The sequence below is a fragment of the Watersipora subatra genome, chromosome 10, assembly GCF_963576615.1.
Source record: "Watersipora subatra chromosome 10, tzWatSuba1.1, whole genome shotgun sequence".
Lineage (NCBI taxonomy): Eukaryota > Metazoa > Bryozoa > Gymnolaemata > Cheilostomatida > Watersiporidae > Watersipora > Watersipora subatra.
Window position 1 is genome coordinate 31,554,395 of NC_088717.1, and position 218,813 is coordinate 31,773,207.

The 218,813-nt window shown below is 37.3% G+C and overlaps 8 protein-coding genes, 1 long non-coding RNA gene and 2 pseudogenes across 13 annotated transcripts; 5 read left to right on the top strand and 6 right to left on the bottom strand.

Moving 5' to 3' along the window:
* Positions 1 to 2,917: 2,917 nt before the first annotated feature.
* Positions 2,918 to 22,914, top strand: LOC137405727 (ubiquitin-associated domain-containing protein 1-like). Of its 2 annotated transcripts, XM_068092095.1 has the most exons (9): positions 2,918 to 3,059; positions 11,890 to 12,063; positions 15,164 to 15,361; positions 18,299 to 18,415; positions 20,352 to 20,461; positions 20,770 to 20,814; positions 20,970 to 21,246; positions 21,989 to 22,220; positions 22,629 to 22,914. In XM_068092095.1, the coding sequence occupies exons 1-9, from the start codon at positions 2,994 to 2,996 to the stop codon at positions 22,769 to 22,771; spliced, it is 1,362 nt and encodes a 453-aa protein (XP_067948196.1). In that variant the 5' UTR covers positions 2,918 to 2,993; the 3' UTR covers positions 22,772 to 22,914. The 2 variants fall into 2 exon arrangements, with proteins under 2 accessions (XP_067948196.1, XP_067948197.1); XM_068092096.1 differs by lacking the exon at positions 20,770 to 20,814.
* Positions 12,123 to 13,004, top strand: LOC137406117 (keratin-associated protein 4-3-like; the record flags this gene model as incomplete). The annotated part of the gene is made up of 1 exon (XM_068092650.1): positions 12,123 to 13,004. A coding segment is annotated over one exon (882 nt), but the record flags the coding sequence as incomplete, so codon positions are not given.
* Positions 22,843 to 28,611, bottom strand: LOC137405728 (uncharacterized). Its single transcript, XM_068092097.1, has 7 exons — positions 28,531 to 28,611; positions 27,720 to 27,882; positions 26,498 to 26,765; positions 25,808 to 26,022; positions 24,619 to 24,694; positions 23,730 to 24,106; positions 22,843 to 23,206 (listed from the first exon to the last, which is right to left on the bottom strand). Exons 1-7 carry the CDS (start codon positions 28,534 to 28,536, stop codon positions 23,106 to 23,108), a joined length of 1,206 nt encoding a protein of 401 aa, XP_067948198.1. The 5' UTR covers positions 28,537 to 28,611; the 3' UTR covers positions 22,843 to 23,105.
* A 2,782-nt stretch (positions 28,612 to 31,393) lies between these two features.
* Positions 31,394 to 34,471, bottom strand: LOC137406969 (uncharacterized; annotated as a pseudogene).
* A 223-nt stretch (positions 34,472 to 34,694) lies between these two features.
* On the bottom strand, positions 34,695 to 35,360 carry LOC137406971 (uncharacterized; annotated as a pseudogene).
* Positions 35,361 to 52,922: 17,562 nt separating this feature from the next.
* Positions 52,923 to 67,401, bottom strand: LOC137406972 (degenerin mec-10-like). The gene is made up of 7 exons (XM_068093569.1): positions 67,248 to 67,401; positions 66,556 to 66,692; positions 65,457 to 65,555; positions 64,850 to 65,084; positions 59,140 to 59,247; positions 55,342 to 55,457; positions 52,923 to 53,054 (listed from the first exon to the last, which is right to left on the bottom strand). The coding sequence occupies exons 1-7, from the start codon at positions 67,399 to 67,401 to the stop codon at positions 52,923 to 52,925; spliced, it is 981 nt and encodes a 326-aa protein (XP_067949670.1).
* Positions 67,402 to 80,441: 13,040 nt separating this feature from the next.
* On the top strand, positions 80,442 to 81,878 carry LOC137406973 (uncharacterized). The gene has a single exon (XM_068093571.1). It carries the CDS (start codon positions 80,442 to 80,444, stop codon positions 81,876 to 81,878), a length of 1,437 nt encoding a protein of 478 aa, XP_067949672.1.
* A 20,663-nt stretch (positions 81,879 to 102,541) lies between these two features.
* Positions 102,542 to 170,032, top strand: LOC137405923 (spectrin alpha chain-like). Of its 2 annotated transcripts, XM_068092392.1 has the most exons (47): positions 102,542 to 102,565; positions 103,459 to 103,565; positions 105,492 to 105,577; positions 107,186 to 107,388; positions 107,702 to 107,926; positions 108,025 to 108,221; positions 108,693 to 108,837; positions 109,678 to 109,794; positions 109,882 to 110,056; positions 114,199 to 114,385; positions 114,923 to 115,094; positions 115,261 to 115,492; positions 117,770 to 117,893; positions 118,095 to 118,338; positions 118,539 to 118,816; positions 118,950 to 119,070; positions 119,293 to 119,427; positions 123,335 to 123,478; positions 127,406 to 127,603; positions 132,985 to 133,182; positions 138,552 to 138,578; positions 139,185 to 139,304; positions 139,498 to 139,607; positions 141,562 to 141,766; positions 143,686 to 143,867; positions 144,489 to 144,588; positions 144,827 to 144,965; positions 150,222 to 150,350; positions 150,561 to 150,727; positions 151,107 to 151,238; positions 152,590 to 152,694; positions 154,301 to 154,474; positions 154,777 to 154,979; positions 155,211 to 155,367; positions 155,547 to 155,759; positions 161,009 to 161,139; positions 162,781 to 162,904; positions 163,019 to 163,277; positions 164,060 to 164,273; positions 164,482 to 164,671; positions 164,923 to 165,054; positions 165,287 to 165,393; positions 166,050 to 166,253; positions 166,402 to 166,557; positions 167,460 to 167,592; positions 168,249 to 168,413; positions 169,551 to 170,032. In XM_068092392.1, the coding sequence occupies exons 2-47, from the start codon at positions 103,480 to 103,482 to the stop codon at positions 169,677 to 169,679; spliced, it is 7,374 nt and encodes a 2,457-aa protein (XP_067948493.1). In that variant the 5' UTR covers positions 102,542 to 102,565; positions 103,459 to 103,479; the 3' UTR covers positions 169,680 to 170,032. The 2 variants fall into 2 exon arrangements, with proteins under 2 accessions (XP_067948493.1, XP_067948494.1); XM_068092393.1 differs by lacking the exon at positions 152,590 to 152,694.
* A 144-nt stretch (positions 170,033 to 170,176) lies between these two features.
* Positions 170,177 to 174,050, bottom strand: LOC137405925 (uncharacterized). The gene is made up of 3 exons (XM_068092394.1): positions 173,920 to 174,050; positions 172,043 to 172,216; positions 170,177 to 170,573 (listed from the first exon to the last, which is right to left on the bottom strand). Exons 1-3 carry the CDS (start codon positions 173,975 to 173,977, stop codon positions 170,353 to 170,355), a joined length of 453 nt encoding a protein of 150 aa, XP_067948495.1. The 5' UTR covers positions 173,978 to 174,050; the 3' UTR covers positions 170,177 to 170,352.
* A 754-nt stretch (positions 174,051 to 174,804) lies between these two features.
* On the bottom strand, positions 174,805 to 186,762 carry LOC137405820 (nudC domain-containing protein 2-like). Of its 3 annotated transcripts, none has more exons than XR_010979811.1 (5): positions 185,609 to 186,762; positions 182,695 to 182,743; positions 182,430 to 182,516; positions 175,426 to 176,520; positions 174,805 to 175,330 (listed from the first exon to the last, which is right to left on the bottom strand). XR_010979811.1 is itself a non-coding variant. In XM_068092235.1 (5 exons), exons 1-4 carry the CDS (start codon positions 185,792 to 185,794, stop codon positions 176,372 to 176,374), a joined length of 471 nt encoding a protein of 156 aa, XP_067948336.1. In that variant the 5' UTR covers positions 185,795 to 186,762; the 3' UTR covers positions 174,805 to 176,246; positions 176,346 to 176,371. The 3 variants fall into 3 exon arrangements, 2 of the variants coding, with proteins under 2 accessions (XP_067948336.1, XP_067948335.1); XM_068092235.1 differs by having other exon boundaries at positions 174,805 to 176,246; positions 176,346 to 176,520; XM_068092234.1 differs by having other exon boundaries at positions 174,805 to 176,520.
* Positions 186,763 to 200,020: 13,258 nt separating this feature from the next.
* LOC137406593 (uncharacterized) lies at positions 200,021 to 200,687 on the top strand. The gene is made up of 2 exons (XR_010979913.1): positions 200,021 to 200,166; positions 200,298 to 200,687. It is a non-coding gene; the product is annotated as an uncharacterized lncRNA (long non-coding RNA).
* Positions 200,688 to 218,813: the final 18,126 nt, after the last annotated feature.

Sequence of the window (218,813 nt, forward strand, 5' to 3'; positions counted from 1 at the left end):
GGCTTAACCATATGTAAGCCCTAATGTTGTTATTTATACAGCAACGTAATATTTTGAGCAATTTTTCCAAAAAAAACAGTCATGGCGGTACTTGCTTATGTTCATTGATTTTCGCTGTAAATTCAAGTCGACACAAAGCTGCCTCGTTGTCAATTGTAAATGGTTGGTCATAGCAATGTAGTTGAATAACACTAGCTTTGTAAACACTAGGAAATAGACATTCCAACAAAGTTCATAAAAGGCAGCTGGCCAAATATCTTCATATTCTAAAATCATGATAGCCTTCATTTATTTTTAAACCAGGTAAATCATTCTATGTTTGACATTAGCATCACACTGCACAACCAAAAAATTAGTTTTTCTTTAATAAAATGCATTCACACCAAAGTACACTACTGTTATTACTTACAAACATTATTAATTCATAATAGAATTATGCAAATATTGCATGAATTTAAGTATGTGAACCGTATTTTACATAGACAATATTCAGCCACCATGATCAGCAACTAACAAAGATTTTAGTTCCCCTATCATAAAAAACAGCATGCTAATATGTAAAAAACTTTGGAGTAATAACATACTTTCTTATCACATCTTGTGGACTCTTAGACTAGCAAGTTGATTATATTTTTTCCAGCATTATTTATAGCACCATATATAAATACGTATAGAATGCATACAAATAAACTTTAACTTAGTGCAAAGTGTATCGTCTTTAGACTTGAGCAAGCTGTATTTTATTACATGATGCAATATAACTAAATATAACCTCTGAATAGCTCCGAGACAATAGGACACTCTAAATCACTAGGTGCAAGTGCCTTAGGGATAAAAAGTGTACTACAGCATTATTACACTGTTACAGCGCGCAGCTGTGTAGTGATTATGCAGTTTATGGTAGTACTCTCATGTCATATATAGTTCTAGACAAAAAGCTGTTGTTAAGTATACTAGTCACTAGAGGTTGCACATATAAAAGTGAGTTCCCACAGCTAGTTGCGCCTGTTCCTATCGTTGTTTCAGATCTGTTTTTCATTATGTCATCATAACTGGATGAGACAACACTATGTCAATCCTTATCTTGGATGGCGTTAGTGAGAAAAGCTACCCTATAGTGTTTGCCTTGCTTGGATATGGTCAGAAAACCTAACTGTTCACAGGCTTTGGTGATACTGCCACAGATTTTCAGACTGCTCACGGACGTAACAGCTCTCCTCTGTATGTCTTTGATTGAGTTTATCATGGCTCTGTTGATAACGTCCCCCATTGTATTCGCGTACTCTAGGATGGGTCTAAATGGGCTGGTGTGTGCGAACAGTTGGCTGTTTTTGGGTTTTTGCACCACCGAGCGAATATTTGATTGCTTCCAAGATTTTACTAGCTTTTTCAGTTTTTAAGGCACTATGCTGGTCGAAGTGAAGATCCTGTTGCAGAATAACACTTATATATTTGGTGTTTGTACCCATGAAATATGCAAAAAGCCGAGCTTGTACTGCAACTGAGGTTTAGCGTTCGGTTAAAAGACATGGCCTTTTGCAAAGTTGAATAACATCTTCTAACATTAGGACCACTTCTCTCCTGCACTTATATTCTCGTCGAAGGTAATCATTTCTTCTTTACTGACTTTTGGTATAGTAAGGTGTCATCAGCATATAAGCAGACTCTACAGTTTATGGCAGCTGGTGAATCATTAATATAGAGAAGAGGGTCATCCCCAGCCCTAAGTCTTGTGACACGCCATACTGTACATGAATTTGATTACTCGCTCCTCAGTACGACGCTCTGCATTTGTTCCATCAAAAAATCTTGTATCCAATTTGTCTGAACAAAATTTAAACCATATATTTTTCTAATTGGAAAGCATGTGGGACTTTGTCGAAAGCTTTTTCAAAGCATTGAAAAATAGCAGTGGGTGTGGAACGTACTGTATTTCTTTGGATTTCCATCATCAATAACAGCTCCTAAACTACTGTCTTTCTGCATGCTCCAAGTAATTTTTTTCCTTCAGTCTCATTACCAGTCAATGAATAATATTGAATAAAATGTGTGAAACATTGTTGCTCGTGTGATCAAAACAAATATCGAACAAAATAAGCTGTGCCTTACAACTGAACATTCACTAATTGACATGGAAAACTGTCAGTTTTAAAGCACATAGTACATCAGAATTTTCCTCTTTGAACTGAGAGGTTGGTTCAATAATTATCCCATTTTTTAATGCAGTGAACCAAATTTTTAATGTCAAAAGCAAAGCTAGAGTCAAAAGACATAATGGAATTGCTATACTGCATTAAAATTTTGAGATGCAGTACATTTTTGTATAGACATATCACCAAAACAAAATACAAACAGAGAGTGAAGGCAGACCGCAAGACATACATGTAATATGCATAAACAACAAATCACCCAAACAACCCACGGCATCCAAAAACCTGTATGAGTAAAGTGCACAACCTAAACGTAGTCAAAATAAAATAAGATGACAGAACAAATTCAACACTGATCTTGTGTATGAATTTGGATTAATTATGGATAACATAATTCTCCCTAAACACGCACAGCGACGTTGTCTCGATCAGGATCTGCCTACTTCTAAACAAAGCTTATTATGCAGTGAAAAGCCGATGTAGACTACTCCGACACAACAAACACCGCATTTAAAATTTGTACCCGTGGTTGAAGGTTATCGAGGGTAGCAAGTTAGACCTTCCGTCAGTTCAAGGATCGCACAGAAATTCATAGCTACCCTTACGAGAAAGTTTATAGCGTTTAAAACAACGCGCTAAGCGCTTGGGTAGTTTAGGCGTGGTATTACGAAGAATTAATTTTCTACCGATATGCACATTGACCGATATGTACAAAACATTTTTTTCGATAGGGCGAACAATCAGGTGAGCAGTTTTAGCGGATCGAACACAGAAATGTAATCTGTAAATTTGCTAAGTCCAAGTCATATTGCTAAATATTGACTTTGTAGACCAAATATAATTATGCTAGTACCTCACACTATAAACTTAACTATCATAACTTCTCAAGGAAAGTCGTGTAATTTAAAGGTAGGTAGCTGTTTCAAGCACAATATATCATCAGAATAGTGACGAGCCACAGAAGGCTCATTCGTTGATGCTAATCGGTAAAGTCACTAATTTGTTGCTTTACATGTAGTTGAAGTATCTGTTTTCTGTACTCATATTTGACTAGTTACTTGATTTGGTCTGAATGTTGTACTTTTGTTTGTAATCCAACATAACAGTTGGAAGGTTTTGGTATTCAATATTGATGCAGACAAATAAATAAAAGAAGACAACAAACAAAATCGGAGCATGTTTAGCATAAAAAATATTAAGCATGCTGTAATCGCTGAAGCTGTTTAAGATACAGAATACGGAAAAAACTAAAATGGAACAAACTGAAGTAGCTACACGTATAGAAAAGTAAATGTGAATATAGAGATAGATATCGAGCGATGTAGGCCTATAGAGATATTTGCAAAAACAAATACCAGCATGGAGCAACGTTTAAACCGCTGAAGATATACGCATTACTGCAACAAACTAAACACCAATAATATGAAAGGATCATCACGGAGAAACAATAATTATAGATGGGCCAACAAACAGATTAATTAGAAACTTCCAGTGGAAGGAATATATCAAAAGAGTTGCCTCAACCTGCCTGCCAAAAAAACTGCTAAAAGAAATTAGAAGCAGTTATATGTACACAGTTCTGCCCATTGCTACCAGACAATACTAAAATAACAGCAATTAGTCATCATTTCTAATCGGTACATTCCTAAGGTGTACCAAAGAAGAGTCTACTCAAATATCAACCCTCTATATCAGGGGTCAAATTGCCGTATTCGAGGGACATTGCAGCATTGTAAGCATTCTGTTTTATTTTGTTTTGGAGCGGATGCCGTTTATGATGATCATGACAGGAGTCATCACGTGATAAAAGCCGGTCACTCTCGCACAAATCACCTGTTGATGAAGGATGCAGTAGTAGTGCAGAAACGTTGGCAAGTCTGGATCATTCCTGCATTGCGCAATGAAGCCTGCATGTGACCGCAGTGTATATGTCAACTCCCTGCATTGTTGTGTTCAGTGGCAGGAGTTCCAGCAGTTCTCCTTTTTTTAAAAATCATAAAACATTCGGGTGAATATCATCAGCTGTGTTGGCACTGTCTACCGACTCGTCACATTGGTCTACCTGCTCTGTCAAGTTTTCAGACAACAGTGACACTCATCTTGCCTTCATATTTGCTCCAAGCTGAACATCGTGGAGCACAGAGATGACTGCAGGACCATGTTTCTCATCCTTGAATAATGTATTAGCAACTAGCATCATAGTTTCTTTAAAAATCTCCCCGTTCGAACAGATTCTCTTGTTTTTTATCAAAAAATACGCAGCTCTAAACAAGGCTTCAGTGGCATTCTGTGATTTTTTCATCAGCTTCGCGGAAAAGTTCCGCTGTTTGTCTAAAGATGTGTTCAATTCATGAGCTTTTTCTGTCCATAATATGTTGCCAGGTGGATAGTTGAGGTCAATATTTTCAGGCAGGTTTTGAACTGCTTTCTCACATTATGTCGCTTTGGTACTGCAACAGTCATCCCACAAATAAGGCACAAACATGTATCTTTAAAGGGCGTAAAAAAGAACTTTTTTCCAACCATCGTTAAAACATGTCCTTTTTCGCTTTTCTGCCATGATTTTACGGCAAAAGCACAAACAAGCTAACTCCTCATCACTTTGCTCGATCAATGGATCAGGAAAAGGCGGAGTGGCAGTACTGATCTTTGGCTTAGAAAGACACGAGTCTGGTATCAAATATTTTTTATTGAATTTTTAAATTATTTCTACTTGATTATTTTCATTTTATATAACGTTAAATGTGGCACAATGTGAGCAATAATTTAAAAATATATCTATAACATTCACACTTGTTTGAAATAAGAGCCGTGCTATTTTTGTAGCATACTTCGTGGGTGCCCAAAAGGATTTTAGGGCGCCTTGTTGCTCTCGGGCGTTGATGACCCTTGCTTTTTAACATAAAGAATAAAACCTGAGCACTTAAACCTTTTATCTTAGGCTAAGATAGAGACATCTATAAAGAGAACAGCTCCAATGATTGAGCCTCTTTTTTCTTCGTCTGCTGAGCTTCATTCTATTCCGTCAGGTGAGACTATTTCAACTGCTAAGGCTTTTTTCATTTCAACTGTTCAGGCTCCCTGTTTATGGAATGTCATGATTCTCCTTTGACTGCCGAGACTCACAGATGTGCGGGACTAGGCAAAACTTTGCTCAGAAACTATCAACACCTATTCGTGGATGTAACTTTCACTGGCTATTTTTAGCCTTTCATCATTAGTGTTGTTTTAGAATTTTGTTAGGTGTGTATTTTAATTATTGGGCTTTTAAAATAGAAAAGTATTTTGGTCCTGTAAATATTGGTATTGCTTGTAATAGCTTGACATCCTCACTAGCGTCTCCTCTAGTAATAACAAAATTATTTCACACAAGATAAGCAAAAGTGCACAAACTAAACATTGTTAAAATGTAATAAGATGGCAAAGGATATTCAACACTTTAGTATGCGTGTATGCGGACTGTATGCATGTAGCATAATTGTGCCCAAACTACACACAACAATAGTCACAGTCCAACGCTTAAAATGCTGAAATGAACTCTTTTTCACTGGTCACTGACAGGCTTTGGCATCACTTCAAGGACCTTGTCAAGTCCACTGATTTCTCATCACTTATCTACCCATCTCTCATCCCCCCTCTACCCATCCCATCCACTCATCTTTGTCTGGGTAGCGAAAGGATTTTCGATTACGTGGGCTCTCTCTAGTCCGACTCAGATAGTTTACGTAGACTATCTTTTCAACTTCAACCACAGCAACGTACCACCTGATACACTAGCTATTACATAATTGCTAACTCTCTCTTCAATGATATTTTAATAGTCTGGTGCACTTATTTCCTTCTCATATGTTAATTCAGGAATGACTGATTCGTTTTCACTACTGTCACTGATAAGCTCGGGCTTTTTTCGGTTTAGGCTTTGTGGATCTCAGTGGGCTTGTCATGCTTCTCTGTGGTGATCATGTTTGTTCGGGGTGTCAGTCAATGTCAGGGTTTCACCATGTTTTTTATTCTTTGTTGTTGCTTTTTGGGGTACTGCAAATAATACAGCAGGCGGTGTATACTGTTTAACGTCATCCCAAGATGGTCGTAGTGTATACTGTGTAACTTCACTGCGAGATAGTTGTGGTATACACCATGTAACACCACCGCAAGATGCTCGTGGTGTATACTGTCTAACTCCACTGCACGATGGTTGGGGTGTACACCGTGTAACATCACCGCAAGATGGTCATGGCTATTGTTGGCAGGAGTTATGCTTATTGTATGCTTTGCTTTTTTTGCAATAATTCATTTTATTTTTAAACTGGTGCACAGCCAGTTTCATCCATATTGTATATGCTGCTAGGCAGGAGTTTATATTTTTCAATAACTTTTGTTAGACTATTAAAAGATTTATCCTTTTACGGTTGTTTTGTTAAATGCCTATGTTCAAGCAGCTGAACTGGCCTCTAGAGTACGAAGAGATGAGCGCTGATATTCTTTGAATGAGGAATACTAGTCATAGCATGTTATACGCATTATTTCCCAAGATTATCGTTTCAAATTGGTATGAGATGTATTGAAATTTTGAAATAGTCAACATAAAATCTCTCTGTGAATGCTGTTATTTGATTGGCTACTTTCATTTCTAACTGAAGAAAAAAAATTTTTGATACATTATCGTCGTAGCTTATCTTAAGATTACTGTCAAGCTTATTTTTTGTTATGTACTTTGTCAATGTCATTTAACCTACACTACTGTTGCTCCGCAGCGTGTACTTTTACCTTGTTATTAATGATATCATCATACCCAGCTTCTAACTTTCCATTACTTGCATCTCTATTTGTTTTCATCTTGGTGATTTCTAACCATTGTGATGTAATGTAGAAGTTCTGTATGAAATATAAAATCTTGCACAAAATAAATATGCATGCATGTGTGTAGACGGTAAAATATATATGCATACTCTGTCTAGCATTCACTTGCCCGAGCACATATAGGATGCATCTATTGTAGTTGATGCATCTAATATTACGCATGACAAGCATGTAAAACCTCTATTTAAATGGCACATCCATTTGAACAACACCTTTATTTGACCGCAATTATGAAAGAAGAGTTGAAAAATAAAGCGCCACCCTCTATTTGAACGCCACCTCCATTTGACCGCCACTTTGACTACCTTTGATTTTTATGAACCCATAATATCAAGTGATCAGTAAAAGTGTCCACAAAATCGTATTAATAGTGAATCGTTTACATCAATAACAATCAATTATCTTGTTGTATAACTCCAGAGCTTTTCGCTTTTTTCGTTAAAACTTTGAAAGCAACACCATCGAAATAATTAACAACAATCTCAGGCTGATAGTAGTTCTTTGTTTAATGCGGTCTTGAGACTTCGAAGTACAAGTATTTAAAAAACGGTTTATATTTATGATGGTAAATGAGTGACTAGACGAATGACTAGCTTTAGGACCAAAGGTTACGTTTATCGAGCAAAACTTTCATGCGTTGCATATGTGCTAAATGCATTGCGTAAAAGTTTTACTCTGCCAAAAAATTGTTTGGACACAAAGTTTGACTAGTTCAGCAGTGCAGAAGAAAAGTTGAGGTCAGAAGACATTGTGGAGGATATTGAACAACCGGAAGATGTTCGTTCCATTGAACGCTACAATCAGAACGCAGCTATCCCAGCAAACGATGCAAATATTTTGGCTGCATGTAATAAAGCATGGGTAGTTTATGTCACTTGTTCATGAATATGTATATTTGTAGCATTTGATAGATTATTATTATATACCTTATAAATTTGCAGATTTATAGTATGCTGTACGTAAAAATTACGGGAAAATTGCGTCAAATTAGATTGTGACTTAATTTGATTATTGTTGGTTCAGATTATCGTTGGTTTAGTGAATGAGCTAATCTATAAGCAATACCGATATTTACCAGTAAAGAATACTATTTTTATCTTCAATAAGCACACTTTAAACATAAAAACTAACAAATCTTTAAAACAATAACAGTGGCAAAACTTTAAAATAACCAATAAAAATTGCGCCCTCACGCGAACAGTTGTCCATGCTCTTTCACTCAGTCTTCTATGTCTACGAGTCTCAACATGCCAGAGAAAATGAAGCTCAACAGTTGAAAGAGAAAAAACAGAGTCGCTGGGTTTGTTCTCTTTTATTCTCAGTTAGCCTCTCAGAAGATGTTTAGGGGCTCAGGTTCTGTTCTTCATGTTGTAAAGGTTCAGTGTCTGAATGAGATTGTTTTGAGTATGTCATGGAACTGCTCACTGGTTAGCAATGATGGATAACTGCAGTTATTTTGTTGTGTGGTAGACATTGGCGGAGCAGTGTATGTGTCATAGCCACTAATTTCCCTTGGTAGTTTCTGACCTACTGGTTGATGCGTCTTTAATCGATCTTTCTTTTAGTGGTTGTCTGATCCACTAGTTGATGCATTTAGTGGTTGTCTGATCCACTAGTTGATGCATTTAGTGGTTGTCTGATCCACTAGTTGATGCATTTAGTGGTTGTCTGAGCCACTAGTTGATGCATTTAGTGGTTGTCTGATCCACTAGTCGATGCATTTAGTGGTTGTCTGATCCACTAGTTGATGCATTTAGTGGTTGTCTGATTCACTAGTCGATGCATTTAGTGGTTGTCTGATCCACTAGTTGATGCATCTAGTGGTTGTCTGATCCACTAGTTAATGCATTTAGTGGTTGTCTGATCCACTAGTCAATGCATTTAGTGGTTGTCTGATCCACTAGTTGATGCATTTAGTGGTTGTCTGATCCACTAGTTGATGCATTTAGTGGTTGTCTGATCCACTAGTTGATGCATTTAGTGGTTGTCTGGTCCACTAGTTGATGCATTTAGTGGTTGTCTGATCCACTAGTTGATGCATTTAGTGGTTGTCTGATCCACTAGTTGATGCATTTTCCTTGTTGGGTTTTCTAAGGATCCTTTGATGTACCAGATGTTTTGCTGGTCGAACATGTTTCATACATTTGGCGCTGTGGCTCTCGTCCTTTTTGGTATCTGGTACCGCTAATAACTCCATACAACGCTATTCTTGCTATGGCTTTGCTTTTTAATGGCTTTTTGTTAGTTTTAAGTTTCCTTAGAATAGCCATAGTTGGGCAGGCAGGTAACGACAGACGACAGGTGACACACTTTGAAATTTATATATCTATAAATATGACAAGCAAAGAAAAGTATACAAATTATTCAATCGAGTTTTTTTGTTGTAAATAAGTGACAGTCAACAATTTTAATATCTATTCTAGCCTCTTATGTTAAAGGTATCTTTATTACACCCTATTTAGTTACCTATGATTACTGTGTGCTTTACTATTGCTAGCTTTATTACTGTCATTTACTCCCTTTGTACAGCTGGAAAAATACTTAGCATAATTACGACTGTAGTCTTTGAAGCTGTCGCTTTAAAGCTGTTTTGAAACAGCTTCAAATAAAATGTTTAACTACACTCTCAGACCTGCACTTTGTGTTGTTGACAGGATGTAGTGTTTCGCTGTCAGTAAGACATTGATGAAGTCTCACCATTTTTATATTTTCCTATCTATTCTTTTCACATCAAGTATCACCAAATTAAAAACAATGTATAATTAAATATATTCTCATTAATAACAATGGAGAACTTGCGTGTCATAAATGATTTGAATTGGCTTAAATAGTTCTATAATGCTAGTGCTTTATATAGTTATCAATTAAAGCAGACGTTCCTATAACATAAATTTTCTCGGGACAAATTATTTACGGTGTAGGAGCGCCTTCTTTAATTTAAGATTAATATATAGACTGCTATATTAAATTAATAAATGAATATTGATATTTTAATGTACATAGAATAATTTATTAATGTAAAGTACATGTATTAATAATGTTGTAAATACCAGTTGCTGGCTCTGCAGATACATGGGTCTAGGAAAGCTTCTCACAATACATACAGTACATGTAGTTACAGCGCAAAAGCGGTGATTCTTGAAAGCGGTTTATCATATCAATCAAAGGGTTTTGTGCAGCGGTTTCTATAGTCCAACATACGGCATTTGCTCAATTGAAGGCTAGGAAATTTGTCTCCAACTGTATATCATTGTAGTACTCCAAATAAGTAAAAATGATAGTTGTATATAAGGTCATGACAGTATTATAGTAATCTGTATATATTTTTCAAAGTATGTGGATCTGTCTGTCTGCATTCTGGCTATAGCTATTAAAATATTGATATTAAAATTCTACGTTTGGATGGATTTGAACTCCAACCAAGTTTCTTATCCGGGCACTCTACCACTGAGCTAGAACGGCATATTGGTCAAAGATGTTTTCATATACCGCATACCCCATGCGCATGCTAATTATTTTAGCAATTCGCCCACATGTTACGATGCCCCTGTTAAGAAATATTTTTCATAAGCTTCAATTACTATATCCAGGGTCAAGGCCAATTCTTCTCACATGGTCAATTATATCGTCTCGGATGGTCATATTCAAAGTTTTGATGGATAGCTTCTGGTGGAACTGTAACCTTTTTTATACACACACACTTCTATGCAAGAATTGTTATTATTATTTCTACATATTCAGGATATTTATTTTGTTTTAAGTACTTGCTGTACTTAAAAGGTTAATGTACATGTAAGTTTGAAAGTTACAGTTGTTTGACAAAGTTTGAAAACCTTAGCAGTTGTTTGTATTTTCTCTTTTAATTTATTTCAACTTCACAAAACAGTTCTCTTATATGTAATTTGAAAGTTCCTGTACCATTAGTTTCTGCACCGTTAGTTCCTGTACCATTAGTTCCGGTACCGCTAGTTCTTGTACCGCTAGTTCTTGCACCGTTAGTTCCGGTACCGCTAGTTCTTGTACCGCTAGTTCTTGCACTGTTAGTTCCTGCACCTCTAGTTCTTGTACCGCTAGTTCTTGCACCGTTAGTTCCTGCACCGCTAGTTCCTGTACCGCTAGTTCTTGTACCGCTAGTTCTTGCACTGTTAGTTCCTGCACCGCTAGTTCTTGTACCGCTAGTTCTTGCACCGTTAGTTCCTGCACCGCTAGTTCCTGTACCGCTAGTTCCTGTACCGCTAGTTCCTGCACCGTTAGTTTCTGCACCGCTAGTTCCTGTACCGCTAGTTCTTGTACCGCTAGTTCCTGCACCGCTAGTTCCTGTAGCGCTAGTTCCTGTACCGCTAGTTCCTGCACCGCTAGTTCCTGTACCGCTAGTTCCTGTACCGCTAGTTCCTGTACCGCTAGTTCCTGTACCGCTAGTTCCTGCACCGCTAGTTCCTGTACCGCTAGTTCTTGTACCGCTAGTTCTTGTACCGCTAGTTCTTGCACCGTTAGTTCCTGCACCGCTAGTTCCTGTACCGCTAGTTCTTGTACCGCTAGTTCTTGCACTGTTAGTTCCTGCACCGCTAGTTCTTGCACCGTTAGTTCCTGCACCGCTAGTTCCTGTACCGCTAGTTCCTGTACCGCTAGTTCCTGCACCGCTAGTTCCTGTACCGCTAGTTCCTGCACCATTAGTTCCTGCACCGCTAGTTTCTGCACCGCTAGTTTCTGCACCGCTAGCTTGGCGTATTGTTTTATATCGAGTCTTATTTCAAGGATCTGCTGGTGAAAGTTTATTTTTTGTTTTAAAAAAAGTACTTGCTGCTAGAAATTACCCTCAAAGTTAAGCTTGCTGTACATGGAGAGAGGTATGCTTGATCTTTCATACTGTATTATTTAGGTTGAGTCAACAGCTGGAGTACATTTTATAAAACGGCAGGCTGTGGAATCTTTATACGCTGCGGAATGTGCTGGACAAGAGCCGCAAGCAGTTAAAAAGGCACTGTACTTCAAATTAATTCACCCAGCAACTGTTAGCACCTTGAGAGATGAGGCGACGCTGTTTGATGAACAGGTAAATGCAAACGCGATGAAGGTGGGTGATTAGGTTTTTGCTGCCGTGGCTCTTGCTGCCGTGGCTCTTGCTGCCGTGGCTCTTGCTGCCGTGGCTCTTGCTGCCGTGGCTCTTGCTGCCGTGGCTCTTGCTGCCGTGGCTCTTGCTGCCGTGGCTCTTGCTGCCGTGGCTCTTGCTGCCGTGGCTCTTGCTGCCGTGGCTCTTGCTGCCGTGGCTCTTGCTGCCGTGGCTCTTGCTGCCGTGGCTCTTGCTGCCGTGGCTCTTGCTGCCGTGGCTCTTGCTGCCGTGGCTCTTGCTGCCGTGGCTCTTGCTGCCGTGGCTCTTGCTGCCGTGGCTCTTGCTGCCGTGGCTCTTGCTGCCGTGGCTCTTGCTGCCGTGGCTCTTGCTGCCGTGGCTCTTGCTGCCGTGGCTCTTGCTGCCGTGGCTCTTGCTGCCGTGGCTCTTGCTGCCGTGGCTCTTGCTGCCGTGGCTCTTGCTGCCGTGGCTCTTGCTGCCGTGGCTCTTGCTGCCGTGGCTCTTGCTGCCGTGGCTCTTGCTGCCGTGGCTCTTGCTGCCGTGGCTCTTGCTGCCGTGGCTCTTGCTGCCGTGGCTCTTGCTGCCGTGGCTCTTGCTGCCGTGGCTCTTGCTGCCGTGGCTCTTGCTGCCGTGGCTCTTGCTGCCGTGGCTCTTGCTGCCGTGGCTCTTGCTGCCGTGGCTCTTGCTGCCGTGGCTCTTGCTGCCGTGGCTCTTGCTGCCGTGGCTCTTGCTGCCGTGGCTCTTGCTGCCGTGGCTCTTGCTGCCGTGGCTCTTGCTGCCGTGGCTCTTGCTGCCGTGGCTCTTGCTGCCGTGGCTCTTGCTGCCGTGGCTCTTGCTGCCGTGGCTCTTGCTGCCGTGGCTCTTGCTGCCGTGGCTCTTGCTGCCGTGGCTCTTGCTGCTGTGGCTGTAGCATAACATTTGACTGACCTCCCAACTACTCTTCCATCCTTTTGTCAGATCATTTACAGGAACCCTGGAAGCTTATGAGTAGGTGTTATTAGCAAACAGTACTTGCGGTGTCTAATGTACTTTATAGATATGCCTTGTACTTTTTGGATCTACTTACTAGGGAATCGCTTGCAATGCCAGAACCTGCCATTGGTTGTCATAAACATTTTGCCGCATTGCTTAGTTATGTCATCTTGGCAATAATTCAACGACTGTATTTAACCCGTGTGGCGCGACGACTGCGTGACACTTGTCATGAGGTGTTATGAACAATGGGAAACAATGTTATGCGAATGTTGGTAGCAATGCATGGCATAAGTTAGCAGGTGCCATTAGCTACTAGCAATGGGCTGCTTTGGTCAGTAAGAGTTAGTAGGATGGGCCAGAATGGGCACAAAGGTCACACATCAGTGAGTCCTACCGGTAATGTAGGACATTATTCAACAACAGCTAATGTGGGATTTATATCCATCTTTTTTAAATGTCATGTTGATTGGAGTTATCACCTCTATTGGAGTTGTGTCTGTTAGAAATGTTTTTGGAGTTATCCTGTCTATTGGAGTTATCACGTACATTAAAGTTGTCACATCAATTGGAGCTGTCACATGTATTGGAGTTGTCACATCTATTGAAGTTGTCACATGTTTTGGAATTGTGACATCGATTAGAGTTAGCGTTTTCAGTAGGTATAACAACCTTGCCCACAAGTCTTTCTAGACCGTGGGCTAGATTAACTCGGTTCTCTGTGTCATTGCACCAAGCAGTAGTAGTGATTGACTAGTGTGACCTCTTTTATACCCATCTTTGCTATTAGCTCGTCCCAAGTTATTTCCGTTTTTCAAATCAGATGATCAATCTATGGTTAACAGCCAATTATGGTTAAGACCAAAGAGATCTACCATATAGAGACGAAAGCTCTGGTTCTCTGTCTGTTTGTCTGACCAGAAAACTTACTTCGCGATAAACTCTTAAACTGCTTCTTTCCTCCAATGGAAATTTATTCAATTAGTTTCCCGAGTTGAGGTTATTTTGGCTCGTTGTCTATTACAATGTCTCTGCTCAGCTGTTTCGCTATTCAACTAAATACGATGAATAAGACTTGTGTTAAACACTACATTGCGTCATGTTTGAAGATACACATCATATAATTATATATGGTGTATGTATATGTATGTATATATATAGAATACTTATATGCCTAGAATATATCTATTATAACTGTGTCCTTAGGTGTATTCTAGGTATCTGTGTATGTATGTATATATATATATATATATATATATATATATGTATATATATATAATATTAGCCTGTCTTGACAAGCTGTTGTTTTTTGACAAGTCCCGTTATATATATATATATATATATATATATATATATATATATAATACTTCTATGCCTAGAATATATCTATTATAACTGTGTCCTTAGGTGTATTCTAGGTATCTGTGTATACAAAGAATACATATATGGCTAGAATATATCTATTATAACTGTGTTTCTAGGTGTATTCTAGGTATCTGTGTATACATAAAATACATATAGGTCTAGAATATATCTATTATAACTGTGTCCTTAGGTATCATGTTATAAAAAAGGAGGGAATTTTCGTTTAATAAAAAAAGCTATTCTTTAATTTTTTGCGCTTGAAGTTTACAAGATGCTTTATTGAATCTTACAGGAATTTAACAGTTTCCTGATAACCTTACATAATACTATAACCACCAAATACATACCTCTGTTTGACTGTTCCATCGATGTTAAGTTACACTTGAACACTGTCTAAAGCTATTTTATGAATACATGTACTTATTATATTATCTACAGGGAAAACTAAGCCAGTATGCATTTTATAAAGCCTTATTCCGCTACAATGATAGCAACGCACAATCCTCTCTATACAGTCAAGTGGGCTCATTTATTCCCTTGCATCGGCACTACAAGGTTTTCAAGCGACAACATTCTGTTAAATGTGCACCCAAAGCCTCTCATCGGATGTCCTAAATATAAGCAATAAAATGTTTGTGCAAAGTATTATATACACTATATCTTTATTGTCCCGTAGTATTATATACACTATATCTTTATTGTCCCGTAGTGATCTCTTCATTGATCTCGAATATCACATATTGTTCAGGTTACTAAAGACTGTTCTCTGCTTTTGGTCAAGAAGAGATTAGATGAGTCACGATTTAGTAAGTACGGGGCAGCAGCGGCTTCTCGCGACAAGTCAAGTACATCAACACCAGACGCGGCTCGAATCAAGGAGGTTACTAGCAAACTTGAAGCCAAGGGCACTGTGCAAAAACAGAGAGATGTTGTCTCAGCAGAACTGGTCAGTAGGTGGACCTATTTCTACTCATTTAGGCGAACTGCCTTTATCGGGTTTAACTTGTGCCAGTATTTTCTGGTCACGCTGGTCCTGCTGTCGTAATAGCATGGATGATCATCAATAGGTCATTTTTAGTCAGTATTCGGAGAGCTGTTCAACGTCATTTTTTACCGTAGTGCTACATTCAACTTCTGTGACATCTGACTGTCACAGTTCAATTAAATGAAATGAAACTGGGGCGACAAAAACCTGGATGTTGCGCAGGTTTCAGTTTCACAGTCATGATGCGAATATGAAGAGAATATAGTGTCGATTTATAAATACAAGTGATTTAGCAATTAGAAATTCTTGCGGACTGATCAAGGACTGATTGAGGACTGGTTAAGGACCGATTGAGGACCGGTTAAGGACCGATTGAGGACCGGCTGAGGACCGATTAAGGACCGGTTGAGGACCGATTAAGGACATTCTAAAACTAACCAAATGGTTTTCAATGGTTGTTTGAAACTTACTAAGCGGATTCCAACATATTCGTGGAGCTTTTTCTGCGCGATGTTGATTTTAGGTTTTATTTAGCTGAGGAAAGTGGTGTAGACAGTTGTGATTTGGTAGTAACGATGTATGACAGGCTCGATAAGGAAAACTATTGCATGAGAAAAATGTCATTATTATCACTAATGTATATGGGAGTACACAAAAGTCTAAATGAATGGCTATACTATATAGCAAGCATGATGGTTATACTATATAGCAAGCATGCTGGTGTTTGAATCAAATCAAAGTGTTTGGATTAAACTATCAATTCATACCGACATGCAGTTGCTCGCGTGCGTATAGGCAGTGGAACATGCAGAGAAAGAGAATTTTAGGCCATGTTAAAATAATTATAGGAGAGTAGCTAATTTCTAGCTTCCAATCTGCATAGAAAAAACCAACAGAGCGATTATAGTAATTAATGTGAATAGTTCTATTAGTGATTAATGTGAATAGCTCTATTAGTAATTAATGTGTATAGGTCTTTTAATAATTTATGTGTATAGCTCTATTGGTAATTAATGTGAATAGGCTCACAGTTGATGTCTGACAGATTCGCAGCTAATCGATGTCTCCAGTTACCCAATAAGATTTTAGTATTATGTAGCACATGATGGGTGCAGTTCGTCCTCATTAGGACTAGTAGAGATGCATAAATTGAGTCTGATTGGTATTCAAGTGCCACTCATGTATTTATGATCAGTAGTCAAGTACCACTCATTTATTTTGATCAGTAGTCAAGTACCACTCATGTATTTATGATCAGTAGTCAACTACCACTCATGTATTTATGATCAGTATTCAAGTACCACTCATGTATTTATGATCAGTATTCAAGTACCACTCATGTATTCATGATCAGTATTCAAGTACCACTCATGTATTTATGATCAGTAGTCAAGTACCACTCATGTATTTGTTATCAGTATTCAAGTATCACTCGTGGATTTATGATCAGTATTTAAGTACCACTCATGTATTTATGATCAGTATTGAAGTACCACTGATGTATTCATGATCAGTATTCAAGTACCACTCATGTTTTTATGGTCAGTAGTCAAGTACCACTCATGTATTTATGATCACTAGTCAACTACCTCTCATGTATTTATGATCAGTATTCAAGTACCACTCATGTATTTATGATCAGTAGTCAACTACCACTCATGTATTTATGATCAGTAGTCAACTACCACTCATGTATTTATGATCAGTAGTCAAGGACCACTCATGTATTTATGATCAGTAGTCAAGTACCACTCATGTATTTATGATCAGTAGTCAAGTACCACTCATGTATTTATGATCAGTAGTCAACTATCACTCATGTATTTATGATCAGTAGTCAACTATCACTCATGTATTTATGATCAGTAGTCAAGTACCACTCATGTATTTATGATCAGTAGTCAACTATCACTCATGTATTTATGATCAGTAGTCAAGTACCACTCATGTATTTATGATCAGTAGTCAAGTACCACTCATGTATTTATGATCAGTAGTCAACTATCACTCATGTATTTATGATCAGTAGTCAAGTACCACTCATGTATTTATGATCAGTAGTCAAGTACCACTCATGTATTTATGATCAGTAGTCAAGTACCACTCATGTATTTATGATCAGTAGTCAACTATCACTCATGTATTTATGATCAGTAGTCAACTATCACTCATGTATTTATGATCAGTAGTCAAGTACCACTCATGTATTTATGATCAGTAGTCAACTATCACTCATGTATTTATGATCAGTAGTCAACTATCACTCATGTATTTATGATCAGTAGTCAAGTACCACTCATGTATTTATGATCAGTAGTCAAGTACCACTCATGTATTTATGATCAGTAGTCAAGTACCACTCATGTATTTATGATCAGTAGTCAACTATCACTCATGTATTTATGATCAGTAGTCAAGTACCACTCATGTATTTATGATCAGTAGTCAAGTACCACTCATGTATTTATGATCAGTAGTCAAGTACCACTCATGTATTTATGATCAGTAGTCAACTATCACTCATGTATTTATGATCAGTAGTCAACTACCACTCATGTATTTATGATCAGTAGTCAAGTACCACTCATGTATTTATGATCAGTAGTCAAGTACCACTCATGTATTTATGTTAATTTTTCATTAATAAGTTCATCTAAGCTATTGATCTATTTACTGTCAACTGCATTCCAGCACATTAATGTTTAACACCCTCAATATCTCTATTGAAATCCCAAACAGACATGCATTTACCCTCTAGCCATTGTTACTTCGAAATGTTAATTTTTTGTCATCCAACTGTCTTGATGTAAATACATCTGACGGTACTTGTGGCATGAGTTAATAGAGGCTGTTGACTATAATGATCCTTTTGGGATGATTTATTGCGTTATTGTTTAGTTTCAACGAGATCTAAAGAGAATTCTAGTAACTCTTGTTGAGTCAGCCCAGAACATTCTAGCCCTCAATGTCGAGGCAGCAAAGATTTTTAAGGAGGCGCAAGAAATCATGAGTCAGGTAAAATGAACGGAGCCAGATAATATAATCTATGAGTTATGTACTCTACAAATTTGGTCATGTGCTCAATAGGTGATACAATTTTATGCTCTATAGAATGGATAGTATAATCAGTGAGTCGATTGAAGTATCCAATGAGTCACTAGATGCATTCTCTGACTTGAATGGTATACTTTAGTAGTCTAGTTGTATACTCCATTAATAAGGTGATATATTGTCTTAGTCAAGTGATATACTGCATGCAGGTGATACACTCTCTAGGTTAGGGGATATACTCTATGAGTTTGATGATATACGCTATGAGTTAGGTGATATACTCTATGAGTTAGTTGATGTACTCTATGAGTCTGGTGATATACTATGTGAGACAGGTGATATGCTCTTTGAGTCATATGATATACTCTGGGTCAGGTGATATGCTCTGAGTCAAATGATATACTCTATGAGACAGGCTATATACTCTATGAGACAGGCTGTATACTCTAGGAGTCAGGTGATATACTCTAGGAGTCAAATGATATACTCTATGAGTCAGGTGATATACTCTATGAGTCAAATGATATACTCTATGAGACAGGTGATATACTCTATGAGACAGGCTATATACTCTAGGAGTCAGGTGATATACTCTATGAGACAGGTGATATACTCTATGAGACAGGCTATATACTCTATGAGACAGGCTATATACTCTATGAGACAGGCTATATACTCTATGAGACAGGCTATATACTCTGAGTCTAGTGATATACTCTATTAGTCAGTTGATATACTCTATCACTGGGTTTCCATGCTTCGAATGGATTCGGAGTTGACCTGTGCATATGAATTCGCACCCTACCGTGTCATCAATTCAGATTTGCACTTTATCGATGTCTGCAAGACTGTCGATATATTCCTCAAAACAAAACTTGTTAAAGTAGACTCGCTTTCAGATCACGGTCTCTTTTTAATTCTCGCTTTGCAGGTTTGTATCTTAACTCAGTCAGGATACCTGATCAATATTATCTTTATTATCAGTAATATTAATATCGCTTTATATTACAATACATCAACAGAATGTACTATTTGCTATACAGTTGCTACTTCAAAGGTCGCATGAACGGCAGTCGCTTTTAGTAAACAACTTTTTTATGCTAGAAGAGTCAAATCTAGAAAGAGGTCGGCACCAGTGCAGTGGGAATCTGTACAATCGGTAGGTTTAGTTATTTAATGAATAAGGTAATAAAATAAAAAGGTAATTACCTCATCATTGTCATATGAGCAACCTATTGTGGGCAATAGTAGTTAGAATATAGCTGCCAGGTAGTGTGATAAAATGCGCTGAATTCTTTTACCTCTACTTGGAAAAAAAAGCTTAACTGGTTATTATTGATACCCAAGGTCTGTGCCACCCAGGGACCCAAACACCGGGTCACGTGGATGTTTCTGTGACATCGAATTGTAGTCTTACTGCGAATGCTTTCGTACTAATTTTGCGAAGCGAAATGGCATCGAATCCATTCAAATCTTACAGTTTCTATGATTTGGAGTGGAAGAAAGTCTGAGTCCATTTCAAGCGTGCAAACCCAGTATTTTAATCATGTGATTTACTCTTTTGGAGTTATTTACTCTTACCAAGTTATACACAGTTTATCAAGTTATACACAGTTTATCTGGAGATATCTTACCAAGTTATACACAGTTTATCTGGAGATATTTTACCAAATTATACACAGTTTATCTGGAGATATTTTACCAAGTTATACACAGTTTATCAAGTTATACACAGTTTATCTGGAGATATCTTACCAAGTTATACACAGTTTATCTGGAGATATTTTACCAAGTTATACACAGTTTATCAAGTATACACAGTTGTCGAGTCAATGCATATTCTGCAAGATGCTGGCCTCACCGAGTATGCAATCTTATCATTTTACACTTGGCTTCACAGGAGAACACGCCTGAGCTAAGTAATCCCATGGTACCAGATGAGTCATTGTCTCAACTTACAGATATGGGTTTTAGTAGAGAGCGGGCCATCGCTGCCCTCACCCGATTCAGGTTAGTATTTCTTAGAGCGGTGATTGCAGTTATAAAAGGATGTACATTTAGTTCGTCCTCTTATGTATGTCTGTATGTACATGTATGTATATCTGTATGTACATGTATAACTGTATGTACTTGTATGTATGATAGAAAAGCCACTTACATAACATGGTAGGATGAATAATTATGAAATATTTTATATGCTGTGAGTAGTCATTCCCAGTCTTTTTAGCGATGGTCTAAGTCTTAACAGTAAGAGACCCATGAACCACGTGCCTCAATAGCTTTACTTATAAGATACGTGCTATTCTTTTTGGCTGCAGGATGCAGAGCATTCATGGTGAACCTTCAAAACATGATTATAGAAGGTAAAGCTATGCCTTGGCCAGGTTAATTGTTGATCTTCAGGCTGGATTTCTTGTTACATGCTTATGTTTAATAATGAGTGGGTACATATACATTTGCTAATAACTACTCCCTTCATTATAATTTTCACTGTTGATAGTTCTTCGTACTCTTTTAGGATGTCGCTGCAGCCTGCCATGGATTGGTTGCTTCTCAACCCTGAAAACACCTCTAATCAGAACGTAGACGAAAGCACTTCTGTTGACGTGGCTGAACCCATTTCGTCAACTAACCAAGCAGGTGCAGCTAGTGGCTCAATTCAGGATCATGCCGAAAGCGGACGAGGTGTTTCAGACGAGGCCAATGTATCCTATAGTCGGAGGCAGAGCAAGGCGCAAACTATACTCGAGAGCTTCAGGACATACAAGCGTAGAAAGTTCAAACCAAATCTAATGGTACTGCTTGCATGTAGTCTGCCGAGTTGTTGAAGTTAAAGGCTTGTTTGGCTCTCTTAACGTCTCTTAACTCTATCTTTATTATAACTTCTACTAACTCTACCTTTACTATAACTTCTACTAACTCTACCTTTACTATAACTTCTACTAACTCTACCTTTACTATAACTTCTACTAACTCTACCTTTACTATAACTTCTATTAACTCTACCTTTACTATAACTTCTACTAACTCTACCTTTACTATAACTTCTACTAACTCTACCTTTACTATAACTTCTACTAACTCTACCTTTACTATAACTTCTACTAACTCTACCTTTACTATAACTTCTACTAACTCTACCTTTACTATAACTTCTGCTAACTCTACCTTTACTATAACTTCTACTAACTCTACCTTTACTATAACTTCTACTAACTCTACCTTTACTATAACTTCTACTAACTCTACCTTTACTATAACTTCTACTAACTCTACCTTTACTATAACTTCTACTAACTCTACCTTTACTATAACTTCTGCTAACTCTACCTTTACTATAACTTCTACTAACTCTACCTTTACTATAACTTCTACTAACTCTACCTTTACTATAACTTCTACTAACTCTACCTTTACTATAACTTCTACTAACTCTACCTTTACTATAACTTCTACTAACTCTACCTTTACTATAACACCTACCAACTTTATCTATTTCCATGTGCCATAGGTGTATGGTGACCATCCTTGTTGCAGGCTCTTAGTTCACTTATTGATATGGGTTTTGATGAAGCTGATGTGCTAGAGGCCCTCCGAGTAACTGACAACAACCAGGAGAGTGCATGCGAATGGTTGTTGGGGGACCGAAGCCATGATGGGGCTCTTGATGCTCTCGAAGATGGCATAGATGCCGCCTCCCCACTTTATCAGTCCATTATCACCAACCCAGTCGTCCAGCTAGGCCTCAGCAATCCACGGTGTTTGCTAGGTATGTAGCGCGCCTACTGCAGGGTATTACATTCATCAGCATGTGTAGCGGGGCATCAGCCATATATCACCTCTATCCCAACTTGTCAGTTCTTTACATATGGTGGCAGGAGGATTTTATTTTCGAGATTTGCTGTATTTAGGCTAGGTCAATATGGCTTTATCGTCACAGCAACGAGGCCGGCAGTCATTAAGGTATCACGTTCAAAATAATAATAGTTTGTTATAGATAAATTTCCACCATTCTTCAAACACATGTACATTTAATGATTTGTTGTTGAAAAAGCTCTCAGATTTTGGTAGCAATGTTTTGCCTCTGTATTAAACATGTTCTATATAATGTAATACCCTAGTAACACCTTAATAAACAGTTGTAAGACTGATTATTTTTCTGTCAAACTTGTTACAGCTTTCCTTCACATGCTAGAAAATGGAGCCAACACTATGGACTGGCTAAAAGATCCCGATGTTGGGCCTATTCTTCTTCAAATCTCACGAATTTACACAGCGGAGAGAAGTGATTGCGTGTTTCCCGGCTTTGGCCATGACTAGTCATTAACTTCTTGAATTCCAAATTAATGTCATTTGTTGTCTGTTTGTTTGTTGCAAGCTTTTGCTAGAAGTAACACGCTCTGTCACAGTTATATTTCCCGATTCGTAAGTCAACACATCTTCAATAAATTACATGTATTCCATTGCTTTACAATAATCAATGCATCCTGTAGGGGTTTTTCTCATTAGTTATGTTACAAAACAAAAAAACAAAAAGTAAGGTTGCGTTTTATGAATTTGAGTTTGAGGCGCATAGAGAAATATGATGAACTGAGTAGTCAAGTACATAGTTTTGCTGTGTCTATAGTGGATGTCGAATCCTTTGGTAGTGAATTCAAGCGAGGAAGCTCCCAAGTGAGCTGAGATATCTAGAGAGAGAATCCAAAGATGACATTGGTCGGTTTCTTGCATTTCTTCCTCGATTATTGCTTCGGCCTGTGATAAAGGCAAGAGCATTTAAGGTAGTCTTGATAGAGCTATATTAGTAGAGAAAGCTGTACCCTTACATATACTCGCACTGACTCCATCCTATACTATGTAGTCTTAATAGAGCAATATTGGTAGAGAGAGCTGTACCCTTACATATACTCGCACTGACTCCATCCTATACTATGTAGTCTTAATAGAGCAATATTGGTAGAGAGAGAGCTGTACCCTTACATATACTCGCACTGCCTCTATCCTATTCCTATACTACATGTATGTAGCTAAGCTCTGATAGGCTGTTCAGTTCATTTTATGTATATACACATGATGTCCACAAAAATATGAAAGAGATGTATTGCTAAGGAACCTTGGACTAAAGCTTTTGTATGTCACCAGAGAATCACTTGTTGCCAATGTTGGCCAGCCTTGGCTAAGCTTTTGCCATCAAATAACTTGTCAGCATTAACAAAGTATGCTGCTGGCATATGTTTAGCTATTTGCTCACTATGACAACCAACTAAAGTGGTATTACCTGAGCTAGGAGACCCCTGGTTTGCAGAGTTTATCGGCCCAGAAGGTGCATACACTGGACGTCCCCTTATATTGTGGGGATTTGTATTTCCTTCAGTATTGGAGTTCAAAGTGAACCCTGTAGTCTGTCCAGGCTGTCTGACTCGTGACCATCTTAGAATACCTGTGTCTACTCCCGCTGCGTCGTAGATAGAAACTGTCATTTCAGATCTGATAGGAACATTGTTACAACTGACATCGCTGCAGCGTCTGCACGCGCAAGTTTTCGTGTCAAAGCAGCCAGCGCTTCTGGGGCAATAGAAGGCGGCTCTTGGCAGAGCATCATTGCGTGTGACTGCGAGGTATTGATTACAGCTTGTGTGTGGTAAGGGCACCCACCTAGAATATAACAGCAAGAAGGTTTAGGTGTACAAACACTGAAGGTTTCATGGGGCAGACGCTGAAGATTTAATGGGACAGACACTATGAATTCACAGTAAAAAAGAAACAACTGTATTATAAAATTTGAAGCTGTATACTTCTGGTTATCCGCCTCCATCAACTACAAGCAGCATTCAGCATTACTACTAACCATAAAAGAATACAGATAAACGTCTGGCAATGAATAGGCACTCTTCTGGATGAGCATTGAAAATTCATTGCTTTCCAGGAGACATCTTGACTTAATTACATTGCATAGAAAATAGGTAATACATTCTACATGTGTTAATACATTCTACATGTGTTAATATTCTACATGTGTTAATACATTCTACATGTAGTAATACATTCTACATGTGTTAATACATTCTATATGTGTTAATACATTCTACATGTGGTAATACATTCTACATGTGTTAATACATTCTATATGTTGCAAAATGATTGCTGATGCACATGGAAGGACGTACCCATAAGCCCCCTCTGCTACACAATGCTGAGGAAACCGGTTACCATCTACCTGAATTGATCCAGCATTTAGATCGCCTAAAAAGCAGAAATGCGTACATTTAAAATTTTAGTACATGAGTGTTGTAAAAATAATATTTAGTACTTTAGTAAACTAGTTACTTTAGTAATTTAGTTGTGTTTGTCGTTAGGTGCAGACGACTCTGGTTAGCTGGTGCTATAGGGTTATTCACTGTCTATGGGAGTGTCGATGCCAATAGGTAGGAGGTAGTCTAGAGTAAAATAATTTTAGTAATTAGTTTACATAGCTCTACTAAATGTAAATATGTTGAGTACATGAGTTTTGAAATGAAACTGGATGGTGTTTACAGGCAGCACAGCATGCTTCTGGTACCCGCAAATCAAAAATTCCTGAACTCACAAGAACTTTTGGAACAAATTTTACAACTTTTCAAAAGGAAGAGTAGTTTCAATTGAGGTAAGTTGAAAGTAAATCAGCGTGTAGGCAATATTATATTCACGAGATTACATGACGTCTACTTTCCTCTGCTAAATCCCTTGCTTATTGCTATATGATGGAAAAACTGTTTTATTTTCATGTTTTAGATTAGATAATTGTGGCAAATATTTATAATAGTTTTAACATTGTCATAAAATGACAAAAAAACTAATGGCTAGTGAAATAGCAGTGACGCAACTTGCTGTCATGATCAGCGACAACTTACTTGATCAAAATTCAACTGGGTGACAGGGTATCCGTATTTAGAGCTAGGTAATAGGCTATGTTGCCCATTTACTGAATCCTGGTAAAAATGAACTATTTTAAATAATATTTAAGCAAACAAAATTAAATAATCAACTATACAACTATTACACAACTATGCGTGGTTTTGTTGCAGAGATCAAAGCAAGTATTTTTGCATGCTCATATGCAAAAAGCTTGTGATGAATACTAGGAGCACGTATACAGAGTTACAAATATTATTTGGTACAGACTGAGGGCATATAATATAACCCTAAGTGGTATGGTATGGTCTAGCACAGCCCAACTTGTTGAGGTGTAACAATATTTAACCAGGCCTCTCCAGCTGAATAGTATTAGACAGAATGTACGGCGGTGTATGGAGAGTTGCGTATATTGAAGTAATGCTACAATGCCGATGTTAACATAAAACTTGAGAAATGGCATACGTTCAGTGGTTGTAGTGGTAGGTAAAGTTGTAGTGGTAGGTAAAGTTGTTGTGGTAGGTAAAGTTGTTGTGGCACTCGCAACAGAACGAGGTTGAGCTTGGTTTCTAGACACCAGTTGGGTCTCCGGTTGGGCTCGAGGAGCCAGATCTCTCCTCATTATCTTCACTGGGTATCGAATGTATCGGCTAGTCTCATCAACGTCTATCAGAGATATGCTGAAAATACATAACCAACTAACTGCCAACAAGTCTTTTATCTGGTCTGTTTGAACTGGCCTGAGACCGGGTTTGCCTAAAACATTTTACGTCAGGAGGTCAGTAGGCAATGGCAGCTGAATACGCCAGTCAAACAGTTTTTGTTAGATAAACTGATATTTAAATTCCAGGCTAGCATTGCAAGCTCTTGTAATAATTCACTTTTTCAAAAGGGACACGCATGAGATCCTTCAATCTTTAATGGTACTACTTGGTTCCAGATTAAAAACGCTATCTCATTGCTGTTCATCATTGAGGATTATTGCATAGCTTAAAGCTAATCTATATTAATGATATAGTCTATAAGCCTATTGGCAGAGAACATCTGTGTCGAAAAATTATGCGACTGTTTAAGGGCAAGAACATTTGGGTTGATCATATCGCTTGTTCGTCTGATTCTAGTTGCACACAGGGACGTATAGAACATAGTACTTACTAACAGGTAAGGTCAGGAAAACGGCTGAGGTCAAGATTGCCAGAGTTGTACCATCGCCCCACAGTGCTGAACTTTGGAGTGAGGTCGCTACTAGCGAGGGCGACATCATCTTGGCATGTCACCTGGTGCTGTGTGCCTACAGCCTTGTTGTTGTTGAGCATGGCTGATCGCTGAGTAAGAAATGAGCCGATAGCCCTATCACCAGACCTTATCTGAACCATAATACCACTGTACGGGAGTGCTGGTTCACCAACTGACTTTACTGAAACTATAAAAAGAGGCAGACATAGCCCGTGTGTACAAGACTTCATTACTGGTGCAGCAAGTATTAGGCTAGAACAGAGTCAACTACTAAAACTGTGTCTATTTTTTTAACAGAGTAAGCTAGAGGTTCGTCCAGTGAATATGTTGATGATGATGTCTCACTGTCTGGTTCCATTCTCAAAAAGATCTGAATACTTTTGTGAACTAAGGCTATATGATGGCATCTCTAAGAGCACTGTTTAGCTAAAGAAGACCTTAATAATCATAAATAGATATCTAAATAAATATATACATGTATATAAATAAATATATCTATATATGAACATCTATATAAACATCTATATTAACATCTATATTATCATATATACGGCTATATACATACATTGTTTGTATGTATACATATCTACATATATGATAATGCATTTGTGATGGTCAAAACAAGGCAACAGCAGAAACTAAGGCTATATGATGCAACCACAGTAGTGAAGATGATGAAAGAATCAATTAGCAAGCTCAATATACAATCATAAAGAATTGTGTAATCGTGTGACGCAACAATAACGAGATAACAGGCGCTGAACATAGCTTGCTGCAATAGTAATATTAATAGTAATATTGGATAGGACTTTGTTAGAATAATCTTTATTATAATCTTTGCGTCCGTCCGTTTGACTGAAGCCACACTAAAAGCGTTAGGAAAAAGATTGCACCGCATATGAATCGAACTCAGATATTCGGGTTCCCAGCGCCGGGGCGCTACCACTGTGGCCCAGTCCTGTGCGCTACCACTGTGGCCAGGCCTTGTGCGCTATCGCTGTGGCACCACTTCACCACCTTTCCACATATAAGAGAATTTGTTGACATACTTAATGTGTGTGACGCTCTCTGGCATGAAACTGCCAGCATATCAATAATATGATAATGGAATAGGTGGAAAGATAGATGAAAATAATCTAACCTGATATGGTTCTTTTGTCTAGCTGAACACATGAAGTCACAATGTCTTCAGGGAAGCTAGCTAATGCTCGCACATTGCTCGAAATGTCCATTGTTTGGCAGTCAAACAGCCATCCTGATTGACATTGAGACTGCTGTATGATGGCCAATAACAGCAATAGCCCCTGTGTAGAGAGAGAGAGAAATGAGACTGCTGTATGATGGCCAACAACAGCAATAGCCCCTGTGCAGAGAGAGAGAGCAATAGCCCCTGTACAGAGAGAGAAAGGAAACATGGCAGAGAACCTAAGGATGACAGCATAATAATTACGAGGGTCCTGACAAAAACAGCCAATAAATGTAATCGGCTGCTAATAATAATAATAATAATATAATTAAAAGTAATAATATTAACACTAATAATACTCTTTATGGACCAGAAACGCTTACACAAATCAAGACCCACACAAACCAGACACAAATCCCTAAACACCACGAAGTCTGAGACCGAACAACGGAACATTCGCGCGCGTGATAATAAATTAAGAAGCTGTATTTTGGTAAGTCTTCACAGCATGCTACTTGAGAACATAAAAAGAAGGGCAGCTAACACACATATATGTATATTTAAAAATAATAAACAAGTTGACCTATGTCTAAAATAAATGTGAATAAAATTTACAGCTCAATTAAATACATAAAGTATATCACAAAGACAGTGACGGGCAAACACTTGTAAACTTGTAAATGAAGTTAGTAAACTCATTTTGTAGTAGTGGCAGAAAAATAAAGTACCCTGTAACATAATAAATGATAAAAGATTGACTACTCACCTTCATTGCTTTTCAACCAGGCCTCTACGATGAGATGTACCTAAGCAGGCTTGCAAGACACAAGTATAGCGTACGTGTGACAAGAGTGAGCAGAGGAAATCTATGTCATGTGAGTTGAAGAATGGGAGATTAGCATCGGATTATCTAGAAAAAAGCGGCGTTTCAGGAAATTCTAAAATATAACTGTTCAGATAGTATATTGCCTAAAGACTATCATCCTCTTATAGTAATATTAACTAGAGACTATCATACTCTTAAAGTGATATTATCTAGAGACTATCATACTCTTATAGTAATATCAACTAGAGAATATCATCCTCTTATAGTAATATTAACTAGAGACTATCATACTCTTATAGTGATATTAACTAGAGACTATCATACTCTTATAGTGATATTAACTAGAGACTATCATACTCTTATAGTGATATTAACTAGAGACAATCATACTCTTATAGTGATATTAACTAGAGACTATCATCCTCTTATAGTAATATTAACTAGAGATTATCATACTCTTATAGTGATATTAACTAGAGACTATCATACTCTTATAGTAATATTAACTAGAAACTATCATACTCTTATAGTAATATTAACTAGAGACAATCATACTCTTATAGTGATATTAATTAAAGACTATCATACTCTTATAGTAATATTAACTAGAGATTATCATACTCTTATAGTGATATCAACTAGAGACTATCATACTCTTATAGTAATATTAACTAGAGACAATCATACTCTTATAGTGATATTAACTAAAGACTATCATACTCTTATAGTAATATTAACTAGAGACTATCATACTCTTATAGTGATATTAACTAGAGACTACCATACTCTTATAGTAATATTAACTAAAGACTATCATACTCTTATAGCGATATTAACTAGAGACTATCATTTTCTTATAGTAATATTAACTAGAGACTATCATACTCTTATAGCGATATTAACTAGAGACTATCATACTCTTATAGTAATATTAACTAGAGACTACTATTTTCTTATAGTAATATTAACTAGAGACTATCATACTCTTATAGTGATATTAACTAGAGACAATCATACTCTTACAGTGATATTAACTAACGACTATCATACTCTTATAGTGATATTAACTAGAGACTATCATACTCTTATAGTAATATTAACTAGAGACTATCATACTCTTATAGTGATATTAACTAGAAACTATCATACTCTTATAGTAATATTAACTAAAAACTATCATCCTCTTATAGTAATATTAACTAGAGACTATCATCCTCTTATAGTAATATTTACTAGAGACAATCATACTCTTATAGTGATATTAACTAGAGACAATCATACTCTTATAGTGATATTAACTAAAGACTATCATACTCTTATAGTAATATTAACTAGAGACTATCATACTCTTATAGTGATATTAACTAGAGACTATCATACTCTTATAGTAATATTAACTAGAGACTATCATACTCTTATAGTGATATTAACTAGAGACTATCATACTCTTATAGTAATATTAACTAGAGACTATCATCCTCTTATAGTAATATTAACTAGAGACTATCATACTCTTATAGTGATATTAACTAGAGAGAATCATACTCTTATAGTAATATTAACTAAAAACTATCATCCTCTTATAGTAATATTAAGTAGAGACTATCATCCTCTTATAGTAATATTAACTAGAGACAATCATACTCTTATAGTGATATTAACTAGAGACAATCATACTCTTATAGTGATATTAACTAGAGACTATCATACTCTTATAGTAATATTAACTAGAGACTATCATACTCTTATAGTGATATTAACTAGAGACTATCATACTCTTATAGTAATATTAACTAGAGACTATCATCCTCTTATAGTAATATTAACTAGAGACTATCATACTCTTATAGTGATATTAACTAGAGACAATCATACTCTTATAGTGATATTAACTAACGACTATCATACTCTTATAGTGATATTAACTAGAGACTATCATACTCTTATAGTGATATTAACTAGAGACAATCATACTCTTATAGTGATATTAACTAACGACTATCATACTCTTATAGTGATATTAACTAGAGACTATCATACTCTTATAGTGATATTAACTAGAGACTATCATACTCTTATAGTGATATTAACTAGAGACTATCATACTCTTATAGTAATATTAACTAGAGACTATCATACTCTTATAGTAATATTAACTAGAGACTATCATACTCTTATAGTAATATTAACTAGAGACTATCATACTCTTATAGTGATATTAACTAGAGACTATCATACTCTTATAGTAATATTAACTAGAGATTATCATACTCTTATAGTGATATTAACTAGAGACTATCATACTCTTATAGTAATATTAACTAGATACTATCATACTCTTATAGTGATATTAACTAGAGACTATTGTTGTATCTTTAGAATGTAAGGTAATAGGAGCTAGAGAGAGCGTTTGCAGTTTGAATGTTCGTTTATAGCTGGCTAACTATATAATGCTCTTGTTTACTAGCAAGACATAATTCATCACACCTGACCTTGTGGTAACTGCTGTCAGACTGCAGGTGCTGACAATAATAACTATTGCTAGAATACAACAACCCTTCCTTTCTCATAAACAAAACTGGTAACAGTCTGAGAAATCATAGCAGCAAATAAAGAAGAACTGAAAAGCAAATTAAGCAAAACTGATATTATATAATAGGTGTAATTTAAAACAATGTAACTTAACTAGTCTACCACACACTAGACGCACTACTGTAGCGAGAGTAACCCCCACTGTATGACATTATGGACAGAACACAAACCACACGACTAAGCTAAATAAAAGGACCAACAACAGCTGACGTCAATGGGTAATCACAGGCCCATACCTTTCAGGTGATGCCCTCACTCTAATGGGTCGGGATTCTACCACAACAGGCTCCTGCATTGCTGGAGACTGACTGACTTGCAAATCTCGAACAACTGGCTTTATATCAGAGATATTTTTTCGATATTCTGATCCCTCTTTTGATTTGACAGCAACCTCTGAACCTTGTTTGCTTACAATTTGTTGCGACTCTGTTTGATAAGTTGGGCTTTGCTTATTCGCTTTAGACTGACGAACCAAAACCTTATCACCAACTTCAATTTGAACTTTTTCACTTTGCTTGTCGCTATACTCTCTGCTTTTTTCTTGAGCTATTGCTTGCCTGTCTCGTATTTCTCCATCTTTAGCTTCTTTGCCTGTTCTCTCCAAACAGGGGAGTTTCGTTTTTAACTTCCTACCTAACATTAACTCGGCAGGTGAAACCCCTGTTATAGAATGAGGCGTTGACCGATAACTTATTAAGAACTTTCTCAACTCAGCTTTGTGAGCTTTACCAGACAGATGACCAATCTTATGGGATTTCAACAAGCTTCTATTCTGTAGTTCAACCTCACCATTAGCAGCCGGCCACATTGGCGTTGTGGACATCTAGTAAACCCCATATTCTCTCAAAAAATCCTGGAACTCTCCACTAACAAACTGAGGACCATTATCTGTCCTTGAGCTCAACGGTATCCCCCATCGACAAAATGCAATTTCAACAACCTCTATGACCTTCGGAGCAGCTGTTGACCTCAGAAATGCGACCTCAAAGTACCGACTATAATAATCTACTAGAACCAGCACACTTTCACCATTCGGCAAAGGACCCATCAGATCACAAGCTACATGGTCCCAAGGTTTATCAGGCATTTTTTTACTAGACATAGGCGGAGGTTTGCAGGGTGCGCTTACTACTTGACATTCGTAACATTTACTACAGAAATCCTCCACTTCCTTGTCCATTCCTGGCCACCACAACTTTGACCTTAGGAGCTGCTTGGTCTTGGTCATACCTTGATGGTCCTCATGGGCCAACCCGATGGCCTGAGGTCTTAGTGATACTGGCATCACTATTCGGTTCCCCTCATGGCCACACCGTCAACCTCCGCTAACTCAACCATCACAGCCTTGTATGCGGGGAGACACCTCGACCACATAACATCTAGCAGTGCTTGTTTTATGTGAGTCATCTCCTGGCATTTTATCGCCGCCTGTTTTACCTCATCAAACGACATAGCCTTGGGAACCGCTGACTTAGCAATCATCATAATATATTGATCAGCCACATTATCTACACGCAACACTTCTTTAGAACTGGCCGACAGCCTTGACAAGGGATCAGCAATATTTATAGAACCTGGTCTATAGACAACCTCATAATCGAAAGCTTGCAACCTGAGCACCCATCTCTCAACCCTCGCAGGTGGTTTAGAGTTTATACGGTTGAAGATAAACTTCAGCGGTTTATGATCAGTGACCAGATAGAACTTGATACCTATCAAATAAATAGCAAAATGTTCGCAGCCCCACACAATCGCCAATGACTCTTTCTCAGTTTGAGAGTATCTCCTCTCCACGTCGGATAAACTGCGATGGCCATAGGCTACGACCCTTTTGCACCCTCCAATCATCGGACTCAAAATGGCACCTAAACCATATGGACTTGCATCGACTGTAACCGTAGTTTTTGCATTAGGATCAAAATATGCCAAAGTTTCACTTCTAGCCATCATGTCTTTGATTTTCACAAATGATGCCTGTTGCTCTTTGCCCCACCTAAATCTGTCTACCTTTGGTGTTTGACCACTGGGGCACTTTATAAGTCAATAGAGTGGTTCCGCATGAGTAGACAGGTCAGGAAGAAACTTGCCAACAAAATTCACCAGCCCTAGAAAGCTGCGAAGCTCTGCAACATCTTTTGGCAATCTCGCTTCCACAATTGATTTAACCTTTTACTCACTAACCGACACACCCTTGTCAGAGATATCATAACCTACATACAAAATCCTGCTCATGCCAAATTTACGTTTATCACCATTGAGAGTCAGGCTTAACTCACTCATACGCTTGAAGAATTCTCTCAGTCGAGTATCATGCTCTTCTCGACTAGATCCAAATACCACTATGTCGTCCGCATAATTCTGACAACCGGCCAATCCTGATATGTCTTTCTGGATTTGATATTGGTACAACTCTGATCCGGAAGCGACACCAAAGTTCAACCTCTTGTATCTGAATACACCAAAAGGAGTAACAAACGTAGTAATAACCCTGGAAGCCTCATCTAACTCGAGCTGATGATAACCCAACTTCAAATCAATCTTGCTAAAGAATCTGGCACCATTGAGATTGTATAGCAGCTCTTTGATTGTGGGAATAGGGTGGCGCTCTCGGATTATCGCTTTGCTGGCTTGACGCATATCCACACATAAGCGAATGTCATTACCATTTTTGGGCACTGTGACTATTGGACTGACCCATGGTGTTGGCCCTTCCACCCTCTCAATTATATCAGATGCTAGAAGCTCATCCAATTTGGCCTTTGCCTTCTACCTGTGTTCAAATGGCATACGTCTCACCGGCTGAGCTACTGGCCTCACACCAAAATCAATATGCAACGCAACCTGCGCATCCTTCAATCGACCAACCCCAGCAAAACACTCAGGAAACCGACTCAATCACGGATCCAAATCACCAGGAGCAGAACCAGATGAAGCAACATTAACCTCCCCCTTAATCGGCCCTACTCTCAGCACATCCAAACGCTCAGATGTATGTCTACCTAGTAGTGTGGTAGCAGTACCATTAAAATATAAAAAGTAGCATGCGCACATTTACCATTGTCAGGTACAACAACATTACCATCAGTTTCACCAATTAAATCAATGCCCCTCGATTTATTACCGTAAGCAAAGAGTCGTTTATTTGTAGGCCTGATTTGGCACTTTAGAGTTTTAGCAGTGGCCTTGTCCATTAGGTTACTGGACGCACCCGAGTCGACTAATACAGAAGATGCAATGTTGTTATTTTTACCACTATCCGCGCCGATTTTGTAGGAGCTATATTGAACATACCATCATTCGTCGTTCCCTCACTATCTAGATCGCTAACAGCAAACAGAGTAGCGACATCATCATCTGCAGCATCAATAACGGCTGCAGTTGCGCTTATATTACGATTGCTTTATACGCCTTTACAGAATCTAGCACCACCAAAATGTCCCTTTTTGTGGCAGACATTACATGATCTTCCCTGTGCGGGACAGCTATCTGATGATGCAATGTAATCAGTAGCCTTACAACGGTAGAAAAACTGTGTTCCTCATTGCTTCGGGTCTTGCAGTCGTATTTCTCATAAATTGTCGAGCTCGACTATTTAGAACCTTGTTCACTTCTTCCTGCTTTACTTCACTACCCAGCTCAGTGTTCTGTTGATTTATTGCCTCCTCTGTCTGTGCTATTGATACTATTTTAGTCAGTGTTAAGTCAGAGCCTTGTTCAAGGAGTTTTCTTCTCAATCGGCTAAAGGGCAGTTTCTCGATAATTTGGTCTCGAATTTCTATTTCTTCATCTGTGTACTCACATGTCAAAGCTAACTGACAAAGCCTCGTGATGTAATTGACCACAGTCTCATCTTTTCTAATCTCTGTCCTTCTGAATACTGATCGTTCGTACGTTGTGTTAATTTTAGTTTGAAAGTGACTGTCTATGGCCGACATTGCCTTTTTATAGCTATCATCACCTTCTCCATTCGGTAACACATCGAATATATCCTGCACCTCTTTACCTGCCATATCTAGCAGTAATGCTTTTTTCTGGTCTGCTTTCGTGACGCCTTTAGCAGCTACAAAGTACTCGAAACCTCTCTTCTACCTTTTCCAATGAGACCCTACAGTCAATGGGTCTGAAGCTACTGGAAAGGCTTTGTTATGGCTCGTGTTTGTATCCAATGCCATAGCCATGTTCACAATAGTATCCCAGAATTATATGCCAGCTAATTATCTCGTAATAGCCTCTCTCCTTCCAAAATTTACAAACTCATCGCCATTGTTGTATCTTTAGAATGTAAGGTAATAGGAGCTAGAGAGAGCATTTGCAGTTTAAATGTTTGTTTATTGCTGGCTAACTATATAATGCTCTTGTTTACTAGCAAGACATAATTCATCACACCTGACCTTGTGGTCACTGCTGTCAGACTGCAGGTGCTGACAATAATAACTATTGCTAGAATACAACAACTATCATACTCTTATAGTAATATTAACTACAGACTATCATACTCTTATAGTAATATTAACTAAATACTACCATACACTTATAGTGATATTAACTTTACTCGTCTATGCGTATCTCATGTAATTATTATTTCATCAGTACATAAAAGATATTAGTGATATTTTTATGTACTGATGAGTCATAAAAATAACACCAGCTGGACCAACCATAACATTTATGGCCACATGTATTTAAAGTACATATAACACGCTCCTTTTTGGTAGGACAGTAAAACAAAACTAAAAATGTCTGTGAATATCTATATATATATTTCTCAAAGTATTTCCGTGTGTATCTCATATGTGTGTCTGCATTCCAGCTATAGCTATTATTAGTATAACTGCAGCTAGACAACAATGCTGATGCAATGTCATGGAGTACCGCCATTAGAAGCCTAGCAGCTTGCTACAACTTTCTATTGGAAATGTGCTAGGCTTATAGCTTGAAGGTTACAGTTGTTTGACAATATTTTAAAATTGTTACAGTTGTTTTCATTTTTCTCTTAATTTAATTAAACTACACAAAACAATTTTTTCATAATATGTAGTTTGAAAGTTAGAATCTTAAATGTTGTTATATGTTAAATACAAATCAATTTTCTGTCCAGACTTTTTTATTACCTGGGCAACGCCGAGTAGCACAGCTAGTTAAAACATAAAAATAGAAAATATTCACAATTTACAAAATATAACTACAATGTATGTCGGTGGATGCAGCTTACAAGGCAAAGTTAGTGATGTTACATGCTCGGTACTTTAAAATAATTTTCTGGCTTGCGGCTCCCCACTGATGGTTTGGATACATTGGCTGGGGTCTGGCTCAGGGCTCCTCACTGGTGGTTTGGATACATGACCTGACTTAGTTGTGCGCGTTTGTGCAGATGACAGTGACTGTTAAGTATTACTGGCCAGGTGGGTGGGGTATGAAGGCTGTGAGGTATCTGATGGGAATAAAGGCTGTGTGGTCTCTGACCTTGTGTTATTGCGGTCTAAACCTTGTGCCTGTCTATGTTCTACCGTCATGAAATTATGGTTATATTTTCTTAATACGCATAATGCAGGGTTGTTGGGGCTTTTTTGCATGGCTTCAAGATTTTCACGTTCCTTATGCCCTCTACCCTTGCCTATATCCACATAACAGCTCCTGAGTGTCTCTGCTCTCCGTATGATCACACCATCTACCCAATGCTGTTGGCCTAGCAGGCACCAAACTCTCATACCCACACACATCTCAATAGGCCGCCTACCATGGCTCAGGTTGAACATATTTTGAGACTGGTGCACACTGAAAGCTTTCTCAATGATGTTAAGTTCTACTTTTTGAAGTTTGAGCTGTTGAGGCATAAACTGAAGATGGTTTCTCAGATTTATTGACTGGAATAGAACTGAAGGTGATGGTAATCCACCCCCAATGGTGGAGATCAAGGGGAAGTTAAAACATCAAACAGTGTTTGACTTGACTCATGGGCCTTTTTCAGGCTGCTCTTGATAATTCGATTCATTCTTTCAGCAAGACCATCAGAATGAGAATATTACAGACTAGATGTGATGTCCTGTATCTCAATTTCCTTTAGAAACTGTTCAAGTTCAAATGATGTAAAATACGAAGCTTTATCAATAACTAGGATCTCAGGTCTACCAAAGTAGAAAGAACTGCTTACGCAGTATAGTATCTCAGCAATGTTAATTGATTTCAAACTCTTCAACTCGCAGCAGGTAGGTCATTTGGAATATCTGTCTACCATGACTAAATACTTAATGTCATCTAGATTAAAAAGATCTACGCTTCCCGATTGCATTGGATACTGCGGTATGTCATATGGTTGTAAGTGCATTATGCATTGCCTTAACATTCTCCTGACATGTAGCACAACTCAACACCACATCCTGTATCTGCTCCTGATAACCTGGCTAGCACACAGAATTTGTAGCCTTCTCTATGCACTTACCAACCAATAAAGGTCCCATGTGAATAATATCTATTACACAGCATCCTCAGGAAACGATAACCCTGATATACAATTTTTTTCACTTTACGAAGTGGAATATGATGATTTTTTTATCTCACGATATGACTCTTATTTCACCATACGAATTCAACAAATTTCCAACAAAGAACAGCTTAACCATTCATATCATTTCCATCACTCTTACCATATGCTGTATATTCTTTTCGCGATTACACACGGTCAATGTGCACTTTTATTGTTAATTATTAGAGTGTGCTTTCGAGTTATGATGTATATAACTTTATATATATAATGCATATATATATAAACACTCATGCTACATATACAGGACAGATAGCGCAGTTGGTAAGGTATCGGAACCATGATCATTAGGTCCTCGGTTCAAACTCCAACAACTGCACTTTTCTGGTGGTCCTTATACAAGACCCTTGCTTGTATAATGTTTACAACATCTATGATGAGTGCAATCCCTGGCTCGGATGTCGCCCGGTCAAACAAGGTCCGCGCTGCCCGGTCAAACAAGGTCCGCGCTGCCTGTAGCTGAACCAGGACAAGGCAGTGAAAAATGGGCTACTAGTTCAAAACGGATGAAATGGACTCAAACTGATAAGCTGTTAGAAGACATTAACTTGGCACTGGTGTCGATCTCAACTGGATCAATCAGTGAGACTAATGCCTTAATCTACAGTACAGCAACCGCCATCTTGGAGGAGATGGATATTAAGCCACTGCCAACAAGGCTTCAAGCCATTCCATCCTGGCAGCTGAGGCTACAAAATAAGATCAAGGAGTTGCGCAAGAAAATTAGTAGGCCCAGTGAGAGATTTAACCACAGTTTGGAGCGTCCAAAAAGGGAAGCCACAATAGAAGCTTTAGAATCTGCCAAACAGCAGCTAGTAGCACTCTCGGCACGACTGGGGCGGTACACCAACGAGCGGGATAACAAGAGAATGAACAAACTGTTCATCATAATCCATCTAGAGTGTATTCCCAGTTCAAAGATGAACTGCAGAGGCCAATGTCTGAGCCTCCTCGATCTAGCACTTCAAAGTTTTTGAAGGACATCTGGGAGAAAGAGACTACTCATAACACCACTGCAAATTGGCCGAAGAGGCTTAAAGAGAGCCATCAACACACTGTGGCTCAGCAAGGACTCACCATCAGCAAAAAGGACATCAAGTGCAGAGTGCAGCGTATGAAGAACTGGGCCGCACCTGGCCATGACATGATTCAAGCCTTCTGGTTAAAGAAATTGACATGACTTCACACTAGAATGGCTAAGCAGATGGAATGCCTAATAGAACAAGGTGACCATCTAGAATGGCTGACCAAAGGACGAACTGTATTTCTGATAAAAGATCCAAAGCAGGGGCCGATGCCCAAAAACTATCGACCAATAACGTGCTTGCCCACCACCTGGAAACTGCTCTCAGGAATAGTTGCAGACAAACTGGAAGAGCACATGAGTCACTATATGACCAGTGCTCAGAAAAAGAATTGGGCGCAACACCCGAGGAGCCAAACATCAGTTACTGGTGGATCGGACGGTCTGTCAAGACAGCAGGAGAAGGCAAACCAATCTTGCCATGGCTTGGATTGACTACAAAAAGGCCTATGACTCAATTCCAGTTGGATACTTGAGTGCCTCAGTATGTACAATGTTCACCCTGCTCTTGTGGCATTCATCAAGATGTCAATGACCAAATGGAAAACGGAACTGGAGGCTAATGGCAAAAAGCTGGCGAGTGTAAAAATTAAGCGAGGCATCTATCAAGGTGACTCCTTATCACCGCTGCTCTTCTGCATATGCCTAAACCCTCTAAGCAATATGCTGGAGGAGACTCAATATGGGTACCAGTTTACGAGTGGCACTAAGATAAACCACCTCTTCTACATGGATGACATCAAGCTGTACGCTAACAAAGAAAGGGACATTGATTCGCTAATACACCTCACTCAGGTATACAGCAACGACATCGGAATGACCTTTGGTATTGAGAAATGTGGAAGGCTAATTCTTAAGAAAGGCCATTATATGCTCACAGATGGCCTAAAAATGCCAAATGGTACCATCAAAGATATAGAAGAAGGGTACAAGTACATAGAGATTTTGCAAAGCAACATCAACCACGAAGCCGAGGTATGTCACAGAGCCATTACCGAATACAAGAAACGCCTTCGGCAGGTCTTACGGAGCCAGCTCAATGCCAAGAACCAAGTCATGGCAATAAATACCTACGCACTGCCAGTAATAAGATATCCAGCAAGCATAATAAAGTGGACTGAGGAAGCCATCAAAGAAACAGATATAGCAACTCGTAAACTGCTGACCATGCATGGAGGACTCCACCCAAAATCTGATACTAATAGATTGTATCTTGATAGGAAAGATGGCGGTAGGAGACTCAAAAGTGTACAGCAGACAGCGAAAGAGGAGGAGCAAAGCATCAAAGCATAAGCAGCTTCCATGGCTATTTCAGATAAGTTGCTAGCTGAATTTCAATCGGCTGCTCTTACAACGGACCTACGCCCTGATGATGAGGAAATTGACTGGCACACGAAAGCTCTTCATGGTGCTTACTACCAACAAATATCTAAAGTTGGCGATCTTCACCAGACATATATGTGGCTGAACAAAGGAAACCTAACGGCCTATACAGAGTCACTAATCATGGCCGCCCAGGAGCAAGTGCTCCCAACAAGGCAACTCCAAACGAAAATATATCACACTAGAGACGATCCTAGATGCAGACTGTGCAAAGATGCACCTGAGACCATCCAACACATCATCAATGGATGCAAGCAGCTAGCAGGAAACGCATACACTGAGCGGCATAATCATGTCACAGGTGTTGTGTATAGAAGTCTATGTGATGAGTATGGCCTTAATAAACAACAAAACTGGTGGAAAGCTCCTGGTAAGGTCAATGAAAATGACCGCGCTAAGATCCTCTGGGACTTCTACATTCGAACTGACAAGCATGTCCTAGCAAACCAACCAGATATAGTGGTGGTAGACAAGGAGAACAAGAGGGCTGTATTGAAGTTATGTGCACAATGTATGTTGCACTTAGTAATTACCTGCCCTTACTTACACTTCCTGGTATATTCATCACATCCTTGTATTGCATCAGCATTGTGACATATTTTATGCATACCAGTGTTGACTCTTTATTGACTGAGCTAGTTGATATTACACTCAGCAACAATACACTTGTTATACCATGTACACCACTCTATTAATGTTCAAGACATGGTGTCAGTTTAAACTTGAACTAAAGAGATTTTACATGGATTAATATAATACGACTATCTATATTACATTACTTACATTGGCTTTGCTTACTACTGCGATGGCTAGTGAATATCAGTTCTTGGCTCCTAAGTCATTGACAGGAGTTGACTTACCAGCAGAATGAGAAGTTTACAAAGAAGACTTTACACATTTTCTGGAAGCTATTGATAAAGACAGAGCCGATGATAAGGTAAAGATAGCTCTATTATTACGAACTGTTGGTGAGAGAGGCAAAGATATCTACAAAACTTTTACATATGCCACCGGCAAAAGTAAGGATGTGTATAGCGATATTATAGAAAACTTTGACAACTTTTGTAAGCCGAGGCATAATCTGTTCAAACTCGAAAGACCATTTTTTCAACTGCAAGCAGAATCACACAAGCATTGATGAATATCTGACTGAGTTGAGGAAAAGAGCACGTTACTGTGAGTTTGGTGAACAGACTGGAACGTTAATACTTCACACAATGGTTATCGGCTTAGATGATGCAAAAACAGTAGTTAGATTAAGCAAATGGAAAATGTTGAACTAGATAATGTTGTAAAAATGCTCAGACGTTTTAAGGAAGCTGCTAAATGCAAACAAAAGGAAGAATCTGTTTCTATTGCTGCAGTACGTAACAACGCTCAGCATAGGACTGAAAAGCCTAAAACACACCAGTCAAGTACATGTAGTAGGTGTGGAAGTTTGCCCAGACATTCCTTTGACTCATGCCCAACAAAAGGACAAATTTGTAGAAACTGCGAAAAGCTTAGCCACTTTGAAAAATGCTGCTATACAGCAAAGCCTAAAGCTCGTAGCCAATGTAACGCTCTTTTTGTTGGATGCATTAAAAGTTCTACAACTAATCCTGCAGACTTCACTACTAACATTAGTATCAACGACACTACAGTTTCAGTGCTGTTAGATACTGGTGCTGAATGCAACACACTTCCTGTACACTTAGTGAACCAGATGAACCTGCCAGTACAAAAGTGCGCTACTACACTATACTCTTATTCCGGACATCAGCTTGTACCACTTGGCCAAGTAACAGCTACTGCTCACACAAATGGGAAGAGCTTGCCACTGACATTTATGGTAGTACCTGAAGATAGGAGAGCAGTGTTAGGTGGCAAAACATGTGTCACTCTAGGACTGTTGGCAAAGCTAAACCAAATACAATCTCTAGGTAAAACTATCAGTAACACTTTCAACCTTGATAGTTATTCGGATGTATTTGATGGGCTCGGCTGCATAGAAGGTGAACATTCTATAGAGTTAGATCCTGCATATACTCCTGTTGTACACCCTCCACGAGTTATACCTGAACCAGTTAGAGATCAGGTGGTAAAGGAGTTGAAAACAATGGAATCATTAGGTATTATAGTTAAGATAACTGAGCCAACTGATTGGGTAAATAGTCTTGTACCAGTAAAAAAACCTGATGGTAGTATTAGGATTTGTATTGATCCAACGAACCTAAACAAAGCTGTTAAAAGGGCACACTATCCTTTACCTACTATTGAATCTGTTACAGCTAGAATGCCTGAAGCTAAACTTTTTAGTGTATTAGATGCATGTAAGGGTTTTTGGCAATTGAAACTAGACAAATGTAGTAGTCTTTTAACAACTTTTAATAGTCCTTTAGGTAGATATGCTTTTACTAGATTACCTTTTGGAATTAAGAGTGCTCCTGAGGTATTTCAGGCCGCGATGGAAAGGCTCTTCGAAGGTTTAGATGGTGTGGCAGTAATTATGGATGACATATTAGTGCATGCTACTACTCTTCAAGAACATAACAATAGACTAAAGGCAGTATTAGAACGTTGCAGACAGCAAGGACTGAAGTTGAACAGAAAGAAGTCTCAGATTGCAGTATCTCAAGTAAAGTACATAGGCCATGTTCTTTCAGCTGATGGAGTGAAACCTGACCCCAGCAAAGTTTCTGCAATTCACAACCTAGAACCTCCAGTTGACAAAACTGGTGTACGAAGAATCATAGGTATGGTCAACTACCTCACGAAGTTTGTGCCGAACCTGTCTAAGCATCTAAGTGAGCTTCGCAAAATGACTGAGAAAAGTTCTGAGTTTCTTTGGACACAGCAACAAGATGAAAATTTCAAAAAGCTGATAAGCAAAATTTCATCAGCTCCTCTTTTAAAATGCTATGATGTCAGCAAACCAGTTCTCTTATCTGTTGACTCTTCTAAATCAGTCATTGGTGCAGCTCTATTACAAGATGGAGAACCAATCGCCTATGCTTCCAAAGCTCTTACAGATACAGAGCAGAAGTGGTCACAGATTGAGAAAGAGATGCGAGCTGTTGTGTTTGGAGCAGAACACTTTCACAGATACATATATGGTAAACATATCACTCTTGAGACTGATCACAAGCCACTTATCAATATTATTAGTAAACCTATCGACAAGATACCACCAAGATTACTCAACCTAGTTTGGAGATTGATGCCTTACGATGCTACACTGAACTACAAACGAGGAGAGGAGTTATACATAGCTGATACACTGAGCAGAGCCACTTACAAGGATAGTGAACGGACTATAACTGATGAAATCTTAAGTCTCAACTGCCATCCTGTTCTACATTCTACAGAAGATCAACAAGCTGAGCTTAAAAATGCTACATCTAAGGATACCCAACTACAAAAACTCTGCAAAGTGATCAGTGATGGTTGGCCTGATAGCAGAAAAGAGTTAGATGGAGACCTTAGGCCGTTTTGGACTGTGCAGCATTCACTCACTGAAATTAGTGGCTTAGTATTTAAAGATCAGCAGATTATCGTTCCTAGAGCTCTGAGACAGCATATGTTGAACACAATACACCAACCTCACCTGGGACAGACTCTAAGCATCAAAAGAGCTAAAGAATTTGTATATTGGCCAGGAATGTCATCTGAGATCATAGATACGGTTCAAACCTGTGACAAATGCTGCCAACATCAGAGAAACCAACAAAAAGAATTGCTTCAGCCTGTAGATACTCCAGAGTTGCCATGGCAGACTATAGGAATGGATTTGTTTCAGCATGGCAACCAACACTTTCTTATAGTAGCAGACTATTTTAGTGGTTCCATTGAATACTCAAAACTCAGCAGTACTACTAGTTCATCTGTAATAACTCATGTCAAATCCATTTTTGCCAGACACGGAATACCACTAAAGGTTATAAGTGACAATGGGCCACAGTTTTTTAGCAGTCTGTTTAGGGAATTTGTAAGAACATGGAAATTTGACCACCGTACATCAAGCCCTCGGTAGCTCAATCTAATGGACTTGCAGAACGCTCTGTAGGAATACTTAAAGGACTGCTAACAAAATCTGATGACCCATACTTAGCTCTACTAAATTACAGGAACACTCCTAGAGGAGATGGCATACCATCACCAGCAATGAGATTGTTTGTCAGAAGAACCAGAACACTACTGCCCTCTACAAAATCAGCTATGGAGCCAGGTCAGCATTCACTTGACACATATGATGACCTCCGAGCAGCTAATGCAAAGCAAAAGAAATTCTATGACAGTAATGCTAGAGATCTTACACCTTTACAAGATGGAGATAATTAAGAATACGCAACTGTACTAGCAATTTATGGCTGCCAGGAATCATTGTGAAGACAATTGGTAGAAGCTACTTGGTAAAGGACTTGGCTACTGATGTAATATATCGACGTAACAGGAGACAGATTAGAAAAGATGCCGAAAGCAAGACTTGTATAGACTAACCTGACAACATTGAGCTTAGAGACATTCAGCCAGACAACATACACATAGCTAATCAAAACAATCAACCTAATGCTAATAAGGTACCTGTTTGTCCAAAACCTGCTGCCACACTGCCTCGACTTCCTCGAGTTAGAGCACGACCATCTCGGTTTGACGACTACATTATGTATAATTGTAGTAGACAGTAGTGATAACATTATTATAGCTATGTGTGTTGCTAGTCTGAATATTTCAATTAGAATTGGATTTCATCTTTTTGTTTTGTAGAAGAAAGAGAGATGTATTGAAGTTATGTGCACAATGTATGTTGCACTTAGTAATTACCTGCCCTTACTTACACTTCCTGTTGTATTCGTCAAATCCTTGTATTGCATCAGCATTGCGACATATTTTATGCATACCGGTGTTGACTCTTTATTGACTGAGTCAGCTGATACTACACTCAGCAACAATACACTTGTTATACCATGTACACCACTCTATTAATGTTCAAGACAAGGGCTACTATAATAGATATAGCAGTACCCAATGACTACAATATAACCAGCAAAGAAAAAGAAAAGGTAGAGAAATATCTCCTTCTTGAAGAAGAGATTGAAAAATGCTGGAATGTAAGAACAACTGTAATCCCAGTAGTCATTGGGGCACTGGGCGCAATAACACCGGCGCATAAAATGTGGCTTGCCCAAATACCAACAACAATCAACTCAGGTGAGTTGCAGAAAAGTGCGCTATTGAGAACAGCTCAGATCTTAAGGCGAGTGCTCAAACTCCCAGGTCTCTGGTAGGAGACCCGAGTCAGAATTTACCACCCCTACGGGTATTCGGGGTGAGGAAACAATTTTGTTTTTAATGCATATATATAAATATAAACACTCATGCTATATATACATTTACATACATTTACATTTATATATACATATACATTTACATTTACACCCGACTTGAAAACTGCAAACAAAAAACGCAAAAAAATTAGTAGGCTCAGTGAGAGATCTAACCACAGTTTGGACTTGAAAACTGCAAACAAAAAACGCAAAAAATTTAGTAGGCTCAGTGAGAGATCTAACCACAGTTTGGAGCGTCCAAAAAGGAAAGCCACAATAGAAGCTCTAGAATCTGCCAAACAGCAGCTAGTAGCACTCTCGGCACGACTGAAGCGTTACACCAAAGAGCGGTATAACAAGAGAATGAACAAACTGTTCATCAATAATCCATCTAGAGTGTATTCCCAGTTCAAAGGTGAACTGCAGAGGCCAATATCTGAGCCTCCTCGATCTAGCACTTCAAAGTTCTTGAAGGACATCTGGGAGAAAGAGACTACTCATAACACCACTGCAAATTGGCCGAAGAGGCTTAAAGAGAGCCATCAACACACTGTGGCTCAGCAAGGACTCACCATCAGCAAAGAGGACATCAAGTGCAGAGTGCAGCGTATGAAGAACTGGGCCGCACCTGGCCATGACATGATTCAAGCCTTCTGGTTAAAGAAATTGACATGACTTCACACTAGAATGGCTAAGCAGATGGAATGCCTAATAGAACAAGGTGACCATCCAGAATGGCTGACTAAAGGACGAACTGTACTTCTGATAAAAGATCCAAAGCAGGGGCCGATTCCCAAAAACTATCGACCAATAACGTGATTGCCCACCACTTGGAAACTGCTCTCAGGAATAGTTGCAGACAAACTGGAAAAGCACATGAGTCACTATATGACCAGTGCTCAGAAAGGAATTGGGCGCAACACCCGAGGAGCCAAACATCAGTTACTGGTGGATCGGACGGTCTGTCAAGACAGCAGGAGAAGGCAAACCAATCTTGCCATGGCTTGGATTGACTACAAAAAGGCCTATGACTCAATTCCCCATAGTTGGATACTTGAGTGCCTCAGTATGTACAATGCTCACTCTGCTCTTGTGGCATTCATCAAGATGTCAATGACCAAATGGAAGACGGAACTGGAGGCTAATGGCAAAAAGCTGGCGAGTGTAAAAATTAAGCGAGGCATCTATCAAGGTGACTCCTTATCACCGCTGCTCTTCTGCATATGCCTAAACCCTCTAAGCAATATGATAGAGGAGACTCAATATGGGTACCAGTTTAAGAGTGGCACCAAGATAAACCACCTCTTCTACATGGATGACATCAAGCTGTACGCTAACAAAGAAAGGGACATTGATTCGCTAATACACCTCACTCAGGTATACAGCAAGGACATCGGAATGATCTTCGGTATTGAGAAATGTGGAAGGCTAATTCTTAAGAAAGGCCATTCTATGCTCACAGATGGCCTAAAAATGCCAAATGGTATCATCAAAGATATAGAAGAAGGGTACAAGTACTTGGGAATTATGCAAAGCAACATCAACCACGAAGCCGAGGTACGTCACAAAGCCATTACCGAATACAAGAAACGCCTTCGGCAGGTCTTACGGAGCCAGCTCAATGCCAAGAACCAAGTCATGGCAATAAATACCTACGCACTGCCAGTAATAAGATATCCAGCAAGCATAATAAAGTGGACTGAGGAAGCCATCAAAGAAACAGATATAGCAACTCGTAAACTGCTGACCATGCATGGAGGACTCCACCCAAAATCTGATACTACTAGATTGTATCTTGGTAGGAAAGATGGCGGTAGGGGGCTCAAAAGTTTACAGCAGACAGTGAAAGAGGAGGAGCAAAACATCAAAGCATATGCAGCTTCCATGGCCACTTCAGATAAGTTGCTAGCTGAATTATATATATATCTAAATTATATATATCTAAGCTATCTTGACAGACTTCATATATATCAAATGCATCAAAGCATATGCAGCCTCCGTGGCCACTTCAGATAATAGCCACTTCATAGCAGCCGATTGAAATTCAGCTAGCAACTTATCTGAAGTGGCCATGGAAGCTGCATATGCTTTGATGTTTTGCTCCTCCTCTTTCACTGTCTGCTGTACACTTTTGAGCCCCCTACCGCCATCTTTCCTACCAAGATACAATCTAGTAGTATCAGATTTTGGGTGAAGTGCTCCATGCATGGTCAGCAGTTTACGACTTGCTATATCTGTTTCTTTGATGGCTTCCTCAGTCCACTTTATTATGCCTGCTGGATATCTTATTACTGGCAGTGCGTAGGTATTTATTGCCATGACTTGGTTCTTGGCATTGAGCTGGCTCCGTAAGACCTGCCGAAGGCGTTTCTTGTATTCGGTAATGGCTTTGTGACGTACCTCGGCTTCGTGGTTGATGTTGCTTTGCATAATTCCCAAGTACTTGTACCCTTCTTCTATATCTTTGATGATACCATTTGGCATTTTTAGGCCATTTGTGAGCATAGAATGGCCTTTCTTAAGAATTAGCCTTCCACATTTCTCAATACCGAAGATCATTCCGATGTCCTTGCTGTATACCTGAGTGAGGTGTATTAGCGAATCATTGTCCCTTTCTTTGTTAGCGTACAGCTTGATGTCATCCATGTAGAAGAGGTGGTTTATCTTGGTGCCACTCTTAAACTGGTACCCATATTGAGTCTCCTCTATCATATTGCTTAGAGGGTTTAGGCATATGCAGAAGAGCAGCGGTGATAAGGAGTCACCTTGATAGATGCCTCGCTTAATTTTTACACTCGCCAGCTTTTTGCCATTAGCCTCCAGTTCCGTCTTCCATTTGGTCACTGACATCTTGATGAATGCCACAAGAGCAGGGTGAACATTGTACATACTGAGGCACTCAAGTATCCAACTATGGGGAATTGAGTCATAGGCCTTTTTGTAGTCAATCCAAGCCATGGCAAGATTGGTTTGCCTTCTCCTGCTGTCTTGACAGACCGTCCGATCCACCAGTAACTGATGTTTGGCTCCTCGGGTGTTGCGCCCAATTCCTTTCTGAGCACTGGTCATATAGTGACTCATGTGCTTTTCCAGTTTGTCTGCAACTATTCCTGAGAGCAGTTTCCAAGTGGTGGGCAATCACGTTATTGGTCGATAGTTTTTGGGAATCGGCCCCTGCTTTGGATCTTTTATCAGAAGTACAGTTCGTCCTTTAGTCAGCCATTCTGGATGGTCACCTTGTTCTATTAGGCATTCCATCTGCTTAGCCATTCTAGTGTGAAGTCATGTCAATTTCTTTAACCAGAAGGCTTGAATCATGTCATGGCCAGGTGCGGCCCAGTTCTTCATACGCTGCACTCTGCACTTGATGTCCTCTTTGCTGATGGTGAGTCCTTGCTGAGCCACAGTGTGTTGATGGCTCTCTTTAAGCCTCTTCGGCCAATTTGCAGTGGTGTTATGAGTAGTCTCTTTCTCCCAGATGTCCTTCAAGAACTTTGAAGTGCTAGATCGAGGAGGCTCAGACATTGGCCTCTGCAGTTCACCTTTGAACTGGGAATACACTCTAGATGGATTATTGATGAACAGTTTGTTCATTCTCTTGTTATCCCGCTCTTTGGTGTACCGCTTCAGTCGTGCCGAGAGTGCTACTAGCTGCTGTTTGGCAGATTCTAGAGCTTCTATTGTGGCTTTCCTTTTTGGACGCTCCAAACTGTGGTTAGATCTCTCACTGAGCCTACTAACTTTTTTGCGCAAGTCCTTGATCTTATTTTGTAGCCTCAGCTGCCAGGATGGAATGGCTTGAAGCCTTGTTGGCAGTGGCTTAATATCCATCTCCTCCAAGATGACGGTTGCTGTACTGTAGATTAAGGCATTAGTCTCACTGATTGATCCGTTGAGATCGACTCCAGTGCCAAGTTAATGTCTTCTAACAGCTTCTTAGGTATGGCCTTGCTAACTCTTCGTAGTGGTACCCTGCTTCCATAATCATTAGCAGCTGACATCTTGTTGATGATATTTTCCGCAAGCTCTCTCACCCTTGGGTGAAGGTCCAAGTGCATGTCTTCTTCAACCCGTGAATCAACACATGATCGTGTATCCATGACAGTGTGTGTTGATATGCACTCTTCGTTGGTTGAGGTTACTTGGGTGAACTGTCCCCTAATTTCATTTCAGTTACTCCTCTGAGCTACAAGTTGCTTTGCGGTTAGTGGCAATTCAGGACGCATGTTTATCCACAGTTGACGCATCCTTCCCATGTAGTCCCACTTTTGAGGTTCACTCATAAAATAGCACTGCATGAGGTCCGTGTTATCAATCCGAGTCCATTTCATCCGTTTTGAACCAGTAGCCCATTTTTCACTGCCTTGTCCTGGTTCAGCTACAGGCAGCGCGGACCTTGTTTGATCGGGCGACGTCGGAGCCGGCATGGCTTTGATTATTGCACTCATCATAGAGGTTGTAGACATTATACAAGCAAGGGTCTTCTTGTCTAAGGACCACCAGAAAAGTGCCGTTGTTGGGGTTTGAACCGAGGACCTAATGATCATGGTCCCAATACATTACCAACTGCGCTATCTGTCCTGTATGCTGACCTTTCAAGCTAGTGGCTTGGCATATTGCCAATGGAAACTCCACTAAGCCAGTTATGTAATAAGGTTAGGCTTCCAATGACAGTAAGAATTCCATGAATTTCCATGAAATTCCATGAATTTGAGTCTTTATTGTTGTCAAGCTCAGCTGTTCTAATAATAGCTATAGCCGGATTTCCAACAGACAGACGGAATTCCAACACACGGACTTTGAGAAATATATATATAGATATATAGATATATATATGTATATACATGTATATAAACACTCGTGCTATATATGTATATATATGTAAAGTTTATTAAAAATACAGATTAACATCATTACTACTAATAGTTTCAGTGTTCAATTAATACTAAAGATTTTGTTCGTTTAAAAAAATTTTTTACGATGTTTCTTTTAGTTAAAATTAAAACATCTTTGTTTGTATGAAAGAATTGTAAGTTTGTTATTTAACTTTTATTTTAATAGTGATATATATTACCAAGCGCAGTTTTCTTTCCTCAACAGACTAATATTGCATTAGTTACAAATGCATTTCACGAAAGTTTCTATCAATGCCCGCTTTGAGTATTAACTTACAAATCTTTCCTTCTAAACCTAACCAATTAGTAATTCGTAATTAATTTCACATTTTACAACAAACATTTGTAAGAACACTGTAAGATTTATCAAGTAAGATTACAAGTATCAATTATTCCACACTCCCTTATATTTACATACTTTGAGAAATATATATATATATATACATAGAATTACATTCTCTTATAACATTTATAAACTCCTTATAACTTTTGAAGTTCATAGTATAAGTTTTTAAAGTTTGTATCATTATTGTAGCAGAGCAAAATTCAATGTCATACAAGAACATAATGTAGTAGGGCAAGTGTGAATTTCATACAATAACGTAGTAGGGCAAGTATGAATGTCATACAATAACATAATAGAGCAAGTATGAATGTCATACAAAAATATAGCAGAGCAAGAGTGAATGTCATGCAATAATGTAGCATAGCAAGCGTGAATGTCATACAATAACATAGTAAAGCAAGAGTAGATGTCATACAATAACCTAGTTGAGCAAATGTGAATGTCATACATTAAACATAGTAGAGCAAGTGTGAATGTCATACAATAACATAGTAGAGCAAGTGTGAATGTCATACAATAACATAGTACAGCAAGTGTGAATGTCATACAATAACATAGTAGAGCAAGAGTGAATGTCATACAATAACATAGTAGAGCAAGTGTGAATGTCATACATTAAACATAGTAGAGCAAGTGTGAATGTCATACAATAACATACTGTAGTAGAGCAAGAGTGAATGTCATACAATAACATAGTAGAGCAAGTGTGAATGTCATACAATAACATAGTAGAGCAAGAGTGAATGTCATACAATAACATAGTAGAGCAAGAGTGAATATCATACATTAAACATAGTAGAGCAAGTGTGAATATCATACAATAACATAGTAGAGCAAGTGGGAATGTCATACAATAACATAGTACAGCAAGTGTGAATGTCATACAATAACATAGTAGAGCAAGAGTGAATGTCATACAATAACATAGTAGAGCAAGTGTGAATGTCATACATTAAACATAGTAGAGCAAGTGTGAATGTCATACAATAACATAGTAGAGCAAGTGTGAATGTCATACAATAACATAGTACAGCAAGTGTGAATGTCATACAATAACATAGTACAGCAAGTGTGAATGTCATACATTAAACATAGTAGAGCAAAGGTGAATGTCATACAATAACATAGTAGAGCAAGTGTGAATGTCATACAATAACATAATAGAGCAAGAGTGAATGTCATACAATAACATAGTACAGCAAGTGTGAATGTCATACATTAAACATAGTAGAGCAAAGGTGAATGTCATACAATAACATAGTAGAGCAAGTGTGAATGTCATACAATAACATAATAGAGCAAGAGTGAACGTCATACAATAACAGTATATTACAAAAAGATTCATTGAGAACAATTTACACACTTGGGTAGAGTGGGGCACTTCCAAACCATGCTTTTATATTCAAATTTATAGGAATAGTTTCAGGTGAGATACTTGGGAATATTTTACAGCCTACTTGGATTTTGCATATGATCCTGCCATTGATTTAAAATATTAGAGCTTGTATAAAGATTATCTAATAAGATGGCTTTTTGGTAGAGAGTAGATTATCTTTGACGAGAAAAAGGTCAAGGCTTAGTTGTTGAGACTGATGAAGGTGGAACTCCTATGTTTACTTTTTAAACATATTATATTAGAGTTTAGTGAAAGAGCAAGCTTACCTCGAACTAGCAACCGTATCTCACTGCGCCAAGTCTGAAGGAGTTATTCTAAGGAAGCAAGTATTCAGTCTCCCAAATTGTTTGCTCTTGTGCCTGGTCAGTCTTCCAAAATGTGCCGCTGCCTCATCTAATGGGACGACTTGCGTAATCACGAAGAATATGAAAACATTAGGTTGCGGTCAGGAGTTTAGCATGACTTACAGAATAAAAGAGTGCACTGACTACGCCGCTGACCTCCTTTCTACTAATATACATAGTAGCGTTTTCTCTCCAATGCATTCAAGCTCACTGGTAGATGTCACAAATTCAGCCAATACGAGTTTTACTGGCAAGTCACAATTCTTCAACTTATCCTCGGAGAAAGCAACTACTAATGGTGAAACCAGCAGTGAGTCTCACCGCATGTCAACTAGCAAAGAGTTTTCAACTCTCACAGAACCTATACATGAAGCTACATAGGCTCTGCCAATACTCCCCTACATTCTCCTAGAAGAACAGAAGTTACTAGAGGAGCAAGTCTAACTCACACGAAATTTAGTGTTTTGTCTTCAGGCTCAGCCAGTTCAGTGAGCCCAACTATTACTGGTCCTTCCAGCATAACAAATGGTAACACCTCTTCATCTTTTCCTAGTTCCTTCTCAGTACTGTCCAGTGTCTACAAGTCCAGAGCCATAAGTTTAGCTAATGAAGCTGCAACCTTTACCATTGTAAAAGCTGTAAAAACTAGCCTGCCAACTTTTTCAAGCTCCAAATAGGTCAACAAGGCTCCAGTTGGTCTTGGTAAAACTGCAAAGACGAACGTCTGTACAGTAATTCTCATAGCAAACTTAATGCCTGGTAAATGCTAAATAACTAATATCAATCAGTCACACTTACCAATAGTTGAAAAAGACCTGTGAGGTAAGACATTTATACAAGCACTTCTAGTCCTCAATATATCCACTGCTGTAACAGTTACAAGTTCATCTGATAGGACTAGGTACAAGTTCATCTGGTAGTACTAGGTACAAGTTCATCTGGTAGTACTAGGTACAAGTTCATCTGATAGTACTAGGTGAAAGTTCATCTGATAGTACTAGGTACAAGTTCAACTGGTAGTACTAGGTACAAGTTCATCTGGTAGTACTAGGTGCAAGTTAATCTGGCAGTACTAGGTACAAGTTCATCTGATGGTACTAGGTACAAAGTCATCTGGTAGTACTAGGTACAAGTTCATCGGATAGTACTAGGTACAAGTTCATCTGGTAGTACTAGGTACAAGTTCATCAGGTAAAACTGGGTACAAGTTAACCGAGGATGTGCATACAGTGGCTTGCGCTCTAGGGCAGTGATTTTCAACCACTGTGCCGCGGCACCCTAGTGTGCCGTGAGAGATCCTCAGGTGTGCCGTGAAAAATTATCCAATGTCCCTTTTTAATTACAGGTTCCTCAGGCTCTGAGGCAACTTATGAGGTAGGAGTGTTGTATTTGAATGCTAAGGCCTTGATATAGTAGGCTAAATATCCTGGCACCATGATCCATGTGCATCTATTCATGGGTTTGATGCATGGTCAATGCATTTAATATCGGCCTACAGACTATTTTGTTCGCTTGCGTGTAAATACAGAGAAACAGGCAACCTTTATGAGAAAAACCGCAAAGGTAAATGAGAAAGCACTAAAAGCTAGTTCCATAGTTTTAGTCCCACTGCTGCACTGTGTGAGGTAATATGTAAACATTTAAAAAGTCTCGAGCAGAAGTTGTCATTTTATTTCTCTTCAGCCACCACTGAATACTTTGACTGGGTTAGGGATCCATACAGCCCAGCAACAGTTGGTGGAAAGAATATGACTTTACAAGAGCAAGAGGAACTACATGTAACTGAACTGAAACAGGATCGGGTTTAAAACTAAGATTTGCTGATCTTCCTTTGGACAGTTTTTGGTTGACTGCTGCCAAGGAGTTCCCCATTCTGGCCAACAAAGCTGTTCTCACATTGCTCCCATTTTCCACCACATATCTGTGTGAGCTGTGCTTTTCAAGCCTAACTTCTATATAAACTAAAAACAGAGAGAGACTGTTGAAGAAGACCTTCGTGTCTCTCTTTCTTTTATTCTTGCCAGGATATCGGCTTTGTGTTTAGCTATACAGACCCAGGTTTCCCACTTACTGAGTATAAATAAATTGATGAAATATATTGTGATTAAATATACTGTTCAGAGTGTCATTTTAAAACATTTTTGGTTAGTGGTTACAAAACAGTGAGTTGTAATATCTTGTCAATGTTTCATCAATGATAAATGCATATACATGTACATATATCTTCTCCACTTGTACTAGGAAATATCAAGGCTAGTGTTTATCTATCCCTTGATATTTGGCCTACAAGTATCGGTAATATTCTATAGCTGTTTTCAGAAAATTCCTAGACTAGATTAATTATCTAGATTTCCTAGACTAGATTTCCTAGACTAGAAAATTATAGACTAGATTTGCAATGTTCAGAAAAATAGTTTATTAGTATAATAGTATATTAGCCTAAGACAAAATTTGATAAATTTGTTTGATAGTAGCATACATGAACAAGTTGACTACGTAGTGACATGCATAAACACGTTGACTAGGTAGTGACATGCATGAACAAATTGACTAGGTGGTGCCATGCATGGACATGTTGACTAGGTAGTGACATGCATGGACATGTTGACTAGGTAGTGACATGCATGGTCATGTAGACTAAGTCATGACATGCGTGGACAAGTTAATTTGGTAGTTGCATGTTTAAGAGAGTTAGCAATATAGGCACATGTTTAGACAAGCTTGTGACATCGTTAGATTAGTTAGCAAGATAACAGTAAGCGCTCTTTCAATATTGATAGTTTTCAAAAATTGGCATAATCACGTATTTTACTGAATTATTGTCATTCTTTTTCTTTGACAAGAATAACTTCTGTGGGCTTTACCATGGAGTCTCGGTAAAAAACCTTTCTGAAGAGAGAGACAGAGATGAATTCAATAAACTCCATAACGGTTAGGAAGCTGGCTCCGAGAGTTATACCCATAGTTCCACCAAAATTCGCTGTAATGAATAACACTCAATGAAATTAGTTTATTGAGCATTCTGTCAGACACACACCTTTACGCCTCTACCATTTATGCCTTTAATCCTCTAGGCAAGATGGTGTTCCGTGCGACATGTAGAATTAAAAGTTGATATATAAAATTAACAAAGCTACCTTTTTGAGTAGATAGAAGTTAAGCAGGAAATAAAAGCATGAGCTAGATTGAAGAAAATATTTAAAAACTTTAAAAGTTTCAAAGAAAAATAAATGTCAAGCTGTTAACAAATAAAAAACAGTAGGTATTGATACTAGTAAAGATATTTAGTATTTCAGTAAAGATATTAATAACTAACATTTACATTCATTCTTTACATATTAACACGTGTTCAACAGGCAGCTGTATAAAAAAATAATGAAAATGCTGGTTTGCTGGAATCACCGCCATCTTCTGAGAAGAATAACGTAAAAACTATAAAACTATCACGTTATTTTTGTTTAACCTACTTGATAAAGTGTAAGAGTGCCACAAGGTGCCATAGACATGCTCACATGAGTATATCTAATAGTAATAAGTACTCTAATATGAGTAATAGTACATCACTATGTCTATTGAATATCACTTTCCACTATGAGGAATAGTACATCACTATGTCTATTTGATGTCACTTTCCACTATGAGGAATACTATAACACTATGTCTATTGAGTGTCACTTTCCACTATGAGGAATAGTACATCACCATGTCTATTGAATGTCACTTTCCACTATGAGGAATAGTATATCACTATGTCTACTGAATGTCACTTTCCACTATTAGGAATAGTACATCACTATGTCTATTGAATGTCACTTTCCACTATGAGAAATAGTATATCACTATGTCTATTGAGTGTCACTTTCCACTATGAGGAATAGTACATCACTATGTCTATTGAATGTCACTTTCCACTATGAGGAATAGTACATCACTATGTCTATTGAATATCACTTTCCACTATGAGGAATAGTACATCACTATGTCTATTGAATGTCACTTTCCACTATGAGGAATACTATATCACTATGTCTACTGAATGTCACTTTCCACTATTAGGAATAGTACATCACTATGTCTATTGAATGTCACTTTCCACTATGAGGAATAGTACATCACTATGTCTATTGAATGTCACTTTCCACTATGAGGAATAGTATATCACTATGTCTACTGAATGTCACTTTCCACTATTAGGAATAGTGCATCACTATGTCTATTGAATGTCACTTTCCACTATGAGGAATACTATATCACTATGTCTACTGAATGTCACTTTCCACTATGAGGAATACTATATCACTATGTCTATTGAGTGTCACTTTCCACTATTAGGAATAGTACATCACTATGTCTATTGAATGTCACTTTCCACTATGAGGAATACTATATCACTATGTCTACTGAATGTCACTTTCCACTATGAGGAATACTATATCACTAAGTCTATTGAATGTCACTTTCCACTATTAGGAATAGTACATCACTATGTCTATTGAATTTCACTTTCCACTATTAGGAATAGTACATCACTATGTCTATTGAATGTCACTTTCCACTATGAGGAATAGTATATCACTATGTCTACTGAATGTCACTTTCCACTATGAGGAATAGTACATCACTATGTCTACTGAATGTCACTTTCCACTATGAGAAATAGTATATCACTATGTCTATTGAGTGTCACTTTCCACTATGAGGAATAGTACATCACTATGTCTATTTGATGTCACTTTCCACTATGAGGAATACTATGTCACTATGTCTACTGAATGTCACTTTCCACTATGAGGAATAGTACATCACTATGTCTATTGAGTGTCACTTTCCACTATGAGGAATAGTACATCACTATGTCTATTTGATGTCACTTTCCACTATGAGGAATACTATGTCACTATGTCTACTGAATGTCACTTTCCACTATGAGGAATAGTACATCACTATGTCTATTGAATGTCACTTTCCACTATGAGGAATAGTATATCACTATGTCTATTGAATGTCACTTTCCACTATTAGGAATAGTACATCACTATGTCTATTGAATGTCACTTTCCACTATGAGAAATAGTATATCACTATGTCTATTGAGTGTCACTTTCCACTATGAGGAATAGTACATCACTATGTCTATTGAATGTCACTTTCCACTATGAGGAATACTATATCACTATGTCTATTGAGTGTCACTTTCCACTATGAGAAATAGTGTATCACTATGTCTACTGAATGTCACTTTCCACTATTAGGAATAGTACATCACTATGTCTATTGAATGTCACTTTCCACTATGAGAAATAGTATATCACTATGTCTACTGAATGTCACTTTCCACTATGAGGAATACTATATCACTATGTCTATTGAGTGTCACTTTCCACTATGAGGAATAGTACATCACTATGTCTATTGAATGTCACTTTCCACTATGAGGAATACTATATCACTATGTCTATTGAATATCACTTTCCACTATGAGGAATAGTACATCACTATGTCTATTGAGTGTCACTTTCTACTATGAGGAATAGTACATCACTTTGTCTATTGAATGTCACTTTCCACTATGAGGACTAGTACATCACTGTCTATTTGATGTCACTTTCCACTATGAGGAATACTATATCACTATGTCTACTGAATGTCACTTTCCACTATTAGGAATAGTACATCACTATGTTTATTGAATGTCACTTTCCACTATGAGGAATACTATATCACTATGTCTACTGAATGTCACTTTCCACTATTAGGAATAGTACATCACTATGTCTATTGAATGTCACTTTCCACTATGAGGAATAGTATATCACTATGTCTACTGAATGTCATTTTCCACTATGAGGAATAGTACATCACTATGTCTATTGAATGTCACTTTCCACTATGAGAAATGGTATATCACTATGTCTATTGAGTGTCACTTTCCACTATGAGGAATAGTACATCACTATGTCTATTGAATGTCACTTTCCACTATGAGGAATAGTACATCACTATGTCTATTGAATGTCACTTTCCACTATGAGGAATACTATATCACTATGTCTACTGAATGTCACTTTCCACTATTAGGAATAGTACATCACTATGTCTATTGAATGTCACTTTCCACTATGAGGAATAGTACATCACTATGTCTATTGAATGTCACTTTCCACTATGAGGAATAGTACATCACTATGTCTATTGAATGTCACTTTCCACTATGAGAAATAGTATATCACTATGTCTATTGAGTGTCACTTTCCACTATGAGGAATAGTACATCACTATGTCTATTGAACGTCACTTTCCACTATGAGGAATAGTATATCACTATGTCTACTGAATGTCACTTTCCACTATGAGGAATAGTACATCACTATGTCTATTGAACGTCACTTTCCACTATGAGGAATAGTATATCACTATGTCTATTGAATGTCACTTTCCACTATGAGGAATAGTATATATCTATGACAATAGATTAGTGTTAGGTACAATGTTAGATGCTAACCTTGTAATTGAAAACCATTCCATCAACGTGTGATGTTCAACAAGGCATGAAGTTTTGGCTAGCATTTTATTTTTATGGCGCTTTTCTACAGACTTTCTAAAAAACTTTGCAGTGATGGTGACAATTTATTAATTGTTACAACCACTTTAGGCCAACTTACCAACAAAGTCAGCTAAGGTATAGGCCATGTCTTCTTTAAAAAGCATGTAAGATATTTCACCGTAGTAAACATTCAGGGTGGCAGCTTGCTTGACCCTCTCACGGAGTCCTTCAACAACCAATAAAACCTTACCATAAATTCCCATAGAATGATGACTAATGGATTAGCTGCTGCTAGAACACAAGAAAGTCCGTTAATAGCTGCTAAACAGTGTGAAGCTTAGAAAGCGCCTTCTTTGAGAAGACAACTCCAGTCTACTCCGAATGATGATGAACTGATTTGCAGCCTATAAATACAATAAGTACATACATGTGCATACTTGTTAAAGCACACAATCTGCATAATTTATCCAAGTGTTACCATTTCCGATTTCATTATGAAAAATAATTATTGTTAGCAAAAATTATGCTAAGAATCTATTGAAGTAGCCTGAAAACTTTTTGAACTTTTTACTCAACAAAAAATAGCGCTATGGTGTATTTATCTTTATAGTAAAGTCGAATGACAAAAACGTTTAAAATCATAAGTCATTGAAAATGAATTTTCCATGAAGTTCGATGTTTGCTATTAAAGTTATATTGAAACATTTTAATTTTGGTTGAATCAATTAGCTTGTTTGAATGAGATGATTTTTAAGTGCAAATTGGCAAGAGAGACCTTGGTACACAAATACACACAAAAAGCACTGCTTTCAGTTGCATTTAAAACAGCTTTTGGTTTGATAAAGTCAGAAACAGACTTGACTGTAAGGTACTGAATGGGTGCTGTGTTAGGTCAACTCCACTATAGCCTGAGATCTACCTTCTGTTAGTACTATAGCATGAGTTGTACATACATTAGAAATGATTTGTAAAGATAATTGGATCTAATCTAATCACAGTGAAAAAAGGAATAAAGGTAAACATAAACATAAACATGGTATCATATACTTTCATAAATTTATTCTAGCGGTAGACTATTAGTACATCAAACATCTTATCATATATTTGTTATACATACATTTATAAAATGTATGTAATTATATATAAATATAACACCATATACCAATATATTATATGTTTAATAGTATATAATAAAAAATATAACATAATCTACCTTGTATATATGTACTTCTCAAAGTTGGTTATCGTTGCGATTGTCCAGCTTTAGATATTAAAATATTGGATTAAGAGACCATCTCGCAGAAGATTTGATCTCGGAAACTTCTGTTCACCAGCCTGCCACCTTACTAATTAAACCACACGAGCTTGATAGGTTCCCTAGGCAATATATGTCATGAAATGAGAGCAAATACGCAACCGCTTTCCGTCACGAGGCAAAGTGATGGCGTAACATCATGAGAAGCGGTAGCTCTTATTAATAAGCTTACTCAACTTATCCATTGGCAATGTGCCAGGCTAATAGCAAGTTGCAGGCAACTCTCATTACTTCTCATTGTTTATAAGCTGATTAAAGATCAGCTTATAAACAATGAGAAAAAAATGAAACCTAGCTAGAAGACTCTTTGTATAGCCACATAGCCACACACAAACGCGATTTGTCTGTAATGATTTTTAATACCCAGGCAATGCCGAGCATCGATCTAGTGATATAACATATAACAAATTATATAACTATATATAATAACATAATAGTATAATGTGGTAATATGTATATAATACATATTATGCAATATATATTATATATAATATATATTATGTAATATTTTATATATAATATAAATATTTTTATTATACAATACATAATAATATGTTTATAAACTATTATTATATATTTATATATAAATACATATAAATATTTAAATATATTTATAAATGTGTACATGTAAACATTTGCTATAGTAACTATAACAATTTTCCAGCCTTTCTTTCTATTAGGTAACTGGTTTATTGACTGCAGTCACCATGCTGCTGGCCCATTCATAGGCTTAACTAGGCTTAAATTAGGTTTACTAATATCAAAATTTTCTTGACAAAAAAAACCAGGATTCAGGAAACCAGAAAACAAGATGAAAATAAATTCGAAAGATTAAGTAAGATAGAGAGATAGGGGGAGAAATTTAGAAAGCAAATGCAAAGACAAAAAAGCTGAAGTCAGTACGCTAGTACAACCTGGTAAACCAGCCCAGATGTAACCAGAATCATCAGCAGAAATAATTCTATATGAACTGAATTAAAATAATTAAAGTACATATTTTATATTCAATTAAGGTACATTAAAGCTCAAACTGAGTAACCAGGAGGCTTGAGTGTAGGTGCTGACAAACAGCTGCTTTTACCAGAGCGAGTGTAGGTGCTGACAAACAGCTGCTTTTACCAGAGCGAGTGTAGGTGTTGACAAACAGCTGCTTTTACCAGAGCGAGTGTAGGTGCTGACAAACAGCTGCTTTTACCAGAGCGAGTGTAGGTGCTGACAAACAGCTGCTTTTACCAGAGCGAGTGTAGGTGCTGACAAACAGCTGCTTTTACCAGAGCGAGTGTAGGTGTTGACAAACAGCTGCTTTTACCAGAGCGAGTGTAGGTGCTGACAAACAGCTGCTTTTACCAGAGCGAGTGTAGGTGCTGACAAACAGCTGCTTTTACCAGAGCGAAGAAGAAAACAAAGGAAAAGGATTGCAAAGGAATGAAGCATGCCAATGCGAAACCTATTGAGAGACTTATTGTATGCTACAAGCGTGTTCAAAAAATACTCTATACACGCCTCCACATAGAGGACAAGTCAAGAAGCATAGCTAATACAACAGAGTTGATTGTTGTACTTGTACTAGCACTAGCACTAGCACTAGCACTAGCACTAGCGCACCTTGTCCTGAGACAAGCATAAAAATATTTTTTTGCTGAGGCTTACCATTTAAATTGAATTCTTCTAAAAAAGGTTAAAACAATCATAAACATGTAGTGAGCTCTTCCTTGCCTCTCTTCTTAAAATACTTTTGTCAAAAGGGTCTCTCTCATCACAACATTCCGAAAAAAAAGTATGACAGACCAACCATACGATGAGAAGTACACTTTTGCATTAGCTCAGAGATGTACTGTTCTCTTTCTCTCAGTTCCTTACTAGTAAGTATTACTACATCTATAAACCTTCGGTGTTTAAGTTAACCAGAGCCAAACTTCTCTCTCTCATCGCATAAGTTCGGCTCTGGTTAAACTTTACACTGAAGGTTTTTTTAGGTGTGGCAATACTCACTAGTAGACAGCCGACAGGAAGAGAGCAGTACGTCTCTGAGCTAATGCAAAAGTGCACTTCTCATCGTATGGTTGGTCGTATCAGCATATGCAAAACCTTTTAATAACATACAGTGTAGCCTGATACCTGGAATACTCTCTACCACTTGTAGCATATATTCACTTGGAAACCGAGAATATGACCAGCTTCCTGAGTACTGGACTTCCTCACACCTTGGCCTACAGTCACATCTTGCCAATATCTCAGGGTTCGCTTGAAATTCTTCTATAAAAGTTTTGGATTAAATTTTTAAAAGAAGATAAGCCATTCAGAGCTATTCAGGCAGTGTTGAGATAAGCCACTTAAAAAATCTAACAAGCAAAATGCAAAAATGATACTTTTAGTCGAATGAAACATTTTCTCCGAGTAATTTTTAAAAAAATTTTGTGATGCACAACTGTTAGTCATGACTAATTCAGAGTCTAGCAGGAGTTGTACAAAAGTTGTACAAAGCATGTAACAAAGTATGTAACAGAGCAACAGTCTAATTATGTAACAAATGAAGATTATATTCTTTAGTATTTGGAATGAGCCGGGGATTCAGTGAAGGCCTGCGTTACAAATTTTGGGAAAGAAGAAGTGTGACAAGTAAAAATGAGAGGTGACAGGTAAAGAGAAGGGGTGACAGGTAAAAAGGAGGGTTGACAAGTGAAGAGGATGGGTGACAAGTGAAGATGAGAAATGACAGGTGAAAAAAAGAGGTAACAGGTAAAAAGGTGGGTTGGCAGGAGAAAAGAAATGAAAAGTGAAGAAGAAGGGTGATAGGTGATGAGGAGGTGTGACGGGTGAAGATGAGGGGTGACAGATGAAAAAGAGAGCAGACAGGTGAAAAGGATAGGTAAAATGTAAAAAGGTGGGCTGACAGGGGAAAGGTAAAAATGTGGGTTGACAGGTGAAAACATGAGATGAAAGGTGAAGTGGAAGGGTGACAGGTGATGAAGAGAGATGACAGATAAAGATTAGAGGTGACAGGTGAAAATGAGGGATGACAAGTGAAGAAGAAGGGTAACAGGTCGAGAGGAAGGGTGACAGGTGAAAAATAGGGATGACAGGTGAAAAGGTACGAGTGGCAGGTGAAGAGGAGGGGTGACAAATGAAGAGGAGGGGTGACAAGTGACAATGAAGAATGACAGGTGAAGACAAAGGATGACAGGTGAAGACAAGGGATGACAGGTGAAAAGAAGGGAATGCAGGTAAAGAGGAGGAGTGACAGGCAAAAAGAGGTGACAGTTAAAGATGAGGGGTGACAGGTGAAGATGAGAAGCGACAGGTTAAGAGCAGGAGTGACCGATAAAAACGAGGGGTGGCAGGTGAAGAGACGGGGTGATAGATGAAGAGGGAAGGCCAGGTGAAGATGAGGGGTGACAGGTGACAATGAGGGATGACTGGTGAAGACAAGGGATGACAGGTGAAAAAGAAGGGGTGACAGGTGGGGAGGAGGGTGACAGGTGAAGAGGAGAGGTGAAATTTGAAGATGAGCAGTAACAGGTAAAGAGCAGGAGTGACAGGTGAAGAGGGGGAGACAGTGAAGATGAGGGGTGACAGGTGCAGAGGAGTAACAAGTAAGGAAGATAGATACCAGATAAAGAGCTTGATTGTACAATGGTCTAATTCACTAGTTCACCTTAAGGCGTACCAGATTACATCATCACGCAGTATGGAAAACATAGTTGACATCAAGTCGCTGAAGCAAGTTGTGGTCATCTCAGTTCCATGCAAATGTGTTTTCCAGATTACTCACTAACAAATAAACTGGGTCGCACCCAAGTGAACAAAACTATTACTGTTCAACCTTTTGATAATAAGACAAAGGTTGGTCAGTGTTTGTTTATTTTACTGCTTGAGCATATATCGCAATTTCATATATTTCATATACTTTTGTTATTTATTCTTTTTTAATAAAATGGTTGTTAATATAAATAAAGTCTGAGATTTTTCATGAATAGCCATAATCTCAAGTGATCAAACAATAACAATAAAACAAAGCAAACAATATGTTTGTACCTTTAACTAGTTTGCTACAGTGTATTAAACTGGTCCTATGACCATCCATACAAGCACAGCTCACAAAATAAGCAAACTCTAAATCACTTAAAAATACTTAATACTTACTGACTCACACTAACATTGTACTGGTTCACACAAACATCATACTAGTTCACAGCAATGTCATACTGGTTCACACCAGCATAATACTGGTTCACACCAGCATCATACTGGTTCACAGCAACTTCATACTGGTTCACACCAACTCAGTTTTTATGTCTGGCTCTAGTTCACCCTTAATCAATCAATCAATCACCATGCAGGAATTGGAGGTGAATGGTTACATTGGGTCTTACTAGATGTAAAATTTGTTACATAACTATTGGTATTTCTAACTTTGAGCTTATAGGTGATCAGTTTTTATGTATCTGACCATCTCATCCTCACTTAACTAGAAACTGCCAACATTTCCAACTCGTAGAAATAAACTTCATACCTTCCGCTTGCATGGCGCATTCTAACATCTCATTTAGGAGGCACATGTTTTCGCCATCTATTTGCGGCTGATGCAGGTCTGTACAGCCACACCTTTCTATCACTAACAAGGTTTTACATTCCATGTAACAGCCATCATAGCTATAGGACTTGAAGAATCTCAAAGGGTTGTCAAGAGATTCAGCATCAAAGCAAATAGCTGCGCCATCATCGGCGTAGGGAGGCATTCTCTCAAACTAATGATTAGAGAAACAAAGAGCTTTCTAATCTCTGTGAGAGACAGTTTAATGGCTTGTTGAAGATATTGATCAGATTTTGATTAGCCTTCTCATAATCTGTAAATCTGTCTACCATCTACTCTATGTCAGATGAATAAGCTCTTGTTTTTTTCTACTTGAAGCCCATAAGTATGTCTATCAATGACAAAATGCTCTCACCAACCTTATCAAGTACAACTAACTCTTAACATAGAACTCTATCTGCATCCTGTTATAAAAGCATATCAAGTGTTTAGAACGGAAACAAGATGCATTTGTTAATCATAAACTGGCAGGTAAGCATACTGATGTCTTACAGGGAAAAAAAACTTGTAAAGAAACACATCTTACCTGGGTTCGTTGAATTACAAATCTAGCAGCGACACCAGGAGAAAGGTAGTTGCCATGTTGTTTGATAAGTGGCATAGAGTTATTCTTTCCTAGAAGGTACTGAAATAGAACAAATCCAAAAGACAGTCAGTCATAAACATTACTGAAATTAAACTCGGTAATGCTTGGGATTTCAGCCAATTTCAGTGTAATGTAACAGCAGAAAGTATGGTACTAACACTATCTGATATCACAAGATAACAGTAATGTAACAACATAGAGTATAGTACTAACACTATCTGATATCACAAGATAACAGTAATGCAACAACAGAGAGTATAGTACTAACACTATCTGATATCACAAGATGACAGTAATGCAACAACAGAGAGTATAATAGTACTAAAACTATCTAATATCACAAGATAACAGTAATGCAACAACAGAGAGTATAGAACTAAAACTATCTGATATCACAAGATAACAGTAATATAACAACAGAGAGTATAGTACTAATACTATCTGATATCACAATATAACAGTAATGTAACAACAGAGAGTATAGTACTAATACTATCTGATACCACAAGATAACAGTAATGTAACAACAGAGAGTATAGTACTAACACTATCTGATATCACAAGATAACAGTAATGTAACAACAGAGAGTATAGTACTAGCACTATCTGATATCACAAGATAACAGTAATGTAACAACAGAGAGTATAGTACTAACACTATCTGATATCACAAGATAACAGTAATGTAACAACAGAGAGTATAGTACTAACAATTTCTGATATTACAAGATAACAGCAATGTAACAACAGAGAGTATAGTACTAACACTATCTGATATCACAAGATAACAGTAATGTCACAACAGAAAGTATAGTACTAACACTATCTGATATTACAAGATAACAGTAATGTAACAACAGAGAGTATAGTACTAAAACTATCTGATATCTCAATATAGCAGTAGTGTAACAAACGAGGGTATGAAAATAGGATACAAGCAGAGGTAACTATCGATCATTTCATTTCTGCATATTGGACCAGAAGCGTTTTTCTAAACTTGTTGTATGGCTTCATAAATAAGCCTAAACTGCAAGCATACCATGAAGCCTTCTGAGTAAGAAAATGGACCAGTGTTATAATCACTCAAATTGGAAAGAAGAACAAAATGAATTCCTCCATCCGATCCAGCAACAGACGTGCGAAAGGAGCCATTCTTGTTAAACTGATAGCATGTTCCTAAAAGATAAATTATAAGTTTTTAAACTTGCATTGTTTAAAAACATAAACTTTCAATTATCAATGAAAACTTTTTTTTTCACGTTTGTGCCAAGGTTAAGTTGGAGATTGAAAATGAATTTTTTAGAGCAGTGATTAATTGATTTATGTCTGGCTATAAGAGATTAATTGATTTATGTCTGGCTATAAGAGATTAATTGATTTATGTCAGGCTATAAAAGATTAATTGATTTATGTCCGGCTATAAGAGATTAATTGATTTATGTCTGGCTATAAGTGATTCATTGATTTATGTCTGGCTATAAGAGATTAATTGATTTTTGTCTGGCTATAAGAGATTAATTGATTTATGTCTGGCTATAAAAGATTAATTGATTTATGTCCGGCTATAAGAGATTAATTGATTTATGTCTGGCTATAAGTGATTCATTGATTTATGTCTGGCTATAAGAAATTAATTGATTTATGTCTGGCTATAAGAGATTAAAAGATGGCGACCAACCGAAACTGAAAGATATTGGTTTTAACATCTAGTCTTATCTGACCATACCATACCCGCCTCAGTCACGACCTCTTCTAGTATTTCATCGCAACTGACAGCAGCCCCTTGCAAAGTGCACTCCTGAATAAAGTCTCTTCTTTTGTTCTCAATTCCTCTGAGGCGGATGAGTGCCTCTGTTGAGTTTCTGAAGAACATTGACTTGTACATCGGGTCTGTCCAGTTTGGCCTGTAAGTAGCTCTGAGATCAACTCAAAAAACTCATACATCTCATTTAGGTAGCTCCGGTATAAACTCAATAACTCATACGCTACATTCAAGTAGCTCTGATATCAACTCAATAACTCATACGACTCATTCAAGTAGATCTGATATCAACTCAATAACTCATACTACTTATTCAAGTAGCTCTGATATCAACTCAATAACTCATACGACTCATTCAAGTAGCTCTGATATCAACTCAATAACTCATACGACTCATTCAAGTAGCTCTGATATCAACTCAATAACTCATACCACTCATTCAAGTAGCTCTGATATCAACTCAATAACTCATACGACTCATTCAAGTAGCTCTGATATCAACTCAATAACTCATACTACTCATTCAAGTAGCTCTGATATCAACTCAATAACTCATACGACTCATTCAAGTAGCTCTGATATCAACTCAATAACTCATACGACTCATTCAAGTAGCTCTGATATCAACTCAATAACTCATACGACTCATTCAAGTAGCTCTGATATCAACTCAATAACTCATACGACTCATTCAAGTAGCTCTGATATCAACTCAATTACTCATACGACTCATTCAAGTAGCTCTGATATCAACTCAATAACTCATACTACTCATTCAAGTAGCTCTGGTATCAACTCAATTACTCATACGCTTCATTCAAGTAGCTCTGATATCAACTCAATAACTCATACGTCTCATTCAAGTAGCTCTGATATCAACTCAATAACTCATACGACTCATTCAAGTAGCTCTGATATCAACTCAATAACTCATACTACTCATTCAAGTAGCTCTGATATCAACTCAATAACTCATACGACTCATTCAAGTAGCTCTGATATCAACTCAATAACTCATACGACTCATTCAAGTAGCTCTGATATCAACTCAATAACTCATACGACTCATTCAAGTAGCTCTGATATCAACTCAACAACTCATACGACTCATTCAAGTAGCTCTGATATCAACTCAATAACTCATACGACTCATTCAAGTAGCTCTGATATCAACTCAATAACTCAAACGACTCATTCAAGTAGCTCTGATATCAACTCAATAACTCATACGCTTCATTCAAGTAGCTCTGATATCAACTCAATAACTCATACGTCTCATTCAAGTAGCTCTGATATCAACTCAATAACTCATACGCTTCATTCAAGTAGCTCTGATATCAACTCAATAACTCATACGTCTCATTCAAGTAGCGCTGATATCAACTCAATAACTCATACGTCTCATTCAAGTAGCGCTGGTATCAACTCAATAACTCATACGTCTCATTCAAGTAGCGCTGGTATCAACTCAATAACTCATACGTCTCATTCAAGTAGCGCTGGTATCAACTATCCAGCTGTCTGTAACACACACAACATGAAGTCTCATTACCAGCTGTATAATGTAGCACCAACTATTTATAAGACGGTGTGTGACATACAAGGGTTCATCACCCACCTCACTCCTCTTTGATATCTATATCGAAGCACATTGTTTATGGCCTCTGAGTCTGCATCTGCTTCAAGCCTCTCTTTACTGAATATGTTTTGATTGCACAGCGTGAGTGTAGGCAACTAAAACAGTGTGAATTTTAGCAAGCCTTAATACATAAGTTTACATAAAACGGTGGAAACATTAGAAATACTTGGTTTTCTTAAAGTTCTCCAAACCTGACCTCCAGTTCATTCGGATGACGATAAGTCAACTTGGTTGAAATTACTCTTTTGGTTAATTTTTTGGCAATGCTGGAGGAGGAAATGATGAGACCTGCGACCACCAACAGCAAAGCGATGCTCCAGGTAAACCTAAAAAGATTTGAAAATACATGCTATTGCAACATCCTTTATACATCCTTTACAATAATTTAAATCGTCTAGTTGTAAAATGGTATATATACACTACACTACTTTGATTCATTTAGCTGTAATATGGTATATATACACTATAGTACTTTTATTTATCTAGGTGTACTATGGTATATAATCACTACAGTACTTTGATTTATCTAGTTGTAAAATGGTATATCTACACTACAATACTTTGATTCATCTAGCTGTAATATGGTATATATACACTACACTACTTTGATTCATCTAGTTGTAATATACTATATATACACTACAGTACTTTGATTCATCTAGCTGTAATATGGTATATATACACTATAGTACTTTGATTCATCTAGCTGTAATATGGTATATATAAACTACAGTACTTTGATTCATCTAGCTGTAATATGGTATATATACACTACAGTACTTTGATTTATCTAGCTGTAATATGGTATATATAAACTACAGTACTTTGATTCATCTAGCTGTAATATACTATATATACACTGCAGTACTTTGATTCATCTAGCTGTATTATACTATATATACACTACAGTACTTTGATTCATCTAGCTGTAATATACTATATATACACTGCAGTACTTTGATTCATCGAGCTGTAATATACTATATATACACTATAGTACTTTGATTCATCTAGCTGTAATATACTATATATACACTACAATACTTTGATGCATCTAGCTGTAATATACTATATATACACTACAATACTTTGATTCATCTAGTTGTAATATACTATATATATAAACTATAGTACTTTGATTCATCTAGCTGTAATATGGTATATATACACTACAGTACTTCGATTCATCTAGTTGTAATATGGAGTATATATACACTATAGTACTTTGATTCATCTAGCTGTAATATGGTATATTTCCACTACAGTACTTTGATTCATCTAGCTGTAATATGGTATATATACACTATAGTACTTTGATTCATCTAGCTGTAATATGGTATATTTCCACTACAGTACTTTGATTCATCTAGCTGTAATATGGTATATATACACTATAGTACTTTGATTCATTTAGCTGTAATATGGTATATTTCCACTACAGTACTTTGATTCATCTAGCTGTAAGATGGTATATATACACTATAGTACTTTGATTTATCTAGTTGTAATATGGTATATATACACTATAGTACTTTGATTCATCTAGCTGTAATATGGTATATATACACTATAGTACTTTGATTCATCTAGCTGTAAGATGGTATATACACACTACAGTACTTTGATTCATCTAGCTGTAATATACTATATATACACTATAGTACTTTGATTTAGCTTGAGTCTAGCTTTATTTATCCAGACCTCCTTATGATCCTAGAATCTTTATTCAATGCGTTGCCAACTCCATGCATCGTGGTTTCTTGTCCAAATTCGTGCCAGCTTTTCCAACCAGCCATCATACTCTTCTTCATCAGTCCCAAAGTTGGAGTCTCTTTCCAATAGATTCTGTTAACTCGCTACAGACAAAAAAGTAATACAATTTTCTCCTGCGGCATATTTCATAAAACATTTTTACACTGAATTAATTTTGCTTTTTTAGGAAGAATAAATACAGAGATCTGCCAATGATTACTCAACCAATGCCATTTGATTTTGGCTTACCGTTAATTGATATTATTTCCAAAATGGATGGTCATTGCTTGACTACCTCTTACCAACAATCAGTACATACTAACACCTTTGTTGCTGTCAACAAATTTGCAAGAACTCCAAAGCTACTTGATAAAGGAGCTTAAGTGTAGCACTTCATCTAGAATATCGATCGCCTTGTATTCACTATTCATGATGTAGTCCTGGTATATATCATCACTACGCATTTCAAATCTATAAAACAACCTCTGTAAGTTAGAAAGCATCCTCTGCTGCATTTAGGACTCTCTCTCTCGTTCAAGTGGTTCAATTTTAACCCATTTCCTCAAGTGGAGAGTCAGTTTCATAACGACAGGCAGCAACGGGTCTTTGAAGTAGACAGTGACAATTTACAGGCAATATTGGTATGACATTGCTTAACTATAGACATTAAATCTACCAGTGTCAATTTCTAGTAGCCACTCAACCTTTTTTAATTCAAACTATCCTCTCATGCGTTACGACTTCCCGACACTAGCATTTTGCTTTGTACCCTTCCGCGTCAGCTTACGTGAACAATTGGACCAGAAGGATACTGCAAGTTCACTAAACTCCTACAGTTGTGGTCCATTTAAATACTATCAGCAAGCCCTCTTGTTACTAGTAACGCAGATGTGTGCCTGCATTACCATATATCACCAATTGTTGTTAGTAGCACAGGCCTTTGTTGGTGGCAGAACACATTTAATGCTATGCCATCATTTTCACCTTTGTCATGACAGGTACAATAATATCATTAAATGATCGCGCATCTACAGTATTCATTTATCTGATGCAAAACTACTTATGGTATCATATCTATCCTATGTACATGTATGTATATATTCACTTATTTGCGAAGATATACATAATATAAAAAAAGAGTATACAGCACTACATATAAATAATCCTATATAAATGTATTTAAATATGTATTTATATACATTTTTATATATACATGTATATATACATATATATTTATTTACATATACATTTGTACATATACAGTTAGTACTACTGTAACACTAATTAAAAAGAATTCGAGATGGAGTATAAAATGTTTGCAGAGTAAAACCATAATAAATCGAGAAGAGAAAAAAATAAGTCGCTGAGAGTCACTACAAACCTGTTTTGTACAACCACACTCCTCAGGTGACATGTTGCAAATAAAAGTTATTTATGGCTTTTACTTATGTATATATGTGTTTGTTTATATATCTATACATATTTATGTATATTTTGCATTTATATATATATACATATATATGTATATATATATATATATATATATATATATATATATATATATATATATATATATATATATGTATATATATATGTACAAACAGGCTGCTGTCATTCAGCTTGTAATAAAAATCAAGGCATTTGTCATCATTATGGCCTCCAGCACACTATGTTACACTGACCTTCAACCTGTGTAACATACTATCTGCGCCTTATCAGATATTACCCTTTCCTCAGTTTAACATATGCCTTAGTAAATATTACCCTTCACTCAGTGTAACATACCAACTACCATATACCTTATCAGATATTACCCTTCACTAAATGTAACATATCAACTATGCCTTATCAGATATTATCCTTCACTAAGTGTAACATACCACCTATGCCTTATCAGATATTACCCTTCACTAAGTGTAGCATACCACCTATGCTTTAGTAGATATTACCCTTCAGTGTAACATACCACCTATACCTTATTAGATATTATTAAGCCATAGATAGTATGACTCACTATAATAGGTAGAAGGCCTCAGCCATAAGCCTCAGGCTGAGGCTTAAGGCTGAAACCTAAGGCTGAGACACAAGGCTAAGGTTCTTTGAATTCATCACTACAATGAATACACAGAGAAAAAAGCATCAATTGCCCGACCCATCGACAGATGAAAAAGGTTTTCATGGCAGAGAGAGGGAGATATGCCAGACGCCAAGCAGAGAGAGAGACATGGAGAAAGATATGCTAGACATCAAGCAAAGAAATTAATCAAATGGAAGTGTAAGTGAAGAGAGGCTACATGTGAGAACACTTACTTCACCACAAACCCAAACCTGTAATAAAGCAGTCAGATTGGTCATGGGTGAGAGTTGATGAGGTATGCAAGGTGAGGCCCTATAAGCATGAATTCGGTTTTTAGGTGGATAGGAGGTTGGTAGAGATTTGCAGTAGGCCAGACTACTTATGTACGTATAGTTGCAAGACATTGCGTTGTATTTTAACATTTTGTAATCAAGCAATATTCCTTGCTGTTTTTTAGAAAAGCTCTATTCCTGATGTGGCCATTAGTATCATGGGCAACATAACTAGGACTCACAATTTCTTGTGTATTATATATATATATGAATTTCATATAATTACATATTGTATTTTACGTTTTACATGAAATACAATTCCCAAATTACTCAACCAAAACCCTTATGAGTGTCCCAGGACTACTTATAAATAGCCCATTTTTAAAAAACCATGTATAATAAATATGCACTAAATACTTCATAAACATCTAACGTGTGTATTGTGTGGTTTTTAAAGTTTCAGGTGTATTCAGTTCATGCTCTCAGCATGCCTCAATTTGTTAACTTGAAGATCTTACCTAGTAGAAACAAGTTTGGTCAATTGATACATAACCAATCTGCAGATTTTCTCGTAGGCCTTGATAGAAGTTGACATCGCTAACAAGGTCAGGTCTTTGATGTTTTGGTACTAATGCAATGACTGCAGAGGACCGACAGCTGAATCCAAGTACCAAATTGTTACTCTTTACAAGCCCTTTCTTGTGGCTTCAATTAAAATTACATTTTAGTATATCATTGATTATGTAAAACAAAAACTTCTCCACGTGTCTCATCGCAAATTATGGACAGTCTCATATCTTTAACTAATCAGTTGGGTAAAGATTATCAACACCGTCATTAGATCCTGGTTCTGTCTTCACTTCTGCAACTCCTACAACAAATTTGAGAGTTCATTTAGAGACCGATAATGAGACGGGTTTAGTAAAACGCGTGCAAAATTAGCTAATAACTTTTTAAAACCTATCAGAAACTGTCAGGAGTCATATTCACACATGCTTGAAAAAACTTGGACTTGTATTAGCTTGAAAATAACTTGGAAAGAAAATCACTGGTTTGTTAAGATATTACTTAAAATTCATCTGGAAAGCCATTGGGAACAATTTTATGGCGATTTAGCATGATTTGAGCCATCACGCAGCATCACGCAATTTTTCACGTGCCAAGCGTTTTACTAAACCCGATAATGAGAAGCTTCTTGTATATACAAAAGTTGTCATGGTTACAATATCAAATCCTTCCAACATAATTACCTTCATCACTCACTGTGTTGACTGACGAAGCATCAGGCTTTGTTTTAATCTCAATACCTACAATATAATTTAACAATAACTTACTACACACAAACATGAGAATGTAAGACAGGTCTAGAGGGGACATAAATATGTAAGCACGGTTACAAAAAACATCGATAAATAGGAAATGGCTACAGAGAACATAGGTATAGGAGACATACGTACCTTGGAACAACATGGATATAAAAGACATGAAGGCATAATGCAAAGATCTTTAAGCACAATCTATATCACACACACGCACATCACAGACATCTCACAGACATCTCACAGACATATCACAGACATATCACAGACATATCACAGACATATCACAGAGATATTACAGCCATATCGCAGACATATCACAGACTTAGTTTGGTAAAACTATCTAACCATTATCTAAGTTTGAATATATGTTTTGAGTATCTCTAATTTTTTTTCAAAGTGCAAAAGAAAATCCCTTTGGTCAGTTTCAGGATTTATTCTAAAACGCTTTCGGGGTTTTAGTAAAACTGAAACTTTAAAGAACAAAGCTTATAAACTTTTATATTCACAGCATTCATTTAATGGCACACCAATCATGAACTCAGTGGCAGTGCTTTCAATCACCTACCTACACGTCTAGGATAGACGTCTATCCATGTAACTAGACTGTCTACCTACATGTCTAGGATAGATGTCTATCCATGTAACTAGACTGTCTACCTACATGTCTAGGATAGATGTCTATCCATGTAACTAGACTGTCTACCTACACGTCTAGGATAGATGTCTATCCATGTAACTAGACTGTTTACCTACATGTCTAGAATAGATGTCTATCCATGTAACTAGACGATCTACCTACATGTCTAAAATAGATGTCTATCCATGTAACTAGACTGTCTACCTACATGTCTAGGATAGATGTCTAACCATGTAACTAGACTGTCTACCTACATGTCTAGAATAGATGTCTATCCATGTAACTAGACTGTCTACCTACATGTCTAAGATAGATGTTTATCCATGCAACTAGACTGTCTACCTACATGTCTAGGATAGATGTCTATCTATGTAACTAGACTGTCTACCTACATGTCTAGGATAGATGTCTATCCATGTAACTAGACTGTCTACCTACACGTCTAGGATAGATGTCTATCCATGTAACTAGACTGTTTACCTACATGTCTAGAATAGATGTCTATCCATGTAACTAGACGATCTACCTACATGTCTAAAATAGATGTCTATCCAAGTAACTAGACTGTCTACCTACATGTCTAGGATAGATGTCTAACCATGTAACTAGACTGTCTACCTACATGTCTAGAATAGATGTCTATCCATGTAACTAGACTGTCTACCTACATGTCTAAGATAGATGTTTATCCATGTAACTAGACTGTCTACCTACATGTCTAGGATAGATGTCTATCCATGTAACTAGACTGTCTATCTTGCTGGCAACTCCAAACTGTCTCCAGGTACTCCAAGTACTCCAGTTACCAGGACCCATGTCTGAGGTGACTCAGCTGCGACATTCATCCAAAACCTTAGTAATGATTTCTATTATTTTGAATTTCAGGCTTTGGGCTGACATTGAAATGATACCACTAATGAGTGACCAGTGAAATGATATCACACTCCTGCTTCCTTCTTTTCGTTATCCATGCAAAAATCACTCACATGTAAATATAAGATGATTGATGTGCATAATTTGCATTGATGATGATAGCAACTGTAATTATTTTGTTCAGTGTGCAGTCGGTTCAACTTAGTCTCTCACTGTGTCACATTATATTAGAATCATATCAACTTTTTAATTTATAGTTTGTTAGGCATCGTCAGATAATAGATATATGAAAATCAATGATGAGACATTTATCCACAAATTTTGGCGTTCATCTATTACTGTGCTCTGCAGTGATCATTTCACAATAGACTCCTATTGTAGACCTCCTGGTTTGAAGATGGCTGCCATACTAAAGCCTACTGCTGTACCAAGGGTATTTGGTTCTCTTCCAAAATATTTACAGTCGACTTAACCAAAGCATAGACGAGTGTTATGCCGACCAACACTATCTACATCATCTCCACCAGACCGAGATGAGCCAGACCTGGCACCTTCACTTTGCTATGAAGAGCCAACAGCCGCCAAGCAATCTGAAGAGATCATTCCCGACCCTCTACATAAGCGTACCTCGTACCTTGGAATAGGGAATTACATTTTTCAAACATTCCGCGAGGCCAAGTATATACTTCCGTACAAGCTTGGACAGAATATTATAGAAACATTTTTCTCAAACATTTGGGCCAAGGGAGGTTTCAACAATAATCCAGATGTCCGTAGCTTCAAATCTGCACTGAAAGCTCTACTAGTGAAAACAGACCTCACACCTAGCTCTAGTGCTAACTGTCTTGATTTTGATGACTCAGATGGCTCCTGCTCCCTACTTCTCTCATCTAAACGAAGAAAAAGTCATGTAGAAAGTGACGATGACTTCCATGATGATTGGGAATCAAGCGAACGCCTGGAAATCGATCTGTCAAAATATGTTTCAGACATAGTGGAGTACATCGGTAGGTAAATACAACCATATCCTCCAAATTTTCTACAAAACAAGAAATCTGGCATACATTGCAGCCTTGCTGCATGTGCTAAACTGCATGACCGCCCATATTGTGGTTCATGATTTAGGTATGTACATGTATTTTGGTATTAGCTACTTTAACTTAGTGTTAGTGTATAGAGCAGATATACAGAAAGCGGAGTAGAGTGAAATAATACTGCAGCAGAACAGTGATATGTAGTTAAATTTATTTTACAATTGATACATATGCTTTTTATAATAATATTAGCATATGATATTTATTTAGCAGGTTATGTGGTAAGGAGCTTAAAACTCACCTGCAATGACTGCACCAGCTTTATAGCCTCCTGTCCAGATTTACGCACCAAAGATGATGCGACACTAACCAGTGTAAAAGATAGAGGTGGTCTGTTTAGACCTCATCCTGTCATCACAAAGATATGTCTCGGCTCATAACAGATCATACGGCAGTGTGTCGTCTTACAAAGAATCACTGCAGACATACGCAAGCTGGTGGTCACTAAGACTCTTTCATTGGTTTTACAAAGCATTTTGCATCAGGAATTTCCACACTCAATCTACAGCGCAGCGTTAGTTAAAACTATCACATCCAGATATGTCAGAATTAGAATTCACCATGAGGCTACAGAGGTAGCAGCTAACAAAAGGAATCTCAGATCAAGGCTCAGCAGACTGGTCGTCTTTAGTCATGTGTAGCTTGTCACAATATGTCTAGAAAAGTGTACCATTTGTCGTTTGTTTCCTACGATTTTTCTGATGCTGTTTGCATAACGCCTAAGACCCAACATTTATATTCATGGCAGACTGCGATCAGTGTATCATTTACCAGTGTGTATGCATTTGAAATCAGTTTGTACACCTAGCTACCTGACATGTTAGCCCATAGCATAGGACAACATTGATCATTTTGCAATATTTTTTGAATAGATCATTATACATTTTTACTGGCACTTTACATTTGAAATATTCAACTTTATGTTTACAAATTTGTAAGGTGGGAAAGGCATAGTGTATAAGCTTCGCATCCAAAATTTTAAACCAATATCTTGTGTACTTTAGTAGTTATGTCAAATTACATGTAGCAGCAAAAATGTCTCGTCATTCTTTCAATGTAAACAATGATGACTCGCTTGCCTGACCAGCCAAAAGTGAACAAAGCGTTGACGTTGCATCACAAAGAATGTGGCTATTTATGTAGGACACCGTGGCTTCGCATTGCCGAGTCTAGTATAGTTAACAGGTTTATGGGTTTAATAAATAGACTGGTTGCAGGTAACATACATGTACAGTACTTGTATCGTGTCGTATCGTGTCCAAATACCAACTAGTGGAGAAGCAGCCCAGAGCTATCTTTCACTCTTATTTATTTAAATATGGAGAATAAAGGAAGACCAGGTTCTTGTCCAGAATTTTATGCGGAGTTTAATGATATAGTTTCTACACCTATAACTGGTCACATTTAGAAGTTTTAGAACGATTTTATTTCAAGGGAGGACAACTCCTAAAATTTCGGACAATCCCCATTTTTCTGCTTGGAATTACTGCGAAGAGTCAAGTTTTCATATTTTAGAGTTATAAAAGCGTGGAGGATAAGGAGTGTGTTTTCTATTGTGTGGAAAATTGTGGGGAAACCTTGGTTAGGGTTCTTCAGAAATGTACCGATGAAGCTGACAAGTTTGCTATAGAAACTGCAGTAGTAGTGTTTGACCAAGCTATATATTGTAAAGCACAAACTATTTGCTTCCACAATCCCATTCTGATGTCAAGACTTGTCCCTAGATTAAGAAATTTCAACACAGTGATAGCTTTCCTTGGTGTGATAGGCAAAAGGTATGGTGATGCTGGGTGTGCCAAAAAAATTACAGAATTGCAACGTATCGCTGAAGGAAGCCTGAAAGGGGTGATCAATGGTCATAGTTACAATAGGTCCATCATGGCACACAAACTCTGCATGGAAGCACTGTATGACCTATTGTTCGATGAATTCGCTGAAAGTCTTGAATCCTCTAGTGCCCTTGACTCTCTTAGTTTGGATGTTAGTAGAGCTGTTTTCAATCACACTGAATGTAATCAATCTGAACTCGCCCACATGAATCAGGCATTCCAAGATTTTATAGTCACCTCTTCAATAGGCAACCTCACATTTAGATTATGGGTAGAGTATATTGAAATGGTGACACAGCTGCTAAGTTTTGTACAAGCCACAAAGGAATCTGACATGTCAACTAACTACAACGACTCTTGGCAGGGTTTTTTGTATACGACCACTTCAACTATGCAAGATACGGCACACTTTACTATATGGAGATGACGCAGCTGGCAAAGACTAACCCCCTAATTTACCAAGCAATGGCAGATCACCGTGGTTGTTCTACCTTTCAATATAAGCATCACCGCCCATTTTCCAGCGTTACCAGTAATATGGCAATAGAACCGACCGTCAATCGTGATTCTAAATCACAGGGAGGTCTCATTGGCTTCACAAAAACCCAATCTGCCTCACAGAGATAGACCATGGCTCATCCACAAAGAACAGCTGTGCACACAAAAATAAAGAAGCTTCTAAAATTGGACTCCACTAGCTCAGACAAGCATGGTGTTACAGATTCTGAGTGCTGTATATAGTATCATAAACAAAGTTATAGCATGACAATAGCAATAGCGCAATATGCTGATGAGTCATGATCATAAATTTAGAAGCATTGTTCTATTACTAGATTTTTTCTGAATGGATTTTCTGGAAGTTTCTAGAATAATTGTAAGGAGGTATAAATAGCCTGACTGCAGCAATTCAAAAGAATTCAGTTTACAGTGTGCATGTCTACAAGTCAGCAATAAAGGATTATATCATACTCTGACAGCAATCTTCTGCATATTATTATATAGACATTATATTACTTATACATAGTTAGCCGCAATATTACACCCGGACGAACGTCTTAACTCTTAGCCTTGTGCAGACATCAGGAAACAATCACAACACCAGATATCTCGAACCTGTCACATTGCATCACCACTTTGTGACAACTTGGGGGCTGCTCCGGGAATATCTATCGTTGATCAAGATTATATCAGTCTAACTCACGCAAGACATAAAGAGTACCAAAAGACAGTCAGTAATGGCGGAGACTAGTATGAGCAGTATGCAGAGGGCAATGGATATGGGCGGGAAGCTCGGATTAAAGGATGCTGAGCTAGCCAAATTCATTGAAGAGAACGAACTAAAGTTCGCAGCGGAGATTGAACGTGAGGAGAGACGCGAAGAGAGACAGATGGAACGAGAAGCCAAAAAAGAGGCCGAAGCTGAGGACAGACAACTCCAACTCCAAATGCAAATGACGCAAATGGAGATAGACAGCCAGAAACAAGCAAGAGAGTTGGAGATGCAAAGAGAGATAGAAGAAAAGAGGTTAGCGCATGAGCTCAAGATGAAAAAACTGGAAGTGGAGAGTATTAGGATGGACGACTCCAAAAATGAGAGTACAGGACTAGAGCGGGTTAGCAATAAATCTTAAACCGAAACTACCAGTGTTTGATGAGAAAACAGATGACATGGATAGTTACCTGCAGCGATTTGAATGGATAGCTGAAAACTATCAGTGGGATAAAGCTGAATGGTCATTCCATTTGAGCCAATATCTCAAAGGTAAGGCTACAGAGACTTACACTAGAATGGCGGCAGAGAATAGGAAGGACTACGATCAGGTGAAGGAAGCTCTGTTAAAACGCTACAATCTCACGGAGGAAGGCTACAGAAAGCGATTCAGAGAGAGTAAAGCCGAGCACGACGAAACACCACAACAATTTCTAGTTCGACTCAGTACCTACATTGACAAGTGGGTGGAGCTATCGAACTGCAAAGACCTGAAAGAACTCAACTTGCAAGAACAGTTCATAGCGGCATGTCCTACGGATCTCGCTGTACATCTAAAGGAGATGAAATTTGACAGCTGTGACGAGTTGGCTGAAGCTGCTGACCGATACCTGACAGCTCATGGTCGCAAGATATCATTCATAAGGAAGACAACTCCAAATGAGACAACCATCATCTGCCACAGTTATAACGAAAATGGGCATATTGCAAATCAGTGTAATAAGAATCCTCAAAAGTACTGCTCACACTGCAAGACGAATAACCATAACACAGCCGAATGTCGAAGACTCAAGACACCTACGCACAAGGCGGGTGTGACTGAAGGGGAGACAAATCCAGAAGGACAGAATACGGATAAAATTAAGCTAAGTGGGAAGCGTTACGTACAAGTAGCATGTTGTAAAGGTAAAGTTGGTAAAATGGAGAATGGAGTAAACCTGGTTGGAGGTTATGTAAATGGTAAGCAGGTGGAGATGATTAGAGATCCTGGATGCACCACAGTAGTGGTCAAGAAATCACTGGTAAAAGCTGATCAGTACACAGGAGAGGAAGGATATCTACAAATGGCAGATAACACTGCTAGAAAACTGCCATTTACCAAAATCAGCATCAATACACCATTCTATCAGGGAGACGTAACGGCGATGGTTATGGAGACGCCCATTCATGATCTAATGCTTGGAAATATTTCAGGCGCTCGATCCCCATGTGATCCACTACCAGAACAGAATCAGGAGTGTTCTGTGGTTACACGCGCACAAGCTATAGAAAATAAACGAGGAGAAAAACCGCTGTCAGTTGTCAACAATGAAGACATCGAAGTAAACAGAGAAGACCTCATCAAGTCGCAGAGAGAAGACGATTCTCTAAAAAGGTTGTGTGACGCTACAGAAGCAATAACGAAAGGCAAACAACAAACCAGGTTCATGGTGAAGAAGGACATCCTTTATCGGGAATATTATCACCCAGAGTACAACAGCGGACAGCCGATAAAACAAGTAGTTGTACCGAAAACTCTACGTGTCGCTGTGATGAGACACACCCACAATTCTTTATTGAGTGGACATCTGGGAATCTATAAAACTACTGATCGAATCCTAACCAACTTCTTTTAGCCGGGTCTACATGATGAGGTTACGAGATTCTGTCGATCCTGCGACATCTGTCAATGCACTGTAAAAAAAGGTTCAGTGCAGAAGGTTCCCCTACAGTGGACACCACTAGTTGAGACTCCATTCAAGCGCTGCGCTGTCGATTTGATTGGACCGATTAACCCTCCGAGTGGAAAAGGGCATAGATATATACTAACTCTGGTGGACTACGCTACTCGATAACCAGAGGCTGTTCCACTGAAAGAGATAAGCTCAGAAGCAGTGGCTGAAGCTCTAATCAACATTTACAGTCGGATTGGAATACCCGAAGAAGTAATCAGTGATCGAGGGACCCAATTCATATCTGAGTACATGGAGGAGTTCACCAGACTACTCGGCATGAAGCAGATGCCGACAACTCCCTACCATGCTATGGCTAATGGACTGGTGGAGCGATTCAATGGCACACTGAAATCAATGCTGAAAAAGTTATGCCATCAGGAGCCAAGACAGTGGCACAGATACATAAACTCAGCACTATTTACCTACAGAGAGGTCCCACAGGAATCTACTGAATTCTCACCATTAGAGCTGCTGTATGGAAGGACAGTACGAGGGCCGATGGATATTCTACGACAGTTATGGACACAGGATGATGCCGATGGAGAGACCAAGAGTAGCTACCAACACGTATTTGATCTGCGTGCTAAGCTGGAAGATACGATGGAGTTGGCTCAGAAAGCACTAGAAGGAAATAAGCAGAGGTACAAGCATTACTTCGACAAGAAGGCAAAGAAAAGGGAATTTCAAGAAGGTGACAAAGTTCTCATCCTGCTCCCTACTAACCACAACAAGTTACTAATGCACTGGCAGGGACCATACAACGTAGAAGAGAAGGTCGGGATAAACGCATACCGAGTTCAGGTCAAAGGTAAAAGCCGAACCTACCGCGCTAACATGCTGAAGAAATACTACGTGAGAGATAGTGAAAAGGAAATAACTGAGGTAGCTGGTATCAGAGAAGTAGAAGTAGAGGAAGGCACACTGGTGGAGTTGTATTTGAGAAAATCAGTCGGAATTGTGAAAGATCTGAAGATGGAAAAAAAATATCTGATGAACAGAGGAAGCAGATCACGGACATCGTCAAGGACTACACAGATATATTCACAGACAGACCGGGAAACTGCAATCTCATCAAACATCCAATTACTCTAACCAGTAACAAGCCCATCAAATCCAAACCCTACACATTACCTTACGCGGTGAGGGAATCACTTAAAGAAGATATAAAAGATATGCTGAACACAGGGATCATCAGAGAATCAAACTCTCCATATGCATCACCAGTCGTACTCGTGAAAAAGCCTGATGGATCCAATCGACTATGTGCTGACTACCGGAACTTGAACAAAATAACAGTGTTTGATCCAGAGCCAATGACAACAGCAAGCGATCTTTTTCAAAAGATGAGCGGTGATCACTACTTCTCGAAGGTAGATCTAACTAAGGGCTACTGGCAAATTCCTGTAGAGGAGAGTGACATACCGAAGACTGCATTTGTCACTCCAGATGGACAATACGAGTTCATCAGGATGCCGTTTGGGATGGTCAACTCTGGAGCAACATTTGTACATGGCATGAAGAAGCTATTAGAGGATTTACCAGGAGTAGACAACTACATCGATGACATCATCATACACACTGCTAGATGGGAGGATCACATGGATGCACTGAGAGAACTATTCACCCGTTTGGCCAAGGCACAGCTCACAATCAAACCGACAAAATGCTACCTCGGTGGAACATCTATAGAGTTCCTAGGTCACAAGATCGATCAGGGAGAACTGAAACCGATGGAAGACAATATGGAGAAAATCACTGAAGCTCCAAGGCCTCGGACCAAGACTCAAGTACAGTCGTTTCTAGGATTGACTGGCTACTACCGACAGTTCGTCCCAAATTACGCTGCAATAGCAAGTCCTCTGTCGGACTTGACTAAGAAAGGACAACCTAATAAAGTTATCTGGACAGATGCGCAAGAGAAGGCATACCGCAAACTAAGAGCGACCATAACCGAGAAACCAGTTCTGTAACTACCAGACATAACGAAGCAGTTCACCTTAAGGACTGACGCGTCGGACACTGGACTCGGAGCTGTACTACTACAGGAACATGATGGAAAGCTATTTCCTGTCAGCTATGCTAGCAGAAAACTACTTGACCGTGAAAGGAATTACTCAACAATAGAGAAAGAGTGCCTGGCAATTGTATGGGCTGTAAAGAAATATCTACCATATCTCTACGGTGTGGGGTTAATACTACAAACGGATTACCAACCACTAACCTACATCAATCGAGCAAAGTATGAGAACAGCAGAGTGATGAGATGGGCACTATATCTACAGGATTATCGCATGACGGTGGAATCGATCAAAGGGAAAGACAACGTCGGAGCGGACTACATGAGCAGAATAGACTCAGCATCTTAATGCTGGAAATTTGACTATAAATTTCCTTTTGAATGGGGAGTTGTCGCAGATTCTGAGTGCTGTATATAGTATTATAAACAAAGTAATAGCATGACAATAGCTATTGCGCAATACACTGATGAGTCATGATCATAAATTTAGAAGCATTGTTCTATTACTAGATTTTTCCTGAATGGATTTTCTGGAAGTTTCTAGAATAATTGTAAGGAGGTATAAATAGCCTGACTGCAGCAATTCAAAAGAATTCAGTTTACAGCGTGCATGTCTACAAGTCAGCAATAATGGATTATATCATACTCTCACAGCAATCTTCTGCATATTATTATATAGACATTATATTACTTATACATAGTTAGCCGCAATATTACACCCGGACGTCTTAACTCTTAGCCTTGTGCAGACATCAGGATACAATCACAACACCAGATATCTTGAACCTGTCACATTGCATCACCACTTTGTGACACACGGCTTGTCAGAATCAGCATGGAAAGCTGATGAAGACACAATATGTCTCATCAAAGAAATATCAGCTCGAATCAACCCATTCAAGCACAAAGGTAAAGACCTTGTCTCTATCGTCAGTAGAGTGGAGGCTTCAACTGACATTGCCTATGATTTACAAAATGCAAGACAGATCGGAGAAAAGCAGTTCCAAGATTTTGTCACCAAACGGATGACAACTCAAGAAGTAGAATTCAATGCACCAATAAAGGCAAACAAACTGAAAAGTTTTGCTTTGAGTCAAAGTGCTAAGAAGGTGGAAGCTGATGAAAGCTCATGTACCAAAGATATACAAATCATAAACACATCTGCATTTTGACACTATCATCACCGCACAGTCCGATCCTTTGTCTTCCATGATAGACTTTATAAGTGCTATCATTGTTGGGATTCATTCTGATGCTAGACTCACTATATTTTTATTACTAGTTTTCCCATCCATTTGAAAACTGATCTTGTTGAACTTGGAAGAAAATGCTATGTATACATCAAGATCCTGTTTGATCTGTGCACTGCTCCACTCCTTACTCAAAAAAGCCACCAAAGCTTCTTTGTTAGCACCCTCTGCCAGGAAGTCTGACTATTTTGGTACCATTTGATTTGGTCCAAAAATTGTCACCTTTTGACTAGCTTTCAATCTACGATGCATTCATTCTGTTGATTTGATGTTTGCCTCAGGATAGCTATCACAGACAAAATCCACCCGAGAAGAACCATATGATGTAGCGATTGATGCTAGCCTTTTTAATAGGACACTAGCAACCATTCCAAATGTTGCTGAGGGGTTCAAAGCTTGAATCTCAGCCATTCCATCAATGACCACAGTGTTATGTTTCTGCACAGAAGCAATTAAATAGAGTATTAAATTAGAGAAATGGTTTATTGCACACTCCAGAGACAACTGATTTGATAACAGAAAACCCAAGTATTTATATGTTTGGTCATAGAAAAGCTTTGTAAAAAGCTACAAGCATTATTAATAGCTATAATGAGACTACCATATAATATTAGCTTGTATAAAGCTTTAGCTAAAAAGCATAATGTTTGTTGGCAAAGTACCAGTAATACTTGGCACTTGCATGACACCTCCTCACTAAGCTAAAGGTTCTTTCTGGTTCTCTTAGACCTTCGGGGTTTGTCTCTGCTATACTCATCTCCATCAGGTAGACGAGGGTTGCGTGGTCTTCTTCTAGACGGAGGTTGCTCTGTTACAGTTGTAGGGGCTGGTAGTTGCAGTTTTGTCTCCTCTGTTATATCAGGTTTATCTCCAGGGTCTTGATCTTCTTCTGTTGAGTATCTTGGTCTGAGTTGTTCAACATGTCTTCTCCAAGTAGGTCCCTTTGGTACCACTTTGACATTGAGACTACGAGTTCCATATATCTTAGTAACAATGGCTGGAACCCATCTAGGTTGTCTGTTGCGTCTAGGTCCATGATACAAGGCATAGCATGGTGCTCCAAGATTGTAGCTGTGTATCTTGCTAACTGTCTTTTCTGCCGATCGGTTGACTTCTCTGGATTGATGAAACTGTGCTATGTGTGCGGGTGATGGCAATAGGGTGTCAATCTTGCATCTCATCTGTCTTCCATTCAGCAGCTGACTGGGAGAGTATCCTGTAGGAAGTGGTGTCCTTCTATAGTGCATCAGGAACTGTTGTAGTGCAGATTTAGGTGAGAGTGACGATTTCTTCATGGCTTGTTTGAAGGATTGTACTAGTCTTTCAGCTGCGCCATTTGTAGCTGGATGGTAGGGTGCTCCAGTGAGGTGAACAATGCTTCTCTCTTGACACCACTGCTGAAACTCTCCTGAGGTGAAGCTGGTAGCATTGTCAGTGACTATGGTGTGAGGGTATCCATAGTGTGCGAATATCTCCTCTAAGATGTCTGTGGTAGCTCTGGTAGAAGTAGATGACGTCCTGTGTATTCATGGATACTTTGAGTAGGCATCTATCATCACTAGCCATTGGCTGCCTATGAAGTTCACTGCATGATCTAGGTGAAGACGACTCCATGGCTTCTCAGGTAGCATCCAGGGATGTATAGGATACTTCTGTGGAAGCTTCTGGTGTTCAGCACAGGCAGTGCACTGTCGGCTTGTCTCCTCTATATCAGAGTCAATGCGAGGCCAATAGACAGCAGTTCGAGCTAGCTTCTTCATTCTTTCCATTCCAAAGTGTCCAAGGTGAAGGATCTTTAATACTTCCTGTTGTAACTTGACAGGAATGACTACTCTGTTGCCATATAGAAGACAACCTTCAGTGATAGAAAGTGAATCTGAGATCTTGTGGAAGAGTGACAGCTGAGTCTCCTTCATCTCTTTGTTACCAGGCCATCCTTCTGCTGTGTAGCGCATTACTGTGGCTAGTGTTGGGTCTTTCTTTGTCTCCTTTGCTAGAACATTGTAGTCTGTAGAGTTGAGCTGTTGTCCAATAGCGTGAATAGTGCATACTGTATCAACATCCTCCTCATCTTCTCTTGCATCAAACTCTTTATCAGGTCCAACTGGCAGTCTTGAGAGGACATCTGCATTTTGATGATGCTGGGTAGATCTGTATTCTATGGTGTAGTCATACTGATTTAGTACCAGTGCCAATCTTGCTAGTCTGTTGGCTGCTAGAGCTGGAACTCCTTTGGTCGGTCCTAGAAGTGTGAGAAGAGGTCTGTGGTCAGTTACCAAGATAAACCGTCGACCATACAGGTACTGGTGATACTTCTTTAGAGCAAATATGATTGAGAGAGCTTCTTTTTGTATTTGTCCATATTTCCTCTGTGTGCTGGTCAGTGTTTTTGAAACATTGGCTATTGGTCTCTCACTTCCATCAGGATAACGATGAAATAGTACAGCTCCCAGTCCAGTTTCTGAAGCATCACATGAGATTCCAATGTCAAGATCTGGGTTGAAGTGTGCTAAGACACTATCAGTTGATAGCATATCTTTCAGTTTGTTGAAGCTCTTTTCTTGTTCAGTGCCCCACTTCCAGGTCTCTCCTTTGCGTGTCAGTTTGTGCAATGGTCCTGTGAGTTGTGACAGATTAGGTATGAACTTGCTGTAGAATTGTGTAGCTCCTAAGAAAGATCTTAGCTGAGTTAAGTCTGTTGGGACTGGCACCTGTTGTACTGCATCTGCCTTCTTTCCTTTAGTGATTCCCTTTGAAGTGAGTTTGTGTCCCAGATACTCTACTGTAGGTTGAGCAAAACAGCACTTGTCTTTTCTACATCTGAGCCCTCTTTCTTCTAATCTTTGAAGAAGTCGACGTAAGTTTTGTAGATGGCTCTCTGCATTGGCTCCACTCACTAGTATATCATCTAGGTATACTGCTACTCCTGGGAGGTCTTGTGTCAGTTGCTCCATGATTTCTTGAAAATACCCTGGTGCTGAGCTTATGCCAAAGGGCAACCTCTTCTGTAGTAGTACTCCTCGGTGTGTTGATAGTGCTAGTCGTCGTTGACTTTCTGGTGCCAACAATATTTGATTGTAGGCATCTGCTAAATCAATCTTTGTGTAGCAATAGCCTCCACCTAGTTTTCTGATTAGATCTTCTGGTAGTGGGATAGGTTTCCTATGTGTTTCTAGCTGATTATTGATAGTCTTGGAATAGTCTCCACATACTCTGATCTTCCCTGCAGCTTGACCTGTTGTAGATTTGCGTACAGGTACAACTGGTGTTCCATACTGGTTGAATTGAGTTGGTTCCCATATGCCTTTAGCTACACCTGCTTCGTATGCTTGGTTGAGCTCTTCTGTCAAGGCAATAGGAACTGGTCTGGGTCGGCAGAAGACTGGCTTTGTTGAAGGTTTGAAGTTTATCTCTAGTTCAAAGTTCTTGAGACATCCTAGCTCGTCTTTGAATATTTCTGGAAATTCTTTGCACATCTCCTTACACTTGATTTGTAACCTCCCATCTGGCTGGTTCTCTGTGATTGTTGATACAAGGTTCTGTTGTAGCTTGTCATCAATAGAGATGCCTAGTTGCTGTATAGCAGTTCTTCCTAGTAGGTTGAGATCTTGTACAGCACTAATCACAAATGGTAGTCTGACTTCTTTCTGTGCATCCAATTGGGCAGTTAGCTCACATCTGCCAAGCGTCTCTATGAGATGTCCTGAGGCTGATTTGTAGTTAACTGTAGTAGGTTTTAGGTTTGGCTTTCCTAGCTTCTCCCATATTGATTTACAGATGAAGTTGTCACATGCTCCAGTGTCCAGTTCAAGTGTGAAGTTGTCTCCCTCCAGTTTGATGCTTTCAGCAAGTTTCACCATCTTGGTTGATGTGCATTCTATCATCTTTACTGGTTTTTCTGCTGCAGATGATTTCTTTTTCTTGCATGCTCTTTCTATGTGACCGTGTTTAGAACAAAAGTTGCAGGTGGCTGCTTTGAATCTGCAGTCATCCGCTGTATGGTTAGTTCGGTCACATCTGTAGCATAGCTTTCCTTCCTTCTGCTTGTCAGGTGTAGAGTTGTTTTTCTGGATTGGTTTGTATCTTGATTTCTGTTGAGCAACCTTGTTGACTTTAGACGAGTTTCCATAAACTGTCTCTTTGGCAACTTTAGCTGCTTCTTCTGTCTCCTGTGCTACCTGTATAGCTTTGTTGAAGTTGAGTTCATTGTCCTTGACCTTGAAGAGAGATTTGAGAACTGCTTCATTGTTTACAGAGCAGATAAATCTTGTTCTGAGAGCCTCATCTAATGGATCTGTAATGTCTATGAAGGCACATGTAGTTGCATCTTGACGAATTCTGGCAGCTAACTCTTGAATAGTTTCTCCAGGTTTCCTCTGCATGTCACTCCAATACTTGTAACGCTCTCTAACAATGAAGCGCTTAGGGTCATACTGGTCTTTGAGAAATTCCAGTATTTCATCCATGTTGAGGTCGTTGATCTGCTTGGGTGTTGAAAGCTGAGCTGCCATATTACTAAGCTGCTTGTAGAGTGTAGGCTGTTGGTTGGTGAGAAAAGTGCCAGCAATCTTGTCTTGATGAATAGAATTTGCTGCAATGAATGTGTTGAATCTGTCTATGTAATCTGTTAGTAGCTCTGCTGTTGGGTCAAAACCTGGGAAGGCTGGAACAGCGGTTGCAGCTGTTTCTTGTTTCCGTTGTAGGTTTTGTAGTAGTAGCTCCATCAGTTTCTTATTCTCCTCCATTCTTTCATCTTGCTGACGTCTGTATTCCTCTTGTTGCTGCTTGAACTCCTCATGCTGCTGTTGTCTATGCTCTTCTTGCTGCTTTCTCTGCTCCTCTTGCTGCTGTCTCTGGTCCTCCTGCTGCTTCTGCATTAGCTTGATCAGGTCTGCTACTTTTGCCATTGTAGTGGTGCAATTTTGAACAGTTACAAAGAGTTTTGTTCAGATTTTATCATTGATAAAATCGATACTTGGCACTTGCATGACACACAGCATCAAATTTTGGAAGGTTTTTAAATTTTGTGTAACATGTTGGATGTGGCTCTAGCTTTTTTCCAATGCTGTCATAAGGGTAGACTTAGCTGTCTTCATCATCAATCCATCCGCATTTGCCAGGCTCCAGCTTACATTGCCAGGGAATAAAAAAGTACTTTTCTAAGATCGATGTTCCTCTGCTGGCTGATTACAACAAGACGGTCAAAGATCCATCCTGTACACTGTAGACTTTTCTTACTGTGGGAAGAAAGAATGCGATACATACACATTGGAAATGTATCAGGTATTCTAACACCGCCCTACTGCCAGGCACTTCTGGGTCTACATGCACTCAGCGAGCGGTTGTGATAGTATCAGCACATTTCATTCAAAGGGAAAGACGTCCTTTCTGAATTTGCTCAAGCAGAACCCTGAGTTCATCAACGTATTAAGCTCTTTGGGTTTGGAGTTTGAGGTAGATGATGATACTCAGCATTCTATAGAGAAACTCATATGCAGGCTTTATAGTATTGACATATCTGAAAAGGTCAATGAAGCAAGATATTTGGTTTATTGCTCTCCCTCAAAAATTTCCTATGCTAACCTTCCTCCAATCCAAGATGAACCGAGGCTGCATGTAATGAGAGCTGGTTACCAAGCAGCCATATGGCATAGAGCTGTGCAGCCAACAATTGATCTTCCCCTACCCACTAATCATGGCTGAACGTTGTCTAATGGTAATCTCAAAATCACATGGATGACACAGAACCCAGCGCCTTCTGATGTGATGAAAGACATGTTTTGTCGATGTAAGACAGGATGTTCATCCAATAGATGCCAGTGCCAGATGGCTGGACTCAAATGTACAGATATGTGTCAGTGCAAGGACTGTAGAAACAAAACTGGTGCTGAAGAAGAGAATACATATTCTGATGAGAATGCTGGTGAAAGTAGGTTACTATACATCAAGTATCAGGTTAAGTCTTTAAAAGTTTGCAGAATATTTCTACTCATGATTGTAGCTTTCCCTGATACTGGACAGAAAAAAAATTCTACATCTTGGTCAAATCTTTAAACAGCTGTGACAGTTTTTGATTCATTTTTCCTTCTTGTAGATGTATAGTAGATAACACACAGTCACAGTGCTACACCAGACTGACAGACAGACAAATGATGTAATCCATTATATTATATAATATCGTGTATAAGTTAAAATCTATACAACTCGGAAGGATATAGATACTAAATCTGAAATATACTACAAGTTCTGATCTTGATTGATGTGTTGCAACCTCTTTGCTTTCCCCAAATGATAAACTGGCAAAATTTGAAATTATATCATTAAATTCATGTATTACATAATACGTTATAACAATGTTGTGGCCAGTCGAGAGAATTGTCAATTGCATACTCAGAACAAGCTCCAAAGTCTGGTCCAAAAAAAATGGAATTGGGTGGTATTCACAATCATATTTAATGCATACTTCAAGTTATGCATATAACTTACATAATAATATTATTATGTAATATAAATTCAAATCCATGCATTTTTGAAATCTCATAATATGATATTTGAAATCAGCTACCAATTTTGATCTAGTTTGATGTATCACAGTCTCGCTCTGTACTGGGCAAAGTTGTAAATTATAAAAATTATATTATTAATTTATTGTATTACGTAATACATTATAATTAGTCTGGTGGCTAGTTTAGAGGTGTAGAAACTAGATATTCAGAATCAGCATAAACTTCTGGTCTAGAACATTATTTCAGCATATTATCCATCCTAATATAAAATAAATCATTTTTTAGCCCTTTATGGTAGGCTGCTTCTCCACTAAACTGCCCGCCGTAAAGTTCAAGCCTCTTTTATACACCTATACGGTAACCAATTGCGGGTAAAACCCGGACACGGAGAAAACTAATTAAAGATTGTGTCGGCCATAGTCCGCGCTCCGGGTTAACAATGATAATATCGTATACAAGTATACAATGATAAAATATATACAAGTAATTCACCTAATTTTATGAGTACAATTAATTTATAATATAATTTACATACAATTTTTAATACACAGACAAAACATACGGCAAATGAAACAAGAATGAAAGTGCTGCGGTACTTATTTGTAGATCAGCGGCTATTGAGTTTCATTACGTAATGTTTACGCTAAATAGATGAGTGGAATCTAAACTAAATGCACTTCCATGGATGAGGACGAAGCAGTAGACTATACCTATACAGATGCCGCAATTACACCAATCTAAAAAATGAAATATTCCCTAACCTTCACAACTATCAACGTTTGCTTGAATTTATACATGAAAGCGACCTATTCAATTATAAACATAATTTCTGATCCACCGTAGTCTGTAAATAGACCACAAAGATGAACATCGACGATACTCACAGACACATAATACAGACCATTTATAGCCATACAATATTAATTAACAATCGATTTTGCCACAATCAATCTTCATAGAAAATCTAGTCTTCAGACAAACGCTTCTATAGGTATAGTTTCAATAAATTTATTTTTGGGTTCGTTAGCTCAATAATTTAGGTGAAGTCATCCTTTCATGTAAATTTTTCTTTCAAATTCTTTACGAGATTAGAAATAATCTCAAACATACTGTAACATGAATTGTTCACTGCTATATGATACCATCTAAATTAAAACCCCTGGAATGGCAATCACGTGACTTTTACATTGATAGTGATACGTAACGTATGCGCCATATTGGAGAGCTAATCGAATACTAGTTCTGTTTGTAAACAAAAAGTGAAAAATGACAGAAATGTACATAATGAACAGTTATTTTCCAGCTGGGTGTTAATGAAAACTTTTCCTACACAACGTTGAGAGTGCCCTGATAGAAGAAAACTTATTTATAACATATGGAGTAGGATATATCAAATGATAAGTAGATGTAAAATAGATTTTCGTGGACCATGTTATTCATACAAACTGTTGTATTACAGATGCATAAACCCAGCAAATGATATATTCAGGCAAATAACAACTGTGCCATTATATTAAAATTTATATTGTATATGCATAAATGCATATGGAAAAACTTAGCACATGAAGTATTTCGATAAAAACAACACATAGGTATGCTGCCAAAACAGAAACTGTTTCAAGATTTAAGTGATAATAGCTTATGAATGTATGATATGTATAACACAGTATCTGTAAAAGATGGAATGAACTACTGCAACAACTAAACGGAAATTAAAAACAGTTGTAATAGAGGATAATCAAAATAATGCAAACAAGGAAATGCAGGAATTAGTTTAATCAGTGAAGAAAACTCGCAAGAGTGAGGTGGGGACAACCCCTAGCTCTAGTTCTCTGCGCTTTAACCAATGCTACAACCTGCTGAACCCAACAGGAGGGAGCTGAACTCAACTCACTTCCGTTCTGCTGAAACCAACAGAGTGCGCTGAAACCAACGCTTTAATCTCCTGAAACCAACAGGAGAGAACACAACTCTTGTAAGGATAATTATTTAATTATCCTATTTATTTGTAGTCATTTTGTGTGAGCTGCTGTTAGTGACGATTATAAACGATATTTCTCCAACAATAACGACTTTATTATAGTAATACTAATCATGTGTTTAATTCAAGAGTCAAACCCAAGCTGAACTGCCTAAAAATTAGTGGCAGTATTTATATTACATAAGCGATTGGCCTAGAGATTGACGGTTATCGTTCAAACCAACCAATCATATAGTCTTGCTGACTGCCGAGTTTCTAAGAATTTTCACATACAGAACAATACAAAAGTATTGCTAAACAATGAGCCACTGTACCGTAACAATCTAAACACTAACAAAAAGCCCAGGAAATTCTACATATACTGGGTAGCAAACAGTAATTGTAAAAAAACATTAAGACATATTTCGATAACGAAAAGGGCTAATTACAAAATCTTATCTCGAGAAAACGTAGAACAAAAACGGAAACAATATTGTTTAAGTAATCTTAAACCACTAACAATTAATTATAACAGAAACTTAGAATATTTTGACATGTAACCATGAACATAAACAATGTCTTCCAATGAGTGAACGGTAAGAAATAAATTATAGAAGATTGTTCACTGCGTAAAAACCTTAATACATGGCGTCTGTTATCTTTTCTAGGTCAACCACTGTCCCAGAAGTCCCTTCTCTATATACATCGCCTAAGTCACCTTTTCCTTTTATCGGTCTTTTTTGCGCCGGTTGTCCGAAGCGCCTTGATGAGCCTGACGTCCATGGGACCGATAGCATCCAAATAAGACAATTCTTCAGAGTTATTCCCCCCACGGTCTTTTTCATGGCCAACACTCCTTTCATAGAGTTTGTTCATTAGAATATCTTGCTTTATTTTTACGTTTACAACATCAGATGATTAAACTTATACATACACGTTACAGAAACTGTGTAAAAGGAGATTTGTATGCCACTGGATATTGAGCCAAGGTGCATCAGAGTTCCTTAGAACTAAATCAGATTAGGAATAACAGCACAACAACAGCTGCAGATGAATATTACAGTGATTACATTGTTACTGGCCTTTAAAAAATACTACTTTAGTAATGTATGCCACAAAGATGCACCTTGCAGTTTGAGTGTAGAATTTTAGCATAATGATGCTGTCGGAGATCATAAAACGACTGAATAAGGTTTTTCATCAATGACGCAGTGGTTGGATATGCCATCTGCCGTATCCGTAAGGTGTTTCCCAAAGCATAACACATCGCTAGATCTTACACGACTGATAAAATACACTACACAATGGAGTGGATCTGGCTTTGTATGAATACAAAAGTATTGATCTGCAACTAGCAGGATCCTGATGACATTGTCTGATGGACGCACCAATCCTCCATTGTTTTGTAGCTTGAGTAGAGTATAGAGATGTCAGTACTGGATACTTGACTTAGTGGTAACCAGTGACTGACGGCCAATGCCACGACAGCACTTTAGTTAGCTTTTGCACAATGTAGCCAGCTATATAGACTATACTGTTACCTATAACAGAAATTTGACATCTGAAATCATTGAGTTCCACAAACTGATCAACTTCTGGAGTAGCCTGTATGATGAGAATCTCGTTCTGAGCAGTAACATTACCTGTTTTAATAGCATCTGATTTTGCACCACATTTGCTAATAAGTTTGCGAAAGGTAGCCTTAAACTGAGTAACAGAAGGATTATTATTCCAACCACCTAAACAAAAGCATCAATTATAACAATTACATAAAATCAACAAAAATGAATGTCTTATTCACATAAACATAGTACCCTTAATATGCAACAATACAACTAATAAAATAAGCAAAAATAAAACAGCTCAAAATGCTACCACATCGCTATGTAAAATGAAAATGTGACAATTTTCACTGGAAGTCATTCACACCCATCTTAGGCATAAAGCTTAAAGGTTGACTTGCAACAAAATGTACATTACAGTTATTTGGTATCAAAAGATTCACCATGTCTTACTCTGTTGTGTTGTAGGCAAGGTTGTTAAAAATCGATGACTTTTTTTTAAATCAAAAAAATCAATTTCTATTGATTTACAGTGTACCCTCGAGATACGATTACCCTGATATGCGATTTTTTCACCTTACGAAGTCAAGCATCGTGAGATCTTCACCTCGCTATACGAATTTTATTTCACTATGCGATTGTGAGAAAAGTTTCGCCCGAGTTAAAATTTGGCGGTCGGTGTGCTTATAACGCACGTCGAAATAAAAAAGACACCAAAACATAGTGTGCCGAAAACATTTTCAGAACGTTTAGAAAAGACACGATGATTGACTTCTCTCATGTCAGAATTCCGCGAGGAAAATTTCGTGTAAAACACTCAAGCGAGAGGAAATATTCATTTGTAGCGTTATACTCTCTTTTACTATAAACTTTTAGTCAGCATACGTATATAACTACGAGTACCTACATTTAATTCGTTAGCTATGGAATCTGAGACTGATACAAAACGAAGGAAAAATGATTTCTATGTCAACAAAGTTGGATGTCGTAAATAAGAAGAAGGCACCCGTATTATTAACATTGTCAAGGAATATGATTGCAACCAATCAGCATTTGCAATTATTATTAAAACAAGAACTCATTAAAGCAAGCACAAGAAGAAGCTTACGACTGAAGATTTGAAGGAGTTAGAAGGCCATGCACACGATCAGCATTCAAAAGGAGCAACCAATTAGTAAGGGCGAAAAGGTAGAAGATACAGAAAACCCCCACATTTGCAGAAATATTTCAAGTGTTTAATTTACTGATGTGGAATGGTACATTAAAACAATACATGTATAATATATATTATTTATCTCTTGTGTGGCATGTTTTTCATATTTTATTCATTTTATTTGTTTCCTTTTGATTTTATGTTTTATTTTCTTGTTTAACCATGTCTTTGCAGATGGGCTTGTTATCTCCTATGTGAATACAATTCATCGTATGTATGTAACTCATATAACTAGCTACTCAAGATAGTTGATGTATTCACATTACTTTCTGAAACTTGTTAAAGTCTTGTCCTTTAGTGAATAAATACGTACAAACTTTTTACGTATGGTTACATTGATTCTTGTGCACGTTTCATACAAGAAAAACTACTGTAGCACCTTCTCTGGATCCTTCTACAAGCGTTAGCTAGCTAGCAGTTTTTTGCATTGCACCAGCATTTTTTCTTTTAAATCAGAAGAAAAGTTGGACAGGACTAGACAACTTTTTTTCGCCTGCTAAAAATTCCATTTCATTACGTATTAAATTAATCTTCAAGTGTAAAGCAACATAATTAACATTGATACGTTTTTACCTCCTCTCTGCTTTATTCGCTACATGTACTAGCTAAAGTCACGTTACTCCAAAAGTATGTACGTCCTGTATAATAGTAAATAAAATTTCATTTTTCTTTTCGAAAGCCATTAAATGGTCAGGTGTGTGAGAGGCCGCTTTCGATAACTGCATCGCTCGGCCTTTCTTATTGAATTCCGGTTGAAAAATGTTTTAACCAGACACGCTAAATTTTATAATGAAAGTGAAGAGAGAAACTTATGAAGGATAAAACTTTGTGATAATAAGTTGAAATTCAGTAAACTAATTCAAAATACATACTAAAACATAAGTTAATATATTATTTTGTTACTAATTTTCAATATGTACCGCATTTTTATAAAATTTTGGATGATTTTTACCTTGTATTTTTCCATTGTATAATTACAATGGTTTCTATACCTCGACATCTGATTTTTTTCGCCATACGATGCCAGCCTTGGAACGGATTAACATCGTATCTCGAGGGTGCACTGTATTTGATTTTTTTTATTTAAATCGATTTTTTTGTTTCAAAAAGATGTTTTGTGTTCTAAATTGCAAGTTATTGCTATCAATTTGAAATTTATGATTTGCAGGGGTATTATGTAGTTTTATTACAACAATTAGGAAATGAAAAAACATTTACACAGTTAAAACACTGAAGTAAATTCTACTCGACAAGGATAGACAACTCCCAACTCAAGAGCGAGTTCACGCAAACTCGATGAGTCAATAAACAGACTTGTGGGTGAGCCGATAAACAGACTTGTGGGTGAGCCGATAAACAGACTCGATGGTGAGCCGATAAACAGACTCGATGGTGAGCCGATAAACAGACTCGAGAGTGAGCCGATAAACAGACTCGAGAGTGAGCCGATAAACAGACTCGCGGGTGAGCCGATAAACAGACTCGAGAGTGAGCCGATAAACAGACTCGAGAGTGAGCCGATAAACAGACTCGAGAGTGAGCCGATAAACAGACTCGAGAGTGAGCCGATAAACAGACTCGCGGGTGAGCCGATAAACAGACTCGATGGTGAGCCGATAAACAGACTCGAGAGTGAGCCGATAAACAGACTCGATGGTGAGCCGATAGACAGACTCGTGGGTGAGTCGATAGACAGACTCGTGGGTGAGCCGATAAACAGACTCGTGGGTGAGCCGATAAACAGACTCGAGAGGGAGCCGATAAACAGACTCGAGAGTGAGCCGGTAAACAGACTCGAGAGTGAGCCGATAAACAGATTCGATAGTGAGCCGATAAACAGACTCGATGGTGAGCCGATAGACAGACTTGTGGGTGAGCCGATAAACAGACTCGTGGGTGAGCCGATAAACAGACTCGAGAGGGAGCCGCTAAACAGACTCGATGGTAAGCTGATAACAGACTCGTGGGTGAGCCGATAAACAGACTCGAGAGCGAGCCAATAAGCAAACTCGATGGTGTCTTTTCTCAACTATTACACCCTAGCAAGCCAAGCGCAATAATTCTTGATGTTCGGTCAATAGCACTTATAGTGAATGCAGCTATGATACGCTGGCTAATATCACAATGCTAAAGTCAGAAACAGTGACAAAAATGTTATACACTATTTGCTTTTGAAACTCAAGCAGAGCTTATTGTAAAGAACGCAGTATCTTTATTGGTGTCATATCTCTCAGTACCAAGCAGTAACACACCAACACTGATAATATCGGCAGGTTATATAGCAATCCCGAAAAAAAATCTACAATTGATTGGCTGCACAGTAATCAGGTCAACCAATTCCACAATAACATATTTCGAATACAAAAACGATAACATTTGTCACTAACTAATCACGCAATACGAGTATTAATAATTTTTTTAGTGTTTGTATAGTAACATGCAAATCTTAGAACAATATGGTAATAAATGGTTAACATAAAAAAAATTGCTAGTATCACACATACATACACTCTACATTGGACAAGTGTTAAGCGTGCGCCTTATAAATGACTATTCAAATTTGTCTGAATTGCGACAAACGTAATATAGATTCGTTGAGTTAGCAATTTGAAGCTGCCGGGTTATAGGCTTAGAAAAGACGTCATCAACTCTCTTACGCATGCTGACGTCTATAAATACGGGTACACACTGATTGACAGCTCATTCGCTTTTACAAGCATGAAGTGGAGTCCAAGACCATTCGCCCATCGGTAGACCCTATCGGGGACGACAGTGACCCTCTCGGGCTACTGGACTCACCAGTCAAAATCGATTTCTGAGTGCCAGTAGTCTCACCAACCACCTCAGCCCTTTTCAGGGCTATCATTTTCATTTTAAGGGTTTTGTTCTGCGACGGCAATGGTGGAAACTCAGTGTCGTACTTATCATCCACTTTTTTTATTACAACACGACAAAAGGACAGCATAATTTATGCGTTGGACATTAAATCCCAGAAATGAAGATGAAGAATCACAAAAAACAGATCACACAACTGCTAAGCTGCCGACATATTCATAAGCACTTGCTGCGGCAGCTGTCACTGTTTTGCGTGCTGTTTGAGGTTTCTAAAATTTTTCAGATATATGTACTTTAAGTTGAACAACCTTGAAGCACTGTGCTTGACAATATGGTTTTAAATTCAATCATTGAAAAGCATCATTCAACATTGAAAAATATTACCTTTAAATGACTTCAGTCGAACGTTTTAACCTGTTGTCAAAACATGGATCATTGAAATGTTCGTTGCAGATAAGTGCCCAAGGATCCGGTTTATTCACTCTTCTGTGGTTGCGATACCATTGTAAATAATGAGAGTTCTCAGTTGCTTTGTTTGGAAATCTAAAAATTAAAATGAAACTGTAGTGGTTAGTTAGCAACAGTAGTAAAAACAATAGTATTATTACTCTTATCTCCTTACTGCTAGCTATATCCAGGTACAACAATAAATAATATTATAGGCACGACAAACATTTTTTTCAAATATAAATATTTAGAAATTTATAACCGAATGGTTTATAGTTCCAAAATATTAATATAAAAAAATTCAAAATTTAAATTATAAAAAACCTTTGTTCTGAAGGAAGAACATTTCACTCACAAGCTTATAAATTTATCTAATCACCAACAAAATACAGTCAAACTCATACATTCAGTAGTGACACTGATCGACTCTCATTCACCCAGTGACTAGTGTAGTAGAACTAACTAGTGGCAGTACTAACTAGTAGTAGCACAACTAGTAGTAGTCGTAGACTTTAGCAATAGTAATAGAACTAGTAGTAGAAGTGACCAGACCTGCCAACCCAAGAGTGGGGCAATGCGTGAGATTTGGTTTTGGGGCAATTGATGTATCAATGATATTATATATGAAACTGTGGAAATTGAGGCAAAAATCTCACGCATTTTCATTTTTTCTTTGGGATGATTGCGTGAGTCTCACGCCCAATGCGTGAGAGTTGGCAGGTATGGAAGTGACTCACTTGTGAAATGTCATGCCCTTTTCTTTGAAAGTCCATTCTCGCGGTTTTTGCAGTTCATGGAATAGCAATAGCACTGTGCACCTACACCCTTCTCTCTCTTACATAAATGATTAGTAGTAACCTCAGTAATCTGTTCCTTTGATTTAGCGGTGTATTCGTGATCTTCCATAGCTATTAAATCTTAAATTAGAATTCTTTCTCACGTTGAACACAATGAAATTAACTCAAACAGTACCTGACAACGGCGTCGGCCGGATTTTCGTACTCGTGAATGACCTCTGCCATTCCATGGGTTTGAGTTCAATGTATGGTACTCATGATATTTTCAGTTTCCAATTTATTTGATAATATGCCTGCAAAAAAGAATTTTGGTTATTTTGTTATCAACAAAATAAATAATTACCTATTAACTACTGTGCAGATGATTGTTCAGTTATCTGCTCAAGACCAAATGAAAAACTACTATATGAAACAATGGAAAGCAACTGCACGAAGCTCACACACTGGCTAGAACAATGGCGCATGAAAGCAAACTGTTTCAAGACAGATACTATTTGGTTCAACTGCAACCCAAAACAACTTCAAGTCAGCGGAGAAAACATAAACATTACCAATTCTACTAGTTTTAGGTTTAACCCTAGACTCCAATTTAACATTCAACACACAAAGAGAAGAATCAAAAGCGATATTGGCCAAAAAATGGAGACTACTTCTCCCGTTCATCAATGCAGGGTTAAAGCCATACTATTCTAAAAAAATACTAGAATCAACCATAATACCGAAAGTGTTTTACAATAGCTTTATATGGGATCAAAAAGCTGACATCTCTCTCCATAGTTGTTTGAAAGACATACTAGGAGCAAAGACTAATCCCTCAACGGAAGCACTCCACCATATCACAAACATACCTACAGCTGAGTCTTTAAGCTCCAGAGACATATACACATACTGTAGAATGGCAATAGGGCAAAGTTATTTCGCAAAAACTTTGTTATCTACAAAAAGTAAACTTCAGAAAAAAATACATTCTCACATTGTAAGTCTAAATGGTAGAAACACGACTATAGCAGATATGTCAGCAAGTCATTTTAGAAGATCCACTATTCAAAAGCAACTAATTAATGATTGACAACGCCGATGGAAAACTCATCTCATAACAGGACACTGTTCCACTGGTTTATTAAAGGACCTCGAATCAGATCATCTGGAGAAAAAACCTATTCCACTTATATTACCAAGGAGACAAATATCAATTTTAACGGGGCTCTTCACAGGCCACACAACCTTACAATATCACTTCTACAAACTCAATTTAACATTTACACCAACATGCACATGCCTGGATGAGGACGAAACAGTAGACCATTTCCTATACAGATCCAGCAATTACATCAATCTAAGAAAGAAAATATTCCCTAACCCTCACAACTATCAGCAGCTGCTAGAATTTGTACATGAAAGCGGCCGATTCAATTGAAAGCATACATAATTAACCCAATGCAGATAAACTATAGAAGTCATCAACGATACTGAAACAGACAGATGGTACAGATCATATTATAGTCATCCAATTATTAATAACAATCAATCTTGTCACAATCAATACTCATAGAGGATCTATTTTTCAGACATAAACCATTGTATCTAGTATCAATCAATTTATTTTTGTATAAGTTATCATGCATTACTTATTTGAAGTCATCCTCTCATGTAAATTTTCTTTTAATTTTTATACAAATACTCTCAACCTAAATATTAATTGTTCACTACTATCTTGCATTCAGGATACTTCTACAGTCTCCATTTTATTGTATAATATGCCTGCAAATAGAGGCTTTTTGTTATTTTGTTATCAGCAAAACAAAAGATTGCTAACTAACTAACTACTAACATCAGTAAAGAATCGGAGAAAACTTCAGCGACGTACGAAAACCTTCATTGATGTACGAACCAATAACTTACAGTCCAAACACGTATAGTGAGCTTCTCGTTAAACGACATCAGTGCGACCTCATTTACTTCTTATTTTCGATCGCAGGGGTACGGACAGAATCTCTAGTGGTAAGCTGATTTTTTGATTTTATTCTATAACTCGTCACCTGCAAAACATGATTTATGAAACGTTGCATGGTAGATTTTTAAAATATAATCCCCTAAATTGTTTTAGTTCAGCCGATGCCCCTAACTGTCCATCTAAAGCTTAGCTTTTTCGTTGCAACTCTTGCGTGTAATAGTTACGGTATGCATATGTTTTAAGGAAACTTCGTTTGACATATTTGCTTTACTGCATTGCGATTTAGCTGTACTATCCATTAAACATGCTACTTTATTGGAATGAAACTATGTCCTAGATGTATTTAGGACATAAAATCATATCAACGGTTAGACAAAATCGCGATAAAACGTCTCCAGAGGTTCCATAGCTATTTGGTGTTGACGCGCGCCCTTGAACATTTGATAAGCGGAATGTCTTATTTGTGTTAAGTAGGAATCTACCACAGAGATACAACATATTGTCGTTAGGGCTTCAGTTGTTCGTAGGCATTCGCTGTCAACAATCTGTTATGTTAGCAGCAGGGCGTTGATTCACTGTCCTGCGGATTAAAAATACCGATGTAATATGTACAGTTTTTTAGGCCTTTTTTTCATTTGAAAATGATTTAAATAATGGCCTAAATAAGTTTCTTGTTTCCTATAGCGTTTTAAACATTTTTCTGGTACTCCAATTTTGATGTAAAGCATGCTAGCACAATTTAACAAGAAAAAGTGCAAACATTGTTGCATAACTGTGATTGAGTAAGCCTTCATAACAGTTAATTAACAGTTGATTAGCTATAAAAAAAGAATGTAATGTAGGTAACGCTATCAAATTATTGTTCGTTTTAATCAGGTGTATATCACTTATGATATTATCTTATAAATGTACTAACAGGGACCAATCTTTCTTTTTTCAGACATTACTTTAAGAAGAAAAAATGACTGATACGAGCGTAAAGGATGAGACTCGGATTCTTGAGACAGCTGCAGATGTTCAGGAACGTAGAAATCAGGTTTTGGGAAGGTCTGTAGAACTTGAACAAAAAAGTGACTTTTTTGTGTTCCCTTTCGGCAGAGAATTATAAGTCTTACTAAACATTTTATCTCTTTCATGTACTGCAGCTTTGTTAATTTATTGGATTTCTACCTGAACTAACTGGAAACTGGTCTGGATTTGATTGGTAGTTTAGATATGCAGGGTATGAGTTGACCTACATTGTCCAGCATTCAACATATGCCGAGGTTATGGCATTTCTGCATTGCATTCTTTAGATGTACCCTAGGACACTTATATTTCGCTAGTATTTAGTTTCGTGAGTAGCACTACGCACTTCGTGAGTAGTAAAATTTCGCTGCAACTTAATTTCGCGGCTCTGATGAGTGCGAAAATATAGTGATGTGAAAATAAATGCAGTGGAAAAAACATTACATTCCTCAAGTCCAGTTCACTAAAAAGAAAAAAATTCAATTTGGGAATAGTTCGTATTTGTAAACCACAGGTTGAAATGTGTGGGTGAGATCGACAATTCAATTTGATCACTTGCTGCCATTTGTTTCTTAGACTATCAATGACGTCTAGGTCCCTCCCGCCGTGACTTTCACACTCGAATCCCAAGAAGAAGAAAATAGATAGGTAACAACCAACTTCACAACCAAAACTGTATAACCCTGTATAACCCTGCCATAAACGCATTTATGCGTTTTCTAGGGGCCACTGTCATAAACACATTTTTGGACTTTCTCAGCAATTGTGTGGTAGCCTGATTTTATTATTTGTTGACCACATAACCCACGGTCTTTAAGAGTTTTATGAAATTGACTGTGTTGTCCGAAGATTTCTCTATAAAATCAGCCTAAAACAATGAAGCAATTTTAAACCTTTGTTTGAGAATTTCTAATCTAAAAACGAACATTTTTGTGTGAGTTCATTAACTACCCCGCGCGAGTCATAAAACAGGTAATTAGTTGTTGATGACATAATAGCCAATTTAGATTTTCGTGATTATACAGATAATTAAAGTAGAACTTGAAAAAATACTGTATACATATCATAAAGCAATATCGGCAATTTCGGTAAAATGGCTGGCACTAGGCCGGTAACGAATTTGTACATGGTTGGCAGTGAAAGAGATAATGTGGTTGGACCTGATGAGGGTTGATATTGTTTTTGGATGGTAATAAAATTCATCACTACAATAATTATTCTTCACGTTTATGACTTCACCTACCAGACTTTCATCCTCATCAGTTACAAATTCGGTGACTAAACTGATATAATCTTAATTTGCTTTGCCATGCTGCTCAGTCGGTGTATTAGCTATAATGAGTTTACAAAATTTCCCATTTATCCCAACCACAGACGAAAATTGCATGCATTTCTAATATTACGATTTTATTGTGGATATCAATGAACAAAGCTATTTAACTTCGTGTTTTCGCTCGTTCGTTATGATAGTTTAGTTTCGCTCATTAAATTTTCGCGAGATGATGACACCGCGAAAACGCGAAAGTTAGATGCCGCGAATACATAAGTGTCCTAGGGTATTTCTGTTGGAAACCAAGTTGCAAATATACACCAATAATTATTCTATTTATCAGGTTATGCGATGGCTAATCCAACTCTAAGCTTTTGCAATCATAACCTGGCAATGAAATTTCATAGTCACTACTACGAGGGCTACTGTTGACTTGCTGCTGACCTACTGCTGTTCTAATCTTAGAATATTTCATCACCAATCATTGTCAATCACATTGAAGAATATATCATACAATCTCTGCAATACCTTTACTATTTGGTATAATTTGGTCAAGTTTATCATGCCCGAAGTACATATATTAGGTAGAGCACACTTTTGCTTGTGATATGGCAAATGTAGCATAACTGAACTATGCCTCTGAGTTTCTACAGCCGTGTTGTAAGTTTGTAATATATCAATGTTTTCTTATTTAGATACGCTGCATTTAAAGATGCTCTGAATATTAGGCGAAAGCTACTGGAGGATGCACGACGATATCAGTTTTTCATTCGAGATGCAGGTGAGTCGGTTATCTGCCGGTTATGATTATCTGCCTCTAAGTTTGGCCTTTTGTAGCATCCTTTCACACCATATAAACATCCATCATGGTGCTATGAAAGGGTACCCTTTAAAAGATTTCAACCGCTGTGTGCAGTATTTGGTTTGTAAGAACATGCTAATTGATTTCTGTAAATGTATCCGAATGTTATTGTAAAGATTTAATTTAACATTATTTTAAACCAAAACTTTGACATATTATTACTACTAATGTTTTAATTATATAAATAACATAATAAAGCATCACTTTTATTATTAATCAATATAAACACAGCAACCAGAACATGTTAAATACTGTGTAAAATGGTCACTGCAACTACACTGTTTCAGTTTGTGAACAACTTATTATGGTTTTAGAATGGTATCGCTTAGATTTACGAAGTTTTGATTGTGTAAAAATTCATCTGAAATTATTTCATTGCAAAAATAATTATTAATACAAATGATAACGCATGGAAATGCAATGATTGAAGCTCAATAGGTTCTCTAGCTAAATCAGTACTAAAAGCAAATGCTGACTAATAATCATAGCTCATCCTTTGCATCGTGTCAAGTAAGCAACTATCAGCAGCTCTACCCAGCAGAATAAGTATTTCACTTATTCTTCACATCGAGCTGTATAGGGGTAGAACCACCTGCCGGAATTCTAATTAGCACAGGGTTAGTTGATCTGCCCGCCCTTCATACGGGAAGCCCCTTTATACGGGAAGCGTTTGTAGCAAGAGCTGGCACACGCTATGGTAGAGATTTCACCTCTGCCCTTATCTCACAGTAATTAGCATTCCTAAGTTTCTGTCGAAATATATTAATAATGCACAGGCTGTTACATCTCTAGTACCTACTAGCTGTATGCCGGCCTAGTTAGCGTCTGGGTGCAGTGCATGCAGTGCGAAGCCGTGGGTCACTGTCTTCTATTGCCATATGATGCATTTGTTTGGCTGTCCGTCTGCCTCAATTGAGCCTGCCTTGAGCTGTACGTCTGCCTCTATTGAGCCTGCCTTGAGCGTGTGTAGCTTCTGATTAGATAGCAAAACCTCGCTGCTTGATAGAAAGATTATTGATCTTTTCTCAGACTGAGTTGCTATTGCGCTGTGAGCAGCATAGCAATGATAGATGCAATATGGAAAATAGGTGCTTGGTGCTGAAAAGCTGATACCTTTTCCTTCACACTGTCTTAGCTAGTATTCTTTATTTCCGCAGAAACCATCTATAGTTGGCATTATTTGACAGATGTTGCCCAGCAAAGTTTAATGGGTGATATAATTCCAAATAAGCGCAGTCAACTGGTTTGTTTCTAAACTGTGGAAAGGTGGTCGTTTATAGGCTGGTCTGTGTGTATGCTGTGATTGGCTAGTTTGTGTCAATTCTGTGAAAAGAGGGCTGTTGATTGGCTGATGTATGTCTATGCTGTAGAAAGATGGCTTTTCATTGGCTGGTTTGTGTCTATGCTGTGGAGAGATGACTGTGCAAGCTCCAAAAATATTTATTTTGGTAACTTGCTACTAAGGAACGAAATATGTTGGTTGTAAAATGTGAGCGCGTGTTAGTCTCTGATTATTTTATCGTGTAGACGAGCTCGAGTCATGGATAAAAGAAAAACTGAAAACCGCAAGCGAAGAGTCTTGGAAGGAGCTGACCAATCTGTCAGCAAAAATTCAGAAGCACCAGGCGTTCGAGGCAGAGGTGGCAGGTCATAAGTATGTGATTGACAATCTGGACGAACAGGGTAATGGCATGGTGAAGGAGAGCCACTACGCCGCTGACATGATCACGGTTTGTATAGCTTCACTACTGCTGCCATATCATCACTTCTCTTATTCCATTCTTATTCCATATGACTACATTTCACGATGTATGCATATTGTTTGTCCTATTGGCCACGGTTTGCATTAATGCCTAGTACAAGTTTTCACAAAATATGGTTGAAACTTTGAACTGAATTTAAATTTGCTTTTAACTTAGGCCTTATCTTAATGTGAGCTTTGCATCGAAAGGTAGAAATGAAACGGAGCTGTCAAGCACATCCCTAGTCACTATACCGAAATAGACAGTGCCATAGTAGCCCATCAATTGATATTAATCACAGGTTCGACTGGCAGAGCTGCACGAGCTATGGGACCAGCTGATGTTAAAACTGCAGGTCAAGGGCAAACTGCTAATCCAGGCCCAGCAGCTGCAGATCTATTTGCGTAATGTTGATGACGCATTGAGCTGGATAGTTGAGCATGAGAATACAGTGCTCTCTCATGAGATGGGCAATGACCTTGAGAGAAATGAAATGCTTCAGAAGAAGTTTGACATTTTCCTTAAGGTATGTTGAACTAACTCGTGTATTTGTAATGTTGAACTAACTCATGTATTTGTAATGTTGAACTAACTCCAGTATTTGTAATGTTGAATAATTTTCAGGACCTGCAAGCCTATGAAGAGATAGTAAATGAGGTGTACGCTGAGGCAGACAAGTTGGTTGCCGAGGAACACCCGGACCAGCAGCTAGTGGAGGAAAAGAAGCAGGAGCTCGTTGCTGCCTGGGAGCAGTTGAAGAAGAATGCTGAGCAGAGAGATAAGGGTCTCAGTAATAACCATGAAATACAGCAGTTTAACCGGTAACTAACTTCATGCTAGTTATTGAGATCTTCATTGAGTGTCAATTGGATATCATGTTTACATGTATTTTAAGATGCTGCAATTTACCTATTATTTACTCCCAACTAAACAATGCAAGTCTTGATCCTCGGCACGAATTCTCTGTAGCGATACAGCAGCAAGAGACTCCCTCTTGCTTCATGGGGTGGAGATGACTATTTGAAGGTCTCACTACACTCACCGGTGAAATGAATTTTTCACGTAGCCCAAGTGTTGCCGATGCGATGCCAATCCGCAGTTTTAAAACGAACATGTTGGTTTTTGTTGTAGTCTTGTTGCAAATTTGTTGGTAGAACCGCTATTTACACAACGTGTTGGTGGCCCATTTCATCGATGTGTGAAGCGAGGCCCGAGAGTTTTGATATTTGAGGTTGTAAACATCATTCATAGAACTCAGTAGGCTGTATCTATAGTCTTTTTCCAATTTGCAGTGATGTAGATGAAACCTTGGAGTGGATAAAGGAAAAAGATGCTATACTTTCTACTGAGGATTATGGGAAAGATTTGCCTTCAGTGCAGGCTCTCCAACGGAAGCATGAAGGGATGGAGAGAGACCTTGATGTTTTGGAGGATGAGGTGTGTTTGACCTTGATATATCTATCCTTATATTTTAGCATGTGCGCAGACTGGTACACTTTAACTACAGCATGTACAGACTGGTACACTTTAACTACAGCGTGTACACAGACTGGTACACTTCAACTACAGCATGTACAGACTGGTACACTTTATCTACAGCATGTACACAGACTGGTACACTTTAACTACAGCATTTACACAGACTGGTACACTTTAACTACAGCGTGTACACAGACTGGCACCCTTTAACTACAGCATGTACACAGACTGGTATACTTTATCTACAGCATGTACAGACTGGTACACTTTATCTACAGCATGTACAGACTGGTACACTTTAACTACAGCATGTACAGACTGGTACACTTTAACTACAGCATGTACAGACTGGTACACTTTAACTACAGCATGTACAGACTGGTACACTTTATCTACAGCATGTACAGACTGGTACACTTTATCTACAGCCTGTACACGGACTGGTACACTTTATCTATAGCATGTACAGACTGGTACACTTCAACTACAGCATGTACAGACTGGTACACTTTAACGACTGCATTTACAGACTGGTACACTAACTACAGCATGTACAGACTGGTACACTTTATCCACAGCATGTACAGATTGGTAGGCCTGAATGTCACTATAGTACTTTATGGAGATGCATCCTTGTGTCATCTCGTGACTACTACACATGTTCATATTACATTCCCAAATGGATTTGTTTTGCGTCTACAAGCTAGCATATCTTTACATGCAGATTTCAAACTCGTTTACGGGTCAGAAAGGTGGCCTGGACTCTTACATACTAAATCAGGTACTCTTACTGTGCAGGTCAAAGTGCTGAAGGAATCCGCACAACAGCTGGCCTCCAGTCAGCCAGACAATGAAGAAGAAGTGAAGGAAAAACTGGAGCAAGTACTGAGACAATGGGATGAACTGAAGGAGAAGGTAGGATCACTAAAGTCAATACCTAAAAGCTCATAAAACTGGCCAGTCTAAGAGGTGCTGTAACCTGCAGCCGTTCTGGTATTGTAGGCAGCTGAAAAGAAGGGAAAGCTGGTAGAGTCACACAAGCTTCAATCCTTCTTGGCAGACCACAGAGACCTCATCAGCTGGGCAACAGACATGAAGGCGCGAATGAGGGCTGATGAACTTGCTCAGGATGTCAGCGGCGCAGAGAACCTTCTGGAAAGACATCAGGAGCACAAAGGTTCGCTCTTAAGACTGCAATCAGGAAATGGCTGTTATCAAGTCCTAGAAAATATGTTAACCCAATTATAAATGCAACCCTAACATGAATGTGCAGCGCCTTTGTTTTGATGTGTTTTAACTCGTATTAGTCTGGTTGCCACAGGGCATTTTTGTCACTTTTTTTTACAAAGGAGGCAGGACTAGGGGGTATAACGGGTCTTAGGCCTAAAGGTTTACTTGCAACGTTGTTCGCATTGCAGTTATTTGGTATCAAAAGGTTCATCATGTTTTACTCTGCTGTGTTGTAGGTACAAAATATGTGAAAATGAGATTACAAGTTCTTAAAAGCTAAAAACAAACAGTTAATCGCAACCATCACGAAAACGCCGTAGATTGGAGTTCATTTTCAAAACGGCTCAAATGGGACATAGTCAAACAAGATGGCTTCTGTTTACACTTTCATGCAACCTCATTCGTCGAAATATTTTCTCAAATAAACTTCACGCATTCAATGAAACCGTGTCTATTGTCCTTACGCGGCTATTTCATCATCATTGTAACGCTGTCACTCTGAGCACTGATATCTCAAAACCTACCGTAGAAATTCGTTTAATTTTTTAATTTTAGCTCGAAGGAATGCATATCATCCTTTGATAAACATGAGCCTGTTAGTCACATGTGATTGTCGAAAAATGCTGCAGAAATTGTTCGCGCTATTTAGTAAGATGTACGGGTCACATGATCAGATTACGACTAGATTACTAGACCAAGCTGAAACAAAACTGTAACATAGCGAGCATCTATATTTGATACGGGCTTTTCGGTAGAACCTGAAGGGTTTGCCCTAAACTAGTGCTACGAGACGTTTTATATTAAGCTTTTTATTGGCCTTTCAATTCACCTGATAACACCACGTGTCGAAACAATAACCATGTTGGCTTGAGTACGTCACCAAAATAAAAATATTTTAGCCTGCGGCGCTTTCGTAATGGCTGCGATTAATCGTTCGTTTTGTAACTTAAGAGCTTGTAATCACATTTTCACATACTTTGCACCTACAACACAGCAGAGTAAGACTTGGTAAATCTTTTGATTCCAAATAACTGAAACTTGAATTTTGTTGCAAGTAACCATTTAACTATTAAACCAGAGCATATTTTACCTTCTGAGTTACACCTGCCGGTGATACTATTGTTAAGCATCAATAATTAGCCATTTACAGGGTGAGTAGAAATACACAAACCATTTTTTTCTTACGCCATGTGCAATTAGCCAAATCAACCAATCAGTTCTACAGACAAAGATCTAGACGTTTTTTTATACAGCAGCAGTGTATGGCCGACGACAGCAATTACCGTACTTTGCAGATTATTAGCCGCTACTTTTTTCTGACGATTTGAGTCATGTGGCTTATATAAGGGTGCGGCTATTCTGTGGCTTTTTCTTTCATCGCTAGGGCACATTAACCAGAATCTCCGGTTAATGCGTCTCTAGCAGTGAAAGAAAATACGAAACAATGCCTAACGGTACTGTTCCGTTAGGCACTAGTTTAAAAGCGTCGGTTAATACGAAACAGTGCCGTTGGGCACTGTTCCGTTTTAAACAGCAAAGTTGCTGCCGCATTACAAAGCACCGTCCTGAGTTCTGCGGCCTATACAAGGGTGCGGCTTATGTATTGTTTTATTATCGTTTTTTGGAAAATAAAGCATATGCAGCTTATATAGGGGTGCAGTTTATAGTCCGTAAAGTATGGTAGGTACTTGGTCTGTGTTTGGTATCGCTTGGTTAGAAACTGTCATTATCATTGGTAGTAGCAGTAAAAAATTAATATCTTTACTTAAGTTAAGTACTTACTTAAGTACTGCTAGCTATCGTGGATTGCATAAGTCATTACAATAGAGTACCACATCCTAGCAAGATGATAAGCTTCACTAATGGAAACAAGCCGGTAGTAGAATGTGTTTTTTGGTGAGCTATTGAACGGTACTGTATGTACAAAGAGCCCGAGAGGTCCATTGGAAGCCACCTTAACAACTCAAACAGCTCGTCTCTTGTAAAGACTATACTGAATGCTAGATGACATTTACTCGTGAGTCAAAATGTCAAAGAACTTCCCAAGCTGCAAGGAATCTCAAATCTGAAGAAACTAGGTAAAAAATCAGCAAACCCGTTCGTCTACTTCATCCTTTCTTAAATAATCAAATGATTAATCATTCAAAAAGTAAATGCAACGATTCATTGATAATTTTGCAAACTCTCCACTTAATCACTAATCGGCAAAAATTGTGTACTGCGATTCAATGGATAAATGATGTAGATTATACTTCCATACGATTCCATATGATACATATTGGTAATAAACTATACATCAAACTGCTGTCCGCTTTTGATTAGGTGAGCTATTGAGGTATAAAGTTGTTGTTGTACCCACACGGTCTATATATCTGCATCTAAAGATGTCTCATAAATCCTGTTGCAGTCTCATTACCTGCCAAGTTACTTTGGTCATCCGGTCAAATCTCACAACCAAGTAAACCTCTCCCAAGCACAGGTTTCACAATTGTATCTGAAACGCATCAGCCAATGAGTTGTTTGAGCAGTGTTGAACGGATTACATAACACTATACCTCAGATATTTATCACGGCTCAGTTGTACCATTCAAACTTTCACAAAGTATATGGTAAGAGTGTAACAAAAAACCACACATGGAAAAACTGTGACTCAGTAAAGCTTTGTAATTGAAAGTCTCAAGAGGAAACAGTAGACGTTAGCAAGTGAGACAATTAGGGTACTTGTATAATATTTTAGTCATTGTGTTTAGATGCGGCCATGGCTACTCACTGCATTTGCAACTTACTCATGACCAATGATCGCAGCTGTCTGAATAAGATAAAAACTGAAGACATTTAGTAACTCTTTACTTTTTATGTTCTTTCACCACTATTTATTCCATTATTATTGATGCCTCCTATTCATAACAAACAACCATCATGGCATCTATTCAACACTAAATTGTATCTACAACAAACTTCTGGCTCTTGTTTGGCTCAAAATCTTAGGCAGGACATGCTATTTGTTTTGCTTAAAGAACATTTTCAGACAGATGTCAGTAATATAGTTGATCTTCTCATCGTCACCATTACCACAGCTATCTTTACTTATAATAATTGTGTTCATCTTGCAAGTAGCATCATTCATATCCATTTGGTGGTCCTTCTGTTTTGCAACCTATCAATAAAAATATACATATATAATCAATGAAAAGGTTCATGTATTAGTTATAAAGCTTACTATCATGTCTGAATGGCAAAATAGACATGTACATGTATATTTCTTCAATCAAGGACAAACATTAGACAGCAGTTTTCTTAGTGAAAAGGGTTCTTGAAAGGTTCAATTTTGCTCTATACAGCTCTATACTTTTTTTCACATGGTGTGAGATTCACTTGCAGCTTGAGAAGCACTTTGATATCTTGGTTCACTAGCAGACTCATCCAGCATTATGTATTTAGATGAGTCAACAATGCGGGTTGTTGCTTTAATTTGTTTGCAACGATCCTCGCAGGCTCTTTGCAAATATTGCTCCACAGCTCACAAAAATGTCCCGATTACCGTGATTACCGGCTTGCATCTTTTTAGTAAAGCGTATTAGCTTATTGAGATGTAATGCTCGATTGTAAGGAATTATGCAATCGTGATAACTAGCTGCGAGAATAAATTTAAATAGAAATATAAATTTTTCACTGCTACTACTAGCGTTAACGACGGCCTCTAGCTGATCATTAATGGAAGCAGACTAAAGACTTGACTGCTATCGATACAAGCAAATATTCACCGTATAACAAATATCCAGAATTGGGTCTACAGTTACGATTGGCTTATTTGACAAACTGTTCATTGCGTAAGAAAAATATTTTTTGTACTTCTACTCACCATTTAATAGCTACTTGTCAGCTTATCAACTAAAAAAGCCATAGGGCACCGAATTACTAAATACTAGGCAAACAAGATAATACAATTGATAAGCTACCATAGACCGACCCCATTCTCTGCCACTTGTTGACACAATAAGGGTGTATGGCAGCCATACTATTGGTAAAATTAGATCATTCTCGATTGCTTGCGTAAAAACATAATCTCTCCAATGCTTTTTCTTGCAGGAGAGATTGACTCACGAGCAGACAGCTTCAGTGAGGCGATGAACAGTGGTAATGACATTTCTTCACTTTCTCCTGAAATTTCCGATAAGCTTGAGGACCTCGAAAAAGAAAAGCAAGAAGTGAATGATCTATGGGATGAGAAGTTAATAGAGTACAACCAATGCATGGACCTTCAACTATTCTTCAGGTTGGCTTGTTTGGTTCACAAGCTATGTGTGTCAAAATAATTCTCTCCCTTGAGTTGATTCACTTGAGTTGATTCACTTGAGTTCTCTCGTGTGAGTTGACTCACTTGATTTGACTCACTTTAGTTGGCATACTTGAGTTGACACTTAAATCGACCCATTTGAGTTGAATGACTTTAGTTGATTCAATTGAATTGACTCACTTGGATTGACTCACTTGAGCTGATGTACTTGAGTTAGCACACTCGAGTTGACTCACTCGAGTTGACACACTCGAGTGTGTCAACTCGAGTGTGTCAACTCGAGTGTCAACTCGAGTTGACTCACTCTAGTTTACTGACCTGAAACACGTTTTCTCTTTCTAGAATTCCAAATGCACTCTCTCTTTAGTATCTTTAGTATGTATGAACTCTGCTATACCGCCATTTAGTAGTTTATGAGATAGCTAAGAGTACTGCTATGTAGTTGAGTAGACTGACTACTAGAGTTCTACAATACTTGTTAAGCACTCAGCTGATCTGATATGTTACTTTTTACAGAGATGCTGAGCAAGCTGAAACCTGGATGGCTAAGCAAGAAGCCTTCCTCAGCAACGAAGATCTAGGTGACTCCCTGGACTCAGCTGAGGCACTTCTTAAAAAGCACAATGACTTTGAGACTTCTCTTGCTGCCCAAGATGTCAAATTCTCACTTCTCGATGAGTTTGCCAAGGTCAGTTTCTGAGCCTTCATGTTATTTTAGTCAAATGCGAATCGTGTTTTGATGCTATCTACTATTGTGATTGTTGTTAATCAACCCTTACTAAATTATTTATCGTCTATGTGGGCCATATAGCGCCCTGCTCATAGTGAGCTCTACATTTTTCTCTGTGTACCAGAGGCTGGTGAGCAACGAGCACTATGCAGCCTCTGATGTCACAGACAGACGAATAGACCTTAACGATCGGAGAGATACACTAAACCAATCGTCAAAGGAGAGGAGAGAAAAACTTGAGGCATCGTATTCCTACCAGCTGTTTGAGAGAGACTGTGATGAGTCGAATGTGTGGATTAGTGAAAAGATGAGGATCGCAAAGGATGAAAACTACAGAGATCCTACAAACCTTCAAGGTATTTGTGTAAAACTACAGAGATCCTACAAACCTTCAAGGTGTTTGTGTAAAACTACAGAGATCTACAAACCTTCAAGGTGTTTGTGTAAAACTACAGAGATCTACAAACCTTCAAGGTATTTGTGTAAAACTACAGAGATCTACAAACCTTCAAGCTATTTTTGTATTTACGGCTCTCACATTGCCCTAAATTTACTCATTCTGAAAACTGCTTACTTTTCTTTCCTACTTTACCTCTTGTGTACAACATTATCCTGAGTTTCTGTTATAACCTTGTAATTTCTTCTATATAAGTAAAGACTTTTGGAATTGTCTGCCCGATACTACTTCAGTTGCTGTTAGATTAATAAGCGAGACTTAAGTCGTACATTGTCAAGCAAGATGAAATCATAAGGTTATTGTATCACTAGCATCATGCGCTGCAGGTATTAGTGTGGGAGATCATACGCTGCGGGTGTTAGTGTGGGAGATCATATGCTGCAGGTGTTAGTGTGGGAGATCATATGCTGCAGGTGTTAGTGTGGGAGATCATATGCTGCAGGTGTTAGTGTGGGAGATCATATGCTGCAGGTGTTAGTGTGGGAGATCATATGCTGCAGGTGTTAGTGTGGGGGATCATATGCTGCAGGTGTTAGTGTGGGAGATCATATGCTGCAGGTGTTAGTGTGGGAGATCATATGCTGCAGGTGTTAGTGTGGGAGATCATATGCTGCAGGTGTTAGTGTGGGAGATCATATGCTGCAGGTGTTAGTGTGGGGGATCATATGCTGCAGGTGTTAGTGTGGGAGATCATATGCTGCAGGTGTTAGTGTGGGAAATCAAGCGAAAAATAATCAATATGAAAAGCTGAATTTTCATTTAAATTATCACATGCTTTGGATTGAAGATGTGAGATAGCGCATGAGGCCATGCGACTTTATTCAGGCTAGTTAATGTACCTACACTCAAAAAGTTGCTTTAGCCATTTTTGACACAGACCTCATGCATAATACTTCTATTACAGTAACTAGCACACTGGTGGTGCCCTGCGGTGTGAGAGATGGTCATGTGTAATAAGTATGTCCACAATTATCCTTAGATGTAGAAAGGTTATCAAGTGGGGCGGTGGTAGCGCGCGGGCCTCTGAATCTGAGCATCCAAAATATTGGGTTCTATTCATGTGCAGTGAAAACTTTTTTCTAACACTCGGGGTAGCTATGGACTAACACGGCTCTTATTATAGTAAAGATTTCTAACTAGTGTCTGAGTAAGGCGAATTATGTGTTCAAGCTGTTAGAATAGCTCACAAGAGGCTGAGTTTCTACAGCATTCCTCTTAGATAGTTTAGCAAACATGTAGAGTTTATCACTGATAGCATGCATGGCTGCATGATCATGTACACCTGGTATGTCTGGTATGTGTAATGTAAATACATTCACTGTCTATTTATGGGCTAGGCAATCTTGTTATTTCTGAGGTAAGTTGTAGTCAGCCAGCCTGCCTCATACTGGAGACCACTCAGGGGTGGTACTGACAGGGCCTGAGTGTAAGCATTAAGTTAGTCAATTTACACTTGTCCTGCTTTGTGCACAAGTATATTTGGCTTTGACAATCCGTATCATTGAAATCAAACGAACACTGACGGTTTCTCTGTAACCCAAGTTAATGATGTTTGCCCATTCAAAATTAATTCCAAATATTCCAAGCCCAAAAAAATACTTTTCTTAATATTATATTTTGGCAGTTTTATTTCTCTTTAAAAACCATATTTCATCCGTAAAAAGCGAATATGGCAAATTTTTCTATGCGTGTAGATGTCACAGATGTACCTGGAAAAGTCTGATAGTCGACTATATTGAATGCAGCTGTCTACGCATCTGGCTCTTCTGTCGTAACAGATGCACCCGCCATTTATGTAACGTAATTGTTGGAATTGAATGAAAAATGACCAGAAAACTGGTCATTCTGATGGCTGTTGTTCACACCAAGTTTTCAGCAGACAGGAGATAGTCTCAATTACCATTATAGACAACGTTGTAATGTTAACAGTATTCGATCTTTGATCGGCTTCAAGTGACAACCAGTCATTGTGCATTGAGAGGTATTGTGTCATCAGAAATTGTTTCACTTTTTCAGTTTGGGGGCAGATAACCCTTCTCTAATTAGATCATTTCCGAGTTCAATGAGTAACTCATCCATGCTGGTTGGGTGTAATTAACTGTATAAACCTAAAACCTGGTAATATCTCTGTATACCAGATTTGTCATCTTTTGCATCTTCTGCATATGATTACCAGGTAAGCAGACAAAGCATGAAGCATTTGCTTCTGAAGTTGCTTCAAATGAATCAAGAATTTCGAAGAACAAGGAGACAGCAGAAGAGCTTATTTCTCATGAGCATTACATGTCTGAAATCATCAGGTATATTTAATCATAAGTATCATTCAGATATCACAACTTGGCAACCACCATCAGGTTTATATAAGTAATTAGACTTTATCCCGGGATCGCTTGCCCATGCTCGCACTTATTACACTTGAGTTTATTTGCTGAGAGACAAGTGTCAGTTGTTTTCTACCTATAGTCATTTGAGCCATTTATCTAATGGTATCGTATTTGCAGTAGAAGGGCGGAGGAATTAGAGTCGTGCTGGGAGGGCCTGAGAGAGGCTACGGACAAGAAGACAAAGGGCCTCAATGAGGCTATGGAGGAGCAGCAGTATAACAGGAATGTTGAAGACTTTGAGATCTGGCTGGCGGAAGTGGAAGCGCAACTGCTGAGTGAAGACTATGGCAAAGATCTCACCTCAGTCCAGAACTTGCAGAAGAAGCATGCTCTTCTTGATGCCGACATCAACTCTCGTCAGGTAATGTTGACGGAGTTCCCTCAGGTTTTTCTTCACATCATTTGCTCTGCAGCTCAGTGTGGACTTATGCTCTCTTTTTGCTGTTCTGAGAGAATATATCATCTTATGTTTAGTTCTGGAGATTTCAAAATCTAGTTTGTACTGCATTTTTACCCTTGTTGCTGCTCATGCAACATATCTTTCACTGTTTTTTCTGTCAGGATCGTATGAATAACATCAACCAGTTGGCGAACGATTTTGCCGCTAGTGACCACTTTAATACCGATGTAATAGATGGTAAGCGGAGGAATGTTGGAGAGCGGTATGAAGCTATCCAAGAGCCTCTTAGGGCTAGGGAGGAGAAACTCAATCAGGCCCTACTGCTGCAACAGTTTCTCAGAGATGCTGAGGATGAACTGGAGTGGATCAGAGAGAAGGAACCGCTAGCCAGTAGCACAAACAGGGGGCGGGACCTGATTGGGGTTCAGAACCTTATCAAGTTAGTTATTACTCTTGTATTCTTCCATTTAGCTCGGATGAAAATGGGTGTCGCACCAATAACATTTCATGTAAAAGTTATGCATAGCTTTGAAGTATCACGCAGACTAGTTACGTGTTATTTTGTTGTCAAGGAAGCACCAGGCCTTGGAGACTGAGCTCGAAAACCGGCAGAGCAGAATCAATGATGTTATGAGAGCTGGTGAGGCGATGGTTGATGGAGAGCATTTCGCTGCTGAACAGATAGATAGCAAGGTAGGAGACGCAGCTAACTGATAATTGACGGTAGATTGGCAGCGTTTTTGGTCGTTCCAAGTGATGCTGACCGCAATCTTTCTAGTTCAGTTTGATATTCATTCTGTTTCTGTAAAAAATCTGGCTTTAAACCACATAGCGTGAGTTGAAACAATTAGTAATCATTGTGTCTGTATTTGTTAATTGCCTGTGGTAAACATCTATGCTTTTGTACATGAACAGAACAAGGAGCTGGAGGAGAGATGGACAGAACTAAAGACTGCTGCCGAGCAAAGAAGAGAATTGCTTGATGACTCGCTACATGCCCATCAGTACTTCACTGATGCCAACGAGGCAGAAAGCTGGATGACTGAGAAAGTATGTTACTCTATCCACCTCTCTATCCTCCATGTAGCTTTGTATCCAGAATGGTCGCTTATCACCTCTGGTATAATTTGCTTTGAAATTACCGGGCCTAGCTGCATTAATAATGGCCTGTACCGTTTCTGAACTACAACATTTCAGTTTTAAACTATAATAAAGGTGTCAATCATAGTCAATACATCTATAATAGAAATGTCAATCACAGTCAATAAATCAATGACAGAAATTTCAATCACTGTCAATAAATCAATGACAGAAGTGTCAATCACAGTCAATAACGCTATGATAGACGTGTCAATCACAGTCAATAAATAAATGATAGAAGTGTCAATCACAGTCAATAAATAAATTATAGAAGTGTCGATCACAGTCAATAAAGCTATGATAGAAGTGTTAATCATAGTCAATAAAGCTATAATAGAAGTGTCAATCTTAGTCAATAAATCAATGACAGAAATGTCAATCACAGTCAATAACGCTATGATAGAAGTGTTAATCATAGTCAATAAGCTATGATAGAAGTGTCAATCACAGTCAATAAAGCTATGATAGAAATGTCAATCACAGTCAATAAATCTATGATAGACGTGTCAGTCAATAAATAAATGATAGAAGTGTCGATCACAGTCAATAAATCTATGATAGAAGTGTTAATCATAGTCAATAAAGCTATAATAGAAGTGTTAATCATAGTCAATAAATAAATGATAGAAGTGTCAATCACAGTCAATAAATAAATGATAGAAGTGTCGATCACAGTCAATAAAGCTATGATAGAAGTGTTAATCATAGTCAATAAAGCTATAATAGAAGTGTCCAATCAATCAATAAATCAATGACAGAAATGTCAATCACAATCAATAACGCTATGATAGAAGTGTTAATCACAGTCAATAAAGTTAAGCTGAAGTGTGTTCAGTGGCTGTTGGTCAAATAATCTTTAAATAGGCTGTGGTTGAGTTGTCGGAAGAGTGCTATGGTCTAAATTTCTTTGACTTTACCATCTAGTTTTTACGTTCTAGACTTATCTATAAAGCTTTAAAAGTCTATTTAAAGGTTGACTTGCAACAAGATTCACATTACAGTTATTTGGTATTTAAAGATTCACCATGTCTTACTCTGTTGTGTTGTAGGTGCCAAATACGTGAAAATATGATTACAAGCCCTTAAAAGCTCGAAAACGAAAAGCCGTCGTAGATTGGAATCTGTTTATTTATCTGACGTAGTCATTACAGTTTGATTATTGTTTTGTCACGTGATGTTCTCACGTGAATTGAAAGGCCAATAAAAAGCTCAATATAAAACTTATCGTAGCACTAGTTTATGACAAACACTTCGGGTTTTACCGAAATCCCCGTATCAAATATAGATGCTCGCTACTTTACAGTTTTGTTTCGGCATTATTCAATCGTCAAGGCATAATCTGATCACGTGACCCAATACTTCGCAAATAATTTTTGCAGCATTTTTCGATTATTACAGGTAACCAACAGGCTCGTCATGATTATCAGACAATGATATGTACTCCTTCGAGCTAAGGTTAAAAAGTTTAACGATTTTTTACGGTAAGTTATAAGATATCAGTGCTGAAAGTGACAGCATTACAATGACGATAAAACAGATGCGTAAGAACAATAGACATGGTTTTATTGAATGCGTGAAGTATATTTGTGAAAATATTTCGACGAATGAGGTTGCATGAAAGAGTTGCATGAAACAGGAACCATCCTGTAACACCTACGTCCCATTTGAGCCGTTTTGGAAAGCGAATCCAAACTACGGCGGTCTCGTGTGGCTGCGATTAACTGTTCATTTTTTTAGCTTTTAAGGGCTTGTAATCACATTCCCATATATTTTGCACCTACAACACAACAGAGTAAGACATGGTGAATCTTATGATACCAAATAACTGTAATGTGAATTTTGTTGCAAGTCAACCTTTAATGACGAAAGGGAACTACATGTAACTGTTACCTTTCTGTTTATTATTTCATTTTATACTCATTACACATTACTTATTTTATTATATACTCATTACATGTTACTTATCTTATTATATACTCATTACATGTTACTTATATTATTATATACTCATTACATGTTACTTATCTTATTATATACCCATTACATGTTACTTATCTTATTATATACACATTACATGTTACTTATCTTATTATATACTCATTACATGTTACTTATCTTATTATATACTCATTACATGTTACTTATCTTATTATATACCCATTACATGTTACTTATCTTATTATATACCCATTACATGTTACTTATCTTATTATATACACATTACATGTTACTTATCTTATTATATACTCATTACATGTTACTTATCTTATTATATACCCATTACATGTTACTTATCTTATTATATACCCATTACATGTTACTTATCTTATTATATACCCATTACATGTTACTTATCTTATTATATACTCATTACACATTACTTATCTTATTATATACCCATTACATATTACTTATCTTATTATATACCCATTACATGTTACTTATCTTATTATATACCCATTACATGTTACTTATCTTATTATATACCCATTACATGTTACTTATCTTATTATATACTCATTACATGTTACTTATCTTATTATATACCCATTACATGTTACTTATTTTATTATATACTCATTACATGTTACTTATCTTATTATATACCCATTACATATTACTTATCTTATTATATACACATTACATGTTACTTATCTTATTATATACCCATTACACGTTACTTATCTTATTATATACCCATTACATATTACTTATCTTATTATATACCCATTACATGTTACTTATCTTATTATATACCCATTACATGTTACTTATCTTATTATATACCCATTACATGTTACTTATCTTATTATATACCCATTACATGTTACTTATCTTATTATATACTCATTACATGTTACTTATCTTATTATATACCCATTACATGTTACTTATCTTATTATATACTCATTACATATTACTTATCTTATTATATACCCATTACATGTTACTTATCTTATTATATACCCATTACATGTTACTTATCTTATTATATACACATTACATGTTACTTATCTTATTATATACTCATTACATGTTACTTATCTTATTATATACCCATTACATGTTACTTATCTTATTATATACACATTACATGTTACTCACATTACTTATCTTATTATATACCCATTACATGTTACTTATCTTATTATATACCCATTACATGTTACTTATCTTATTATATACACATTACATGTTACTTATCTTATTATATACTCATTACATGTTACTTATCTTATTATATACCCATTACATGTTACTTATCTTATTATATACTCATTACATGTTACTTATCTTATTATATACTCATTACATATTACTTATCTTATTATATACCCATTACATGTTACTTATCTTATTATATACCCATTACATGTTACTTATCTTATTATATACCCATTACATGTTACTTATCTTATTATATACCCATTACATGTACTTATCTTATTATATACCCATTACATGTTACTTATCTTATTATATACCCATTACATGTTACTTATCTTATTATATACTCATTACATATTACTTATCTTATTATATACCCATTACATGTTACTTATCTTATTATATACCCATTACATGTTACTTATCTTATTATATACCCATTACATGTTACTTATCTTATTATATACCCATTACATGTTACTTATCTTATTATATACCCATTACATGTTACTTATCTTATTATATACCCATTACATGTTACTCACATTACTTATCTTTGCTCACTATTATCTAATTGTGTGGATCTGCCTTGTCTGTTTACATCCGTTTTTGAATGTGATTCTATTTGTACTGGTTTCTTGTCATACAGGTACCAGTGGTCAGCTCTACAGATTATGGCAAGGATGAGGACAGTGCAGAGGCCCTTCTAAAGCGACACGAGGGGCTCATGGCTGACCTCGATGCTTATGGAAACACAATAGATAGTCTGAGGAAGCAGGCGCAAGACTGCAAGGTAGGCCTCTTCTTCCATTTCTCCAGTCCTTAACTGGTTGTTTTTCTTCATTCTACCCTACAGGATGAAAATATTCTTTGGTCATAAAATTTCGCGAACAGTCAATCCCGCGAATTATTAAATTCAGTGAATAATTAGTTCTATTTTTTTTTCGCAAGAGCGAATAACTACTGTATCAAATTGAAAACTAGTCGCTAGCCTAGTTTTTAATGTAAATACTAAACGTAATTGAGTTCCAAAACATTTTTAAACTCATTGCCTGAGCTTTGAGCTAACACCATTGACAATGCATCACATTTATTTACAAAATTATTCGAGGTTGTCACAAGATATGCAGAATGGGGTCATCGCGGAAATAGCCGCGAGGCAGAAGTACTAAACGTAGCCGAGTTCCAAAACTTCTTTAAAATCATCGCCAGGCTTCGAGCTTTGTTGCCATTGCATCAAACTTTACAAAATTATTCAAGGTTTCTACAAGTTATTCGCATGGCTTCAGCATAGCAAAAAAGCTCTCCTAGTCTTTTTACATTAGAATCAACTCCATCAATCTCTAATACCGAAGTCAAGGACGCTCATGATTCTGATCCGGACATTATGGTATGTATTTGATTTGCAGTGCAGATACGTTTTTCCATAATCAACTGCATTAGTTAATTCTTTTGTTTAAAAACTGATCGCTTTCATCAAATACTTCAGCTATTGTTTTTTTACTTCCTCAACACTCGTTAATATTTTTTCTTTTTTGTGTTTACTGCAGATTGAGAATGAAACAACCTACTCCGATTACAAAAACTAGAGACAAGTAGTAATATTCATCAAGGCAGGAATATTGGCAGAGAAGCAACCAGTCAACCTAGACCCCTTCATCGACAACAACTCCTTGATATCGCTATAGCAAGCATGATTAAATTATATATTTTATTTCATGTATAGATGCATTATAATTTATTAAAAACTTGAGTGTACAAATAAAATAGTTCAAATACAAATAAAATTTTACAAACGATGAATGGAGTAAATATAAACAGTTTAGTCCATATGGCGGTTGTCTAGCAATAAAATTAAACTGGTACTCTTGATATGTGAATACTAGCGTGTAATGGTGCTTTCTGACTAGTTATTTTGGTAATAGCAGCTCTGTCCCTGTCTTGGGTAGGTGTTGAAGGCGATTCTCTCGCTACTACATGGCTGGTAAGGAAGTTATCATCAGAACTCTCCTCGTGGCTTACTATTGCAAAGTTCCGCCGGTTGGCCAAAAATTTGTGCTCGTAAAGGCGTTTTTGTTCCTTTTTAAAAACAGATATATTCTTCTCGTTAGTAGCTGCGGTCACTTCAACCTCAATTTCCAGGCCTTCCTGAATGATTGGTGATCTTCTAAGAATGACATCTACCACCCTTGCAATCATTGTTCTTTGGTGTATGACGAAAAATCTCTCTCTCACACTAAAACAAATAATGAAGCAGTAGGGTTGGAAAAAATTAGGATTGCGCTCTACCGAAGAGCCAAAGTAAAATTCAACTAATTTAGTAAATGTAAAAAACTCATTACTTACCACAGGTTGTTGGCTTATCAAAGGCCTCCAAAGCGATGAATATTCGTGAAAACCTCTGGACGCAGCAAAAATTGTTTGCCGTAGAATAGCATGATCGCCTCGCAGTTGTAAGCTAAATATAAACCGGAACACGCAGTGTGCGCATGCGTAGGAATATCTATTACTAGCCGCAATAGAGTTAACTTTTCCTAGAGAGTGGCAGTTTTCAGCCGCGAATAAATTCATCCGCGAATATGCATGAAAAGACAATTGTCGCGAAATATAACTCCGCGAATAAATTCATCCTGTAGGGTATACTGGTAAACGGCTCTTTCTTGCGAGTTCTGTTTTATTACACTAGCAATACATGGAAATACTATTTCTGTTGTTGTTGTCGGCTCATGATTTTCAGAAGTATCATTCGGTTTTACCGAATATCAGACAAATTTATGCCTCAAGCTATTTGTATTTTATGTTATACAGTGAAACTCGGATAACTCGCCCTCGGATAGCTCGAACACATGGTTAACTCGACGGATTTGTTTGGTCCGTTCCCACACAATGATAAATTGCTTTAAATAACTCGACCACAACTTGGTTAACTCGAACAGTTTTTTTGCCCAACGGCTACCGAGAGGGTTGTTATCACTTTAGAATATCACTTTATTCCAAGCCATAGAGATAAACAACAACTTTTAGTAGTTCTTAGGCGTCATTATTACCACTATCGGCAAAATGTTTTCGTTAACGACTTTTCTATAGGTTTGCAAAAAATCAAATTTTACCAAACATCCGCTTGGGGATAGCCCTCCGCAAGGAGAAGCGAGGCAACCTTCAGATTAACTTTAAGAAAAATCGGCAAAACTAGTTTTTGTTAAAACGCTCAAAATAAAAATGCATGTATGCCTTTTCTCCGAGAGCAACAATCAGAACACAGCTATCCGAGCAAACGATGAAAATATTTTTGTTTTAAAAACGTTAATTTCTGTTTCTACATTTAGTATTATAAGTATAATTCAACCGTTTCAGAGTTTCAACCGCGATCAGGTTTTGCCTATTTTAATCTGAAAACGTCTTGGCAGTCACATCACCTAAAACAAACAAACGAATTTCAAGTAATAGAAGGAAAATATTTATACTTTCTGATAAAAATTGTTAAAACATTACATGAGAGGTTCCTTAATTTACAACAAGCAATCAATGCTTTTGATTTATATATAGTTTGTATATGTACTGATAAATACAATAATACATGCACTTGTGACAGTGTTCTCATAACTTGAACGCTCTGATAACTCGAACACTTTATCTCAATCTCGTGAAGGTCGAGTTGGCTGAGTTTCACTGTATATTTATTTTGTAGCTCGATAACCTACTTTAAAAATCATACTTTACCACTAAATGTCAATTAGCGCTTGGACAATCGAATTTATTTCATACTTTACTTTTGAGAGTAATTTAGAAAATCGGTATTTAACTGCAGCCGTTATGGTCAGTTTTGATGTTCCAAAAAATCATCACAATAGATAGATAGGTAAGTAGGCAAGTAGGTCAATAGATAAGCAGATAAATAGGTAATAGAAAGATACGGCATCGTAACTGTTTCTATATTTCAAGTTTTTATTTCACTATAATTATTCAGATGTCGTTTTCTTTGTTAAAAACTGCTCAATAGATTGACTCAACTCCCATATTATTTATAAGAGTTAGTTTGAAGCGTAGTTATGTTCACCATCAATCACATCTAATAAAAACTTTTATAAAAGAATTTGTTAGTTCATATCAGTTGAAAACATCAATTTATCTAAATTTAACTAGTCATTTGTGGTACTAAACAGGCAACTCCAAATGTTAGAGGTAAAGTGTCATGAACTAGGTTAAACAGTTGCAATCCCAAGCCTGAAAACGCAAGTGTTTTTTTCAGATTTTTGTAAGTTTCTATTCCAAAAATATCCTTGCTAGGCTGCTGTCCATTGGTTGTGCAAATATGGCAGAAACAATGAACATCGTATCCTGAGTGCGCAGAGGTGTGCACTCAGAGGTGTGCACTCTGTGTAGCTACAATCGCCTAATTTTTCTATAAAAGTTTCAAGGAATGTTTCACTACCATATAGCAGCTGGTTCCATCATTTTTATACTGTTGTTGTTTCTCTTTACTTGTAGGCAACAGCTTGTTTCCATCTTGTCAGTATTCCTATTCCTTTCGTTTCATTGTTCCACATTTTTGTTGAATTATTTGTACAGTTTTTTGTTTGTTTATATATCTTGTATGATACTTACTCTCAATGCCATAGGTTAACGGTGTTAATACTATACCTTGTGAGCTATCGTCACACAACCCTATCACCCATCTTCAAGTTTGTCTGGTTGTAATATTTCTGTTTATCTATTGCAGCAACAAGAGGCACCTGTCGTCGATGACATTGGGAAGGAGTGTGTGCAGGCTTTGTATGACTACACAGAGAAGTCGCCTCGAGAGCTGAGCATGACCAAGGGTGATGTTTTGACTCTTCTTAACTCTGCCAACAAGGACTGGTGGAAAGTGGAGCTCAATGATAGACAAGGATTTGTACCTGCTGCTTATGTGAAAAAGGTATGATTTTCATCTCCGCAATAACATCACTGCTCTTGATGACATTTGTATTCAATCATTTGCATTCTTTTGGATTACGAATACACCTTCTCTTGTTTGAAACGCACAGCAAAATAATAATAATAATAACAATAACTCTTTCACTCCCAAATTAATGTCTTTACGCGGACATAATTACATACTTGGTAAAACTTAATATTTTACAAGGGTCCTTGTAAGTTCTCATAATTTTTAAACCACATCATTTGTAATAACTGTTTGTAACTGTTTGTAACTGTCACTGTTTTGACACCAAATTAATCAGCATAATATTCTTCAGCAGCTGATGCCACAAATGGGTTGCAAAATGAACTTTTTTTGGCCAATTTCACAACAAGTGTGAGCATGTTTGAGTCGGACGACTTATCAATATTATTACAGTTTATGGCATTATTACTGATAAAAATAAAATAATCATTTTCAGTAGTACTATTGTTCAATAAGAATCAAAGTCCATTGATCTACAATTAGTGAGACCTCTATTATTACCAACTATAAAAGTTGTTATGCTTATGACATGACTGGTCATTGCTAAAAAAATGTCGCGGTAAAAATCAAGTTTTTGCAAAGCGAAACTACGCTCAGTATGGGTTGTGAACTAGTTTTCTATTGGTTCAACGCATACGCAGATAATTGTTTTCTTTTATTTAAAGATGCAGTTGCGTCAAATTTGAGTTGATCTTAAAAGAAAGCATTTTTTTTCTATCAGTTGATATGTTGTTTGTTATGTTAGGCGATCTCATTGCCAAGATATTTGAAGATTAAAATCGAAAAAATCTGATCGCGGTAAAAACCCTCAGGCCAAAAAAACATGCTCAGACTTGCCCAAAATGATGTCATGCGTGATTTATCTGTCAATATATCTCGTATTCACATCGGCTATTTGCGATAAAAGTCTAGTCCTACGCGGCTCTATTGGCATATATTTTATTTTGTATTTGCTCATGTTGGTTAGAATAAAATTTTTAATCCCGCTACAAATGCATTATTATGAATGTTTCAAAGGCCTCAAATAACGAAAATTGAAAATTTGTCTTACTCACTTTCTCCAAATGCTGTGTAAACATTTGAGTACCGACTACCAATTCTACCGGTCTACGGTAATTCTGTCAAGCAAACTATGTAGAATAAGGTCTTTGTATCAGCGCAGTTCCGCCGCTACCCACACTAACTATATACAGCCTCCCAAAAGCCCCGCCCACATTATGTCCGTCGCTTATCCTTGGGGCAGGGCTGTATATCATTACCCACACAGAAAACTAATTTCTTATTACCGTAAATAAAATAAGCAAGCCGCGTCTTTGAAAAGAATATACATAGGGATAGAGTTTTAAGGATGAGAAGTCTGCTGCAAACTGGATTTGAACTCACATTCTCCAGTTCTGCGGACATCCATATACTGTATCCAATTCACTACAATATTCTGCAAATCATGTTTTGCATTATCTTCAACAATATTATTTTATTATATAATTTTTACAAGCAAAAAGATTTTCATCTCGGCATGAAGCTTTTATTAAAAATATTCATCAAGTCGTGGCCACTCACAAAGTTTTAGCTGATACAATAAGACAAATTCATCTACTGCAGCAAACTCAAACAAAACATCATGGTTTACGCGGCACACATTCAAGTCTCTCTTTCCCCTTTATGGCAGTGTCCACGCTGACAAAGCTGCTTCAGCTGGTGGGACGACATAAACATCCTGTAATCAGTAAAACAAATGCAATAAATATATGTCATTCATAGATACATGTATGTCATTCTAAAGCGTGTCTACTGAAAGCTTTCAAATTGGGAGTTTGATAGATTGCGAGTGTTATTTTAAAAACGGATAAATGTTTAACAAAGGCACAAGTACGCCAAGCCAACGACTCGAAGCTCTGGCTCTGGAAGTTAAAGATGTGCATTGATCAATCGATTTTCTTCACTTTCTACAAGTGAAAAGTGAACATCTAAAGTCAAATCATAAATCTAATTTACTAGAAATTCCACTGTCATACAGCCCACGATCAAAGTGAGAATGGAAAAAGAAAGGGTACTGTTGGTTGTTGAAAAAGTAGTTCTCAGCAGGAATTGACAGAGTATAGTGTAAATGAGACTTGTTTGAAATAGAAATGTTCTAGAAATAGCTTGAAAAGCTTGGTTTAATACAATAATAAATCACACCTAATCACACAAACAATCACACCTAATCTACTACTATCTCAAACTTGTTTTACATCGATAAAAAAATATTAATTTAAGCTGTAGGCCTAACCTATTGTAATGTATGTATGTATTTTACCAACAACGATAAGGAAATATGTTTATTATAATTATTATAACTCTGAAATGCAAAATTAGAAGTAAAATGGCAAGCTACTGTGTACTATACACAGTTTGAAAGTTGGTTGCGTTGAATGTAGAATGGTTTTGATAGCGATCTTTAACAGAAAGCAAGTATGAGCGTTCACACTTTTGAAAGTTTTCTGCAAACTGTAGCAACTAAAATAAACAATGTTCTTGTCATAAAGGGGTGTTGTAGTTCGGCCCTAGCTTGTACATAAGTTGTAAATATTTTCGGCTAACGTTTTAAATAATGAAACCTTCGGTGATTGGACAAAAACATAGGCTGATAAATTGTGTACCACAATTTCGTACCTGTAATTCGGCCTATGCCTCAAACGGTCTACGTTTATTACAGAAACCTTTGAATAAATTCGATTACAAGTAAACAATGCCATAGACTGGTGGAATGAGCACGGGTTTCTCGTGAAATGTGCACTGCTAAATAGTTCTACTATCTCTCGCACGGCTTTATTGGCGTATCGTAGGCCGGTCTTAACTTTTATTAAACCAAACTTTTCAAGCGTTTTGTGGTGATTTTCGTCCAAATTAATCTGTCTATTTGTGTATAATTCGATCAGATGGGTAAGTTTTAAGATAATGCCGACGGTTTACAAAGACTTGTAACATATTTAAATAGGTTTAAATGTGTTTTGTATCGTTATTATACTTTAACGACTTCACAAAACGATGGTTAAATTTGTTGATGAGATTTCAAAACAAGGGTTCGTCTCATTGTTGATAATTTTCGTAAGTTGTGTGCACATGCATTTATCATAAAAACTCCCACACTTCGCATCCGCTCATTTGGTCGTGGGACTAGATAAAACTGCCACAGAAAATTTGAAGCAAATGTAGCTAGGTGAACCGATAAAACATAAAACGATGATTGGTGATAGCAAAAAGTTATAATTTTATTAATTAGTACATGTATTAATGAGTACTAAAATATTACCTTTAGTATATTCATCAATCTAAGCCATTGTATTGCTAGATGCTATGGATTAAAGAGAAGCCGTCAAGAACTCACTGTACATACGTATCTTGCACGTGCAGGAAATCACATTTTAGCCTCAAACAGGGAAATGTAATCTGAATGTAAACTCAACAGGAAACTCTATAGGAGACTCAATGTGAAAGATAAATTTACCTCCATTCTCCGATCTTCCTCCGTAGAACTTTAACTACCTGATGCCCAGAAAACTCGGAGTCACCTTCGCAGTAACTTCACAGCAATTTTTACAATTGTTGTTCGCCAATAAAACATGTCAATCGAGTAATTCATCAAAGTAACGATGTTAATTAATTTAGTAAATGTGTCAGGATCACAGAAACTATGGTTAAGTCGGGATTATAATATTTAGAGTTATCTACACTAGCAGATGGAGTAAATTCTCACAGTTAATTTTCAAAAAGAATTTTGATTCTAGCTTACTTACAGCAGATTTTATGGTCAATATACCGAATGCACGTTTACCATTAGTGCGAAAACATAGTTCCTAGAAAACTGGTGTTAAAGTCTGAGAAACGAAAACTGATGCAAAATTTTGTTTACATTTCAAAACGTCATAGCAATCGATATTAAGAGGTTGTGATATTTATCTAGATTTCCGTCTTTGTATCCAAAACATTATGCTAAATTCAAAAATGTAAACAAATTTTAGCTGGTTGTCATAGAATTAGCTGTATATCTATAAAAAAATGTATTACTTAATTTTGCAGATATTAAAAACGGCTTGGAAGTGCCGCGATATTGAGCACAACCGTAGTATGATCAACAAAATCTTTAAAAAAATAATAGCAGTAACATATTGCACATCATCGGTCATTATATACTTCGATCTTGTAAATTCGAATAATTATTCTTATAATTAAATCTTAGAAAATCGAATAATTATTCTTATAATTAAATATTGTAATATTCTTATAAGAATTGTTAGGAATAGATCACGATCATTCACTTTCCTTTCACTGCTTTTGACATCAGTTGGAATACCAAAGTACTCATAATAAGTCTCCAAAATGTCAGAATTATCTTTCAAATTGGCAAAAAAGAAACGATTACGTTTTTCGGACGCCATTTGTCAGTACTTCCTGTTTAGCATAGCAACGATTTTAAGGTTTTTTTTCGAGGTTTAAAGACATTTATTATCTAAACTGACTTCAGATTCAGAAGGATCACTCTTTGATTGGTCCAGAGGCATGTGTTACAAATATCGTTACCAATATTATAATTTCAGTTAGTGTAACTTTAAAGTCGGATAACTCAACTTCGTGATTTGCGACTTAACCATGGTTTCTCTGACCGCGACCCAAATATCGATGTCCGTGGGATTTAATAATAGAGTAAAATCCCTAAATTTGAGATCACAGACAATGCGTTTTACGAGTGATAACATTCATTACGACTTATATAAAAATTTCGCGCTAATGATTGGCTAATGAAGCGACCTTATATTTATCGCTCATGGTTTCTTTTCAGATGTATTACTAGTGACGTCACGAAAGAAGCACCCGCTGGAACGTGAGCTTTTTAGAAGATGGCCTCATTCAAACGTATATTTCTCTGGACAGGGCTGGTCTACAAAGACAAAAATGGCATCAAATTGTAGCTGATGTTTTAGCCTTTTATGGGTCTTAATTTCATTAAATCGAATTTTTTGACGCAACCACATCTTTAAGTAGATACACCATAGACTAATTAAGTAACTGCTCACTAATCAGAAACGTTTTGTACAAAGCCTACTAAAACCTCACCACACTGCTCTTGGCTGTACACCAACGCTTTGCCGAGTTGTACTATGCGTCTCATGAGAGCGAAAGAGTTGAGGAAAAAGTTTTTCTCTTAAACGCTAGAAGTTTAGCTTCACATCTGGATTTGAGCTGTTCAATAGCGCAGTCTTCTCTCTCCCTCCCTCTCTCTCCCTCTCTCTCTCTCTCTCCCTCTCTCTCTCTCTCTACCAGTTGAGGCAGCAAGCTAAGGTCTTCCATTGACTTGTACTAAATGATTTTAGGTGGAGATGGGTCTTACAGATTCCCAGGCTAACCTCGCCGATGAATTTACTGTATCCGTCAAACAAAGGAGTGTAGAACAGCAGTACAAAGACCTTCTTGATCTTGGTAATGAGCGAACAGATAAGCTGGAGGAGTCTCGTAAAGCCTACTCTTTGGTGCGAGAGGCTGGTGAGCTTGGAAACTGGATTGTCGAGAAGGTATCCACGTTTGTCTCATTTGATGATGATAAGTCTGGTCGACCAGTATAAGCACTTTGTATCATTGCTTCTACTGTTACAGAGATTGTATATAGCAGTCTGTAATCGTACCTTATAATGTTTACTAGTACAGTATAACTAGTTAAATTGAATGAGTTACACAGAGTTACTTCATTCATGTAATCTTCAATGTTTGTTGGCAATGTGCTTTGGTGTGAGCCGTAATACTATTAAGTTTATTATTGAATACCGGCAGGTTATAGCAAAAGAAATTCAGCAATTTTCGTGACCTACTGGGTAGGTAGCTACCCACAACTATTGTGTAGCAATATATCAGAACGTCTAGGAGCAGTAGTTGTAACTGTATTGTATATATCTAGTAGCAGTAGTTATAATTGTATTGTATATATCTAGTAGCAGTACTTGTAATTGTATTGTATATATCTAGGAGCAGTAGTTGTAACTGTATTGTATATATCTAGTAGCAGTACTTGTAATTGTATATATCTAGGAGCAGTAGTTATAATTGTATTGTATATATCTAGTAGCAGTAGTTGTAACTGTATTGTATATATTTAGGAGCAGTAGTTATAACTGTATTGTATATATCTAGTAGCAGTAGTTGTAATTGTATATATCTAGGAGCAGTAGTTATAACTGTATTGTATATATCTAGTAGCAGTAGTTATAACTGTATTGTATATATCTAGGAGCAGTAGTTATAACTGTATTGTATATATCTAGTAGCAGTAGTTATAATTGTATTGTATATATCTAGTAGCAGTAGTTGTAATTGTATATATCTAGGAGCAGTAGTTATAATTGTATTGTATATATCTAGGAGCAGTAGTTATAATTGTATTGTATATATCTAGTAGCAGTAGTTATAATTGTATTGTATATATCTAGGAACAGTAGTTATAATTGTATTGTATATATCTAGGAGCAGTAGTTATAACTGTATTGTATATATCTAGGAGCAGTAGTTGTAACTGTATTGTATATATCTAGGAGCAGTAGTTATAATTGTATTGTATATATCTAGGAGCAGTAGTTATAATTGTATTGTATATATCTAGGAGCAGTAGTTGTAACTGTATTGTATATATCTAGTAGCAGTACTTGTAATTGTATATATCTAGGAGCAGTAGTTATAATTGTATTGTATATATCTAGGAGCAGTAGTTGTAACTGTATTGTATATATCTAGGAACAGTAGTTATAACTGTATTGTATATATCTAGTAGCAGTAGTTGTAATTGTATATATCTAGGAGCAGTAGTTATAACTGTATTGTATATATCTAGTAGCAGTAGTTATAACTGTATTGTATATATCTAGGAGCAGTAGTTATAACTGTATTGTATATATCTGTGAGCAGTAGTTATAACTGTATTGTATATATCTAGGAGCAGTAGTTATAACTGTATTGTATATATCTAGTAGCAGTAGTTGTAATTGTATTGTATATATCTAGGAGCAGTAGTTGTAATTGTATTGTATATATCTAGGAGCAGTAGTTGTAACTATATTGTATATATCTAGGAGCAGTAGTTATAATTGTATTGTATATATCTAGGAGCAGTAGTTATAACTGTATTGTATATATCTAGGAGCAGTAGTTGTAACTGTATTGTATATATCTAGGAGCAGTAGTTGTAATTGTATTGTATATATCTAGGAGCAGTAGTTATAATTGTATTGTATATATCTAGGAGCAGTAGTTATAACTGTATTGTATATATCTAGGAGCAGTAGTTATAATTGTATTGTATATATCTAGGAGCAGTAGTTATAACTGTATTGTATATATCTAGTAGCAGTAGTTATAATTGTATTGTATATATCTAGGAGCAGTAGTTATAATTGTATTGTATATATCTAGGAGCAGTAGTTATAACTGTATTGTATATATCTAGTAGCAGTAGTTATAATTGTATTGTATATATCTAGGAGCAGTAGTTGTAATTGTATTGTATATATCTAGGAGCAGTAGTTGTAATTGTATTGTATATATCTAGGAGCAGTAGTTATAATTGTATATATCTAGTAGCAGTAGTTGTAACTGTATTGTATATATCTAGGAGCAGTAGTTGTAATTGTATTGTATATATCTAGGAGCAGTAGTTATAACTGTATTGTATATATCTAGTAGCAGTAGTTGTAACTGTATTGTATATATCTAGGAGCAGTAGTTATAACTGTATTGTATATATCTAGTAGCAGTAGTTGTAACTGTATTGTATATATCTAGGAGCAGTAGTTATAACTGTATTGTATATATCTAGTAGCAGTAGTTATAATTGTATTGTATATATCTAGTAGCAGTAGTTGTAATTGTATTGTATATATCTAGGAGCAGTAGTTGTAACTATATTGTATATATTTAGTAGCAGTAGTTGTAATTATATTGTATATATCTAGGAGCAGTAGTTGTAACTGTATTGTATATATCTAGGAGCAGTAGTTATAATTGTATTGTATATATCTAGGAGCAGTAGTTATAATTGTATTGTATATATCTAGTAGCAGTAGTTGTAATTGTATTGTATATATCTAGGAGCAGTAGTTGTAACTATATTGTATATATTTAGTAGCAGTAGTTGTAATTATATTGTATATATCTAGGAGCAGTAGTTGTAACTGTATTGTATATATCTAGGAGCAGTAGTTATAATTGTATTGTATATATCTAGGAGCAGTAGTTATAATTGTATTGTATATATCTAGTAGCAGTAGTTGTAATTGTATTGTATATATCTAGGAGCAGTAGTTGTAATTGTATTGTATATATCTAGTAGCAGTAGTTGTAATTGTATTGTATATATCTAGGAGCAGTAGTTGTAACTATATTGTATATATTTAGTAGCAGTAGTTGTAATTGTATTGTATATATCTAGGAGCAGTAGTTGTAACTGTATTGTATATATCTAGGAGCAGTAGTTATAATTGTATTGTATATATCTAGGAGCAGTAGTTATAACTGTATTGTATATATCTAGGAGCAGTAGTTATAATTGTATTGTATATATCTAGGAGCAGTAGTTATAATTGTATTGTATATATCTAGGAGCAGTAGTTATAACTGTATTGTATATATCTAGGAGCAGTAGTTATAATTGTATTGTATATATCTAGGAGCAGTAGTTATAATTGTATTGTATATATCTAGGAGCAGTAGTTATAATTGTATTGTATATATCTAGTAGCAGTACTTGTAATTGTATTGTATATATCTAGTAGCAGTAGTTATAACTGTATTGTATATATCTAGTAGCAGTAGTTATAATTGTATTGTATATATCTAGTAGCAGTAGTTGTAATTGTATTGTATATATCTAGGAGCAGTAGTTGTAATTGTATTGTATATATCTAGGAGCAGTAGTTGTAACTGTATTGTATATATCTAGTAGCAGTAGTTATAATTGTATTGTATATATCTAGGAGCAGTAGTTATAATTGTATTGTATATATCTAGGAGCAGTAGTTATAATTGTATTGTATATATCTAGTAGCAGTACTTGTAATTGTATTGTATATATCTAGTAGCAGTAGTTATAACTGTATTGTATATATCTAGTAGCAGTAGTTATAATTGTATTGTATATATCTAGTAGCAGTAGTTGTAATTGTATTGTATATATCTAGGAGCAGTAGTTGTAATTGTATTGTATATATCTAGGAGCAGTAGTTGTAACTGTATTGTATATATCTAGTAGCAGTAGTTATAATTGTATTGTATATATCTAGGAGCAGTAGTTATAATTGTATTGTATATATCTAGGAGCAGTAGTTATAATTGTATTGTATATATCTAGGAGCAGTAGTTATAATTGTATTGTATATATCTAGGAGCAGTAGTTGTAACTGTATTGTATATATCTAGGAGCAGTAGTTGTAACTATATTGTACATATCTAGGAGCAGTAGTTGTAATTGTATTGTATATATCTAGGAGCAGTAGTTATAATTGTATTGTATATATCTAGGAGCAGTAGTTGTAATTGTATTGTATATATCTAGGAGCAGTAGTTATAACTGTATTGTATATATCTAGGAGCAGTAGTTGTAACTGTATTGTATATATCTAGGAGCAGTAGTTATAACTGTATTGTATATATCTAGGAGCAGTAGTTGTAATTATATTGTATATATCTAGTAGCAGTAGTTGTAATTGTATTGTATATATCTAGGAGCAGTAGTTGTAACTGTATTGTATATATCTAGTAGCAGTAGTTGTAATTGTATTGTATATATCTAGGAGCAGTAGTTGTAACTATATTGTATATATTTAGTAGCAGTAGTTGTAATTATATTGTATATATCTAGGAGCAGTAGTTATAACTGTATTGTATATATCTAGTAGCAGTAGTTGCAACTGTATTGTATATATCTAGTAGCAGTAGTTATAACTGTATTGTATATATCTAGTAGCAGTAGTTATAATTGTATTGTATATATCTAGTAGCAGTAGTTGTAATTGTATTGTATATATCTAGGAGCAGTAGTTGTAACTGTATTGTATATATCTAGGAGCAGTAGTTGTAATTGTATTGTATATATCTAGGAGCAGTAGTTGTAATTGTATTGTATATATCTAGGAGCAGTAGTTATAATTGTATTGTATATATCTAGGAGCAGTAGTTATAACTGTATTGTATATATCTAGTAGCAGTAGTTATAACTGTATTGTATATATCTAGTAGCAGTAGTTATAACTGTATTGTATATATCTAGTAGCAGTAGTTATAATTGTATTGTATATATCTAGGAGCAGTAGTTGTAATTGTATTGTATATATCTAGGAGCAGTAGTTATAATTGTATATATCTAGTAGCAGTAGTTGTAACTGTATTGTATATATCTAGGAGCAGTAGTTGTAACTGTATTGTATATATCTGTGAGCAGTAGTTATAACTGTATTGTATATATCTAGGAGCAGTAGTTATAATTGTATTGTATATATCTAGGAGCAGTAGTTATAATTGTATTGTATATATCTAGGAGCAGTAGTTATAATTGTATTGTATATATCTAGGAGCAGTAGTTATAATTGTATTGTATATATCTAGGAGCAGTAGTTGTAATTGTATTGTATATATCTAGGAGCAGTAGTTGTAATTGTATTGTATATATCTAGGAGCAGTAGTTGTAATTGTATTGTATATATCTAGGAGCAGTAGTTGTAATTATATTGTATATATCTAGGAGCAGTAGTTGTAACGTCTCGTAAGGTTTGCCACTGTCCATTTATAAGCTACCTAATCTTTTGTTCACTATACTATACTCCATCTATACTGCTATCATCCAATCCACCGCACCATCTTTACATGTTAAGCAACGTGTATTTGTTATGTCATTGTGTCACAGTTTGAAGTGGCCTGCATAGCTCCAGTTGTAAGTATCCTCTGACAGTCCGGTCTTTTGTACCTTTTGTACTGTAATCTTAGTGCCTGTTAGTTCATAGAACCGACCGTTTTGCTCTTGCACTTGTCATGGGATGGAGATCATATATTCTTCCGACTTGGCTCCAATAAAGCTTTAATGTTTGAGTCAACTCTCGATTATAAAATATCATGCACAGGCCACTGGGCCAAAATTAGTTTCATATATGGCCAAATGCTAATCAGACTGGCAGGTTGGCGGTTTTCTTTTTATATGTGCATGAACCCATTTGTAACATTTATTTTGGGTGTTCCTGTGCAGCTGTCTGAGAAGTCTCACCATTTGACTCATTTTCTATTGTATGGTGTTGTCCTGGTTATTGTTGCCAGTAGGCTATTCCTGAAGTACGAAATACACCACAGTCTGGCGCCAACCTACCTGTATATGTTCAAAGTTATAATAAATCAATTAGGTTTTGTTTTCCCTATGTATAGTGAATGTGGTGTCAGATTTGCAGTTGATGTGAAGTTTAAAATGAATTATTTTGCTTTAAACCATTTCCTACACGTGTAAATATGTCATCCATAACATTAAACGGGCAACCCCATGTGCCCACAGGAACAAGCAGCCATTCAGGAAGAGATGGTCGTGCCCGAAAATCTGGAACAGGTTGAGGCTCAGCAAAAGAAGTTTGATGACTTCAACAAGGATCTCTCTGTTCAGGAGACAAGAATCCAGGTTGGATTGAGCTGAAGAGATCTAGTCTATTGTGTTTGCGGTGGCTACTGCTCAAATTAAAATGGCTCTAGTTTGTTTCATGCATTTCGACTCAAATATATATCTCTTTATCATAATTGCCATGCTTGAAGGCCTTGAAGGGTCATATGGAGGGTGCTATCAGCCATCTGGGTAATATTAAGCCTTCTTTCAGGAGCTGAATGACTACGCTGCAAGATTGACTGCTGCCGGACAGCCAGAGGCAGCAGCCAAGATCCGTATGCAGATTGACGAGATGAATGAGAAGTGGTCTCAGCTGAAGAAGTGAGTATCTCGGGCTAAATATCTCGGGCTGCGTTTCCTGAGCTCAAATATTAAGCAGACAACTCGTTTCTTGCACTTGTTCTGTTTTTGTTGCCACAGTATCCAATTATTAATCTTCAAGTGAAACTTGCTAACAATGGTTGGAGTTTTATTATTCTTTATTTGGGAATTTAGTATGATTAGTCGTGCATAATATATATAAATTATCTGGCACATGGTAGGGTTAGTGGTGCATAATATATATAAATTATCTGGCATATGATATGGTTAGTGGTGCATAATATATATAAACTACCTGGCACATGGTATGGTTAGTGGTGCATAATATATATAAACTACCTGGCACATGGTATGGTTAGTGGTGCATAATATATATAAATTATCTGGCACATGATATGGTTAGTGGTGCATAATATATATAAACTATCTGGCACATGGTATGGTTAGTGGTGCATAATATATATAAATTATCTGGTACATGGTATGGTTAGTGGTGCATAATATATATAAACTATCTGGCACACGGTATGGTTAGTCGTGCATAATATATATAAATTATCTGGCACACGGTTTGGTTAGTGGTGCAAAATATATATAAATTATCTGGCACACGGTTTGGTTAGTGGTGCAAAATATATATAAATTATCTGGCACATGGTATGGTTAGTGGTGCAAAATATATATAAATTTTTAGGCACATGATATTACTAGTGGTACATAATATACATGTACTTGTTAAATGCTCGGCGTTGCCCGGGTGATGAAAAAGTCTAGACAGAAAACTTATTTTTGTTCAACATACACAACATTTACCATTCTAACTTTTAAACTACATATTATGAGAAAATATTTTAAGCAGTTCAAATGAATTAAGAAGAAAAGAAAACAGCTGTAAATGTTTTCAAGCTTTTTCAAACAACTACAACTTTTAAATTTTATATCATGAAAGAAGTTTTTTGTTGAAATAAATTAGGAAGAAAAATGAAATTGCAAATGTGTTTAAATGTAAATGTGAAATAATTAGCAAGTAATGGCTAAATATAATCTGTTTAGTTATGATTACAATAAAAAATTATTTAATAAATAAAGTAATAAAAAAAGTCTATTTTATTTATAAATAATTATAATTTAGTATAATTAAGTATAATTTATTTTTATTTAACATATAACAACATTTGCCACTCTAACTTTGTGGTTATGATCTGCAAGAAAATGTAACATTACAATGTACTACGTGCAGAGTTCTTACCTTTGAGACAGACGTGTAACCTAAACGCTGAATCTAACTTAAATGAATTTAGCTAGAACTAAACACATTCTTGAAGGAAGTTTTAGTATGTATTTTAGTAAACGTCAAACTTTGAACTAAAGTTTTATCACTTATTGTTTGTGAATCCGTTTTTACCATAACGCTGAACTGGAACTAAGGGGCATATCGTCATTTTTGTTATTCCGTCGTAATCAAGTACAACAATCACAAAAGTTTAATTTCAAGAGGAGTTATTGTTGATATCAAATGGCGAAAACAAATTCGCCCTAGTATGGTGAGGACAAACAAGCATCGTCTTTCATACTCAGCTGAAAAATATTTTTTTACCGAGGTATCGTAACCCATGGGCACAATGTATCAATTATCATGTCATTTAGCGTGTGCAATCAAGAAAAGAGTATACAATGTATGATAAGAGTGAGAGAACTCTAAGGACTGTGTAGCTCAGTGGTGAAATGCGTGGTTAAAAACTTGTGATTGCATTCTCCATGAGTTCAAGTCCAGTACGAAGCAAGCTTTTCATTCCAATAGTATAGCTGGTCAGACCAAAACACGGACAGACACTGAGATTTATATATAGGCCTATAGATGTAAGTTATCTGACACGGTATGATTACCAGAATGGGAAAATGTTGTTGCTAGAAGAAGATACATGCTAACATTGGCTCACATTGTTATTTGCAGGCAAAATGAAGAGAGGGCGAGTGCTTTGGCTACATCGCATGAGGTACAGAGGTTCTTCCGGGATGCTGATGAGACTGTCGACTGGATCACTGAGAAGGACTGCGCTCTCAACACAGAGATAGTCGGTAATGATTTACCAAGTGTGCAGCGACTGCAGCGTAAACATGATGGCTTAGAGAGGGACTTGCACGCCATTGAGGATAAGGTGCGAGGGTTTGCATTCCCAGTTAATATGCATCTAATAACAGCCTGCACAAATACCATAAAACCTTTATTTGACTGTCACCTTTATTTGACCGCCACCTTTATTTGACCGCCACCTTTATTTGACCGCCACCTTTATTTGACCGCCACCTTTATTTGACCGCCACCTTTATTTGACCGCCACCTTTATTTGACCGCCACCTTTATTTGACCGCCACCTTTATTTGACCGCCACCTTTATTTGACCGCCACCTTTATTTGACCGCCACCTTTATTTGACCGCCACCTTTATTTGACCGCCACCTTTATTTGACCGCCACCTTTATTTGACCGCCACCTTTATTTGACCGCCACCTTTATTTGACCGCCACCTTTATTTGACCGCCACCTTTATTTGACCGCCACCTTTATTTGACCGCCACCTTTATTTGACCGCCACCTTTATTTGACCGCCACCTTTATTTGACCGCCACTATGGGAGAAGGGTTGTAAAATAGAACGCCACCTCCATTTGACCGCCACATTGACATTTTTAATCTTTACGAACCCATAATAGCAAGTGATCAGTAGAAAAGTACCCTCAAAATCGTATTAATAATGAATCAATGTTTACATCAATAACAATTAATTCTCTTGTTGTCTAACTATAAGGCTTTTCGTTTTTTCTTGCTAAGTTTTTGAAAGTAACATAAAAATAATTAATAACTGTATCAGGTTATTAGTAGTTCCTTGTTTACCGCGGTCTTGATATTGCAAAGTATACTAAAACGCTTTATATATGAACGACTAGTTGTAGGGTAAAATTTCTGCTTAAAATTTTATCATTACAAGTATTTGTACGAAATGCAACGCTTAAAGGTTTTACACTTCTAAAAATCTGTTTTGACGCTAATCTTGACTGGTTCAGCAGCGCAGAAGAAGAGTTAAGGTCAGAAAACATTGTGGAAGGTATTGAACAACTAGAAGATGTTCGTTCCATCAAAAGCAACAATCAGAACGCAGCCGGTCGAGCAAACTATGCAAATATTTGTTTCAACATTTTTTTGTCTCTGCATGTATTATAAGTATTGTTTATTATTGTTTATGTTAAATTATTGTTTATGTGACTTGTTCATGAATATATATTTGTAGCATTTAATAGATTATTGTTATATAACTTTTAAATTTGCAGGGTCATAGCATATTATTTGATAGCATCATTGCAGTAATCGGATTTTACAATGGATCAACGCTCGTAACTCCTCTGCTATTGCATGTGAAAAGCTAGTTTTGGCTGCAAACTGTAGCAAACATATCAATGAAATTTTGTGCAACATTGTTAGATATTGTTATTAAACAAAAGTATGTCTTCAAATTTAGAATGAAATAAAAATTGGAAGCTCCAACAAATTGCAAAGTAGGACACAAGCTATAATATTTCCGCAGGTTAATTGCAAGCAATTGACCTGCGAGAATATTATATAGAATAGATATCAATTAGTAGAGATATTTCTCGGCTTCCCAATTAATATTTATTAAGAGTTCTTTGACACGTTGGAGCTAAGTTAGCAGATTTATCGCATCCAAAAGGTTTAAAGTCGCTCCATCGGAGAGGGAAAAATATAGGCGACATTCGCTTCGCCCATAAAAGGGTTAAATTCATCTTCTCAAAATTCTAACAAGCCATTTGAAAAGTACCAACGCCAGCCTCTATTTGAACGCCCTATCTATTTGATCGCCACTATAGAGGAAGAGATGAAAAATAGAGCGTCAGCGTTTGATTAGAGCTTTTACGGTATCTATCTGTTTTATAATCTTAGGTTATTTGTCAGTCTTGTGAAGCATTTTTCATATCCAGAATTCCTAAAAGGTGTTCACTATGTGTTCACCTACAAGATTTGTAAACATAGTTTTTAACTTCAGTCTTTATTGTGCCTATAGGTACAACAATTAGACACCGGTGCTCAAGAGCTCATCCGCAAGCATCCGGATCAGGAGGAAGCGATTCATACTAAGCTCAGTGAAATCACAGAGAACTGGACAGGCATAACTGACAAGGCAAATATTCGCAAGGCTAAACTTCTCGACTCCCATGACTATCAGAAATTCCTCTCTGAGTACAGGTCAGTGCGTAGCATACTCTTTGGCAGTCTCTTTGCACTATCTAGCACTGTAGTTATACTGTATGGTCAGTAAGTAGGCTGTGTCATATGGCCTATCTCGGATATAACTGTAGTTGTACTGTATGGTCACTAAGTAAGCTGTGTTATATGGCCTATCTCGGATATAACTGTAGTTATACTGTATGGTCAGTAAGTAAGCTGTGTCATATGGCATATCTCGGATATAACTGTAGTTGTACTGTATGGTCACTAAGTAAGCTGTGTCATATGGCCTATATATGAGATAACTGTAGTTATACTATATGGTCAGTAAGTAGGCTGTGTCATATGGCCTATCTCTGAGATAGCTGTAGTTATACTGTATGGTCAGTAAGTAGGCTATGTCATATGGCCTATCTTTGAGATAACTGTAGTTATACTGTATGGTCAGTAAGTAAGTTGTGTCATATGGCCTATCTCTGATATAACTAGTTATACTGTATGGTCAGTAAGTAAGCTGTGTCATATGGCCTATCTCTGATATAACTGTAGTTATACTGCATGGTCAGTAAGTAGGCTATGTCATATGGCCTATCTCTGAGATAACAATACTGACTCTGGCTCATCCTCTTGCTATTGCAGGGACCTGAAGGGCTGGATAAACACGATGACCATCCTTGTTAGCAATGATGAACTTGCTAAAGATGTAGTCGGTGCTGAAGCAGTGCTCGAGCGGCACCGAGTATGTTTCGCTTTTATTATTATTATAACTAAGTATATTAGTGGAGATAACGATCTATCACTTGGCTATGCTTGGCACTATTACACTTCACTTACTAATATGAAGGATCTCATTTTTGTTGTTCCAACCATTTGTTTGTGCAATTTAAGAAACTGGCAATTAATGCTAGTCTTGTCTCGACAGCACTGCCTTTATTCATGTTACCATAAAGGGGTTTTCTGTTTTCTGTTCATGACAGGAGCACCGAGCTGAAATAGATGCAAGGGCCCCGACCTTCACTGCTTTTGAGTCATTTGGTCAGCAGCTGTTGGACAACCAGCATTACGAGTCTCCTGATATTGAGGAGAAAATTAAAGAGCTGGCTGCAGACAGAGAAGGCAAGATTTCACCATTATTATCTTCCGTCTCGTTGTTCAGTTACACGTTTGTAAAACACAGTTTCTTTTATTGTATGGCATCATAACATGATGCCATACAATACTAGTATTAGTACTAGTATCAATACTAGTACTAATACTAGTACTATGCTACTATTATAGTATATATCTATTATATATACCAGTAAATTATATATAGTATACTATATATAATAATATACTATAGTAGGGTTTTAATATATAACATGGTTTAACAATAGTTGTTGGATAACTTACCTTATATCAGCCTACATAAGCGTCAAGGTTACTATTAGGATGAGAAAAGTTTTTGTTCTCTAAGCTCACATGACTGCAGCTATATTGTCTTACAGGCAGATGTTAGTGAGTCATCTTTGAAATGCTTTTTCAAGAACCTTGATGCGTTTTTTTTGCTGTGATCTAAGGAGGAATTGCAGCAGTAGGATCTTGTTCAGATGAGTGCTAAAGAATAATTGGATTGGTCAATGGTCTGCGTGAAAAGTATTGACCTTCACCACGATTTAGCTATTGATCCTTTCAAAAAACCGAAAATAGAAGTTCACGAAAACGTGAAAAAACGTCGTGTTTTATAGAGTTATAGAATTCATAAATTTTCAGTTAATACATCATTTTGGGTGTGAAAACGGAAAAGGCTGTACCCGTTATGTAGTAAGAGCTATGAATGGTAAGAGCTTTCGTGTTCTCACTATTAGAGAATTGGATTGCAAGCCTGCGGTCTCAATCTTCGTGAGTGTAAGTCCACCAGAATGCGAAATTTTAATTCCAAAATTTTAATAGTGATAGCTTGACATACCGAAAAACAGACAGACAGACGGCAAACTTTGAGAAATATATATATATATACAGTGAAACATGGATAGCTCAAACTTCACGGGATCGAGCGAAAGTGTTTGAGTCGTCAGAGCGTTCAAGTTATCAGAGCACAGTCACAAGTGAATGTATTTATCAGTAGATACATAAACAAACTACATGTATATATAAAACTAAAGTATAGGTTGTTTGTTGTAAGTTAAAGGGCATCTGATGTAGAGTTTTAAAGTATTTATCAGAAAGTATAGATATTTTTATACACTTGAGATTTGTGTTGTTTTAGGTGATATGACTGCCAGAACTTTTTCAGATTAAAATTGGCAAAACCTAATCGCGGTTAAAACGCTCAGAAGACATTTTTTCTTCTGAGTGTTTTACTCGAGATCAATTTTGCCAATTTTAATCTTAAAACGTCTTGTCAGTCACATCACCTAAAACTGCAAACAAATCTCAGCCCAATAGAAAAATATCTATTCTTTCTGATAATTTTTAAAACTGGACATAAGTAAACATTTATGACCAATGCAAAAAAGCATGCTTTACATCTGATCAGTTGTTTCATTTAAAAAACTTATCGAGTGTAGTCTGTGACAAGGTATTTTTTGACAAAGATCAACAGTGTGACTTATTGTAGAAATAGATTTTAAACAGTTATTATAGTCCTTAAAAACTTGTTAGCCTTTTCTAATAAAATTGGCCCATCGATAGGTACGCCTTCACTACGCACTTGTCTAAACCAAGTCAATAATACACCATCCAAATCATCGTGCGACGTTGAACGATCTCTTAGTCTTGATGAATTTTGGTCACATAACAATCTTATTCTTTCTTTTTGTTTAATCCATGTTGACACTGTACTTTTTGGAAGATTTTCTCTTTTTGATAATGCTGATAGCTTTTGTCCTGCTTCGATTTCCTCGAGTACTTTAAGTTTGTCAGAAGGTTTCCACGCTTTTCTTTGCTTGCGTGATGCCATCGTAAAGCGGATGTCTGTTGTAGCGGACGCCAAGCCGCGAGCCTATTTGTGACATTTTATCTTTATGTATCCGCATATAATCACTGTTACAATATGTATTTTGCATGCTGTGTCTATCTTTATTAAATTTTTATCGCTAATACCTTCTAACGTTTATAGCTTGGCTGTAACTAAGCGAACGTCTTAGCGACCTTATTAATCATTTTTATACGATTTCTTTTTCGGTTCCATTATACGGTACGGGGGAAATTATATGTACACTATACGCGTATAAAAAGCACTTTCATTATGAAAGCAGAGTAGTCTCAGCTCCGCGACTAGTGGAAACTCCTTCGAAATAAATTGAACGGAAACCACGTTTGTGAATTTGGCAAAAAACTGTTCCGAGTTAATGGTGCCGAGGTCGAGTTATATAAAGCCATTTATCATTGCGTGGGAACGGACCAAGCAAATCCATTCGAGTTAACCATGTGTTCGATATATCCGAGGGCGAGTTATCCATGTTTCACTGTATATTAGTTTCCTCTAAATGCTGTGTAAACATCTGAGTACCGATTACAATTCTGTCAGTCTACAGTAATTAGGTCGTCGAGTTAACTTATATCATCGCGGCCTTTGTATCAGGGAGTTTTTCAGTTGCTGTCCACCCCAGAAACTAGTTACTATAGATAAAATAAGCAAGTCACACCTTTGAAAAGTATATGTTCGGATATATTGCGAAACCAACTGCATCTCTAAAAAAGTCATGTATAGTCAAAGCTATCTAGTCATTATTAGCATCAATTTGTAGAAAAACTTAATGGTCACATTTGATTAGTTGATTCAAGGACAAAACAAATGGTTTGTGAGTCAACGCAAAACGTCAATTTCTTTGAAATCAATTAATCAACCGATTCTGGAAAAGGGTTAATAAAGATATTCTTTATTAACCCTTTTCCAGAATCGGTTGATGTGGACTCACCTGTTTTCACTTACTAGTGGGGAGCATAAAAATTTTTGAGTAGTTTTTAGTATTTGGTCCGCTAGAAGTGAGTCGAGCTATGCAAATATAACAGTCAATACAGCTCTGATTACACTTCATAAATCCATCTGTCAGAGAAGATTTCAGCACAGGTGACAATGGGGCTATGATGTATTCAATATGTTCTGCAAATCATGTTTTGCATTATCTTCAACATTATTATTTTATATAAATTTTTACCAGCCAAAAAATTTTCATCTAAGCAAAAGGTTTTTTTTAAGATATCCATCCATGTTGTGGTCACTCAAATAGTTTCAGCTCAGATAATAGGACAAATTACTCTACTGCAATAAACTCAAACTCTGTATACATGTATCATATCTGGATATTCCACTACATTTTTAGTCCTAAGATATGTAGCTCTCACTACGTTGTATACGCAGATTAGTAGTGATCACAACTCTGCTCTTATAAGTTTTTCTATGTATGTCCAAAATACCGATAATCTATAGGTGCATGAGTTCCTCTGTAGGTGCTAGTTTTCTGATGCTCAGGAAACTTCGCACACTTGCTGGAACTTGAAGCCAGTTTTAAATTCGGTAGTTTGTCAATAAAACGCGTTGAATCAGTAAATTCCCTGACAATGAGAGTCTTCGAGACCACAGACAATGCGTGTTACTAGCGATAATATTTATTATGACTTATATAAACATTTCGTGCTGATGATTGGCTAAAGAAGAGATCGTATATTTATCGCTCACGGACTCTTCATATACGCTCGCTATACACGTCACGAATAAAGCACCCACTCGAATCTGAGCGTTTAAAAAATGGTCTCATTCAAACGCTTATATCTCTGGACAGGGTTAGTCTACAATTACGAAAATGACATCAAATTGTAGCTGATGTTTTAGCCCTTCTATGGTCTTAATTTCATTTGAATAACTTCAATGATGGCCAATTACTTCAATTGTTTAATTGCATCTTTAAACTGAGTTAGCTCACACAGATTTGTCTTCTCACCTTTCAATTTTGACCAGCCTTTTTCGCTTTCACTTACAGAACTGCGACCTTTGAGAAACTTTCCATGTCATGTGTTTGAAATTAGGTCAGGTGCAGAGTCAAATCTTTGCTGGATTTTCTGTCATACTTGTAAAAGTTCATATGTTAGGCAATCATGAGTAGAGGTTTGATGCACAATAACTGCTTGTAAAAGTTCATATGTTAGGCAATCATGAGTAGAGGTTTGATGCACAATAACTGCTTGTAAAAGTTCATATGTTAGGCAATCATGAGTAGAGGTTTGATGCACAATAACTGCTTGTAAAAGTTCATATGTTAGGCAATCATGAGTAGAGGTTTGATGCACAATAACTGCTTGTAAAAGTTCATATGTTAGGCAATCATAAGTAGAGGTTTGATGCACAATAACTGCTTGTAAAAGTTCATATGTTAGGCAATCATGAGTAGAGGTTTGATGCACAATAACTGCTTGTAAAAGTTCATATGTTAGGCAATCATGAGTAGAGGTTTGATGCACAATAACTGCTTGTAAAAGTTCATATGTTAGGCAATCATGAGTAGAGGTTTGATGCACAATAACTGCTTGTAAAAGTTCATATGTTAGGCAATCATAAGTAGAGGTTTGATGCACAATAACTGCTTGTAAAAGTTCATATGTTAGGCAATCATGAGTAGAGGTTTGATGCACAATAACTGCTTGTAAAAGTTCATATGTTAGGCAATCATAAGTAGAGGTTTGATGCACAATAACTGCTTGTAAAAGTTCATATGTTAGGCAATCATAAGTAGAGGTTTGATGCACAATAACTGCTTGTAAAAGTTCATATGTTAGGCAATCATGAGTAGAGGTTTGATGCACAATAACTGCTTGTAAAAGTTCATATGTTAGGCAATCATAAGTAGAGGTTTGATGCACAATAACTGCTTGTAAAAGTTCATATGTTAGGCAATCATAAGTAGAGGTTTGATGCACAATAACTGCTTGTAAAAGTTCATATGTTAGGCAATCATGAGTAGAGGTTTGATGCACAATAACTGCTTGTAAAAGTTCATATGTTAGGCAATCATAAGTAGAGGTTTGATGCACAATAACTGCTTGTAAAAGTTCATATGTTAGGCAATCATAAGTAGAGGTTTGATGCACAATAACTGCTTGTAAAAGTTCATATGTTAGGCAATCATGAGTAGAGGTTTGATGCACAATAACTGCGCGACTTAGCAACCTGTTCTTTTTTACTTAGCAAACTTTTCAACGCATGTTTTAAACGAATTATTTTATTGTTATTTCTGTTAATCAACTTTACAAGAGCCATGCGTGAACCCGCAGTTCTAGAAGTTGCCCCTATTGAAATGTTTGGTAAGCATTGTAATGAAATCCTTGATGTGTATGTTTGTTAAGGTGTATGAAATAGTTGGCTATGATAGTTGCATTTTTTTACTTTTGCAGCTCTTGAGAGTGCGTGGAATGATACTAATAGGAAGGCTGACCAGTGTCTTGACCTCCAAATGTTCAATCGGGATTGTGAACAGGCTGAAAATTGGATGGAAGCCAGAGAGAGTTCTCTCAAACAACAAGGTGGAAAGTTTACATCTTTTCTTTCGTGCGCTCTGTTAGTTATCTGCGACTGACTGTATTATTCTCGTGACATACACTCTCAAGTACTGTATAAGCCTCTTTATGTTGTTAGTTTAATTTGTGTCTTCTAAAGCATTTGATTCTCTTTATTTGACAATTTACTTTATTCATTTTACTTTATTCCAAGGCATCTTACTTTATTCGTGACAGGGGATGAGGTGGATGGCAATGTAGAATCCCTCATCAAGAAGCATGAGGACTTTGACAGGGCTATCAAAGTACAAGAGGAGAAAATTGCAGCTGTGCAGCGATTCGCCAATCAGCTCGTTGACAGCGAACATTACGATTCATCCAATATTGAAGATAAGCGTGATCAGGTCTGTTGTTTATAATTGGGAGTAGTTTGGTATCTTAGGCAGCTACATATTCTCACAATCAATCTACAGGCAGGCCAGGATGTTCAGTTTTTATGCTGGCTGTCATTCGATACCAGCTATGCACTGTGACTTTGTTGTGAACCGGTCAAACTATATACTATTAAATTTGCGTTGGTTGCTTACATTTACTGTTTCATGACTTGCATTAGTACATGTATTCAGTAAATTATGACACCGTTTACAGGTGATGGAAACACATGTATTCAGTAAATCATGACACCGTTTACAGGTGATGGAAACACATGTATTCAGTAAATTATGACACCGTTTACAGGTGATGGAAACACATGTATTCAGTAAATCATGACACCATTTACAGGTGATGGAAAGATGGGACTTATTGAAGGCGGCTCTAATTGAAAATCGATCCAAGCTCGGAGAGGCTCAGAATCTACAGCAGTTTTCGAGAGATTGTGATGGACTTGAGGCGTGGATAGCTGAAAAGATGCAGGTATAAACTCACCTAAATGAAAATTCAGAAAACACCTGCATGCTCTCCAGAAGAGTATTTTTGTAATGGCCATCTAGCACAGGCTCTCCACCAGCTCTCTACGACAGAGCAATAGTTTGTTGTTAATGTAATGGTCATCTAGCTCAGGCTCTCCACCAGCTCTCTACGACAGAGCAATAGTTTGTTGCTAATTTAATGGTCATCTAGCACAGGCTCTCCACCAGCTCTCTACGACAGAGCAATAGTTTGTTGTTAATGTAATGGTCATCTAGCTCAGGCTCTCCACCAGCTCTCTACGACAGAGCAATAGTTTGTTGCTAATTTAATGGTCATCTAGCACAGGCTCTCCACCAGCTCTCTACGACAGAGCAATAGTTTTTTGCTAATGTAATGGTCATCTAGCACAGGCCCTCCACCAGCTCTCTACGACAGAGCAATAGTTTGTTGCTAATGTAATGGTCATCTAGCGCAGGCTCTCCACCAGCTCTCTACGACAGAGCAATAGTTTGTTGCTAATGTAATGGCCATCTAGCACAGGCTCTCCACCAGCTCTCTACGACAGAGCAATAGTTTGTTGCTAATGTAATGGCCATCTAGCACAGGCTCTCCACCAGCTCTCTACGACAGAGCAATAGTTTGTTGCTAATGTAATGGTCATCTAGCGCAGGCTCTCCACCAGCTCTCTGCGACAGAGCAATAGTTTTTTGCTAATGTAATGGTCATCTAGCACAGGCTCTCCACCAGCTCTCTACAACAGAGCAATAGTTTGTTGCTATTCACTCAGCCTGACTGACTGTCCTTTACTGAAGGCCAATTTTCACTCCCAATTAGCTATGATGAATAATTATAAGACGCTAGTTAATGCATTCAGTGTATACTACTAGAACATTCATAAAACATTAGTTAATGTATTCAGTGTATACTACTAGAACATTCATAAAACATTAGTTAATGTATTCAGTGTATTCTACTAGAACATTCATAAAACATTAGTTGATGTATTCAGTGTATACTACTAGAACATTCATAAAACATTAGTTAATGTATTCAGCGAGTTCTACTAGCATATTTTTCACTCTCACTTCTAAAACTCATACTGCCTGCGCCAGTTCTACAAGTCTTAGCTAAATGTATTGTACAAGTCTTAGCTAAATGTATTGTACAAGTCTTAGCTAAATGTATTGTACAAGTCTTAGCTAAATGTATTGTACAAGTCTTAGCTAAATGTATTGTACAAGTCTTAGCTAAATGTATTGTACAAGTCTTAGCTAAATGTATTGTACAAGTCTTAGCTAAATGTATTGTAATCTTTATCACATTGGAGGTCTTATCATTGACATTTCATATATAGAATGTCGAGAGACCAGACACCCTTAGTGTCACACCGACAATGGTGTCAAGTTTACCCATCTATCGGTCTGTCACGGCAGACGAAGCCCCAGAGGTCTTGCAGCAGGTATTGTGGCATGTCATTTGTGTGCTGGTATGCCATTAGCGCGTTGGCATGACTTATGCGAGTGCATCGTTTCCTTTTGTAGGCGTTTTCTCCACCTATCAGAATGTTCTCGTTAACTGTCCAAATGTTTTCTAGACTTATGCATGTTCTTTCTATATGGTTGGGCATGATTTCAGTGGGTGGGCGTGTCAGTGGGTGGGTGTGTCAGAGGCAGTGTGAAATAGTCTTTGTTGTGAGACGTCTGAGGTTGTGTCATAATGTAGCAGCACGGTTGCTCGATTGACTAACCGTCTCGCTTTCTCCGATTCTGACTTTTGACTGTTCTGAATCAAAACTTTGTTTAAGCAATCGAGCATTTAATGAATTCAGCGCTGATTCTATATACAGTGCATCCTCAGGGTATGAATTTGATCTGTTTCAGGGTTGACATTGTATGCTGAAAAAATCATATGTAGGATTTAGAAACCATAGTAATTATATAATGCAAACATCCCCTGGTATATAAGTGCTGTACATATTAAAAATTATTAACAAAATAGTATGTCAACTTTGGTAACTATAGTTACCTACAGTAACTTCATTATATTTAGTGAATTTATTGGTTATGATCTGCATTAAAATATAACGTTACAATGTGCTATGAGGTACGCTACTACATACCGTAGAAAGTTCTTACCTTCAAGATAGAAGTACGTATAACAAAAACTTTGAGTTCACTTTAAATAAGTTTAGCTTACTAAACACACACACTTAAAGCCAAGTTTTAATGTGTATTTTTAACTATTTTACTGAACTTCAACGTTTTATCGCTAAAATGTTATCACATATCAGTTTCGGTCTTCGTTTTCACTATAACTTTTAGCGGCCCTGTTTGAAACATTTTTCAACCTAATTCGGCAAGAAAACCCGAACATTGCTGCTTTGGTAATGAAATCGACGTTTATTAGCAGGTAAAGAGAAGTTGTCTGACCATTAGAGCTGCTGTATGAAGGGATCGCAACTCCAACTTTGCTACTGGCTTTTAAGGGAAAATATTACTGTTTTACATACGCGAATTTTTTAACTAAGAGCAATCAGTCATTGTTTTTTTTGAGCGTTGTGAAAATATTTTCGACGAACAGCATTTTGATGTCCTTGTTATTGTGACGGATGTAATAAGCCAAATTTGAATTCAGGCGCAAATTTTATTGAATTCGTATGGTGAAAAAAGATTCGTATGGTGAGATGAAAAAATCATCATGTTCCACTTTTTCGTAAGGTGATAAAATAGTATATCGGCGTAATCGTATCCTGAGGGTGCACTGTCCTAGTTGTTAGAGAGGTCGCTCATACCACTGGAGTAAGCAATCATTGGATAGTTGACTTCTCATGTTAAATCAACAGCGACAATGATGTTTTTTCATAAAAAGCGGTGCTAATAAATCGTGCTACAGAATCAAAATGCTTTACTCATGTCTGTAGCCCTTTATTGTTAAGTGCTTTTTTGGAAGTTTTTTATTGAAAGATTATATGTTTAGACTACTCTATGTTCATCTATAATGTTGAGTTACGTCTTCTCACAATCTCTGGCCCCCTACGCAAGTGCTATATAGTCTGTTGGCTGCAGGCCATCGGGGAAGAACCAGTCACCGAACCTGCCAACATTCAAAGCAAGCATCAGAAGCACCAGGCATTTGAGGCTGAGCTCAATTCCAATAATGAGAGACTTCACCATCTTCTTCAGTCTGGTGAAAACCTTATCGAAGCTAACCAGTGCGCCGGTAACGACGAGGCGGTTAAGGTAACCTTGTAGTTCTGTTTAGTATTTTAGCCAATAGAAGTTATTTTCACGGTGACCTTTGTGCATCGGGTTCTTCTTTTCAACCTCGTTTTGCTGAAGAAGTATTTCTTTTGGTAGCAGTTTCTTAATCCAAACATTCTTTGTTTGACATTGTTATAGTTTTTATTGTTATAGTTTTTAGTGAAACTAGTTGTTACATAGTCGAGATAGTTGAGTAACTATTAGTCATTCTAATATGTACACTCGGCGTTGACATTTTCTTACAAATGTCTTATTCACATATACTTAACCTCCTCATTCAGGCTCGCCTTGCAAAACTCAATGAGGACTGGTCAGAGCTCGTGCGGCGGAGCAATGACAAATCATATGCCTTGCGAGAGGCTCGTCGACAAGCAGAGTTTAACGCTGGCCTCAAGGATGTTGAGTTTTGGCTGGGTGAGATTGAGCAGCTTCTGGAAAATGACGACCTTGGCAAAGATCTCATGTCTGTTCGAAACCTCGTGAGGTATGCAGGCTCTTTCATTCTCTTCGCCTCTCTTCCTTAACCCTCTTTCATTCCTGCGATAGCTTGCTGTCTGGTGCATAGGGTGAAAGTAAGTTCTTGATACTTTACCTTTTAAAAGAAGTATCATCTGATACAATTGTGGGACATATAATACATAACCATTTTACTGCACTTGCATCATGTAATATTCTATTGTCGGCATCAGTTTTATGAAAGTTTAATTCTCTGCAGGAAGCATGAGTTGCTGGATGAAGATATTGCTGCCCATGCAGATAGGATCAATGATCTCAACAAGCAATGTAATGAATTCATGAAAGCTGGTGTCGGAGATACTGAGGATATGCGCAGCAGGTGTGATAGCATCAACGAAAGATTCGCTAATGTGCAGGTGTGGCTCTAGTCTATGTAGTTCTACCTGTTCCTACCTGTCCCTCAGCGGTAGTACCCATTGTCTTAGTAAGAACCTGATTTGCAGCCTAGGACAGCCCGGAAATACATCAAATGATGACAAGAAATGACGTAGTCACAAATACGTATTAGTTTCAATTGTCTGAGTATGCCCTCCAGGCTATGGCACTGGATCGCCGAAACAAGTTGGCTGAGTCAAACCGTCTCCAGGAGTTCTTTAGAGAGCTCGATGATGAGGAGGCATGGATAAAGGAAAAAAAGATTCTGGTGACAAGTGAAGACTTTGGCAAAGACCTCACGGGCATCCAAAATCTGAGGAAGAAGCACAAGAGATTTGAGCAGGAGCTGGCCACTAAGGAGCAGGCTATACAGGTGCGTATATACCGATGCCTCTTCCATTCTCACGTGTATTAGCATCCTGCAAACCGTATTCTGAATTCTTATTACATTACGCATCAGTATCCATTGATGTTTCATATCCCTCCCTTGGTGCACACTACTATCAGTTGATGTTCCATATCCCTACCTTGGTGCACACAGTGTTTGTTTAAAAAGTCAGTCCAGTGTTCGTTTAAAGAAACAGGACAATGTTTGTTTACAGAGACAGTACGGTGTTTGTTCAAAGAGACAGTACAGTGTTCGTTTAAAGAGACAGGCCAGTGTTTGTTTAAAGAGACAGTACGGTGTTTGTTTAAAGAGACAGTACGGTGTTTGTTTACAGAGACAGTACAGTGTTTGTTTACAGAGACAGTCCAGTGTTTGTTTAAAGAGACAGTACAGTGTTTGTTTACAGAGACAGTCCAGTGTTTGTTTACAGAGACAGGCCAGTGTTTGTTTAAAGAGACAGTACGGTGTTTGTTTAAAGAGACAGTACGGTGTTTGTTTACAGAGACAGTACAGTGTTTGTTTTAAGAGACAGTACAGTGTTTGTTTACAGAGACAGTCCAGTGTTTGTTTACAGAGACAGGCCAGTGTTTGTTTAAAGAGACAGTACGGTGTTTGTTTAAAGAGACAGTACGGTGTTTGTTTACAGAGACAGTACAGTGTTTGTTTACAGAGACAGTCCAGTGTTTGTTTAAAGAGACAGTACAGTGTTTGTTTACAGAGACAGTCCAGTGTTTGTTTACAGAGACAGGCCAGTGTTTGTTTAAAGAGACAGTACGGTGTTTGTTTAAAGAGACAGTACGGTGTTTGTTTACAGAGACAGTACAGTGTTTGTTTTAAGAGACAGTACAGTGTTTGTTTAAAGAGACAGTACGGTGTTTGTTTACAGAGACAGTCCAGTGTTTGTTTAAAGAGACAGTACGGTGTTTGTTTACAGAGACAGTACAGTGTTTGTTTACAGAGACAGTCCAGTGTTTGTTTAAAGAGACAGTACAGTGTTTGTTTACAGAGACAGTCCAGTGTTTGTTTAAAGAGACAGTCCAGTGTTTGTTTAAAGAGACAGTCCAGTGTTTGTTTAAAGAGACAGTCCAGTGTTTGTTTAAAGAGACAGTCCAGTGTTTGTTTAAAGAGACAGTCCAGTGTTTGTTTAAAGAGACAGTCCAGTGTTTGTTTACAGAGACAGTACCGTGTTTGTTTAAAGAGACAGTACAGTGTTTGTTTACAGAGACAGTACGGTGTTTGTTTACAGAGACAGTACGGTGTTTGTTTACAGAGACAGTACGGTGTTGGTTTAAAGAGACAGTACGGTGTTTGTTTACAGAGACAGTCCAGTGTTTGTTTAAAGAGACAGTACAGTGTTTGTTTACAGAGACAGTCCAGTGTTTGTTTAAAGAGACAGTCCAGTGTTTGTTTAAAGAGACAGTCCAGTGTTTGTTTACAGAGACAGTACGGTGTTTGTTTAAAGAGACAGTACGGTGTTTGTTTACAGAGACAGTACGGTGTTTGTTCAAAGAGACAGTACAGTGTTCGTTTAAAGAGACAGTACAGTATTTGTTTAAAGAGACAGTACGGTGTTTGTTTACAGAGACAGTACAGTGTTTGTTTAAAGAGACAGTACAGTGTTTGTTTACAGAGACAGTACAGTGTTTGTTTAAAGAGACAGTACAGTGTTTGTTTACAGAGACAGTACGGTGTTTGTATAAAGAGACAGGCCAGTGTTTGTTTAAAGAGACAGTACGGTGTTTGTTTAAAGAGACAGTACGGTGTTTGTTTACAGAGACAGTACAGTGTTTGTTTACAGAGACAGTCCAGTGTTTGTTTAAAGAGACAGTACGGTGTTTGTTTACAGAGACAGTACAGTGTTTGTTTACAGAGACAGTCCAGTGTTTGTTTAAAGAGACAGTACAGTGTTTGTTTACAGAGACAGTCCAGTGTTTGTTTAAAGAGACAGTCCAGTGTTTGTTTAAAGAGACAGTCCAGTGTTTGTTTACAGAGACAGTCCAGTGTTTGTTTAAAGAGACAGTACAGTGTTTGTTTACAGAGACAGTACGGTGTTTGTTTACAGAGACAGTACGGTGTTTGTTTACAGAGACAGTACGGTGTTTGTTTACAGAGACAGTACGGTGTTGGTTTAAAGAGACAGTACGGTGTTTGTTTACAGAGACAGTCCAGTGTTTGTTTAAAGAGACAGTACAGTGTTTGTTTACAGAGACAGTCCAGTGTTTGTTTAAAGAGACAGTCCAGTGTTTGTTTAAAGAGACAGTCCAGTGTTTGTTTACAGAGACAGTACGGTGTTTGTTTACAGAGACAGTACGGTGTTGGTTTAAAGAGACAGTACGGTGTTTGTTTACAGAGACAGTCCAGTGTTTGTTTAAAGAGACAGTACAGTGTTTGTTTACAGAGACAGTCCAGTGTTTGTTTAAAGAGACAGTCCAGTGTTTGTTTAAAGAGACAGTCCAGTGTTTGTTTACAGAGACAGTACGGTGTTTGTTTAAAGAGACAGTACGGTGTTTGTTTACAGAGACAGTACGGTGTTTGTTCAAAGAGACAGTACAGTGTTCGTTTAAAGAGACAGTACAGTATTTGTTTAAAGAGACAGTACGGTGTTTGTTTACAGAGACAGTACAGTGTTTGTTTAAAGAGACAGTACAGTGTTTGTTTACAGAGACAGTACAGTGTTTGTTTAAAGAGACAGTACAGTGTTTGTTTACAGAGACAGTACGGTGTTTGTATAAAGAGACAGGCCAGTGTTTGTTTAAAGAGACAGTACGGTGTTTGTTTAAAGAGACAGTACGGTGTTTGTTTACAGAGACAGTACAGTGTTTGTTTACAGAGACAGTCCAGTGTTTGTTTAAAGAGACAGTACGGTGTTTGTTTACAGAGACAGTACAGTGTTTGTTTACAGAGACAGTCCAGTGTTTGTTTAAAGAGACAGTACAGTGTTTGTTTACAGAGACAGTCCAGTGTTTGTTTAAAGAGACAGTCCAGTGTTTGTTTAAAGAGACAGTCCAGTGTTTGTTTACAGAGACAGTCCAGTGTTTGTTTAAAGAGACAGTACAGTGTTTGTTTACAGAGACAGTACGGTGTTTGTTTACAGAGACAGTACGGTGTTGGTTTAAAGAGACAGTACGGTGTTTGTTTACAGAGACAGTCCAGTGTTTGTTTACAGAGACAGTCCAGTGTTTGTTTAAAGAGACAGTACAGTGTTTGTTTACAGAGACAGTCCAGTGTTTGTTTAAAGAGACAGTACGGTGTTTGTTTACAGAGACTGTACGGTGTTTGTTTAAAGAGACAGTACAGTGTTTGTTTAAAGAGACAGTACGGTGTTTGTTTAAAGAGACAGTACGGTGTTTGTTTACAGAGACAGTACAGTGTTTGTTTACAGAGACAGTACGGTGTTTGTTTACAGAGACAGTACGGTGTTTGTTTAAAGAGACAGTACAGTGTTTGTTTAAAGAGACAGTACGGTGTTTGTTTACAGAGACTGTACGGTGTTTGTTTACAGAGACTGTACGGTGTTTGTTTACAGAGACAGTACAGTGTTTGTTTAAAGAGACAGTACAGTGTTTGTTTAAAGAGACAGTACGGTGTTTGTTTAAAGAGACAGTACAGTGTTTGTTTAAAGAGACAGGACAGTGTTTGTTTAAAGAGACAGTACGGTGTTTGTTTAAAAAGACAGTACAGTGTTTGTTTAAAGAGACAGTACAGTGTTTTTTCAAAGAGACGGTCCAGTGTTTGTTTAAAGAATAAAGAAAGCATAATATTATTATGCTTTATTATTTATCTTGAGGTGTTGACTGATGTTCTAAAAAAAGAATCAAGGAGATTGACCAACCAGAAGCTGAGATATAGCCAGCCAAACACAGGTCTACCAAAAAACAAGTGTTTTGGTAATCATCAATATATGACGTATGAAATCGACTTGTGTGCCATTGGTCAGTTAAGCCAACTAATGCGCTCTCCTATAACAATCACAGCGTTTTAATTGGTTTAATCCCTACAAGTATAGAACAATCAAATTGGGCCTAACAATCATTGCTCTGAGAATTCCAAACCAGTCCCTCTGACGTGTAGATTAGTTTTAGCATAAAATAATTACACGCATCTATTATTTTGCAACATTTCGCTATCTTTAGTTAGTTAGGTCGCTATCTTGCTAGTTCAGCTTAGTTTTGTTGTTCTCCCACTTAGCTTACCTATTCAGACTCATCTTTAGCGCTGTTCAGATTTTTTTTAACTATAGCTAATAAATGGAATCAATTAAATCAATTATCAATCTCGGTTATTATTTGGAATTTTCTACAAATTATATTAGTTACATCATTTATTCTAGAGGCAGTTATATTGTTTTGTATAATATGCATTATGATTATTATATTAATCATAAAAAATAATCATAGATAAGATAATAGATAAATAGAAAAAATCAAATCAAAAGTTATCGTTTTCTTTTCTTACAGCAAGAGCACCACGGTCAATTTATTCTTTTTAAAATTATGGCTGTAGTGAACTTACAGTCTGTTAATAGTGACGATAATCATGAAAATCAACTGATTGCTGCAGTAGGTACACAGTAGAAAAATGATGAATGAACAAAAATTCACATTCCCATTTCTTATTCTAAACCAACTGCAAATCGCGGATGTCGCATATAGACTATACACGCGCCGTTCGTTAAACAGAGGATCTTCAGAGCATATCCGTGGAGATCGAGTTAAAATTTGAAGCACAATAGTCAAAATCTGCTCTTCTGTTTTGAAAAATCATTGCGAGGGGTTGTGGGCAAATGCCTTTACCACACAATGTTTGCTTGATTTTCCTGAGAAACCAGAGCTAGCCTGTAAATTCTTTACTATCACGAGAAGCGTTTCACATCTCATAGCCTAAAACAATCATTATACATAGCGGCGGTAAGGGTGTGCAACTCCGGCACATTACCAATAAGTCGATTTCATACGTCACAGTTCTCGGGATTTTCGAAGGGTTTTCCTCTGATTCGTTATTAGGTAGACCTGTGTTTGGCTGGCTATATCTCAGCTTCTAGTGGGTCAATCTCCTTGATTCTTTTTTTAGAACATCAATCAACACCTCAAAATAACTAATAAAGCATAATAATATTATGCTTTCTCTATTCTTTAAAGAAACAGGACAGTGTTTGTTTAAAGAGACAGTACAGTGTTTGTTTAAAGAGACAGTACAGTGTTTGTTTAAAGAGACAGTACAGTGTTTGTTTAAAGGCCATACAAAGCGATGGAGAGAGACTAATGTCTGATAGTACGATTGGAGCTGATGACATAGCTGCCCATCTCAAGTCTCTTATTGACAATTGGGAGGAACTCAAGTCCTTAGCTGAAGCTAGATCTGACAGGTAGCCTTTACTTCATCTATTACCATCCCTCTAAAGCTGGTGTTGAATCTATTGCCATACCTCTAAAGCTCGTGTTGAATCTATTGCCATCCCTCTAAAGCTCGTGTTGAATCTATTGCCATCCCTCTAAAGCTGGTGTTGAATCTATTGCCATCCCTCTAAAGCTCGTGTTGAATCTATTGCCATCCCTCTAAAGCTCGTGTTGAATCTATTGCCATCCCTCTAAAGTTGGTGTTGAATCTATTGCCATCCCTCTAAAGCTGGTGTTGAATCTATTGCCATCCCTCTAAAGCTGGTGTTGAATCTATTGCCATCTTTCTAAAGCTCGTGTTGAATCTATTGCCATCTCTCTAAAGCTCGTGTTGAATCTATTGCCATCCCTCTAAAGCTGGTGTTGAATCTATTGCCATCCCTCTAAAGCTCGTGTTGAATCTATTGCCATCGCTCTAAAGCTCGTGTTGAATCTATTGCCATCGCTCTAAAGCTCGTGTTGAATCTATTGTCATCCCTCTAAAGCTTGTGTTGAATCTATTGCCATCTCTCTAAAGCTTGTGTTGAATCTATTGCCATCCCTCTAAAGCTCGTGTTGAATCTATTGCCATCCCTCTAAAGCTGGTGTTGAATCTATTGCCATCCCTCTAAAGCTCGTGTTGAATCTATTGCCATCGCTCTAAAGCTCGTGTTGAATCTATTGCCATCGCTCTAAAGCTCGTGTTGAATCTATTGTCATCCCTCTAAAGCTCGTGTTGAATCTATTGCCATCCCTCTAAAGCTCGTGTTGAATCTATTGCCATCCCTCTAAAGCTCGTGTTGAATCTATTGCCATCCCTCTAAAGCTGGTGTTGAATCTATTGCCATCCCTCTAAAGCTTGTGTTGAATCTATTGCCATCCCTCTAAAGCTCGTGTTGAATCTATTGCTATCGCTCTAAAGCTGGTGTTGAATCTATTGCCATCCCTCTAAAGCTCGTGTTGAATCTATTGCCATCTCTCTAAAGCTGGTGTTGAATCTATTGCCATCACTCTAAAGCTCGTGTTGAATCTATTGCCATCCCTCTAAAGCTCGTGTTGAATCTATTGCCATCCCTCTAAAGCTGGTGTTGAATCTATTGCCATCACTCTAAAGCTCGTGTTGAATCTATTGCCATCCCTCTAAAGCTCGTGTTGAATCTATTGCCATCGCTCTAAAGCTCGTGTTGAATCTATTGCCATCGCTCTAAAGCTGGTGTTGAATCTATTGCCATCGCTCTAAAGCTGGTGTTGAATCTATTGCCATCACTCTAAAGCTCGTGTTGAATCTATTGCCATCCCTCTAAAGCTCGTGTTGAATCTATTGCCATCCCTCTAAAGCTGGTGTTGAATCTATTGCCATCCCTCTAAAGCTCGTGTTGAATCTATTGCCATCCCTCTAAAGCTCGTGTTGAGTCTATTGCCATCACTCTAAAGCTGGTGTTGAATCTATTGCCATCCCTCTAAAGCTCGTGTTGAATCTATTGCCATCCCTCTAAAGCTCGTGTTGAATCTATTGCCATCCCTCTAAAGCTGGGTTGTTTCTTGTGAGAGATAGCTGGTTTGGTGCTAGGTTGGCATTATTAGCATAATGGCAAGGTAAAGCTGGTGTTAAACTGCTGGCTTGTTGACAGGTTGGAACAGGCTCTCGCTTTCAGGCAATTTAATGCCGGTGTTGACGAAGAAGAAACTTGGATTCAGGAAAAAGAGCACTTGCTTTCGGCTAGCGATTATGGCAACCTTCTATCTGTTGTACAGGTCAGCATAACCTTTATTATGTTCATTCTTCCTTGCACGCTCTTATTGTCACCTACTAAAGATGAAGGTCTCTTATCGTCACTTACTAAAGATGAAGTTATACAATGTTTTTAGGGCTTATTGAAGAAACATGAGGTATTTGAAGCCGACCTTCAGCACCACAATGCAAGATGCATGGAGATAGAAAATGAAGGAGAGAGTCTGATAGTTGCTGAGAATATGTACAGCGATGAGATAGCCTCTCGCTGCGGAGTTCTTAAAGAAAAGCTGGAAATGTTAGGCAGCCAGGCTGAGCAGAGAAGGGCCAAGTTAACGGATCATTCCGCCTTCCTCCAGTTCATGTGGAAGTGTGATGTGGTAGACAGCTGGATAGGTATGTTTTTTTCCATGCTCACCCAGATCCATTTCAAACTCGGGCACTATCTGCTTTTGTCACCACTGCCACTCACTTCTCTCGCAGCTGTCCGTTTCCTTTTTCGTGGCAGCCCATGTCATGTAAACAGCCGCCTTCCATGTTCACAGTAACCTTTTAAGTATTGTGTGAAGTAGTAATGAACGTTTAATCTTATAATAGGAAGGACACAGGAGTTATATTCGATTTTTCATAGGTTTTTTTAATTTTCCATTTTAATCATTTTATTTTCAATTTTGGATTAGCAGTTTTTGCTGCTGTGGGGTCAAGCTTTACTTTCGCATTTTCATTGTAGCCCACATATTATTTCTTTTCAGCGTATATAGCAAAATCCTAAAAATAGTTGTCATATTTCTAGTGCAGCTAATTGCGGATTTTGTGTGGTATTGTTAACATGTTTCAGGTGTTTCATAATAACAAAATTAAAAATCATTTGCAGTAGTGATGAATCTTGGTACTAGCTACTTGTTTGCCGACCTGTATCTACTATTCAGTCACCCACTTTTATTCCTACAAATACCTACTTACACTTGTTTATCAACCTGTATCGACTATCCAGTCACCCACTTTTATTCCTACAAATACCTACTTACACCTGTTTATCAACCTGTATCTACTATCCAGTCACCCTCTTTTATTCCTACAAATACCTACTTACACCTGTTTATCATCCTGTATCTACTATCCAGTCACCCACTTTTATTCCTACAATTATCTACTTACACTTGTTTACCAATTCACAGCTGACAAGGAGGCACAAGTAAAGCCCGAAGACTATGGAAGAGACCTTTCGACAGTTCTCACCATGCTCAGTAAGCAGGAGACATTTGATGCTGGTCTCACTGCATTTGACAAAGAGGGTATCCAGGCTATCACGGTACTGAAAGATCAGTTGGTATCATCCAAGCATGAGCAAACAGAGACAATCCTCAAACGCTACTCGGATGTCAAGGACCGGTATGCAACCTAATCTAATCAAGTACCTGTTCATTGGCAGTCGTAGTTTAGGCTGCCTGTTGATATGAGCATTTGTGTCTTGTCTGATGGTTAGTTCTCTTATATTGGCCAGAGGATTGATTGATTTGTGTAAACTCTCGAAAGGACCAGCGCCATGTATTCTCATGTAAAGTGCTTTAATAACTCTGTCTGTTTTTTGCCTCCACAGATGGCAACTGCTGCTGAACAATTCGGAGGAACGAAAGGCATCTTTGCTAAAGCTGCAATTCCAGTATCGCCAGATTGAGGACCTCTATCTGACCTTCGCAAAAAAAGCATCGGCATTTAACTCGTGGTTTGAGAATGCTGAGGAGGACTTGACGGACCCTGTTCGTTGCAATTCATTAGAGGAGATCAAGGTTGGCTTTTGCCTCACTTATCCCTAAATCATTTGAAGTCCTATAGTGCAGTGTCATTCCAATGCAGGTTGTAATTCTTATAGCCGACACTGATCACCACTTTTCATGGAATGATTACGAATGATACGTAAATCTCGAAATTAATTGCTAGCAATTTGATGGGGTGTAAGTTTTCATGGTGGTATCATGTTCCCATGTAGAAGAGCTGCAGATTTTAAAAGAGCTGAAACTGTCCTTTCAAATGTATTTAGGCGCTGCAAGAGGCTCAAGAACAGTTCAAGGCCAACCTTTCGACAGCGGAAGCAGATTTTGAGCAGCTCACTGTCTTGGACAAGAGAATCAAGAGTTTTAACATTGGCCCAAATCCTTACACCTGGTACACGGTGAGCTCTTGTTAATTTTTTTGTACTGGCCTACGATCTGTTCGCGATCGTTGTCTGTTCACTCGGTTTATCGTCACGAGAGTTTTTTAAGAAAGCACTAGGAAAAACATCAGTGAGTTCTTCAAAGGTTTTCACAGTATTTCTGCAATCGGGCAGTTGGATATAGTTTGCATCAAAATTAGCCCTCAGTAATGCTGGTTGGTGTGCTAATAGATTTAATGTGGTTCTGCAGATGGAGTGTCTGGAGGATACATGGAAGCAACTTGACACAATAATTCTTGAAAGAGATGCAGACCTCCAGCAGGAGCATGTTAGACAAGAGGAAAATGATGAGCTCAGGTATTCTCATATGCCGTATCGTGTTCCATCGCCACATCTTTTTCTGCTACATCTCTCTCTCTCTCCACTACATCTCTCTCTCTCCGCTGCATCTCTCTCTCTCTCCGTTGCATCTCTCTCCCTCCGCTGCATCTCTCTCTCTCCGCTGCATCTCTCTCTCTCCGCTGCATCTCTCTCTCTCCGCTGCATCTCTCTCTCCGCTGCATCTCTCTCTCTCCGCTGCATCTCTCTCTCTCCGCTGCATCTCTCTCTCCGCTACATCTCTCTCTCTCCGCTGCATCTCTCTCCGCTGCATCTCTCTCTCCGCTACATCTCTCTCTCCGCTGCATCTCTCTCTCCGCTGCATCTCTCTCTCCGCTGCATCTCTCTCTCTCTCCGCTGCATCTTTCTCTCCGCTGCATCTCTCTCTCTCCATTGCATCTCTCTCTCTCTCTCTCTCTGTTGCATCCCTTCTCTATGCCTCTGTTATGCATCCTTTATATGTCTCTCTATATAAATGGCCTCTATATGTCTCTATATATAAATTTCCTCTATATGTCTCTATGCTGTTTCATAATGGTTTGTAATGTCTGGTCCACTGGTTCACTTGGTTTACTCGCTTCTACGTAATATATGTTCTTACACTGTGCCTGTACATGTGTATGTTCATTCTGCAGGAAGCACTTTGCACAGACGGCCAACACATTCCACAGTTGGCTCTACAGCACAAGGGTGGAGATGATGGAGGTGAGTGGCTCGCTAGAGGAGCAACTTGAGGCAACCAAGGATAAGTCGATTGAGGTACGCGCTCAGAAGAGCCAGCTCAAGGCCATTGAGGAGATCGGTGGGGTGATGGAGGAGAAACTGATCCTTGATAACAGGTGAAGTCAGCTGCGCGTAGAATTACCATGATTATCATGCTAAAGACACTAGTATTTCTCAGCTGTGCTCAGTCAAAACAAGCACACTGAATTTTTGTCTTATCAAACCTGTCAAGGGAATATAACATTGTATGAAATGTGTGTTTAGATACACTGAGCATTCTACAGTGGGTCTCGCACAGCAATGGGACCAACTCGATCACCAGGTAATGAGGATGCAGCACAACATTGAACAGCAGATCCAAGCGAAGAATCAGTCTGGAGTAACAGAAGATGCTCTTCGAGAGTTTAGTATGATGTTTAAGTGAGTAAAGCTGGTCGTGTGTCATATATCACGGGCTCAGGTGACAGTTGAAAGTGAGTAAAGCTGGTCGTGTGTCATATATCACGGGCTGAGGTGACAGTTGGTGACAGTTGAAAGAGAGATGGTAGTTAATGTAGGATAATTTGAAGTAAAGGGAGTAGAGGTGGTTGTATATCATATGTTGTAGGCTTGAAAGGTTGGTGAGGCTTGAGGGAGAGAATATTGTGGTTTAGGTAGGAGAGATTGCAGGAGAGAGAGTAGAGAAGGTAGTTTAGGTAGGAGAGATTAAAGAAGAGAGAGGAGGTATGGTAGTTTAGGTAGGAGAGATTGAAGGAAAGAGAGTAGAGATGGTAGTTTAGGTAGGAGAGATTGAAGGAAAGAGAGTAGAGATGGTAGTTTAGGTAGGAGAGATTGCAGGAGAGAGAGTAGAGAAGGTAGTTTAGGTAGGAGAGATTAAAGAAGAGAGAGGAGGTATGGTAGTTTAGGTAGGAGAGATTGAAGGAGAGAGAGTAGAGAAGGTAGTTTAGGTAGGAGAGATTGAAGGAGAGAGAGTAGAGATGGTAGTTTAGGTAGGAGAGATTGCAGGAGAGAGAGTAGAGATGGTAGTTTAGGTAGGAGAGATTAAAGAAGAGAGAGGAGGTATGGTAGTTTAGGTAGGAGAGATTGAAGGAAAGAGAGTAGAGAAGGTAGTTTAGGTAGGAGAGATTGAAGGAGAGAGAGTAGAGATGGTAGTTTAGGTAGGAGAGATTGAAGGAGAGAGGGGAGGTATGGTAGTTTAGGTCGGAGAGATTGCAGGAGAGAGAGTAGAGATGGTAGTTTAGGTAGGAGAGATTGAAGGAGAGAGAGTAGAGATGATAGTTGAAATCAGAGTCTAGCTCGCAAGTATCGCTGACTGTTTACAGGCACTTTGACAAGGACAAGTCTGGTAAGCTCGACCATGGAGAGTTCAAGTCATGTCTTAGAGCACTCGGCTATGACCTGCCTATGGTGAACGAAGGGGAGTCTGACCCTGAATTTCAGGCCATACTTGACATGGTATGCATTAGTACAGGTTCTCTATTAGCAGACGATACTCTGTTAAACTAGCCCTTCTTGTCTATACAATTCCATGGCTTAAAAGTACTCGAACACTATTGCTATTAATTATTTTATAATGCCTGTGTTTTACTTGAAAGATAGCATTATATCGAAAGCTTGTTTTTTTACATTGTATATTTTATCACCCTTTTTTCAATTCATTTTATACACCATCTTGAAGTAGGGAGACAAAGCAAGCATACCAAGCAATACCAGTGATACAAATAGGTTACGGAACATTTTAGACCGGCTCACAGTTGAGCTTAGTTTACGCTGTACTTGCCTATTCCTTTTGTTTGCTAGTTTGTTCTTATCCGTACTCACTAGTCAGTAGTCTGTAGTCCATAGTCACAGGTCAGTAGTCCATAGTCACTAGTCAGTAGTCCGTAGTCACTCTCTCCTCTACTCCACCTTTGCTCAAAATGACATCGCAATAAACTCTGCAATCATGAGTATTTTCTTTCAGTTTCTCTGGCAGGTTTTTCACTTTATTGGTAGATGTTATATGTTACTTTCTGTTACAGCAGTTAGTCGAGTTTAGATAACCTGACTCGTAGTTCCCTAGTTAGATTGTGCTTGTTGGATCTGTGCTAGGATTTTGTTGGCTGTTGCAGGTCGATCCAAATATGGACGGACTCGTCTCACTACAGGAGTACATGGCCTTCATGATATCACGTGAGACAGAGAACATTCAGTCGATCAGTGATCTCATCCAGGCCTTCAAAGCGCTCACACATGGCGGAGAGAAGCCTTATATTACCTCCTCTGAGATTTATTCCGTAAGCTACTATATTTGAACTTGTTTTTAATTCAGCTTTCTACATACATGCATGATGCTATCTAGCATTCTCTGTTTGTCTTTCCTGTTCCTATACCAGTTGAATGAATCTACCTAAGGTGAACTTCCATTTTAATAGGAACAATATTGTTGTGATAGTTTAGTATTTACACTAAAACAATTGTCTCTCGGAAACAATAGAGTTGTGATTGCGTAATCAGCCAAGTTTTTGCAAAACTTTTTCCATGTGCTGCACTTGGTTTTTCAAAGAATTTTTGTGTTTTCTAAAAAAGGATACCTGTTAGGACGCTCTCAAATTCCCTCCGCATACCATAGGGGGTGCATGTAGCGAAACATCGAGAAATATCTATTGCAGAATAGGATACGAGATAAGCATTTGTTTAGTCCTGGATGTGTTCATAAGCGTGGAGTTGTCCTCTACATGCCAGAGTTATCTTCACACGCCACTATTAGTGATATGCTATCGACACTGTTATTACTCTATCAACTCCTCACAAATGCATCCGATTAAAACAGTTTTAGCATACACCAATTGTGATTGCTATAAACACTGCACTTGCACGCGTCTGATTCTCATATTCTACAAACATGAGAACATTTGTAAAGGTTTTTGGGCTACACCTTTCTCTGATGCATCTCTGTCCATGGATCTCACATGACTCTCAGTTGCTGCATATCATTGTGTACCCAATTGAAGAAAAATTACAGGATTTTTTCAACATTGAAATCCAGATGCCACGTGTGTGGGCTATGATCGCAGTACCTTACGTGTAGGAATTCCTAAGCATCCATGAGGGCTTTTGTATAAGCTGCTTCATCAAAAATAAACAGTTCTAGTTGCACTCACACACGCAAACGACACCTCGCCTGGCCACACATCCTAGAATGCCTTTTCTACCTCCTATTATCTCTAAGAATTATTTGCATGTATACAAGCTACTAGACTCAATAAGTATAATGGTATTGCTGTTGTTATTGCTGCCACAGAGATGGCAGCTTATCTACACGCAATCTTTTGTCCACTGATTGATATTAGCTAAGACAAACTCACCATCTTTACTCAGTCTGTTGTTAGTGTAAGTATTTGGTCCAACAGGCACCTCTCTTCCTTTTGCAGAATCTGAGCAAGGAGCAGGGTGATTTATGCATGGCTCGTATGAAGCTCTATTCTGACCCTAAGACTGGGAATGTCATCAAGGATGCCTATGGTTATGAAGAGTTTGTGCAAACGCTTTTCAACCAATAAGAGCATTTCATATAGGAGTGACTCGGTTATCTATCCTTTTAACCTATCCAAGTAGTCAGCACCTGCTACAAAATTAGCTAGTTTCGCTGTCCGCTTTACTCTCACATTGTGAAGTTACGCGTAATCAATAGTCCTTTTTATAGATACTAATATGTCTGGCTGTAGTCATGATTTCAAATCATTCGACAAAATTCAGTGGACAAGATGCGAACATCGTTTGGACAGCCAGTTACTCTGTTACGTTGTAGCCTTTGTTCCTTTGTTGTCGTACAATTCTAGTTAGCCCTTGCTAGTTTATTTTACTTTCCTTTAGTCAGTCTTTTGCTATGCTCCAATAAATATACCAGCTTTGTCATGTTCGCCAGTTACTGAATGGGAGCAAATTTTACTGTTGAGTGAAAGGATTTTTCACACACCTCGATTGCAGGTTGCAAATCATGCTACTATCGACTAGTAAATCACACAGCACTATATGGTTACACTCAATATATTCTTGGATATACATTAAATGCTGCATTATCTAATGTTCAAGAACTTCATCAAAGAAACTTGCATTATCGAGCCAAGCATGATTGAATTCGCACATATTTTATATAACTGGTAAAAAATTTGAACGAAAGGTTTTAGCAGCTATTTTCAGAAAAGTTAAAGTAGCTTGGGCTGCAGACCAGATTTACAATCTTACTAGACAGCGCGGTCGCAGCAGGTGCTTGCCAAGGAAACACACGGGTATTGAAAGTAGAGTGAGTAGCCAGTTAGCGGAATTCCTTGTAGAGTTGTTGCAGTAGTCCCCGGAGCAATGGCAAAAGAACACGTGATTCTCAGCCACCTCAGTCGTCTTACAGTCATTCTCAATGTGTGTCATGCCAACCTCTGGGGCACAGCCTCTCGTAACTGTATGAATAACATGTACATGATTAGTTAATAAGATAGATGTATGCACTCAGGTAAGTAGGTAGAAGTGAGTTCAGCGTGCTAGCAAAACTAATGAGGGACTGTTAGCATGGAGGTCATATCCTATTTCTCTCAAAGTATTTAAATAACACTGGAGCAAACTGGTATGTAACCGCTGCGTGTCGTTCTTCATACAGGTCACTGCTACTATGTTTTTGCAGAGGATGAGAAGTAGGTGTGTTAGACTTTATGAAACCTGAATAATTGGAGGCATTGCAAGTGTAATTTTGGCCAACTCACAATTTACAAGTTTGTTTTCACCTTCAGCTGGTCAATTTAATTAAAAGCCATCAAATATTATAGTGAAAGGAATTGGACACTAAAACTGATCTGAAGGCCTTGTGACAGAAGGTAACTTCACTAGGTAAACAGTGTTATTAATTTAGACAAGTGCACGGTATGATTGTTGCAGCAGAGTTGTATTTTTATGACACATATTTTAATCTAGCTCTAAGATATGTCGCAATGATTTATTTTTGTTGCAAAAAATAGCATTCCGATTAGTTGTAAGTCTACATCTTTCGGCATGCTAAATATTTATTAAATGTCAATTATATGATTCAAGATCTTTCATGGTTTTTTCGTTTTCCACGTGATAGTTGATGGTTTTCAACTCATTTTAACTTGCATGATATGAACAAATTGCACAACTCTAATAATTGTCTTGAAAATATGTTAGCTCCTTTGACAATTCTCTACCTAATATCCACTCTCTTAACTGAGAAATATATTTGAAACACTATATGTCAATCTATTTATTTTATTTGATTGACTGTTGTTCTTCTTTGTGATTCTGTTTAAAATGGAATTATTGCCAATAAAGTAATAAAAAACAAAAAATGTACAAATTTCGTAGAACTAACTACTTGCTAGGTTACATAAAGAAGCGGAAGGTCATAAAGGTTATTACTTAGTAGTGCTAATTCCATAAAACAAACAGCTATGAAGAATATATGATATCTTGTAAATTGATACAACATAAGGATGTACACCAAACAAATGTAGTCTCTTATTATCGATGTGTTTGTTCCCAGAACTTCCACATCAACTATCATAGCGATAGCACGAGATTGGTGCTACATGTATATGGCTACATCACTGCTTGTTTGTTTACTATGTTGGCTCTAAACCGTTTATGCAAGTTAGTATTAAGTTTTGTAAGCACAAGCGAACCCAGAACTATAATATGATCAGAGTACTATTGCAGTTAGCAATCTAAATTTATGATAGAAAGTCTTATGGAATATAAAAATAATTTTATCACAAGTATCAAGATTATAGTGAAATTGTGGTAATAGTGCATGTGATGTCTCCTAACACTGACCTACCATGTAGACCAGCAGACATAACCTACCTAGTATAATGAGCTTGAGTGAAATGTACCACAAATATTACTGTTTCGAGCTTACCAATTTGATTCTGTTCAACGTCAATAAACTTAGATTTTATGCATCCTTCCTCTTTGCTTTTACTGCAGTCCTGTTTGTCTTCCTCCCGAATGCCTACTGGATATTCGTCCAAACATTTTTCTGCCACCGAAGAGTTGTGTCCACATACATAGCATTTGGTACCCATGCTATGACCTTCAATTAATACAAGTCACTAATCTAAACAGAAGACTCAATTTATTTAAACAATTATGAGATTAAAATGTTTACACAGTTAAGAAGACCGTTGTGTCAATGTCTGGCCTTACTCTAATGGCTTTTGTGAGCTTGTAAACATGCAGGATTCATTCGCTTTTGGTGTGTGCCATGATAACAAGAATTATCTTATTTAAATCTATTTTATGTATACTAATCATTTAAATTATGAACTTAGCACCACAATTACAATTGTGGCATCAGTATTAATTTTTAACTCCCTTTTAATTACTATAACTAGTGAGAGATCATCATGTATAATAACTATGTGCACAATTATTCTATGATGCGGCATGATAGTGGTCGAGTGGTACAGTTGGTAGTGTGTCTGGCTGCAAAGACAAATATTTGATTTAAATTCCTGTGCCATTGCATCTTTTTCTTAATCATTATGCTTGGCTTTAGACAGACAGACACAACTCTTATTATAGTGAATATTTATAAAAAGGCTCCATGGAATAATCTTGAGGCAGTATCAATTCTATCTCCAATAGCGGGGCACAGAACAGTAAAATATAGCATAATGGGACTTCATTTATGAGCTGAGTCAGTGATCATCTCCATCTCATTGTTGAGGTAGAATTGACCAAAAGATTGAGTTCATAATCAATTTAATAGTTTCTTTTTGAGGCCATCTGTGCCTCACAGAATCCTGCATCACCAGTAACTTAGGACCGTTTATTAGAATGAGGGAGGCTGATGAACACTCTCTGTTAGTATTACATGAAGTCATACTGCTAGTTCTTGCTACTACCTACTAGCCATTCTGCTAGTTCTTGCTACTACCTACTAGAATAGACTAAGCTGAGGAAGCGCAATGGGATGTCATTGAACTTTGAGCTCTGCTGACAGTGGCATCTGATGGAAGATTACACTTATCTAGCTCTGTAAACTAGGTCTGAGTTAGCAATGGTCGCAATAGTAATAATATAATACAATAATAATCCCTGAGTAAACAATACTTAAGTGATGAATATAATTCAACACTTATGATTTTTTCTAAAACATGTGCTATTAATTAACAGCACATACCATAAATTACATTATGATAAAATCGTCTCTCTTACTTCAATTAGCAATGTGAACTAGAGCACACAATAGTTGAGAAATGTTGACAAGAACTCAAATATGGCTGTAAACTATTATATATAGAGCATTGGATAAGGTAAAGACATTATTGGCCATCGCATAACCTTATCCATGAATGGATGCTCAGGACTATTTAGGCGTGTCAACCTTCAACATGTTAGAGGAAGCACCATTCAGTCTTCTATATCATAACATTGCATCATGCATAATTATAGAGCTAGCAGCAAATTGCTCTAGCAGCCATGCCAGAGCTTCGAGTCCATCAGATCTTCCTTGACTTTATATTTGTTGCGATTGACTCAGACCAGGCACTCACCAAACTAGCCACATTTTAGAAGCTTCCGACTTCAGAAATGAAAATTTTATAAGTGTACGCGCATTCTCAGTATCCTCGTCAGCAAACTTCCAGGCACTCTTAACTCTTACTCACTTTTGAGCTTTCAGACACCCTCCGGGCAAAAGATTTTGCAGAAGCTGGGAACTAAAATAGTTTAATATTAATTCTCAGCGGCGTTGTACAAGCTGCATGAATGTCATTTGAACCAAAAACTCACCGATGAGATATTCTGTCATAAATATCCACAGTAATAGCTGCTGTCGCTCTGCCCACATATTTACTTGCTTCCGTCAGTTTAATGCTTAACTCCGAGTGAGCTTTAGCTGGCTGGTCGCTGTCAGGCGTAACTGATAGCGCAGCCAACGGTGAGACTCCTGCTTGTAAGCATGGCTATTGATTGAATTTACATCACGAGCTTTCCTTTCACAATAATTGATACCTTTCATAGGTCCCTGACATGGCCTTAACTAGCTTTAGACACCATTAGTTCTGCTCTATAGACTTAATTTGCTAAATCTAATCTAATTATCTCCAGAATTTCAAACTACTAGGATTTAGTTTCATGTTTGGCTTGCGTAACAGTTCCAATATCCACATGCTTTTATGGTGTGAAGACACGGTGCGACTCTTACCACTGCTCATTATGATCAGAACTTATTGTGGTATTATTTATTAGAGAAATCGGTCTATTAGTACTGATAAGTTGTATGTATCAGGATTTCAATAGGTTTTTACATTGTAGTGTTGTTAATAACTGTGCTGCGACAGGGAATAGTTGAAGGATTGTTTACATTAACAATACTGCAATCAATATGTACGTATATACACGTAGAGCTAATTCAATAATTGCTGCTAGTGCAATGAAGGCCTGCCGAGCTCAAGTGTTAAAGGAATTGGCACACAAGGAGAAACTCTGGAAATTAATTGACAAGTAGGGCCTACAGCAGTTGATTTGACAGTGCCAGTTGATCTGTGTATTTGATAAGACTAATATCAGGCCTGATATAAATAATTCTGCAAATGAAGGGATTTGAAAAGCTGTTGCTATATACTATTTACAGTCCAAATACATGTATATCCAATTATCAAATAACACCGGAGACATAACGTTTCTATCCTTGTAAAGAATAATGTTAAACTGGTCATTGCCTTCCAAGTCTACAAATAGTTCAGATACCGGATTGCTGAACCATGTTTTACAGTTGTATATTTTTTAACAAAAAGTATGTAATAGGGAGGTTAATAATATACCTTCAGTTTACAGAGATATTTTAGATAAAGGCTTAGCCAGCATTTATTGTTGTGGTAGACTCTCTTGAGGTAAGCTGTTGGACATCTGATTGTTACTTATATTAACCTTTCATTCTGGTTGCAAGTACTTTCGCAAGGATGGTTGGCCGAAACGCTACGACTCTACTTGGAAGCTTGCCCATTCATGGTACCTATGTAAACCAGTCATGTTTTGCAACAACATGACAGACTTTTGGTTGTCACATCATGAGCTTGACCTGGATGTATTTTATTTACATCCTCTGTGATTAGGTGAGTCAAAATATAGGTCACTAATTGCTTGCGATTAGTGCACTAGAAGAGTACCATAACTCTCCATGGCCACTTTGATGTAAGATCTAAAAGACAGTAGAAAATGACTTACAAAAGCCCACCTACATGATAAAGATTTTTAAAAGATGCCGAGATTTCCAAGGGAAATGCGTAAGCTCACCCATTCGCTTCTTGGTAGAAAATCTTTGAAAATGTACGCTGAAACAGCTAGCAAGAATATGGCAACAGGTTGAAAGGATAACTCCTAGTATAAACAAGGACTAGTTTGCTATTTGTATACAAAGGAGAACTGGTTAACTTCATCAAATTTGCACAAATAGAGCCCTGAAATTTAACAAAAGTGGTGCCGGATAAAGCTGCGTAAAGAATGTCATATAAAATAACAATGTCAACACTCTTTGGTCGTTCATATACGACTCTGGTGCAAGCTTCAACACTCTTTGGCAGTTCATATGCGACTCTGGTGCAAGCTTCAGCACTCTTTGGCAGTTCATATGCGACTCTGGTGCAAGCTTCAACACTCTTTGGCAGTTCATACGCGACTCTGGTGCAAGCTTTAACACTCTTTGGCAGTTCATATGTGACTTGGTGCAAGCTTCAACACTCTTTGGCAGTTCATACGCGACTCTGGTGCAAGCTTTAATACTCTTTGGCAGTTCATACGTGACTCTGGTGCAAGCTTCAACACTCTTTGGCAGTTCATATGTGACTCTGGTGCAAGCTTCAACACTCTTTAGCAGTTCATATGCGACTCTGGTGCAAGCTTCAACACTCTTTGGCAGTTCATATGCAACTCTGGTGCAAGCTTCAACACTCTTTGGCAGTTCATATGCGACTCTGGTGCAAGCTTCAACACTCTTTGGCAGTTCATATGCGACTCTGGTGCAAGCTTCAACACTCTTTGGCAGTTCATATGCGACTCTGGTGATTCAACTAGACAATTTCGGCACCGAAGATGAATGCTGCCAACCAAGCTTAGTTCTGTACAATAAAGGTATACATGTATAAACCACATAAAAAGCAACAAAATAAAACATTTTCATACAAAATATATCGACACAGCTTGGCTAATACAGGCACCGGGTGGGTAAAGTCGATGGCGGCAGCTAAGCGGGAAGTTCAGGTCCTCCGGTAGCATAATTTCCGGTGACTTCTGCCCCACTAAAATCAAAGCCGGGATTCTCCAGTTGCATTCTTTCAAGTGCTGCCTTTGTTCTCATGTTCTTCAAAAGCCATTCATCTGCCACATATTCACCTGTAGATTTAGAGACAGCGATTGCACTGTTCTGAGAGATAAGTGTTCTGAGGATGAGTTTGACTAACTGAGAGATGTGTTCTGAGGATGAGTTTGACTAACTGAGAGATGTGTTCTGAGGATGAGTTTGACTAACTGAGAGATAAGTGTGCTGAGGATGAGTTTGACTAACTGAGAGATAAGTGTGCTGAGGATGACAGTTTGACTAACTGAGAGATAAGTGTGCTGAGGATGAGTTTGACTAACTGAGAGATAAGTGTGCTGAGGATGAGTTTGACTAACTGGGAGATAAGTGTGATGAGGATGAGTTTGACTAACTGAGAGATAAGTGTGCTGAGGATGAGTTTGACTAACTGAGAGATAAGTGTGCTGTGGATGACAGTTTGACTAACTGAGAGATAAGTGTGCTGAGGATGAGTTTGACTAACTGAGAGATAAGTGTGCTGAGGATGAGTTTGACTAACTGAGAGATAAGTGTGCTGTGGATGACAGTTTGACTAACTGAGAGATAAGTGTGCTGAGGATGATAGTTTGACTAACTGAGAGATAAGTGTGCTGAGGATGAGTTTGACTAACTGAGAGTCAGCGAGTGAGAAGAGAAGTCATTGTCGAGGTCATTAGCAGTGAACATTCATGTTCTTTGACGGTTTTTTCAGTGACCAAATCAGTTCTAGTGACTGGATGCAAATCACATTGCTTTAAAAACCTAATCATTTGATTTTACAAAAAAATGTGTCAGCTATTGTGCTATAATAAGATTGGGGGAGTTACTTTATGTTTGGGGACATTTATTTGAGAAATGACTAATGAAAAATAAATATTATTTGCATGATGAAAGCAAATACGGAACACTAACATATGACGGATATCATCCCAAGGTCATTGCAATATTAGATGTAAAAGGTTTACTCGAATAAACAAAGTTTCCTCTAACCCAATATTAACAACTATTAGGAGAATAATATTTACTGCGTAACATTGTGAACACTTAATTTTCTTTTACAAACTTTTCCTAAAACTACAGAACTAAAATATTATACATTTGTAGAAATATTTGCCTAACTACGGTAAAACCTCTGACTGAACGCCATGGCGCTCTATTTTTTAACATCTTCTCTATAGTGGCAGTCAATTGGAGACGGGATTCAAATAGAGGCTGGGGTCTATTTTTCAAAAAGCTTGTAAGAATTTTCGGAAGATAAATTTAGCCCTATTACGGGCGAAGCGGATGCCGCCTATATTTTGCCCTCTTTTTTCAGCGGACAGATATTAAACCTCTTGGATGCAATAAATCTGCTAACTTACCTCTAACTTGTCAAAGGTCACTTAATAAATGTGCATCGAGAAACTGAAAAACATCTCTCCCAGTTAATATTTATTGCTTACAATTGACCTGCGATGATATTATAGCCCGTGTCCTTCTTTTGTTGACGTGTCCTGCAATTTGTTGACATTTTCAATTTTTATTTCATTCTAAATTTGAAAACATATTTTTATTTTATCTTTCTATTTAACAATATTGCATAAAAGCTCATTGCACTCACTGATGTTTGCTACAGTTTGCAGCTAAAACTAGCTGTTTATGTGCAATAGAAATGGAGTTATGAGCATCGATCCATTGTAAGCCGTGTTAAGATAGCTGCAAGGATGCTATTAAATAACATGCTATAAATTTGCATATTTATAAGTTATACAACAAAAATCTATCAAATGATACAAATATGTATTCATGAACAAATGACATAAAGGAACCATACTTATATTGCATGCGAAAACAAAAATTTATGTTTTTAAAACAAAAATATTTGCATTGTTTGCTCAGATAGCTGCGTTCTGATTGTTGCTTTCGATGTAACGAACATCTTCTAATTGTCCAATACTTTCCACAATATCTTCTGGCCTCAACTCTTCTTCTGCACTGCTGAACATGTCGATATTAGCGTCCAAATATTTTTTGGCAGAGCAAAACTTTCATGCATTGCATTTAGCACTAATGCAAAGCGTAAAAGTTGGCTTGTTAAAATTTTGCTTGCGTAGCCTTTGGTCCAAAACTTCTGAACCGGTTTTTATATGAGTGTCCTTCGAAGTATTAGGACCGTGCTAAACAAGCAACTACTATTAGCCTGAGACAGTAGTTATTTCTATAGCGTTGCTTTCAAAGTTCCATCTACCATCGTAAACTGAAGCAGTTTTTTTTTTTATAAATGTAGGCTACTTCTTAGTATAAAGACCGTATTAAACAGAGAGCTACTACTAGCCTGAGATCGTTATTGATTATTGCTACGGTGTTGGTTTCAAAGCTTTAACGATAAAAATGAAAAGCTTTGGAATTGGACAACGAGAGAACTAACTGATATTGATATAAATGATCCATTATTGATATGGATTTGTGGACAGTTTTCTATTGATCAGTGGATATTATGGGCTCGTAAAGATCAAATAATGTCGAGTGGCGATCAATTGGAGAGTGGCATTTAAATAGAGGTGGCGTTAAATTAGAGGCTTTAAAGTAATTGTTGAAATACGTAGTTGTGTGTAACATATTGCAGCTTTAGCTTTTATGGAAGTTGTCTACTCTTGTATACATATTTTGTTTTTTCTACACAGCATGCACATATTTCTTCCTTCTCCCATTAGTGAATCTACTCATCAATCACAAAAAAATACAGTTTCACCACTATGCTCCATTTTGGAAGGCTTCAACCACAACTTGGACACTAATGGACACATCTTTGATTGGCCTTTTATGTCAATCATTTTCTCTGAGGTTTGAAAATGTCTGGTCAATATGCGTGTTACTGGCAATATATGTGTGCATATATTTATATATATATATATATATTAATAAATAAACAGTAAATATTTACATATGTATATATAAATATAAACTTTACTTCTAATATTGCATTTCTCCTATTGCAGGGGAGAGATATAAACATAAAATATTTTCCTTTCATTATTGCTGTTTGTCATGACCAAACACTTTTTTAAATAGATTTTCTAAAAATTTATATAAATATCACGACTTTTTGAAATTGTTAGCTGTGACGTTTTGAAATGTAAACAAAATTGTGCATTGGTTTTCTATTAATACTATATTAATAATATTGGTTATTCTAATAATATCAGTGCATTTTCCTTCTAATATTGGCCAATATTGCATTTCTCTTATTGCAGGGGGAGAGATATAAACATATAATCTTTTCCTTTCATTATTGCTGTTTGTTGTATATAATAACACCCACACCCAGTACATTACAACTACCATTGCAGTTATCCTATTGCACTGCAGTGCCATTTGACTGCTAATATTGCATTTCTCAACCATCAGTACCCTTTCTTTTTTCCAATATCACTTTGGTCGTGGGCTGTATGACAGGGGAATTTCTAGTTATATATCTGCCTACATATTTAAACATGTCAAATGTAAAGGTTGTTACCAATCACCAAAATTAGCATCAGTTAACAAGGTTGTTTCTACTAGTAACCTTTCAATGTTTGAAAAACGCAAACAGTTACTTAAACACCCAGAAATAAGGAATTATTTCTGAATCAAGTCCCACCTAAAAACGCCTTTAATTGAATGCCCACCTTTATTTGAACGCCACCTCCAATTAACCGCCACTCGAAATTATTTGATCTTTACGAGCCCATAATATCCACTGATCAATAGAAAACTGTCCACAAATCTATATCAATAATGAATCATTTATATTAATATCAGTTAGTTCTCTCATTGACCAATTCCAAAGCTTTTTATTTTTATAATTAAAACTTTGAAACTAATACCGTAGCAATAATCAATAACGGTCTCAGGCTAGTAGTAGCTCTCAGTTTAACACGGTCTTTATACTAAGAAGTAGCCTACATTTATAAAAAAACTGCTTCAGTTTACGATGGTAGATGGAACTTTGAACGCAACGCTGTAGAAATAATTACGTTTCCATGGTAATATTGGTTCCTTGTTTAAGACGGTCTTGATACTTCGAAGTACATGTACATATATAAAAATGGTTTAAATTTACGATCGTAGATGGAACTTTGAAAGCAACGCCATAGAAATAGCTAGTAATTGTCTCGGGCTAATAGTAGTTCCTCGTTTAACGCGGTCCTGATACTTCTAAAGACACACATATAAAAACCGGTTTGCAAGTTTTGGACCAAAGGTTACGCAAGCAAACGTTTAGCAAGCGAACTTTTAGCAAGCAAACTTTACGCGTTGCATTAGTGCCAAATGCAGTACAAAAAAGTTTTGCACTGCCAAAAAATTGTTTGGACGCTAATATCGACTAGTTCAGCAGTGCAGAAGAAGAGTTGAAGCCAGAAGATATTGTGGAAGGTATTGGACAACTACAAGATGTTCGTTCCATTGAAAGCAAGAATCAAAAACAGCAATCGGAGCAAAGGATAAAAAGATTTTTGTTTTTAAAACGTAAATTTTTGTTTCTGCGTGTAAAATAAGTATAGTTCCTTTATGTCACTTGTTCATGAATTTATATTTGTATCATTTGATAGATTATTGCTGTATACCTTATAAATATGCATAAGGTATAATGTTAGAGAGAGTTAAATAAAAAGGCATGATGTTAGAGAGAGAGTTAAACAAAAAGGCATGATGTTAAAGAGAGAGTTAAACAAAAAGGCATGATGTTAGAGAGAGAGAGTTAAACAAAAGGCATGATGTTAGAGAGAGAGTTAAACAAAAAGGCATGATGTTAGAGAGAGAGTTAAACAAAAAGGCATGATGTTAGAGAGAGAGAGAGTTAAACAAAAAGGCATGATGTTAGAGAGAGAGAGTTAAACAAAAGGCATGATGTTAGAGAGAGAGTTAAACAAAAAGGCATGATGTTAGAGAGAGAGAGAATTAAACAAAAAGGCATGATGTTAGAGAGAGAGTTAAACAAAAAGGCATGATGTTAGAGAGAGAGAGAGTTAAACAAAAAGGCATGATGTTAGAGAGAGAGAGTTAAACAAAAGGCATGATGTTAGAGAGAGAGTTAAACAAAAAGGCATGATGTTAGAGAGAGAGTTAAACAAAAAGGCATGATGTTAGAGAGAGAGTTAAACAAAAAGGCATGATGTTAGAGAGAGAGAGAGTTAAACAAAAAGGCATGATGTTAAAGAGAGAGTTAAACAAAAAGGCATGATGTTAGAGAGAGAGTTGAACAAAAAGGCATGATGTTAGAGAGAGAGTTAAACAAAAAGGCATGATGTTAGAGAGAGAGAGTTAAACAAGAAGGCATGATGTTAGAGACAGACTTAAACAAAAAGGCATGATGTTAGAGAGAGAGTTAAACAAAAAGGCATGATGTTAGAGAAAGAGTTAAACAAAAAGGCATGATGTTAGAGAGAGAGAGAGTTAAATAAAAAGGCATGATGTTACAGAGAGAGTTAAACAAAAAGGCATGATGTTACAGAGAGAGTTAAACAAAAAGGCATGATGTTAGAGAGAGAGTTAAACAAAAAGGCATGATGTTAGAGAGAGAGAGTTAAACAAAACGGCATGATGTTAGAGAGAGAGAGTTAAACAAAAAGGCATGATGTTAGAGAGAGAGTTAAACAAAAGGCATGATGTTAGAGAGAGAGTTAAACAAAAAGGCATGATGTTAAAGAGAGAGTTAAACAAAAAGGCATGATGTTACAGAGAGAGTTAAACAAAAAGGCATGATGTTAGAGAGAGAGTTAAACAAAAAGGCATGATGTTAGAGAGAGAGAGTTAAACAAAACGGCATGATGTTAGAGAGAGAGTTAAACAAAAAGGCATGATGTTAGAGAGAGAGTTAAACAGAAAGACATGATGTTAGAGAGAGAGAGTTAAATAAAAAGGCATGATGTTAGAGAGAGAGTTAAACAAAAAGACATAATGTTAGAGAGAGAGTTAAATAAAAATGTAACAACATGTTACAAACCTTTGAGCAAAGACGGCCAGGTGTTGGCAGAGTCCTTGTCTCTTTTTTGTAGGATGATCCTCAGGAGCTTACCATCTTTATCAGTCTCTGAAACCAGCCATAAACTCAGTCAGTGCTCTAACTGTCATGAACAGCCATGACTTATTCTAATCAACCGGTAAAAGTGTTAAAGGAGAATATAAACTCACAAAGAAACAAGAGATCAACAGGAGGCCAACAAATGTGAAGCTGAAGTAACAACAATTCAGCGAGCGGATCAACTTACCAAGGGTCCAAAGGGTGTTGCATGCCTTCACATTGCTGAACAATGTACCCTGGGAAAAAAGAAAGTACTGTCGTCTGATGGTGGACATATCTAGATATACCTAACTAGCACCATGTATACAGCCTACCCGATTCATTCCCACCCTTTCACGCACGCACCTACGTGCACGTACATTTATGCGCACACACATCTATGCGCATACACCCACACGTCTATGTGTGTATAATAGAGGGGTAGTGGCGCTACGGAGTTGTCCTCTCATGGCAATCAAAATGACCCAAGGGTAAGACTAATTTGTAAATAGAGTGCATGCGCGTCAATAATGGTGCATTGTATAACAGATCATCTCATAAGTACTGTGATAGCTACTTTACAGCATTAGATGCCAATTAATTTTTTTTAAACATACCCTACAGGATGACAATATTCGATGGATTTAATAATTCGCGATTTCGCGAACAGTCTATTTTGCAAATTATTAAATTCTGCGAATTACTAGTTCTATTTTTAAACACAAGGGAGAATAACTACTGCCTCAAATTAAAGATTAACCGCTAGGCAGAAGTAGTAAACGTAGCCGAGTTCCAAATTTTTTCAAAATCATCGCTGGGGCTTTGAGTTAACCCCATTGCCAATGCATCACACTGCTTTACAAAATTATTCAAGGTTGTCACAAGTTGTTCGGCATGGCTCCGTCATCCCAAAAATCTCTTTTACCTTTGTTTACATTAAAATCGACTCCATCAACCTCTAATACCGGAGTTGATGGTCATAATGAATCCGATCTGGACATTATGGTATGTATTTGATTTGCAGTGCAGATATGTTTTTCCATAATTAACTGTGTTAGTTCATTCTCTTGTGTAAAAACTGATCACTTTCATTCAATACTTCAGCTATTGATACTTAGCATGATCGAATCGTAGTTGTCAGCTAAATAGAAACTTAAACGTGTGCACGCACGTGAAGGGTTAACTCTATTGCTAGCTGCAATAGAGTTAACCCTTAATAGAGAGTGATTGTGTTCATCCGCAAATAAATTAGTCCGCGAATACAGACGGTTCCCAACCTACGAACGAGTTACGTTCCGAACGATTGTTCGTAAGGTGAATTTGTTCGTAAGTTGCTTCAGTGCTATATTTTGTATTATAATTTATGTTCAAGGCCTATATAAGTATATTGAAGGTTTATATAAGTATGTTTAAGGCTTGTATAAGTAACCTGTATTGGTTTGTACTGAAAAAAATATTTAATAAAATGGAGATAATACTTTGGTGGACGCCGGGCCATGACACAGCATTTCTTATTTATAGTATGTCTTGTCCTTTTTATTATATTGTTGTTTCACTCGTTATGCTATTGTTATATCTGATATACCGTCATAACACTATCACTTATCGTCACTTATATTGTTGTCATACCAACGCGCTAGCGGTCCTATTTATTCACCTTATTAGCCGGTGTTCTTACCGTTTACCGTTAGCCGGAATGGTTGATATTATCGTATATAAAGGAGTGCGCTCATTTAGTTGAGCAGAGCAGATAGCCGTACGCTCCTCGGCTAGTGAAATTTCCTTCGCTAATTAAAAGCTGAATGAAACTACACGCACTCTCTTCTCTTTAATTATTAGTCTAGATCCTGCCAAGTAAAGGCTGGCAAATCCATTTACAATACGTACAGTAAAAATAAAAAAGTTCTTTGCACACTGGAGATATGTTCACGCACCTATGCACTGCAACGAACTGGGCAGAGAAAGGTGGATGCTGGGTGGTGCTTCTGAGTAGTGCCTACGCGCAGACCTGTTCGTATGTACCGTTGTTCGTAACTCGAATGTTCGTAAGTAGGGAACCGTCTGTATGCATGAAAAAGGTAATTTGCGCGAAACTCATCTCCCCGAATATTTTCATTCTGTAGGGTAGTTTAATTTTATCCCAAAGGAATTAAGACAGGTTTAAAGTCAAACCCAAACAAGTTCAGTAAATCATTACTGCCAAAAGCCCATGTTTCGCTTTGGTAAAAATTAGTTGTGGCCTACAGACATCAACATCTGGCATGATTTGAGTTGATACCTTCTTTCGTTATAAATGCATCCGATTGTGCTTCACACAATATCATTCCACACCGCACCACACTATTCTACACCGCAACATTCTACACCACACTATTCTACACCGCACCACACTATTCTATACCGCACCACACCATTCTACACCACACCTTACTACACCACACTATTCTATACCGCACCACACTATTCTATACCGCACCACACTATTCTATACCACACCACACTATTCTATACCGCACCAACCTATTCTATACCGCACCACACCATTCTACACCGCACCACACTATTCTATATCGCACCACACTATTCTATACTGCACCGCACTATTCTATACTGCACCACACTATTTTACACTGCACCATTCTACACCGCACCATTCTACACCACACCATTCTACACCACACCATTCTACACCGCACTATTCTACAACGCACCATTCCACACCACTCCAAACCACACAAATCCACACCACACAATTCCACATCAAATCATACTACACTGCACTACATCATTTCACACCACATCATTTTACATCACACTGAATCATTCCACACCACATCACATCATTCCACACTGCACCACATCATTCCACACCGCACCACACCATTTCACATTACACCACATCATTCCACACAGCACCACTTCCTTCCACACTGCACTACATCCTTCTACACTGCACCACATCCTTCCACACTGCACCACATCCTTCCACACTGCATCAAATCATTCCACCCCACACCAATCCACACTGAATCACATCATTTCACCCCACACTATTCAACATGGCACTACATCATTCCACACTGCACCCGTTGCCGAGGAAGATTGCAGTTTGCCTAACTCACACTTATTATGCGCGTTCCAGCAACGCTCAGTGACAGGCTTCCGCTTTCTGAGACCAGAGAAATGTCCTTAGACTTGATATGTTCCTCTATCCTCACTTCTATGGATACTTCGTCAAGAGTTTGATACCAAAGTCCCCAAGAGGTTTCACAGCATACAATACCACTTCGTTCATCAAAGTCGGCCATTGCAGCTCTAAACCAGGAAATAATATGCCGTTGGCCATCAATGAACAAGTACAGTAGTCAATTCTAGAGATCAGCTGCCAAGACTTTAGAAACCATTTATGTATATTTCATTCGTATAAGTGAGTAGTCCTCACTAGAGACTACAAGTATCTATTGTAATTCCTTCTATCTAGAACCAGTTTTATTTGAGATTAGTTTGAGAGGACTCACAAATCTGTTGTTAATAAAAAGTGACTTTTGAATCAATGTTAACTTGTCAGTTATGTTTTAAAAGTTCAATATGGATATCAAAGCCTTTTATTTTCGTGTCTCAGCTTTCATGCAATAACACGGTTCCGTACATGCAATTACTGCAATGAGATGACTAAAATATCGGATATGGGCTTGAAGCGGAAGAATTGATCTCGGAACCGCCCTTTCACAAGACACTAAGCTAACCAATTGAGCTACGTAAAATGCATCAAATCTGTTGGGGGACATGGGTGGTTATCTAGGTTAAAATAGCATAGCATATGGGACTCTGCATTATGTTATGAAGCAATGTCATTAAAGCTTGCTCTCACAGCTCTTATTACTAAGTTTAGCAATACGGATACTAGCTTGCTCAAATTAGTCATTGGCAATGTGCCAGGCTAATGGCAGGCAACTATACTGCCTGCCAATTTTTATAAACTGTTTTAATACTTTTTAATAATAACGATCGCGCAACCACAAGGCTAAGCCATTCTTATCACATTCATTGCTCTTATTATATACTGTATATCCTCTTCGCGATTGCTTACACTGAACGTGTACTTTTTATTATTAATTAATACAGTGTGCCCTCGGGTCATGATGCCCCTGTTATAACATTTTTTTACATTATTATATAAAACACGATGGGTGTTTTGACAAAATATTTTTCTGGGGAGGCTATGGGAACAAACTTTTTTTCGACGTTTTGCCGCCATACTATATCAACAAAAAGTTCTATCGAAATAAAAATTTAGCAGTTGATGTACTGATTACGACGAAATAACAAAATGACAGTATCTTATTCACCGAAATCCTCTCACAACGTCTGAAAGAAATATACGATGCTCGCTATCTCAGTTTAGCGTCATTCGTTATAAGGTATAGTAAAAATGAATTTGAAAACAGATGAGTTATAAAATTTTAGCCTATGACAAAGTTGAAGTTTAGTAAAATACATACTAAAACTTAGCAATAAGTATGTGTTTAGTGAGCTAAATTCATTCAAGTTAAATTCAACGTTTATGTTATACATCTGTATCAAAAGTAAGGACTCCCCACGATACGTACTGCACGTAGTACACTGTGACGCTACATTTTTTGCAGATCATAACCACTAAATACATTAAAGTTACTGTAAGTAACTATAGTTACTAAGGTTAACATATTGTTTTGTCACTAATTTTTAATATGTACAATATGTACCGTACTTTTTGGACTATAAAACGCACCTCTATATACGCCGCATCTCCATTATTTTCCAAAAACAATAATAAAACAATACATAGGCCGCACCTTTGTATAGGCCGCAGAACTCAGGGCAGTGCTCTTTAACGCGGCAGCAACTTTGCTGTTTAAAATAGAATTTTAACGGAGTTTGTTTCGTATTAATTGACACTTTTTAACCTATTGCCTAACGAAACAGTACCGTTAGGCATTGTTTCCATTGTTTGTATTTTCTTTCACCGCGAGAGGCTCACTAACCAGAGATTCTGGTTAATGCGCCCTAGCGGTGAAAGAAAAAGCCACAGATTAGCCGCACCCTTATATAAGCCACATGGCTCAAATCATCAGAAAAAAGTAGCGGCTAATAGTCCAAAATGTACGGTATATAAAATTTTGGTGATTTTTACCAAAGGGTGTTGGCATTAGATAATTACTATGGGTTTCTATACCATTCTATTTGATATTTTCGCCTTATGATGCCAATACTGAAACGAATTAAAATCATATAATGGTATAACATATAATTTTTGTAATCATTGCAAAACAGACTTTATTTAGCCATCACTTGCTAATTATTTCACATTTACATTTAAACAACTCTACAGTTATATCTAGTTTTGTCTCTTAATTTATTTTAACAAAGCATTTTTTTCATAATATAAAATTTAAAAGTTGGTTGTTTGAAAAAGTTTGAAAACCTTTAAAGTTGTTTTATTTCTTTCTCTTAATTTATTTGAACTGCACAAAACACTTTTCTAATGATATGAAGTTTGAGAGTGAGAATAGTAACTGTTGTTATACTGTATGTTAGATAAAAATAATTTTTTTGTGCAATGACTTTTCTTCTTCTATCTTCTATATAGATGTATATTTTTCAAAATTTGTGTGTGTATTCATTCGTAGTTGTATATGTCTATCTATAGCTCTCATTTTAGCATCGCGCCCACACATTACGATGCCCTTGCTAAGAAATATTTTGGACCTGAGTATATGCAACACGATGCTTCTCCGTCTTTTTTTCCTTAGGGTTTATTTGTTCCGTCCCACGATATCGACAATAATTTATCTCGAACTTAAAATTTGGCAATTTGTGTACTGATTATACACGTTATTAAAAGATATACGTCGCTCGCCATGGTGAGCTCAGCGTTATCTGTTATGGTAAACTTTCTTGAACTGCTATTTTCGGTTTTTTGTAAGGTTCAATTGCTATATCGCGGTCAAGGCCAATTCTTTTCACGGGGACAATTGTATTATCTCCGTAGGAAGAGCCTTGACATTCTCTCACCGTTCAGTCAGACAAATACATTCCGATATCTCATTTTTACACTTGTACCAGTATTGAGAGGTACCAGTATCGTTGTATTTAGAAGCTATTAATTCTATTACTTCTATGAAACGCAATGCTTTTTTGTGTTTTCTTGAACTTCTATTTTCAGTTTCTTGTAAGGATCAACTGCTATATCCGCAGTCAAAGAAAATTATTTTCACGTGGACAATTATAGTATCTCCGTAGGAAATGCCTCGACATTCTCTCACTGTTCAGTCAGACAAAGACAGTACGATATCTCATTTTTTCGTTTGTACCAGTATCGAGAGGTACCAGTGTCGTCATATTCAAAGTTTCGATGGATAACTTCTGGTGGAACAGTAACCTTTTTTTATACACACACACACTTCTATGCAAGATATGTTATTATAAATTCAACATATTCAGGATTTTTATTTTGTTTTCTCAGTTTGTATTAATTGTATCATTACAGAATCATCTTTTATTGTAATCATAGCAAAACAGACTTAATTTAGCTATTACTTACTAATTATTTTACTTTTAAACCCTTTTATAGTTGTTTTATTTTATTTTTTATTTATTTGACCAGCACAAAACATTTTCCTCGTGATATGAAGTTTGAAAGTTACAGTTGCTTGACAATGTTTGAAAACTACAGTTGTTTTTATTTTCTCAATTTATTTCAACTACACAACACTTTTCTCATGATATGCAGTTTGAAAGTTAGAATGGCATATGCTATATGTTAAATACAAATAAATTTACCGTCCAAAGACTTTGTTATTACCCGGGCAACGTCGGGTAGCACAGCTAGTATATATATAAGCTGTTTTTTTACTTGTGCAACGCAAGGCATTCATCTCGTTTTAAATATAAAACTTAGCTATGGCAAGCTACTTATGTTCTACATGAGTGAACTGTTTAATTTAATTGATTTATGACTGTGTCCAGTTTAGTATGACTGTGTCCAGTTCAGTTGATTTATGACTTTGTCCAGTTCAGTTGATTTATGACTGTGTCCAGTTCAGTTGATTTATGACTGTTTACAGTTCAATTTATTTATGACTGTGTCCAGTTAAATTTATTTATGACTGTGTCCAGTTCAATTTATTTATGACTGTGTCCAGTTCAGTTGATTTATGACTGTGTACAGTTCAATTTATTTATGACTGTGTACAGTTCAATTTATTTATGACTGTCCAGTTCAATTGATTTATGACTGTGTCCAGCTCAGTTGATTTATGACTGTGTCCAGTTCAGTAGATGTATGACTGTGTCTAGTTCAATTGACTTATGACTGTGTTTAGTTCAGTTGATTCACGGCTTTGTACAGTTCAGTTGATTTTTGAATGCGTATATTTCATGTGATTAACTTAAATCCAGCTACACTTTGCGCACAAATTAAGTGACCAGAATCCTTTGAGCCATTAGTTTTCACAGTATTCACACAATACACGGCTTACTATCCATTTTTTAAAACCTGATTTGCTAGAAAACTCAATTTTAGATATTAGAAGCTTGTGTACCTCATTACATTTTACACACTCTGCAAGTTATTTCCTCACAGAAAGAAATGCTATTTTTGGGAATGCACCATAGTCCAATCTAAGCAAAACAGGATGACTAAATAGTAAAGATATGGAAAACAATCCAACTGCCAAGTCAACATGGCTAGTGACTGTGTAATATAATATTGCTATACCAAAGCGGTATTACACTGTACATAATGAACTTTCTAGTTGGTGAACTGGATGAATGCCTCGGTAAAATAATTGCAACGCAAAAAGCTGCAACAGCAGACCACCTGTAAATAAGAGAGAACTTGATGGAAACTATATGGAATGCTGCTACACGTAATGCTGCTTCGCGTAATGCTGCTTCACGTAATGTTGCTTCACGTAATGCTGCTTCACGTAATGCTGTTCATGTAATGCTGCTTCAAGTAATGCTGTTTCACGTAATGCTGCTGAAGCCCATGTATGTAAATCTACTTTTCCACCCAAGCTACTGTGTGTGGAGTTGAAACATCCACTGGTCTACCACTTCTGTTTTGGCTCAATGGTAATGCCTTCTCACCCATTCTTGCATTCATCAACCTAACTATAGCAATGTGTTTGTGACATACCGCTTTCCTAATACTGTTTCTTCATTCTACTGTGTACGAAACATGTTTTTACAAACCCTCAGTAGTCTAAGCTTTTATAACAGTTCTTTGCTCTATGAGTGAGCATGTTTTCAGATTGGCAGCCATTCTGAATACAAATATTGTCAGAAATTTTGGGGTATATGATGACAACTCCCATTAATAAATGTATCTGAAATACTAAATGGCTAAAATAGAAAAGAGTTATGACAAAATTCCCCCAACTTATTGACAGACCTTGTATATGTAATATATATGTAATATATATGTAATATATGTGTAATATATGCAAACTCTAAAGCCATTAGACAACCTAATGCAGTTATTTCAACTAGTAAAACTACACACAACTGATTTGGAGTTACTTCCTCCTCTACTACCACAAACAAATAATTTGGTGTTGTTTTAACCTGAGAAACCATAAGCTAACCTGTGGAGCTGTTAAGCATAAGAGACAACTGACAAATTGATTGGAGTTAGTCAACTTCTGAAAATAACAGCTTAATTTAAGTTGTTTCAATCTGTGGCCAAAAATATATGATTTTGACTTGCTTCAACTTGTGAAACTGCAAGCATGTGGTTTATGTAATACACTACAAATTCCCCTATCATACAGCCTACGACCTGATAATGGAATAAGTGATAATGGAAAAAAGAAATGGCAGTGCTGGTTGTTGAAAACACACAAAAAATCACACCTAATCTACTACTATCTCAAACCTATGTTTTATAACAATAAATCACACCTAATCACACAAAAATCACACCTAATCTACTACTATCTCAAACCTATGTTTTACAACAATAAATCACACTTAATCACACAAAAAATCACACCTAATCTACTACTATCTCAAACCTATGTTTTATAACAATAAAATAAATATTAATTAAAGCTGTAAGCCGAACCTACTGTAATGTATGTAATTTAACAACAATAAGGAAATATGTTTATTATAACTCTGAAATGCAAAATTAGAAGTAAAATGGCAGGCTACTGTGTACTATACACAGTTTGAAAGTTGGTTGTGTTGAATGTAGAATGGTTTTGATAGCGATTTTTAACAGAAAGCAAGTATGAGAGTTCACACGTCTGGAAGTTTTCTGCAAACTGGAGCTAAATAAAAAATGTTCTCGTCATAAAGCGGCATTGTAGTTCGGCCCTAGCTTGTACATAAGTTGTAAAGAATTTCGGCTAACGTTTTAAATAATTTAATGAAACCTTCGGTAATTGGACAAAAAAACATAGGCTGATAAACTGTGTACCACAATTTCATACCTGTAAATCGGTCTAGGCCGCAAAAGGTCTACGTTTATTACAGAAACCTTCGGATAAATTCGATTAATTATTCTTATAATTAAATCTAACAAAAATATTAGACACATTAGCAAGTAAACAATGCCATAGACTGGTGAGATGAGCACGGTTTTCTCGTGAAATGCGCACTGTTAAATAGTTTTACTATCTGTCGCACGGCTTTATTGGCGTATCTTAACTTTTATTAAACCAAGCTTTTTAAGCGTTTTGTGGCGATTTTTGCCGAATTAATCTGTCTATTTATGTATAATCCGATCAGATGGGTAAGTTTTAAGATGCTGTCGAAACTTTTCAAAGACTTGGTAATATATTTAAATAGGTTTATATGTGTTTTGTATCGTTATTATACTTTTAAACGACTCCACAGAAAAATTGTAAAATTTGTTGATGAGATTTCGGCACAAGGGTTTGCGACGTAGTTGATGAATAATTTTCGTAAGTTGTGTGCACATGCATTTATCATAAAAACTCAAACATTCGCTCCGCTCATTTGGTCATGAGATGATTTGATTTATAATAGGTGTTAAACACCTTTGTCAAACACGTGTGCACTAGGTTATATCTTTTGAACCTTTAAAAAAAATTGTGTTGCGATTCATACAGTGACAATAATAATAAGACATTTAGTAGTTAAATGTCGCCTAATCATAGTTGAAACCCGCATACATGTATTATATTTATCCAGCACAACACCACATATGAGCTTCATAAACAAGGAGCAGAACTTTAATATTATCTTCTACATGTTTACTGAACTAGCTGTATTCTACTTTCAATGACCAAGTTTATATGCATTATACTGTAAAAAATGTCAATCAAAGAAACCTTCTTCGTGGTAGACTATTGTAAATAGTACTACAGTAACACATGCTTGTGTTTAATGATGACGTTAAATAAATAAATAATAAACATTTCCTGTAGTCTTTTCAACTTCAGGGAAAACTCAAATAGGATTACTACTAATCTTCATAAGATTACTACTAATCTTCATTCGCAAGGAGCTGAAGGGGTAAATGATCAGTAAGTAATTCTATCATTCTGTTACCTACTGATGACATGATAGAAGCCTTGATAGCTGTTATATACTCAAGTAAAATTTTTCAATAACCAATTATCTGGTCTATTGTGGTGTTGTCCGTTTAATATTATTAAAACACTAGGTATAACAATTATTTGGAATAACTTTAAGACCCTCAGATTGAACAAAAAACCTAGAAAACTTTCTTTGTCTATTCCCACTTTTAGTTTTCTTTTTGATTTAGTTATTCCTCCACAACTGTGATTTTCAGATTATAGCACCAGTAGTCATCATCATTAGTACTGCCAAAAAAGGCAACTAACCTTAACGGCTTCTGTGCTTTAGTAGTGCCTGTTAGCATGACGGTTTGATCACTGCACTCCATTTTTCTACATAATTACGTAGAACCTCACTCTTTCTCCTCTCTTTTACATTATCATTTATCAGTTTCTATACAAACCCGTAGTTGACAAGATTAGTAAGTGGCTTCTCAAATGATTTTCAAGCACCCTTTAGTGAAAAGAACTCGGCAATGATAAGTAACTACCTATATAAAGAAGTGCCATCTGGCATATGAGAAAGACAGAAAGGAACTGGAAGACCAGGAGGGACTGATAGAGAGGTCTATGTCATACACCAAGGCATATGAGCTCATACACCATGGCATATGAGCTCATACACCAAGGCAAATGAGCTCATACACCAAGGCATATGAGCTGATACACCAAGGCATATGAGCTCATACACCAAAGCATATGAGCTCATACACCATGGCATATGAGCTCATACGTATCTATTACCTAATATTTGGCTACATTTACGCATGTAGCTGTTTAGATACTTGTTTATTATAACTGCATAGTCATGCTAGCATGATATGCCTTGGTGTATTTGACAGTATTTATCTGTGTATTACTTGCCTGTAATAAAACTTGTCTAACAGAAAGCAATAAAAACTACGCCTCACAAACAACCATCTAATATATTAGTGGCAATTGCAGCAGTACACAATATCATTCTTATTTAGAATTGAATAACTTGCAATAACAGCCTATTGGCAAGCAGAATAGACATTAAATTGAATATGCCAGTTATATCCTGGAACAATCTTAATTTTCTTTATTTTGTTTAAATAAAACTTTTTTTTCTCAACATTGTTTATCTTCTGTAATTTTATTGCCAACTTTCCTTGTTTTGCATTTATGCCTTTCGCAAAAGCTTGTGTTACAAAAGTGATATTTTTTAACAAACCAAATTGGTCCTTGACCGAGTCGTGATTGTTGTCACGGCAATATCTGCTATGTATTTAATGTTGAATAGAAACGAATCACTTTAGCAAATTATCTTAGTCATTCACGTATGTGCTCAGTGTGAAAATACATACTGTCATACACTGATTTATTAGGTGGGTTATACTGTCGTATAGAGATATCAGCAAAACTGGGTGCCGAAAGGGAAAAGAGTATAAGCAATGTGCACAGTCAATTTAATCAGCAAACATGTCTGGTCCATTAAGAAGATTGAATAAAAAGGTTACATCAACCTGTAGATCAGGGAACCGCCAAGGACATTAGTGCACAGCTCTGTATACCTCTACTAAACACGACCAAAATAGCAGAAGGAAATATGACATTTTCATGACATACCCAAAACATTATTCACTCAGAAACCGATTGCAAAAACATAAATAACAAAACCTGAGCACCTAAACATCTTTTCATAGACTAACAGAGACATCTCTAAAAAAACAGCTCCGATTACTCTTCCTCTTTTGACTGTTGAGACCCGCTCTCTTTGGACAGTTTAAAACTGAGTTAAAGAGCATGGACAGCTGTTTATGTAAGGCTGTAACCTTTATTGGCTAATTTTAATTTTTTTTCACTATTACTCTTGTTTTAAAAAAATTTGTTAGTTCGTATAGAGTTTTTAAGTATTGGACTTGCAGAAATAAAGATGTCTCATTTGCTGGTAAATACTGGTATTACCAGACCTGCCAACCCAAGAGTGGGGCAATGTGTGAGATTTGGTTTTGAGGCAATTGATGTATCAATGATAGTATATATAAAACTGTAAAAATTGGGGCAAAAATCTCACGCATTTTCATTTTTTCTTTGGGATGATTGCGTGAGTCTCACGCCCAATGCGTGAGAGTTGGCAGGTATGAGTATTACTTATAGTTTATCGCTTTCAGTAGTGTCTGAACCAATACTAATCAATGAGTTCACACAACCAAAAAAGGTCAAACTAAATAGAGTCAACATGAAATAAGATAACAAAGCAAATTCAACACTGACGTATAAGTGGACAGGAAGGAATGGTGCATAATATCATTCTTCCAAACCCATATAACAATGATCACACTTTGACTTTCTCCCAAAACGGCTTTCCGGTTCGCGCGTTTTGGGAGATAGTCGTGTTTTTCAGAGCTCTTCGAAGATTTCTAGATTTCTTTTTACAATTTCTTTCACATACCTTTTATTACCCCTTTTTATTATCCTTTATTTATCCTGATTTATATTTTATACTAACATAACACATTAATATTGTTTTGAGATCAGAGGGAAGGTAGTTTGGCCGCTTCAGGCACTACCAGGTATATGACACTGAGTGGGATCTTTTTAATTTTTGAGTCCCTACTTTTTAATTTTTAATTACTAGACTCAGTGGTCATCATGGCAGGTGGGAAACAAAAAGCAAGGAAAAAAGCAATGTCAACATCAGGTGCTGGCAGTGCAGAGCCATGTGCAAAATGTAAGAAAGACATAGATGAAAGTTTGGAATCCTCTATTGAGTGTGAGGTTTGTCATCTTTGGTTTCACAACTCCTGTGTTGATGTTCCTGAGAGTCTTTTAGATCTCTTGGGTACTAAAGGGTTGCACTGGTTCTGTTCAAAGTGTGATGGTCAGGCTTCTAGGCTACAGCAAAATGTAATGTGTGAAAAACTCTCTGAGCTTACGTTAGAATTGCAAAAAACTGTTGACAAAGCAAGAGCTCAATTTAGTGAAGTGTGTAGAAACCAAGATGTTTTTAAGACGACTCTTGCTGAGGTTACTGAGACATTAGAAACAAACAGAAATAAATTCAATGAGATGAATAACCAACATCAGACTCTTGAAAAGTCGTATGCAGATGTTGCAAAAGCTTTGGAGCAAAATAGTCTTAAAGTTCAAGAGAATTTTGCAAGGCAGGCTAGTTCCTTGGTAGCCCAGTTGGAGGATAAAGAAAAGCAAGACAAAGACTCTGAATTTAGAGCCAAGAACCTGATCCTTTTTGGAATAGAAGAGAGTGACAATAGAGAGGAATGGGCACAGCAAGTAGACAAAATCATTAAAGATTGCCATATTGACATGAAAGTAGAAAAAAAATAACAGCTATAGGTTAGGTAGGTACGATGCTTCAAAGCACAAAGAGCGACCTCGCCCTCTTAGAATATCCACCAGGTCTGAAAATCAAATGTTTGAGTTGTTGAGCAGGATTAATGGCATGAAGCTGTCAGGTATTTTTGCTAGAAAAGATCTTTCTAAAAAAGAACAAGAAGAGGATTTTCGGCTTCGAAAGGAGTTGAAAGAAACGAGGGAGGCAGACCCAGATTCTGCGTACAAAATCAAAAAAGGGAAAATAATAAAAGTGAACAAGTAATAACATCGATTAAAATCTTGCTGCTCAATGCTAGATCTGTCAGAGGCAAACTGAATGATATCCAAGTTCTGTTTTCGGAATATGATATATTGTGCATAACCGAAACCCATCTTGATCCATCATTTAATAATGAAATGATTCTGAGCTCTTCTCAAAAAATTATATACAGACATGATCGAGATTGTCATGGTGGTGGTGTTTTGTTAGCTTTGACAGCCAGTTTGCCTCAAGAACAAGTCTTTTTCAAAAGATCTTTCTTACCCGTTGAGGCTGTTTGTGTGAAAGTTGGATGTCCTAGAGATGAAAATGAATTTTTTGTTCTTTGTTGTTATGTTCCGCCTGGGCTGACAGGAGAGGCAGTTGCACCGCTTGAGGAATTGCTGGATTTTATGACCTCTGATTTTCCAGGGTCTAATGTACTAGTTGTGGGGGATTTTAATTTTCCAGATATAGATTGGTGCAACCTACAAATTCGATCAAACTCAAATCAAAAACAATTGCATAGATCTTTTTTGAACTGCATCTTGTCTCATGATATGCGTCAGATTATAATGGAACAAACACATCAGCTAGGAAACACTTTAGATCTAGTTATGACAAATAAGTCTAGTTTTATTTATGACTACAGGATAATCAACCCCGGTATCAGCGATCATTTTTTAGTTGAACTCTGTGTAGCAGCAAATTTTAAGACATCTCATGAACAGCCTTCTTTTATCAAATTATACCACAAGGCTGATTCTACTGCTATTAAGGAACTTTTGACTGATTCTCTGACAGAGATAGTACAGGCAATTGAAAGTAAAGCGAGTATCAACTCCGTCTGGCAGATTTTTGAGACGTCCATGAATCGAGCTGTCAATAGATTTGTTCCTAAATGTATCCCTAAGAAAAATGATAACAGGGAGCCAATATGGTTTAATAACTCAGCCAGGCGTGCAGTGAAACAACAGCGAAAACTTTATGACAGAAGTAAGCACACTGGGTTAGAAGTAGATTTCTCCAAGTATAAACAAACTAGGCGTACCAACAGAAAGAGTTTTCGTAAAATGGAGCAGGAATATTACCACCGAGTGCTGTTTGAACCCTTGGAAAGGGGTGATAGCAAACCATTTTACTCTTTTTATAGGCGGAAAACTGGAAAAAACTCACAAGGCACTGCGGTTTTCAAAAATAAATCAGCCTTAGAATCATCTGAGATTTTTAACGAATTTTTTCAGGGTGTTTTTTCAAATAGTGACTGTTTTTCCACAACTCAAACTGAACTTTCTGCAGATAAATGCCCTATACAAGTAACAAGTGATGGAGTTCTCAAACTTCTAAATACTCTTAAGCGCGGGAAAGCCCCGGGCCCAGATAAGTTTAGAAAAGAAGATCTTTGCCTAGAACCTGAAATTATTAGTAAGATATTGGCGAGCATATTCCAGTACTCGTTGAACATTGGAAAACTTCCAGATATCTGGAAAGTGGCCAATGTAGTTCCGGTACATAAAAAAGGCAGTCGGGAAGATCCGGGAAATTTTAGGCCCATATCTCTGACATGCATTGCTTGCAAATTGTTAGAACATATTGTGCTTAGTAACATCAATAAAGATCTGGAAAATGTCATATATTCTAACCAACACGGTTTCAGAAAAGGCCTATCTTGCTCCACCCAGCTAGTCTCTACTGTGAATGAAATAATGAAATTAGTAGATAACAATAATATAGTACATGCAGCGGTACTGGATTTTTCTAAGGCATTTGACAAGGTGTCTCACGGCTTGTTGATCGACAAATTGATAAAATCAAACATAAACCCGTACATGGTAAATTGGATTAGGGACTTTCTGTCAGACAGACTCCAAAGAGTAGTGATAGAGGGTGCTGCATCTTCTGACCTGCTGGTTTCATCGGGCGTTCCACAAGGGTCTGTCCTCGGGCCCACCCTATTTTTGGTGTACATAAATGATATCTCCGATAATCTAAAGTTTTCTGCTATCAAGCTTTTTGCAGACGACGCTTTACTTTTTTCTCAGGTAAACACCCTTCAGGATTCAGTGAATTTCCAGGAGGATTTAAACATATTAGACCAGTGGGCCTATAACTGGAAAATGAATTTTAACACTGATAAATGCCAAATCGTTCGTTTTGCAAGGCAGAGTAGCGGAAACCCAGATGTGGTGTATTACCTAAGTGGCAGACCTTTATCTTTAGTAGACAGTTTTAAATACCTCGGAGTTTTTATATCAAATGATTTTAATTGGGATTTACATATAGACTCAATCATATCTAAGGCAAGTCAGCGATTGGGAATGATGAAACATGTTTTGTTTAATGCGCCGATGAGGGTTAGAAGGGTTGCATATCTCACTCTGTGTAGACCAATATTGGAATATGCGAGTGAAGTATGGGACCCTCATTTGATGCGACAGGTAGCATCATTGGAGGCAGTTCAGAGAAGGGCGGTTAGGTTTATATCTGGTTTGAAAGGTAGGCAGAGTGTTACAGAGGCAAGAATTTTTATAGATCTAGAACTTTTAGAACTAAGACGCAAACATGCAAGAATGTCTCTCATGCTAAAGATTTTATCTGACGACTGCCATGAATCTCTTATCGAAAGTTTTAACCAAATACAAAATGTTCTTCACAGTCATGAAACAAGATTGGTTACGGGGGGTGCTCCTTCAGCTGTATGTGCAAACACCGGGTTTTATATGAATAGTTTTTTACCTAGAACATCGCGCAACTTGCGCGGCTTACCATAATTTTATGTTTTATTGACTATTTTTAAATAAAGTTCTCAACGGCCTTCTTTTGCCCGATTTCGGGATTTACAGGTTCTTAAAACACCTAGACCTAGACCTAGACTGCAGCCCATGTTATGTAAAACACATACTCTATACATTACAATCGGCAGCTTAGTATATTTTTAAAGAGACAAATCGATAATAAACTTATTTAGCTTGGTTATTCAGTTGGTGCAGAATACAATCACATGAACATTGGAAAAGCTGTCAACATAAAGTTAAAAAGTAGGTTCGTAAAATTACGCAGCTAAAGCTATCTATCGGCTGCTTCGAATACTATGTAGAACGTGAGTGGAGACAGCTCGGGTATTCGTATTACGGCTATGTGCAGACTATGTGCAACTGTAGACTTCTCTGCAGTGCAGAGGAGTGTTGGAGACACAGCTTTCCCGGTGCCGCGTATGAAGCTAGTTCCTATCAGAAAAGTCGTGCGCCCTAGGCATGCGGTATATACGGTAGAAATATCCCATCAGAACAGTCTCGCTGTTGTATATGCAGGCGTCTCTCGGGTACCTGACTATGTTACAGGAACTTAGGTTAAGGAAACCAGCTAGGCTATAGAAGGAAAAGTCTCTCACACAGGCTTGCAGGATTATTTAGCTTTCTCAGCTTATTGAGCTTCTTAGCTTCAGCTTATTGAGGTCCCTAGGTATATATCTATACAACTATACGAGGGTGAATTGAATAGAATTCTGCTTCAAGCTAGTGAAGACGTGGTGAGTGCTTATCAAACACTCGCAACAACCCGCTTTATTTTATCAAGGTTTATATATATATAATGGTTTACATATAAACAAACTTTGCTTGTTTGCGGTGCTCTAATTTTTTGTTTAATCAATCTTTTCAGCGCAGAAAGTTTTGCGAGGAGGTCAAGGCGTTTCATTGGAAAGATCCTAAGTACGATTGTTAGTTTGAAGATAATGTTATGCAAACATGGCCAAGATATCGACATAAGGAAGAAATAGCAATACAAAGTTCAAGCGAGTGACAGCAGATCTTCGTGTATAAGGGGATGGCGTACTGCACTCACGATAGATGTCAATAGCAAGGCTAATTTTCTACATGTATCAGACTAGTCTGTTATTCTTGCCAAAATTTTATGTATTGTGTTAAAATAGGAAATCAATTCCTTTTGTTGTATCTTTGTTGTGCTTTTTGTTGTATCTTTGTTGTGCTTTTTGTTGTATTGGCGTAATCTTGATATCTGCTTTACTCAGTAAAGCCATATTTAAAGCAAGGAATATTTATTTAACTGTGTTACAGATGAGATATTGTGGCTCATGTGCCGAACAACAGGTTGAGTGAGCACCAGGAACCTATGATATCGTTATCAACAACTACATCTTCTTACTGGATATAACATCGTTGTAATTATATATGTGTCAGATGTATTCACACAATAATCAGATTATAAATACACGACTGTACAGCTCAGCAGCGGCAATTCAAAAGAAAGCTTACATAATAAGACAGCCTAATGTGCTGACTTTCAATTCAAAACGAGGCTTGAATCCTGTCATATCTATGACAATTAATTTGTTTACAAAACCCAGCAATAGGGAAGACAATTTCAATGTCTAGGATATTACACTGGACAATATCTACAAATGTGTTTTTTTGCATATATACTAAATCAATTACTTTGAAAAGAATGTGCAGGTTAGGCCAGCATAACTGACACAAGATCAGTTTTATATTCACGTTGTCTTAGATATGAAGAGGAAGAGCTCATTTATTACCTCACTCATACAAAAGCTTAAAATAAATTAAATTGTCAATAAATCTATAAACAAGTATTGGTATATCTCTCAACATGTGTAACACTAGAAAAACATGAAAAATATTAAACATATCACCCTGATGGCTTCTGGTGCTAATAAATCTATAAACAAGTATTGGTATATCTCTCAACATGTGTAACACTAGAAAAACATAAAAAATATTAAACATATCACATTGATGGCTTCTGGTGCTAATAAATCTATAAACAAGTATTGGTATATCTCTCAACATGTGTAACACTAGAAAAACATGATAAATATTAAACATATCACATTGATGGCTTCTGGTGCTAATCGGCCATGATAAAAACATAAAAAAGCACCTTCATTATCACACAAATACAAAATATAAACGGAAACAATACGTGTTGACACAAGCAGATTGAAAACTTCATCATGATAATATATAACAAGTTTATACATATGCCATATAAATTTTGCATCATGTATGTAAATAAAAAACCTAACCTAAAGGATCACACCTTCTACATTGCCATTCGTGATCCACAGCGCCAGTGAAAGGGTCAAAATCTGTGCGTTTCATAATGCACCGACGGTGAAACCACTCATTGCAATTGCCACACAGAACCATCTCTCCACCGGGTGAGTCCAAATCGATGTTGTCATGAGGCCTTCGACATGGGCAGAATAGCTAAAATGAACAGTTTGGCTTGCTAACAGAATGTATAAAAATGAAAAAATTACTTTATTCCAAATATTATTCACTATGAATAATAAAATACCACCTACGAGGTTTTAATTGAAAAAACCTCGCTATTCTCTCATAAAACTCAAAACTGATAGCGGCACCTCCAGACCAGCCATTGACTTTGCCACAAACCAATACATTGTGTATATAAAGTTTTTAAAGAGCGGAAGTCCAATTGAAACACCCCTTCCACCAAGAACATGCAGTAAACAGCTGAGTGGAAGTTTTTAAGGATAATTGAAACACCCAGGTTTTTTGTCAAGTTTGCCATCTATAACAAGGGGTTTGTTGAGGAAGGCGAAAAATTGATGTGAAAAATTCGCATGGCTGTATCAATGATTTCTCACCTTGTCACGGATGGTGTGTGCCCTGGTCCGGCTGACCTTTGATGGCAGTTGTAATCGAGAGAACCAGGTCCATTCATTCTGCTGGAGGCAGGTCACAACATGTGCCCTGAGTTTCTGCTGATCGAATGCAGTTTTGTGGAGGTTAGTTCCAAATAAGGTTTCAACGAAGTACATAACTGCAGATAGGCCACAATCGGTGGAGCCGTTTTGTGCTTGAACTGATTCAACCGTCACTGCCAACTCCTCGCCAGGATGTTTCCTAAGCTTTCAAAGAGACAATCGTTAAGCAGTGAGACATTTTCCCCCACAAACTGTAGTAGTAGACTTGGTTGTTATCCAACAGAAACAATGGTTTTCATACGACATTTCATTTATTGCAAGTAAAAATTTCAATGGGTAAAAATTATAAAAGAAAAACATAATGAGACCCATTACCTAGACCAAGAAATTATTTTGGACAGGACCTAAAAATTATTTAAAGCATAATAAAAATGGCAAATATTTATTAGCTGACGGTGCTATTTTGTATATTAAGGCAGCATTCCTTTATTTTACTTACTGGCTATGGCGCATTTAGTGCTGTGAGGAATAGCAAGATTCAAACTGTCAAACTACTTTACTGTTCCATATGAAGCTCCAATATTCGTAGCTGACACCCAATGATGTTTCTCAGACATGTGGGGGACTTGAGCATATCTTTTTGTGCCATACTGCACAACAGCATCAAACATTTCTGGCCGCTGGATAAGGTGGCAATCTTGAGTGACCACATCAGACCACTGTTTGGTGATGAGCTTGAAGCAAGGGTCGATATCATCGTCAAACAAGCAAGTAATTTGGGTCCAGGATCCGGCTATAGTCTAGAGTTATCTGTAAACATAAAAACAGAATCCAAACGTGTTGAAAAAGGATTCACATCTATATGTGCTTTAAAGGTTGACTTGCAACAAAATTCACATTACATTTATTTGATATCAAAAGATTCACAGTGTCTTACTCTGTTGTGTAGTAGGTGCCAAATATGTGGGAATGTGATTACAAGCTCTTAAAAGCTAAAAAACGAACAGTTAATCGCAGCCATACAAGACCGCCGTAGTTTGTATTCTCTTTCCAAAGCGGCAGAAATGTGACGTAGCTGTGTTAGATGATTTCTGTTTACACTTTCATGCAACCTTATTCGTCGAAATATTTTCACAAATATACTTCACGCATTCCATAGAACCATGTCTATTGTTCTTACGCGTCTGTTTTATCGTCATTGTAAATGCTGTCACTTTTGGCAGTGATATCTTATAACTTGCTGTAAAAACTTGCTTTATTTTTTAGCCTTACCTTGAAGGAGTACATATCATTGTTTGATAATCATGACGAGCCTGTTGGTCACCTGTGATAATCGAAAAGTGCTGCAAAAATTATTTTCGAAGTATTGAGTCACATGTTCAGATTACGACTTGCCGATTAGACCAGGCCGAAACAAAACTGTAAAGTAGCCAGCGTCTATATTTGATACGGGGTCTTCGGTAAAACCCGAAGTGTTTGTCATAAACTAGTGCTACGATAAATTTTATATTGAGCTTTTTATTGGCCTTTCAATTCACGTGAGAAGATCCGTGACAAGACAATAAATAAATTTCATGGCTACGTCGGAGAAATAAAGAGATCCCAATCTACGGCAGCTTTTCGTTTTTGAGCTTTTAAGAGCTTGTAATCACTTTTCCACACATTTGGCACTTACAACACAACGGAGTAAGACATGGTGAATCTTTTGATACCAAATAACTGTAATGTGAATTTTGTTGCAAGTCAACCTTTAATATAAAATTTCCCTACACAGGCAGTCCTGTGTTTATGGATATAACGATCTAATCCATAATTCGAACTAAGATAACTAAAGGTATAGACAGCTACACACACAGTACATACATGCATACAAGCAAATGTACATGTATATGTATATGCTAAATATCAAGGTGTTGTTACGACGAAGAACCTCAAATAGTTACTAGTATGTAAATACAAATGTGAATATGTTAAAATATGCGACGTTGTCAATTAACTCCCAATTGGTTTAAGCCATTTATATACATTTTGTTTAAATCACACAAGTTTAACACAAATATTCTGCTCACCAGGCTAGGACTGCTCTTAGTGGATCGAGTTTTACTGGGTGAAGTAAAGTGAGACTGTTTCTTTGCCTTTAGAAGTATCTGATAACAGCGATAATAGCAATATTTATAAAGAGCAATCACACTTTGATCCGCTTCTTTGATAACAATGGACAATTGCAAGGTTATTCTGTATATTATGAAAGAAAATCAAACAGATATATCCAAAGGCATTAATCGTAAGGACGATACTTTTAACATACTTTGCGCACTGGGTGATTTTTATGGCATTCCACTTTGGGTAGACTGAGTAAGAAATACTCCTCTACTTTTATTGGCCAGGCATCCTTCATGCTCTTCAGCATCTTAGTCTTCTGTGTTTTGACAGAAATGTTTTCAGACATCGACTTCAGCTTAAAATTAAATAATGGTTGTTGTTGGTATAAATGTCATCATTGATAACGGCATAAATGAAACTGATCAGACTAAGGAGACAAAATAAATGTTCAATATTACTAAGAAGTTTGGAAAAAATTGATGCACATGTATATAACTGACATAGGACAACAACTAGAATGTTTAAGTAATAGCATGTAATTTATTTCAATGCTGGCATTGCTATCTAGAGTAGTGAATAGTTATGAAAGAGATTTATACTGGCATTTTCACGTTAAAACCAAAAATTAAAATGTTGTACAACTTTGAAACACCAACCTTGAAATCGGGATACCCGACTATTTTTTTTATTGTCAACCTGGCAGGGCAATCCATCTTTATCGAGTCCTGAACCAGATTTCGCCGTTTTCTGACTGATGGATGGTCAGAATTAATCTCATTCTACAACACAGTTGGATAAATATTCCATGACACAACAAAGCATAAATTTACTGAGTGAAGCAGATACAAACGTTACACTGAAACATGTTCACAAAAATACCGCTATGTCATTCACTTGCACTCTGTCTTTGTATTGGTGTTTCTTCCTTTTGTTGATATCTTGGCCATTATTGCATAACATTATCTTCAAACCAACAATCGTACTTTGGGTCTTTCCGATGAACCGCCTTGATTTCTTAGCAATACTTTCTGCAACAAAAATATTAACTAAACAAAAAAAATTGAGCACCCAAACAAGCAAGTTTATATAGAAATTGTGTCTTTTAATGGTCCAATGATTCATACGCTATTAGTACCTTAAAGGTTGACTTGCAACAAAATTCACATTACAGTTATTTGGTATCAAAAGATTCACTATGTCTTACTCTGTTGTGTTGTAGTTGCCAAATACGTGAAAATGTGATTACAAGCTCTTAAAAGCTCAAAAACGAAAAGCCGCCGTAGATTGGAATCTCTTTATTTCGATGACGTAGCCATGAAATTTGGTTATCGTCTTGTCACGTGATGTTCTCACGTGAATTGAAAAGCCAATAAAAAGCTTAATATAAAATTTATCTTAGCACTAGTTTATGACAAACACTTCGGGTTTTACGGAAGACCCCGTATCAAATATAGACGCTGGCTACTTTACAGTTTTGTTTCGGCCTGGTCTAATTGGCAAGTCGTAATCTGATCATGTGACCCAATACTTCGCAAATAATTTTTGCAGCACTTTTCGATTATCACAGGTGACCAACAGGCTCGTCATGATTTTCAGACAATGGTATGTACTCCGTCGAAGTAAGGTTAAAAATTGAATGAATTTTTACAGCAAGTTATAAGATATCAGTGCTAAAAGTGACAGCGTTACAATGACGATAAAACAGACGCGTAAGAACAATAGACATGGTTTTATTGAATGCGTGAAGTATATTTGTGAAAATATTCTGATGAATAAGGTTGCATGAAAGTGTAAACAGAAACCATCTGACACATCTACGTCACATTTGAGCCATTTTGGAAAGAGAACCCAAACTACGGCGGTCTCGTGTGGCTGCGATTAACTGTTCGTTTTTTAGCTTTTAAGAGCTTGTAATCACATTCCCACATATTTGGCACCTACTACACAACAGAGTAAGACATGGTGAATCTTTTGATATCAAATAACTGTAATGTGAATTTTGTTGAAAGTCAACCTTTAACCAAAAACCTAGTGTAGTATCACTAAACAAAAACAGAAGGCTGATCAATCACGCTTGCTATACATACAATAAAATCTGTAACTCATGAATCAATGCTAGCCCGAGTAGGCCTGATTGAACACTACATACATGTGTATACATGTTTTAACTTGTAATTAACCAAAGTTTCAGAACTTACCGACATTCAATAGAGCAGTAAAGCTCTTGTCTTGCTGCTTGACCACAAATTTCACCGTGTATCTCAGCTCATATTCTTCCATGTACTCTTGGAGATCGCCTAAATTGCCGAATGTATGTATAGTATACATCGTAATGGAGTAGCCACCGTCTTTAAGCTGTAAACAAACAGCATGAGTACTGTAAGAGGATTTTAGGAATAGGAAAACCGCTACTAAGAAACATCTAGTCCTTCTGCATATCTATTGACCCATGCCATTTTGTTCTAAAGGGTGATGCTGACAAGAAAAACGGCACAAGGTACAGCTGCAGTTGTTTTAAGTAAATTGGTAATGTTGTGCACGGTATAAATATGATACACTGTGCATGTACTCATTTTTAGCAATTAATAATATTATTCCTTGCTTTTGGCTAGGCTTGTCCTGGTTATTGATAACTAGAATTTGAGCTAACCTGTGCGCAGTCACAATGAAAAGTTTGCTACCACAATCAGCCTGTCACACAATAAGTGGTGTAATATTAACAAGGAAAAAAAAGGGAGAGTAATATTAACAAAGGAAAAAAAAGGATATTAACACAAATATTTCGTAATAAAATAATAAATGCAAGCCAAACAGGGGGGTTTATATACAGGCTAGTGACAAGTGGTGGTCATTATTTCATCAATTTACAATAAGGCTCCACTATACAACTACTTACCTCAGGCCGGTAGCGGGATGAGTACAAAATATACCACTCAAATTCCACAATACACCACTCTCAAGTTAACAATATACTACTCCAAGTCAGCAAAACACCACTCTCAGGTCGACAATACATAATTCACCACTGTAAATTGACAATATACCACTCGAAGTCAATAATACGCCACTCAAACAACAAAACGCCATTACAAGTCAATACTATTTCACTCAAATTCGACAATATGCACTAACTTAACTTACCACTTATCTCTTAATCAACAATGAAGATGATGCACGATGTATTCTCAATAGAGGAGCTTATTTTCTCAACCGAGCACTCGCAGCGTGAGGATGAGAAAGGAATATGTTCGCGGGTTGTAGCGAGTTAGAGCGGAGCGAAGACTTTTTTGATGGGATATTTCTACCGTATATACCGCATGCCTAGGGCGCACGACTTTTCTGATGGAAACTAGCTTTTACCGTATGAAGAAGTCATGAAACAAAACCAGAAACAGAATATGCGTGATTCCAAACAGATGTGCTGCGACCACTATTTTAACAAATCCCTAAGGAACAAACCACAACATTAACAAACAAAAATAACTTCTTTTTGCAGCAGCGTTATAACTTATTGCTGTATTATACACCATGCAAGCAGACCTGCCAACCCAAGAATGGGGCAATGCGTGAGATTTGGTTTTGGGGCAATTGATGTATCAATGATAGTATAAATAAAATTAGGGCAAAAATCTCACGCATTTTCATTTTTTCTTTGGGGTGATTGCGTGAGTCTCACACCCAATGCGTGAGAGTTGGCAGGTATGTATGCAAGATACAAGTTCCTACAAGATAATGGCAATAATTTTATAATTTAAAGCAAGATAAGTTAGATAGCCCTTCTGAAGCTCTGATCAAAGCACAAGTCTTACCTAAATTAGCATAAAGGTAGCATAAAGGTAGCTCAAATTCTGAAAGGTATTGCATCAGCAACTAATTTCTGGTTTGTGTTTTAGAAGAATTACATGTATATATCTTTTGCTGTCTGTGTAAAATCCTTGGCGCTGTTTCTAAACGGTCAATAGATATACCCTAACAACCAAAATTGTCAATTAATAATGTGCAGTGTTATATATAAAAGAGGCGCGAACTTTATAGCGGGCAGTTGGTGTTTAGACACGATACGGATAAAACACGTTTACAAGTATTTTACCCGCAACCATAGATATATAAACCTATATATCTATGTATATACGTATCTAATGCCCCGGTTTATATATCTATGCCCGCAACCACTGAATTATGTTACCCCTAGAACAGCCAAGGTCATTTATTAGTGTAACAATGTAGACGCCATCTTGAACTAGGCCCCCTTTATAGTAACCCAGCAACATTGTACAACATTTAATCTCAATGAGCTTGTGGTTGCTTTTATCCATCCCCAACCCTAATCAACATATATATCAAAGTCAAAATGAAGATCTACATATTCATTCAACTTATATATCAAAGTCAAGCTAGCTAAAGATCTACAGATTCATTCAACCTATATATCAAAGTCAAGATAAAGATCTACAGATTCATTCAACCTATATATCAAAGTCAAAATAAAGATCTACATATTCATTCAACTTATATATCAAAGTCAAGATAAAGATCTACAGATTCATTCAACCTATATATCAAAGTCAAGATAAAGATCTACAGATTCATTCAACCTATATATCAAAGTCAAGATAAAGATCTACAGATTCATTCAACCTATATATCAAAGTCAAGCTAGCTACAGATCTACAGATTTATAGACTATAAGTTTTTGTTGTAGATGGCAATTGGCATGGTTTCAACAAAAGGCAGACAACTCTATATGGGCTCTATATAATTTGCACTTATTATCAACAGATGTTTCCACTGGATTTAATGGTATCATTGGCATCGCTCGCCTTACCAGCCTAATGAATTCTAGCTTTAAAACTTATTGACTATCTAATTAGAGATCACAATAGTTGTTTACATCACCAAGAGCAGAAAACTGGCCAAAACTGTTGTATACATTTGACTAAAATTTTGCAACCTACATTGCTTTGTTCGCAAAGTGGTTAGATTGGCCCCGAGCTTAGATTAGCTTTAGCTATTGCGCCAGTAGGACCTAACACTCAATATATCTTGATTTGTGTTATATTTATATGTGTTATTCATTGAAATATACCAAAAGCAAACTATAAATCTTAATTACATTATGCTTGACCATCCAATTCGTTTGTGATTTAGAAAATAATTGATTTATGCATAAAAAATTAATGAGCCAGATGCTCTGATGATCCTAATATAACGCTTAATAGTATTATAGTATATTTAAATTTTACTGTATAATAAAATGAACTACTACATGCCTGCAAACTGTACAACTTGTATGCTCTTCAGCTTTATACTTCAGTGCATATATACACTATATACATTTAGTCTTAAAAATAAATACTAGCTTAAACCGGCTATAGTCAACTTATGTCACAGCGACATAACAATTCACTGTCATCTAAATATTATATCAAGAAATCAAGCCACCGTTGTTCTTAACTCTTAACAGAACATGAATATCATCATATTTGCTAACTTCCTTAGACTGAATTAGGGAGAGTCTACATGGCTCACAACGCAACTTTTTAAGCAGTTTTCTGACAAGCCAACCAGATAAATATACAGTAATGTTACCAAGAACATGTTATGATGTTATGTTTAGCATTCCCTTGGGAAGCATAGTTTGTCTGTCAATAACATCTTCAACATAATCTTCACTACCAACAGTTGGTGGCACATAGGTAGTAGAAGCTTGTAACAATGCAGTGTCATCCATAGATCTGACATTACAAGTAGCTCCTGGTGTAACACCACACCTTGCAACCAAGCGCCTAAAGATATGCTGGAACTGCTCTACTGATGGATTGTGGTTCCAGCCTCCTGAAATAATAACAGTTATCCTCTGTTGCAATTGGAAATAAAATGGAGATGGTATTAAAATATGGACTGAATAATATTGATTTTTAAAAGAAAATTGTTAAGCAGTTAAGGCATCAGCCAAAATGTCCCCATTACAATCAAACATACCAAAAAAATAGATTCATAGTCGAGCAATATCACGGTCTCCAGCAATATATGAATTGATTATATTTAGGTTTTGGCGCCTATTATCTTGAAGCTTGGTGATATCATGTTTTGTATCATCCTTGATTTGGCCCACTTGATCTATTTTGCTTGAAAGCGGCATGTGGTCTGAAAAGCTATATCCAGCAGGTGAAATCGCATACTGCAAAACATAATATGTGCGTTTTCAGCTATACTTGGATGAGATTAATTAACAAGCACTGTACTACATACCACACCTCCGCACAGCGGTAAAGAACAACTCTAGATGGTTTTTTGAGAACTTGTACATCAGCGAGCAATCTAAATGACCAGGCTTCAGTAGCTTCTCAACTAAACCAAGCACTACATCAACAGCACACCAATCCAGTAATGCAAACATACCTACAAACAAACCCCCAAAATATGTCAATACATAAACATTGTTCATTTTTCTTACAGTACATGAGGAATGCTCAAAAAGCGACCTGTGATGGCCCACTATCAAATTTAACGTGGCCCACCTTACAAGGCCTCCAAAAAAATACCTTTTGCACATACAGTATTTGGAATGCAACCCATTTTAGGCTGGTGAGTAAAGCTTTACGTAGAGTATTTCTCTATACAAATGGCGCTCATAATCTGTATTTCATATTTACTAAAGACAACTAAACATAATTTGTTATTGACACATGGATGTAATAGTAGAGAAATATAATATATAGTGTTATAGAAATACAATAATGGCCAATAATGTTTTTAAACTCATACACAACTTCATTTCATATCATCATAAATCTTGTGGCCTACAAAAATTCTCAAATATATTAAATATTGACCCTCAATTAAAGACATTTGGGCACCCCTGTTGTACATCAATATAAGTTAATGCAAGCTTATAACAATTACCGTATGCACTAATATCGCACCACACTACATGATGCAGCTGCTAGTCTAGAAAGCTGATAAGCAGAACAATACACACACAAAGATCATAAACTAGAAAAGGGAACAATAAACGCAGAATATTTAACCGAAGAAACAAACCGAAATACTATGAAAAAATAACAGACTATATACTCAATTGTGGCATCACAGTCTTGAAACTGTGGAAAATTTAACTCTTTCAGAGCAATTAGACAATCAGCCACTGATGCAGATAACACCTGGGTAACAAGAGCAACCTAAATTAGCCAACCAGCTGCTAGCAAGCTACTAACCAACTACTAGCAAGCTACTACTAACTAGCTACTAGCAAGCTTTTAACCAGCTACTTGCAATCTTCTAACCAGCTACTAGCAAGCATCTAACCAGCTACTAGCAAGCATCTAACCAGCTACTAGCAAGCGTCTAACCAGCTACTAGCAAGTTTCTAGCCTGCTACTAGCAAGCTTTTAACCAGCTACTAGCAAGCATCTAACCAGCTACTAGCAAGCATCTAACCAGCTACTAGCAAGCATCTAACCAGCTACTAGCAAGCATCTAACCAGCTACTAGCAAGCTTCTAACCAGCTACTAGCAAGCTTTTAACCAACTACTAACAAGCTTCTTCTATACAGCTACTGCTGCACTAGTGGTACTAACAGGCCTGCCAACTCTCACGCATTGGGCATGAGACTCACGCAATCACACCAAAGAAAAAATGAAAATGAATGAGAAATGCGTGAGATTTTTGCCCCAATTTCCACAATTTTATATATACTATCGTTGATGCATCAATTGTCCCAAAACCAAATCTCAAGCATTGCCCCACTCTTGGATTGGCAGGCCTGGCTACTAATGCAGGAATAAAACGCTAAACTCACTGGTGAAATGATATATCATTAACCCACTGTGTTTCAGGGTTGTCATAGTAGTAGCAATTAATGGCAAAACAATGATTTCCAGCAGATGAGTTTTTTTCTTGGGATAATTATAATCCGCCACTTCACTAATTACAGCCGGAAGCCCATGTAGCATCGTTCAAGATGGCGCTCAAATTGTCGCACGAAAGTTCATTGGTTTAGATAGGCCGATGCCATTCCAGGGGTAGTATAATTCATTGCCCGCAATAGTCTTATTTACTAAACCGAATTATCCGCAGGGTAATTGGATACGACCCGATATCTGCTTTAAGGACACAAAAATCGGGCTACAATATATTAACAAGGCTGGTGTCCGGACTACGCAACACAACACTCAGTGGCCAACATAGTCAATAACAACAGATAGTAAGAAACTGGGTAGAACTTTAAAGGCAGTTGCCCACAGTCCATTACAGTTTAATCAAATGCTTATTTGATAGTTTAATTTGATAGTAATTCAGCTTTCATGAAAAGTTAATTCACTAGTTCTGATAATTAATGAATGTGCTTCTTTGGCAAAGAATGTAGTAGTTAAATGCACAATTCAAATTAATTGCTATTTAATAAATTTAACTATTAATGCATTTAATTTATAAATTAATTTGTTAATTTATTGTGTAGTTTAATTTAAGTATGAATTAATTTGTTAATTTACTTATTGATGCAAATGTTTTAGAAATAAATTTGGTAATTTAATTCATGCTGAGTAAAAATACCCCAATCAAATCATAATACTGAATATTCATATACATATTCATATACTTGTAGAATGGCACTAGAGCTGTCCTATAAATACCAGAAGACTCAAATCCAACCAATAATTTGGCAGAAGCAAGGTTGTTGCATACAGGCAAATCTAGCCAGTAAATATTTGTGTGTATTGCTTCTGTGTTACAAGCTCTACTTCAGTAGAAAAACTGTTGACCAGTGCTGAGCAGATTCTTAGCCTGAAAGTTTGATGTAATTTAAGAGATGACACATTTGAAATGATAATCTAGGATATAATACTCATTACTGAGTATAAGTATAAATATGTATATATCATATATATACTGTATATGTACCGTACATATATATACAGTATATATATCATATATATACCGTATATATATACAGTATATATACGGTATATATATATTGTACTGGCTCAGAGGAAATTAAAGATGGAGTCCAACTGATTGTTTGGTTAATAATAGTTTATTAAATCGTAAAGCATTGAACCGTGAAAACTGTAAACAAATACATGTCAATTAATAACATAATAAACATAAAAGTAATTAGCAAGAAAAACTATTAATGTAGGCCCTACATGTATATAGAACTGATTAAAATGATGGTAAGACGCAATACAATTAAAACATCAAACGCATTCATAAATCCGTAAAAAATCCATCAGGCAAACAATAAAATGAAATATGAATGATATAATATATTATAAAAAAAACATACCTCTTTTGCCTATTCCCAATTGAGTCAGTAACCTTGATATAATTGCAGAAGATTATATATTGTAGTAAGATGACGTAATGCGTTCGAATGAAATAATTGAAGTCACAATGTACACAAATAGTCAATAGTGTAGGATAAAATTGACTACATGATTCTGTAAGTTGTCTGACAGAGTTACTGGACAATAAACGAATTTGCTGGTTCTTATGCTTGATTTTATACAAAATTAACAAAGACATGTTTTTATGTTGAAATTTTGTTACAAGAAGTATGAATCTCTGGTTTACACCTGAGATTCATAAAAAAGATATTTAAAGATAGATAAAAATAATGAATCAATGCTGCTGAGTTTCACAAAAAGTGTTTTTCCTTGTTTACTGGTTAATTGCACTACGCTATACATTTGTATAAGAAATATGCTGCTAAACTGCTGTGGTCAGTGCAACAGAAACCTGCTTCATTTATATAAGGTGAATCATGATGACCCACGATAGAGGCAATAAATTGGGTTGACTACATATATACCAAATATATATACTGTATATATATACCGTATATATATATACCGTATCTATTTATACGGTATATATATACAGTATATATATACCGTATATATATACCGTATATATATACCGTATATATATACCGTATATATATACCGTATATATATACCGTATATATATACGGTAAATGTATACGGTATATATATACGGTATATACATATGGTATATATATACGGTATATAGATACCGTCTCAAAATGTCTTTCTCCAAACTTATGTGTTTTTCCAGCTATAGCTATTAAAATCTTGGAATAAAGAATCTGTATCGCAGAAAATTTGATCTCAGACGTTTTGATCTCAGATTCCGATCTCAGATCTTCCCGTTTGCCAGTCTAAACCTTTACCAATTAAGCTACAGGCGATTGATGGATTCATTAAGCAATATATGTTGTTATATGGGTACAAATACGCTACCTCTCTCTGTTACGAGGCAACGTTATGACTTAACATCATGGAGGGTAGCGTAATTTTATGTGTGCTCACTCGTGAGCGCAAGTAGTTAGCTCTTATTACTAAGCTTACACAAATTAGCCATTGGCAATCTGCCAGGCTAATAGCGAGTGGCAGGCAACTACATTACCTCTCATTATTTATAAGCTGATTTTTAATACCCGGTCAACGCCGGGCATTCATCTAGTATATATATATAGTAGTTATATGACAGTGGTTATAGCCACACACTAAAATACAAACACAAGCCGACTCAGCCAGTGCCTAATACGAGACAGCGTAAGCGACATGTAACATGGTACAACCCACCTTTTAACGCTACGTGCAGATTAACATAGGCAGAAAGTTTATAATCATTATAGATACATGCTTCCCACCTACTCATTCGCTGCACAGGGTAATTAATCGACACACTCTAAAATTCAGCTACTGTTGCATGCCTAACATGAAACAGCACATAGACTCACATAACAGACACTTGTTGAACAACCAGCAGAGCACGACTACAAGTAGGGCCTGCAATTGTAGAGTAAAGAACATCTGCCAACTGGACAGAAACTGCCTAAATACAAACATAATATACCAGGTCATAGTAACTAGAAAAGATGCAGGCACCGAGCGCACCTACACAGGACTATGCACAACCGCCTTCAAATCTAAATATAAAAACTGCAAGGCCTCATTCATGCACAGTAGCAAACAGTACAGCACAGAACTCCACAAACACGTCTGGAAACTTAAGAATGACAATACAAGCCACAGGATTAAATGGAAAATTATGCAGAAAGCTAAACTTTAATCAAATCAAACAAAAAAATGCTATTTGTGCCTTACTGAAAAGTATTACATCATCTGCATTGCAGAAACAGCGACCTTAAACAAGAGAAGTGAGATGAACAATACATGCCGCCATTCCAAGAAATATCATCTTAGCCGATACGATCCAGGCAGAGATGAAGCTACTAATAACAACAGCAACGCCAGGAGAGGCAATTCTACCAGCTGTTTAACGAAAGTCACCTGACAAGTGCAGAAGCACGAAACAGACCTGTCGTGACCCCCGAGAAAAACACCAATCTGGAAAAAGATAAGTAACCTTAACCCATTCAAACACTCTAGTTAGTTATAACACTCTATATCTTTTATAGCTTAGAGTGCTGTTAGCAGTGGGCCTGACCCCTTATGTATTATATTTATATATACGTATATATATAATATATATAAATAAATATATCTTTATAGTTTATATATATATGTATATATAAAAATTGTTTTTCACCCCAGTTAACCCATATGGGTGGTAATTTCGGCTCTAACTTGGGCCTCCTACCAGAGACCTGGGAGTTTGAGCACTCGAAGATCTTAACTGTTCCCAATAGCGCACTTTTCTGCAACTGACTTGAGTTGATTGCTGCCGGTATCTGGGCAAGCCACATTTAATGCACAAGTGTTATTGCGCTCAGTGCCCCAATAATTGCTAAAATTACAGTTGTTCGTTCATCCCAGCATTTTCAATCTCTTCTCCGAGAGGGAGATATTTCTCCACTTTTTCTTTTTCTTTGCTGGCTACAATGTAGTCATTGGGTACTCCTATATGTATTATAGTAGCCCTTTTGTTTTCCTTGTCCACCACCACTATGCCTGGTTGTTTTGCTAGGACATGCTTGTCAGTCCGGATGTAGAAGTTCCAGAAGATCTTAGCGCAGTCATTCTCATTGACCTTACCAGGAGCTTCTAACCAATGTTGTAGTTTATCAAGGCCATAGTCATCACATAGACTTTTGTACACAGCACCTGCAACATAATTATGCTGCTCAGTGTATGCATTTCCGGATATCTGTTTACATCCACTGATGATGTGTTGGATGGTTTCGCGTGCGTCTTGGCACAGTCTGCATATAGGATCGTTTCTAGTGTGATAGATCTTGGTTTGGAGTTGCCTTGTTGGGAACTCCGACAAGGCAACTCCAAACAATACATATATTTCTCAAAGTGTGTGTGTTTGTCCATGTGTGTGCGTGTGTGTCTGTGTGTGCGTGCGCGTGTGTGTGTGTCTGCTCTACTCGGTAAGAGTTGTCTGCCCTGAGTTGTCTGCCACAACTCGGGAATGTCCCGCTGCTAATATGTAGCTGTCATTACAGACTGGCAACTTGGCAACATAAGGCCGACTAAGGCTACCCTTGGACAACCAGCCACCTTCACCTGACATACTACTAACCAGAGATGAAACCGGCAGTAAGGAGACTGATCAAAAACTATGAAGTATGCCAGACAGCAAAGCATAAATGAGCAAAGACTATGAGAGACACCCCTAGCAGAAAGTAGTCATGGACTTGACAGGACCACTACGAATGATGCCAAAAGGGAACAAATGGATTCTGGCACTGACTGACTGCTTCACTTGGTGGCAGGATGCTTGAACCCTTCTGGAAGCCACATCACCAGTGGTGGATAGCACTGTAGATGAAAGAATCTTCTGTCACATGAGCTTGCCAAAACAAATCCACACAAACCAAGGGGCACAGTTTGAGAGCAAACTAATGATTAAGCTGTTCCATCTCTGGAGTGTGAAGAAAGCGTACACCACCACCGACCATCAGCAAGTTGTGAACTCAGCTCTTGAGTTATTAACAGCTGAGTCGCAATATGTCGAGTTATTATGCTCCATACGGAATAATAGAGCATAATAACCGGCAGTTGGGCAACTCACTCCGCGCGCTGCTGCTGACACGAGGCTAAGAGATACGGATACGAGCTAAGGGATATGCTGCTTTTCCAGTTAATGAGGTAGTAAATAAACACATCCCACTAGGCAACTGAAGAAACAGCCAACCTATCTAACTGTAGTATCATTCCACCACCACGGAAGTTCAACCGACACATGTGTACATGGTGGCAATGCTCAAGCGTTTGGAACAAGTACATGCCACCCTTCGAGAAGATCAGTTAGTCATCAGACAGGAAAACAATGAGGTGCCATCCGTCCATGTCACAAGAGACTGAGTGTGTTTAGTAAACAGGCAGCTGAAGAAAGGAGATAATCCTAGCTACAGGCAAGTTCATGTGGTCATACTAGCCTGACCTGTGTGGTTAGGTCAGCCATTATCGAACCTTGTCAAGGTCCCATCATGAAGGGGCCAGAGCCAGAAGAAACAAGGTGGAAACCAAGCTAGAGAATGAGCTGGATTTGGCCAAACCTGAGATCTGAGACTATAAAGAGCTCAGAGTTTGACTAAGATATAGAGGCTCAGCTGGAACGGCTTCAGACAAGATTGGCTCCGCATTCTCGAACAATCAGCCAGGCCTTGGAATCTAGAGGAATTAGCACTAGATATTGTTTGGCACAACCCTCGGCCAGCTCAGACAACTTGGCAACCTGACTGGTATGGAAAGTGGATGTGGCTATCTATAATAATGGCCACCTTTGAGCAATTTTTGCGAAGGGATACAAAAGGCAAGAGAAAGCGCCAAACATCAAAAGATAAGCAGGGCAAAGCCATTTGCACTTGAACACTATGACAAGCGAGTACTGCCCAGGATACTTTTTGAAACTCATCAATCGAACACTTTACAGCTTTACACTTTATTCTTACGAACCTGTTACCATGGCTCAACAAGGTAAGACTATCAATTCTCTTGAAGATATGATGAGCCAAATATAGCTTTTGGAAGCAAGATAATAGGAATACTTGTGGAGGCCTCCTAGACTTGGATGTGGAGCCTGTGTTCATGTGCCTGAGCACGGGCATGACAGACTTGCATGAGACAGTGAGGTTCTCCAACAACAAAGAAGGAGAGCTTCTTGGCCAGGCTGCTTACATGAGCAACCTGTTCCTCATAACATGGAAACTCATGTCGAGTCACATTGGTTGAGGCTCAACTTTCCATTAATCACTCAAGGACAGTCAAAGGACAGTCAAAATCAAGCTTTTTAATTTGATAGCCAACACTGCTAGCCAGCCAAGTAAAGTTGAGTCTCTTTCACTCGAGATTTACAAAACCCTCAACTGGTTGGAAGAGGTTGAGAAGGCTGGGCTTGCCAGAACGGCTCGAATCTTTTG

What these genes read in the sequence shown, in the direction of transcription:
- LOC137405728 (XM_068092097.1), bottom strand. An exon ending in TTTCCTGACCTTACCTGTTA is followed by an intron (nt 26,023 to 26,497) that starts GTAAGTACTATG and finishes ATGTATTTTCAG; the next exon opens with CATATCTCTGATAGACGTTG. An exon ending in GTAGCAGAGGGGGCTTATGG is followed by an intron (nt 24,107 to 24,618) that starts GTACGTCCTTCC and finishes GTTATATTCTAG; the next exon opens with GTGGGTGCCCTTACCACACA.
- LOC137405727 (XM_068092095.1), top strand. Translation starts at nt 2,994, where the DNA reads ATGCTAGTACCTCACACTATAAACTTAACTATCATAACTTCTCAAGGA. An exon ending in ATGTTGTCTCAGCAGAACTG is followed by an intron (nt 15,362 to 18,298) that starts GTCAGTAGGTGG and finishes GTTATTGTTTAG; the next exon opens with TTTCAACGAGATCTAAAGAG. An exon ending in TCAAAACATGATTATAGAAG is followed by an intron (nt 20,815 to 20,969) that starts GTAAAGCTATGC and finishes GTACTCTTTTAG; the next exon opens with GATGTCGCTGCAGCCTGCCA.
- LOC137405820 (XM_068092235.1), bottom strand. Translation starts at nt 185,794, where the DNA reads ATGGCCGACTTTGATGAACGAAGTGGTATTGTATGCTGTGAAACCTCT. An exon ending in CAACACCCTTTGGACCCTTG is followed by an intron (nt 182,517 to 182,694) that starts GTAAGTTGATCC and finishes GGCTGGTTTCAG; the next exon opens with AGACTGATAAAGATGGTAAG. An exon ending in CTGGCCGTCTTTGCTCAAAG is followed by an intron (nt 176,521 to 182,429) that starts GTTTGTAACATG and finishes CTAAATCTACAG; the next exon opens with GTGAATATGTGGCAGATGAA.
- LOC137406972 (XM_068093569.1), bottom strand. Translation starts at nt 67,401, where the DNA reads ATGTACAAGTCAATGTTCTTCAGAAACTCAACAGAGGCACTCATCCGC. An exon ending in ATGCGCCATGCAAGCGGAAG is followed by an intron (nt 59,248 to 64,849) that starts GTATGAAGTTTA and finishes TGGTTGTTGAAG; the next exon opens with GACTCCGTGAGAGGGTCAAG. An exon ending in TACCTTAGCTGACTTTGTTG is followed by an intron (nt 55,458 to 59,139) that starts GTAAGTTGGCCT and finishes TATTCATTACAG; the next exon opens with CGAATTTTGGTGGAACTATG.
- LOC137406973 (XM_068093571.1), top strand. Translation starts at nt 80,442, where the DNA reads ATGGATAGTTACCTGCAGCGATTTGAATGGATAGCTGAAAACTATCAG.
- LOC137405923 (XM_068092392.1), top strand. Translation starts at nt 103,480, where the DNA reads ATGACTGATACGAGCGTAAAGGATGAGACTCGGATTCTTGAGACAGCT. An exon ending in CCCCAGAGGTCTTGCAGCAG is followed by an intron (nt 152,695 to 154,300) that starts GTATTGTGGCAT and finishes TGTTGGCTGCAG; the next exon opens with GCCATCGGGGAAGAACCAGT. An exon ending in GAGTTTAGTATGATGTTTAA is followed by an intron (nt 166,558 to 167,459) that starts GTGAGTAAAGCT and finishes GACTGTTTACAG; the next exon opens with GCACTTTGACAAGGACAAGT.
- LOC137405925 (XM_068092394.1), bottom strand. Translation starts at nt 173,977, where the DNA reads ATGTGGGCAGAGCGACAGCAGCTATTACTGTGGATATTTATGACAGAA. An exon ending in TATGACAGAATATCTCATCG is followed by an intron (nt 172,217 to 173,919) that starts GTGAGTTTTTGG and finishes TATTAATTGAAG; the next exon opens with GTCATAGCATGGGTACCAAA. An exon ending in CGTTGAACAGAATCAAATTG is followed by an intron (nt 170,574 to 172,042) that starts GTAAGCTCGAAA and finishes TTATTCATACAG; the next exon opens with TTACGAGAGGCTGTGCCCCA.